Source organism: Haliotis cracherodii, unplaced genomic scaffold (genome assembly GCF_022045235.1).
Source record: "Haliotis cracherodii isolate W230 unplaced genomic scaffold, xgHalCrac1.p SCAF_21, whole genome shotgun sequence".
Lineage (NCBI taxonomy): Eukaryota > Metazoa > Mollusca > Gastropoda > Lepetellida > Haliotidae > Haliotis > Haliotis cracherodii.
Window position 1 is genome coordinate 6,750,358 of NW_027266277.1, and position 244,911 is coordinate 6,995,268.

Sequence of the window (244,911 nt, forward strand, 5' to 3'; positions counted from 1 at the left end):
TCTTTCCTTCCACTCTAATTTGTTATTCATGAATTCTACACTTTTCTCTATGTCACATATCACATTTTACATGCTTTTCAAACCTGCCCACCGTGTCGTCAAGTGTTTTCAGGTGAGCTGTAATTGCTGACAGCTCAGTGTTCACACTGTCAATCTTAGATACCTGCGACTTGACTGCAGCTAGTTCACGTAAAAGTTGGCTAACCAATGCCAGGCCTCCGGTTTGGTTCAAGTCAGCACATACAGGGGAGGTACGTATATTCGCTCCATGTTGGTGGATGAACGGCTGGTACATATCTAGATATGTTTGTGGGAGGATAGGGAAGTATAGCCACCGGGATCCTTGAAAGCTTGTATGGCGGGCGCTGGAGGAGTTGTGGTTTTCACGTCATGCTTCGACAGTGCAGCGCGTGTCTTGGTTGGGGTTCGCTCCTCGCTGTCTGGGGTTGCTGATGGCGCTTTTCGTTCACGACGCTTCTTGTTAAGCCCTTGTGGTCTGTTGACGCTCATAATGCATGCGGTGTCGTCAGAATGTCGTACAGCAACACTAGTGATACGACCAAACATATATGCTAGTTTGAAAATCGTTATAGAGAAATGCCACTATTCATGTAGCTGATCACGCGCTTGATAGAGTACTGGCAACGTTATTGAAACATCACAGTCAATGAACAGATGTTGGAAATTATAAGTGAAGGCCGTCATTGATATTACAGCATATGAATGTCGTTTGAATACTAGTTACTGAAACAGCGCTCCAAGACAAGTAACTCGATGTAACGGACAGGGAACTCGGCTCCTGTGACGACAGGGCTACACGTACCTCCTCAGCTTCTGAAGACAACTCTTGCGTTTAATTTCATTCTTTCCTCTGTAATTCAAATATGACCCTTAGAAGCATGAAACAACAATTACTCTGTATTTAGGTAAGATCATGCAGTTAAAATGTTTTTTTCTTGAAGCCATAATAAATTATTGTTGTTGCAGGAAGAGATTAATTAAGTTTTCAAATGTTAACGTGTAGATTGTATCTGGAATATAAGTTGAAGAACAACGAATACTACACTGCGAGGTTTACATAGGAAGGGTATAAGCTGATTCATATCAAAGGCACAAAAAGGTCCATATTGATATTACTGTTAGTAAGTGCGTTCAATTCAATTATGTAATTTCAAATAACTCAGGTGTTTCTAATAACTCACTTTTGCGATTTTCGTGATTATTCGCAAAGTGAATCTGATTCATGTTTGTGTACATGTATTTCATGATTGTTTTACTGATAAGAAAATACTTGATCAATGTACGACTTAGAGATTTTTTCTAATTCAACGTGCAAGTTAGATGAGCAAGCACAGATAAAGCTATGACGAAAACATACGTGATACCAGATTTGTTACAGATGATACTCAAACAAACAACAACAACAATTTAATGACGTAATCCTATTCTTAGTATTTTTCAGAAATTGAAGTTATGCATATAAATATATATATATCGGTAGAACATCGATATTTGAATGTGAAAAGAATGTCTCAGTCCATAATCCAAGGACTCTATATTCATTTTACTGCTAAACTAAATACATCTTGAATCAATATATCAAATATGCAGGCATGAGGAAAATAACCAGACGTTTGAACTGAGATGCATCCTTTAAAGACGCACACATAACTTTGCCTAAAATGTACTGGAACTCTAATAAGTATCCCTGCGCTTTGTTTCACGAATAGCCACTTTCTTATGAAGCTGTGAAGCAGAACTAATATCTGGTCCCGAATGTCACCCTAGCTTCAGTGCGTTGGGAAATAGTGTCCGATAGTTCACTCATGATCATGATGTAAATGATTTACTGATATTATAAAGGCGGAGTGCGCAAAACGGACTATAAACAAGAATCGAAGGAAATGCTATATTCTTAATGTGTACGTGAAACCATTCATCGCTATTCAATTAGTTCCGGCAATTGGGGCTTTCCTTAATATGCTTGGAGACTTTACAGGAGAGAAGGCAGGAAACGAGGTCTTCTACACATGTAGCGACGAGGCCCATAGGAATATAGATTTTCTCATATGGACAATAGCGCCGTTTACAGAAAAAAGTAATTTTCGTGGTAATTTCGATGACATTTTAAATTAAAATTGTCAAAAAATAACTGAAACGTTTTAGACTATTCTGTAAACTATAACGCTTTGCACTTGAAAACTCGTTTCAACAGCTTTTAAAATCAATAAAGAGCTGCCTTTATGAAGTTGTAATTGAATTCTCAGAAGACTATAACACACTTTCTTAGATAAGCCTGGTAAGAGGGACAATTGGTTCTAATGAACCAGACCTGTCAGTAACCAGGATCTCAAAAATAGGGTCGACAAAAACCCGAATTTCAAAAGATGTTTCCTTAAAGTGGGTTTCCTTCATCAGGTTAGACACATGATATACAATGATTAGTTTGACAACCACTCTGATTAAACTACGATTTGGTAATGTGCTAAAGAAGAAGGAAAACGACTAATGTCCTCAGTAATGATAAATACACTGCCGGGCAAAAGAAAGTGTGCACCCATGTTTGATGGTGGTCACAGATGAAACAAACAAGAAATGGTTATTCCATGGCGTTGTATTTGATTCGGGTATATATATCACAGGCGATATCACAGACATGATGTCAATAAGTGACTCAAAACAGGTGACGTGCACATGACGTATCAAGGAACATGAAGGGGGCGCAATTACATAGTAATATGCAGAGTGAAGTCTGACTTGTCGAGCGTATACTTTCTTTTGCCCGGCGCTTTTGTAATTGGTGATATTATCAGTCATAGTAAAAGTAATATTGTCATCAAATATCATAAATAGCCACTGATAACACGAAGCAATAATATCACCAATAGCGACTGATAACACGAAGCAATAATATCACCAATAGCGACTGATAACACGAAGCAATAAGATCACCGATACCGACTGATAGTTCGAAGTTAAATAATAATAATATGATCAGTAGTGACCGAAACGGCCTTCCCACATTGTGCCCATGTAAGGAATCGAAGCCATGTCATCAGCGTGACGAGCAAAAGTTTCAACCCCGAGGCTACCGCAACAGTGACTGATAATTTGAAGTGACAATATCCATAGAGATTGATAACAGAAATGTTGGTATCATCAATGGGGACCAACAACATTAATATTAATATCATCATAAGTGACTGATAACACAAGTAATATTATGATCAATAAGGATGGATTTTCACAAGCTTCGATAAATGCACAAACTCATTGAAAATTGTTTTAGTGTTACACAGTTAATCGTCGAGGCTCTTTTTGTTCAAGTATACATGCGTTCACAGGCGAACGGGAACACATGCTCTTACTATCCGTGTCACACAGAGATCAAACTTTCTCTGAGCATGTAATGTCATATACTTTTATATAATTAGGACAAAAAAACAACACCATAAAATGGAACGTATCGTGGACAGTTTATTCACCAGAAATAAAGAAAAAGGCAATGCAAATATATGTAGAGCATTATGCAGCCTCTTGTACATAAATGAATAAATGAAACAACTCTCAACTGAGTCTATTTCCACATGTCAAGTGCCAAATCAAGGATCCCAGATTTTCCCGTACGAGCAGATTACGGTTACTGTGCGATGAAACGACAGGCTGTCCAGAGCCTGTCTGAAGGAATAATGTATGGTGTTATCAGATTTCTCCTTTAGAAGGATTATTTAATTAATGGGTTGATTGTTTATGAGCGTAGTGCTACTGCAGCCCGATACATGGAGTCCCCAATACAATGACATTGATTTACATGTTGCAAGTAGGTGCATTGACGAGGGATCCAGAGGACCTCCTTTGAGAAAGTCGTTTCTGAGTTTATCCAAGTACGAACACTGAGACTCAATTTTGCTTCTAGGTCAGTCAATCAAACTCACAGCAAAACTGATAACACACGCAGACTTTGTAATTGTAATGCAGGGAGTCGTCTCATGTTTCTTGGAGATACGAAAATTGCAAAATCCATACTTTCGTTGTCTCATATCCTAGACAAAGATTATAATGATAATTCCTGATTACATCACTGAAGTACAATGTCTACTTAACCATAAAGTTGAAATTTTACAGACGAAAACGTGCGAAATATACAATTTGCATCAGTTGTTCAGTGACAGAAAGTCTTGTGTGGTTTTTTTTTTAAATCCATGCGTGGATAACGTTTCTAGTTTTGATTATATCATAACATTTGTTTCGAACTAAAGTCAACATTTCGATTTATTGTGAACAAACAAGACCGTGTGCAAAGAAAATGTCCTATAAGAGGATAATGAGAAGGCGTTACGCTACTGTCATATATTCCACACATATCGTGGTCGACTGTGGGCCTTGCTTAGCGGCAGTGCCTGTAAATCGATTGCAGTTAAGCAACGATGATGGCGGAATGTATTTGGTTGAGTGACCGCTCTCGGAATGCTTTACTCCTAAGAGTTTCTACGACTTCGTACATTCCCCAAAGGTTATACACACACATGATATGTCTTTTTAGGCAAGTGACAACGTTCAAAATGTATTTCGATCACCCAGCTGCGAATACGTGGATAACGATTTATGTACGTTTTGACAAATACACCTTCGATCTTTATCAAAATATCATCGGTCTCGTGTTCAAGATTTGGAAACTCGATCGCGTAATCCAGTTTTATATGTGTCTACGTTTAACGAAATTCAACTATTACCAGTATATGAATGGCGTATAAAACTAATCCTTGCTTAGAAATAATGTGTACTTCCATATTGATTATTCACAAATAGTAATTAACTCATGGCTCAAGTTGGCTAAATATATTTATCTGAAATAGACATGATATAAACAGACATATAACGTAGCTGAATGCATGCGGATTATATAAAAATAACTTTTGATACCTCATTTAAAGCCCCCATGGAATACACATTTGGAGAGCTATTTGTATGCATGGTTATATGATAGAATGGAGTCCATGTTGTGCTACAAAACGTGAGTGAATGTGAATGACGATATCTGATCTTCAAGGGCGATACCAAGTGGCCGTTATAGTTCTTATTTTATTTTCAATTTATTCTTTATAGATATATAAAAAAACGAAGTTTTCAGCGTTTCATTTTTCAAAACAGAGCTTCAAACGCTGCACTACAGAAAATGTGATGATAAAGATATGGTAAATATGGAAAGCTGGTTTCCAAAACGAGACACGGACAAGTGACGGGTCGGATGTAATGGTAAAGTGAATAAAAACCTTCCAGCACCTAACGAAAAGTTTATATGTTGTCCTACGCTGCAGTCTAATATTGTAAATAACCTGTAATTAGGTAATTAATGAGGCATCTAAGTAGTTCCCGTGGTCGCTCGTCCAGCTGTCTAACCAATCGCCGTAATCCAGTAAATAAGGCATAACGTTTGTTTGGAGTCTCCTTACGAAATATAGTCCAGTGTCCCACACACCTACACAATGATACAAGTCAAAGCATGAATACAGTTTACTAGACACATTTTGGACTCATTTTGATAAGGGGTGTGAACGAACTTCTTTCTGAGTAACAGTTTCTAAAACAAATTCAGCAGCCCACTAAATATAGTAAGCTGCCCTATATCCGGGGAAAAAAAACAAGTCGCAGAAGTCTACAATCACAGTTATGGGAACTGATACCCAGACCGACCTCGGATAATGTATTCGTAATTTTTATTTCCAATGTTGCCTGACACCTGACGTTCGGTATATAGACTAGTTTCACAATGGTGACACTTGTCAGAAGAAAGCTAATATATCGTATATACATTTATTGCGTATATGTATTTATGTGTGTATGCTTGCACATCAACAGCATTACTTGGGTAATCAAAGCCGGAACATTTTCTTCCGACAATAAGGGGAAACACATATCCAATTTAGTTTCATGGATTGGCTTAAAAAATTTAAGATGGCATGCCCTTTGGATAAGACAAGATAAAGTATTGAATGTAAATCTTAACATGTGCTCGAAAATAGTAGTTATATGTTATTTAGTTATAGTGACCTAAAATGGGAACACAAAATATTCTGTTATAAAAAGGAACATTTAATGATATGTGATCGTATCATTACAATTGTGCATTAGCAGATTATCAAGCTTTAAAACAAAAACATTTACAGGTAGCTGTCATTGAAAAACACACATGAACAAGTCGAATAAGAAATTGGGGGTCAAAAATGGAAATCACAATGTCAATAGCGAGTGTGTCCTCCACGTTGATTGATGCATTCGGGGCATCTTCGCCTCATGGATCTTGCAAGGGTGCGAAGGGTAGCCTGTGGAATCGCCTGCCATTTGGAGCCACTGAACCAGAACCTGAAGAGCTGGTGCAACTCCATGATTGTCCCTGACACGTCGTCCCAGAACATCCCAAAGATGCTCAATTGGAGCCAAATCAGGTGAATATGCTGGCCACTGCATCACAGTCACATTGTTCTGTTGCAGGAAGTCTCTAACGACTCTAGCCCGATGTGGTCTGGCATTGACATCTTGCAGGATTGCTCCTGGACCAATGTTGTTCAACTGTGGTAGGACAAGAGGGCGCAAAATCTCGTCACGATACCTCACTCCATTCAAATTGCCTTGAATAAGATAGAGAGGTGTTCGGTGATGCAAACGGAAGCCTCCCCATACCATTACAGAGCCACCGCCAAACCTGTTTCTTTCTCGTACACTGGCATCATCATAACGTTCTCCAGGACGTCTCATAACCCTTACCCTTCCATTATTATGCTCAAGACAGAAACGGGACTCGTCAGTGAAGAGATTTCTGGACCATTGTTGATTATCCCATCTCAAATGTGCCCGTACTTAAAACATTGCAAGTTTTCCGGGAATGTGCGCATTAATATATATTACGTCAGAAGGTCAGTGATGAGTTAGTCTGGCAGTGACAACAAGCGAGATAGTTCCAACTGGCGTTACTACATACATAAACGGGCAAAATAACACATGCCGACAACTATTTCAATTACTTGCCTTTCCCGGCAATCAGTCGGTCCGCCCGTTGTCGGATATCCACACAGCGACAACATCAAACGGGGTAACAATTCGAACATATATCGGCAAAATCCGACTAAATTGGTAAAACGCCCCCACAGGTCTACAAAACACACACATGGAAACTGATCCCACTGGCGTCTTCGTAATTTGTTTCGCAATCTCGAAAGTTGCCCAAACTTGTACAACGACTCAGCTGCGTCCATGTTAGATTCTAATGTCTGGTATCTTAGACCTTTATTATATTTATATGCGGGTGGCAGATCATGGCAATACGCTCTAAATAAATCAGGTTAAAATCTAAATATATACCTTTCAAAAGAAGAAGATAAGAAGACTAGAAGACTATGGTTAATAAGTCGTGGCTGATTGTTTTGCAAAAATACAATCTTATAATTGTGGGTGTTCTATAACTTGTTTTCGGTAGTATATGATGTTACAGTGTGTGATAAGGTTGTCCGTAAATGTTCTTTTTGACATTTGATGTATGTTTAACTTGAATTGTGTTTCTTGTCTTGTGCAAATCTACAAATATATATACTTGCATACTTGCATATAGTAATTTGATAAACACCGCTGTGAGGGAGTGAGTAAGTGAGTGAGTGAGAATGGTTTCACGTCGCTTTTAACAATAATCCAGTAATATCACGGGGAACACCAGAAATCGGCTTCACACATTGTACCCATGTGGGGAATCGAACTGGGTCTTCGGCTTGACGATCGAACGCTTTAACCAATAGGCTACCCGATTGCCCCCATCGCTGTGGCGTAACCACAACTACACATATGGAGAGACATAATAAGTGTGGTCACAAAGTTAAGGTTGATAACAATATGAAATGCATTGCTATGATATATCTATAACATACATTAAATCAGCTATCATTGTAATATTTTATGTATATCTTAAGTATAGTTTTGTCAAAATTGTGTGTGTGTGTGTGTGTGTGTGTGTGTGTGTGTGTGTGTGTGTGTGTGTGTGTGTGTGTGTGTGTGTGTGTGTGTGTGTGTGTGTGTGTGTGTGTGTGTGTGTGTGTGTGTGTTTGTCTGTCAGAACGCACAAGTGTTAACCATACAGTTTAAATTAATAGAGAATTGCTACATGAATATGTATATTCCTACCTGAGCCTATACTATAGCTGGATATCTTGTCTCTCCTGGCGGGAAAGTTAAACTTTATTTTACAAGCACTTTAGCATCAAATTTAATTCCCGAAGACAGTTTGATCGAAAGTCAGTATAAGAAACGCGTTGTTTTTAAATTTATTTACAACGCATTTCATTTCTATTGTCCAAGGAATAGGGTTACGGGTTCATGACGCTCTCGAAAGTCATATATGTGACTTAAGGTATAGACATATCTAATTCATCTGTATTTTTTAATGGAAACATAACTGTGTACATGAACAACTTTTGTTTGCATAATTTACATGCAACTTAATGAACATAATTGTGATCCCGAAATCGGACGAGCACATATTCGGCTTCAATTCCAAATCTAATGACCCAAAAAATCATTCGCTTTCTCGCTCTATCGCTTTCTCGCTTTATCGCTTTATCGCTCTATCGTTCTCTCGCTTTATCGCGTCCTCGCTCTATCGCTTCCTCTAATGACTAACCATAGTCATATGAAGGAATTGGGTGTTTTTTAACTTCTTTTGAATAGTATGTACTGTAAATCTTGAAATTAACGTTACAGTTAATTATTAATGCAAAAGAAATTAGCGTAGACTTAATTACCGTATTCGACGTAATAAGCGCCCAGGGCACTCTCAAAATTAGAATACTATTTTGGTGAAAAAAAAGTTGAGTTGGAAGATAAATTTCGTGGTTTATGCTGACAGCCTGAAATGTTTATGTACGACAGATATATTTTTCCCGAATTTAATTGCCCATAATTAAGTGTGCATATAACGAGTGCGTATTATACGCGAATAAATAAGTCTTGTGTACATTAATCAATCGGAAGGGGTGCTAATTGGGATTGTTCACTAGCCAATATATTAGCAAATATCGCCGTGGGCGTTTATTAGAGCGGGAAGCTTATTACGTCGAATACGGTAATTATACTTTGCATTTATATCTCAGAAATGACTGTTGATAAGACGGCCTCACTGAACACTTTGAATAGCGGAAATACCAACTTGAATATAAAACCAATCAACTATCTATTTTCACATTACGGTTACTGAGAACACTATGTCATCCAAAAACTAGAAATTAAATAGTGGACATCCGGTAGTATTACAATTGCTTGGGCGAGGACTTCCACTTTGATAACATCTACTCCGCAAACAGAATAAACATTGATATAGGCGTTGTTTTTAGGAAAAACACTATTGCTTTTTAGGAAACACGTACTACTCAGCGCTATTGAGCGTTGTTCCTGCTATTAATAACTTGGCCTGGGGGCGGGGGATCAAACAGCTAAATAGGGCCAGAAATCAATCAAATTCTTTTTTACGCAGAAATACGTGGATTATTAAAAAAGCACTTAAGTCTGTACTGTTAAATTATATTTAAGTAGATAGTGAGAAAATTTCAAATTCCGTCCATATGTATAATTTGAAATGCGACTGGAAAAATCGCAGCTCTCTTTTATGATTAAAACCCACATCACACACACACTTGATGTTAATTAATGTTGTTTAACGTTTTCCTTTTTATCGTAAAGAAACACATAACACATGCGACCCATATCGTGGCCAAGAGGGAATATTGCTATACCGCGAGAAAGCGAGAAAGCGATGTCCCCTCTCGGCCACCATATATGGAATACTGTAAGGGACATTCTAGCGATCTCGCATTCTCGCGATCTCGACCTTTGGAAACGAGGTAAATATGCCCAAAACACGAGAACGCGAGATTTGGCCAAAATCTCGCGTTCTCGCGATCTTGCATTCTCAGCACTTTTTGTCAAAAGTCGACAACGCGAGAATGCGACATTTGGACATGATGCAAAATCTCGCAATCTCGCAATCTCGACTTGTCAAATTAGGCCACAAAAACACGAAATCGCGAGAACGCGAGAACGCGACATTTCATTTTCTCGCAATCTCGCGTTCTCGTGTTCTCGCGTTTTAGACACTGTCCGTGCGCATGCGTAATATCATACGGTCAAGGCCCATGCGCACGTTAGTAATCCTTTGGTCATGCTCTTTCATGCTCTTCACTCTCCAAGTAGCATTTAGCAAACTTATGACTTGAGCTTGGAAATGCTATGTAATTTACATACACAAAGTCTGAGTCATCTCCCGTCGTTACAGTTTCCTATGTCCTTTATAATAAAACCCTCAACATGCTCAATATAATATCCAATGATGGTGAAAACATTAATGTGTCCGAAAGCTGGAAACAAAACTATCACCGTCAGTGAGTGAACGAGTAATATTGCTTAAAGCCGCATCAGCAGTATTGCAGCTATTCGCGGCTACACTGTGAGATACAGAAATAATCACAAGCCAGAGAGTTTCTCAATGAGGCAATTTTATACACGGCTAGAATATTTATTAATTTTTTTTTCTCAAAGACCAATTTGTAGCATTAGGATAAAATGATATTGTCCGATGGTTTTTTTTGTTGTTGTTTTTATACGATACCATATTCGCTACTTTAATTAATTGATTTTCATCCGCTCCCGCCTGACAACAAAACATCCTGCCTTACATTATTCTAATGCCCTCAAATTCCTAGAAATAGAAGTATCGTTAATATGAGTGTTCCTACTTTCTTTACCTGATAAAATACTCCGTACACGTAGCCCTACTGAACACACATGATGCATGTGAATCGCATCCGTCGACAGCAATTGTACACATATGCCTAAAGTAGGTCGAGAAGAACAAAATAAAATGTTAAATTTAAATGTCTCCTGTCTCCCATGTTTTTAAAAAATCAATCAAACTGTAACCATTTATTTATTGCGGCCTTAACATCCAAATGACAGGCATGCTTATACTGGAAAAGTACCCCAAATATCAAGCCTGGGGGACCGGCATTGCTCTGAATAAGTGAGTGAGTTTTGCTTAGCACTGCTTTGAACAGTATATTTCAGTTATATCCCGGCTTGTAGGTTTAAAGGGGCACTAATCTTCTTCTCGGATGTCTAACACTGCCAGCTGGGGCTCACTATCTGCCGATTAGCTCGCTGACACAACCGAGCGTGACAAGAGACTGGACTACCGTGTTCAAGAACACTGACTGGTTACCTATGATCTCTGAATCTCAGACACAGGGCACATGTTAATTAATTTCGTCAGCCTAAACAAACGGACAAAAAGAACGATGGAAGCTCATCGGAAGTCGTTATTTGGAAATACCCCAGATGGTTATAAACTGAGGGCCAAAAGAAACGTTACCAACATTAACTGATTTGCCACTTTGAAACAAAAATGCCAACCTGTTCAAAAACAGTAAAGAACACATTTCACGAATACAGCCTTCATGTTCTCTGTCGTTCTTTACACGTGCTTTGCGGATTTTGGGAAATATTGGTGTTTTTCAGCATTTTTATAAAACATTCTTTCCCAAATTATCGTGCAATCCCGGTTTAAATTACGCACAGATCTGTTCCCTATCATTGGTTGCGATGATTAACACCAACGAACATGCCAAGACTGACAGCTGTCCAGAGGGAGAGAGCCATAGGTAGGCTGCAGATAGGAGCGACATAGAGAGCGGTTGTCATTAACATGAACAGCTCCAAGATGACCATTACCAGACTGGTCGCACGTCTCCGACAGACTGGCAGAACCGCAGACAGACCACGGAGTGGCAGACCAAAGGTCACGACCCCGCAGGATGACCGCTTTTTACGGGTACTTCATCCGAGGAACAGATTTCTTACTGTGACGTCATCAGCTGCCAACAGCTTAGGACATCCGGTCAGCAGACAAACAGTGACAAGACGACTACGACATTATGGTCTCCGGGCTTATCGCCCTTTCAAGGGCATGACCTTGACCCGTCAACATCGACGTGCCAGATTGACGTGGTGCAGGCAAACCCAGCGATGGCAACAAAGGGATTGGCGGCGAGTGCTGTTTAGTGACGAGAGCATGTTCCAACTCTTCAAACCTGATGGGCGGACGCGAGTTTATCGACGACGTGGTGAAGGTACGGCTCCTTGTTGTGTCCAGGAGGTTGAACCTTACGGGGGCGGAAGTGTGATGGTTTGGGGCGGCATTTGCGGGGACGAGAAGACGGAACTTCTCATCATCGAAGGCAATCTGACAGCACAACGCTACATTGACAATATCTTACGGCCAGTGGTTCTTCCTTTCATACAGCGTCAACAACGGACGGTGTTCCAACAAGATAACGCCACACCCCATAAAGCCCGTGTTACTAGAGACTTCCTTAACGCCAACGCCAACGACTGTCCTGCCGTGGCCAGCTCGATCACCAGATCTGTCACCCACAGAACATCTCTGGGACCAGCTGGGGCGTCGTCTTCGGAAACGTCAACATCCTTCCTTCACGAGACAAGCGTTGATCGTTGCCTTCCGTGAGGAACGGAATCGGATACCTGCGGTCGATGTGAGGACGCTTGTCTACTCAGTTCGACGCCGCATTCGAAGATGCATTGCCGCTCATGGAGGTCATATCCCGTATTGAACGGTCTGGGCCGTCGTTACCTTAAAGTTGTAACCAATGTTGTTGATCGAATACTGGACGAATGACTCCTTGTCAAGAAATGTCCCTGTTGGAGCTCAAGGACTTTGTTGTTGACTTAGCAATTTTACGGTTCTGAATAATGAATTTCTACAATACAATTGTTATTGCTGCTTCAATTTGTGTTGGTCATATTTTATCCTAGAAATATCGTTGGTAACGTTTCTTTTGGCCGTCAGTTTATTTTTATAGTTTAAAAAATGGTATCCCAGCAGTGAAAGCATTTTCGGATTTTGGATTGTACTGATAATACGATTGCTATCTCTTGTTGTTATCCACGTTTTCTGGCACAACCCTACACCTGTGTCTTTGCTCAGTTAATGAACCTATTACAGGTATAGTTAGTGGTAGCACTACTCAGATTACCTGACAACGGTTCCCATCTGGCATGTCTTGTGTCTGGGGTAATTATTTCATCTGAATCCACGTTTGAAGTGAGGTGAAATGTATGTTATGTATAATTCACGTCGCAGCCCTTAAGAGGAGTGATCAGTTTACTTACTTTTTTGTAAACGGATCATTCCTCGCCATCAAAAGTTCCACAGAAAATACGTTCATTGATTAATCACTGTTATCTTGCACAGTGGATTTGTAAGTGTTTACATGTTTAGGGTTTACTAAAGCAGACGGAATACACTCATATCATGGCGTGAAGTGCCGATGTAAAAACAACATACTTGGTTCAAAGGATTAGCCGATAATACGTTTATTGATTGTTCATTGCTTTCTAACTCCATGGATATTTTTAAAGCACCATGGACATCATGAACATAATTGTCACACGTGCTATCTCAGCTGACCGATGAGACTAGACACCTTTGTGAAACATCTGAAACAAACTTAGTGATCAGTTGAGAAACGAACACGGGTTATAATATCCAGAAACGCTATATGTATATATTTTAAAACATTTGAATGTAACAGAGCCATGTGAAGTCGAAAAAGTTTATTTGTACAGCTGCAGACGTATGGGATATTGTTCCTATATGTGAATGTTCATGGATACATTCCTCGAACAAGGAAGGTGCCCAAATGTATACATAAAACTGTTATGAAATTTGCATTTTGTTTTCATTCATTTGCTGTTGCATTGGATAGAATCATTTTTGTTCCTCTTGTACCCGTAGGCGTGTATACATATATGTTACACTCAATGTGTAAAATGTGATTCACTCATGCAATTTATAAAATGTCTAAATATATCAGTAATATAGAAATTGACTGAATCCAAGTCCAGATTGACTAACAATTTTTAAGAGGTTCAAAAGGGCTTAGAAATAGACTATTTATCCTAGTATTAGAGTGAGTGAGTGTATTTGATTTTACCCCGCTTTTAGAACTATCTCAGCAATAACCACTAGGCTACCCGACCGCCCCGCTAGTATTAGAAGCCAAAACTATAGAAACGTACTTTGAATTTCGTTTTCTATAATTTAATCCTATCATTTTCAGTCACTGGGTGGTTAAATTAAAACATAAAGATGTTTGGAATTCGTAATAACAATAACATAAATTGACCGATTTTCAGTTAATTAGTAAAATAACTGAATATTGAGGCGTTGCAAAAATTGCCTTCGTGAAACTTTATACAGTTTGGCTAAACAATATACCAACAATGAAATACTATTAATAAAAGCGATACATGCGCTTACGAATTGCGCAGCACAGGTCGCGAACTAGTCTTGATATCTGCTATAATATCCGGATACTCACGGGGGGAAAACAATGACATAGACAACAACCAGTCTCGGGGCACTGTTGTAGATCAGTGCCCCTTTAAAATGGGACGCAACTCTACACAACGAATTGCGACAACTCAGACGACTGAGCCACCAGATGACTGTATAGGCAATCAGCACAAAAACACGAGAACGCGAGATCTCGACACTTGACCAATGTCGCAATCTCTCGCGTTCTCGCGTTCTCGTGTTTTTTGTGCTAATTGCCTATACAGTTATATGTAACTATTTTCAAAAACACGAGAACGCGAGATCGCGACACTTGACCAATGTCGCAATCTCGCGTTCTCGCGTTCTCGCGTTCTCGTGTTTTTGTGTTAATTGCCTATACAGTTATATGTAGCTATTTTCAAAAACACGAGAACGCGAGAACGCGAGATTGCGACATTTGTCAAGTGTCGCGATCTCGCGTTCTCGTGTTTTTTGCTAATTGTATGTTATATGTAACTATTTTGTAAGGTAATTCGTCACGGTAAACTCGGGGCGGTCGGGTAGCCTAGTGGTTAAAGCGTTCGCACGTCACGCCGAAGACCCGGGATCGATTTCCGACATGGGTACAATGTTTGAAGCCCATTTCTAGTGTCCTCCGCCGTGATATTGCTGGAATATTGTTAAAAGCGCCGTAAAACCAAACTCACTCACTCACGGTAACCTCGCGTGCAGCGGCGTGAACTGAGGTGCGCACGAACCATTGTATCCAACATCTTATTACTGTCTACAAACTGAAAAAGTTGGAAGAATGATGTTGGATGACACGCTCGTGTCTTTTAACATCAAAACGACGAGATGAACCACAACGTTCATAGAAATTTCTGCTTTGCAAATTAATGCAGTTTATTTCAAAATGGCTGCTCAAAATCACCTGACTTTTGACAATGTCAGAATGCAAATGTTCCAAGTCTTTTTATTATACAGAAATATATATGTAGACTGGTAACATAATAAAGTCAAGAACACTCTCCGTTTCTTGCCTGTGAACTGACTGAATTTGACAAATATTGTCTGACAACTAACAGTCAAATAACCAAATGATTATGCCTAAAGGTATTTTTCAGAAAGATTTTGTTTGTTTGTTTGTTGTTAACGCCGCACTCAGCAATATTCCAGCTATATGACGGCGGTCTGACATCAAATATATCAACACTCGTTAGGGTGGCCCAGTCGTCTGAGGCGCCGCGATTCTCTGTGCAGAGTTGTGCCAGTTGGGCACGCCTGAAACCTATGATTGTGGGTTCGAATCCCGGTTCGCCGTTCTCGTGGGCTTCATCGAAGAGGTAAACGTCTGAGACCTGCATCACTTCGGGCTTTCCTCTCATATTAAGCTGACACGCTGTGATATAACTGGAATACTGTTAAAAGCGGTGTTAAACCCAACTCTCTCTCTTACTCTATTGATGACTACACGTTTAATCGCTAAGATCATTGAAGAACGAAGCGGGCAGTATTATACGATTAATCACGACTTTATTTCTGATGATTCGATTGTGGTCTTGTTAATTTTTCTAGCAGCGAGTTTGATGACGTTAGTTGTGAGAGGGAGGTGACCGTCAGGTTGCTCTCCATAGAAGAAACATTTATGTTTCAAAGGCGGTTGCATGAAGACGATAAACATACCAGTGTCACCCACAGGGTACGGTTAATTTACATGTTTGTTGTGTCTCGAAATATGAATTGTAAATAGTGTATCGTGCCAGATATATGTGAGTTACTGAATAAATACAGCATTTTCAAGAAAGTTGTAATTGTATTTATAAGGTTAAGTGTATTTTACAACATGGACCAGGTTTATATTTTATCTTATGAGTGATGTCGGGATCGAGTTATCGCCCTTGATGAATTGTTTGTTTATTATAGGGTTAAGATAATGATTTTGTATATCATTGATTATTAAGTTCATGTTCATGTACAGAATATAGACGTATGTTTATATGAAACGAATGAATGTGTGAATATGTATGTGTATGAAACCTATGCAGTATTGTCTTTATAATGTTATTGTTTTGTACATTAAAGGATGTCATTATCTACTCTGGCAATAGACACTCACACCCGTAGCCTATGTTTGAAATTGTCTTTTCCATCACAATCCCCGGTTACAATATGACAATCGGTTTTGGGAGAAAAGGTACGTGTAATCGACCTGAGGATTGTGTGAGCATATGCGGGAATACCCACCTTAAATAGGGGTAAATATTTTTAAACCTTGTACATTTTATCAACATCCTTAAAGAGGCTGTACATAATGTTGATATCTCATAAAATCATTAAACGACTCGTGGTTGTTGTTTATTGTACAATAAAACACTCGCCCCTCATGGTTTATTCTCCCTGCAGTGTTGTATTGTACCTACACTCGTCGTTTATTTCTTCAACAGTGGCCCGCTCATTTATGATAACATGCGGGCGGTTTAATGATAATTTCATCCATTTAACTATAAAATAATGTAAAGCAGGATGTTTTGTAGTCAGGTTGGAGCGGATGAAAATATGATAGTTAATTTTGTGTTTCAAATTGGTCTATGGGAATTTTGCCTTTCATGAATATGCTTACCGTGTGTGAAATTGCCTCATGGAGAAACTCACTGGCCTGTGATTATTTCTGTAACTGTAGTACTGCTGATACGGCTTTAAGCAATATTAATCACTCACTCCCTGACGGTGATAGTTTTGTTTCCAGCTTTCAGACACATTAATGTTTTCACTATCATTGGACATTCATGCACACAATTTCTTTTGTAAATTATATTGAGCATGTTGAGGGTTTTATTATAAAGGACATAGGAAACTGTAACAGCGGGAGATGACTCAGACTTTGTGTATGTAAATTACATAGCATTTCCAAGCTCAAGTCATAAGTTTGCTAAATGCTACTTGGAGAGTGAAGAGCATGAAAGAAGCATGACCAAAGGACTACTAACGTGCGCATGCGCTTGACCGTATGATATTACGCATGCGCACGGACAGTGTCTAAAATGCGAGAACACGAGAACGCGAGAAAATGAAATGTCGTGTTCTCGCGTTCTCGCGATTTCGTGTTTTTGTGGCCTAATTTGACAAGTCGAGATTGCGAGATTGCGAGATTTTGCATCATGTCCAAATGTCGCATTCTCTCGTTGTCGACTTTTGACAAAAAGTGCTATGTACCAAAAACACGAGAATGCGAGATCGCGAGAACGCGAGATTTTGGCCAAATCTCGCGTTCTCGCGATTTCGCATTCTCGTGTTTTGGGCATATTTACCTCGTTTCCAAAGGTCGAGATCGCGAGAATGCGAGATCGCGAGAATGTCCCTTACAGTATTCCATATATATGACTCGAACGGATATCGTTTTTATTCGTTGACTTTATTGTGTAGAGAAACCTAAATGTCATGTGATGAATGCAGTTAATCCACTGCAAATCTGAACATAATGCTGTTGGATAGAAAAGTTAAGACCTACTTACGGAAGTATGTTGTTTATCCGAGTAGTATAGGTAATGGGGGTTCCGGACCAGTTCCACAAGAGCCAGATTTATTTACCTATAACACCACTACAGATGGAAATTTTTATGCAAAAAATGATGATGCGATTCAACGAGAGTCATAAGTCATATTAAAAGAAACATCAATATTAATTAATAATGGATAAAAATTACTATAGACCACGAGGATATTGGAAAGGTATCAAGGTATCAAAAGATGTGGCCAAGGATTGGTTAAAGAAACAAGCGATGTGGCAAATATACTTACCGGCACCGCGTTATATGCCGAGGAAGAAGTTTGATATTTTTACAACGAATGAAGTTCATCAGGCTGACCTCTTGTTTCTTCCCCATGATAAGGTAAGACGCAAAAGGTATAAACATGCTTTAACTGTAGTGGATGTGGCTAGTCGATACAAAGAGGCTGAGCCATTAACCTCGAAAGATTCAACAGAAGTATCTAACGCATTGAGCCGTATATATAAACGCGGACCACTAAAATGGCCTAAGTTATTTTAAGTAGATCCCAGTCGCGAGTTTATGGGATCGGTAACTAAACTGTGAACAAAGCACGATGTCGAAATCAGGCGTGGGGAAAAAGAGGCCCACCGTAGTCAAGCTATCATCAAAAGATTTGACCAGACATTAGCGAAACGTTTGTTTGGCTATCAGTAGGGGATCGAAATGAAATCCGAAAGATTGAGATCAACCAAATGGGTGACACGATTATCAGCTGTTGTATCAGCGCTGAATAATGGAGTAACGAGATTAATCGGGAAGAAACCATCAGACGCGATAAAAATTAAATCCGTGACTTCCGAATCTTCAGCACCGAGGAGAGGCAAAGAACAAAAACGTCCGGATAGAGTAAGCGTAAGATATTTATACCAGCCCGGTGAACTCGAAGGAGGCCTACGTCGCGCAACCGATCTGATTTGGTCTGTTAAGACATATAACATTAGTTGTTTGTTATGAAAGAAGGAGAGCCTAGTCTTTATTATCTTAAAGATGGACCAGGCAGGGGATTTGTACGAGAAGAGTTGTTCATAGTTACCAACGATACAGCATTACCACCCTAAATAACCATACGCATAGGTAGTTACACCATCCTTATCAATCCATCTCTTTGTATCTAACAGGGATAATGACGTCTTGTTCATTCTTAATCCATATATCCTATGATTGTAACTTCTTAAAGAGTTCATCTCGTGTTTGAACGTTCTACCATTGAATAATGCTTCTTTATACTGTTCGTGTTTGATATGCTTTTTTACAACATACTTCTTAAAACACTTAGCTTTTCTTATCTCTCCATTATCGGACTTCTTTATAGAATACATCTTAGGTCTTAATCCGACATACTCTTCTATAGGAGTCCCAGCACATTCATCCTTCATCTTACCTAATACGAGTACCTTTATTATGCTGTGCAGTGGATTATCTTTGGGGTAATCACTCGTGTCGTACATATCTATTTTTTCTGCCATATCTTTATACACATCCTCGGTTTGTATTTCAATCAACAAAGAATCTGTGTCGGTATATAACACCTCACATCTATCGCCGTATTGCTTCTTAAGTTCGTTGTAATAAAATTCATACATTAAGTGTTTTGGCAAGTCGAGAATACTCATACCGACGTACACCGGTCTGTTGAATTTTATATTACTCTTCTGCATATGTAACGCGTCTAAGTCGTTATCAAATATCTTGCTTCTGTTAAAAGCCGGACTGGCTATAAGTTTCCTGAGTCTTTCTTCCTCATTAGATCTGACCAATTTAACATCAACACACTTCCTTAGATTCTCCATAGTTTTACCAAATACTGAGTTATTCATGAGCTTATATAAATTCTTTTCAAAATCGCTGGTGGCTATCTTTCTTAAATCTGTGTTCAGCCTTATATACGGCTCCATCCAAGGGCTTTGATCAAACTTTAGGACTCTGTGTATTTTCTTTAGTTTCATACCTAACTATAGATATAGCTGGAGATTTCTGTAGTGAACTATATATTTTGTCTTATCCATCAAATTTGGTACGAATTGTTCTACGTTAGCTAACCTAGTATTACCCATCAAGGAGTGTTGATATTCTGACATCCAAACTTTATTAACCATTAATCTTTCGGGAGCTAGCGGATAACTGTTATGATCTTTATGTAATGAATTTGGATATTCCAAGTCAACTTCTAGTATGTACCCTTTATCAGAATCTGAGAGGATATCATCCACTTCGATATCATTCATATCGACCCACTCAAAACCACTCGTGGGTAAAGGTTGACTCATAGCCCATCCATACAAATTGTTGGCGTCGAGATATAATATGTTCGTGTCGTTTTTACTCGGATAATATCCTTCCACTAATTTCTTATTAGCCTTAGAATACCTTTTCGCTACCATCGATATACCACCTCTTAATCCTTTCTCAATAAACAAGTGCATATCGTAATTTGTGAGTAGTTTTAGTTCTACACTGGTCTTCTTCAACAATGCATCCCATGAAAGTCCGGGACTGGAATAGTACCATGCCGGGTCCAAGTGAGTGAGTGAGTGAGTGAGGTTTAACGCCGCTTTTAGCAATAATCCAGCAATATCACGGCGGGGGACACCAGAAATGGGCTTCACACATTGTACCCAGGGTGACGAGCGAACGCTTTAACCACTAGGCTACCCGACTGCCCCGCCGGGTCCAAGCCGTATTGTTTTAAACATGTCTTTCTAAATATCTCGAATATATTGGCGTGTAACAGTACATCGGTTTTTAAGTACAGATCGTGATAATCACCTAAATTCTTACAACCTAATTAATCCCAGACCATCAGAGCGTGTTCATAATCTGGCATCTTTTATTTTAGATTCTGTCAAGTTACTATAGAATGATTCAAGGGGTGGTAATTTAGTTTCATCAAATCTAGACCAATCATCCATATATTCGTAAGGATATACACTTTTTCTCAGCAACAAATGACGAGTTAACCTATCGGTATGTTGATTTGTTATCGCAAAGTCATCAGGATTGTTCACCTTAGCTAAATTGTCCAGGGAAGGTAACAGAAACTGTACAGAGTTTATGAATCTAAGCCCATTAATTTGCTTTATTCTGGCTTTCCCATCCTTGTCCGTATAATGTATAGTTTTAGTCAATAAAAATCATATGTATTTTTCCATATTATTAGGAATGCACGTTAAGCCACCGTCGGTCTTTGAGATAGCTTGCATGATGAGATGTGAATCGTATCCTCTAAGGTTATGAAACACAACGGGGATGGATATTGTTTGAGAATCATTTTTAGTTTCAAGTTACACTCGTTATGCGCGGCTCCCCGATAATTACCCATGACGTGGCAATGATCTCTTACGGAAGCCCCATTTAGGGGTTTGTTACAAACATGACAACTCGTTGACCTCTTATAAGCTCTCCAATCATCCCTAGTCAAAAACAATGGGTTTCTTACACGATAAATTTTCCCTGATTATTCTCTCTTCATTTTGTAGATATTCTAGGAACTTTCCCGCTGCATCGGGACCTCTGTAAATCACTGGCGGGTTTGTTTTCCCATCATACCTTACAACTATATATCCAAACCCACAAGGAATATGTTCTTGAGTTTTGTACGTAAAACTACTATCTTGATTATTATCTTTATTTTCCATAGGTTTGATAAGCGCTTCGAAGTCGGCGTAAATTACATACGATACTGGCATTTGATTACAATAATGTTCAAATTTTAATATATTTTTCCCTTTTTAGGCATATCGATCCTGACAGCAGTCTTTCTAACACCTCTACAGTCTTCTTTATGTGCTTCCAATAGATCTTGTCTGCTGTAACCATGTAGGCATCTTTCTCAGAAATATTTCTTTTCTTTATGGGTTGTTTGATCCTATAATAGTCTGCTTAAACTCTTTATCCATGTATAATGATATTTACTATCTTTTCCACTAGAAATGAATTGATTCTGGGAATATGTTCCAGAGCGGAGCTTATCCTGTGTACAACAATTCCTTCAGAAGAATGTCCGAAAACATTTATAGCTAAATTATTTTGCTTTTCCACCTTATCAATTTGTGATATTGGTGTAGGTTCGTCTATACCATCGAAGTTGAGTCCATCGTTTTGGGGATAGCTCGAAGGTCTATCCGGATGATTGTCTACAGGGAACAATGCAGATCTTATCATCATTCTGAAACAGTCATCGGATTTATTTTTACATTAATTATGGCTTTTTACTTTTTATGATACTGGGGTAAATCTATATAAGATCCACCTTTGAACTATCGATTTTATCCACACCCCAACCCGAAAGTCTATTAGTCCAGCGTTTTAAGTTTCCTGTATCCTCTGAATTGATGTATCTAAGGATGTGTTTATAGTATCGGATTCGATTATAACTTATTGATTGCTACGGCAATATGGTTTGGTATATTCGGAGCTATCGTCTGTGCTACTTTTACTCAATAACATTTTAATCGTCAGCTGGTATTTTATACTATGTAAATCATCTAACTCCTCATTAATTTTGCTCTATATGATGGGCTTAACATCATTAACATCCATGTTGGAATTAATATCCATCTTCCAATCTCTTAGATATTTACCAACGCCGGCGGATGTGGGTACAAATATTAATTCTTGTTGTTTTTTATCAACATCATCTTGTTGTTTATTATCATTATCTAGTAAAGTGATCAATTCAGCTTTTCTCATTTGAGAATAACCTCTCAGCCCACTGTTTTTTGCTTGAGCTTTGAGTTCTCTAACAGTCTGGGGTTTGTTGTATTCCAAACCGAGTAAATCGATCAATTCAGCTTTTCTCATTCGAGAATATCCATGTAGACCACTTTGTTTTGCTAAAGCCTTCAGCTCTCTCACAAAAACCATTGTTGTTTAATGGTGTATGCAAAATGATTCATTTGTCTAATTGATTGTTTTTCATATATCTAAATACGTATTCTCCCCAACCTATTCCTCTCATTGATGTAATCTCTCTTCCTAGCATAAATAATCTGGTTCCTGACCCAGTTTTTCTTACATAAACAATAACGACCTTTGACCCCTATCCCACATACAGAACATGTATAGTTTATATTTCCCTGCCTGATGTAATAAGAGTGTATACCACAGTAAATACCAACAGAACGTCGGTTACATTGAGTCTGCTTCCCCATGAGTGTAAATCTGCACAGATTCATGGTTATAAATCTATCATATCATTTGTCTAAATGCAAATCACATCTCCATTGTTGAAACATGGCTATTTATTGATTAGCAATCAGTGTGACTCGCTCGCCCGACCTAACTAGGTCATGGTTTATGCGTAGTTATTGTGTAGCTATAAATCGATACAGCAGTCAACCCAAATATTATGAATGCTACCTCGCGGTTTTTCTGAGCCTCTGACGGTGTATAAAACTGACTCATTGTTGGTTTTGGCATTGGGTCAAGTTTGTCCCATAAACGAGGAAGAATCCGTGCATTGCAGATTCGACATCCTTAAACATTTGAATTGAATGTCCCTGTCTACACAGTTCTTCATTAATAAAAACTAATCTCTCTATTCTCCGTCTGGTCCATTGTGACTGGGCTGCTTCGAGTTCTTCTAATGCTTTATTATGTCATTTACGCTCCTTTTCAACTTTTTTAGCATTTGATTCCCTCATACTAGAAAATAAAAAATTACTCCCCGAAAAAGTTAGAGCATTAACAGTAGCTCCACCGATCATCATCACAATTGTTGCCATGTTTATATGAACATAAAATATTCAAATGTTTAATTACTTCATTACGTCCTCCGGGATAAGCCCTTCTTTGATGAGCATATCCTTTGTTGCCATTTCTAATCCAATATCAAGAATCATCATACCGATATCATAACCATTAAAATCTAGCTTGGGTGGTGTGGCTTTAGTAATCATTTTAGCTATACGGGCATAGCCAATGGCCAAGCCGCTGACCACCACTGAATGATACGTTGTGTTTACCATATTTTACTGTCTGTAACTGGAGTAGTCATGCTTCTTATAGCATTATATGAGGGCTAACCTCAAATTGAACTTGTTGTTGTGACATCGTGGGTGACGTTTTCTCTTCTCCGGTCTTATAAAACAACCAAACAACCGCTAAAGCAATAACTCCTACTAGTGACCAAGTTTTAATTGATCAATATTTGAATGATTCATTAGTTTCGCTTTCCGAGCCAGTCCGCCCATCCTACCAGCTGCGATTTTTTAGGGGTTCTTCCTCGTCAATCTGGCTTGTTTTTGTGTTTGTGGTTGTGGTGCAATCAGGGTTATTATTTCCTCATTCACAATCTGTGGTGGTGTCACTTGTTGTGACTGTGTTTCCGCAATCTGTTGAGTCTCCATTATTATTAAGTGGGGATGTATGTTTAAATTGACAATACCTAGCCGTTATTAAAGTTGTGGTGAGTGGAGCTAAGAACATTCCTTATCTATGATAAAACTTACAGCTCACTGAGCTTATAGCGTGTTCGATGAATGGGTCTTTCTCGAGAGATTCGCATAAATACATGTGATGTTCTGCGGGGATAGGAAGAAACGTACTTGCTACGACTGTGTATAGTTGTAATACAGTCGTGCCTCGTTTATACGGACACTTGCGTCATTTCACAATTCGTCCGCATAAACGAATTTTCGTATAACTGAAACCAGCTTCTTACTGGAAGAGTTACTTCCCTTCAATTATGCAACTCATGACAGATGACAGAACAAACAGATACATCCACTCAATCTGTATTCATACACGTTTCAAAAAGTCTGTCATGGAAGTTTGAACTTTACCACATTTTGTGGTTTGAATTTTAAACAATAATGTGTCACTTGGTTAATTGACTTCTCACGAATCAAAGGATTACCACCAGCGGAAGGATTACCAGCAGCGGAAGTGTATTGTCCGGATAAGTGAGACAATTTTGTGTGCATTTCAGTGTTTTGTGTATGAAAATGACCGTCCAGTTCCGGAAACTGAATTTCCGTATATACGGGTAAATTTATATAGTAATTATTTCGTTTTGAATGAAAATCTTCCGGGGACTGAGGTTTCCGGATATCTGAAGTCGGTATAAGCGGGGCACGCCTGTATAGCCGACCCTATCGTTTTAGTCATGGTAGCTCCCAGTCTAGACTCGTAACGTGTGAACAGTTTTTTAATTTCTTCGTCGGTCATGTTATCAATTTTTTCGATGGTATGATTTTCCCCAAAATATTGGGAACATTTTCCACTGGCTACCAAAGTTGCGAGTCTTTCTCTATGTTTATCTAAAGATTTGTCTGCATGTTGATCATATTCTTTAAGCATTTGTTCGATGAGTTCGTCGCATTCTATAATGTAATACCTAAGGAGATATTTAAGTCTAACATAATATAATATGACATATCCAATACATCCCATAATAATAAACTGTTGCGAAAGAATGAGGATTTCAAACCACATTATGTCATATTAACCCCTAATGTTCAATTTATCGTATTTTACTATAATTTTGCTATATTTGCTATAATTTTGCGATATTTGCTATAATTTTGCCACATTTTGCTATAACTTTACCATATTTTTGCTACATTTTACTAAGCAATTGTATAAGCAGCTTGTTGATCGGTTTTTAATAGTGCTTCGTTGCTGCTAACAGTTTTCTGACTTTATCTCGTTCAAGCATGGTATAAATAACATCATTTTCGCGTAGACATTGCTCGAATGAATCTCAGTCTTTGCAATGAAACAAGGCAACCCATTTGGTCTGCTCTCTGAGATCTTTCAGAACAGAGTTGTATTTGTGAGTAATTACCCAAATGCTATGCTGAGTATGCCGACTGGTGAATGCTAAATATGAAAGCATATCTTTCTTTTTGGTTAGTTCTTTACTCGCACTGCAGTCCTCTATTACGAAAAGGATTGATTCTCCTTTGTATTTTTCGTGACATACTCGTAAACAGTCTTGTAAACGATCGCTCGGATCAACTCTGTGTACCCCATCATCATTCATTACCCAATCTTTCGATAGGTATGTTTTGTTAAAGCTTATAGTTTCAGCACAGAATAATAATATGAGCGAAAACGTCCCGATAATGACTTTGTAAAATATCTAGAATAAAAGCTGTTTTTCCACAACCCATTTGCCCACATATGATAGCCCAGTGTGGTTCTTAAGGTAAAAGATTATTAATAGATTGCTTGCACGAATCGTCCATTCTGTATATTAAGTTGCGCATCCATAATCACGTACAAACATATGTTTGATTTACCAGCTGAATCCCGGAGCTTCGTTATCTGTATAGTGACACCCTCGCTGGCATTTTCTATTCTCCTACCACAGCCATGTAGTTGGTCATCGTCTGTTGTTCGCATGTCGAGCCATAGCGCGTACCTCGTGGTGAGGTATTCACCTATCGATACATCCCCGAGAGACAGATCTTTCATGACCGCATTAACTTCTGGGCTTCGTTTTATAGAAGGGAGTTTTTTAATCTCATCGCATTGTTGATACGCTAGCATTCCTTGGCTATATAGTTGATTAGGAACGCCCTCGATAGTCAATTCTACTTTTGTAATCTTGGGATTGTAGAACTTCTCGGTATTTCTTTTAAATGAATCGGAGGGGTTCTCAAACAACATTAAAATATCCTTCAACGATCTCGTGGGGACGTTTAGATTGATATTCCACGTCGTATCTTTTTTGTTCCTGGAGATCTTTCGATGTCGATGCACGCGATTGTACAAAATAGCTAAACTTCCTGTATACTGGTTACGAATTTGTCTGGCTAATTCGGGATCTGTTATCATATCATACTCCAGTGAGATATTGTAAATGGAATAGCCAGCATTTTAACCACCGGTTTTGATTACTCTGGCGTAGTCATTAAAAGTGAGTTCATATTCTAACCTATTGCCTAGGGATGCTTGATAAAAGGGAATGTGTGAATCTAGTAATTCAAAGTCTAGAGGAATATAGAATCGGTAACCTAATGCGTCGGCAACACCGAGATCTTTTACGATGGTATTATCACCATTTTCAACACCCACACGCAGTCTCAATGTGTTCTGATTACAAATAACTTGGTACTGTAAGTTTTCCCGCTCTTTATCCATTCTCCATAGATCCATGTGACAATAGTATACGTCGCTATCGTCGATACTCAAAACCTCATTACCGCTTATTTTAATCGCGATTTTCTTAACGATAGCACGACCTATGTTCTGAACAGGCTCCCTTTTAACGTCGTTAGAAACCAAATTAATCATAAACGCTAGTCGGACAGTTCTCAGAACTAACACATCATGTGTGGGAACCAGTAGCATTTGATTCTGATTGATGGTACCAGGGTTATTAGTTATAGTTACAGACTGACGAATTGCTTTGACCCCAAATGGATCTCGAAGTCTACGTTGTGGGTTTAACTTGCATCCGTATTGTGAAGACATTGTTATATTGAAATTATATAACCTTATGTTTAATATAAAAATGAAAGATTTCAATCTAGATGATTTTGATAACCCTAGTACAATCGAACTGATGAAACCAGCTTTGGTGGCATGAATCTTAACGATGAACTTTTACAATCAACCGTTACTGATTATTACGATACCTTTAAAGATGTTAGTCCTATTGTTCGTGACTATTCAAAGTTTACGATAGATAGTAAAGGAATATTGCGACTGCATGGCGCTCCGGATATTGATTTTATGAATTCTCGTACTCATAAGCCCCTAGCCTTGCCTACGATAGCCGCTAAACACGGCATCAGCACTGTTCGTGATGAATTAGGTTTTGTAGACTACTCACGATGAGAAAAACTTTCCGCGAAAACTACTAAGGTTCTTCGGACTGTGCGTGATGAACTAGGTACCATAGATAATTTGGAAGAAAGCTCGAAGGTGGCCTCGGACGGACTTGGAGAAATCTTGGATACCTACTACGATAATTCCACGATACAGTGTATCACAATATTCAGAGTTCAGTATTAGGGAATTACGAGGTCTTGACAAGGCTATGCGAACAATGCGGGGAGAACTCATCAATAATATAGCCAAGCTATCCGAAATCGACAAGCATATAGCTTATGAGAAGACAAAACTTGAACATGCAGGTGATGAATTCAGCAGACGTCGCGTTACAGAAAGATTGCGTAACTTAGAAGACGAAAGATCGGCCCGGCTCGAGGCTGCTTCCAGTAATAGAAAGGCACTTCGTTCACAAATCAGTCGAATTCGAGAAACTATCGATCAACTCCTCAACGATGACACTACATTGGCCGATAAAATTAAAACATTGTTCAGAGAACAGGGAATCACCATTGCCAGTATTTTAACCGCATTGGGATTTATTATATCGACTTTGACTCTCGCCTTAACCAGTGGCACAGGCGGTACAGGAGGTGGTGCACCCCCTAGGTCGGATGGTATAAAAGAGTGGATAAAAAAAGCATTTAAAAGCATTACCACCAGTTGGCTTAGTCAAAACTTGTGGGCACTGATCGTAGCAATTGCAGAGCTGTTGTACGTATTCGCTAAAGACTATTTAACCAAATCAGTTCGCTAACCAAGTAATGAGTAAACCAGCCGCGACTCCACCCACTACAAGCGCTGTTTTGTCATCGATATGTTGTTGATTTTTAGCTACGATATGTGGTGGTACTTGTGGTTGTGTGTTAGTAGACATGTGAGTAGATAAGTGTGGCTTGACTATTCCCTTTTCGCCTGTGTTTGTTTGCGTTATTAATTCGGCATTAATATCTGAATTTATACATGGTTTTTTTTTATCGGTAGCAATAACAATTTTATCATTATAGCCTATCACTTGACCGATCTTAAGTTCCATATTACTAGGAGACATGTATAGTCCTGGCGCATAAACGTAGTCTACCTTGGATTGAGCGTACTGTAATACATCTTGATAACGTTTTATAGAAGATGGTATGTCAACTGGTGAATTAATAGCATCCTCAACATTTGTGACAAACTGTTTTTTGTGCATCGAGTGCCGTCCCAGAACCAATAATGGACATTTGTGTTTGTGATTGTGCCCAGAGAATTGCCCATACATAAGTTCTTATTGATTCATTAACTCTTACAAATCCTGGGTTAGTAAAATTATTTTCTGTTTTATCATGAAGAAATTCATTCCAAGCGTTTGCGGTATCGTTCAGTTGTATAAATTTTGTAACAATAAAAATTAAACCACTCTTAAAACTCATAATATCCCCACTCCAATCGTTACTCGAAAGTTCCAAGTCTTTATACCAATGATGGGTTTTTAGAAAATAATCATACATTCTTATGTAAAGTTTGCTGGTATGCAACAACTTAAACGCATTAAATGGACCTTTCTTAACTTCTTTAAATAAATCATCACTTTCTTCTTTGACGGTTATTTCCCCTGTGTAAGGAACGTCTAAACTATAGTTAATTCCTTTAATACGCCAATCTTTACTCGTAGAAATATTAAATTCCTGACAAATACGTTCATACGCGAACCTATTGTACGGATTATTTGTGGAATCCCATGCTCGATCCTGCGGTAATGGAGCACTAATTTCTTAAAGTATACTCTAATCTGATAGTACACGTGAAATGATATAACAGACTTATTCAGTTCAAATCCTGGAGCATAAAGAGATACACCACATCCCGTTGTGGCACATCATATGGCAAAGTTTAACTGATTCTGCCAAAATTGAATTGGATTGTGAAACCAATCGTGCACCATTTTATTGCTAGTTGCTGTGACCCTGTATTTTTCAAAGATATCAGGGAATTTAACAAAAAACTCAGCACCAAGGCAGTTACTAAAATCGATTCATTAGTAATGTAAATTGATTTCATATTTAAGTTATGATATAGTATCTTTGTATATTTAATATGTTTGTCACACTCCCACGAATAACAAATGGTCAGTCGATTGAACTGCTTCATACTATCGATAACTCGGATGGACAACTTCGCTCTATGCGATGTAACGTATTACCCACGGTGGATCAATATAGGTGATGTGAAAAAAAATAATGAGATATTTATATTAGATGAAAACGATGTTGTTGTTGAAAACATTATTATACCTGATGGGTATTACAGCGTATGCTCACTCAATGATGAATTTTTTTAAGCCTAGTGAAATTAGTCTCACACTAAATGAGTCGAATGGGATGCTGATTTTGAACCCTGGAGAAAAGGGTGTAAAGATTGTCTGGAAATTAGGAATTACACTTGGACTTGCACACGGAGAGGTAAGAATTATCAAGACATCAGATAAGGGGTATACATTACCCGATTTAGTTCGCTATCAAGAGTTGTGCATCCATCTTGATCAGATCAGTACGACGGATAATATTCAACTCAAAAGTCCTTAAACTCTACACAGATCTGTTCCAGTCAAAAATAAAAAATATAATAACGGTAGAACTAAATCTTTCTCAACATTACAATATAAAAAAATAAAGAGGGGTATTATTTCAGACCTCAAAATTTCTGTATTAGATGTAAAACACCAACCTTTACATATAGGATACTTGAGTGTAACACTCCATATTATAAATAATGGTTGATTCATCAGGCCCTGGAATGTGCAGACAATGTAATACAATTGCGCTTTCCGATGTAGGAGACACAGAAGGATTCGGTAAACCCGGTACCGATGGCAAGTTATATGCTTTACACTTACAAGATAATGTATACAAGCAGAAAGAAGTTACATTCACGGGTAATCTAGAAGATTTCAGCGATGTCGATGTTAGTAGACTCCATAAAAACACTTTGTACAATCTTATTCTCAACGGTGATAATAAATGGACTATGGTCGAAGCAAACATTGAGTGGCTACTGAATATCGTCATTACCCCAACGTATGTGATGATGGGTAAAGCACATAATTTAACTAAGATAATAAATAGTGGCATCGTACTCACGGCTTATATCCCGTCAAAACGAAAAAGTGTGTTAGTCACCGCCCTGCCAGAAAACCCAGGTCATATGTTATATAGTCGTCCGGCAGTAAAAAATGTTAGTTAAATTTGGTTACAGAATTCAATGATATTAAACTGAACTTGAGTGCAATACCGAATATTTCTACGCTTATTATTGAAGTTTTGTTCGAAGATGCACCGGAAGATGCCTTCGAAATATTACCAGGTCTATCGATTAAATGGCTAAAGAAACACCAACGTCAACGTTGCAGTATTATTCATATTGGAGCATCACCCGTTGCAACCCTTGAGGGGGTCCAAATTATTAAAAGTGGTAGTATTTCTCTTACTAAGATATTCATGCCGAATAATATTAATTTGATAAGGTTGATGTATACTCTCAAAACATTTAAGCAAGACCAATTAAAGACTATTGTATGACCGTAATATACACTATGAGTTTATATCCAGCGCTCGATGAGGCATTTGAAAAGATGGACACTGTTGATGGATTTCGATTACATCAAATAAGTGACATAAAACATCGAATAGAGAAGGAGAGGGAGTTTAGACTTGGATTGAATAAGTATCGCAGAGCCGTGAATGCTCTCGACGGAGTTGACACCGCACTTGTGACAGCTGGTATGGGACTCGGTGTAGCCGGTGTTGGTTTATTATCAACTATAATCGCCACGCATATCGTACTTGGCATGGAAATAGCTGCCGGACTGGCAGGAATAGTGATAAAATTCATTTCTTGTAGGTTGCAAAAGAAAGCATTAAAACACCATAATATTTGAATACTCGCCGAAGCAAAGTTGAACGGCATTGAGGATCTTATTTCGACAGCAATGGCTGATTGTAAGATATCCGAGGAGGAGTTTCGTTTAGTGCTGTTGGACCTCACCAAATACAATGCAATGAAGCAGGAGATTCGGTCAAATTCTTGTAAACCAGTGGAATTAGCGAAGATGAGAAAAAAAAGTTCATAGAACAGGGGAGGCAACAAGCGCGTCATATATTCCGTGCCAAAACCAAAGAACTGGTTGGAGATTAAAAATAGATTGCTTACTATCATTAGATCACATTTAGATGAATGCTTACATAAGTATATAATAATGAAATTTATGCTCAGGGACAAAATTATCAAATGAAGAGAATTACCACAAGGTATATATTATATCAGTGATGTCAAACCAACCAAATACGGTCATCAATTGTTTCTTACCAATTACCAAGGAGAGTATATAGTCTGGTCTCCTAGTAAAATGAATGAAGAACTTAGTAAAAATGTTGAATATCACTTGGTTAGAAATAATGGTATACGCATTAGTAAAAATAATAGAGAATATTTTCATTACAATTTAGTTTAGTCTCATCATCGGTGGTGAGCTAGAGTCAATTTTACTTAATCTTATGACTATCGTTGAATCGCATCATAATTTTTTGCATCAAAAAATTCCATCTGTAGTGGTGGTATGGATATATAAATCTGACTCTAGTGGGAGTGGTCCAGAACTCCCATTACCTATACTACTATCCGACATCGACGTTTTTGTACTGCTCTCGACTGACACAGCCAACTCAAGCTTGTTTGCAGTAGTACTGTGTACAAAGGTGATAACTATAGTGTTGTATCCAAAGTTTCGAATGTCGCGACAATGCGACATTTTATATCACCTGACCTTTTGGTCAGAGTTGTTGATGTTATTTTACGGTGCATTTACTGAACTGAGATCAATAACGATTCAACGCGTTTCAGTCCCAATCTGATATCGATGTGGAAAGATATCGATAACCACCCAACTCGAAAGCAAGTGCCAGATTCTAAAACGAAGCATGGGCAGTCGGCCTATAAAAAATACGCTGCTGACCACAAGCGCACAGAAGAAAAACATTGATGCCGTCCACAACATGGCATTGAACAATAGAGGTATTACCCTCAATAAGATCGAGGAGACCACAGGCTTCATATCAGTGAAAGAAACGATCCTTCATGAACATCTACATATGTCAAATATTCATGTCCGAGTTCATGCCTTGAATGATATCGGATGAAATGAAGGCTACACGGGTCACCTTCTTTAATGCCCTGTTAACCCGATTTGGTCGCAACTCCAAAGTGTTTTATTTTAGTGACTTGTGATGAGCCCTGGATCCATCCCTATGATCCTGAGAACGTCGATGTGGTGTTCTCCATCAGTGCATTGCCTTAGTTCACCCCAGTCATGTTGCACTTGCTGCTGCACAGGAATGTGGATACAAGCTTCTACGCCAACAATGACACGACAATATTTCCGCGTTATGTTTGCAAGGCGCAAACTATTGGATAACCCCCACCCCCTACCCCCACTATGGCTAGTAGGAGCGTTAACAGTCAAACAGCTCAACTTTTTTCACGGTTACAGCTTAGAGACCGACCATTTGATATTCTACCGTGGCAGTATACAAAACCGAGATACACTTTATTTAATTAAGATAAGTCTAAATAAAACATTAAACCTTGCAATAATGTGTATTTTTTGTGGCAGACAATTTCTGATGCAAAAGATTAATCGGGGTCAATACATTCTTTTCCATACAATTCCACACACTCTCCATCCCGGCCCCTGAGGATATCGAATGGTAGGTCCGTAAGCACCACGCAGGACCCGAAGCTATTTTGACTGTACAAAAATACCATTAAAAATCGATGGGATTGTTAATGTATGTGCATGAAGCTCTCAGCTCAAATCAGAAAAAAACGCGTTCTGCACTCATTGCAATGGGATAATCATAGCACTCTGCAACACTGTGTGATTATGTTATTTTCGACGTAACACGCAGGTGCTTAGCTGGTAATCAAACGACGATTTGTGCCAATGATGTGCACATGTGTATGTATGCATAGGACAATCACTTAGGCCTTAAGGATGGTGAGACTTCTAAATAGTCCCTGATTGAAACAGTGGTGGCAGAGATCACAATTCAGACATTTCAAATCCAGTACTAATCGCTGAACAAAGAAGCAAGGGAACGGCAGATAATTTATCAAGAATCAAGATTTGACGATTGTAACGCCAGTGCCACTAGCAGGGAAACCGGAAATGAAAGTAAAAGCCTGGTAATCTAACTGAAAGTAGCCTCTGGAATACGGCAAAGTAGTCACGCCATTGAGGTTACTGCTGACTGGTCATTATACCGATGCCCGGACATTGCAGCTAGTTTGATAATATCTAAACAAAAACAGTTCACCAGAACAACTCATATCTCTGTAAAACATGAGTGAGTGAGTTAGTTTGGGATGAGAGGGGTGATAAGGTTGTTTTTTGTGGAAGGTGGGGCGGATCGTATCGCAACTCATCAAAGACCGTTTTCTTTATACCACTTGCTTCATCTGTTAAGATGTTTACCTTAAATCCTCCCTATTTGGTACATAACAGGCTTCACTCCAGTGTACCCCATCCAGATCTACTCAACTGTATAGCCCCTGCCTCCTACCTGTGTCCCCATCCCGATCTACTCAACTGTATAGACACTGCCTCCTACCTGTGTACCCCTTCCCAATCTACTCAGCTGTATAGACACTGCCTCCTACCTGTGTACCCCATCCCGATCTACTGAACTGTAAAACATTGCTTCCTACCTGTGTCCCCCATCCCGATATACTCAGCTGTATAGACACTGCCTCCTACCTGTGTGCCCCATCCCGATCTACTCAACTATATAGACAATGCCTCCTACCTGTGTACCCCATCCCGATTTACTGAACTGTACAGACACTGCCTCCTACCTGTGTCCCCCATACCGATCTACTCAACTATATAGACAATGCCTCCTACCTGTGTACCCCATCCCGATTTACTGAACTGTACAGACACTGCCTCCTACCTGTGTCCCCCATACCGATCTACTCAACTATATAGACAATGCCTCCTACCTGTGTACCCCATCCCGATTTACTGAACTGTACAGACACTGCCTCCTACCTGTGTCCCCCATACCGATCTACTCAACTATATAGACAATGCCTCCTACCTGTGTACCCCATCCCGATTTACTGAACTGTACAGACACTGCCTCCTACCTGTGTCCCCCATACCGATCTACTCAACTATATAGACAATGCCTCCTACCTGTGTACCCCATCCCGATTTACTGAACTGTACAGACACTGCCTCCTACCTGTGTCCCCCATACCGATCTACTCAACTATATAGACAATGCCTCCTACCTGTGTACCCCATCCCGATTTACTGAACTGTACAGACACTGCCTCCTACCTGTGTCCCCCATACCGATCTACTCAACTATATAGACAATGCCTCCTACCTGTGTACCCCATCCCGATTTACTGAACTGTACAGACACTGCCTCCTACCTGTGTCCCCCATACCGATCTACTCAGCTGTATAGACATTACCTCCTAACTGTGTATATGCTTGTCAAACCTACTCTGTACATCACTTGCTTAATAACTGCGTTAGAACCTACATCGAAACGTCGCTCCTGATTGTGATAAAGAAGTTGTTCATCCATATAGCTTATCCGTACTTAGTACTTTAGCGTTTTGTTTTCAATTTATAAAGGTGTTTTATCTATATATTGTACTGATACACTTAGCGTGTCACACTACAATGACTTGTGCATGCGATAATCATCCCCTTCTACCATATGCATTATTCTTATTAACAATGAAGACCTTTAATATGTGGTGATTCCGGGACAGAATATATGTTCCAGCAGCCTGACTTCACTTATATGATTGCATGTCCTCGTAGCTAAAATGCGTGGACTGGAGCCCATGAGAATTATGCCGATGACTGGATTGTCAGGTCCAGATTCGAGATTACAGACCGTCGTCAATTTGCTAAATTTCCTGATAAAAGATGACAGTTGGTAAGAGTAACAGTAACATAAAACTAGCTTCGAGATCACGTATTTGGAGACATAACACTTTGCAGCGCATTATCAATTAACCGTAAAGGTAGATCTGCGTTAGGTGCAGGTTTAACGTTTCAACTATGGACACATATACATGATAATTCACTTTCGCAGAGTTAAACAAGCTTGATCAAACTTTAAAAAAAAGCTAATATGAAATTGCAAAACGCTGGATTAAAGAAACGAAAAGGCTTAACTTCGTTCAATGTAACAAAACTAACCACACTTATGTGTGAGTTGATGAGTAATTGTTCAACCCTTATTGACGTCATCTTTGAAAGGATTAATCACAGAATTAAGAATTTGATCCCTTTCAAAAATGTTTAACACATTAATGAGGAGACAAAAGATTAGCAACAGATTTTATTCTAAAGTGAAAGACAAACAAGAATTTATTTAATGCAGGTAAACTCTCACTGTAGAGCATCGTGAAAGTAATATATTATATACTATATAATGTGTAGACTTGCCATATGGAGGAGATGATGGACGTGGGACGGGTCAACGGACTGTAGACAATGCACCATCATATAAAGTAACACTAGATTCCTCATGCACAGCTTAGAATCATTGAGTGAGTAACGTTATTACTGTCCGGATTCTGATTCCACATATGTTGTTGATTACGGGCATAGTTTATACCCTCCAGTTCCCAAAGTACACCATCATATCTCGTGTAACAAGGGACGCGACATATAACGCGATATATAAGAAGGGAAACAATTAATCAATATGACCACGAAACAGTAATTGTACGGGGATGTCAAAGGGTCAAAGGGACGGACGACAGAGCTGCAACGATGTCTTCTACTGACGGAAGTGTTGACGACATTATTGTGCTCACATCCAAGTGAGCTGTGGACATACATAAAAGTTGCTGCACGTGCAGCAGCACAATGAACGGTATTAAAGTGCAGGATTTTTGATTGCCTGGCATCTGCGTCAATCGAACAGTGACAGTTCAACAACATGCCAAGATTAACCGAAGTGCAAAGAAACAACGTCTTTGGCAGCATGTAGGCAGAGGAATCCCGATCAACTGAAGCCAGGCTTTTCAATGTAGCGCCCAGCACCGTCACAAGGCTATGGGACCGGTTTCAACAGCATGGGTCAACACGTGATCTGCCAAGGTCCGGACGACCAAGATTAACCACCCCGGCCCAAGATCGCTACATCCGACTGCGCCACCGACTTGAAAGAACGACCACAGCCACCTCAACCGCATCCCAAATACCCGGACTGCGCAGAATCTTCGACCAGGCCGTACGAAACCGTTTAAGAGCAGCAGGACTACTAGGAAGACGTCCTCTCCGACGCATCATATTGAGTCGACAACATCGTCAACAACGACTGTATTGTTGTCGTCAACACAGGGCATAGCGTTATGATGTGGACGGATATGTCTCATCTTGACGGGACAGGTTTGGTCCATATCCAGGGCAATCTTACGGCTCAACGATACATCAACGAAATTCTCCTGCCACACGTCGTCCCAATTGCAGCCAACGGCAACGGTGTATTCCAACAGGACAATGCTCGACCGCATATAGCACGGATCACAAGAGTCTGTCTACACAACAACAACGTTATGTTCTCCCCTGGCCCTCCAGGTTTGAACCCGATGGAGCACCTGTGGGATGAATTGGACAGACGGCTACGCCGACGTCAACCACAACCCCAGACGTTGCAGTAGTTGGCTTTTGCGTTGCAGGCCGATTTGGCTACCATTCCCCAAGATGTGATTCGCATACTCGTCTCTTACATGGGAGGAGATGTGAGGCCGCTCTCGATTCCAACAAGGGGCATACGCGTTATTGATGGTAGCTGACCTGGATTTTTCTTATGTACTGATAACTGAGATGACTGCAATCACCAACTGTTCTCTCCACAACATTTTGGCTCAATACCTTGTACGGTTCCTCGTATAAATGTATTTTCCTACCTCACACAAATCTGGCTTTGCGTTTCTTTTTTTTAAGAGTATACATACCGGGGGATAATAAGGGACATGATTAAAGGGTAAAGACAAGAACATTCAAAATTTAGTCATATACATGTAAGTCAAAATCAGCAAGAATGTTTTCTGACGATGCATTCCGAAATGGCACAGATGAAAGTCAGAAATTAAATTTTAATATGCCTTCCATGGCGGTAATTATAAAAATTGAATAGAAAATAACTTTGATTTTAAAAGATACAATTGCAGGTATCATATGCACAAAATCTCATGTGAGTTGAGGTGAAATGATAATTAATGTCGTGTTCAAAATTTTAAAGTTTAAAATTGATACCCGAGTCAGATCAGATCAGACTCCGAGCCGATCAGCCCTTGTTATCCCCTCAATGAGCTAGCACAAGACATGGTAAGAACAAGTATCATCTTTCCACGTCTGAGGCTCGGCAGTAACAGTGGTTAGTATTGTGAAAGGGGGTCACTCCAATTACAATTTCGGTGAAGTGAGGTGAAACATGATTTATAGTGCTAGCTCACAGAGATACCATGAATACCCACTCAGACGCGGCCGGGGATTCAACCCCGGACCTTCCGCTCTCCGGGCGGACGCTCCACCACAAGACCACGGGGGCGGTCAGTTTGGAGCTATGTTGTATTTGCGAAAAATGTTGTGAGTGACGGTTCATTGGTCAAAACTATTAATTTACTATGTAAACCTTAAGGCAAACTGCATTCATAGTCAAATGTTTATAATAAGTATATTTTATGTTCATCTTTCCATCCGTTGCGATCATCAAATTAAACAAAAAGGTCTTAGCCATTTAAATTTGAATTTAATATTATTTTTATTATTTTCTGAATATAGATGACTGCACGTGTGCCAACATTTTAGAGGTGTTTTTTCTCCTCATGAAAGAGAGATGTGATTGTTTTAAGTCTTTTTAAAAAACATATGTAAAAATATTCTCAGTTTTCACTGAACATAATCACTGCAGAGATGAAGGCGATTTTATGACAATCCGCGGATTTCTGCGAAAACTAATGGATTGTTTTAAAACCTTAATTGGGAGTTTTATGGGACCATGACGCCGGTGCCCCGGTGCCCTGGTAATATCAAAACTCTCTGAATAAAACAATTAAAATCTAAACATGTACACCTAAAAAGAAGTTAAAGAACACCCACTTCCTTGATATGACTATAATGGCTGGAGAGTATTGCAACACAAAGACTTCTTAGAGTGTGTGTCCTGTAACTTGTTTTGAGAGGTATTTGATGTTACACCGCAAAGTTTACACTAATGTTGTATATAACTATTCCTGTTGACACGAATCTTTTATCTTAACAACGTAATTACATAATCGACCCTCTCCCCATATAACTTCCCATATAACTATAACTATCCATATTTGTAGAGGCTATGCTGGTAGAGTTTGCTTTGTCAAATTATCGGGTATATAATTACTTTCTACAGTGCTGTCATCTCATCTCTCTAGTGGTTATTTCTGAAACTGCTGTGCATAAGTGCTATCGTGAAATGCTTATAAATCGTAACCTCCGATAGTCTGTCGTCATGGATGACATCACCAGCACATAGTTTCAAGAGTTGAAGATAATCTAGCGCTAGCATATGATATTCACTGGTATTCAAGGGCTCTTATTGATACGGGATATGGCTACATGTTGTGTAATGTGTGTTTGTTTGTTGTTTAACGTTGCACTCAGCAATATTCCAGCTATATGACGACGTTCTGTACATAAACAAATCTGGGCAAGACAATCTAGTGATTGACATCATAAGCTTCGAACTTCGCAATTGGGATACGATGACATGCACTAATCAAGTCAGCATTAGTACAAGTCAAGCCTAACCAACCGATCTTGTTAGTCTCCCCTTGTGACAAAAGCATGGGTTGCTGAAGACCAACTCTAACCAGAATCTTCACGGGTATATTTGTTGTGTAATGTAGGATAGTGATGTACACACAATGACGGGGAGCAGAGACGCCGTGAATGTAAACAGTACATGTTTCTGCTCCCCGTTTCTGAGATCGATAGTTCAATATACATGTATGACTATTACATACAAACAGCGAAGGGAAGTGACAGCATACTGAGTGAGGAAACTCTGTGGTTCAGCAAGGGATGCAGAGATGGGGCATGATATAAAGTAATGTAACCTTGATGCTCCGGGGGCAAAAGCGACATGATGAAAATGAAGGCTAACTTTGGGGCCTTAGATCTACTGAACATACGCTGCTTACTTTGTAAATTATCCCGTTTACGTATGATTATTAAATGTCACGAATTCCAAGAAAAATATTCTCTCCCCTTAAACCGGTTATCACATGCTTTTATACATGCTTTAAATTAATCATTTTTCTTAACACCACGTTTGTATTATTATATATGCTTTCTTCAATTTGAATGATCACCAAGGCCAGCAAAATATTGCATCATATTTATTACTTCTTGGATATTACCTAGCTAACAATTTCATTTTGTTACAGCGTTGACAGGACGTGTTGTTGTTTACGGTGTGACATTGTCGTCATATTATGTCCACGCCACGTTATTCTGTGCACTCCTATGGACGATGTGACAACACTCTGAACTAACGTTGGTTTACGTCACTTTCACGCCGCCACATTATTGTAGAAATGTTAATTAATATTTACGTTGTGACAGTGTTAAGACATTCCGTCTAGGGAAACGTACGTATGTTGACTCACATGGTCTGACGCGTTTCGAATAGCTTCATAACATGACGGAATTACAGGTACAAAACATTCGGGTAGAGTAAAACCACATCACCTACTTTTCCTACACCATAGTGTCCAGATCACCTTATATCTGATCACAGTCCGTCACTAGAGCAGTCCGATTATATTGGTTTCTGTGGAGCAGACAAAATGTATGCAGATGGCATATTTTACTCTTTCCCTGGACTTTTATTTCAGATGTACACCACACATGCCGAAATATTGTCGGGTTTATTGTATCTCTACTTGTGAACATGTTTCTCTCAAACAAGTTTCAGACTAACAAAACAGCGTTTGCAAGACAAGTGCGGAAAACCTCAATCTGAACCTCCATCCTCAGATTTTCAAGACTTTCTTGAGACTTTAAGAGAGGTATTGCCAATGCCGCTCTTGTGTTAGTTAGAGATCAGTTCCGAGAATGATGCTACTTTCACTTTGACCAGGCGCTCTGGACGAATATTCAACATCTTGCACTGGCATCTAGATACAAGGAGGATGCCGACATCCGAAAACTGGTCAAAAGAGCCAAGTCACTTCCGCTGGCGCCCCTAAATCAAGTAGACGTCAACACCATTGCAGAATCTCCGCGAGAAGAACAATGTCACAAATTGCTGGATAGAGAGTACCTGGGACCACAGAACTAACAACGGCCTAGAGGGTGGGCATTTACGCCATTATCAAAGCCAGACTACCACTTGCCCAGCAGCGTTGACATCAACGTGAACCCCAAAGAAAGAGAAAATAAAACATCATCGCTGGAGACACCAGGTTGAGACATCTTGATCTGCGACAATCTCTGAATGACATGATTGGACATGATTGACCATGTGTTTCATCTGCTTGGTGATTTGGAATAGCCACTCATCTTGAACGAGTTTATCCATACGTAAATACGTGGAAATAAGTGAGCCATTGTATATCAAAAATGTAATATTCATGAGTGTATGAAGTTATTGCATGTGTTTTGGAAGTATGAACCAACTCATTGATCATACAAACAAGTAAAATATGTCAGAAAAGTGAGTAATTCTTGCTTTACGCCGCATCAGCTATCTCGCAGCTATTTGCGGCCAAATATGTCAATTATGTTTTTGCTGTGCCTTTTGACGCCCAGGTAACAGCTTAAGAATTCAGGAGAGTCTCTTCCATACCCTCCTCACCTTATGCGATAATCTCAGATCATCTAATTACCTGTCTTGTGAGTACAAATTAGATGAAGTGGGTTGGCACCGATTTGTTCACATTAATTATTTTGCGTGTTTTGTGACGCTACAACTGCGAGCAGTGATGACTATTTAATAGTTGTAATTTACAAATACTGAAATAGTTTGAGAGGAATTAGTTGTAATATATCGTAGTGAGTTGGTGAGCAGGATTTAACGCTGCTTTGAATATTATTCAAGTTATATCACGGCGTGTCAGCTTAATGTTAGGGGAAAGTCCGTCATGATTCAGGCCTCAGACGTTTACCATTTGTGTGAGACCCACGAGCACGGGTATGGTGCTGACAAACCTCGAAACATAATTGGGGCTGAATAGGATTCGAACCCACGATCATTGGTTTCTGGCGTGCCAAAGGGACGCAACTCTGCACAGCGAAATGCGGCGCCTTAGACGACTGTCACCACAACGATAGCAATATTATCAGGAAGCCAGTGTGATTAAAGGGACAGAAACAAATCAATTAGAGTGAGAAGGGAGTGATGGGTCTGGATGCAATAACAAAGAGTGAGTGGGTTGGATTTTACGCCAATTTTAGCAATATTCATGCAGTATCACGACAGTGTACACAAGAAATGGGCTTCACTCATATATAGTAACCATATGGAGAATCGAACCTGGGCCTTCTGCGCGAACAAAACTACCAACCTGCCCCAAAGAACAAAGAGCTAACTTGGTTAACAATATAGCAAGAATACAATCATGTGTTCTTTTGCGGGCAATCTCTGAATCTTTATGCGTAGATCTAAATATGAAAGAGATTAGGCGGTTTGACTAGTTTTGTACGTCTTTGTGCTATCCCTAATCTTGACATAGATGTCATTTATAGTCCAGGCAAAATAAGGTTTCATTTGGAACAAATTGCAACAGAATCTTTTCACCACAATGCATTTCTACAAGGTCCCCAGAGACACTGAAAGCCAAAACAATCCAAGTTGGGTGATATGCTTAATTGCATGATCCAATATGGTCACCAATTGTCAATATAGTTTAAAATTAAAATGAGGGTGATATGCTTAATTGCATGATCCAATATGGTCACCAATTGTCAATATAGTTTAAAATTAAAATGAGGTTCAATTTATTGATGAAAAAAGCATGTGTTGTGTTGCAAAATAGCCATACTATGTTTCATAATGTTTCTAAAAACATTCTGAACGTTTTCGACTACTGACAAATCTGCAAAAATTCAAGATGGCCACCAAGATGTCTGACAAGTTTCCTAAATATGTGTTCAGACTGGGGAATATTTTAACTCTAAAACAATGATCTAGGACTTATATGCATATAACTTGGCACACTTACTCACTGACGTAATGTAACCGCCTTCCGACTATATCATGAGTATGTGTTTATGAATCACTATCAAATAATAATGATACCAGGAGCTCGCGAAAATGTGAGCGTATCCTGCTCGACTTCTTGTGAAACAACTGGTTTGGAGGTTAATTCTGAGAGGACGTCATGTGGTCACACTTCTTCCGAACAAGTATTTACATGAATGAAAACAAAACTTGTAGTGTTTATGGTCATGGCAATAAGTAGATACAGACGATATCAATCCGCATTGATATTTTAACTCACCAAACTATGTCATTTATATTTTGATATTTGGTGGTTATATTGAATTCATGCAAATAATTATGTATTCTACACGAACCCTTGGGTCTATTGGGAGAAGTCACTCAAATATGCTATCAGAGACCAACTGTGTATTGATATTTTAAACCTATCGATCAATCCTTTTGTGGCCATCATGGAATTTATGCCAGCAGGTGGCTGTAGTGACGGAGTTTCGCATCTAAAGGTTTTAGCTATGCTGCAGTGACATGGTGTGCCAAGTTATATGCATATAAGTCCTAGCACACTGTTTTCTTGTTTAGATATTCCACAGTCTGAACACATATTAAGGAAACTTGTCAGATATCTTGAAATTGGTGGCCATCTTGAATTTTTGAAGATTTGTGCATAGTCGGAAACGTTCAGTATGTTTTTAGATACATAGTATGGGTCTATTTTGCAAAACAGCACATGCTTTTTTCATCAATAGATTGAACCTCATCTGAAATACGGAAAATATATTGATAATTGATGGCCATTTTGGATTGTGCTAAGATTAGATATATTGGATAGCTTGGGACTTTGAGTATGTTGTTTTGGGGGACCTTGTAGAAACGCATTGCGGTGAAGTATATTTTGCTGCAATTTGATCCAAGTGGAGTGAAAAAGTGGCCTAGATTACCTGGACCATTATGAGTAAGTCCACCATTTTACATATTGTTTTCTCGGTAAAACTCAGAAAAACCCATACTTTCACTTTTTATGACAAATTGCTCTGAACCCAATGAAGATGTAGATGTAATTATATCTATGCTCGACACGTTTAGTGACAAATACCTTATGCATCGAGGAAAGAAGATTTCATTAACGGGATATTGGTGTACAAAGTAAAAAAAACAATATGACAACATTGGATTTGGTTCTTTTCTGTGATTGCAAAAAATCAAGCGAACTCTTCAGTTATCAGTCATAGTTATTATGAAATTAATAGTGAACAAGAAACTATATAGTGAGAAACTATGTAGAAACTCGCGAACACTGTTGGTATCTGACGAGTGAAAGTTACCAGAAATATTCACGGGAGCGAGATGAGTATTTTATTTATTAGTTTAACTTTCTGAATTTTTCATTGTCGTGTGTAAATAAGCGGACATCAACACGATCCACAACATAATCCAATTGAGTCCAACAGAATAATATTTCAAACACATTAAAGCACGTATTAATTGAATACCATACAACAGCTGACCTTTAGAATTTAGTGTACACTTTGAGATACGAGGTCCCGTTAAATGTGATCCTCCCATACTTTAACCTTGACTTAAAACTGTCGTGGCTCTACGATCGTATGTGGAACGGGGCCCCGCACCGCAACGTTTACAAACACGTCACAATACCCTAAACCGTAATTTGTGACAGTTTCTCGCAAGATACACCTGCGAAACAATGCCATGTGACGTCAAACTAGCAACATGGTTGAGAATTTTCAATATTTAGTTCCAGCAGTACACAAGCATGCGCTTTGGTATTAAACACTGTGTAATACCAGCTCATTGTATTCAAACGGTTTTCCTAACGGGTGAGTAATAAAGACACGTTTTAGCATCACTTGATGTCTCGTCATGAGAAATTCAAAAATGTTCCACACGTTATTCGAATGAGAAATAATAAATAGAGGGATACATTTCAGAATCGTTCGCCAATTATACATGCAGCAGATTAACCCAGGAACTCTATACGTGTATAGTTTATGGACTCACTGTTTTAACTACGTCCCAGGTGACGATCCGGGGTAGAATAGGTCTTCAGAAACCCATGCTTGCTGTAAAAGGTGACTATGCTTGTCGTAAAAGGTGACTAACGGGATCGGGCGGCCAGGCTCGCTGACTTGTTTAATGCATGTCATCGAACCCAATTGCGTGGATCAATGGGCATGATGTCAATCACTGGACTGTCTGGTCCAGACTCGATTATTTACAGACCGCCGTCATATCGCTGGAATATTGCTGAGTGCGGCGTTAAACAACAACACACAGAAAAACAAAAGATAAAATTGATATAAGCCCAAAGCAATTAAACCGCTTCCGTGGTCTATTGGTAGAGAGTCCGCCCGGAGAGCGGAAGGTCCGGGGTTCGATCCCCGGCCGCGTCATACCAAAAGATGTTAAAAGATGGTACTTGTTGTTACCGTGTCTGGCACTCGGTATTAAGGGGCTAAACGAAGGACTGGTCGGCTCGGAGTCAGTATACTGTGTCTGAGTGAGGTATTCATGTTAAACTGCGGCATGGTATCTCAGTGGGCTAGCACTATAAATCGGCATCAGTCCGGACTAGTACAAGCAGCCACAGAAACACACACACGTACATGCACGTCGCTATATAAGTGCAATAATCTTGGACGCGACGTTAAACCTCACCTCACCAAAGCAATTAGTCAATTTGTGATCACGTGTACATCAAATGAGGGAAATGTTTTGTCACTGATCTCTACATTTGATAATTGAGTAACACCATGAAGTGAAAAGTCTACTATGAAACTATTAAACCGTTCCTTGCACGTACAAACATAATTCATATGGAGTGTCAATGTGACTTTTTATATATCCTTCTGCAAAACCAATACTATCACTATATCCTTTTTGCATGAAGACATCCATCTTGAAATTCAGATGCCAACTGTGCCCACGTTATTTTACTTTACAACCAAGTCAGTATACAGTGGATCACCAGGACGATCATCCTTAATAAACTTATTGCACCGGTAGGACCATTGTATAACAAGATCCTGCCTTGCTGGTCAGCCTCTAGGAAACATGTTTACCAATAATTACACCTCCAGCTTCCTGACTAGTATTAACTGAAACTCTGACACCGCATGACCACCACAATTGTTCATTGATCACAATTAGAAATAAACAACCAGTGCAAAACTTGAGGGGACGTAGAACTCGTATTTATTGACAGTGAGCACTCGCACAAATACCAATTTGTAATATCGGAAATGATGATATCGGTGCTTGGCGTTTTATCAGTCAAATTTAGATACTTTGAGTTGAATACTCATGAGGATGGCTTGTTTGTTTAACTTTATATTCAATATGAATAAAATCATTTGCACAAACCCATCTAACGTGAATGTGATTGGATTCCAAACAGGAAATGTGTTCAAAATAACATGTTGTAATTAAGCTCTCCAGTAGGGTGTTGCAGTTGACATAACGCTCGATGTTCATGACTTACGGATAACGGTCCTATTTGCATTGTATTCATGAATCTGTTATTACTGTCTTCAATGGATATTGAAAAGTATTGTTCGTTACGTTTCGTGTTGGGCCTGACCTATTCCAACAGCGGAGTCCAGTGCAGAGTTTACAGTGCTAAACGTCAATGCAGGACGACCACATGCTCTGCCATGCTTGACGACGTAACACAAACACAAATAAAATCATTTTGATGATTTGTGCGAACAAATGAACTGCATTCTGCTAAAATGATCGCATCCGAATACTGTGTTATTCGAAGCTAAATAATACAACTGCTGATATACAAAGGTGACGAAAGCTGCTAATAATATCAAACACTTGATCAAGACTTGATTATTTACAGACCGATCTCAATGAAGCCTCATGAATTTTCATATCTAAACCAGAACGAGGCTAACGTAGGCAAAGTCACTTTAACATAATGGCAGCGAAGGCGAAAAATCTAAACGTCCTTCCTAATTTCACATTTTCGTTCGTGGAACGCTATATTCATATACTGTCCGGTAGCTCGGTAAATCACTGATTGGAAAGAGGTACAAATACATTTCTGAAGCTTATATCCACGGCCTATAGGTTGAGTAATCGCTGTTCGTCACTTTTCTACACAACAAGGCTAATGTTTACGATGTTGCCAAGTAGTTATTAGGGCAAGCTTCTCTAAAGTCATAACTTTGACATATAATCAGGTGAAGTCATTCACGTTTACTTATCAGCATGAACAAAACTTAGTACGTGTCCAGGTTTCAAATCCTTCAATTCCGATTCGAATTTCTTCAAGCAAGCAGCATATTGATTGAGGTGGATAATCAAGATCATAAACAATCATAAGCATATGCTCCACTCCAGTAGATGTTTTTTGATTAATGTAATACAATTATTTGGGGTTTTTTGTGGGTTTTTCTGTTTAAATATTTCATCCATTTCGCACGTTTAATTTTTTCAGTGGTTGCAACAGGTGATGACGTCGTCCGTGTAACAGTATCCTGTTACAGATCACAGAGTAAAAAGATATCCCCACATCAAGTTGAGGTATTCATAATACATGGTGTTAAAGTAGAAGCTCATCAGATGTCGTTATTTGAAAATACCCCGGATGGTAATAGTTTATAAAAGTATGTACCCCGGCAGTGAAACCATTTTCGGGTTTCGGATTGCGTAGATAATACGATGACTGAGATTGATTTGGATACTATTTCTCTGCTTCATAGCTTGATATTTTATCATGTCATGTCAACAGACCTATAATATTACAAACAGACATTTGATTTACTAAGACTTTCAAAGGGACTTTACAAACATCACAGTTCTTTAATAATGCTGGGATTAGAAGCGACAAAATATAAATAATGTACTTTGACTTTCGTTTTCTTTTAATCGTATCATTTCAATCACTGGATGATAAAATTATACATCAAAATGTTTGGAATTCGTTATCATAATAAAATAAATAGACATATTTTTGAGTCAATTTGTAAAATAACGGAATATTAAGGCGTTTACAAAATTGCACAGTTTAAATTTTGGTCAGTTTACACATTGACTGTATAACATTTACACACGATAAAAAAAGCAATGCTCAGGTGAAATAGTTAGCTTGTGTTACAAGTCGAATTAGTGTAAACGTAAATCGCACAATACACGTTAGTGACGTATCAAAACTTTGTCACCATGACCGATGTTACGCCCAAAGATGCCTACATCGCCTTATTATTTATAATACATAACTATATTTGACTTTGTTGATAATGTGACAGTACGCCCTTGTACCATCAATAAAAGTTACAAATGTGCTTAAGGTTGGCACAGCACAGGTCGCAAACCCAGCAGAACAGGGCGGGGGAAAACAACGGTAACAACCAGTCCCGGGAATTGTTGCAGATCAGTGCCTCTTTAACGTTTGTTGTTATTTATGCAATTTGCAACCCCCTCACATCACAGAGTGACTCGGAATGAATAAATACTGATTTTACAGTAGCATGGTATTCAGTTATTTATTTTTCTTATGTGTGCAGTTTGCAAGAATCTCTCATTACAAAAGAAAACAGAAAATAAATAAAATAGAATTTGAAATGATCATGTTCGTCATCATAATCACCACCATAGTGTTCATGACATATGAATTCGTGTTATAATACATAATACATTTCCCCTCATGGAATGTATGAATATTTTATATTACAGTTTCATCGTCACTTGTCAAGTTCACTAAAATGTAAGCAGCTGGAACTTGTCATATATAAACATGTCTGGTCGTCTTTAATATAGAATACATAAACTGGTTGAGTGGCTTCCCACAGGGAACGAAAGGATTAAAATCCTAAAGACATCCTATCTTCATTTTATTCACCAATTCTCTCTGACAATAAACTGTTACCTTTGGTATCCCCAAGAACAAATACTCAATATGGTCTTTGGGCAACTTAAAATCACATGGCCACACCAGATGATTGTTCAGATCACAAGTTCTGTCACAGTCAGACTAAGGTGACACCCCCATAGGTCACTGTCCTGGTAAGCCAAATACTGATTCTGCTGTGGCTACCGCGAGCGCAAAGTCGATGGATTAACCGTGATTGCATACCGTTTTATGATTGAAACGAGCCCTACCGAAATACATTAGTAGAAATACGCTTAATGACATAAACGAGTTATTCCGAAAGAGTGCAGGTGCATTGCATGCATATAACATAAATACTATTATTAACTTGAACCGATGACGAAAATTATCAAGTTACAGGCAGTGTTTAAACATAAATCGCCTAAGAACATCGAAACTATTAAAGAGTTATTGACTGGGTTTACAATTGCAGTGAGTCGATGCGGATGGGTTTACAGATACAAAGCTTGTAGTAGAAGATCAAACATACCGAAAAGCTTTGATATGCTGTATATTCATCAGAAACACCATACGCTACGATAACATTGATATACCCATGGTTATCCAAACCTCCACAAACCAAACTAAAATCACAGTTATAAACATTTATCATACTAAAACAAAACCTTTTACAGTGACAGATTTAGAAACAACAAAAGTCATAACCCAAAACACATTTCCTAGGAGACCTGAATGCACATCACCCACTGTGGGGCACAGACAAATACTCTCATGAACCTGGCAAACTAATTATAGACTGGATGAATACCAACAACATTATCCGTTTAAATAATAACCAACAAACCATATTCCCCTACAGACTGTACAATACTCCCTTTGTCCAAACAAAATAAGAAATTTAACTAAAGAACTAATAAGAGCAGCCAAAAGGAAACACTGCGAAACTTTCACTAGCACTCTGATAATTGGCAAGCAAATCAACTAAATTCTGTGGAAAAGTTCACAAGAATAACAGGAAATTCAAACACAAACTCCTCCCCTAGCATCCCGTCCTTTCGGACACAAGCTCCGCCAACCAAACACAACACGTACAAAACACAATTCAATATCAATCCAAATACAAAAACCAGCACAAACACATCTGCCATAAAACAAATCTATTTAACTTACAGGAACTACAAACAACACTTAACAACAAAAATACAGCCTCATTCAGGTACAGACAAAATTAACTATATTATACTACATGTAAATCACCTCCTGTTAAAATTCTAAAACTACTGCTCCAACTGTAAAGCCAATTTGGATCTCTGGCACCATCCCCAAAACATGGAAATATGCCATAAACAAGTGCCACAATTTCACAAGCTCGGTACTTTTAGACAAATCATAAAGAGAATCCGTACATAGAATCGCCATCAACATGGAAACTGCACCCACACCAGAAGATCTAAATCATATATTCAACCACTGTCCCCTCAATCGCTCACAATATCTTGATCGAAATTCCAAGAGCGGATTGTCTTCTACGACGTCCGCGCACAAAATTCCCGAATAACCAGTCACGATAAATCACTAAACTAAACATCCAGCCACCTCGCCAAGGCCAAGGACAAGGCCACTCACCATACAACACAAGCCTGGCTAGGCTTGAGGGGCGTCCTTTTATTTTATGGTCTCTGGTTGAAGAGAGGCAGTTCAATCCTGACATATGGAACCACTTTGGCAACTCTAGGCAACTCAGACGAACAACTATCTTGAAAGGGTGGAATCAGCTAGACAATCAGCTAGACAGGAAGAACCACCCTAAATCTACGAGGTGGTGTAGTTATTCCACACAGAGAACAGGCCAAAATCGAAGTCAGCATCCTGATTTGGACGTCAATCCCTCGGCACCTCTCCGTAAGCGACGTTACCGCAAGATCGGCGAACATCTCTAATAATTGAAGGACGACCTCGTCAACGACCTCTGTCTGATATTTACTATACAAACCGTGAATTATTCACCTGAACTGAACATTGCTCAGATTATGTACAATTAAAACATCTGAATTTAGCATGCATTAATACGGTAATGAATTTGATGAGCGATATTCATTTGTTCTCGTTTAATTTGCCCTGTACCGCGGACGCCATATCTTGTGTCATTAAATCGTGCTTGAGCCCCTACTGGTTCCGGGAACGCAACGAGGAATTTTCCTCCTAAATATCAAATTCAGCGCTCCCGGACCGATACCTTAGTCATACGCCCAATTGTCGTGGTCCCAATTGTTGTACAGGAAAGTGGAGAAACAACAGTCTGAGTATAACCTCAGAAGTTGACTAGATAAATCCACTGTTTTCTAAGACAGCTAAGGACCGTTAAATCTGTAATCCCATTGACGAGAATACTCGTTGAAAGTAGTGGCGTTTAAGAAAGCCAATTTATAATCTGAGTAAAGATGGTTACATGTCTATTCCGACCCGTGAAGATCCGGGGTAGAATAGGTCTTCAGCAACCCATGCTTTCTGTAAAAGGCGACTGTGCTTGTCGTAAGAGGCGACTAACGGGATCAGGTGGTCAGGCTCGCTGACTTGGTTGATGCGTGTCATCGATCCCAATTGCGTGGATCGATGCTCATGATATTAATCACTGGATTATCTAGTCCAGACTCGATTATTTTCAGACCTCCGTCATATCGCTGGAATATTGCTGAGTGCGGCGTTAAACAACATACGAACCAACCAACAAGTCTAATATCACAGCAACTATTATCAGGGCTCAATGACCAGAAATAGCACACTGCACACTCGGGCCTATATGTAAATACTCGGACCTATATGTACATACATGGACCTATATGTAAATACTCGGACCCATATGTACATACTCGGACCTATATGTAAATACTCGGACCTATATGTACATACACGGACCTATATGTACACACTCGGGGCTATATGTACATACTCGGACCTATATGTTCACACTCGGACCTATATGTACATACTCGGACCTATATGTACACAGTCGTACCTATATGTACACACTCGGGCCTATATGTACATACTCGGACCTATATGTACACACTCGGACCTATATGTACATACTCGGACCTATATGTACACAGTCGTACCTATATGTACACACTCGGGCCTATATGTACATACTCGGACCTATATGTACATACTCGTACCTATATGTTCACACACGGACCTATATGTACACACATTCGGACCTATATGTACACACTCGGGCCTATATGTACATACACGGACCTATATATACACACTCGGGGCTATATGTACATACTCGGACCTAAATGTACACACTCGTACATATATGTACACACTCGGGCCTATATGTACATACTCGGACCTATATGTACATACTCGGACCTATATGTACACACTTGGGGCTATATGTACACACTCGGGCCTATATGTACACACTCGGGCCTATATGTACACACCCGGACCAATATGTACATACACGGACCTATATGTACTCATTCGGGGCTATATGTACACACTCAGGCTCATATTTACATACTCGGACCTATACGTACACACTCCGGCCTATATGTACACACGCAGCCCTATATGTACACATTCGGGCATATGTGTACAAACTCGGGCCTATGTGTACATACTCGGACCTATATGTACATACTGGGACCTATATGTACATACTGGGACCTATATGTACATACTGGGACCTATATGTACATACACGGACCTATATGTACACACTCGGGGCTATATGTACATACTCGGACCTATATGTATACACTCGGGCCTATATGTATACACTCAGGCCTATATGTACATACTCGGACCCATATGTACACACTCGGGCCTATATGTACACACTCCGGCCTGTATGTACACACTCGGGGCTTTGTGTACACACTCAGGCCTACATGTTGGTTGGTTTGTTGCTTTGTTTGTTGTTTTACGCCGCACTCAGCAATATTCCAGCTATATGACGGCAGTCTGTAAATAATCTGGACCAGACAATCCAGTGATTGATATCATGAGCATCTAGCCACGCAATTGGGATCGATGACATGTTATTTATGCTCTTTAGAAATGTAGACACACCTCGCACTGTCATTTCGTATTTATCCCAAACAATGACCATTGGGTTTGATGACACCTATACATAAGAAATGGTCAACAAACGACCCCTCAAATTATAGACCAATTACTTTGCTGGAGGTATCCAGAAAAATATTTTCTAAAATCATTTATTCACATTTATTCTCAAAGACCACCAACGGCAGAATACGAGCGAAAACAATATTTGCAACATATTGATATAAACAATTCATCGACATGGTTGGTACTTTATGCCACATACTAGACAGTACTTCTGTCTAACATAGTTACTAATTGCTTTAGACATATTTACAATAAATTGGTTTTCAGGTGTCCAACATAGAGTATTGTTGAATACTGTCTATCTATTATGTAATCATTTTGGATCATGTCCGGACCGCAGCTTTATTTCTTTTGCAGATCTCTTAATTTCTTGAAAGGTAGTATCTTCGTTCATTATTCGACAGTCATAGTTGTTGTTTTAATGATAGTTGTTAAAGCTTAATGATTTCTGTAGTTAATTTTATTCATACGAGTTTTGTAATCGTTCGATGATTGACGTAATACTTTCCTGTTTAGCAAGGTTCGGGATTTTCTAAAACAACGTATGGTTTTGCTGAATGTCTTCCCTGCGTTCCTACACTCCTTTCCAAACCACGGCTTGTCTTAAGATCTGTTGATTGTCCTTACGTAATGGAGTTTAGGCAGCCAAATGTTGTGCATCTGTCAGCATGTGCGCTATGTCCTCAGCCAATGTGTTCAGCAGCATGAGGTCACAGTTACCCTTGCGTGCGTTATTTACTGACTGAATAAAGTTATCAATTACAGTGTTGCTGTCTATCTCTATTTTGACAGAATGTGGTGGACATATTGATTGCATAAAGTTTAGGCTGGAGATTGACGTCACAATTCAACTGCTCTGTTTGGTTTACCTTGTCTTCGTCGTGGAGCTTAACTGAATTTAAGAGTAAAGGTAACCGGACAGTGCATATCGTCAAAGGTGAGAATTCAAATGTTTCAAATTCGACAAAAAGTGGTTATACATGTTTGTTTTGATTGTTTGTTGTTAAACGCCACACTCAACAATATTCCAGCTATATGACGGCGGTCTGTATATAATCGAATCTGGACTAGACAATCCAGTGATTTACATCATGAGCATCGATCCACGCAATTTGGATACAATGACATGCACCAACCACGTCAGCGAGCCTGACCACCCGATCCCATTACTTGCCTCTTTCGACAAAGTAAAGTTCCTTTCACGACAAGCATTGGTTGCTGAAAACCTACTCTACCCCGAATCTTCACGGGCCGGAAAACTGATGGGTGAAGCAAGAACGTAATTAATGACACTTTTATCTCTACAAGTAGTTTTCCCTAAACGTTTATCTTAATTCAATTCTAACGTAGCATGTGAATAGATTTTGATCTTTACAAATTTCAATTAGCTTATTCCGGTTCTAAATCGCTCCCTATGTGATCACAGTCAATATCAAGTTCCATAAGCAAAATATTCTCAAACATTCTGAGTCATACGGGTTACGAGTTTGGGCGTTAAAATCACCCATCAAAATGACAAAATCGCCCTTAGTCAGGGCATGTGGTAGCGACATGTTCTATTTCATGGTATTTATCATTTGTGCCGTATTTTGACCCCTCGGGAGGAATATTAACTACACCAAGGTAGAGATCTTTCTCTGTATTAAATCGAGTTTTACTAGGCCACAATATATAATCACATTTCTCTTCAATTTGAATCATATAATCATCATATTACAGTCATCTGATCTCCCAACTCCAAAGAGTAAAGCCATCTATATTTAATTCATCAATGGTATCAGTTTTTGGTTTCCCAATGTCATCTCTCTTTTTCGTCCACGTTATCATCATCACCAACATTATCATCATGTCCTTTACTGTCATATTGCTTCATGTTCTTGTTGACCACCTGAGCCTCCCTACCTTTGAAAGCCTTGCTGTGTGTTGCGTCCTTGGGGTACTCTGTTGGGGGAGGGTTTGGACAAGGTGTAGGGTATTATTCACACACTGTTTATCCACTACTATAGTAGCTTTTCCCCCTCCCTTGTGGCTGTTCCCTATCCTATCCGGGAACTGTTCATCAATATATTGTGGTTTACCTTTCAGTTTTCATTTGTTCGGCACACAGTGCACATGGCACATCAACAGTTTGGAGTTGGAGGCGCTGATACTGGCGATATCCCATTGGCACGAGCCCCTCTGAAACACCCAACTCGCCAATTCCTCCAACAGTATCACGGTGATCTGGTGCTTGTGACACATTAGGGGTCGACTCACTCCTCAAGCCGACGTTCACGTCCTTCAACCTTGATGGATCAGCTAGGTCTGCACTTCCGGGTCAAACGCATACCGGGTTGTCGGAATGTGCTGGCAGATGTCCTTTCAAGGCCAGAGTGGCACACACGGAGTGTAAACTCCACACACAGGCATTCCATCTCGTGTGTCGACTCCTCGGTCAATCCATCATCATCAACCTCTTCGCCACGGGCAAAAAAACGGCAAAAAAACTGCCAGATCCAGACGTATGTTTTTCCAATCCCGGATCTGCAGACTTGGGCGGTTGATGCGCTCAGCATCCCATGGGAGGGGTTAAGATCATAAACTTACTTCTTCCCAATGTGATACAAAAGCTTCAGGGCAACCATTAGCCTCGCTCTGATTTTGATCGGGGCTTGGTGGCCGGCGAGAGGGTTTTTCGTAGATCTCAGAAGCCTTGCAGGACGCAAATCCACTGCCAGGGTGGCCAAACCTACCCGTGCACCCACACCCAACATCAGGCAGGTTTTATCTGCACGCCCGGTTCATCTCAAAAGAGCCATAGGAGCGAAATAATATTCGGGGCTAAATGGCTAAGGCTATTGCCATGGCACATACAGCCCCGACCCGAGTATGGTGGCCGAGATGGGACATCGCTTTCTCGCTTTATCGCTTTATCGTGGTATAGCAATATTCGCTCTTGACGACTATATGGGTCGCATGTGTTATGTGTTCCTATACGATAAAAAGTATATACGTGAGATAACATTAATGAATTGTTCAATCTGACAGCATTAGGGGGAGACTGAGACTGGGTTTTAATCATCAAGAGAGCTGAGATTTTTCCAGTCACATTTCAAATTATACATATGGAGGGAATGCTGAATCTACTTAACCAGATTTTAACTCTACAGACGTTGGCTATTTTATAAGAATCCACGGATTTCCGCCTAAAAAGTAATTGATTGATTATTGCCCTATTTTGGGAGTTTTAAGGGATCCCCCGCCCCCATGCCCAGTTATCAAAACAATCAGCAAATAAGACCGCTTATTAGCGCTGCGGAGTGTACTTCCTCAAAAGCAGTAGTGTTTTCCTTAAAACAACACTTAGTAGATATCAATCTTTATTCTGTTTGTGGAGTTGATGTTATCAAACTCGAAGTCCTTACCCCAGCAATGGTAACACTACCGGATGTCCAGTCTGTAATTTCTAGTGTTTAAATGACATATGGTTCTCAATAAACCGTAATGTGGAAATAGATAGTTGTTTGGTTTTGATATTTGTTGATATTTCCGCTTTTCAAGGTAATCAAGTGAGGCCGTCTTATCAACAGTCATTTCTGAGACATAAATCCAAAGTTTAATTAATTAAGTCCACTCTCCACTCTCATTTTTTGCATTTATAATTAACTCTAACGTTAATTTCAAGATTTACAGTACATACTATTCAAAAGAAGTTAAAGATCACCCGATTCTTTCATATGACTACGGTTGGTCATGAGAGAGAGCGATAGAGCGAGAAAGCGATATTTCCCATAATGCCGTACATTAAAACGGGTTTTGCTGATATCCAGTTATCCATTCCTATAATTTTCACCGCTATTTTGTCTCTTATAATTGGATTTTTTCAACATCTTGTGGAAGATAAATATGTTACACATACATACATACATACATACATACATACATACATACATACATACATACATACATACATACATACATACATACATACATAATGGTATCTTGTTTACTTTGTATACAGCCGTGTTTAGTTTGCATGTAGTGTATCAAATACGCAAGATTCACAGACGACAACAGAATAGTCGTTATTCATATTCTACCACATATTTTACACAGACAATGAGTCAGACACACACAAACACACACACATATACACACACATACATAATTTTGACACAACTATACTTAATCTATACATAAAATATTACAATTATAACTGATTTATACATGTTATAGATACTCATGGCAATGCACTTTTTATTGTCATCAACGTTAACTGTGTGGTGACACTAATTAGGATGTCTCTCCATATGTGTTGTTTACACAAGTACACATATCAGCTGTGAAACACATTTTTAGTGTTCCCCGCCGTGATGTTGCTGGATTATTGTTAAATGAGACGTAAAATCATACTCACTCACTCACTCACTCACTCACTCAGCGGTATTTGTTAAATTACCATTTGAAAGTACATATACTTGTAGATTTGCACAAGGAAAGAGACACAATACAAGTTGATCATAAATCAAATGTCAAAACTTAACTTTCTTAACTTCTTTTGAAAAACATATAGTTAGATTTTAACCTGATTTATTTAGAGCGCATTGCCATGATCCGTCACGCGCTTTCGGCCTGAGGGTCACATAAACCTAAAAAGGGCCATAAAACAATCAATTACATCTTATGCAGAAATCTGTGGACGTTGTAAAATCACCTACGTCAGTACAGTTAAATTATGTTTAAAGTAAAAAGTGAGAAAAGTTCAACATTCCCTCCCAATTGAAATAGATAACACATGCGACCCCTATAGCGGTCAAGAAGGGATATTGCTTTATCGCGGGACAGCGAGAAAGCGATGTTCCCTCACGACCACCATACCCGAGGCTTTTATGAAGCTAAGTGGCGATCCTTTGAGACCATTGTGAAAAGGCTCAGTACCCCACGACAGCGTCACCTCAGTTCCTGGCAGGTACTTCCTATACCAGCGTACCAAGCAACACTTGGAGTAGCACCATGACCACGCATCGGGTGGCTTTGGCAGTTCTGGAAGATTGGAAGATAAACAAGGTCCCGGAACTGCAAGCTCTCCTTTGCTCATTTCGTCTTGAGGTTCACAAGACCAAACAATCCCCTGCTTGGGATTTGAATATGGTACTTCGATGTTTGTGTGGACCTCCGTTTCAGCCTCTTCGCACAACATACTTTATAAAAATCACCAAGGAGACAGTATTTCTATTGGCACTGGGAATGAGCTTCATGCGCTTGACATCACCCGTTGATGCTCTAAACATGGTATACGCGGTTATAGCCAAGAACCAACTCCCAGGACATCCCCTCTTTCATCATCCCACCTATATCGTCAGTTTGGTATGGAAGATAAAGAGGAGCTGTTACTGTGCCCGGAGCGTGCACAAACAGTTTTCCTCAGTCGCTCCAAGATTTTGCATGGTACGTCGTCTATAGTCAGCCGCAATACCATATCCCATATGATTCGTGCCATCATCCTTCAGGCATACGGGATCGCCAACCTCGATCCACCGAGAGCTAACAATCCTCAAGAGATCCGGGCAGTTGCCTCGACGATGGCTGTGCACAGTAACTGTTCTATTAGAGCCATCATGGGAGGATGCTTTTGGAGGTCCGATTCAGGCTTCGCCATGCACTACCTGGGAGACGAGGCCTTAGAAGATGCGAGGGCATTCACGGCTTTGGCCCTCTGGTCGTAGACACCATTAAAAAACTACTCCTGTCCACAACCAGCCTTACCCGACTCACGCAGTGTTCGCACGTTCGACAGGGAAGTTATTCTGCTACTCAGCAGTGACTTCGTAATCCAGTTAGAAACCATAGCGCACCCTATCATCTCTTGCTGTTCGTTTACCTGGACGTCCGTATACTCTCGTTCCTTTCCGTTGACAGGATCTTCTGAGTAGTTACCAATCTGCGCAGAAGAAATGCGCCTTGCGGCTTTCCCGACTTCGTGTCGTGAGAGTGTTTACTGAGGACCATATATGAAGGTATCCCCACCACCATGCCGTCGGAAACGCAAGTTGTGCATAAAATGCAGATAATGTTAAGACCATAAATGATATGTAGATAATAATAAGAATATAAACAGAGAAATGATAACATTTGATAATAAATGGGCATTCATTGTTTGATGACAATCATCTTTGTTTAGTGAAAAATCCCCCCGAAAACAGGGTACCCCCAAACAGAAAAGTGGCAAGTGTCAGTCGTGTCCATCACTAGCGTGTTTGGCCTCTGTTAGCTGCGATACAGGGTGCGCATCGCCGTCTCATTGAGTCGACTAGTCTTTGGAAGAAGGCGAGAGGAATCCCGTTCCATCCCCGCACCAAAAAGACTTCCAGTTACTGAAGTGTATGTGGTTGCCTTGCAGCCTGAAGACGTCTCCCAATCTCGTTCAACTGGCGACATGCCCGGTGACAAAGAGGGCCAGGGCATCACAGGAATGTGATTGTATGGGGACGAGCGTTGTCCTGCTGGAAGACGCTGTCGGAACACGTGTAGAGGGGTCCTGTGAGGGTAACTGAAGCCTCCCCTCACCATGATGCTTCCTCCTCCAAACCAGTCGGCCGATAAGACACAGCAGTTGGCGTAATGCTCATTACGTCGACTCCACACTCTGATGTGGCCATTGGCGAGAGATTTGTTGCCACTGTTGACGTCGCCAACGCCATATGCTGTTGGGACCAATGCAGACGTTGTTGCGGTGACGTTAAGTCAGAATGGGCCCCACGTAAGGACAACGACATATGGTTCCCGCCGATCTTAGGCGATGACGAACTGTGTCGGCTGACACGGGGTGACGTGGACCTTGAATGGTTGCAGCCGTCTGTGCAGCAGATGTGTCACCCGGATGTAACGGTCCTGCGTTGGAGTGTTGACCCTCGGCCGTCCAGAATGAGGCCGGCCGTGGACACTGCCGGTCTGTTGATGCTCTGCGACAAGACTGGTGATGGTTTACACATGACATCCAAAGTGCCTGGACACTGCAGTGGACGTTGATCCGGCCTGTAGCGTCCAATGGCGACGCCTCTCTGGAGTTCAAGTAATCGAGCCATGTTTCCTGTACTTTTTCAAAGTTGAATGTCAAATGCTTGGCCTTTCTTATATTCTGTCATATAAAGGAGTGAGTGAGTGAGTGAGTATGGTTTTACGCCGCTTTTAGCAATATTCCATATTATAACGGCGGAGGACACAAGAAATAGCCTTCACACATTGTACCCATGTCGGGAATCAAACCCGGGTCTTCGGCGTGACGAGCGAACGTCAACCACTAGGCTACCCGACCGCCCCTGCACATAAAGGATAGACGAGGGGTAAAACGCACACAGGTTTGCATGTGATTTGTCATGCATGTTATATTATCTCACATAACAATACATAACGAAAACTGTTGTCATTTGTTGAAAATTCAAAATGAAATCCAGAGGTAACTAAAATGGTCCAGAAAGAATGTCACACATAGGGCTGTTACATCTATAGAGGAGGACCAGTGCACACGCTTCAAGTAAATTATCTTTATTATTCCTCATTATGTGAGATCCAAATATCGAAGAAATGTAATTAAAATCATATCTTAGTTCTCACTTTCGCTTTAAAAAACATCTGAGGTCATTCCACTACGAGTCACGTTAGATCGACCTTTCGCGCACTTTAACCGACCCATGAAATGACTAACGAGCAGCCGACATTAACCAATCAGAAAGTAGCTTATATATATATATATATATATATATATATATATATATATATATATATATATATATATATATATATATATATATTTATACATATATATATATTTATATATATATACTGAGTCAAATTAAAAACTTCACATTTTTAAAAGTAATCCCATATATGATGTACAACGGACAAATGTATCAGAGAAGGTAATTTTTAATCATTAATGTCCAAAGAAGGATTTTAATTAACGGTGGTAACCATAATTTGTTCCATGCACCTACGGTATTCGGTAATAACATCAACAGTATATATCAAGCACGAGAATCTGATGGCACACAAGTTCAGTAGCGTGTATGGCCACCATGTGCGTTGACAGCTGCCACACAACGCCTCCGCATGGACCTTGTGATGCTTGCTAACACATGATTGGGAAGACGACGCCATTGTTGCAGCAAAATGGTGCCAAGATCTTGCAAATTCTGTGGTTGGTTTTGGAGAGTGCGCAGACTTCTGCCAAGAGCATCCCAGGCGTGTTCGACGGGATTGAGGTCGGGAGAGATTGACGGCCAGTCCATGACGTTGACTCCCGCATTCTGAAGGAAATTCCTTGTCAAAATTGCTGTATGGGGTCTGGCATTGTCGTGTTGGAAGATCAAACCGGGTCCATGTGCTGCCATAAAAGGCACCAGTACCTGGTCGCGGTAGGCAGCAGCGTTGAGGTTGCCACGGATGACAAGAAGCCTGGAACGTGTATTGCCACAGAAAGCACCCCACACCATGACACTTCCGCCTCGAAATCTGTCAACTTCCTGTACACAACACTGGGCGTAACGTTCATGACGGCGCCTCCACACCCTCGACCTACCATCAGCAAATCGAAGATTAAATCGGGATTCTTCACTGAAGACGACTTGATTCCAATTCATTGAGTCCATCGTAAGTGTCGCTGTGCCAACAAGTGACGTTGACGTCTGTGTAATTGAGTCAGAATCGGCCCGCACTATGGCCGTCGTGCTTGAAGGTGAGCAGTTCTCAGACGGTTTCGAACAGTTTGTGCACTCAGTCTACCCCTTAGCAGTTCATTTCTGGTTGATGTAGCCGTCAAAAATCGGTTACGGAGGTGACGTAAGACAATCTGACGATCCTCTGCATGTGACGTCACACGTGGTCGACCTGGCTGAGGGTGATCAGCGGTGGTACCCGTTTGCTGTAGACGCGTCTGTAAATCATAAACAGTCCGTCGACTACAACCCATTGTCCTTGCGACTTCAGCTACGGACGTTCCCGTCTGCAACATGCCGATGGCTCGTTCACGTTGCACATTTGAAAGGCGTTGCATGACAAATGTCCGTAAAGACTTTTGTTTTCTTGTGTTTTTCTTTTTTTGTTAATGACTGCTAACAAGTATGGCTGAAAACACATGCGGTATTATGGCCACGTGACCAGTTGCACGTGAAAAATCAATTGTGCCACTATAGTGCCGTGCACATGATTTTGATCGATTCACCTGCACAAAAAAGGGTGTTATCTGAAGACAATACGTGGCCATTACTGTTTAAATACACAATAAGGGCCCACAATGATAACTGGTCAAAATGTTAAAATGTTAGGATTGTGAAGTTTTTAATTTGGTTCAGTATATATATGTCACCATTCAGGAAAGCAAGTGATATGTTTCATTAATACTGTAAATGACGTGTGTAGCTTCAATATTGTTGATTAGATGTTACGTTTTAGCGACTATGTTTGTCGTAAGAGGAGTTTAACGGGATCGGTTAGTCAGGCTCGCTGACTTGGTTGATGCATGTAATCGAATCCCAATTGCGTGGCTCGATGCTCATGATGTAAATCACTAGATTGTCTGGTCCAGACTCGATTAATTATAGACCGTCGTCATATAGCTGGAATATTGTTGAGTGCGGTGTTAAACAACAAACAAACAAACAAACTTACGAACTTTGAATGAGGCCACACAGGGCCATAAACGGGTGAATACCATCCGCATAGAATTGTTTTTGTGTTTGTGTTAAATTTGTGTTTGTGTAATGGATACTCGGGATGTATCATGATCAGGGTTTATTTGTATCCCGCTAGAATCTGTGGAGTAGATTGATCAAGTTTCAAACGCCAGCTCATGTCACGCGTTAAACGATGATCATATTAAACGTGCACCCGGAAGTGGCAGCGAATACAAGCACAGAACAATGGGGTGTAGCCTGGGGACTTCTCTCGAAACAACAGTCTGCGCTGTAGCTTCATTATCGTAAGTAGTAATATCACTGAGCATTAGTAAAAGTGTTTACACAGAAAACAAAGACCTGGGCTGACAGAGAATGAATGCATGTCCATCACACCAAGCACATGCTTCGCTGATCACAGCTGTCTATTTCTATGTTGGAAGAACGAAGTCGTTAGGCCTGTCGTCAAACAAGAACTTGTTTTACATAAAGGTTTGGTTAAAACTGATAATCTTGTTCATGCTAGTTCTTGCGAAACTGTTATAAGGGGTAAATACCATCCATGTGAGAGTGCAATATGAACATGAAGACTAATCTGTATGTGTTCAATAAGTACATGTAGGTAGTGCATGGCTGATAATGAAATCGCCCTTACTTAAGATATTGATAGTTATGTCATCATATGTTTAGCATATATGATATCAGTAAAGGACTCCTGTTTGTAATATAAATAGTATCTCATCGTTCAACATTCACCTAGACTTTTTTTAATAAGTATTTGCACTACTTCTACACATTTGTAAAACTATGTTCCTTTCTTTATCAAACTTACATCACTGGAGTCTACCTGTCTCCAGACTGACAAGTGACAGTCTACAGCAAACTATAAATTTACCTTAGTATCTATTTGGCTCATCTTTAGAATCACCTTTCGATGATCCGACAACTGATAAATGATAACTTACACTTGTAATTGTCACAGGTTTGTCCTTCGGATGGTAGGTTAGGTTAAAAAGGCTGATGTCATGTTGTTGATGATCGGGTGGGCTGGGCTGCTGTCTTGTTGTCGCCTCTGTTCTTCCTTCTAGATGGCGGCCGGCCACCTACCATTTGCTTTGCTGCGAGTTACGGTAAGGTGAGTTAGTCACAGCAATTCAGACTACCCCAATATTTCTCCACCATCTGTCCAAGGGCAAACGACTTGCCCTCGGGTGGTAGCTCAGGGTGGACGACGAAAGACAAAACTTGAAGAAGACAGCAGCCAAGTTTATTGTTGATCGGAATGATGGTCGAATAAAAACATGTTGATAGTAATCACGGGACAGACCGCACACCGGTACCTCTTGACTAATGTTCCCGGTGCAGAGACCTGCTCTGTCATTTACACATAGACAGGAAGTCGGACAGTGATTATTCATGGGAGATGCGGCGGGCGTAGCCGACCCCAGGACCAGCCAATCCGTCCGCTTCTGTCGATGATCTTTGCCCGCCTCTCTGATTGAACATGTCACTTTTGTAGGTAGAGGAATAACACCATGTCGAGCTAGGACCCGTGACGTAAGGAGGTGTTAATTGACATTTAGAGAGAGCACTGGGAATTAAGGGTCCTCCATGATGGGGCCTATGATTAGAGTGAGTGAGTGAGTTTTACATCATTTGTAGCAATATTCCAGCAATATCACGGTGGGGGACACCAGAAATTTGCTCCACACATTATACCCATGTCGGGAATCGAACCCGGGCTTTCGGCGAGATGAGTGAACGCTTTATCCACTAGGCTACCCGACCGCCCATATTATTAGAGAGGATATGCCGATTGTTTGCTGAAGACATTAAATAGAAAAAGGAGAGTTTTAAATGAAGTTTTAAAGAATACTGTTGAAGTAGTTTGCCCAAGTACAGGTTCCAGAAGAACTTCGGAAATATGATAAATTTACTAAGGACTTACTGAGACAGAGACATTTTTCATCTTATGATAATATTTGAATCCTGTAGAGCAATGTTGGCATGCATACAAAAGCTCATGTAACCTCTCCTCCTGATCTATTCTATTCCCCGTTACAGCAGGTTGTCTCGAGCTCCTCACTCTATGGTTCATACTCCAATGAACTCACACAAAGTGAAAGTCAATTCTTTAATGCATTCTACATGTATCATGCATGAACATCATCCATTACTTGTACATTATCTCTTCACATAGCAAATTACATTCATTATGAGTCCTTTCATCCTCAAAACTATATTTACTAAAGCATGAAATGGAATGAGTTGTACTATTAACTGTGATACTGGCTTGTTGAGGGCATTGTACATAATATGCTATCAGATGCATAGCGTAAAATGTGTTCAGGTATAAAACAAGCGCTCGACAGATGTAGCTCTAAGGCTTTGCATGTTTTAACTAAACAAATTTATTAACTTAAACACATGGGATGGGCAAGGATTTCACATCACAAAAATTTAAGCATGTTCGGAACGAAAAGTGTGGACTATAGATAATGGAGGCTTTCTTTCGTGACCAACGCCCCATCCCCCGTTTCGCAAATCAGCACAAGGTAAGTAGGTTAACAAACATCGCTATACATGTGTAGTAATCTTGGACGCGACATTAAACCTTATATGATCTCACCACACCAGCACTGAATGTCCTTGGATATTGGACACTATGTATCGTTGCCTGTTTCGCAAGTCAGCACAAGGTAAGTAGGTTAACAAATATCTACTGTCGTAACCATTCATTATATCTAAATGTGCAACTTAACAAAACATAATCCCCATACACATAAAAATGTTGGGGAGTGTCCCACATACTTTTTGCACTCTTTAAGTCTTACGTTATATTCACAAACCTTTACAGTGTAACCCCTGTAAGCCATTCTTTTGTTAAACATGTAGTGGGTCGAAAAAGGTCCGGATAACCAAATATTGAGCATACACAGGAATCTTGAATGGTCTGTGGTATTGGTTACTAAACAACAAATTGGATCATCTACTGGTTATGTCTTCCCAATTAAGTGAGCACATTAACGAACTCTCTGTAAGATACAAATGCATAATATTTCAATCAAGACCGACGTACTACACCATTGCCGATTTATATCTGTAGAAAAATTGCCTTTAAAAAATGTATCTAAAACGCACTAATGACTCTAATACACCTCAAAGACTTACGCATAGTTCACCGATATGACATTACTTCATGAGAATTATGAAAATACATGACTCAGTACTGAATGTGGACCGCCTCCGGTGTCTGCTCGTAGAGCGGAAGGTCCGGGGTTCGATCCCCGCGCCGGCAGCGTCATAACCAAGAGACGTTAAAAGATGGTTGTTGTTATCCTACCTTGCGCTCGGCATTTAGGGGCTAAAACTCTCTAAAGACTCTCGGCTCGGAGCCAGGATACTGTGTCTGATTTAAGTGTGGTATTAAGTGTGGACGCGACATTAAGCACTGACACCACAGCAGCACTGAATGTCCTCGGATATTGGACAATATGTATCATTGCCTACCACTACTGATCATGATCGAGGATACAGTGTTCGGTGAACACATTTGTACGTCAAACTTCCCGACACTTATCAGAACACCGACCCGTGCAGATCCGGGGTAGAATAGGTCTTCAGCAACCCATGCTTGCCGTAAAAGGCGACGATGCTTGTGGTAAGAGGCGACTAACGGGATCGGGTGGTCGGACTGCTCATGATACCAATGACTTGATTGTCTGGTCCAGACTCGATTATTTACAGACCGCCGTTATATAGCTGGAATATTGCTGAGTTCGGCGTTAAACAACGGCGTTAAACATCGGAAAACCACTACATTAGCAACATGTAGTCATATAACAGAACCTCATTTTATAGTAAAACTGTTCCAAACTGAAACGCAAAAGGTTTACCCTAAAAAAGCGACACAATTGGTGAAATATAGAAGTAGAAGTAGAAGCTGTTTTAAATTTTCGAGTTCTGTACACATTGTTACACGTGTTTAAAAGAGTGTAATGTGTAAACACGGAGGGATGTCTATCTGACAGCAATGACTGCCAGCCAGCTCTCAACAATGTTTACGGGATTCAGGAAGAGAGCACGTGCGCATGCTGCATTCAAGATATTCGAAAGTCACCTTGGACATTCGTGAATACAGACATATGTAATAGGACCTTGTATTTACTGCTGACGCCCCATATTTGACCTGTGGCACTGCCTTTTGTGGTTGTAAACCTAATCGATCAATAATTATCTTTAGTTAATCATGGATCTTGTGTGGTTATTTGACAGTTTCACAACTTAGTTCTGTACGAACCGATTTCAGTGTAACAATTCGTGTTCAATTTTGCAATCACTCTCAAACGGTAATATGACCAGAAAACATTAATACTAAGCTTGTAATGTCCAAAAGAGTACCTTCAAAATTCATTCAGGATTATGACCCGGAACACACGAAAGCTTCGAATTACCTATCCCTGTAATCAACTGGTGGTCGAAGAAGAGAAATTCGATGGATAGTACAAAATAGTTCAGCTTGCCGATATCCACTGAGGCAATCTGTTGGAATGGCAGATATAAAAATGAACGATATGTACATGTAAAAGAAGAAAAAAACTTGAAGCTGTGTATTCAATCCACACAGACACTTTTACTGTGCTTTCACCTTCTGGGCAGATCCGTCAATGATCTCTGTTTATAGAAGCATCACACCAAAGATAAAAAAAACAAGTATTTAGTTATTCAGGAGAATAATTAAAACTTATTATACACATTAATTTCTGTCAAGGAGTTAACAAGGAGATGCCCTCTCGCATGGGAAAATACATCTATTACATCGACTGTTTCATAATGTGAATCCACGTGCAGACAAGCACAATATGCTAGAACCTTTTATCGCAAAGGGATACACTTAGGGGGTTCGTGAGTAAACTGACTGTGGCAAATCCGACTGTGCACGCCACATCAACGTCCACCACAGCACAATTTGCCGCCTTTGGGGCCGATACACACAGTTCAATTCCACTGCAGACCGGCCGAGAACCGGCCGACCAAGCGTTACCCTCCCTGCTCAGGATCGCTACATTCGACTGTTCCACCTACGTCATCGGAATGCCACAGCTACGGAGACTGCAGGACGCATCCCTGGTTTGAGGAGGACATCGGACCAAACTCTCAGGAACCATCTTCGCGAGCCTGGAATCCAGAAGACCGGTCATCGTCCCAACAGATCCATCGACAGCGACGCTTGCGTTGGCGCCATACCTTACAGCCTTGGAATTTAAGAAACTGTGGGCGAGTGTGGAATTTTCCTTTTCATATGACCCCAACCTTTCATAGTAGAATTAAGTTGTTCTACTACCCCTTGAAAGTTAATTTAAAGTAAGTTTCTTACCTTGTTACTATTTTACAATAGGGAGAGTGATCAGCTGGTGTCTCTAGGAGGTGACGTCACACTAATTAATGAACTAAAACATTTCCCATTAATGTTATTTGTTGTCATATATCCTTGAAAAATGATTACTTATGTGGGGTCACTAAAGTCAACTTAATGAAGCTTAGCAATTTTGTCCACTTGTTGCACTCGCTATCACTGAAAAAATATGCAATCACATCTCGGAATTGATTCTAAGCACAAAACAAAGCTAATGAAGCTTGGCGATATACAAATGTGGATCACCTTATATGACAGGGACAAAGTAAGCCCACATTTTAGAAATTGATTATCAGCACGCTAATGTACATATTACTTTGAACTATCGTGGCCGAGAGGAGACATCGCTTTATGGACTTCACATGTGAGAGTGCAATAAAGCTGTAACACGAGAAGAGAAAGCGATACCACGAGACCATGAACCGATAGCAGGTGACGAGAAAGCGATATTGGGAATCGCTTTCTCGTCTCGTGTTGCCGATTTATCTCTTTTTCGCGGTAAAGCGATATCCCCTCTCGACCACTATTTGGCCATGTGTTTCTATGTGAATGAAAATGAAGAAGAGCAATGAATTGTTAACATACTCCTTGTTAGCACCAAGGGGTGGACCATATGATATATTTGATGTGTTGGGAGGGGGGGGCGTTTTTTGTTCTTTTGTTATTTCTTTTGTAGTTAAATGCAACTGAGCTTATGATGACACATGCAGAATGAGGTTTCGGGTTAGTGACGGTCTCAAAACTCGTATAGGTGACTGTAAGGTGAAACCATTTACCTACCCTATCTGAATGTTTGAAGGGAAACATAACAGTGTACATGTAGAACTTTTGTCTTCAAAATATACAATCATCACAATCAATATAATTGTCGTTTTGAATCCGGATGAGCCTTTATACGACTCAAGTCAAAATCTGCCAGATGACCAACAATGCAAACAATACAAACATCATTTGTCTATGTGTAAGCTATATATTATAACCCTTTTTTAATGTACGTGATTATGGGAAATATCGCTTTCTCGCCTCGTTCTATTGCTTTGTCGCGGCCGTAATTGAAGCCGATTAGGCAATGTCCTCACGGCCACCACTTCTTTCGGCTACAAAGTTCATTTGTATTACGTTGGGAAAAAGAGTTTCCTATTGAACAGTGTGTTACTTATTTGCCATGGCTGACATATGCTTTGCCCTGAGCCATCACTGTCGTATGACCCTAAGGTTTTCATACCCTGCCGACGACACGGGAGTTTTTCGATACAGTGTTGTGATTTTTCGTTCGAAACTTACAAGACTGAAAGGTGAACAGTTTTGTAAAATGTGTCTACAAAGGCAGCTTAAATTGCAATTGTGTCTGTTCTGTTATGTAGCTCGTCATGTTAACACGGTTAGCGCAGACTGTTATGCAGTAAAATGTAAACCCAGGGTTAACATTATTAACGCTGACATTGTATAGTTTGAAAGTTCGGCTTCGGCTGAGAGCTGAGTCCGAAGGAATGCGAATCAAAGTTGGCCACCATAGCCTATGGCCTTACCAAAGATCATGAAAACGGCAGTGTATTCGCCTTTTTTGCACTTGTGGAAATTTTGTCAGGATTTCTAATGTTATTCTTCTCAACCTAAAAGTTTATTTTTACAATTTGCACGGATTTATGTAGGGTTGCTAAATCGTTAAAAATGATTTGGTTCGGTCGTCAGTCTTGTGAAGATGACAGAAACCCCGGAATACTCTCAATGATACACGTTTAACGGGCGTCGTGTATGTATGCCTACAATGCATGCAACTGAATCAGCGATTGATATACATTGTACCATTGATACATGATGAAATGGAAGGCCAACATATGTACCTCGTTTCTTGGACATACATGTACACAATAAATTTAGTATAGTTTTTCATAAAAACGTTTTTCTAAATTTGTTCAAAAAGAGGTAGCTTTGTTGATGTAGGATTCACTCCGCGATCGTTCTCAGATGTAATTCCTTTTCCGAGACTTTAAAGGAAATTGACATTTTGATAACCTTTATAGAAAATTCTGTTTATGCCTCGGTGGTACTTAACTCAATATAAGCGCATCAAATTCAGTTAGTTATGGAACAGTCTGATTCTGGTACACTTAAACTATGCAGACTTAGTTTCAACTAGGCTTAAGATACATCCAGCAAGTGAAATCCGCCGTAATTTCAGAGGCGTAAGCTGCAATCAATTTTCAGAACGGAGGATAAACTTTATCAAACGCACGTGCAGAAAGTTGAAATTCAAGCGACAAAGTCAGACAAAAACGTTCACTCATTGCTTCGTGAAATAATCTATTACCTTCTATCACGTTATGGCGATAAAAAATACCCTTTATATCCTGGTAAAGGCTCTCAAGTTCCTTGATCCAGAGTTCCAAGGGGCAGTCTCCCATGGAACATCGTCAGTCCACAAGACGACAGGAAAAGACAAGCTTGATAGAACGCGGTTTTTATTACCAGAAGAGATTTGTCGCCGTTCATAAGATATCGGATTGCGTCGCAAACGTGATTCTAACAAAATGAGAGCCCCACACTGGATGCTCGTAATATTCCTTTAATGATCCCCACTTGATCCCATGTCGTCAATATTTTTCTGATGAGTTTTAAAGGTCATATCTTTCAGTACCTCTTATCTCCATTATATTTTTATATCATTGCTTTAATGATGCGTTACAGAGCAGCATAGTGTCTATAATAACCTGCTAGTTGCATAGATTGATACACGTCTGAGTGTGTAACATTCAACTTTTGTTAGGATATCACATATATCAGAGTAAAACAAATTACATTGTGTGCAATTAAAGGATAAATCAAACAGAACTAAAAAATCAATAAACGAGTGTTGTCGCAAATTGAGAATCACCATGGACGGACTGGCTTTTCCGGGGGTTGGGAGTAGGGTGTTTGGAGGGTGTGTGTGTGTGGGGGGGGGGGGGGGAATGGCGGTGTCAGGCGGAAGAGCAAGCGATTTTACGGACTGTAGTTTCGTTTTGAGCGGTGTTTTATGCACCCCGAGTATCAGAAACACGATTATGCATTATCTTACATACGGACAAAACGTGTTTTTGCGTGCCGGTGTAAAAGTAGTCTAGGTCCGGTAGGACTGTTCCCGAGGACAGTGTTTCCCAGTGACTAAAGTCCATGGCCATACGCCAGCTTACAACTCTCGTTCGCCGAACATTCATTCCTGATATATTGCGACAAGTGCTATGATTCCCAAGAAGGCCTTGTGTCCTTTTACTGACCCAGAAAGATGTGCGATGTATGTTGTCAGATATTATGGCTATATATGAGGCGGGAAGCACTTGCAGATAACGTTTGTCACGGTCTCCATAACACCTACGCATGTCATAGGGTGAAAGAAGAAAGACTGGCTCCGACGTTCATACAGTTTGGCGCTCACTCTGTTAAGGAGGTTCACACCATACTCAAAAGAACAATTCGTACTTATATGTTTCAAAATGCGGTGTAAAAATGAACTTAAAAATATTCTCCGTAGACATACTAGTAATTACCTACGATATGTATATTATGTATCATGGTTTTACGGTTATGAAGATGTCAAATCTATGTACATGGACAGCATGGGACCGAGCAGCAGTAATCGTTTAATTGGTTCATTGATTCATGTATTCCTCTACGTCAATGAATTCGTTGTGAAACAAAATATATAAGCCAACGTTTCTTGTGCACAGTGCCACTGTGCCTGTGCTACACCTAGAATAATTGGTTTTGTTTGGCGCGGGCATTGGTTCCTAACGACAGACAATGTGTACCGGAACATAATGCAGAAAAACAAGACATAGGACTTTAGTTCCGAGCCCAGGACATCGATTCCGTAAGATTAGTAGTCATGGGACAGTGTTACATCGTACTGAATGTCCAAAGGTATTGATCACTAGGTATCGTTGTCCGGGACTACTGACCCTAGGATACAATGTCCGGCGGATATTGTATTTGTAGGACTGTGACATCTACGATACCGGCATTGCCTCGAAATCTATTTTCGCTCTCCTTCTAGGCGGTAGACCAGTCTCTCGTCACACTGGTGTAAGCCTGCGAGTTGACTCAGCGCAGCTGATTATTGTCAAAATATATTTGAGACAGCGTCAACTTTATCTGACGAAACGATCGTAGATTTCAAATTTCTGAAGGAAGATACAATTAACAACTTTTACTGTTATTAAAATGTAGATTGATGTAATTCAATAGTCTGCAAAGTTCTCACAGACGGTCAAATGTGATTTCAACATAAAAAGACGGTAACATTTATCTACACGATAGGCATGCTTAACATCGAAGATGATGACATGTACTCTTCTGCCAAGCTCGTATCTAAATGAGTATAAAAATCCTATTTTACATAGAGTATGACGAACGATTGAAGACGAACAACAAGTACCAAACAACATCCATCAGTTCATCAGATAAAATGACACACAGCTGATTTTAACCGTTGACGAGAAAGAGACTATATTTATGTTAGACAGTATCATAGGAGTTACGATAGTCTTAGCGCTGCAGTTGTCGCCAGTCAATGCTAAAGTATAGGAGTTACGATAGTCTCAGCGCTGCAACTGTCGTGAGTCAATGCAAATGTATAGGAGTTACGATAGTCTCAGCGCTGCAACTGTCGTGAGTCAATGCAAATGTATAGGAGTTACGATAGTCTCAGCGCTGCAACTGTCGTGAGTCAATGTTAAAGTATAGGAGTTACGATAGTCTCAGCGCTGCAACTGTCGTGAGTCAATGCAAATGTATAGGAGTTGCGATGGTCTTAGCGCTGCAACTGTCGTAATTCAATGCTAAAGTAAAGGAGTTACGATAGGCTTAGCGCTGCAACTGTCGTCAGTCAATGCTAAAGTAAAGGAGTTACGATAGGCTTAACGCTGCAACTGTCGTCAGTCAATGCTAAAGTAAAGGAGTTACGATAGTCTTTGCGCTAAGATTGCATTGTGGAACAGGGACCAGCACCACAAAGTTTACAAACATGTCACATAACCTTATGACGTAATTTGTTAACGTTTGTTGTGAGATATCATGTGACATCAGCCTAACAACAGGGTTGCTGGGTTCATTGAGCGTGCATACAGTGTGAAATTCTCTTTGTGATATGTCATTTCACACGCAATGTCAATGAAGAAGCCAAGCGCTGCTGAGAGTTTGCAATAATTCTTAGTGAAACTAGTTCCTGGTATAGGCACGTGTCATACCAGCTTATTGTTATGAAACAGTGGTACTTCAACGGGCGAGTAATAAATAACATTAGCACAACATTGCATCTAACGCCCGCGCATGCTGTCTTCCATCAGACAAATATGCATGCTAACTTATTTATGAAGACGACGCTACATGAATTACAGGCCTGGAAATATTCACTGCAGAGCGTGTACTAAAATATGTGATTATTTTGTTCGATGTGACATTTCCGATGATCTGTCGAAGGTTTCCACCTGTGAAACCTTTCAACGCGTTACCGTGTCACACCGTGTCACGCTATCGTTAGCCTGATTGTGCAGTTATTAAGGATGAAATGCATCAGCAAATATTACACTATTGCTGGGAATGTTTTCCAGGGTCCAAATGACAATTTGGTGAATGTTTAAATGATACTTGTGTATTTCCAATGTCCAAATACACAATTTAACACCAATCGTGAGTGTATTTTATAGCACCTACATGTTATTGTGGGTAAGCCTCTTTACGCTTGCCACGTGGCAAAGACAATGAAATAAAGGACACTCTGTGACATCAAAGGTACAAATATGCCTGCAAGAATCATAACAAATCAAACATATTAAGTGCGTATTGTACATTAGACCTTTAACAAGTTCACAAATCATTCACAACTCCAACTAAAATAGATATTTATTTTCGTCGTCGTATTTATGCGATAACCCATTTGGCAAACACTGACTAATCTTTTCCACCGGTGAGCTCACACGTGCTGGCTGGTCGATACGAGCCGAGGCCAATTTACTGTGGTCTTATCACATCTTATCTGGAAAATACTATTTGCTTTTTGTTGGACTGTACCGGTGATGCCAAAACGAGTCTTTACCCCCACCTGTGTCCTTAAGTAAATTGATGATTTGCGAGGTGGACGTAATAAACATGATCCTCTCCGAACTTTCTTGGATACTGAAACGTTCCAATACTTCTCAAGGCAAATAAGATCTGTGGAACTTGTAATTATATTTCAAGGACATGTGTAGTACATGTGATTATCAAAACGAGCTTATGCTCACGGAATATGAAGAAGGTTAAGTCTCTATGTTATAGTTATTCTTTTGGTAGAACGTTACACTTACTTTCCTCCAAATAGCTTTATAAATTGGATGTTTGTCACTGTTTATCTGTAAGGCATTGTCTTCAATGAATAACATCGCTTTTCATCATCGAGTAAGTATTAATGAATAGATATACTATTTCCGACAGACACTTTTTAGGTGTGTCTAGGATACATAAGGTCTCTATACATTTGTCAAGGCAAACGGCGCTATGATAGCTAATTGGCCAATTATCAGCCATACACCATTACTTGGAATGAAAACGTTTGTCTGAAATTAATTTTGCGATAGGGATACCACACTAAACTTTGTCAAGAGTCTGCGTGTGTATTTAAACCATAGGGCTCTTCGTGAAAGTTGTATTGAGGAGAACTGGGGTTGAACGTCGTGTTCTGGCTGTTCCACACATGACGGACCTCCGCCGTTTTATAGAGCTAGCCCAATGAGATACCATGCCGCAATTTAACGTGGGTACTCAAGTCAGACCAAGTATATTGACTCATAGTCCATCAGTCTTTGTTTAAAATCCTTAATGCTGAATGTCAAGCAAGTACTAGCTTTAACGTATTTTGGTATGACACGGTCAGGGAATCGAACCACCAACCTTCCGCTCCCGGGCATATATCCCATACACTACAACACTTATATTAGGCGGTCCAGTTTTGGGTTAATGAGAATACATAAGCCATGGTGAACAAAGTATTTACACAAGAAATTATAATATACGTTCATGGGACATGTACAGAAAAACTTTTTTGTAAGAAAGACATATCATTACTGAAATATATTTGCGAAGCAAGATCTCAGAAGCAAGAGCAAAAGATCCAATATGACGAGAAGACAACAAACTGTTCTTTCGCTACTTGACTTTATTGACTTTGTGTGAGGAATCTCAATCAAGTGATATTCAATGTTGAAATCGTGTCTTTAGAGGGCTTTCCTATTGAATTCTTGGGACTCTTTTGGCAGTTTCCCAAGTGATATTCCCAGCTTGTTAACGTTTCTTATTGTTTGTTCCTGTGCTTGAATGATTGTAGAATAGCCATGAATTCAACTGTAATTATTCCAAAATTATCACTGTTCTAATCGACACCCACGTGACAGATAAGTGTAGAGGGAATACTAACTCAAGGTAAGATCGCTGAAAGGGGTAAAAACATCAAGGCTGTTTAGAATTCATATATAGATTTTGTTATCAAGGGGTAAATAAACAATCATGCAACACATTGTATATACCACGAGATTTGCAAGTATGCGCGCATCACAGACAAACTCAGGATTGATATTTCATTACTGGAGATTGGCTATTCATCAGTCATCTTCTTCCCCAATTCGACCGCATACGAATTGATCCTTTCTTGTGACTGAGTAAACTTATTATCAAAGGCGTAGTGACATGTTATACCCAATTACAAAATATTTCAAACATTTGTCGTTCAAGTTTGAACTTTTGTGAGTTCGATATGCAAAAGATGGACCGGAAGCCAGGATCTAATATCAGATGAGAACACCGTAATCAAAAACACCAAAGTCGTTCATCTAAATCAACAAGATTGATATATATAAAACAAAATTATATAAAAATCGTTTTTCAAGTTAATTACTGTTCATATCGCATTGTAATCTTTTAATGTGAAGAGCGCATGAAGGACACATTTTGATATTCATTACAATGTACGTTGATTTTACAATGATTTTAACACTGACGGCTACTTCCACATTCCCCAGAACGAATAAATACAGTGATGTTTCTGCTCGTTTCACCCCTCTTTAACCTTTAAAAGATGACAAAATTACCTAACAACACAAGAAACAAATGAGACAATGTAATTAGTTTTAAAACAATGATTGTAACTGTTTTACATTGTTCCGATTCAGCAGAGTGAGTGAGTTGGGTTTAACGCCGCTTTTAACAGTATTCCAGTCATATCACGGCGTGTCAGCTTAATGTGGGAGGAAAGCCCGAAGTGATGCAGGTCTTAGACGTTTACCGCTTCGGTGAAACCCACGAGCACGGGTATGGTGCTGACAAACCTAGAAACATAATCGGACCGAACCGGGATTCGAACCCACAATCATAGGTTTCTGGCGTTCTAAGGGACGCAACTCTGCACAGCGAATCGCGGCGCCTTAGACGACTGGGCCACCCTTGTATTAAGACAATGATTAGTTGTCAGGAATGTTTAGTGTTTATTTGTTGTTTAACGCCGTACTCAGCAATATTTCAGCTATATGACGGCGGTCTGTAAATAATCGAGTCTATACCAGGCAATCCAGTGATTGACATCATCAGCATCGATCCTCACAATTTGGATACGAGCGAGCCTGACCACCGATCCCGTTAAGCGCCTCTTACCAAAAGCATAGTCCCCTTTTACGGCAAGCATGGGCCCGATCTTCACGGGTGTGTCAGGAATTAAGCACTATTCAATGTAAACAGTGGTATGTAACTAGCGAACTTCTCATCAAAATCTGACAACAGACTTTTTTTCAGGAAACACAACATCCAGTCCTTAAAATCTCATAAAATCTGGAAAGATTATTGCAACAAAGATGAAGAAAACGCATTTGAAAAGTGGCGACAAAAAGAAAACTGGTTGCTGAGATATCAAGAAAGATATGGGAACAGTTTCTTCAAAAATAAGAAGCAAACAGATCACACCCTTCATGCATCTGTTAACAAACACGCTGTGATGAGGAATCGAGCATCCCAGATAAAAATGCCTAAAACAAATAACAACAAGTCAAAGTTTGTTAAATGCGGGAAAACCTTTGCCGATGCAGTCGCAGTTGGGAATTCTGTACCAGTTCATTCACCACAGCAACCCCTTTCACAAGGAGAGATACGAAGGCGCATCAGTAATAGATACAAAGGTGGGAATAAACTAAAGAATATTATATCATATGGCCGACACCGGGGGTCCCAACGGACCAGGACGTGATCATAAAAACAAATCGTTTGGAAACAAGTGTGATGGTGACAACGTTACCTACATCGGCAATGCAATTAAGAAATATTTTTTAGGAAGAGGCAGTTTCCACGAAAAGCCAAGACTCCCAAGGTGGAAAAGGGAGGGAATCACATAAAAGATCCTAAAATCATAAACCTGTCTTGTCATCCCCTCAGTGTAAATGAAGTCAGTTTACTGAAAAAAGGTTTAAAGTTTACACCTACACCTACGCCCAATCAGGAGGCTATCAAAACAGACTTAAAGAACTTTACTCGAAAAGTGAGACTGGCTGAATATTTTGAACCTGAAGAGGACAACGACGTTAAATGGGATAATGACGCAGACAATAGGAAATATGGTGAAAGTCTGGTGAAAAATAAATCCAGTTTTATACCTCCACGCGGGAGAGAAAAATATTTGGAAGGCTTTTGTGATAGACTTGAAAGTGCTCCTATTCATATAAAAGAAACAAAACAAAACCTATCTGATTGTGAATTGAAAGGCCTTACTAATCTTAAAAATAATACAGACATCGTTATTAAAGAAGCCGATAAAGGGGGTGCTATTGTTATTATGAATAAATCATTTTGTCAAAGAAAGATAATGTCCATTTTAAATGATGATCAATATTATAGCAATTCTAGTAAAAGAGAAGAAAAATCTGTCCAGAATAAGGTTAAGAAATTGTTAGATAAGTATGATGACAAAATTATAGACAAAGAAAAGGACTATATTACCAATTTTGAACCTAAAACCGCTAATTTTTATGGCCTACCCAAAGTACATAAAAGTAAATGTATTCAAAAGGAAATTAATGATAAAAATTGTGAAGTTATTTCTGTTGAAAATCCCGAAGATTTACCATTTAGACCAATTGTGGATGGACCCGAGAGTCTGTACTCAGCGTCTTAGCAATTTCATAGATATTATTCTTAAGCCTTTATGTAAACATGTAAAAAGTTTTCTCAGAGATAACATTGATTTTTTATGTAAATTACCTACACTGGTACCGGAAGGATCTATGTTAGTTAATTTTGATGTTGTTAGTTTGTATAGTAATATTGAGACTGAGCTCGGACTGGAAGCTATCAGATCCTGGCTGGAAGAATACCGCCATGAAATATCAGATAGATTTTCGGATGAGTTTATCATTGATGCATTGAAGTTGGTTATTACCAATAACATGTTTTATTTTGATGGATCTTATTATTCACAAAAGAAAGGAGTAGCCATGGATACTAAGGTAGCCCCTACTTATGCAACCCGTGTGGGTTTTTTTTAGAGAGAATATGTTTTATGATAAGGTGAGAGATACTCTTGGTGAATCTATGAAAGAACAAATTGAATATTCATGGAAAAGGTTTTTAGACGACTGTTTTATCATATTAAAAACCAGTGAAAGTCAGCTTGCAGCTGTTCATGAAATTTTAAATTCACTTAATGCGTCACTCAATTTCACTATGGAAAAAAGCGAATCCAGTTTAACCTTTCTCGATGTAAGAATCAATTTGATATATGGGAGATTTGTACAAAATGATATCTTTTATAAAAATACTGATACGCACCAATATTTGGATTTCGGATCATGTCACCCGTATCATACAAAACGAAATATCCCTTACTGTCTCGCAAGACGTATTTGTACCATTGTTTCCGGGAATGATGTTAAAACTACTCGCCTTGCTGAACTTAAGAGTTTCCTACTGCATCAAAATTAAAAGCTAATTGAAGATAGCATACAGAAGGCGCTAAGTATTAAGAAACTAAAACTGAGAGAAAAGACTGAAGAAAACAATATGGGGAATAATTTAACTCCAGTATCTACCTTCAACCCTAATCATGAAAAAACTTTATCCATGGTTCAACGATACCTGCCTATTTTGAATCAAAGTATTAAAATGGAGAAGATATTGAGCAAATACAAAATTATCAACAGCCAAAGACAACCAAAAATCTTAGAAAGATTTTGACAAGTTCTAAATTTGATTCTGTTGTCATCACTCCACAGGTTTCTAAGTGCGGTGACAAACGTTGCCTAACTTGCAGCAATATAACTGAAGGCTGTTCAGTCCAAATTACAAAGGACACTAAATTTACTGTAAAACAAAATATGACTTGTGATACTAGAAATGTTATTTACTTGATTGTTTTCAGCGGATGCAATGAAAAGTATATCGGAAAGACAGAACTTAAATTAAAAAGAAGAATGAATCTTCACCGTTCACAAATAAAGCAGCCACACAACCGCACGATTCCACTCAGTGAACATTTAGATACATGTGGCAACTTTTTATTTTTCCCGCCATATAAGCTAAATCTTGATCATGAACCTACATTGTTTCAAAAAGAGCAGGGGCGGTCGGGTAGCCTAGTGGTTAAAGCGTTCGCTGGTCACGCCGAAGACCCGGGTTCGATTCCCGACATGGGTACAATGTGTGAAACCCATTTCTGGTGTCCCCCGCCGTGATATTGCTGGAATATTGCTAAAAGCGGCGCAAAACCATACTCACTCACTCAAAAAGAGCATCATTTCATTCATAAATACGCGCCTAAGTTAAATGTAAAGGCGTAAGTTATTTGTCCATTGTCACCTTGGTATTGTGACGTCATAGTTCTCCTAAATGTTATGACGTCACGTAACTGTATGTTACTACTTCATGTCCGTTATTCAGCTGTGGCCTGATGAGACTCGTACGTGGTACGAGTTGAAAGCGCTAATTAAAACTGTGTTCAATCTTACTCCACTTATTTAATTCTTACTATATTGTACAGACAAACACAGATATATACACACGCATGATTTATTATGTTTGTCAACACCTCCTTCATTTCAAATGTGTTCCGTAAATAGTTGTCCATAGACTGATATTTCTTTACATCGCGTTTGGTATAACATTGACTCAATATCTAGATCCGTTTTTATTACAACGAGTGTTGATACGGTATTTAACGGGAACGAGTGGAGTAATTTATATATTACTCACTTAAAATTTGAACATTGTCTGAATAATACGTTGAAGGAAAGATGTCGCTGTTATAAGGTTCGTGTATGAATACAAAGTTCGTACGTAACTGATAGTTCGATCACTGACTGTTGTCTCAAAGTGCAGCAAACCTGATAATAAAGTGCGCAGGATTCTCCAACGACGATAGTAAGACAATAAAAACACGTTATTAATAGCAAAAACACTGATATCACCAAGTCAGAAACATCTGTATTCAAAGGTATTCATATTCAAACTCCGTTCAGTGTAGACGAGGGATGCCCGAAAGACTATCCTGCATCAGCAATCCACACAGCTCGCCAAGGCTGGCTAATTACAATGGTGATTCCTAATACAGGATATTTACACTCCCACTCGCGTGATGACCTCGAAATACCAGACATACTATAAATTTGTGTATATGATTAATTTGAAACATACAACTGCAGGCCCGTCTTTAGTTAATAGTTATGTTCTTTTCAACAATTGTAAACAGGTGCCTGAGTCACATGACACATCACGTGCTATGTAATGTCCAAAGGGTTTACCTTAGATACGGTGGAATTCCGTCTAAGTGTTTCTCCCACGTTGCTTTTAGATAAACGTTACCCTCAGAGTAATAACTAGACTCCCATGTGTCACGTTTAGCAACGAATGTACTTAGCGACTTAAGAGTATTCATAAGAAGGTTCCGAGAAAATGTACACTTCCCCTGTCCTTATAGATAGTTGGTTTATTGTCAAATACAAGATATATGTTTTATGAAGTTCGTAAAATAGCGATAGAGAACATGAACTCCAAGATATACGCAAAATGATATTTTCGAAGCGGCCATTCATTTCAGAATCTCAATTGCACAGCTTTCGCACTGACCAATGATAGGACTCGTAGTGACGTCAGATGCGGCAGTGGACGATAAAACGCGTGACTTATTCGATCAAGACAAGCATGTCTTTATTGTTCTGTTACATTTACTCTTACTAATACAAAAGTTGAGGACTTGCGCAGGGTTTACTGATTCGTCGGCGAACACATATGTACATATATTACTATCCTCCACAGGAAACTGACATGTACAAATATGATAGTGCGATGTTGCCAAAACGCAAGGCGCACAGTAAACCGAAATCTGTAGGTTTAAATAGCTATGATATCCACTCTATTGTATGTGTTAAAATATGGCACCGAATTGTTCTCTCTACCAGCTTCTACGCGTGTGAGCTGCTAAGCGGCATACGTGGGAAAGATACAATTCAGATAGAGACTCATCCAAGGTCTAGACCATAAATCATCAACTGATTCAACCATAGCAAATCTTGGAATTTGGACGCTGACAGGATACATAGACAAATGCAGTCTACTACTCCTCGAAAGACTTTGTACAAACTCAGGCTTATCTCCTATAAAACATATTATATGTGCATACTTAGCCTTAGTCAATGCTCATAATATCAAAACTAGCACTAGAATATGTGACACAATGATATTAACTGCTTGTAAATATATCCTTAAAAAATTCAGTTTGAACTTTATCAGTACTGGAATATTTCCTTGTAAAACAGAATGGAGAAGAATTGTATGTGATGCAATATCCTCATATGAAGAAGGTAGTTGGAAACTCAGACTGTCATTGAGAGAGGATGTGGTCCGATACAGGTCAGTTCACTCTAAACTTAAACTACATGTACTATGGAAACTAGCACTAACTTATCCTCATCTTAGGTATTGCATCCAATATTCCCTTACGATAGCTTCCCGACCCATTACATCACGGGAATGTTCTAAATGTGGCTGAAGTGCCTATGATTATGACAGACATGTACTTCTACACTGTGAATATTTTATAAATGATCGAAATGAATTCTTCTCCACCCTCATTGACAAACTGGATATCGAAAATATGTTCACATTGAACTTCTGGAAGAAAATGATATGCTCGCAATATTCTGGGGCTCAGTAAACTTACAATCTGGAATTATGAACCAGTGTACATGGGAAAACATATCATTGATATTCTGTGACGTAATAGTGATCCACTTGTGAAATAAGAAATTCATTCATTCATTCATTCATTCATGAACGTTGCATTTGAGATGGCATTGTCTCGGGGATATGCCAGGCGAGGCACCGGTGTTCACCATGGAGTTGGAGAGTATTAATGTAGTGTATCGATCCCAACAATATTGGCAGTTTAGCATGAGACGAACGGTGACGAAAAAGATTTGGTTACCCATTTTCTAAAATTGAATCATTTTCAACCATTTTGTAAACAATATCTCCCTGTGAAATGACACATGGCTTAATGGTTGTGTTCATTCGCGCCGATTCATATTATATCGGATTAATATTTTTAACATATAAAGGAAAGCGACAACATCCTTTCAATAATTTAAAGTAAGATCTGCTGAAAACAGAGTCTATTGTGCGATTCCGATTCCGACTTTATCATAAACATGTGTTTCGCGAAAAGATGAGTGCCTCATGACCCACCTATGGCTACCGTCATAAACGCATGCAAAGGCAAATCAATTGTTCAACAGACGAAACACAGAAACATTAAAGCAAGTGTGTCAATATGGTATTGTCCTCAACATGTCCACCACAAAGCCTACTGAAAGTCTTACTGAGGCCTTGAATGCCGTAAGCCTGTGAAAACATCTTTGTAGAAGTAGGATGCTTTTTGATACCTTTTTTTTTGGGGGGGGGGGGGGGGGGGGGGGCTGGGAGGGGGGAGTCGTCTAAGGCGCCGCGATTCGCTGTGCAGAGTTGCGTCCCTAGAACACAGTAAAAACCTATGATTGTAGCTTTGAATCTCGGTTCGCCCCGAATATGTTTCTAAGTTTGTCAGCACCATACCCGTGCTCGTTTTAGAAGCGGCGTTATACCCATCTCACTCACTCACTTACTCACTCACTGATACCTTTATCGCAAGAGTATGCTCGATCGTATCTCAAAAAGGCTCAAACTGCTGGAATATCAACATAAAGGGAAAGGTGATTATTGGAAGTTGAAGTCATCCCTCTTGTTGTAGATCTTTAGGCATTGATCTAAAACTACAGCAGATGAAGCGGTTCCACTGGTCTGTTATAATTCTAATTCAAATGGGTAAATCAGTGGACAGGAATTGGCTGTTTGACCATTGAACGATATTAATCATCGATATGCATGAAGCATAGTTAATTTCCTTGTTTTTATTTGGCCAATCAGGGCAGAAATTCCGATTCATATGCATAAATAAGTAATGAGGGCAGCACAGTTCTTGTTAAGATCCTATCCCTACATTTCAGAGATGTTTTCTATGAGATATTGTTGGTGACGAAACTACGGATGGCATTTGTTTGATTGTTTTTTGACAACTTGTCCCGAAAAATGACATATTTTTGTATCTTTTACCTCTGAGTATATTTTACTCGAAATAATGTAATATGCACCATGTTCTTACATCAATAACCTTTTCTTCAAAGTGTTCTTATTAATGGTACGAACATGACCGCTGATGAGAAACACGTTGCTTTGTTGAGGTCAGACAATAACCATTCATCTGGGTTAGCATGGCCTGGCCTTCCGGAAGTACCCGCCAATCACACAATTTACAAAAAGTAAGTGTGTTTTGTTACCCGCCGCCGCACAGTAATACTTCTACGTGGCGACAGCGGCCTGTCATATTTCCATCATAAGTATATATACATGATGGCATAAACGCCTACATGAAATGAGGCATTGATAAAGCTGGGTGGACACCGAAGTAGTATGTCAGTCTAATGAAAGCAACACGTGATTTGATACAGGCTCAAGAAATCCTTAGGCATGATGTTCTAGAGGCCATAGACTTCAAGGAAAATTACTCGATACATACAGAAGACGTTATACTGAGATCCATAAAGTTAGGTATATGTCAATATCACCCAAAACGCAAAGCTTTTAAATCCCCTTGTCAACCGATTTTAATAAAGACATCACATGAGAGCTATTTATAACTAATTTCCACTTCAACGATGGTTTGGTTTGGTTCTAATAATCTGTTTGATCCCAATATAATCGGCTTCCTTATCGGGTAGAAAAGACCGCAAGGCAATACAATCGCTTTAACGCATCTTGGTAATTTAACAACTGTGTAATCGAGGAAGCAAGAATACCATTGAGCAACACAATGACACGGTAATAGATGGAAATCAAAGGGGAGCATCAAACTTCAAAACGGCATTTAGAGGAACCTGTGTTGGCCCTGATTCAAAATTTTGCTAAGAACAACCACTTGACTTTGGATCTGAGGATATGACAGTAAAGCGTCACAGTCAGATATACTCCAGCTACATCACCGCGTCATGTCAATACCCTTGTCAATATGGTCGTCATATCTCTTTTGCTGGTTATGTGCTCAACACAATGTTGCAGCGTAGATTAGATTATTGAAACCTTAATGTATACATCCATGACTTAACTTATGAGGGTGAAGGATACCCAAACACTGTCACTTTTTGTCTATCCAATGTAACTATTAAGTCCAGTGTTTAGTTCTGAATACATGTCACACGTAGAGATATACTTAGCACAGTGTTTCAGTTTCAATAATATATACAGTGTGAATTAAATTAATCTGGCGATTGGCAGTGGTTTGTGTGCATTCTTCAAATAATAAACAAAGGCATTTAAGAATGGGCTAAGGCACCGGTATGTGGCAAATCTCATTGACACATGAATGAAACTCCCATCTTGATTGCTTGATTAAATGTCCCCTGTGTAATAGAATCGCACCAATCACCGGAATTGCCTGTCTTCACGATGGCAAACTGTTGGTCCTATCCTTGATATAATACCCTGTGTGACACTGTAATGTGTGTTTGTGTGATTAATGTGAAAAGGGAGATGTGCATTTATCAGGGGATAGCTCAGTTTACCCTCACCCTTCTATCGTGATCAGACACAAGCACGATCTCTGAATGACGGCATGATATGCACGGTAAAAGTTTTAGTCCCTTTGGAGTACAAGAACTGTCAGTTATTTCCGAAAGAAAGGAACGGTGAGAAGACGAGTGCTTGTTGTCATTTAAAATATGAGTGTTCTTTGATTGTTAAGTTGAATGTTTACTCGCTGCAGCAAATTGTATAGTGGAATCTACACAGGTATTTATACACAGAGCTTGTGATATATCCAGGAACAAAACTACATCAATAGACACAATGCGTAAGTGCGCCATGCCAGATACACACACGTGCGACAGCAACAGCGTTTTCAAATAGATAATCTCCATAAATACAGATAGACAAAGACATGCTGATCTTAAATTCTAGAATCGTTTTCATCTTGTAATAGGCATACCATCAAATAGCAATAGATATTATATAAAGCACATGATATTGGATTACAAAACATACATAAAAAACACGACACGACCCGACACGACACGACACGACACGACACACCATATGCGGTTTACTAAGCGTGAAAAATATGAAATTGAATTTTACAATTCAGTTTCTTCTACCAAAATGTAACTATTACGATGCAGTCAACTGCCTTTACCGATATGGAACCAGTATGATACAGTCAACTGCCTTTACCTATATGTAACCACTACGATACTGTCAACTGACTTTACCGATATGTAACCAGTACGATACAGTCAACTGCCTTTACCGATATGTAACTATTACGATGCAGTCAACTGCCTTTACCGATATGTAACTATTACGATACTGTCAACTGCCTTTACCGATATGTAACCAGTACGATACAGTCAACTGCCTTTACCGATATGTAACTATTACGATACTGTCAACTGACTTTACCGATATGTAACCAGTACGATACAGTCAACTGCCTTTACCGATATGTAACTATTACGATACTGTCAACTGACTTTACCGATATGTAACTATTACGATACTGTCAACTGACTTTACCGATATGTAACTATTACGATACTGTCAACTGACTTTACCGATATCTAACTATTACGATACTGTCAACTGCCTTTACCGATATGTAACCAGTACGATACAGTCAACTGCCTTTACCGATATGTAACTATTACGATGCAGTCAACTGCCTTTACCGATATGTAACTATTACGATACTGTCAACTGCCTTTACCGATATGTAACCAGTACGATACAGTCAACTGCCTTTACCGATATGTAACTATTACGATACTGTCAACTGACTTTACCGATATGTAACTATTACGATACTGTCAACTGACTTTACCGATATGTAACTATTACGATACTGTCAACTGACTTTACCGATATCTAACTATTACGATACTGTCAACTGCCTTTACCGATATGTAACCAGTACGATACAGTCAACTGCCTTTACCGATATGTAACTATTACGATGCAGTCAACTGCCTTTACCGATATGTAACCCGTACGATACAGTCAACTGACTTTACCGATATGTAACTATTACGATGCAGTCAACTGCCTTTACCGATATGTAACCAGTACGATACAGTCAACTGCCTTTACCGATATGTAACTATTACGATTCAGTCAACTGACTTTACCGATATGTAACCAGTACGATAAAGTCAACTGCCTTTACCGATATGTAACCAGTACGATACAGTCAACTTCCTTTACCGATATGTAACTATTACGATGCAGTCAACTGCCTTTACCGATATGTAACCAGTACGATGCAGTCAACTGCATTTACCGATATGTAACTATTACGATACAGTCAACTGCCTTTACCGATATGTAACTATTACGATACTGTCAACTGACTTTACCGATATGTAACCAGTACGATACAGTCAACTGCCTTTACCGATATGTAACTATTACGATACTGTTAACTGACTTTACCGATATGTAACTATTACGATACTGTCAACTGACTTTACCGATATCTAACTATTACGATACTGTCAACTGACCTTACCGATATGTAACCAGTACGATACTGTCAACTGCCTTTACCTAAATGTAACTATTACCATACTGTCAACTACCTTTACCGATATGTAACCAGTACAATACTATCAACTGACTTTACCTATATGTAACCAGTACGATACAGTCAACTGACTTTACCTATATGTAACCAGTACAATACTGTCAACTGCCTTTGACCGATATGTAGCTATTACGATACTGTCAACTGCCTGTACCGATATGTAACTATTACGATACTGTCAACTGACTTTATCGATATGTAACTATAACGATACTGTCAACTGACTTTACCTATATGTAACCAGTACAATACTGTCAACTGACTTTATCGATACGTAACCAGTACAATACAGTCAACTGACTTTATCGATATGTAACTATTACGATACTGAGAACTGACTTTACCGATATTTCACCAGTACAATACTGTCAACTGCCTTTACCGAAAGTAACTATTACGATACTGTCAACTGCCTTTACCGAAAGTAACTATTACGATACTGTCAACTGCCTTTACCGATATGTAACCAGCACAATACTGTCAAATGCCTTTATCGATATGTAACCAGTACGATACTGTCAACTGCCTTTGACCGATATGTAGCTGTTACAATACTGTCAACTGCTTGTACCGATATTTCACCAGTACGATACTGTCAACTGACTTTATCGATATGTAACTATTACGATACTGTCGACTGACTTTATCGATATGTAACTATTACGATGCTGAAAACTGACTTTACCGATATGTAACCAGTACAATACCGTCAACTGCCTTTACCGATATGTAACTATAATGATACTGTCAACTGCCTTTACCGATATGTAACTATTACGATACTGTCAACTGCCTGTACCGATATTTCACCAGTACAATACTGTCAACTGACTTTATCGATATGTAACTATTACGATACTGTCAACTGACTTTACTGATATGTAACCAGTACGATACAGTCAACTGACTTTAGAGATATGTAACTATTACGATACTGTCAACTGACTTTCCCGATATGTTACCAGTACGATACTGTCAACTGACTTTTCATTCCGTGGATAAAATTTAACAACCGTCAGTATGTATATGTCGTAGTTTAGCATGCTTTTTTAATGTCGAAACATACGAACAGTTGTCGTCTACATCATAAGAGGAAGAATAATTTTGGTCAGTATGGTTCCTGGGCAGTGAAACTGAATAGAAAGCAAATAGGATGATGTGAAAATTGTTATCGTTCACTTACAGGGTGGGAAATTTGTTTTAGAGTCAATCATCGCCCATCACGCGTCAATTATCGCCTCTAGTTTATTGGTTCTCTTTGATTGATACTCTCAATTTGTCCGTTGAAAACTCGTAATAAACCAGGACTGATTCACAAACGAAGACTTTGAATCAATGGTGTACAAATACCAAAATCCCTGGCCCTACGGATAACGCTTTTATTAAGATGGGACGCCCTTTCGAGACTGAAAGCAATTATACAGCTTTTCAAAGAACTTTTTACTTTTCTTGATTTTCTTCCCTGTGTTCGATCAACGAGAGATAGCTCATGTTCTGTACTGTTTGTTTTTGTGCGGAGAAATGTAGCCGCAGGCAAAGCTCGTGTATAGTGTCATAAAAGATCCCTGGGCTGGCTCGACTGAAAGCCTAACGTTACAACAAAGATGTCGCTAGGCAACTGGTTGATTGACGTTTGTGACGAACATAAGGAAATTGCGGCGCCGTAATTGAACTAAAATTTGGCCCAGCATTCCAGCTCAGGCTTAACACAAGCACTCATGTCTGGAGGTTACGAAGGCAGGCAATGCCATCCCAGAGTGCATTTCACAATATGGCGAACCATCAACGCAAGATGTCCCTTATTGGTTTTCACTATGTACACATTATGGCTAAATGGTGTATATGTGTAGAACGACTACATCACCATTTTGTGAACATAATGAAATGGCGACAAAAAGCCTTTAATGCCTTAGTTGCATGCCGCCGCCACGTGAGGTCTGTTATGTGCTTCTCTTAGCGATCGTGTTCTAACGTATGTTCAACATTTATACTAATCGTACCCCATTAGCTACCCATCAACTCCTAAGTAATGTTAAATTTGTCCTTAGTTTTGAAAAGTTTTCTTTCAGTTTAAGCCGATCAAAACATCTCTTAAAATCATTGCGACATTTAGAGTGGATGTTTCATGCTCGTTTGTAAGATACACGTTTTCCAAACAAATTCGTCTTGCGGATGCCTGCTCTTATTTCTATTCGATGATGTTCGATTTACATATATCTGAGAGTACAAATCCTGAAATAGACTACTTATAGTGTTATTATTATCATTTAACACATAATGTATGTTTAGTTTATATTCAAATACATTACCGTTACACTGACTATCACCTGTTGGTCTAGATAATCATGTTTGACGCCCTTCCATGATATGAAGCGCTAAAACCCGACACACGGCTGTCATACCATGAAAACATCGAACCCACGTGCTTCGAGTCAGCCCCGATTATGATTCCAGGTTTGTAAGCACCAAACCCGTGCTCGTTGGTTTCACAAAATTTGCAAACGTCTGAGACTTCCATAAACTCTGGTTTTCCTCCTACATTAAACTGACACAACTGATATTACATTTTGAACAGATGGAACACAGTGTTGAGTAGCAGATTTTAAGGCCGCTTGGAAATACTTTCTCCACAACTAACGAAAGGATAAACAAAGCATTCAACCAAAGATTAGAAAGAAAAACAAAGACAAATGATGCAGCTAATGTCATATTAATCTTTATCATTTGATGAATGTCTTGACTGCTGGTACAACAGGAAAATAGTAGCTGTGCTAAATGTATTCTGAAATTATATTTTGCAACTTTCAAAACATATTCATGAAGAAATCTCTTCGACACGTAATTGACAATTTGAACGTGCACTGCGCACAATTTAGATGTTTGCTTGTTTGTTGGAAGGATGACACTAACAAGTGTGTTTTAATGTAAATGGCACACAAGGATTGTTTAGTCTTCAGGTGCTCATACAGAAACAATTTCGTTTAACTGTAAATAAAACTTAAGCAATGCCACGGCTTGCTGAAAAACAAGGCCTACGTGCTGTAGAGGGAACACAAGAGCAGGTCCCGACGTCCAGTAATACGTCCAATTTTCCTTCTTGCGTCACCTTCAGATACGCCTAGCTTAATCTTGGTGTAGACTGCATCTGAGATTCAGAAGAACAGCGTAGGATAGTAGACCGTTCACAGATCTAGATGAGTCCAGATTTCATCTGCACAGCTCTGATGGTCGTGCAAGGTCTACGTTATACAGGCATCCTTGCGTTACTCAACGTGTCCGTTTTAGAGTGGAAGTATAATGATATGGGGTGGCATCATGGAAGAACACAACTCATCATTGTTAATGTCAATTTGAATGACGTACGCTCACGGAACGACATTGTTTGAGGTCATGTCCTACCCTTCATGCAGGATAATACCGGGCCATACGTTGCACCAGACATTTTAAGGTGGCATAACTCTGTTTCTCCCTCTACCCTATAGAATATGTCTGGGAAGATATCGTGCAACGCCCACGACAGGACCAGAACCAGCCGGTGACGCTTGCTGACTGGGGCAAAATCATTGGTTGACATGGGAGTGAGTATGGTTTTACGCCGCTTTTAGCAATATTCTAGCAATATCACGGGGGGGGGGGGGGGGCACCAGAAAAGGGCTTCACACATTGTACCCATATGTCGGGATTCGAACCCGGGTCGTCAGCGTGACGAGCGAATGCTTTAACCACTAGGCTACCCGACCGCCCGGTTGACATTGGAAAAAAATCCCCCAGGCTGTTTTCAATCATCTGGTGTCTCCAATGTGCCGCCGCTGCCTTGCTGCGGTTTTGCATGGAGACTTGATATTGTTTCAGCTACATCTGAAAAAACAGATATTTTGTAAATATAACTATGAGTCTAAATCCTTTTTTTTAAATTACTCTCGCAGCAATACATTTTTTATAACAAAAACTTTCTCATTTTGTCAGCAGTTTGAAGCATAATTTTTTTTTTCAAGCATTTCTGATGAAAATTTATATGTTTTGATAAAATCCAAGCAGCCACCGCCCTATCTTACTCTTTGCGTTCAGTTCTTAAAAAAACACAATTTTCTCACACATTCAAAATGTTCTCATTTGGATCAAAGGTCTGAATCTGAATGAATTACATGTCTTGAACTATTCTTGTTAAATGCGATGGCATAGGTTTTGACATAACTGATGACTAAGTAAATAATTATAAGCACTTATTTAAAATTGTTTACTGGCACATAATCTACGGACTTTATGCTTGAGACAAAAAGGATTCACCGAGACCGAGTGAATAGGAAGTAAACATCTACGAAAGGGACGTAACTATGGGATACATCACGGGTGTTTACGTGAGTAGTATAGGAGATGGCCTAACCTCATTCGTCACCACTCGCCCTTTCCGTAACCTGCAAGAAGGCATTCGGCTTGTCCCGGAATCAGACGGGTTGATAAAATCGGCCAACCATTTCACACACTACCCGGATGAGAACTCAGTTCCCCTCGACTACATGATATTGGACTGAGATGAGCTGATTCTTTCGCCTGAAATACATAGAGATGAAGGTCGTACCCTCTTTTTGTGGATAATTCCTGATTTTAGTTTGCATTTTGGGTTTTTTAGAATTGACATTAATAATACTATCTATAACATTAAGATGTGCACAATACTGGGGTCATGTCATAAGCAGGTATTCCTTACAGAATCAAAGTGCATTCCGTTGACCGTATACAAAAGTAGTTAAATGTAATGTGAGCATACATGTATGTGTATACACATATTCCTGCAAAACAGGCCTATATTGTTAATACCGTTGCTTTGTTATATACAAACAAATACAAATATGAACAACAGAAGTTCCTGTGACACTGAATAAGATTTAATGCAAAGTTATGTTTTTTAGCAAATCTGAAACAATTTCGGTTTGCAACCGATAAAAGACTCCTGTAAGTGTTCAATTGTTTAATTTGCCATACTGACTTCAGAAAATGCGTGATTTCATACAAAAACATGAACAAGCCAAAATGTCAATTTACAAATCAATAGCGCGTGTGTCCACCTCTGATTGCGATGCAAGCAACACATCGTCGTCTCATTGAATGGACCAGGCGTCCAGGGATATCTGTCCATATCTGCTGGGGCATGTTTCGAAGTTCCTGGAGTGTCTGTGGAGCACGTGGTTGACGTCGATGGCGCCGATCCATCTCATCCCACATGTGCTTGATTGGTGAGAGATCAGGGGAACGGCCAGGGGATGACATTCCCGTTGTTTTGTTGAAGAGAATCCTGAACAAGTCGAGCAATATGAGGCCGGGCGTTGTCATGTTGAAAGGTAATGCCAGGGCCATGACGACGCAAAAACGGTAGAACAACAGGGCCGATGATCTCGTAGCGGTAGCACTCTCCATTGAGATTTCCCTCTACCACTATCAAACAGGTCCTCTGTCTTACTGTAATCCCACCCCATACCATAACATTGCCGCCCCCGAACCGATCTTTTTCCATGACAAAATGTTTGACCTCGACGTCGGTACACTTGCTGTAGCTGATGTGAAAACGAGACTCGTCAGTGAATAGAACTTGTCACCACTGCATGGCCGTCCAGCATAGACGCTGTCTGCACCAATGTAGACGAGCTTCACGGTGGTCTCCTGTCAAAATGGGACGTCTAGCGGGTCTTCTGGCGACAATCCCTGCACATCTGAGGCGACAACAGTCACTATTGCTGACTGGAATCGATTTCGTAGGTGTGTTGTTCGAATCCAGTTGTCTTGTCGATTATCGGTTACTCGTGGCCATCCACTCCGAGGATGGTCTCTGACTTCATTCGTCTGTTGCCAATATTGCCATAAGCACCAAATGGTGTTTCTGTGGAAGTTAAATTGTCTTGCAAAATCACGTTGACTCGATCCTACTTCAAGCATACCAATGGCTCGCAGTCGCTCATTTTCGGACAGGCGTGGCATTTCGGAATGTTGAATAATTGCGTAATTTTGTTGTTTTTCTGAGTAGTTGTTGTCAGCACGATGCTAAACAATGCATATGGAATCCCGTTAACGCACATGTTTTTATACCCATTCTTGAGTAGTGAAATGCATGGGGCTTGCATAAAAGTCAACTTTTACATGGAATGCATGCTTTTCTGTAGCAGTTGCGTTTTTGTGACTTGATTCCATACATGTACTACAATATTGAAACCAAATTTTACTTGTTTGAAAAATACACTAAAAATATTGGTGTCACAGGAACTTTTGTTGTTAAGTATAAATTCTATATTGTATTACTTTTTAATCATGGTCGCTTGATCTGACCTGTCTCCTTTTAATGTACATTTGATTGCACGCTGTTAGACACCGCAATCTGAATGCACACGGAGATGTAAGAAACAGAGGTTTGAATAAACATCATTGTTGGCAAATGTTTATTGTGCACAGTCCTTGTCAAATAGTCAAAGGAGCTGGGTGGGCCAGCACTAATTACATCCTTAGTAAAATCATAAATGAGCATCATGACCACGTAAATACGGCCACCCAGTGATACAGGGTTATACCGGGGATTCCATACGAGAGGGAGTGGATACTTAGCTAATTTTCTCAACAGCGTATGTAAGCTCTATGGGTGTTCTGCGCGTGCTCTTCTCGGCTCTCAACACTATATCCTGCGCTAATATAACTGAAGGTTTGATGGTCTTTTCGCGTAAAGAGGCCACCGACCCATTATACATAATTACATATGACAGTATTAGGTACATCTGGACTATCAACTGGTATAGCGTGCAACAAACATTGAATTGTTGCTTTTAAACAAAGTATACATAAATAATGCTACTAAGAATGTAACCACAGTATTAGCACATCCTTGAAATAAGGGCTAGACAAATATGTTTATCTCGTCAGAGTTTTCACAAATAATAAGTTGAAGCTTTGCAATAGTATTTGGGAAGAATAAACTTCCTAAAACTAGAATTATAATGATATTTGCTCGCTGATACTAAACACAATACGAATGCTTCAAGATAGCATTTTCTTCCTGTGACAAAAGACTTCGCCAAAACTGAAGTTTAAATACTATTTCTTTTCGATACACTGAATATAAATTAGCTCTTAAGTCAATTAACGCAGCATGCACTCTATCTCTCTTCTCGCACAGTTAAATTATATTTATAATAGTATCAACAATGAAAATATTATCTACAGTCTAAAAAAGACATCCCTTACGAAAACAAGCTTGTTCTCCAGCAATAACATTTTCTTGTTTTGAACATGTAATTAGTCTACTGCAAATAATCTTACAAAGATCTTACCCGCTACATCCAGGAGGGTAATGGGCCTCTAATGTAAGGAATTTCAGGATTACCTTTCTCAAACACAGACGGAATAGCACCATAGGACCAATGCTACGGGTAAATACTTGTCATCAATATTGTATTGTATATTTTTGGTAATATCTTAATACAAAGAGGAGCATTTTCGCAGAATTCTATCGGTACTACATCAGGCCCGGGTGCCTTTCCAGATTTCATACATTCAATTGCAAAATCGATTTCATGTAAAGTTATATCTTTATCAAAATCACTTTGAGCATCCACAATATTTGTTACTGACTCTTTACAAAGAGAGGCAATAATGTCATCAACGTAGGAAAGAAATTCGGCAAATTCAATACGTTCCCGACTGTTGCGTTGAATTATTTTTTCGAAATGATTCATTTCATTTTTTTGTTGTTTTTCGCCGCACTCAGCAATATTCTAGCTATATGACGGCGGTCTGGAAATAATCAGAGTCTGGCCCTGACAATCCAGTGATAGACATCACACGCATTGATCCACGCAATTGAGATACGATGACATGCATCAACCAAGTCAGCCAGCCCGACAGAACAGAATAGAACAGAACAGAACAGAACTTTATTGCGCCCAAGGCTACAAAAAGTAGCATGTTGAGGTTTTACAAGAGATGTGACGAATAATAGTAATGGCAGCTATAATAGTTATTTAAATGTAGCCATTACTATTTTACAACATTTTGATAAGAAGATATTATTTTTACAATGAAACATCTGTTGAAGTTTAAACATAGATGGGTGTACAATAAGAGTCTTTGGTATGTATGATTGTCTTACTTCTTTAAAATATTCACATTTAAAAATATAATGATATTCATCCACAATGTATTGGCTTTTACAAACAGTACACTCTCTATCTAATAAAGGGATGTGATTCCATCTTCCACATTCAATCGGTAAATAATGGCAAGTAGTTCTGAAAAGTAGTAGTGGTATGTACATGTACATTCGTTTTGGTAAATTACACAGATATGTTTCCAGTGAGATCTTATCTTTAATGACGTTATAAAATTTTCCTTTACTTGAATTTGTGACATCGGAATTCCACCGTTGTATAAACTGTTCTTCCAAACAAGTTCTAATCACACATGTAAGCCAATCAACTGATGAAAATGACTGATTTATCCAAACATTGTTATTACCTGTCGAAACAAGAATATGTTTAACAAACTTTAGTCAATTTTGGTGTTGATTATTTAAAGTGTAGTTTTAATACAAATTTTTATACACAATTAATGAAAGTTTGGTGGCTTTGCAAGACAGTAATATACAGAGGTTTTCGGCCTGTTTCGCCGTATATCATATATAAAGGTGTACTTTTCTTTACATGATTTAGTTTTCTTAAAAAAGATAAATGTACATTTTCAATCATTGATAATTTTTCAAAACCCCATACTTCACATCCATATATTAAAATTGGTAGAACAATAGCATCTAATAGTTTTAACTGACAACTTAAAGATAGGTTATAATATCTAGATTTTGTTAAGATAAAATGGACTGCCTTTGCTGCCTTCTCACAAATTTCTTTCTTGTTTACATTAAATGTACAGTTTTTATTAAATATAATACCTAAGTGTTGGTATGATTTAAATTTTTCTAAATGTTTATTGCACAGAGAGAATTTGGTTTCGTAGTGTTTCCTGATTCCTCCAAAAATTATTACTTGGGACTTTTTTACGTTAATTTTCAATTTCCAGTGTTTAGAGTATTGTGTGAATCCATCTAGTAGATTCTGTAGGTCTTCCTTACAGTTTGCTATTAGTACTGTGTCATCGGCGTATAATAATGCCAAAAGAACTATTGATGTAGTTATAATTGATTCTTGGCAGTCATTATTAACAGTTATACCTTCACAGTCTTGAGATATAAGAAAATGTTCTAGGTCATTTAGGAAGATTGAGAAAAGAAGAGGTGATAAGTTATCTCCCTGTCTGAAACCTTTAGTACATGAGAACATTGGACTTGTTTCATCTTTGTTAGTCACACATGATTTAATTCCTTTATACGTATTTAGGAAAACTTGTAGACATTTACCGTGTATACCTTCTTTAATAAGTTTACCCAAAGTCCAATTATCCAAATAGTGTCAAATGCTTTTTCAAAGTCAATAAAACAACAGAATAATTTTTGTTCTCGATTCTTCAAGATGTCTATTTGGCTATGAAGAGTAAATATCTGATCCATTGTCGAATATCCCATCCTAAATCCTGCTTGCACTTCTGATATAGCATCTATTGATTCCAAAAATGTGTTAAGTCTGTTATTAAGAACCGAGGTGAATAGTTTACTCAGACAACTGACTAATGTAATGGGCCGGTACTTTTCTGGATTATTAATGTCTTCTTTGTTTTTGTAAATTTGTTTTATGATTCCTTTTAGCCATGTTGTTGAAACATGTCAACTGTCAAGTATCTTGTTAAACAAAAGTTCATAAGTTTTAAGCATAATATGTTGTGTACTTGTGATTTATTCATTTATAATGTTGTCTATTCCACTTGCCTTGTTGTGTTCTAGCTGTGATATAGCATGCAATATTTCAGGTGTTGTTATTGGCTGATTCAGAACAGTATCATGTGAGTCTGTATTAAATTCAATGTTCGTATCTGTTTCAATCTCACTATTTTCATTCTGGGCCCTAAAATATTCAAAAAGCTCATCAATAGGTGGTGATTCATCATTTCTTGTTCCACGTTTAAACAATTTCCAGAAAGATTTAGTGTCATATTGTTGCAGATTATCTATCTTCTTTCGCAACACATCTCTATGGAGTCTACTATATTTGACAAGAGATTTTTTATATGTTCTGCTTGCGTTTACGAGCCTCATTTTATTTTGTGTTGTTTTATCTTTATTAACAAACGTCCTGGCCTTGTGGTACTTCCCTCGTGCTATTTGCACTCTTTGCCAAACCATGGTTTAATTAATTTAACATGTTTTACAGTGTTCGATTCCCTGATGGTGTAAGTTCCAAATGTATCTTTAGCTGCCTTGATGAAAATTTCACTTAATTTATCCACAATGTCAGTAAGGCTATTTTCTTTGTTTTCACCGAATCCTACCTCTATAAGTTGCTGGTTGATGTGATTGATTTCATCTGTGTTGACAGCAGCAGTATATTCCTGAGATAGTCTTTTGTTCCATTTCCTAGTTTTGTTTTGAATGGGTGTGGTGTTGTGAGGTTCAGTGTCTATGGTTATTGGTGGTATGTTCAGTGTGAGAGAGATTAAACTATGTACATCTAAAAATAAGGGATCAAATTCATGTACTGTGAAATCTGATATGTACTGAAAAGCATCGTATGTTGAAATTGAGTAGTCTACCACACTTGTACCTTTGCATGTTACTTTTCCTATAGACTTACCACGCGATCCCATTAGTCGCCTCTTACGACAAGCATGGGTTACTGAAGACCAATTCTGACCCACATCTTCTCGGGGTTAAGCTCTAGGTGTGTCGGTGATCTGATATCGTTCAATTACGGTGGAATAGCCACCAATTTTTCCACCAAAATTAGAAATAAAATAGAATTGTTAAACATAATTATCTGTTTCATATTTAGATTTATGCATCAGGTGACAAAAACTGTCCACATACAAAGTAGTATGGACAAGAAGGATGACTTCAGCTTTCTCTTTCTGACGAGCCATATTCGAGCAGCTCCTTCGTTTGGTGTCTACATTTCACTTTTGACGTTTCATAGAACATGTTCTTTCTACGAAGAGGACATACAACGTTTGCTTAATAGTTGTTTGATCAAGTTAACAACATTCCAAGCCTCAGCAAAGCTTTCACAAAGTAACTACTTGATAGTGATTCATAAACAAAGGCTTATAATATAGTCGGCCGCCGTCATATAGCTTGAATATGCTGAGTGTGGTATTAGACAACAAACAAACAAATATAATATAATCGGAAACGTACAATGGACATTGCTTTTAAAAAAAAGTGTTTTATGATTTTTTAAATGTGTCTTATCGTTTTTATTATACCCCCTTTACAAAGTAAATCGGGGGTATAATAGCGGTCCGTCCTTCCGTCCGAGCTTTTGTACGGCCCATAACTTTTTAACTATGCATCCTAGCTTCATCAAGCTTGCTACACACATTTACCACAATGAGTGCTTGTGCCTTTTGCTAGTTTGAAGAATCTGATTTTTTTTATTTTTGCCGTTTCCATGGAATCATGGTGAAACATAAATTTTGGGCAGAGTTTTCGTACGATCCATGTTTACAATATAATGTAAATCGCCAATTATGTGTTTTTATATCAACAATTTTTGGTCCTTTTGATATATCTTCTTATGTAAACTCCTCAATCAAATTTTTATTCAAAGGTGTTCTTGGTGATCTACTTCCTCGTAGTGAACACTGGTAACATGGGAGATTTTGGGGGTCAATTGTCACTGGAACTCGATCTTAGTTTTTAAAACATTGAAGTTAAAATCAGAGATTTTAACATTTCTGAGGATGCTTCTCCATCTAAACATGGACAGCTTGTTGAACTGTTTGACTCATACCAGTATAGATCACTTGATCTAGGACCCATACACATTGCTGGATCCTGCATCGACCATGCTTACCTGAGATCAAGCTCAACTGCAGATCAAAGAGTTGTCCCAGTCTACTACTCTGACCATAGTGCAGTACAAGTCAAGTTCAATATAAGAAACAAGCAGTCTTAACAAATCATGTAGTTAAGTTTTGGGAGTCATTTTACAAATACTGTATTTCCTCATATGCCCGGCTTTCATTAATTATGGCAGACCTTGCAGACCTTGCAGACTCAGCAGTAGAGATCAGAATGTAATGGGGGATTGAGATTTTCATTGAAACTGTAATCACCCAACATTTATTGGAGACAGATTTTTGATAGAGGAACTACGGTAATTCTCTTTTGCTCTTTTCATTTAATGTATAATAAGTATGCGTTATGCTTTGTTGTTAATTTTCAGTATCAAAGGATTTCAAGAATTATGTTGTGCTAAGCATTGATTATACCCCACTAGATTGAAATATATTTGCAAAAACATGTGTTACTATTTGTTGTTGACCAGCGGGGATAACGGGGGTATGTGAGTATTGCTCACTTCTTTCTTGTTCAACAAGAAAGCAAATATGCGTTATTGCCTAAAGCTACATGAGGACGTGTACAGCTATCTGCGGCCAAAACAAGGTAGTTGAAATGTCATAAGGGAGTTTTACAAAACACCCTAAAATGTTTTTATCAGAAAAGTTTTCACCAATATCATTGTTGTCTAAATCTGTTCAAATCAATGTAACTTTCTAATAATAACTATCCAGAAAGTATTATTCCAACACCCTTGACAGGAACTTTGTTCAAGCAGACAACTACCAACAACTTGTACAGTTTTTATTTTCTTACATTTATCTCCGAATTTATTCATCACACAATTGGATGACATTGATTTTATTGTGCTTTCATTGATTTCAAGAAAGCCTTTGACTTTGTGGAAAGGAAAAAACTATTATATATGCTCTTACAAAAAGGTTGCCATGGTAAGTTGTATAATGTCTTAGCTAGTATGTATTCTGTTGTTAAGGCTTGTGTAAAAACAGACAAAGGTAAAACAGATTTGTTTACAACTAGCTCCGGTGTAAGACAAGGCTGTATCTTAAGCCCACTTTTGTTTATCTTCTTTATTAATGAGCTTGTAACTGACATTTACAAAACGTGCTGTCGTGGTGTGTTTGTTTCAGAAAGTATTGAAGATATTATGCTACTACTTTTTGCCGACGATGTGACTATGTTCTCATAAACAGTTATTGGTCTACAAAGACAATTAGATATCTTAAGAAAATTTTGCATTACCTGGGGCCAAAGTGTGAATCTTGATAAAACAAAAATAATTGTATTCCGAAACGGTGGTATTATACGAAAAAATGAAAAATGGTCCTATGGTTCTATAAATGTAAAACTTGTCACTTACTACAAGTATCTTGGAGTATTTTTCTCCTCAAGGCTAATCTGATCAATGGCCTGTAAAAGCCTAGCATCACAGGCTTCTAAAGCCACTAGAGCAATTTATCATGCTTTCAAAAGAAATAGCTATATAACATTCGAAACAGCTTGTACAATGTTTGATTGTAAGATTGCCTCTATATTACTTTATGGGGCTGAAATCTGGGGGTCAAAATATTATGAATGTATAGAAAAAGTACATACGTCCTATTTCTAAAAACTATCTTTGTGTCGGAAAATATGCCTCTAATAAAGCTATTCTTGGTGAAACTGGGTGATTAAATATGTTCGTGTTTAGCAAAATAAGGGTACTTAAATAATGGTTGAGATTGCTACGTATGAATCCATGTCGATATCAAAAACAATGTTACAATCTACTTAAACAGTTAGATGACAATGATAAACACACCTGGGTGTCTGATGTAAGATATATTTTGTTTTCTTCAGGCTTTTCATTTGTATGGATCTCTCAACATATTGGCGATGAAAATCTATTTTTACTAAAAATAAAACAAAGGCTGAGTGATATGTATTCTCAAGAGTGGCATGACTATTTCTTCATCAAAATATCTGTCACATTATGCAAATTTGAAATCACTTTTACAGCCAGAATTTTACATCAATAATTTCACGAATAAATCACTCAGGAGATCATATTGTAAATTCAGAATATCGCTACACGGTTTTAAGATTAACATACTACGAAAGTCAAAACATACAAATGAAGACATATCTATGTACCCACTGTAAAGGGAGGCAATTAGAGGATGAATTTCATGTTTTGTTTTTATGTTCAAAATATTCTTCTGTCAGAAACCACTATTTGCCTTGGTTATCCAATGTCCATCATGATAATCACAGTTTGTGCATTATGTAATCTTCTCAACTCCAAAAATATCAACATTGTAAAGGCTTTGGCCTTATACTTAAATCATGTATTTAATGTGAAATAAGACTACTTGTATTTATTTGCCTGACATCACGTGCCGCAGCAATTAGTGTAATTGTAATTGTACTCTAGGCCACATGGCCCAAAATACTGAATAAAAATCTTGAATCTTGAACATTGATACAAATCCTAAAATAGCCCATTAAAGCTATATTTGACACTACATTGCGCTGGTATGAAGTAGTTTTCGATTGTGGCTCGGAGGCCCTTCGGTGCATGATATCAGTAAGATTTAGTTCAAATTATTATGCCAAAGAGCTAAAAATCTGCCTAAACATGCTCCACGTGCTCGGATCAAATCACTTTATTTACTGTCCAGCGAGAAAATGGTAGTTGCTACCAACAAACATCCGATTTGACATGGACAGCGCTTACCCCCTGTCAAAGTTGCCATTTCCACAGTGGTCTTGTTTGACGTCTGCTAGTACTTTACAAATATGACACGCTTTAATTCCTTTGAATTCAAGAAAATCTTCTACATATACCTTTGATATGGTAAATATCGATAGTCAAAACGGTATGAAAAATTCTCGAGAATTTCGGGTCAACAAAACATCACTCTAAAATTCGACACAGCAAGATTGTCAACAACTTTGTGAAACATGCAGCGAATTTCATATCGACTGGCGTGCTCAACATGAGAATGAGCAACAGGCTCCCATTCCCTTTTACGAACAATTGGTATCATCACTCTTTGATAGTGATTCATATACACATGCTCATGATTTAGTCGGAATCGCTCAATCGACGGCAGAGATTTTCACTACTGAATACATAAACCATAGCGCCTGATGTTTTCGGGATTGCGATGTGACGACAATATTTTGATTGCATTGATACAGAATCAAAATTGACATCAAAGTCCATTTTATTCCTCATAATGACACAGCAATGTACCACAATATTTTGATTCATGATATATTATACATAATAACTGTTTATGTATACTACCTGAAAAAATAAGCCCGTAAGGATCGGGGTAGAATAGGTCTTCAGCAACCCATGCTTGCCGTAAAAGTCGACTAACGGGATCGGGTGGTCAGGCCTGCTGACTTGGTTAATGCATGTAATCTTGTCTCAATTGCGTGGATCGATGCTCATGATGTCAGTCATTGGAATGTCTGGTCCAGACTCGATTATTTACAGACAGCCATCATTTTGCTGTAATGTTGTGTGGCCTTAAACAACACATAAACAAATATTATGAGTGAATCAGGTATTACACATAATATCTGAAAATGTCTGGTAGTTAACTTAACAACTGGTTAAACGTTTTAACTGTAACATATAATTAATATACATCTTTATCTGTGTGATTTATGCATACCAATTTCTATGGCCACAGTGTTTTTTTAACCTTGATCATGTAGGGATACACAGTTTTATTTCAAGTATTTTTAATTCAACTGAAAATTATTTTTCCAGAAAAGAATAAGCCAAACGGTAACAACATATCGAATTATATGTACACTTGCAGTGGTATTAGTCTTCTTTAAGTATTATATTATTTACAGCCTACCATTTGTACTGTCTAGAGTAAACATTTATTTATCTGGGATTCAAAAGTAGATGCCCTTGACTGGCAAATTAGAAAACAATTATTTGCATATTTTGTTTTATTTGAGATTTTCTAAAATATATTCCACACTTTCAGAGGGATTTCAACATTACAATAATGTAAACGTATGCATTTAAAGGCTCGTCTTTATGAAAGTACATCTACATCATGCTGCGTTGCTTGGTTTCTGTTCATTATATACATCATACAGAGATCTAATCGTCTTCTGCTTTCATGAACTATCAGGAGTTGGAAAAGTACGAAATAAACTTTTTAACTTTTTTATATAAGATAATTAAGATTGCAAATATATTGTTATGCGTAGCGCATGAGGCATCATGAAAAGAAAGTAACGACTTGCCAATTAACTGTTGATATCACGATTATGTAAGATAGAGTTATAGAGTCGTAGAATTATTTAACAGACGACAGAAAGGAGAAACATTCCCGTGTATATTTTATTTATAACCAATCAGATCGATGGCTGTTTTGCAGTGCGGGGCGAATGGGGAACGGCACAGGTCGGATGGAGAACAACTATGTCTTTAAGACTGACTGACTGACTGGCGGGCTGACAGGTGCTGTCGATAGAGGGTGTTTTTAGAGAGATGAAATCCGTGTACGTCTTGTAGTGGTATTTACAGAGAACATTGTTAGACTCGTCCAGGAAAGAACTTGGCGTGTTGATCTCGTTACAAATCCCCAGTCGGCTAAGACCGCATGATTATGAACGTTAACGCCAGGCTCTTGAAACAATGTGTCCATTTCTGGCAAAATTGTGTTAGACGTATTATGATGCTCCAAATGGTTCATATTAAACGTCAGGGGCAACACGCATACAAATTCGATAAAAGTGTTACTTGGAGACTGAGGTAGCGGCACCAAACTACTGGAGTGTTGCATATGCTCATTGAACTGGTTCCCTTGATGTTAACACTGAGGTGGGTCACTGAAGTACCGTCAGCTTTGGCTCTGTGTTTGCAGGGAGTAAGAGATATTATGAAGCCTATATCTGACAGAAGAACAAAACATGTGACACATGTGATATCTCATTCGAGAGTGGAACGCCATACCTCGGCTGTCAACAGTGGCATAGAAATAAAACGCCACACTTGACTATAGAAAGAAAGCCAAAGTTTAAGCTCTCTGTGGTCCCTACAACTTTAAGTACATTCTCTCAGTCTATTTCTAATGTGACGTCCACACAAACTTTGCACATCATAGTAATTGCAACTCTGCATTTTGTAACCCACAGCTGCCTACCGACAAAGACTCATCATAAGAAAGAAGTACTTTTCTATACATATTAGCTTCCGTACTGATACGGCCGTTACATCGGCTGTGTGAATGAGAGGTGGTTATTGTGATTTCATACCTCTGATTGACCAATCACAATCGAGTAATTTCAAATATTTTATTTACACGTATTGTGTGTAAGCAATTGGACAACGAGCATTTATTCGCATGATATCAATCACTTAGGGTATGTATCGTTTGAGCTCGGGAACGTAACATTAATGTACTACTCACTTGTGTCAAGTCTGCATGGTATATATAAACCAAAATGTAGACATATTCTAAAATAATTCTGAAATAAATTGTCGTTTCAGTTATCGTTTAAGTTACATCTGTTTATGTGCTGCCCCAAGTGTGAAGCATGTCGCAAAAGATTACAACAGCGATATACATGACATACATGTCTTAGCGAAGTGCAGTAACGTCATACGTTTTGCCTGGTGTTTATTGGGAAAACTATTGGTTTCAATAAATTGCGCATTTGAACACAAGCAACACAAAATCAATTGTAGAGTGGGATTTTATTTTGCCTATTTTACACAAATAAGCAGCTCATCAGGAGCTGGGGTCAGCAACAATATCGAAATCACTGTTTCTTCAAATATCACGTACATGTACATACATGAACGCGTGTACATAAAATCATGACACATTTGACAGAGTGTTACAAAATATGACGGCAGATTTGAATGTATGCATATACACAATGTGACAGTATATAGGCAGGCATATGTAGTAACATTACACCTAAGTACTTCAAATAGAATGAAAGTTTTGTCTAATGACACACTGAAACCTGAAGTTAGCTCAGGGAACCCGCAACACATACGATTTAAGAAAGGTTAACATTATGAGATGGTACAACTATATGACGACACACAGGGGACATAACTGAAGGGAAGGAGATAATTTGGCGAGACAGAATAATCTTTCAGGAAATGAGATACTAGATACAGCAATAGAGGGCTAGAAACAGGACAGTTTCTGTGAACTGTGACTTGTTACATCATTATACTGGAGTTCCAAAGTAATAGTCCCCTGTCTGGTGGTACTTGGATGACCCCCCTCCCAACGACTGACTTCTATGGCGTCGATTGTCAATATGTAACGATTTCAGAACCCGTGGATTGTATGATTTTGGATCAGAAACCATCTTAAGAAATAAACTCCTTCGAAGTCGTGCTCTCTGCATGTTGCATCTTTGATTGTCGAAAATAAGCTCACTGTCAAATTCTGGAAACACTTCGTCATCCTCTTCACTGATGCTTTCAGAGCTTTCCTTCTCCGTGTCTCTGTTGCTGTCGCGCTGATACATCAGTAGATCTGTAGCAAAGCTCCGTATGACGTCCCATGCGAAATATATGTCTTTGTCATCAGCCATCTCAGCGCAAATGGCAAATCGGATAACATAGTGCTCGTTAATGAGAGCAGGCACCATGTGCAGCTTCCCAGAATCATTCACAACTTTAAGTAGTTTCTGTGTTACAGCATTGGGGCCCTGCAATGAAATTATGACCTGTCAGAGCCAGAGCGTTATAACAAACATTCGTCTGTAAAACATATATAGTGAGTGAAGGTTGTGCGAGGCTGTAAACATCAACATCACAGTTACACAGTGGCGTCCTGGAGGCAATGCAGCCTGGGGCACAAAACTTATCTTCAGGCAATGACCCTTGCCGACACAAAATTGGCCACTGTGCAAACCGTATCCTCATTTCGGTTTATATAGGGTCTTACTGGTACCGGGTATGTATTCTGTCCAGAGATGGGTCATTTACTCATCCAGAACCAATTTTCGGTATTCTTTCAAAACTGTTACGGTTACGATTTCATGAAGAAATGTATTTGTAAAAAGATATCGCGATCACAAATTCAAATCTGGCTGCAGCAGAGATTTCTTATGACGATTGTGAAGGTCTTGTCGCTTTAATTTACACTCGGGCCTAGAATGTCCAGGGAATGAAAGTTGCTGTTTAAGTCTTGTATATGGTTAAATGATATTTCTTGAGGGTTAAGTTTTAAGTAGCCTATGATAAACTGTGTGTCTAAGAACTGGATCAAACAAATAGCGTCTTTCTGGAATGTGATTGAAGTGATTAATGTTTCCCCAAACACTTAAAACAAACATCGGTTTTCACATATACTCCCAATACTATAATAGTAAATACAAACAGAGAAATACATTACCATAATCATTAGACATCTCTACTAAACGCAGACACCATTGTACGATTACGACTGTATCATGATCACGTGTTTATGAATTGCAATCAAAAAGTGATGATACCCGGTTTTCGCGAAAAGATGGCACCCGTTACGGCAACATGCGTTGGCGAGTCACCATAATGAAGACGACAAGACATGGTGCGGGTCAAAATGGGGAAATGCATCGGACATAATGTTTGTCACTGATGCTTCGAATTTGCAAATGCCATTTAGGTTTTTACCATAAATCTTTTTAAAAGCTTTACAAGGGCTTGAATGTTGTGACAACTTTGGAGCAAACGTACGTGAAGCCAGTAACCCATGTTCAAGACATCAATAACATAGCTGCTTGGTACATCTATACTCTGGATATTAACAATAACTGTACACTTTAACAAAGATTTAACTGACGTGTAAGAAATATACCAAGAAAATGTTATTGTTTAATAACTTCAACGTTACCGTCACCATACGTCCATGTTCCCACCTCTTCTCAATACAACTATTAAAGATTTTGATAATAATAACGGACAATGACAGGACATGTAATAACGATGCAATTCATTACACTAGACGTAAATACCGAACACGTACTCTTAATTCTCTGTAACATCTTCCCATATATTCGAACATTTTGACGAAGATACAAAAGTTTGTTCCTACCCAACTTGTTGAAAAACATATATTTTACAATTATCTTTTCACACGTTGTAAATAAATTATCACTTGATCACTTGTTGCATATCCAACCCTTTCATTGACGGTAGCCCACTTCGGAATTCTCTTGATCAAAACACCAAAAGTTTATTTTTCTAAATATTGACAGTAAGGTAATACCCCTATAATTTCCTCACTCCCATGAAGCGTTACAATACCACCTGTTGACCAATGGCCTGGGAAAACACCTGTTTCCAAAATAGTGCTAAAACTTTAAACAATATAATTAATAAAATATTGTCTACTATAGTTAAATATATCCGCGGTCATCTTATCATAATCTGTCCTATCCATATATTTCTCAGAGTCATTGTCAATGATGATGTCCAATATCTTACACATTGTTTTCACAGTAAAACCGTTTATTTTGGACAAATTGTACTGATTTGTACCCAAACTATTTCTATGGTCAAACACGTTTACAAACAAATCCCCATGCCTCGAGGAATGAATTTTGTCCTTGAATTTGTTGTGTGGAATAGTGGTGTACAAAGTTGAAAAATCAAAGGTATTGACGGAATTGAATTTGCTTCTTTTCGGAGATTGCAAACATTCATGCAGATCCTTCGAGTCTTGGGAATCCACGTGGTATTAACTCCATGTGTCTCAAATACTTTGTGCATGAAGAAAGTCCTTCCGTGATTGTATTTAAGATAATGCACACATATGATTGATCCAATTTTCAGAACAACACACTACAGGCAATAATATATAATATACACATGTTAAATGGTGTTATTTTGTCTCCCTAAGGTAGTAAAACACTTAAAAGCTGTTAAAACGTTTTGTTGGCGTAAAATAACCATGGACAGATTCATCTACGGAAGCAATGCCAAAATACACAGCTCATGGGTTGAGACAAATTAGTAGAAGCACCATACACAACCGGTTGAGGGAGCACAACATCTGGGCCAAACAGCGATACACCCAACGTTGCTTCCATGTCACTGCCAGGCACGCCTAGCTTGGTGTATACAGCATTTGTGGTTCAGAAAACACGACTGGGGCAGTATACTATTCAGATGAGTCCAGATTTCATCTGGACAGCCATTTGTCCTACAAGGGTCTACTGGCATCCATACTTTATAGAGATGCCTGTGTTCCTCAACTTCGTCAGTTGTTAGGAATTGTAATAGTATGAGGTGGCACCTCATTGTTTATGCAACTTTGAATGGCGTAAGCAAACGGGATGACATCATTGAAATACCCTGAAATATCATGTTTTACCCTGTGTGCAAATGCCGGGTTGTAGAAAGAAATGCACGTCCATGTTTCACGTGTTGTATCAATTTTTTTGCAGCATAGGTTTCCTGCACCGCCATGGCCGGCTGTTTCTCCAGACCTCTCCCCAATAAAATGTCTGGAATAACGACGCCTTCGACAACATCCATCCGGTAACGTAAGTTCAGTTGGTACAATCTTTGACTGACATTTGGAACAACATCCCCAAACTTTCCTCAGTCATATGGTGTCTTCAATGCGCTGTCGCTGCCTCGCCTGTATTTACGCAAATGGTGGTCACATCCGATATTGACATTGTTATTAGAGTTGTTACACCACCAATCTTTTAGGGCGTGTTGCTCGCTGTCTACTGTATACCAGGTGTGAGATGTTTCATGACTGTTTATATGATAAATCTTTGATCAGACGAATGACCAACTTAAAATTTAACGTCGCATCGGCATTATTTCAGCCATATAGCGACATGTTCAATGACATAACATTTTACACCACTTCATATGAAGCACAATTACTTTTGTCCGCGAGTATATATTTCTTAATATGTTTTAACACACAATGAAAACGTATAGTTATCGTTAACTCGAAATAAATGAGGTCAGTAAATATTTACTAGTGTGACAAATGAATGCTCGGTAGACACTGGCGGATGAAAGTTTCAGCAGCAACATGGAAGTTTACAGCACCAACCCAAGAACAAGCGGTGAGTATCTGATGTGACCACCATTTGCGCAAAGGCTAGAGAATAACGGCGACGCATTAAGTCACGAAAGCGGGTAACGTGGGAAGTAGCTGGGGTGTTCCTTCGTTACTCTGAGGCTGAGGTGGTCGCCATCTTTGGACATGGAAAGGAACGTCATGGAGTGGCGCTTCGCGTCAGCACATACATCGTTCGAGCTAGTCCCACATGTGTTCCTTCAAGTTAAGGCATTGCATCAACAATTTTTGTTTGTTTGTTGTTTAAGGCCAAACTCAGCAATAATCAAGCTATATGACGGCTGCAAAAACAAAGGATGCGCGGAAGGATGATGATGACGCACGGTTTGCCCCGATAAGGACGACGGTACCGCAGTCCTCCATTCCTCAAAAGCTGAACCTTTGTTAGAGCAAACCTAAAGACGGTAAAATATGGAACTTGATTTTAACCTGCCTGGTACTCTCCATAAAGGGGATAAGATAAGTCCTGGTCGGCTAAGAGTCTATATAAGTGCAATAATCTTGAACGCGACGTAAAACCCAATTTCACCTCACCTCCATGGTTTCCAATGACATTCGTTGCTGTTCTTGCTGCAAGCGATAATAGTTTAGGTGGTGGCGAAGCATGAAGCAGAGCAGACGGCGTCAGTATGGCCAGCGGTTTTTTGCTGAACGTAAAAATAGTTTGCGACGGCTGTCCTCTGCTCTAATCCCAAGCGTTCTTTAACAGGCGTCATATTCCCTTTTATGCCTCCACTTTCTAGCATTCCTCAATACACAGTGCAACTTAATTTTATTTTGTGTGTCCACTTTGACAAATAGTTAAACCATCGAATATGACTTTTAAAAGTGAGTCAGTGTATAATCGTTTTTCAATAACAATAGATTATGTAGATCGTAAGGAGTCAACCAACATATTCCAGTCGTGGACAGCAAATGTAGAGTTGGGCATATAAAAGTTAAAGACAGATGTCTTGCGCGTGGATTGATGCTCATAATGTCAGTCACTGGATTGTCGGATCCAGGCTCGATTATTTACAGACCGCGTCATATTGCTGGAATATTGCTGAGTGCGGCGTTAAACAACAAACAAACAATCTGGTCAAGATGAGTTAGAAAGTAGAAACGGGAACTCACCATTGTTATAGGCGTAGGCATATTAATATCTCAATGGGATATACGTCTATTTAGTCTGAATTGGTCTATTCAAATCTGCGCGAATGACGTAATTTAATATTAGGAGTAAAACAGTATTTATCAACACTGAGAAGCACATAACAACACCAATGTACCTGCAATCGAAAGCAAACTAAACCCATCGTCACATCACCCATTATTTCAAAACGATCGTCAGTCTCCACCAACTTCTTAAACAGCTTTGCAAGACGTACATGCTGGAACACAATATACACACGTGATACATATATGTACATGAGACATTGGACAAACTAGAGTGCCACGGTACTGTAGCTCACCTGGCTAGCAGTTTGAAATCGCAACAATGAATGACACTTATCTAACCGTGCTTTCATTGATATTCAATTATTTTTTAAAGAAAAACACACATATGGCGTCATCACTGAGAAACATGCATGCCAAAGTTCAGCTTTCTCAGTCTGGCAATTTGGGAGAAGATGAGATAAAATACATGCTGTCCCAGGAGAATTTTTATTTTTGTTGCAAAAACAACATTTGTAACCGTAACAAACTCATCAAATACCAAATTTCATCACGTGGTTTATGAGAAGTTTTACAGTGCGAGGAATTGAAATATTGATATGGCCGTTTTCTCATGCAGCATGGATTCAGCATTATAAACTGTCACAAGAGATAGACACTTCACACAATTTACTGTGAGCATTGATATTCAAATATTTCTGCTAATATTGAGGAGGAATGTTTTGACAAAATGTTTCCAATTTCAACAATAGTTTGAAAGATCTGATAGAATGCCATATTAAAAGTAACAACAAAATTTACGTTGCACAAAATTTAAATTCTTATTTTGTAAATGTCTTCTCAGTATATCAATTTAACGAAAACAACGTACATGTTATGGTGACAAACATCAACATACAGTATCAGCATATTCAAGTCAATTCAAAAATTCATTTCCAGTTCTTAATATTCTTAAGTTCACCATTATTTTGTTGATTTGATTGTATTCCGGGGTAGAATTGGTCTTCAGCAACCCATGCTTCCCGTAAAAGGTGACTATGCTTGTCTTAAAAGGCGACTAACGCCAGGCTTGCTGACTTGGTTGATGCATGTCATCGATCCCAAATGCGTGGATCGATGCTCATGATATTAATCACTGGATTGTCTGGTCCAGACTCGATTATTTCCAGACCGCCGTCATATAGCTGTAATATTGCTGAGTGCGGCGTTTAACAACAAACCAACCAACCAACCAATATTAGAAAAAGAAAACTTTACGTTTGCAACATTGTCTACGACACTGAAGTGAAATGTTGCTTTGAACCTACGTGAAACTACTTATTGCCATTAATATTCATACAAAGTTTCAGCTTTCCAAGCAACTTTATCTCACAAGCACTATCAGAGGAGGATATTTAAGCACATGCTTAAAGTGCATAGCTCTTTCTTTTCAAAGGTTAGTGTGAGGTAAGAAGGATCATATGGTCATGTGTGTTTTGTAACTAGTCATTCACAAGAACGAGACCTCTCTTTAAAGGCTTAAAAGTCACTTAGTCTCACTCTGAAGGGCAAAACAAAAGGTATTTTGGCTTTGGCCGTGCTATGGGTACTTGAGGGCACTTTTTGGCCTGCTTGAACTTGTTTGCTATTTATTCCTAGGCATAGGACTCTGAAACGTTGCCTGGACCACCCTTCAAATACCTCTCCTAATGCTGCTTGAACTGGTTCAGCTTCACAGGAGAAGATTACAATATACACAGAGCGGAAATTTATGAGAATTTATTGGCGTTGCTAAAGAATAAACGTCGCTTCAAGGTCACAATTTATAATACATGTATCTCACTTCCCATAAAATTTATGTAAGTCCCCAGCTAATAATAAAACTGCAAGCATGTGAAGTGGTTTCTGAGGAGAAGATCTGCAGACATAAACTCACTTGGTTACAGAGTAATTGGAAGCATTACAGTGGATTTTGACGAGAAAAGCTGAGCAGTAACGGAAAACGGGTTTTCAGTATAGATGGTGACCAGATTGAAAATTAGATTCAAACCTCTTGAACAAATTCATTGGAGACAACAATCATGTGAAGTTTCTCCATCTTTGGTCTAGTGACTCCTGGGAAGATGAAGTTCACATTGCAAGGAAACAAAACATAAAGAGAATTATCAAAATGCAAATGAAGAACCAAATTTACAATATCTCAAAACACGGAACATAAAGATATTGTGTTGGGTTCCACTTTCAAATGCATATATAACAACAGGCATTACATCAAAAAGCTTTCAAAGTGGTCGCAGTGCAAAGGTCAAGTCGAGATCAAGATTAAAACATCGTATTAAACAGAACATATACTGTTGCCCACTACAAACTCGTCATACCAAAAGGCGTTACAATATGAACAAAAATGACTGAGAAATGTCCATAAATATTTTTTTGCAATATGGCCGCTGTGGCGGCCATACTGAAAATCGTATTCGAACATCTTGAAGAAATTGCCATGCTACCATGGCGAGAACAAAGTGAGGTTTCACAATCATTTGTCCAGTGTTTTCTTCAGAGGTGTTTACGACGGATGACTAATATTTCCCAATAGCAAGATGCCTCGAAGAGACTTGATACTACAGAAGTGACTATCCAACTAACGGATCTGGCTTTCTCAACAATGGAGACCAAGATATTGAAAACATAAATAGATCAGCCATATTGAAACCCCACTCTTGATGCCTTAAGCAAATGTTTATTAGTTGTGTAACCCCGCACTCAGCAGTATTCCAGCTATATGACGGCTCAACAAAACGCAAACCTTTCCCGAGTAACTGCATCCTCGCAACGTTTAAGCTGAACCTATCCCTTCATTAAAGGGAAGAAGCCGAAAATGCAAACAAAATGTGAAATCTGACGACGGACAACTTGCGACTACATAAACTCAGATGACATTTCTATCACTGAGTAATGGCAATATTTTTGTATTTTCCAATATGGCTACTGCAATAAATCTGATACTACATAAGGTGACCATATCATCCGCAGACCTCTGACCCTTTTAAGTGGGCTGAGGTTGTTAATTTTTTTTTATAAACCAACGATGGCTTCATGAATCCACAAAGCCATTTCGGAGAGGAAAATTTTCAGAGAGGCCGCCGACGGACAATTTGTAACGACAGAAGCTCAAATGGCATGTCAGGCCACGTGAGTTAAACTTAATTGTCAAGTCGCAGTGTCGGGGTCAGTGAAGAAGTATGAATGTTTATTGGTAATGGATCATCCATGCAAACTCTTTATAGAGACGATATCTTCTTATGATCAGTAAGAATATTCATTGGTTGTAGATTAGATTATGCTTATTCGGCTTATTTTCTTATAACATAGAGTTTGGAGTGAAGTGTGGGAGACTTGGTCAACATACCTCTCTAATACGATGCTGGAGCCCCTCTAATCCATATGTTCGAATAACGAACCACAGCTTTATCGCCCGGAACCGCCGACTCAAAGGAATGCCCCAGTGCTGCAGACATAAAGAGTAAACAGTAGCACGTGTGCAGATATGTATCATATTTTCTGATGTCCATCCAATGTGATTACTTTACACATATTGTTTGTTTCTTAGTTGTGTAACCCCGCACTCAGCAATATTCCAGCTATAAGGCGGTTGTTTGTAAATAATCGAGTCTAGACCAGGCAGTCCAGTGATTGATATCATGAGCATAGGTCCAACGCAATTGGAATACGTTGACATGGATCAACCATTTCAGCGAGCCTGACCTCCCGATTCCGTTAGTCGCCGCTTACGACAAGCGTAGTCCCCACTTACGGCGAACATGGATTGCTAAATACCTGTTCTTCCCCGGATATTCAGAGGTCTATAGTGTCACGTAAAACTGTAACGTTCGGCCATGAGGCTGTGCTGCTGAATAAACTGAATAGGTCGATACTAATTACTAATTAATGTGGCATACATGTATGTGTTTGGGTTTTGTTTTCCATTGTGATATTTATTTTTGTCTACATTATATAAAGTTATATTTACCTAAACTTCTTTAGACACCTGAGCTAGAAATACTGATCATACAGATTAAGAGTGTAAAAACAAAGACTGCTTGCATGACAAAAGGGATGATTCAAATTTCCAATGCAATAATTATCTTTTCGTTTATATATCGAGCAGCTCCAGACTTTGGTGGTTACAACTTCCTAGTACAATCGAGGATGCTCTTTCTACGAGGACTTTTGGTCCTCGACGGGTAGGTCCAGTGGCGGTAGTGTACAATAACAGTAACCGTACTAATTCTTCACCAAATTGTGAGGTAAACTGGTGCCTTTTGATTGTTGCCAACAATATATATTTGACGGATCAGTGTCACACCCGATGCCCTTCCTCTTTTTGAGTTGTACCCCCTTGTTTTCCATTGCGGGAATTGTGGAAATATCATAATAGTAGAATTCCCCCCGATATTGCTTCATATTCGGTGAATGATATTTAATCAATATGACCTTATTCACACTCAATGATTGCGACACGTTGTATACCTGTTGCTCATTTTAAGGATAGATTAGTATGAATCCCCGTAATGTGTTCTGGGTTTGTAAGGTTCAATGTGTAACACTTTTAATAATACAATTGTAATTGCCAGGCCTCATCGTTCGCATGCAATCCATGCCAATCCAATAACAACACAGCACTGAGCCCACATGTTTGGGATAATCTGGGGCGGCGCATACAGGCACGAGATCCTCCTGTACAAGATTTACGCCAATTGGAAGCATCATTGCATCAGGAGTGGTTGTTGTTGACTCATCAACAGATACAACGTCTGACTGGAGGCATGAGACGTAAGGTGGAATGCGTCACCTAGGCACGTGGCGATTATACCCGCTACTGATCATGTCATGTCAAGTAGAGACTTTTAGGAACATTTTCACATGAAACATCAAACGTAACTCTTTTTTTTAATCCTGCAACTCCATACTTTTATTAGATATGGTCTAAGGTAAAAACAACACCTGTGTTACCATGATGTTTTTGTCTGTAAATTTCAATCACAACTTTCCAAAATCTTCTTTATTTGTTGTCAGATGTTTGTTCTATCCAATGACATTGGTATCGCCCAGCTCCTGTGGTTAGTCATCCCATGCCATGATTTTTGCCATTTGTCATGGTTCAGAAATAGAGGTGTGCTTTTCTTTGTGTATATGTCATTTGAGGAGCATATCTGCTCACTCCGATGGTCACACTATGGGACTCAATTATCTATTGGCAGCCGTCATAAAGCTGCACTAAGTGTGACATCGAACAGCTAAACAACAAACTAATAAATAAAGCAGTTAGTTCTGCATGAAGCAAATATACAGACCCTGAAATCGATTGCCTTGTCGCCATGTTTATGTTGCAGATACAGAGGATCCACGGTTAGAGCAGTTGTAAGTGCCTCGTTGTCCTTGACCCTGTAGATGGTAGGAAATACATAGATTACAAGCACAAATCCATTCAATTATTTGCTAGTGCACGTCAGTTTATAAAAAAACAAACACATGTTAACAGATCAGCATAAATGATACACATTATTCGATGTGAACAGCATCCATGCAACAGCAGGTTCCAAATGTGAGAAATTTGCTGTCATGTGTAAGTAACAATCATCAGCATGATGACGCACACTATGCTATAAAAAGTGCAAACATTATTGAATTCCCCGATGGCAGATATGTCAACAATGGCAAGGCCACAGCTACCACTGGTGTCAATGACAAACCTGGTCACAGGCCCAGCTAGCGGCCAAACAATACAGTCGCCACTCCCGTCAGTGGCACTCCCAAAGCTATAGCTATACCAAACCGAGAGTGCTATGGAATGTAACAGTCAAAGGCGACGCTGAGGACAAGGAATACCACAGCACCTCACGAGAAGTCGACAACCATCTTACACAACATGTAAATAGCATTTGAGGTCCGCTTTTGCATTTTCTCAACATAATTCGTTTTCACACGAAATTAACAACACCTTACCTTCCTGTATGTGGTACGATATTTCAACAAAGATTAAATGTTCCCCCTTATATTGTCAACACTTGCTTCTTATCAACATATTTTGTTTACTTTGTTTGCCTCAAAATACAGTTCAGTATGTCACCCCTTGGCGATCAGCTAATCTTCATCGGAAATAACAAAAACACGACATGTCGTCAATACGAAATTGTCTATGAATGCGTTGCATCAAAAAGAACATCATTAGTGCAGAGTGCAGAGATTCTGGAATTAAGGAAACAAGCTTTAAGAAATAAGTTCGTTTTGCAACTCAGTGGTGATGGTTCGGACCTAAAACATCTTCAAACACTTTAAATGGAATTATTAATATGATGTAGTATTATCACACTATAGCCGCTAGAAATGAAATAATGTAAGCAAGATACTTTGCTCTTTTTGCTTCAAATGGGCCCGTCGCAATCACGCTATTGTGTAAGCACATTGGGTAAAGAAAGTCATGGACGAAAATAACGGACGTTATTCTCAATGTCATTGATGATACATTTGATTAAGATTGCAAACAATCAGTATTCGTGTTCAATGGTATATAATGGGTCGGTTTGATATTGCTGCATATTCTTTTTGTGTTTATGCAAGTGAAACAAAATCAGACCTCATATAAACCTGATGAGGCCGGAACCAAATACAATCAAGTATGCGTGACGGGCGGAGGTGCAAAACCTATTCCTATATTCCCTCGCACTTTGTGGCGGGGGATAAACAATGCCAATTCTGGCGAGATCAACGGCATCTTCATTGGACAACATATTGTGCCAGTTGTTGTAAATTCGGTCCGGAGGCAAGTGACATGATCTAAATATTACAGCTGAAAACTTTCGCATTTCGGCGGATATATTTAGTATATTATTTTACTCAATTTGCATCTTACTTGATAAGATGGTATTACCGACAGTGAGTAAAATAAAAGTAAGTGCCAGCGGCTGATACATCCGTTAAAACAACCGAACAGCTCTGTTTGTGAATATGTAATAGCATAACGTAAACAGTCAAATATAAACAACTATTACCCATAGATGGTTGATAACTGAGCGTTGTTACAAATGTGTATTTCAGTAATTCTCGACGACTGAGAGAATATCATGAATGTGATTATAATAATTGATCCAATGTCTAACCATGTGCTAGTTACCCACGTCCCCTCTGTCATGATAATATACTAATCCAACAACAGCTCACGGGTGATAACTTTGCTATGATTGTAGGCGGGTCCGGTAACAACTGTCACGGTATATAGATCTTAATCTTAATCTAACTTCATTAGGGGCCTCGTGTTTGTCCCTCGCTGGTGCTATCTCAGAGTTCCTTTACTGTCTACTCCCTGTATGTAAACCCATCACGAGGAGCTTGACGACCACCACTCTGTGGCTGAACATACTCAATTCGGCGAACATCTGCCATCCTGAGGAATGATCTACTGGTATTTTACATTCTTAACTCATAAATGTTTGACGAATGGTAAGATTAACTGCAGGGAGACATCTTAATATATTGATAAAATGCATATGTTAAATATATACTACAAAAAAAAGTAGGGCTATTTTGTTTTGATGTGAAACTAGAGGAAAATACACGAATGTCTGGACTTGAAAGTAAGAGACTAATGTGGCAAGAAAATTTAAAAACAAATCAAGCACCTAAACACAATATTGTGACATCGGACAGCACGCGCAGTGGGATACAGGTGTATGCCAGATTTACCATTGTCTTTAAGACTCAGTTGTCAGCAGAAGCACACTGTTTTCTTGGAACGAAACGCTCAGAGACACTGTATTAAACACATTTAAGCATTGAGGAAGCACCGTCATTGATCATTCGACGTTTGCAACGTGCTGAACGTTTGCGTGCCATAGGCATGTTGCAGGTGGACGCACGTCAGAATATTGTTGCCCAAACGCTGCATATTTCCCCATCTGTCATCAGCAGATTAATGTATTGTGGGAACATAACACAAACACATAACGTCGATGATCGACGCCGTTCTTGACGCCGAAGGGCAACAGCTTAGTCAGAACGATGGCATAAAGAAAACCATCGCAAAATGTCACCCAGACAAGGGACCGGTTGCAACAGGTAATTGGTGTAAGATACATGCTCAGACGGTTTGAAATCGTCTGCAGATATGGCATTTGCGTGCACGACGTCCACGTGTCATCCCACAACTTACTGCACGTCATTTCAATCAGAGACGTCAGTGGTGTATGAAACGTCAGCACTGGGATAATCAACGTCGGGCTAATGTCATGTCTTCTGACGAATCGAGATTCACTTTCGTCTTCGACGACCGAAGGAACCTAGATTGGACACGTCCTAATGAGCATTTAATGGAGGTTAACGTTGTACAGCATGATCGTTTTGGAGATGGGTCTATAATAGGGTGTGGTATCAGAATGACTGGCCGAACTGCGCTCAATATTGTCAATGGCTGAGTCACAAGTCAATACTATTGAGACAACCCGTGGTGCCATTTGCACAAGGTGTTGGGCAACGTTCGTCTTTCAAGATGATAATGCAGATGCTTATCGTGCCAGGGATGTGATCCGATTCCTCAAACAGCATGCCATAGCCAGCACTCAGGCCTGACCTGCCCCCTACTGAACATGTCTGGGACGTTTGTTTGTTTGTTGTTTAACGCCACACTCAGCAATATTCCAGCTATATTACGGCGGTCTGTAAATAATCGAGTCTGGACCAGACAATCCAGTGATTGACATCATGAGCATCGATCCACGCCATGCATCAACCAAGTCAGCGAGTCTGACCGCCCGATCCCGTACATCGCCTCTTACAAGCAGAGTTGCTTTTTACAGCAAGCGTGGGCTGCTGAAGACCTCTTCTACCCCGGAGACAGCATCTGCCCGGAGAGCGGAATGTCGTGGATTCGATGCCCAGGCGCGTCATATCAAAAGACGTGAAAAGATGATACTTGTTACCCTGCCTGGCGTTCGGTATAAAGTGCCTGAAACAAGGGCTGGAGTCAGTATGTGTCGGGTATTCGTGTTAAACTGCGGCGTGGTATCTTCGTATGGCTAGCACTATAAAATTGGCATTGGTCCGGACTGGTATAAGTAGCCACACAAATACAAACACATATGCATGCACGTCGCTATATTTGTGCAATAGTCTTGAACGCGACGTCAAACCCCATTTCACCTCACCCACCTCCTCGGCAGACGTGTACGTCAACGTCAAAATCCACCCATCATTCTCAATCAACTCGGTGTTGCTCGCATTGATTGGTTGACCAGTATGTCTTGCCAACGGAAGGGTTTTACTTATATTAGTGACTTTGCCTGGAAAATACAAATTTCGAATTGACCCCAGACCTCTTTGACAACTGAGTCCGCCACCATCTTACCACACAAGCCATTAGAACGAGTCAAATCTGATCGCCTACTCCCCAGCAGATATGATTGCAATATCATATGGATTTGAAAATATGCCTTGATGATTCCCACTATCCCATCCTTTTTGGCATAAAATAGAACAATTAGTGTTACTGGTTAGTTGAGAAAGGTTTAGAAAGCACGTCCATTGATTGGTTGGGTTGTTGAAGTTTTCGAGTTATAAATCGAAAGATAATTTGATGGCTTTACCTGAGATACATTTTCATCAGATTGTAACTACGTTCGTGTAAACATTGATATAAAAAAGTAGGAATACCTTTTAAGTAAATTTTTAGTCAACCGTAAATGTATATGTTATTTAAGTTTTCAGAACTACATACTTCGCAAACAAAAAGAAGATAGAAGTAACTAAATTATTAAAAAGTCAGATTCAGTTGTCGACCTTGGCTTAAAATGAAACGCATAACTTTGATTCTTAGTCTTTGTAAACTGTAATTTTTCTGAAAGGTATTGAAAAGAATCAACATTATGTATAATATAATTACTGATTTTTTAGGAATTCTTGTAATCACTCTTAGTCCCGTCAAATTTTTGTCTTCGTAAAATTGATTCTAAGCTTCCAACTAACACTATACCTGATGAATGAATCTAACATATTTTCTAGAGCCGTAACGTCGGCATATAACAATGCAAATATAGCTATGAAGTTTTCTAGGCGGTTATTGTTGTCACTGGGATCTAATTTCACAATCACATGTCTACTGAAGAAGAGTTGTTTCAAGATTATTCAAAATCATGGCAAACATATTTGGAGACACGCTTTCTGCTTGTGCATTCAAACGAGGAGATTCTTGTAAGGTAATCACCACAAGAAACACATTATTTTATATTCTGTTACATGTGAAAAATGACCCTGAAGCCAGTCCCAGTTATACCACTGTTGTGTATTGACAGTGAATATTATATTTTGTATATTATAGCTGTATTTTTTTATGCATGTGGCAAATATATTGAAGCGTCTTAAAATGTTTTAGTGACGTCGCCATAGAGTTCTCTCCCTTGGCTTTTTAAAACATCGATTGAAGGTTTGCTTGATCAATACAATTGCTGTAACGGATTTTCAAAACAACACAACATATAGGTTTAAAATGTTCAGGATGTTTGGGATCCCCTTTGTATTTATAAATTGCTTTGATAAACAACATAAAGCCATTTGTCTGAGGACACTAAAACAGTGACAAGTACAAAGACATCACATAGTGAGGACAATATACCCAACAAAGCAAAATTGTTTACTGTACTGTTGTCTTTTTTTCATGGTGAGTCAAGGGACATGAAGTATTGTGCTGATTTTCCAACAATTACAGCTGTGCATATGAATATGCGCATAATATACGCCTATATGATTTGGGTTTTTTTCCGGCAGCTCAAAGACATAACCGTGAGCACCTAACACCAGAAATGCCATTATCATTCACATTATCAAGCCCTAGTGCTTTGATATTTTTAAACAACACACGACTTAATTTCATCTCGTGTTAAACCAGAACTGTGCTTTTAGACCATTAGATTGATAGAGAGAAGGTTAGAATTGTCACCAAATGTTACTGATTCCGAAGGTTACTGTCACTGTGAATAGTATCACACGGTAACTGACATCCGCCGCACTGCTAGACGCTGTTCCGGTCCCAAACACCTGGTCTTCTCACCTTGGTGGTTGTCTCTCCTCCGAGCTTCTAACGCCTTTGGCATGTATGTCTGTGGAATGGTTTTACTTTCTCAGTTGGGATCAGATCTTTGAAATGAACATCCCCGTCATAACATTGAGAAGAAGTTGTGAACACGGTCATGTTTCCTTTCCATCCACGTCTTCTCGCTGCACTATTTCAAGTGGGAATTGTTCAATAATTCCGAACCGTGTGTCTCTTAGAGTCCTGGTACTAGTCAGAACTCACCAGCGTGTGTCCGAATTAGGTTACATGGCAACAACAATGGAACGAGGTCTAGTGGAGAGTCGTTTAACAGTACATGTCATTCGTCGCGTCCACCTTTACTGTGGACGTGGCTTAAGACTTTCTTGATCTTTTCGCACTTGACATTGGCATTTTGACAAAGGCATCAAGTTTGTCAGCGTTTGAACAATGCCGGTAGGATTCAAATATTAAAATCAAAATCTTTAAAATTACATGGGTTACCAAAGTTAGATCTGTATCACGGCTAACATAGGACAATTCCAACGGATATAGACTTTATCCGTTGGGGTCATATGCGGATAGAGATCAAAGGTCAAGTAGAGACTACTTTCAGTGTTTACAAACAAACATGGCTTCGGCCCTTGTCCTTCGGCGATCGAGTCAGAATTAACTATCAGGAAAATACTGGGGTAATTGCTAGCATTATCAAAAGAATAGTCCACAATACGGAAATCAGTGTCCACCTATTTTACAGGTTTTGGCAAGTTTGGATAATATTATATAAATTGCGAAACAGTTAGGCAAGAACACTAGCCTAGCGGGATCAGTTTCCACATCTGTGTTTGTAGACTGCTGCGGCTTGGAACTTTTTACCCAAATTAAAATAGTTGGATGTGGTCGAAATAAGTCCTAATGTTTAACTTTTTCGTTTTGCACCTCATAACGTTATGAGCGGACATCCTTCGCAGACGCTAAACAAAAGTCACGTCTTATAGACGCAAGTAGAAACAATTTGTGTAGGGAATTGTTGTTTGTCAATATGTATTATGCTACAGGTTTCAGTTGGGATATATATTGACTGTAGTCACTGTGAGACTGACACTTCACTTACATTCTGATGTAATATATATATCAATGCGCACATTCCAGAGGAAAACTTGCAATGTTTAGGTATTGTCTATGAGACACAGGAAGAGAGTTTTCGAGCACATAATTGAAGAATGACATTATATGATAAAGAGATTATCACGCATGTGTGTTTGGGGATGGTAAATGTCCTGAATTGAGTAACACGCTGCATAATAAAAATAACACCTCTTCACTATCCATAACAACTGGTTGTACAAGTAATAGTATATTTCTACCTAAGCAGGGCACGACAAACTGGTAGGGCGTGCTACATGTAAAAGTACTCGTTATATAGAATATGTGTTTGAGCCTCTGTTTTCAGATGAACATAGTGGTATGATTCTAATACTTCGTTTATTAGTCGTTAGTTTATTTTCATATGGTCGAACATTCAGTCAGTTTATATGAGGGGATTGCCCATTAATTGTTTCAGTGTAATTTATCTATATCAAAAACAAGTAAAAGCTAGAAAAGCGTGTAATTTGTAAACCTCTTGTGGCTGACTGCTCCACGACAATCGTGCTGCAGTATATTAACATACGCACACTTAAGTGTCGATTCCCAAATTGAAACAATATGTTAACCCAGAAATCTGTACGTAATAGAACTTTGTATGAAACCAACAAACAAGCAACCAAGTGGTACGCACTTAACAAATGTATTCCAAATCAATACAAATTACTGTACAGCAATTACAATGTCAGCACCAGTAGAGTGTCAGTACAGTATTCAATGGCAATACATTATATGATGGCAGTGGTCAGTATCAAACACACAAATACAGTGGTGATAGCAAAAGCCAGTTATAATAATAATATATATTCACCAAGTGGCGACAGTGGTCAAGCTTCCATTTTGGGCAAGGCAGGGAATCAGGAATGATGCGCGATAATCACGCTGGTGTTGACGTTATGAAAATACGTGAGAGACAATTGTGTGAGAGATGCGAGAGGCATGCTTTTGTCCCGTTATACCGCCCAACTAGCTTTTCAGAACTTTCTAGACAGTGCTTTCAGGCTCTGTACAATGCGTGACCAGTCTCGCCGTTTCCGGAAGTTGCCACACCACTCTGGCATAGTAACGTACTGACGACTGCAGTTTCCCGTGAAGATCTGTTTTAGAATCGGTACAACATACTTGTCGTACGGGATCGACTTCCGGGATCGGGTGGTCAGGCTCGCTCACTTGGTTGATGCATGTCATCGTATTCTAATTGCGTGGATCGATGCTCATGACATCAATCACTGGATTGCCTGGACTCGATTATTTACAGAGAGCGGACATATAGCTGGGATATTGTGCGGCGTTAAACAACAAACAAAACATTGTTCAACAATAAAATACACTACCATATAACGGCACGCATATGCATAATGTTCTTTCATCAGATACAATTTTCATGGGGCACGCAGCTCTATGTTGGAAAAATTAAATCAAACAGACACTGTTCAGTTATACCTACCACATCAATGAGCAATCAAAGTTGACTTGGAGCCATTTGTTGGTGTTGAAATTGAGAGAGTTGGCATTCTGAAAACAAACAACATAAATGTGTTATAAAGACGCAAATATAGAAGATATGGGAAATGGTACTGGTCATAACATACTTGAATTAACCTAGAGTCGACGCTGTTTACTAACTTATGTACTACTTTACAAAGATATTGGTTTTACACAATAGGCAGATTTTTGTTGGGACATAGATGTACATAATGTTTCACGGAGGTTTCCTTTAATCATTATGAGAGACACACAAATGTAACAATCTCTGTATTAATAATATGCTGGGCAGAAGAAGTACTGCTCAATAGCGAAGGAATCCTGTTGAAAAACGTCCAGTGTCCACATGATGCCAACGTGACTGTGATGTGACACATTGAATTTTCTTCTTTTGGTTTTTTTCTGCAATTGATGTTTTATATTCATCTACAATAATGTTTTGCAATATAACGGCACAATTAACACCATGTATAAGAAGTAATGAATACATTAGTTGTACGAGGATGGTAAAAACGTTCAAAGCCTAACAAACAAAACCAACAATTGCGAAAGTTTTAGTTTTCAACATAATGTCCCTGCTTCTCATGTCGACAGAGAAGCTTTTCAATTCCAGTCAGGAAGACGTTTTCTGAAGCCACCCTGAAAAACCAAATCACGGCATCTTTGAGGTCATCGTTGTCGTCATAGCGCGCTCCACGAAGGAAGTTTAGCAAGCAGGTGGAGATCACTTAGTGCCAGGTCTGGTGGGTATGGACGGTGGGCAAGCTCTTTGAACTCATATTGTCGCACAGCAACCTTTGCATGTCAAGAGGTGTGAGGGAAGGCACTGTCATGAAATAGTAGAACTCCAGCAGTCAGTATTCCTCGCTGCCCTTCTTTATAGAATCTCTCAGGCGATGAAGCAAATCCGCATAGTAGGCACCGGTAAACGTCTTTTGACTTTGTAAGTAAACAACAGGGATCACAGAATTTCAGAATACAGTGGCGATAGCTTTCTTCAATGATCTTGAAGACTTGATTTTCTTTGAAGTGGTATAGTGTTCCACGGATTGACGTTTTGACTCGGGATCATAGTGGTAAACTTATCTCTTTTTTAATTTGACGAATTCCTCAATTAGCTGTAAATTTTTCTTTTGCAATGTGTTCTTTTTTTAGTAAGATCAGAATTTAGAAACTTTGGCACTTTGTAAATGTTCATGAATAATAGTTTCACTGGATCCATGGCTACGACCTGTGTCTTCCTCACATTCAGAAATGGTAACGACCAGTTGAGGGACCTCCAGACCTAGGGTCATCATCAAAGCTTTTTTTCTCCTAGCCTAGCTGCCCAAAGTTTAACAGTTGAATAGCTAGAGTACTTGGCCCCATATACATGTGACATGCCGTCATGAATTTCTTAGGGAGTACTTTCCTCTAAAGTAAAAAAAATTGATGACTGCTCGGTACCCGTTCTTTTTTCCATTTCTCTGTCCATTTGGACCCTATCACGTTCAGCTGTCTGTCACTGATATACAAACGACCTCAACAGACCAAATACACTTGCAATATACTTCTCCAACAATTTACTACATTGACTAGTTCACATTGTTATGGCCCTTAGTTGAAAGTTAGTCAGACTTAGAACTTTTTGACCAGCCCTCGCAGTGCAGATTGTTGACACATCATTGCCTTGCTCAAGATGTTACAAAATCAGTATCACCTCTCGCTTACACGGTGTATACGTTTAGGGTGTGCAACTTTTGATTTCGTAATACTCATGACAAATAAGATTGCAAAACGAAGAAAGCCATGCTTCACTGTTACTTTCATAGTACAGTTGCAAGTGTTCCCAGATTACGTCACAATCTGCTCTTTGGAATGCTTCTGCAGCTGAGTGTGTAACTAATATAATGTTCTTCTCCTTGTCAGTGTTAAATACTAAAAGAAACATGTAAATATTTGGATTACTCAAAGTGTCACAACCTTAAGAGTGATTATTATTATTCTATTTTGGTGTCCTTTTAGTTAGAATGTTAGTTATTTAAGAATGCGACACATTTACAAATACTAAGCACATGTACTCTTCAAAAAAAGAAACGCAATCCAGATATATTTGGACATAAAAGCAAAATTAGCGGACCAACAATGTGTTGTAGTGTCAGTGACACATTTCCCGGATCAAAATGATCGCAACAAGGACATGCAAACCATTAGATGGGAAACACGTACGATTCGAAAAAAACGCACTCGGAGCATTAACAAAAGGACCATTGAGCTGCACGTACTGCACGTGCAGCAGCACTATGAACGGTATTAAAGTGCAGGGTTTTTGATTGCCTGGCATCTGTAATCCCAGGCAGGGGAATCCCGATCAGCTGTAGCCAGGGCTTTCAATGTAGCGCCTAGTACCATCACATATGTACCGATAACTGAGATGACTACAATCACCAAGTGTTCTCTCCACAACATTTTGGCTCAGCACCTTCAAAGGTTCCTCGTATCAATATATACTGAACAACAAAAGTTCCTGTGACATTGAATAAGATTTAATGCAAAGTTATGTTTTCAACCAAATCTGAAACAATTTCGGTTTGCAACAGATACAAGACTCAAGTAAGTGTTCAAATGGTTTAATTTGCCATACTGACTTCAGAAAATGCGTGATTTCATTAAAAAAAACATGATCATGCCAAAATGTCAATTTACAAATCAATAGCGTGTGTGTCCGCCTCTGGTTGCAGTGCAAGCAACACATCTTCGTCTCATGGAATGGACCAGGCGTCGCACAGAGTCCTATGGGATATCTGTCGATATCTGCTTGAGCATGTTTCGATGTTCCTGGGAACACGTAATTGACGTCGAAGGCGCCGATCCATGTCATCGCACATGTGCTTTATTGGTGAGAGATCAGGGGAACGGCCAGGGGATGACATTCACGTTGTTTTGTTGAAGAGATCCCTGAACAAGTCGAGCAATATGAGGCCGGGCGTTGTCATGTTGAAAGGTAATGCCTAGGCCATGACGACGCAAAAACGGTAGAACAACAGGGCCGATGATCTCGTCGCGGTAGCGCTGTCCATTGAGATTTCCCTCTACCACTATCAAACGGGTCCTCTGTCTTGCTGTAAACCCACCCAAAACCATAACGCTGCCGCCCCCGAACCGATCTTTTTCCATGACACAATGATTGACGTAACGTTCACCTGGACGTCGGTACACTCGAATCCGTCCATCGCTGTGGCTGATATGAAAACGAGACTCGTCAGTGAATAGAACTTGTTCCCACTGCATGGCCGTCCAGCGTAGACGCTGTCTGCACCAATGTAGACGTTCTTGACGGTGATTTCCAGTCAAAATGGGACGTCTTGCGGGTCTTCTGGCGACAATCCCTGCACATCTTAGGCGACAACAGTCACTATTGCTGACTGGAATCGATTTCGTAGGTGTGTTGTTCGAATCCAGTTTAAATCTTCGAATCCAGTTTAAATCAGTTCGAATCTTGTCAATTACCGGTTACGCGTGGCCTGCCACTCCGAGGATGGTCTCTGACTGCATTCGTCCATTGCCAACGTTGCCATAAACACCAAATGGTGTTTCAGTAGACGTTAAATTGTCTTGCAACATCACGTTGACTCGATCCTGCTTCAAGCATACCACTGGCTCGCAGTCGTTCATTTTCGGACAAGCGTGGCATTTCGGAATGTTGAATAATTGCGTAATTTTGTTGTTTTTCTGCAGGGTTTTTTGCTGATGGTAGGTCGAGGGTGTGGAGGCGCCGTCATGAACGTTACGCCCAGTGTTGTGTACAGGAAGTTGACAGATTTCGAGGCGGAAGTGTCATGGTGTCGGGTGCTTTCTATGGCAACGCACGTTCCAGGCTTCTTGTGATCCGTGGCAACCTGAACGCTGCTGCTTACCGCGACCAGGTACTGGCACCAGAACTGGTCCTTTTTATGGCAGCACATGGACCCGGTTTGATCTTCCAACACGACAATGCCAGACCCAACACAGCAATTTTGACAAGGAATTTCCTTCAGAATGCGGGAGTCAACGTCTTGGACTGGCCGTCAATCTCTCCCGACCTCAATCCCATCGAACACGTCTGGGATGCTCTTGGCAGAAGTCTGCGCACTCTCCAGAACCAACCACAGAATTTGCAAGATCTTGGCACCATTTTGCAGCAACAATGGCGTCGTCAATGGTGTTCACAAGCATCACAAGGTCCATGCAGAGGCGTTGTGTGGCAGCTGTCAACGCACATGGTGGCCATACACGCTACTGAACTTGTGTGCCATCAGATTCTCGTGCTTGGGACTTATGATTTAAAATGTTGATGTTATTACCGAATACCGTAGGTGCTTGGAATAAATTATGGTTACCACCGTTAATTAAAATCCTTCTTTGGACATTAATGATTAAAAATTACCTTCTCTGATACATTTGTCCGTTGTACATCATATATGGGATTACTTTTAAAAATGTGAAGTTTTTAATTTGACTCAGTATATATTGGTCGCATTGTTCGTTGTTTAAAGATTCTGGAGTTATTTTGACATTTTCCATGGCATGCTAATCTTCACATGTTATTATACCCCGCCACGAAGTGGGCGGCGGATATAGGAACGAGGTTCGCCCATCCGTCTTTCTCAAAACTTGTTTAAGTTAGAGAAATCAACATTTACACACAGATCTTACGGGCTATGCTCAAATAAGTTCGAAAATTAGTTATTGCCCTTTTCCGTGCTTTTCAAATTAGTGTATACTGCGTGAAATTGGGACAAGATGCTCAGAAACTACTTAATTTTGAATGAAAGCTCGCATGCTTATCTTAGAGATACTTGTCAAGATTGAGTTCTACAATTGGTGACGTGAATGATGTTTTCAATGAGTTTATATACCTCACTAATATTACGTTTTTAAGAGGGTGATTCCTAAACAGTGAAGAAATTGAGAATCAGCGACCGCGTGTCAATAAATACAATTCCGGGTTCGCGTAACATCACGTTTTAGTTAACAAGCACTCATTTTTTTATGCAGGATATGTTTGAAATCACGGTCTGTGTCTCCAGATGTCATGTTATTCACTTTAAACACATGTAGTACATAATGGCCGTTGAGAGAGGCAGTAGAAATCATAAACTTTTTATACAGTCACACAGAATTTCTTTTTTATGCATTTGCAAAATATGGTGACTCATTTTTCGCCTATTCCAACAATATCACGGCGGGGGAGAGCAGAAATGGGCTTCACACATTGCACCCATCTCGGGTTGGTTGGTTGGTTGGTTTGCTGTTTAACGACGAACTCAGCAATAGTCCAGCTATATGACGGCGGTCAGCCAAGTCACCGAGTCTGACTACCCGATCCCGTTAGTCGCCTTACGACAAGCATAGTCGCCCCTTACAACAAGCAGAGTCGCCTCTTACAACAAGCATAGTCGCCTCTTACAACAAGCATAGTCGCCTCTTACAACAAGCATAGTCGCCTATTACAACAAGCATAGTCGCCTCTTACAAGGGTATTTGTGTTGGGGATCCAGGAGTATTTGTTACGATCGATCCGACTTTGAAAACCTGATGCTGTGCAGAGTTATATAATCGTTGCTGACAAACACAGGGATTAATCTAGGATTCCATTGTTATGTGCCCTTGGCAGGAAAATTGTGATTACTGTTTTTTTTATTCGGTTCAAAATTGGGATTGTTTTATGTAAAGTTCGTATTTTCTAATTTTCAGAGGTAGTCATCATTGCATTCAATACAAAAAATGTGAAACATTATGCCTCTTCCTCGGCCATGTTCCAGTTCTTACAAGTCATCTCGATCAACCTTCACATTATTCATAACTATACATTTGGGAATTGTCACTTACAAGTGGTCGCATATCAGCCTCTCGGGATGTGAGGATAAATTCCTGGCAACATGTGTTGTAATAAAAAAACATTTACACAAGGATGCAAAAATATATTATCTAAATCAGACAATATTTAGCTGTGGAAAAACATTAGAAACATAGACCTTCAAGGTTGCCCTAGTGAATGTTTCTCAAGTTTCAACAACAGTTGCATTTATTCAAATCGTAACACTGATGTTTCTATCAAACACATTGAATTACTTCGAACAAATCTCAATGAAACTATGATGTGAGGCGTCCTCCCCGAGTTTCATTAAATCATTTCAATGTTAAGTAACAAAACAGGTATGCGCTTTGTAATTGCTGACAATAAATATGTTTATTCACAAAACATTTTATAATTTGTTTCCGTACATATCATACATGTGCATGACCTTTCAGCCAGTACGGACAATACTGTTATGCGTGAAACTTACTTCAATCCCTTTAAGTAAGTGTTGAAACTCTGGACAAATCATGGCATTGCCAGCATACGCCGCGTCCACATGAAGCCAGACATTCTCTTTGGCGCACACTTCGCCTATCTCTTGAATGTTATCGAAGGAGCAGCATGCTGTCGTCCCAAGAGTGCCACAAACCTGATGGACATAGGAGCGTAACCTCATAACATGCAGACGTCTCTAGAACCCATTATTCAGTATCAAACAAGCGAAGTCTCACGTTAATCACATATACTTCTTTAAACAGAACAGTATTTGACAACAGTCTAACCTTCCAAGAATGAAATGCTGACATGTATCTGTATTATCGCACGTGGTCGATGTCTCTTTATCGAAACCGGCGATTGCAGTAGTCGACCACGAAAAGAAACGTTAAATATGTTCAACAGCTATTATTGTTCAGTTGCAGAAGAATAGTTGATTTGAATTTAATCTTTCCCAGAAATTTCAGCATAACATTCCATGGTAATGCGCATCGTTAATATTTTATTTAGGATAATTAAATAAGTTTGACTTACAAAGAAAGGAATGAGACCCAGTCGTCGATCTTCCTGTTGGAGAAAATATAATATTAAAGGTATTAATTTCCATGGCGCCAGACCTGTAAACATCAGTTTAACCTCGCAAGATATTATGTGAACATGGATGACTAGGTACATTCAAACTAGCGCAAAATGCCTTTTAACACTTCCGTGGACTCGACATTACACGCTGTTAAAATATGGTATTTTAATTACACTGCCTGGGATAAGACAAGGAAACACACACACACACGCATACACGCACGCACGCACGCACACACAAACACACACACGTGCAATAATCTTGAAGGCAACGTTATCCCACATGTCTACATGTATTGCGATGTTGAATTGTATTCTTGAAGTTCACTCTTATTTAATTATGTACTTTATAACTGTTCGAAAATATGAACAAACAACAAGTAAACAAGTCACGCAATTGCGTTTCAAACCAGATCTAAAATACTAAAGTATCGACAGAGACGCAATTTGAAATTCGGGCTTAGATTCCTAGAAACCAAAGTTAGGCCACCATACTTGGGAGCGTTTGGGATTGTATTAGAAAACTATTAGAAACAGGTTATTGAGAATAGCTGGGCGATCATTGAAAGGTGATTATAAAGATGTGTCAAATAGATATTAAGGTTAATTCAAAGGATGTGTATGTTTTCGTTTTGTTCTCGAGGGTAGGTCGTAGCGTGGATATTCGTGAACGATCAAGCAATCAATCTTTCTGACGTGTTTTAATGTATGCTAATAAGCTCAGTTCAAGTTCAAAGGGTCTAAATTAAAACAAAACTTCTGTATATCTTCGTGCTAGGGAATTCCCATGGGTTTCCCCAGGAATATGGTAGAAGTCTGTCAGTGATTACGTCATTTCAAGAACACGGTCTCATGAAAAGCGTAAGAACGACAAATTGTGTTGTTCATACACTTATGAACGCCGTATGTCGTGTAGTAATTGCATTAAAAACGATACATGTTAAAGACATATTTCCCCAAAAGAAGTAACTTTAGAAACCGCGTTTGAGTGGACCGCCCGAAATATAGTGTCAAGTAAGTTGCAGTCATAGTTTCTACAGAAACGTTCACATATCGGAAAACCTCTATCCAAACGTATTGGCAACGTTGGTAATGTCGTTTCGCCCTGATAACACTATCCATTATGTGGTGAAGCACTGAATCGTGAACCAACCAGTATGAACTGATGCGCTTGATGTGTTAACTCACCTCTATAGCATTGTCCAGTACTTGACCACGGAGAGAGTACTTGTCATCAACATCTAACTGACGCATCTTCACAAAACCTATCATTCCTGCTTTCTCCACACATGAATGTGCCTGTTTTATATAAAAGAACAATAAAAATTAATTCCTCATCCGCTAAACGTACATTTTTGCTTAAACAAGATTGCCTCATGATGCAATGCAAAGTGATGAATGGAAAGTTGCCACAAGACGCAAATCAACGTTACAGGAGGAACCTTTACTCAAGAAAAGTAACCTGAAAGATGAAACGTTGCCTCAACACGCACGGCAACATGACAAATTTAACCTTTTTTGGTTGTTTTTGTCTGGTTAGTTGTTTAATACCGTACTCAGCTATATTCTTGCCATATGAACAGCGGTCTGTCAATAATCAAGTCTGAACCAGACAATCCAGTGACTGACATCATAAGCATCCATTCACGCAATTGGGAAACGATGACATGCATCAACCACAAGTCAGCGAGACTGACCACCCGATCCCGTTAGTCGCCTTAGGACAAGCATAAAACATGGGTTGCTGAAGATCTATTCTACCCCTGATCTTCACGGGTCTTATGAGTCTATGATTGGATGTCACATCATCTGACTAATGCAAACGAAGCAGGACACCTTAGTAGGTACTGCGCACATTGTTCTTCAATTCATTCCTAATTCTAAGAGCGGTCGGCACTTGTTTTTTGCCCAACGACCATAAACACGAAAGATGACAAGCATTCGCCGATCCCCAACAGTGTTTGAAATTACCCCCGCTTAAACAAACACGATGGGGGTTATCCCTTGGCCACGTCCTGCATTCACTTATTTATATAAGTGACAATTAACCTTATTTTGCACCCAAACAGGATGTAAGTAAACCAATGCTAGTTACAGATTGTTAACTGTTAGTCCACAATATTCAGATCAGAGGTGACGTTTCTCACATTCAACAATGTATGCAATGTTGTTATTTAGTATTAGAGATGTTAATAATCACATATGAATCAGCGAATCACATCTACTGTCACACACCGCTGTACCGATACATTTAGGCCTGAGCCCCCAAATATGTTTTTTTTGGAATGTGTCGAGTTTGGAATCTCAGCAATTAATGAGTCATGAGTCAAAATATTGATTTGTAACATAAAGTTTTATCTTCAATAAATAACTAAGATTGTAAGATGATGAGCTTGCTACTGGCCATTTACGACATCGTCTTTTGTTGGTTACCCAGCCATGTTGAAATCACTTGGAACTCTATGGCTGATCCTGCAGATAACGCAGCACTCCACAAATCTGTTTTACCACTTCTTATCCCCGACAGCGATACCAAACCTGTCATCATATTTAACATCAGAGATCTAATGCAGAAGTGGGACACCCAAGTAAGTTTAAATATATAACATGAAATTAAACCATCTAATGGTTACACACCTACTGATTTGATGAGGTCATTATGCGACGATGTCGTATTGGCCAGAGCAGATATACTCATGAATATTTATTGATAGGTGAGGATCCTCCATTTTGTATCCCTTGTTACGAAAGAATCACCTGCTTGACAGTGTTGATTTTGTCATCACAGGGAATAACTATTTCAAAACATCATCTATTAATTATGTTTTTCATGGTATCAATTACCGTTTATTTTATTTTGTTTAAGGAAATTGTATTTTTTAAAACACTTTGGTTAATTTTGTTTTTTGAAGAATATGTCGTTTTAACATTGGTAGATTAAATTAGCAACAGAAGTTGTCAGTGGCGTATCCATAGAGGTGGTTAAGGTACTGTAAAATAATTGTTCCCCTGCGTGGTTACGTAAGTTACACATCTTTCAAAGTAAATTTAAAACTACCACGTTATCAGTCGTAGAATATGTGTCGTTTTAATGTTAGGCTAACTTTGTCAATAATCGCCAACACTTGAAGGGATGGTGTAACTCCTGCCCCGTGATCCTTAGTACGGTGATCTACCTTAAGTTGCTGGCGATCTGTAGTAAGATCATATTTTATCATGTATTGTTATGTACAGTGCTATCCTTTTATGATTACTTATGATGAACGTCTCCGTGGTCTAGTGGTAGAGCGTCCGCCCGGAGAACGGAAGGTCCGGGGTTCGATCACCAGCCGCGTCATACCATAAGACGTTGAAAAGGTACTTGTTGTCACCCTGTTTGGCGCACGGCATTTAAGGGCTAAAACAAGGACTGGTCGGCTCGGAGTCAGTAAACTGTGTCTGGGTGAGGTATTCATGTTATTCTGCGGCATGGTTTCTCAGTGAGCTAGCACAAAAAAATCGGCATCAGTCCGGACTAGTACAAGCAGCCACACACACACACATGTGCATGCACGTCGCTATATAAGTGCAATAATCGTGGACGCGACGTTAAACCCCATTTCACCTCACTAATTATAATCATTTTTCTGTGATAAGTCTTTAATTTTACTGTCCTTCATTGGCAGGTTTTTATATATGAATTTATTAATGTATTTATTGTAAGGGTCCACAAAAACTATTGGTGCGAGGTAAAAGTCTGAACGTTTGCGAAGACTTGATCAATAATGGGTCATGCCCAGACCATTGGACAAACATTCGTTTATGGGGCTCAGCATGGTTCGAATCAAGGTCCCAGTTACAATTGAAGGGAGTCTTCTCCACTTTTCTTGCAGCGCCTGGCCCTGGCATTTGACGTAGACATACACTATCATCTTGAAGGCATGCTCTATGGGGGACACTTACGGACTCATGGCGAGCCAATGAATTGTGGTGATGTTTTGCTACTGGAGGTAGTCAGTTCAATACTAGCACGGTGGGCACGGGCGTTAATGTTCTGAACAATGAAGCATGGCTCAGAATGGCGTGCAAACGGCACAACTCTTGGCATCAGTGTGTTGTCCTTGTAGTAGTGTCCAGTGACCCTGCCATTGACAATAGGCAGTGACGTTGTGGCAGTCATAATGATCCCGCCCCATGTCAGTACAAACGCTCGCATGGTGTTCGACAAGACGCTTATGACACCTCCACGCTTACCCAGAAATCCAGAGTGAATCTTGAGTCATCTGAAAACATTACATGATGGAACCATCGGCGATTGCCCCAGTTTCTGCGCTCCAAACACCCATTGGTGTTTTGCTGGAATGGATCGACGGTAGTACAACACGTGGTCGCCGAGCATGCAAATTAGCTGCATGAAGACGATTTCAAATCGTGTGGTCAGCAACTTAACCTCGGTGGCCTGGTGCACGTGAACAGCGTTTTCATTAAGGCCTGGCTTCTGATTAGTTGATCCTGGACTGCACATGACAGACTGGGATACATTGAATGTAATATCTACCTCTTGTTCAGTTCTTCCAGTTTAATGCATGCCAATTGCCCTCAGGCGTTCATCACGTTGTAGACGACACCTTCCCAATCTGATTACAAATACTGCATTAAAACAAGAGTAGAGAGCTTGCGATTTACTATCGATAACAAAAATTAACAATACTAACGTACGGCCAGAGCGATTTGAAGACCTTTCACTGAAGTGTCTAAATCAAGATTGACCCCCTACTCACGTGCAGGGACGAATTGCATGGTTCACGTGCAATGTTTCGGGTGTGTTAGAGTTTGGTTTCGAAACCGTTCTACCTCTGGCAGTCATGTGTCAAGCTTAATTTCTTCAGAAGAGCGATCTTAACATTTCTATGTCATGATCCCCCTACTTATTATAATTGTGTTATAATCTATTTGTTTTACTGGCATTTGTCGGCGGGTATTATACATTCTAAATGTAATCATTATTATTGAAAGCATTAATTTTCTAGTTACTATGTGGCTGAAATGCTGCCGATATGTTTATTAATTTTAACTCACCAGCTCTTTGGAAGTCGTTTAGATGTTTTTGTTTGTGCAATAACTGTGTGACGGCCGTCTGTAAATAATCGCGTCTGGACCAGGCAATCCAGTCTATGATCATGAGCATTGATCTAAGCTATCGATCAAGACTTTATTGTACAAAGAATAATAGTAATGCACATACAATATTTAGAAAGGATAGAACAAGAGAAAATCAAATCATTCATTTAAAGTGTAGTGACTTTACGGTCAAACGTTTGACCGTTTCATTCAAGATGTTTCATTGTGTAATTAATGGTATTATCACGAAGGCAGTCTTCGTTATCGTCTTCGTGTCCTAATCATACCTAATCTAAGGTCAAACAGCTACTTTTACACTGACAGGTTAGGTCTAAATACTGTTCTGTATGGTAATCCTAATCTGTCAGAAGATATGAATTTGAAAATAATACTTAATTTGATTTAATAATGATTTTTTTCGATTGAGTAAATGATTTTATTTAGTATCGTAATGTATAGGACATTAAGTAGTATTATTGCATCTTATTTATAACTTGGGGACAACAAATATTCATACAAAATATATACAACAAAAGTCCAAAGATGAGCTGTTTATTTTTCTCAACAGGTATCACGAATGTGATTTCCAAGAGTAGTTATACTGTTACGAACGGTAATATGGATATTTGTTGAATATATATTGGGATGCTCTTGTGAGTAGATGCACTTAGCGAGAAAAATAATCCGTTATATTACATTTAAGATCTTAATTATCGAAAAGATCGTCTTGAGTGGGCGCCACCATTTTGTTTGAAGCAATACAGGGTGATATGAGAAATGAAATATGATTAGTCAGAAGGCTGGGGAATAGAATGTTCATTACTCGTAGTCGCCACTGGTCGCGCTTAGGTCGAGCCCAGAAATTCCAACTTCGTTCGGCAAGGGTGGAAACTGGACTTTTTAAGTCAGTTAACTCCCTTGCCTCAGGAAGATGCAAAGCAGTTGGGATACGATGACATGCATCTACAAAAGTCATCGAGTCTGACCACCAGATCCCGTTTGTGGCATTTTACGACAAGCATAGGTTGCTGAAGATTAATTCTAAAAAGGATATTCACGTGTTTATGACTGCGGGACATTCACAATGTTTAATATATGCCTGTATGTGTCTAATACAACGCATTGTATGAAATACAATTTCAACTTACAAGTTTCGATGAATATGCCACAAGTTTAGACAGTAATAATCCATCCTCGATGAACGGGAATCGGTTCTTGAGTTGTCTCATAGCTGTGTGTCGGGCGGCTAATAGTGCCACAAGTATGCATTCACTTGCAGAGCCCTGAAAAATACGTAATTATGATATTGATTTCGCAACAGAATCGTTATCAATGATTAATTAGCATAACTAAAAACATTCCGCATGTATTTTTAGTACTATGTCTAGTACAAGGCTGAATATAAAAAAAATTAACCGTCGTCATATAGCTTGAATATTCCTAAGTGCGGCCTGAAAGAACAAACAAACAAACTAAAAAACAATTATCAGGTACAAGAAAGTGAAAGTATGTCCAAAGATTATTAGCATCAGGAAAGACTGCAGAAATAAAGATTCACAAAGCTCATATTTTAATATGATGCTATGAATAGATGTCGAATAATATGCCCTGCTTTCAATAATGTAATGTGGCTAATTTGTGACTGTTTGTATTTTTAAAAACATCCGATGATTAGACATCTTAGATATCGTATACCCACCATAACTTCTTTACAGTCTGTAATAATAGTGAACATTTTACCCATTACTATTATCCTATCCAATAATCCACCGTCAACAAGATGGTCAGTCGTTTTCTGACAAACTGAATAATAAAGCTAATGAAAGTAGTCCTAACTCCTCTGCGAGCCCGCGCTCGGTGATGAAAAAACACACACCAAAACACTCACATAACAGCAACCAGCGCACGTGCACGTCCATGACAAATAACAGTAAATGCGGGTATAAAATTGCATCTGCGGGTTCATTCCAGATGCAACTGCACTGCACTCTCGAAAGTTGAAAATGAGACGTTTTTTTATACTTTTATATCTTATTATATGCGTGAACCCACAATAATGACGCGGAATATACGCTTATTCGCTTATCCAAACTGAACTATAAATCCACGGTTTATGTGGAGCCTGTAAGAGTAGCTTTTAGACGGATACCTTTATTCAGTAGTTTATACCACCGACACATAATAAACTGACGACCAAAAGAAACTTTACCATCAGTCTAATTTGAAACCAAGATATATAGATGCGTAAAGTAAAATGTATTGAAAAGATCAAAATCTCAACGCAATCACCATTTAAATGACAGTCATACAGCATCCGATATTGGCATGACAGTTGTCCGAATTGATTTGGGGTTGGCAAAACAAGCTTTCAACGCAAATGACAAAGGGCACACGCACCTAAATTCGCTCAATTTCAATCACCCGTTACATGGATAGCATGTGTGACGACCCCCTGCTAAACTCCAGCGCACAGAAAAAGTCAGTCCCCTGAAGACGCCTCGGTTGGCTAGAGGGTGTGGTCGCTGTCGAACACGACGGACCATGACATCCCAGAGGTGTTCTATGGGGGGACATGTCTGGGGAGCGTGCAGGCCAAGGCAACACGTTGACGTTGTTTGCTGCAAGGAAGTTCTGAGCGATTCGGGCTGTATTGGGTATGGCGTTGTCATGCTGATAAAGGACACCACAGGTGGCAGCTGTTGTGGAAATGGTAGGACAATGGGAATAAGAATGCCATCCATGTAACGCCGAACTGTCACATTTCCGTTAACGATGACAAGTGGTGTGCTCGCCTGCCCACAATTTCCTCCTCTCACCATAACACCCCTTCCACCATACGACACGACCTCCTGAACGCAACAGGTCAGTGTTCGTTCTTCCCTTTCGGCGGTAAACATGCTGTCTTCCATCAGTTCTGAACAGACAGGACCGGCTATCGTCAGTGAAGACGACTATCTGCCAGTCACGTCGCTGCCAACGATACACAGTCCGGGCCCACCTCAATCTATGTCAATAACAGTTACTGCCCTCTGAGTCAGGCATTCGTCGCTGATGACATTACTGCTTGGGAGTGATTCCGGAAATGCAAAGTACTCAAGTACCGTTCTTCTTTGGGCGCAGTTAACCAGGTCCTCATGTTTGCGCGGTCTGTCTATAACTTTGCATCAGGTTAGTTACAGCAACACATGATCAACAAAAGGTTCTAGCAATGTGGGCATGGGTGGCTACCAGCTGTATCATACCCAGGGCCCGCTCGCCGTTGTTCGGGGGTCAGTCATGGCATTTCTATGGGGATTTGTTTCATCATTGTGAGTGTCTGACATGCAATCCGTATCACTTATATACCCCCAATGCAGCGTAATTTCGGCTACTCAAGCGGCACATGTTTTTCCCTTTTTTCGCATTTCCTAAAACAACACGCGCCGTGGACGTGTGTCACTTTCTGCATAGAGCATTATTGTGTTTGGACGATGTGTTTTGTTTTGATTTAGTTTGAACTTTTGAACTGTTTTTATTTTTTTGTAATTTCATTTTCAAAGTGGTAAAGTTTCTTTTCGACGTCAGTTTACATAAAATGTAATAAAATATACAATAGCATACTATTGGGTTGAACATGTGTCCGACAAAGTGCAGAATTTTGTCTTATTAATTTTCTCGGGTTACTTACAGAGTTATTTAAAAGGCATTTAACTCTCGCCTGCGAGTAGCGAGTAGCGATTGCACACCAACAATACATGTAATTCATCTTCAACATTATTTAAACATCGTAAGTAACACCACAGACTCTATCTTGGTACAGTGTTTGTGAGTAAGTATAATTTTACAAAGCTTTTAGCAATATTCCAGCAATATCACAGCGGGTGACACCAGAAATGGGCTTCACATAATGCACCCATGTGGGGAATCAAACCCGGGTCTTGGCGTGACGAGCGAACGCTTCAACTACGAGGCTATTCCATCGGCCCTGGTACAGTGTTTGTATTCCTTCCACTATATCTACTGATGATCTAAAGTTGTCATCATCTTAACATAGCTATAGGTTTCCTTTGTAGTACAGAAAGATTACCAGTAAGATATTTTTCAACATTAAGTGATGACTTTCACTGAGAGTAATAATGACATTTTGATGAAATTTCAATTAAGAGGAGTGCAATTATTGATTGAAGCAGTCATACAATCTTTGTTTAAAGGCTGACATGAACAGTGGTAATTGCCAATGCCCTGACTCAGCCACACAAGACCAAATCCATACTGGAATAAAGTTGACCTGATTTGAGATATCCAAGAAGTTTTACATTCAACATCAAGAGACTTCAGCATGATGTAAGACTGATAGGGCAGTCTGTGTTTATCAAGATGAATAAGCCTTTTGCACCGGTAGTGAGTGAGTTTGGTTTTACGCCGCTTTTAGCAATATTCCAGCAATATCACGGCGGGGGACACCAGAAATGGGCTTCACACATTGTACCCATGTCGGGAATCGAACCCGGGTCTTCGGCGTGACGAGCAAACGCTTTTTAACCACTAGGCTACCCGACCGCCCCTTTTTGCACCGGTAATTCTTTGCTCTGAATGTACAGTTATACTGCATGGGTACCCTACCACATTCCCCAAGTACCATTTTTAGTGTACTTATATATATTTACCACATTTAACCTATGTTTATTTACCACATTTTACCTATCTTGGTATTGAGTATTTGTGTGCCTACCACTTTTTTCTGATAATCTAAAGTTGTCACACCTAAACACAGCTGTAAGTTTCCTTTGGTATACAGAAACGTTGAAGAATTGACTGTAACTCTGAGAAATGATTACACGAAATTTAAAGATAAGAGGTGCAATGAATGCAGCAGTAACTAAATCATTGGCCGATAGGAAGAGTTTAGTATTGCCAATGTCTTTACGAGGCTGACAAAATCAAATCGATACTGGATTGAGATTGACTTGATGTCAGATACCCAAGTACTTTTACCATCATGTACATGTACATGAACATCTCAAGAGACTTGACTCAAGAGTTTTCATGATGAATATGTCTACAACAGTACATAATTATATAGATAGTCTTAAACAATCGTAGGGAATAGTCAGAAATAACTAAACATTTAAAAAATTGTAAGATATATTTGTTCCACGTAACACTTGTATAATTATGATGAACTTATTGGGAACGCATTACAACGGCTAGTGAAGTATGACAGTAGGTGTTATGACCCCCAACGATCTTGAAGGACGATAGGGAAAAGACGATAAGGTGGGAAATTGACGTTTTTGGATCAGAATACCAACACGACCGAGCAAACATTCATTCACTCGACAAATCATAAAACTGCACATGAGTCTCCCAATGGCAATTTGAGGGAGTCCGTCTCACTTCTCTTGCAGTACCTGGTCACGTTCAGCAAACGTGGTCGGCGGCCTATGACGTTAACGCAAACGTCACCTTATCATGTCCCAGACGAGTTCAATGGGGCAACGGTCTGGGGTCATTGTTGCCATGGCATTCTATGCATGCGTTGGTGGAGGGAGCACGGGCCTTGCCGCCCCGAAACACAAAACGTCGTCCCACACGCCTTCCGAATGGATTAAAAAGGGGTGTATGTTGTCCCAATAGTACTGTCTAGTGAAACTTCCTTGCACAATATGGAGTGGGGTTCGGTCAGTCATAGTAATGCTCACTCACTCACTCACCAAGCACCATATTATTATTTGAGTAGTTTAAGACATATTAAAACATTTTTGCCTTTGCTTGCAGGGCACAAATGTAATCTCTAGTTGAATAACTATGTATGCCTGTGTTATAGCATTATTTTCTGACACTCTGATTTAGTAGTCTTGGCGGTGGATTTGCCACTGATGTTTAAACTTTACAGGGTCCGTCCATCAGAGATATTCTGCTGCAGTTGTTTTGTTCTTTGGTACTTCCAGATTCGGGGATGGGGCAAATTAGGAAATATGTCACAATCAATAACTTTGATGAAAAGTTCAGTCTAAAATGTGGTTGTATAAAACAATATTGTATTAAAGAATTCATTTCCACGTCCATCACAAGGCCACATTCAAGATATTTCAGACAAGAGTTAATGTCACCATCTGTATATGGATTCTTTAGCAGATCCCCGATATCTTCCAAGAGCAAATGAATATGGCCATCTTGTACGTAAGGGTTGGTGTTAAGTAGGTTCTTAAAAATGTTTACTGATAAATCTGGAGGGGCCTTGTCCTCACATGATTTAAGCTTTTCCAAAAGGCACTTGGGTCATTACTTGAGTTTGTCACACTATTTCCCAAAATACAGGTCGTATCCCAGTTGCGTGGATCGATGCTCGTGATGTCAATCACTGGATTGTCTGGTTCAGACTCGATTATTTACAGACCGCCGTCATAGAGCTGGAATATTGCGGAGTGCGAACAAACATAAATGTTTCACTTCATTATCCCACCAAGGAGTCTGGATCGGAACACTGTGTGACATGTTTGTATTGTATATTCTATTGAACCGATTTTTAAGAAAGTACTGCTTCCTGTTTGCACACCAAGTGACCGTGACCCTAACACGACTTGAGTAATGATGAGTCTAGTGGATAAAGCGTTTGCTCGTCACGCCAAAGACCCTACATGGGTACATTGTGTGAAACCTATGCCTGGTGTCCTGCGCCGTGATGTTTGCTGGAATATTGATAACTCATGTTGTTTCGCATTACTCATTGTCATCGGAAAGTTATTTTGAAAAAAAGCGGGAAATGGTTCTTGTGTACGCCACTGGCGGTAAAAAGTGGGAGGAGTTCAAAATATAGTCTACCCCACTGGCACCATTGGGTGGGACCCTAGTAAAATTATCAGCCTGGTCGTCAAATAGTCTACCATTCAAAGCATGGATCGCATTTGTTGCACATAGTTCTGCTAATTTAACTCCAAGCTTATTATGCCCAACATTATCTATACTATTTTTTGTAATGTTAACTGGATCTACTGAATAATGATCACTATCGGTTTGAATAAAATCAAGGTTATCATATGCAATGGAATCCAGGAATGTCCGCATCCTCGCAGTGAAATCACGGGCGACAAGTAGATGGTGATTAAGGTATGATTATATTTTGGGGCCTTTCGACAATCTCTTGACAGTCTCTATATGTAGGATAAAACCACACCTTATGAAATTAGGCTCTTTCATACATTACTAAATTGTCTTCCAACCCCAAACCTGCATATATCTTTGACAGTTTCAAAAGGTCTGACGCAATAAAAGTCAATAGGATGCTCATGGTTCAATTTTTACTTATGAAACTAAGTAGCAAGTGCCTGTGTTGTTGGATCACACAGCATGCACTAAATTACTAGAAAATACCTCTATTTTCAAGCCTGTTCCTAGAGCTTTGGTACATTTATCCATGTTAACAGTTTATTATCATTTCTGATTATCTTCCTTAAGTTCACATACTGAAAAATGTATTTTCGACTCATCCAATTTGTTTAGATATTCTGGAATTATACAATGATCCGTCAGCTGGGCATTGACATAATCTGTTGTTGGTTCAAATCATGCCCTATCACCAAAACCTAATTGGAGAGATTGATTAATGTTGCAAAAAGAGACCTGCCATTGTTAACGTACTTGTTGCAAACAAAATTATATCACATACCTGAATTACACCGCCACCAATACCACTTTCATGCAGAAACATACTTGGCAGGCCTATCATCTTTCCTGAAATGACAAAATGTAGAACTTTACAATTCGTTACCACCAATATTTGGAAATTTATTAGATGAATATATTAATATCTAAATTAAGATCTAGATCAGAACCAAACTTAACTTATGGCCACTATGGCTACTGTGATGACGACACACGTCAGTTTAGGTCGGAGGCCTAGGCGATCAATATGAACAAGCCAACACACGAATTTGGTGCCAACTATAGAATATATCTTACATTCATACACAGAAATGCAAACATTTAATTGTTAGTGTTTCATCTACTATTTTAGTCACTTCACAGTGTACTGTGGTATGTGAAGTACTTGCCTTGCAATGAATACATCAATGCCGTATATATAAATGCTTTTGGATGTATGTGCTTGTCACCAGCCTGGTGACAAGCACATACTTCCAAAAGGAATGCTGGTCATCGAAGGTAAAAGCGTCCTGGTTGAATACAGACCAGTCGTATGACCCAATGTCCAATTTGACACACGCTACCACTACATCTACGTACAGGCACAACTAAATGTAGAGAAGTACAGACCCACAGACACACACCGAGATGAAAGTGGTTGCCACACCTCAGCTGTCTCAGGAACTGTGTTTGGGACGAGTTATATTTATATACATTGTGCTAAAATATAAAAATACATACATACATACATACATACATACATACATACATACATACATACATATATACGCTAAGTTGCGTGCAGAGAGACATGCTGAACATTGATGTTAACGTTTGTATTACTGTCGTTGTCGTCAACAATTTTGTCTTGGTTTGTAGGTATATGATTGAATATTGACATACCGACCCAGTCAAGTGTTAAGATTTCAAGTTCAGTGCATGCCGGGCTTGCAGCCTGAAACGCAAACACGATTCATTGTGTATATAAACATGTTAACTACAAATAAGCATTTTAAGCATTAGAACATACATTGTATATGCACAGGGGCAAAGATAAATGGGGTCGTTTGATTGCTGATAATTGCGCATCAGTGATACTACCGGCTGAATGTCTTCACCAATATTAATATACTAAATATATGCACACAAACACATGCCGTTTGTATGTGTGGTAGGGTGACAAAGACAATCTCGCCTCAAATGCTCTGCCCCGTCCAAGCTGTTTAACATAATAACCAGACATTTCAACATTACTTTGTAAAGATTGTTGTTCAGATTCTTAATTCTTAAATTTACCACCCGTTTAGCGAGTACCTGTACTGTGCAACATTTCTTTGATGAACTCTTTACTTGATGTTACATAGTTAAACTGAGTAACCTAAGCCATGACAATGCAATGAATGTTGAACATCAATACCCATGAGAATCCAATGCAGCCAATAGCTGCAGACAACATGTCCCCAAGTATAGACGGATAGGAGTTTCCAGCGGGGAAGTAAGCATGGAAGTTTGGATGCTGCCAGTGTGTAATCTGAAATGTGATAATAAATTGGTATTAATGCAACATCATATTATGCCAACAAACTTAATGACGCTCCTCGTGTGGTTCTATCGGCATTGATAGTTAAACATTTTTTCTACAAATATTAAGGTCTAATTCACGAATAGAAAACTAGAAACTACATGGCATCAGTATATGAAAGCTATAGACATAAGCTTGATATTTCAACGATTCAACCTTTAGATCAACGAAAACAGATTTACAAATTTGAGAGACTTTCGGGTGGTATCGCCATATTAATTACAAAAGCTTGCACAATATGTGAATGGTCTAAACCTGTAATGGCAGCGTCGAATCTAGAATTACCTTTATTAAATTGCATAATGGATCAACTATTGACCAATGCCAGAGTTCGTGATAGAAATTATTATATTATTGATGATTACTCAGGTATGTGTGATATTGATTCGTTTAGCGACCCACGTCACAAGAAAATGTTGGATTATCCCTTTTGAAATTTTGTACATGGCTTGCATGTTGTAAACGGGCATAAAGCAGGAGAAAAACATTGCCTTGTATGTGTTTGTATCTTCCTGTATGTTTGATTAGGTGTTTGACTTAGTTGTGCCTTTATGGACAGAATCTAATCATCTCCCTGTTATATTGTGAGATAGCTATGCCCAGAGTGTATGGTTCACGTACTGTGTTTACCCAATAATAATCGCTTGAACTGAAGTAGTTACGTAGCACTTTCTAGATCCATTTGTAGGTAATACCACAGGTCAGCAGAGATATAGGCATACGTTAGAGATCTGAATGTTTTGAGACAGGAACGTGCAGTTTGAATTTAGAGCTGATCTGACAGAACGTCCAGAGCGATACTCGTTGACTAGGTCACACGTGTAGGTAGGGGCTGTTCCATGAATGTATTGGTGATCAGTGATAGTCAAGAGAGATTGTCCAACATCTCGTGAGCTGATGGCAGTTATCGTTACACATTCAGAGACGTCTGTATTGGTTGTGTACAGACATCCAGGCCCACTTAGTAACTTTCTGCGTCTTTTGAATGAAGTAAAATCCTCACTCCCAACAGGAATGGGGGAAAACAGTTCTGACAGGAGACTTTAACATGACTAATCATGCACAACTCTGTCAGTTGGTGAAGATATTTGACCTTCATCTTGTGCGAGGCAGACAAAGATCTATACGCATCAACGGTGGAGAACTTGATCTGACATTCACCACTGTCAACAATGTTGAACCGACACAACCAGTCTCTGTCTTTTTCACTGACCACTTCCTGGTGTGGGTGAAGATGTAGCAGGTTTGTAAACTCATGAAGCATAGCTTTACTTACTTCACTTGCAGAGAAAATGTTCCACCAAGACACTAAAATACTTTTAAATTTCAGAGAGGGATATTGTTTCATGCCCGGACTATTTGTTAATTTTGTAGGTTTTGAAATTAAATCCTTTCTTATGAAGAAAATATTCTATATTGTCCATCACATGAAATCACAATTTCCCGTTGTAAATAAAAGCAATTATAAGTGGTGTAGCTCAAATTTTTGTGGATATCGTGGAGATTGTGCGACTACTTTACTTAAATTTAAGGAAATTATGTAAGATATCGTTTTGTAGCGGCGGGGGAAAATGTCACACTGTGACAAATATTTGTATAGTTTGTATTGATTTCACAGTATGCACTGTGTGATATATTGACACATGTTCTATCAGTAATACATTGAGTTTTGGGCAAGTTTAGAAGTTATTCAGTTAAGTGATTGTGATTTGTGAGAGTGACTGTCAAGTTTAGTATAGATAAGTGTACGTAAGGTTAGTTTTGGAATCTATTTAATTAAGTTGTATATCAAGGATAGTTCAATTATTTATGTTATTTACGCTAAATAATATCATGTTCGGGGGTAGGATATTGATAAATTAAAATAATTAAGGTTACCAGTAATATTTTGCATTTGAGAATTTGCCAGAGTAAAACATGCAGGTCATTTTATATTTTGATAGACATCTGGATTGAAAAACTCACCTGAATTGACTGAATTCACCTAGTTGTTGTATTGTGTAAAGGTTATTCAAAAACTTTGTCTTCAGACGCTGACGAAATGAAATGTGCTGAGACCTTACCGGACATAGTTATAATACCATAGGCTGATAACCCAGAGGTTTGGAATCAGCAGTTGGCAGAAAACTTAGCTTCTCAAAATTTCAAAAGAAGAAAAGGGAAATCGGAAATATCCATATTTCAAAAGCCTATCTTTTTAACCTTACAAGCTGTTATTAACATGTTAACGTATTCGTACATAAACCGCTCAATGTATTTCCTTATGTGCCAAACAAAGTTCACACATACCCCTGGCATTATCGCACGTTCTACGTCTTTCATGATGACTGTAAAATCCTCCCCTTTTCTGGGGGCTCTAGATGGAAGTAGCTCACGTAGGTAGCCCGGCTCCACTTCTGGTGTCACTCTCCTCAATGACAATGTGTCCATGTAATCAGCAATATAGTCCACCATCTCCTTCCCTCGATCTCTAAACTCCGACGAATCCATGTATCTGAAAGATGCATACACCAAGTAAAAGCATCTTTTTACACCACTGTATTTACATTAACATTATTTGGTGACAACCCCATTTATAAACAAACAGATAAATAGGGATAAGTAAATATCTCACAATCAATAGTTGTTACTATTGGTGGGGGTCCCACTTAAAAATAATAAATATATATTTTCATATGGAACCGAGAAACTATATAAGTCTGGTCCAGACTCGATTATTTACAGACCGCCGTCATACAGTTGGAATACTGCTGAATGCGGAGTTAAACAACAAACAAACAATCAGACAAAACTTATATAAGGTACAGCTAGCCTTCCAGAAAATGCTGCCTCAAAACGTCTCGATAAACGTACATGTAGTTTTCTGGAAGTTGATAACTGTCAAACCCAAAAAGAGGCCACTGAAACACAATAAAGAAGAACGAATCCTTTCTTTCATTGGCTGTGATGCTGTTACCCTTGCCTCCATGTTCGAAAGGATTGGTGTTTTTGCCTTGGCTAGACCTAGGTGTATCTCACCCGCACGCATTTCACCAGATAATTTGAGGGTAGAAGATTTTGGAAGCCCTCAATCCAATATTGCATGCACTGGGCTTCTTTCCAACTTTTACCCCTTTGCTAGTATAAATACCCTAATCATGCTTTTTAACGCCTGGTGTGATCGCTGAGTTTCAGTATTCAATTCAAACAGTTTTCACTGCTCTTTTCCATATTACGCCTAGTGTTTTTAGCTGATAATCGAGGTTATCCTCTGGCGTTGACGTTAGTTGCAAAAAGGTTTGTTTGCTTGCTTGTTTGTTTGTTGTTTAACGCCTCACTCGCCAATATTCCTGCTAAATGACGGCGGTCTTTAAATAATCGAGTCTGGACCCCACAATCCTGTGATTGATTTCATGAGCATCGATCCAGGCAATTTGGATACGATGACAAACATTAACCAAGTCAGCGAGTCTGACCATCCGATCCCGTTAGTCGTCTCTTTCGACAAGCAAAGTCGCCTCTGGAATATTGCTGAGTGAAGCGTTAAACAAACAAACAAACAAAACAAACATCAACGTTGTCAACCTTTCCACAAAACCATAATAGGGCCACAACATCGGAGATGGTATTAGTAATAATCAATCGATGATCCACTCCGGTGCTACACGTGCCAAGTATTTGGACAAGGATCCAAGTCACGCCATGCATCTGCTTCATGACGAACGTGAAGTGTGCAAACTGGAGTAGGAACCATATGACCCCTTCAAAGTCCTGTCCTGCGAAGCAACGTTAATTTTAAATCTTGAAGATCAAACATGAACAGAATATCTCCTTCCAAGAAGCTAAGGAAAGGGTTGCAGGTCTGCCTCATCTGACAAGGGCCAAGCCAATCTCTTCCTACCGCTTCACTAGCAATACCAGCTGTGACACCAGAGCAGCTGCCAACACCATCACCAAAGGCCAACCTACTTTAGAGATCCCCATAGGGTCCATAACTCCTTTGGTCCTCTGGACATGGAGGTAACTCCATCACCACAGGATACAAATAGGAGTACTACAAAGTCTTCCTCACTTTCGCGTGATAGGTTTCTCCCGTGAAAGCACCGCCATTAATCTACAAAACATTATACGAAGGAATTGCAGATGTCTTGAGAATAAATCAAATGACATACAGCTATTAATTCCTGATTTCAAACCGCCAGCGTTTACATCTCCAGGAAACTCTCATAAAAATACAAATCAAATGGACATCCGTCAGTTCAGACAGCTCTTACCATTCATTTTCCGCTCCCGGTCATAAAGCTATAGGAGGTTCTATTCTGGTGATGCAGGGCAAAATTCAAGGGTCCAAGGATGGTGGCAAAGTTCCGAGTGCCACTGTCACTGGTTCCAAAACTGTTTCCTCAAGAATCCCAGATACTAAAGTACTGTCGGAAATGCTAGAAAACTGCTTTTCTGGCTTCATTTAATAAATACGAGTCATAGGACTATAAAAAGAGCATGTATCAAAATAACGCAAATTGCCTTAATCTAGCCTATCCTAACTGATTACCCCTAAAATGTATGATGATCAACTTTTCGTGTGTTGTCATGCATGTATGAAAGGGCCTATAACCTATGGTAATGACCTAACACCTGTCCCGAGGTGATTACCTCACACCGTCCCATGCATTCTCACAGGTGCAAATGTCACCGAGTTGGGGGTGGTCTCAAAACATTGCTGTCATTGTACTTTACTGAAATGTGCGTTGATGGGGTAGTAATTGAGGATATGTACTGCATTATATTTGCTTGGAAACATGATGGGATAGTTATGAGCTATGAAACGGGATGAGTATTGGAAGGTTGCGGTTTTGGAATCCAGAAGTATTTGTTGTTCTATAGATGATTTCTTGAGGTAGCATTTATCTCCGCTGATGACGTATATGAATATGTTCTTTTGAGTGTTGTGTTATGTGTTGCCAGGAACCCTTTACTTTTAGCCAAGATAGACACAACAGGGTTGCGCTCACAATGTCTGACTGGCGGACGTAAGTCAACGTGACCGTGTTGTGCCGCCAGCACATACATGTATGTCCTGTACTTTACAGCGCTCTTATTCAGCCGATTTTTTCTCCACGAGTTGAACTTTCGTTTCATATGGTCTGAAGTCGACAATGTCAAATATTCCTGTATGGTCGCCTTCAGACTACTCATGGTTTGGGCGACAGTATCTGATTCCCGGACGTTATATTAACTAGCGTTATCTATGACAATGACACTGGCGTTGTTTAAAATGGGCAATAGCTGAAATTCCAACCAGTCTATGAACACATCACCTCCTATAATTTCCTTATGAAAATCACCAGTTTTCTTTTTCGCCTCGAAAACTATCACATATCCATCAATAAGCCCCATATCATGGGTTCCAGCGTGCAAAACAATGACACGATTACCTTTACCTGATGGTCTGTGGATGTTTTTTGTCCATCTGCCGATAGCCACGTGTCGGCACTGGAATGATTCACCAAGGTAAATTATCTGGACGCCCTGACTGTGATAGTTATGAATGGTTCGGAGATAATGTGATCTCATCGACAGGATGGAATATTTTCCCCTGAAAAGTGCTCAGTCATCACCACGCGCAGTGTATCGAAATCACATCTCTTGGAGGACAATAGTTAGTGCAGTTAACATTAATTGTATCTTTAATTCCTCCCAAATTCTACTACAAGTCAGGGTTACCTTCTGCTCATAAAGCTTGTACACTATACACACCTAATCTCCCTCTATCAAAGCTGTCTAATAACCTTTTACATCCAAGTTTTGTTTTTGAGACCATCCCTATACATGTTTTGTTTACTAATCGTGGTATGAAATGAAAGCCATATAGCTTGGGCAGTTCTGTAATTCATCCTTTCTAAATAAATAAATAAATAATTTCCCTCTAACTCTCTGAAGTGTAAAGAACTTTTATACAGTTCCCAATACAGACGTCATATCGTGTACCATGGTTATGGCAATGCAAGTGTAATGTAACATACATCACGGGAGCAATGTTAACAAAATAAACGCAGCGTCATTTCGTCGTTTTAGAAGATGCACATCTGGAATTTTCTCAAAATGACTTTTGTTTGTGGATTAGATGTTTTATGAAGACTACATTGTTATCACTATAACGGCGTCAAGTGCGCATATTGCTACAGGCCGTTTCAGACTGCCATCATTGGACAAAAAAATAGATGTAAACTTCCTGTTTTCGGTCGAATTTGTCTCCTGTAAACTGGTCGATAGGACTCTTTGTGACTGAAATAATTCAAACCACAGGGAGGTCGATCGGTAGTTACTCGATATTTCAATTACAACAGTCTGTGAAAATTATATCCTTTATTAACAGGCAAAAAGCATTTTTCTAGCATTCCCGGCAGTACTTTGACCTATATTAATCAACAAAATCAATGTAACAGTTTCAGCATATTTTCAGATCCATTGTTTGGCCAACAATCGGTCATACCCTCTTGGGTTTTCAGTAAAGACATGATGAAGTCGTTTTGCCACGATGTATTGGCCAGTCAGTTTACGAATATCTGCTCAAACCCGATGCGGTCGAAACTTCTAAGTGTATCGCTTGTGATGAAAGATTCACTGTCAAGCATATATTGCTTGATTGTGTAAGACTTTGCATTTGCAAGGGATACAGGAATCAGTAAATCTGAAAGTTTTTTTCCCCCGTGTTAGCAGGCATCTGATTCTTTGAAAGAAATTGGTTGTCTCGTAAATTTGTAATATGTATGTGATTAACTAATTGTTTGCTTGTAGATTTCGTGACATGCTTTTACCAACAAAGATTATTGAAAGCTCTCCCCAGCAGATTAAAGTAACTTAAATTGATTGCCCCCCACCCCTGTGTGTGACATGTAATTAAACTGGGTGGCAAAAGAAAGTATAGGTCGAGCTCCATGATCGATAAAAAAAATAACACGAAGAAATTTTGTTGTGAATTATAATATAATCTAGGGAGGGGTAACACATGATTGATCCACCACAGTTTGAATGGAATTGTGCAATCACAGGTAATGCAAGCTCAAGGTAAACAATGGTAGGGTAAGAAATTTCATTTTCAACAGTTGTCTGAAATGTCACCAAAACATTGTCAGACACACTACAAGTTCAATGTCGACACAGTTGCCTTCAATAGCGTGTATGACCTCCAGCTGCCTCGTCTTGCAGTATTGGGCCTGACATTGTCGTGTTGAAACAATGTCCCCTTCAGTTGGTTTTGAAAGAACGGACGCACAACTGGCTGCAACACTTGGTCTCTGTACTGCACAGCGTTCAGGTGTCCCTGTATAATCACCAAATCAGTCTTCTGATCTCCACAAATACCGCCCTACACCATGACACCTTCCCCAGCTGAATGGATGGACCTCTCGAATACACGCCGGAGCCAAACGTTCCCCTCTGCGTAGATAAAATCGTTCTCTGCCATCATTTCGAAACAAGTTAGACCGACTTTCATCAGTAAGCAGCACTCGACGCCAATTTCTCACTTGCCAACGTCGAATCTGCCTCGCCCATCGCAGTCTCAGGCGTCGATGTTGAGCAGTCAGTACCATTCCTCGGAAAGGACGATACGCTCGGATTCCAGGAGCACGAAGTCGTCGTAGTACGGTACGTTGGCTAATGGGATGTCCCAACGCTGTTGCTGCCGTCGCCGTCGCCGTTATCAATCTGTTTCGCAGGGGAATGAGCCGTATCTGACCGTCTTTCAGTGGTGTTGTCACTCGGGGTCGTCCGGTTCTATGCCTGTCTTGTGTCCTACCTGTCTGACTGCACCGTTGAATCAGCCTGGCTACTGTCAATGGTGTACAACCAAACCTTTAGGCAATTTGGGCCTGTGTTGCACCCATTTCGGCCATATTTCGGCCATACCTCTGCCATCTCTCTCTCTCTCTCTCTCTCTCGATCTCTCGATCTCTCTCGATCTCTCTCTCGATCTCTCGACATTTCTTTTGTGTGCTTTCATCACGTGTGGTTATACCCTGAAGACAAACGCATTTATGCAGCTAACATGCACGTGCACTTTATGCCATTGGCGGGAAACCTGTTTCACCATTTTTTTTGTCATCGTGCAAGCGCCGTCAAAGGTGGCGCGTTCGGTGAAGTGTTTTTTGGTACCTGTTCCTGGGCAGTCATATTCCCAATACCCACTTTCCACTAGTTATCGCTGTTTTTAGGAAAATTACAAATTGCCAACCTATACTTTCTTTTGCCGCTTAGTTTACTATCAAAACAGTCATCAACCAGCCAACTCATTGCTAAGCATATTATAATTTTGGCTAGCATTGTGCACAACCACAAGTAGCTAAAGTGAGGATGTAAATCATGTTGGGGTATCGTGCAGAAGGCTGAGTAAGTCCCTATGATCCCCGACGAGATGGCCTAGGTTTGGTTGCTGGTGGCTGATCAACACATATTTGCTTCATAAAATTCGAATCATTGTTTTATCGGTGTACTAAATTATAATGATTATTGTTCAATTTAATGATGCCAATTTAACCATCACTCATTCCTGCAACAGTTTGTAAAAAATAAAAGAAATGGTGTTTAGAATGTTAAGTAACAGGGTAAGAAATGAACTTGCAACAATATGGCCGTACCATGTTTGAAACGTTGTAATCTGTGTCGAAAAAAACCAAATCTATTATCTTGCAACGATAAGATGTCAAAGATACACATCAGCAGCAGTTGAAAATTATGCGAAAAAATGTTGTTTAATTTATGCTTCTTATAATGATATTAATGTTTTTATTTTTATTTATCAAATAATATATATATTTCCTAAAACTATAACCATGTAGAAGTTTCCTGTGAGTGCTGACTTGGATATAACCCGCTAACTGAAGAAATTTACAGTTTAAAACCAAAACTATGATAAAATCAACTAAGCGGTATAGTTTCTTTTGCCCCTCAGTGTGACACGGTATGTATTTCTACTTTTCGAAATCATTATCATTATCTACAGTAGACATAGCATCAGATACTGATGTGGGCCCGTGAAGATTCCGGGGTAGAATAGGTCTTCAGAAACCCATGCTTGCCGTAAAAGGTGACTATGTTTGTCGTAAAAGGTGTTTGTCGCGCGGTCAGGCTCGCTGACTTGGTTGATGCATGTCATCGATCCCAATTGCGTGGATCGATGCTCATGATGTCAATCACTGGATTGTCTGGTCCAGACTATTATTTGCAGACCGCCGCCACATAGCTGGAATATTGCTGAGTGCGGCGTTAAACAACAAACCAACCAGCCAACTAATCAGATAGTGATGTAACAGATTTCTGCCAACCCATGATAAGTGAATTATTAATTTCTTATGTTGAATTAAATCAACTGAAATAGGAAAAGCTGTCATTAACAAATCATTCTATTTCCGGCCTTTTGTATTAACGTAACTATACTCGCGAGATTGTAATCAGTGTTCGAGACAACTAATAAACGTAACCGTTTGTGAAAAGTGATAAAGTGTACAAAGTTCTAGGGTTTGAAATATGAGAATCCGATTGCACATGGATCAATGCTGGACTCTTTTAATCATCCATATTTCGAAACATGTATTTGATATTCGTCAAAAAACCACAGAAGATGCATAATGGCGACACAAACTGTACCACCATCAAATATAATAGTGGTATTTTTGTACACGAAACACACTGATTACTTGGAAGTTAAAACATGTCTATATTTTTCTTAGGGAGGGAGAGTAGTAATGACCGTAAAGACGTATCCGATTGGTGCAAACAAGCGTCAAGTCACTGTGTGTAGGTGACTGGATGTGCTAAGCATTTAAGATCACGATGCAAACCTATAATTGTTTTGCAAGTCTATATTTCTTCAGCCAAATTCTCTATGTTCTTTTCGATCATACATGAATAGACAATTTATCACTTTTTCCTTCTCGTTTCTGATTTTGACTGGGTGATCTGGGTAAAGAAAAGCCCACTTCTGAATTCTTAAGTCTCTTTGTTATGTATTTGTACAATACAATACGTAGCAGTATGAATGAGGAAAGGCCCGAAATGATGCAGGTCTCAGACGTTTACGAGCATGGGAATGGTGCTGGCAAACCTAGAAACACAATTTGGGCGATCCAGAATTCGAATCAGGATCACAGATTTCTGGCGTGCCCAAGGGACGTAACTCAGCACAACGAATTGCTGCGCCTTAGACGATTGTGCGACCTAGGCCCTTTTAGAATTAGATGATGTGGGGCTCGTCATCACCTAACAGTAAAACTTAGCACATACTCAGTAATAAGTGTTCTGGCCAATTTATCCCATGAACATGAACTGTCTCTGTTCAGTATTCGAATCCAAAAAGTCTGTATTGAACGTGACATTGTGATCAATGTGTCTTTTACCAATGTATTAAACAAAACATTATTGTATATCAATGAGATCGGAAGTTCCAAATGTAAGAATTGTTTTAAAATTTTGAACAAAGTGTGGACGTGATGTGATGAATGTAATGAATGTTACGTCATATCCACACAACAGTACAGCAGGGGTTAAGATGGATAAGAACCATAACCTAAATTATTATCAATCGAAAGTTATATTGACTCTTAATTTACAATATTTAATAGTATTTTGAAATCTAAAGACATTATCAATAATATCGTTATGTTGCTGTTCATATGCCTATTGATTGCTGTTGAGCCCATTCAGGAACGGTCGCAAAACAACCGGCTAGCAAGCCCTGTGGACCAACCGAGAGAACCTGGATACAAAAGGATATGAACATGAGACTGGGTACAGTTCGATATATCTACCCCGATGTACATACCCATCAGCTTAATTGTTTGAAATAAAGTCAATGTGATTGATAAATGTAGCACGCATAGTTTGTTCAATATATCATCTAAATGGGGAGGTGTAAGCAAATACACCACCAAGCGTCAGTAAAACAGCAATTGCGCACATTTCTGCCTTACCTCCGACTTTAGCTCAAAACAAAACATGGATGTGAGGAGAATTAACTTATAGGCAGTAGTTTACCAAATACCTAATACCACTGTAATACGCCCACTAGTACATTCAGTGCTTAGAATAGCAGACTGAGTTAAGTTTTTATCTATGGAAATTCCAGGAAATGTCTTCGAAGTCGCCGTGGGAAAATAATTAATACTTATTTTCGGCACGGCTTCCAATGCTCAAGTCAGTCGACGATACTCATGTTCAATGAACGTTGCGGTTATTGTCTGCCAATTATCATCTCCAATTTTTCATTTGACCCGATGTTTCATATTGGCTTCCTCGCTGACAAAGTTACACATATGCTTAACTAACACCTACCTCACGCTGCAGAATAGTTGTAACTAGCAAGAGTATCCCAGCAATCTCCTCAGCTGCATCAATTGTAAGACACGTCTAGGATGAGGACAGCCATACGACTATGCTCGACATCATGTGAACATTCATATTACTCCCACTCAACACGCCTCAAAGTCACATGCAGAGGGTGGTATTATGACGATGCTGTACTAACTTCTTAAATTGGCGCTGTGCGTGACATTGAGTGTTCCCTAACAACGGCTGATGAAGTGAACATGATCGATAAAAGGTGATCGAAATCCGGATATTTCATGGCCAGATTTAGTGACATGTGATTAAAGAACGCCTGTGTTTTGGTCTTCATCACAAAGCCACGTTCAAGAGGATAACTACCATGATAGAAGTACTGCTGATGCATACAGAACACCAAATGAACGTTGTCAATCAGATAACAGGAATATCCATAATGTTTGAAGTTTCGTTGATTAAAGTATGTATATTTCGAAGAAAATGAACTGCATGAAATGCGAGGCATATTCATCCGAAAAGTCCTACGTAATAGTAACTGAGAATATTCAACTCGGTATTTGAACTCTTGGAGCGTCAACAAAACGACCTAATGTGATGCCAACCTCCAACGCCATCGGACTGCATGTGGGGCGGGTATGAAGGGCATTGGTACCAGTTTCATTTTATGATAACAGGTAAATACAATTGGGCGGTAATTGCTTCCGCTTTAACTCTAACAATGCACATTGTGGTTTTATTCCAGATTCCAGATTCCAGAGACAAATACATTTGCACAACATGTTTCATTTTTCTCTCTTCTATTAAAATATTAGGCGCTAACTCTTTGAAGATAACAAAGTTAATTGCTGACGCTGCACTGGCCTAACATTTGGTGTGTTTCTTTGTTTGATGTCAGCAATGCGCCAGTGAAAATAGTTAAATATATCAGGGCTGATAACAGATAATAGATAACAATAGTAATGAATAACGTTTAAAGGAGTACACTATGCTAATTCTCTTAAACACTTTGATAGATAATGCATCATAATCTATGGTCAGAATGTTTGCAAGGGAAACCACGGATAGGAATGTCTGCTTCATCAAACATTGGCAATCACGTGTTACGCAAATGACAAATAATGTAAGTAATTTCAGGCATTTTGTTGCGAAAAAGAAAGACAACAATTAAGTAACGTAGACCGTTAGGTAATATATTTTCTTTCAGTGAAGAACTACTTAAATAGACATGGTGCATTTTATAAACAAAGCGGCGTTATACAAAAGTCACTCACTCCATTATCAAACTCCTTGCAAAAGTTTTCTTGGAAAATGGTTTTCTGGTTTATTAACACTGTTCTTGTCCATAAAATATTGTCATGTATTTATGTCCTTAAAATTGGTTTATATGATATTTCTGATCTGTTTTCGTTATAGTCCCAAGAATCTTATTGCAAACGTTTCTCGAAACCCAGTCTTGTTTATTACATCGACAGGAGCATGTCAGTAGAACTGATTGTTCTATAAAGCAAGTAGGTGTAAATCCCTACATCGAATTCTCCACTACAGATGAAGTAGGATATGTAGCGTTTTGGATGAGCCGGGCATGTAAACGAGGTAGTGTTTTGAGTAGCTTGCCGACGTGATTTCACGACATTACGGATAATGGAATTTAAATACAATCTTTTGCTGATTATAATCAAATATTGAGTATTTCCATTCCATACTCGTATGTAACATAGGACCTGGGTGCGTGTCGCCGCATAGATGCATCGTAAGCAGGATATTATGAAAGCAATTGAGTGAAACTTGCCAGGTTTAGTTCTCAGCCGTGCAACTATTATGACGTCATGACGTTCATAATGACACAGTAGATGTGACGCAATGATCGGATTACATTGCTCTGAACAAGATATGAATAATCCACCCCCTTGTGTTTGTCGGACGAGTCATTCAAACTTCAGATCCTCCCAGCGATGCGCTTAATGGCGGTAGGATCATGTGTCGTGCGACAGACGTCGAAAATGAACTACATTAAACTAATGCTATAACGAACTCGAGGGGACCACTAATTTTAGTTCGTAATAACCGTAGTTCGTTATAAGCATAATTGCAGCATATATACACCAAATGGTCGGCACTATTTAATAAGTTCGTTGTATCGGTCAGTTCGTTATAAGCGTGTTCGTTACAAACGTAGTTTACTGTATTATCATTATTCTTGCAATACATTACCTAGCTATATGTGTCTCTGAGATTATATGATAATCCATATCCCAAATCCTAAATTATAACAAGAATAAAATATATACATGTATGTAGATAACAGAATGCTTCTAATGATTTTAACGTTTTGAACAACAATAACAGTATTAACTAAGACAAAATTGTTATGGATGAGCAACGTCTATTACAATTGGGCGACGTTTCGGTGTACATTCTAACACCGTTACCAAGCAAATGATGTACAAACTACTTACTTACGAGATTTAACGTGCGCTTTTCGACTGATGCGTATTTCGCACACGGGCCCGGCCAGGCCATTTAATGTGTTTCCGAAAGGGGCGAAAGTGGTGTGTGCAACCCAAGAGGGGGCTTTAGGGGTTGCTTATATATAATTTGGGAATTTTGAGATTTGGAATAGATGCCGATGGGGTTGGGGAGGAGAACTAAGGGAGCTGGGTATGGTGGATGTTTGTTTATTTATGTGATTTTGATTTGGTAGGTTATTTTGTTTTTAGATGCGTTTTATTAGTTCCGTTTTGATTAAGAATACGCCTAAGGCCTTGAAGTTTTCTAGTTTATTTTGTGGGTTTAGTATTGCTTCTAGAGTGAGAGCCTGGTTTAGATTGAGGGTGGTTTATAATGCGGTTCGATGTGTGAGGTAGTGTGTGCAGTGGATGAGTGCGTGTTCTGGGGTTTCTGGTTGTTTGCAATGTGGGCAGTTACCTGTAGTGTGTTTTTTAATTTTTTTAGGTGGTTATTTAGCTTGGTGTGTCCTGTTTGGAGTTTAGTGATTACTGTCGATTTTTTTTGATGGATGGAGAATTTTTGGTTTGGTTAGTGGTTTGCTGAGCACTTTTTTGATTTGGCTATTTGAGTTTAGATAAAAGTTATGCCATTTTTGGTGATTTTTTGCTTGTTTACGCTTTTAATTTCTGATTTTGAGATGGGTAAGTTTAAGCTTATTTCTGGGATTTTGAGGGATAGTTTAGCTGCTTTATCTGCGTTTTCATTACCGTATATTCCTACGTGGGCGGGGATCCACAAGAAGGTTATTTGTTTGCCTGCTTTTGTTAGGTCGTTGGAGCTTTTTAGTATTTGATTTATTAATTTAGGTCGGTTTTTGGTATTTTTGTTTTGGAGGGCTTGCAGTCCACTTAGGGAGTCGGTAAGTATTAGGATTTTTTTGTGTTTTTTTGGATTCTTGATTATGGAGGGCTGAGGCCATGCCCATTAGTTCTGCCGTGAATATTGATTGGTTATTTGGGAGTCGGAAGGATTGTGTGGTTTTAGTTGGTTGTGTGGTATGGACTCCGAAACCTGTGTGTTTGGAGGTCGGATCTGAGGATCCGTCCGTGTAAATGTGACACCAATTTGGCCAATTTTCGTGTATGTATGCTAGTGTGGTAGTTTTAGTACAAACTAGGTATGAGCATGATATATATACATAATAGATAGATGTTTATATAACAGATAAGGTTGATGTACACTGATTGATAGGTAGTTATGATAAAACAAGTTTATACAAGAGATAGGGTTGATGTACAGTGATTGATGGGTATGTGATTAACACAAAGATTACTAAGAAGGAATGTATGGGAAGCCAGTGGGGAGATAATAGTTCAGTGTTGTTTTGGCGAGCTGATGAGATCATGGTAAGCTGGAGGTATGTAGTATCCTTGATCTCTGTTTACGGCTGGCTGAATTCTTTTGATGTAAATGGCTTCTCTAAATTTTCTGAGCGTGAAGTCTTTCTGGTTTGTTGTTAAGATGTTGACGTTGTCCCACTTAATATTGTGGCTGGGGTGGATTTGGGTGTGGTCAGAGATAGCAGATTTAGAGTCTTTTTTTTAGGACAGAGGTACGATGTTCTTTTAAGAGTTGGTTGAGAGGTCTTGATGTTTCACCTACATATGAGGATGTTCTGAATTGCCTGGCCTCTCTGGAACACAACGTCTATATTGGCTTCATGTTTAAGTAGTCTGCGGAATGTGGCGACTCATATGTAGGTGAAACATCAAGACCTCAAGCATGTCACAGAATCCCAATTGAGTGGATCGATATCAATCACTGGATTGTCTGGTCCAGGCCCGAATATTTACTGGAATATTGCTGAGAGCAGCGTTAAACAGCAAACAAAACAAACCATTTAAAGAACAGGACCCGGTTGTATCAAAGCCTCATTAACTAATGGCTACATTAAACCCTAATGATACATTTAATGCTTAATGTTAATGGCATCATTAAAATCGGTTGTATCAAACGTTTATTAGCATAACATTATCAAATGATGCCTTAATGTCAGTGATTTAATTAACCTGTCATTAAATTAGGATTTTCCCCTAAACATTTCCCACAATTCCTTGACGTAAACACGTACGCGTTACTTCCGGTCGTCTGTCAAATTGGCATCGTATCCACCTAAACCTAGGAATAGAAACAAGAATTTCGACAGCTCCGAAATTCAGCTAGTAGCCGAGTTGGTGGAGAAACATCTCCAAACTTAACAGTAAGTTGTGTAGCACCGTTACCAACGAAAGAAAGAAGGATATTTGGGCAGAAATAACTTCCAAAGTTAACGCTCTCGGTGGTTGTCAAAATGGACGAACATTCACCAGGGAATTCAGCAACAGACAGCTGGACAAAACGGTCAATGTTAATATAATACAATATTGCCTTCGAACCTGGTTCATATAGCAGTCACTGCCATATAGCTGAAATATTGCTGATCGCGGCGTTAAAGAACAAACTGGTCGCGATCTCGCATTCTCGCAATTGACACAAAAGCACAATAACGCGCGATCGCGACATTGGTCAAGTGTTGCAATCTCGCGTTTTTGAAAATAGTTACATATGACTGTAAAGGCAATTGACACAAAAGCCAGAGAACGCGAGATCGCTACATTGGTCAAGTGTCCCGATCTTGCGTTCTCGCGTTTTTGAAAATAGTTACATATAGGGAATCTAACCCGAATGTCTTAAGTGTGATATCAATTTATCAAAAGGAATTGATAAAAGTGGGAAAAACTCCGAGACTTCCTGAGGAGTTTTAAACTTTTATCGACAAGTGTTGATATATTTGATGTCAAAAGACACGAGGGTGAGATTTTTATTATCATCCATCATCATTCTTCCAACTGGTTTAGTTTGTATTCTAGCAGTGTCTTAAAGGGGAAGTGTACACGCAAATATCACTTTCTTTCATATTCTAAACAAAACGCAATTTTAGAATTAGTTAGTATCAGTGTTTGGAAATATACAATCGTTTTTTTCACAGTAGTGTGGAAATGATATGCCGTTATGAGGCCTTCGTTTACCGAGCTTAACAGGCCTGAGTTATCCCCCTTAGATTATGACGTGATCGTTGCCAATTCAACTGCAGAGGTTCACCCATTGTACCAATGTGGACAATCAAAAATAGATTTTCGGCATGAAGTGTGAACGTTTAACCACTATGATGCCCTACCACCCCATTTCATCTTGAGTCAACCATCTTGTACTACTTGCTAATTGATTATATATTCAGATAGATGGAACACCACTGGAACATGTTGTCAGCACACAGCAGTCCTGCGAGGCCTGTCTTTCAACCATGGAGGCCCGCGGAGATAATTTAGTTGAAATGCATCTGAAACTCACCAAATCACAATCAGTAAAGAAACAACCAAAAAGCTGTTCTTAGGGCATATATCTGATATATCTGTGTTTCATCATGTCAACCTGAACAAATTAGGTAAGGTAATATCAAAAGATTAACCAAACTTTCAACGCTTATCTTAAAAAGATATGAATCATAACTTTTGGTAAATTTTATGAAACAAATGAAATTCAACCTTATTTCGTAGCTGACTGAGTGAATATTATCTTGCATAACAGTAGGCAGTGTTTCAGCCTTATGACAACAAACAAGTGGTTGATATGATCGATAACACACACTTACCATCTCATCATGAAGTCACTCAACTCAACTTAAATAGAGATTTTTATACGAACGTGTGTCATACTGATTTTTATGAAACAAGTGCCAGAATTCTTGTATTTCCCAAGCGAGACACACATCCGAGTGTAAGAATTTCTTTATTACCAATTATTTCTTAACCCTTATGAGCTTCTTCAGAAAAGAAATGTATTGATGAAGACGGCCAACTTAGAAAAACACAATTGTCGAATGACGTCACCAATTTTCAGGTATATAGTCATTTCTAGTGTGACATCATTCATACCTTACGTAACCACTATATATTTCGCAGGATAGATACCATTTACATACCATTAATGGTAAGACTTTATTGATAGTAGTTTCTGTTAAGATTCCTTTTCATCCTATTTTAGAACATGTATACTGTTGCAGTTATGGTATGTAGTGATACAAGTAGATGGCATAGTGACTGGTGCACCAATACTTAAATCCCTATATACAGACTGATCCAAGGACGATCTCTATCAGTGCATATACCAAACACATACCTACTATTCTATACTATTATTATTGTAAATAGCATGCATTTCTTCCACAATCAGATATGCTTAAAGTTAATTCATGGTAACCAAGACATTTAGTTCATACATACTGTGGGGTTTCTTTGTTTATTCTTGTGCCATATCACAGAGGTCAGGAAATATACATTATGCTTGTACCCACAGGTATCATTACAGCAACTGCTGACATATTCATACTCATATTCATCTTTACTTTTATTCACTCAGGAATCGACACAGGGTCATCATTCCCGCATGGTTACAACAGTGAAGAGGGGGACTTGGATGAGAATACTTTAGATGTGCATGACATTATGAAAGAAACCTATGTCAAGTATAGGCCAAACCTTAGAAAGTTCTGAAGAGCCAGAAAGCATGTTCATAGATTTACCTTTCGCATTAGATAGGCCACAACAACTACATGCAATCATCATTCCTGTTTGTTCCAAAAATGGCCATGTTTGATAAGAAATGAAGTAGTGAGACGGGAGCCGCACGGTATCCATCATTGACCAGCCGTTCACGGCAACCCACTGTCCACGGCAACCAAGCCACCCATAGTTTTCGCGCTTGCTTTTGAAACTAAAAACTTTGTCAGTCACAAATTTCAACAATTAAAAAAATGTATGAAAATTAGCTGGTTTTAATTCTTCCAACGTCATGTTCAGTGCAATGACATCTCTGGAGTGACTTAGTTAGATCTACACATCGTTCATACAAAGATCAGTCTAAATTGTCTCTTTTTTTCAAATGTTTTGAGACTAAGTTGCTACAAATATGTATTTAACCTTGAAGCAACAGACATGTTATGTCATTGCACTGAAAATAGACAAAGGGAAATCCTGATAGCAAATTAACAGACAAGCTGGCTTCGTTCGAAAAATATATTTATATGGAAATTGCTGATTTCTTGTTCAACAACAAAGATTTATAAGGTACTTTGCCGGTCCACTGGTAGTCACATGAATTACAAGTCCAAGCCTTATTTTACTGGTAAAAAAATGTTAATTACCGGTAAACGGGAACACTGCATCCAGCCGGCACGGACTCCAATGACTCAAGGGGACAAGCCGTCCAGCCAGCCAACCGTTAAGACACCGCACGGTCGTCGCACGGACTAGGCCAGCCGCTCACGACAACCCAGCCGACCGACCAACCTTCCAGCCAGCCAACCGTTAGGACGCCGTATGTCAACAGCACGGACTCCATGTCGACCGTCCTGCCACCGTATGATCTCCATCAGCCGGCGGCTCCCAAGCCATCCGCGCGGACTACACAGGATCGTCCAGACAACCGTTCAACCGACCTGTCCGCCGACCGAGAAGATGGCTGCCATACGGCTACCGTTACTCACGGACCATCACAAGCCTGACGGAGGTTAATTATACCTAAATCATGGACATCGGAGGATGACGAACCCTACGAGGAAGAAACGGATGATTACTATGAATATCCGACCCCACGGGAGCAACTCACGGTCACTCGGAGGCGAAAACGGAGTGCTTTGAAGATAAGGCTGAAGACTCACCCCAGTGGAATTACACGGAGGGTTATACATTCCTTGAATTAATAGAAGAACTTTACCATCTTATGCCTGTACTCCAACCTCCTGTGACAGAACTTGCCACTCCAGATGCCGGAATATGCGGGATGTCATGCTCCTACATTGTCTCAACACATTCATCAGACATAACCTTGGCCTAGCTACGCTAGACGAGATGTTTGATAGTCTACACAAGCTCACGCATGATGGACGACTTCCCTTACCTCCATTGAAGCGGAAGTTATATAGGACGCACCAGGCTCCACTTCCGGAATTCCCAAGTATGGACGAGGATTTCAACAAGTTGGTACGCAACCCCAACTCTATCATCACATTACCTCCTTTGCGGATTAAGGATCAGACACATCATTCAACCCTTAGTCATCCTATAAAAGCATAACAGGAGACACAACTATTAGGACAGATCAAGTCGGACTCATCCGTAGCCTTTTAGATACTATAATCAAGATGCAAGAAGACGCACTCTCCTCCCAAGTCTGGATGTCTTCACAACTTTTATGGCTACAGGGTCAACAACTTTTAGCCCAGATCCGCCCCAGATCTGTCTCCAACAAAATCAAGAGGTTGATAATGTCACTACCAATATCATCTCCTACGACATTCAACAGAAATTTGGACACGTGATAGATAAAATCAGACAAGATACCGCAGAACGATTCCAAACATGAGCTATCAACCTAGTTGTCAAAGCCCATGTATCTTCCCATCCACCAAGGGTATATATTTTTCGGTCTTACTAGTCCCGAAGAAAAATACAACCGAAATGAGGATGATAAGGAAGATCATAAGGAAGATCCTCAACAAAAGATACCTGGTCCCTCCGCCCAAATTCAGGATGGAATACGTACGGAAGTTACGGGCGACGCTGAAGACAGGAGACTGGCTTATAAGCCTAGATTTACAAGATGTCCATCCTCACATCCCGATGCACCCATTGTCACGGAAATGGTCCAAGTCTTACCATTTGGGATATCAACAGCCCCTTGGCTATTCACCAGGATTACAGCGCCAGTCATTACGTTTGCTCAAGGAATTATAACTACAAGGGATTTTAACTAATGCTGTACCAAGCCCTATGATAGCAGACTTCTTTCTTCATCTACATCAAGACAATAAATTCAGACACGGGACGATACTCTGTACTTAATCATTATGGATTTTCAATCGAAGTCAAGAATCAATCGACCACAATGGAACCGTTGGGCCATAGACACTATACCATTCCTGACTTGGGATTAACAGTAGATCACCCAGACAGACTGTCAGAGCTGTCAAATTCTATCTCGTAGCTACAGACCTACATAGACGCCACATAATTCCAACAAGAACATCATCAAAGCAGGCTGGCTAAAAGCTACTGTTGCATCAGTTATACACAAGCTCAGAATTACACGCCACGTCTCGGATCCCGCTCAGCTCATGAGATCAGGGCCTAGATTTTCGAAACGATCTTAGCTAAGATAAATCTTAACAACTTACGACAGGTATGGGGCTATCTTAGATTTACGACAATCTTAAGATATCTTAGGGCTACGATAGTTTCGAAAATAGGCTACGATAGCTTACGATTTCCTTACGATAACTTTACGATAATTTCAGGACTACGATCGTTTCGAAAATCTAGGCCCAGAGCCCTAGCCACGCGTCCCGCTTCATGGGCATCAGTCTCAGTAGAACAAGTAGTTTCTAGCTGTTAATGGACCTCACAAAACACCTTCACCAGCATTTACTTACGTGACGTGCAAAAATTCCCTTGGGCCTATTGTCGTGGTGCAAACTATCATCCGACAGTAGTATTTCCCCCTCCTATCAAAAAAAGGGGGGGGGCGAGGAGTAAACCCTTGATTATTCTGTCTGATAGGCGTAGGATGGATTAGAAGCACCTTTTGTATCAACTGCCTCCAGTAGACCGGGAGTGAGAACATTACCGGAAGTGACGTCAGCACCTGAAATAACGGAACAAGGTCCATCTAATCAGGAAATGACGTCTTTGGGTAGAAATAAACCTTCAGAGTCGTCGTTACCTAGAAAAAGGGAAGTGACAAACAGGAACTGACGTTACAACCGATAGTGACTTCAGCACCAAGAAATGACGTCATTAAGCAGAAATAGATTAGAAACGATATCATTATTACGATCAAGATCAACAAATATAACGGTAATTCGGTAACCGATTCTTGACAAGTCCTCAGTGGGAATTTCAGTGGAAAATTATCTCGCGTTAGGATGAGAATCAGTAAATAATGGTTTCAGAAAAAGAAATTACACAAGGAGTTACTAGAGGCAGATCCCACCGGAATCATAAGACGTAAGAATTATCGAACAATAGTTATCATTGTTAATAATTCTAAGAATATTACCTCCATTACATCCGACGTACTCCCTCCCCAATTCATCTACCTCTAGGTGTTAAAAAGTGAGGTAGCCGCCATTGCCTACCTTATTGATTGGGTGGTCACGATACTATTTAGCAACAACTAGGTGAGTGTAATTGACAATAAAGAGGAAATCTGTTGAAAATCTGAAAATTTTAGTTAGTGTACCTGAAGCCAAAAAACAGGATTTATGGCAGAGATGTAATAAAGGTAGAAGTTTCGGAAGAATTATTTTATTTACTATTAGCAGCCAAGAAGAAATCTTATGATTCCATTAATTGCAGATTTTATAGGCGTTATCCCGTTTTTGGTCAAGGTGTTATAGATACATATCACGACTCTAAACTTTAATTATGTGTAAGGACTAAAAATGGTCTTTCGGAGTATTTCAAATGTTGTGTCGGTTTAGAGTAAATATCATGAGACCCGTGAAGATCCGGGGTAGAATAGGTCTTCAGCAACCTATGATTGCCATAAAAGGCGTCTATGCTTGTCGTAATAGGCGAATAACGGGATCGGGTGGTCAGGCTCGCTGACTTGGTTGATGCATGTCATCAATCCCAATTACGTGGATCGATGCTCATGATATTAATCACTGGATTGTCTAGTCCAGATTCGATTATTTACAGACCGCCGACATATATGTGAGATATTGCTGAGTGCGGCGTGAAAAAACAAACAAACCAACATATCACGATCGAAGCACTGTCAGATAATTCCCATGAATTCCATACTTTGGTAGACAGGAAGGAGTGATTTACGCAATCAAAAGCTTTGCTTAAGTCGATGAAAAAACAGTTATACTTTAATACTTTTTGATTTTGATAAATATTTCCTCACTGTTCCATATAAGGTAAATAAACTATCTGCAGTTGAACGATTTTTCCGAAATCCGAACTGATTTTCAGAGATGATGTTATTTTCGAATGACCATATTAAAAGTCTTTCATTTAAGATTTTGGTGAATACTTTCCCTATTGACATTGACGTAATGATAAAAATGTTTATTTGGGGACCTGTTATAAGGTAAAATGCATCCCCAAAACCTTCGAAAATTATACCAAAGTCAACCTTTAAATTGATGATTATAGCTTTGAAAACGATGGAGATGCAGTGACATTTGACATTTATGAATCACTATTAATTAAATATTTATATTGTACTTGAATAATATACCGTGATATTTATGCTTTGTGGTTATACGAAGTAACATAGAATCATTTCCCTTATTCTTTAGCATGTAGATACATTTTGACTGTTAGCGTATTCGCTGTTTTCCGGCTCTTCATAACATTTTGAAATTAGTTCCAATTTAAACGGTAAAATATTTTTATTTAGGTAAAATGCTTCTAAAACAATTAGAAAATTATTCTATAGTCAACCTTTAAAATGATTATTATAGCGTTTAAAACGATGGAGACAGAAAGCCGTGGTGTTGGTGCAAACAAGCTGGAAATCAATAGAGCGATGAGTGGCAGGATATTTCGGGTGTTGTCAATTAATCAATAGACATCTTTAATCGGTCAGTAGGTTCCGGTAATTAGCTGATAACGAAATAAACACGAGCTCATGGTCTGATATTGTTCCCAACCAATTAAAATGATCTATGAGTACATGTGACAAAGACAGGCCAGGCCCAAACCCTATACAATGATACTGTCAACATTAGGAGAAGAGAACGCGGTTTGCAGTCAGTTGAGTCAAACCCCGACCGTTCTAAGTTCACCCCACTAATTAGTGACGAGCCTTGCCGGTCTGATCCTGTCGTGTATTGATAGATGGATAGCGAGTAAGTAAAACTAATGCGAGTAGAAAGCTGGTGTTGCGTTTCTTTATTATGCGAGTATAAATGTAGATGGAGATAATTGGGAGTAAGACCAATCACTCCTTGACTGGGATGAGCCGTTGCTGACAGGGCGAGCTGCACAGTCATGGCTTAACTGGCAATGATAACAAGGAACGACAATAATTTTAGTAAGTGTAGTAGGGTCCCACTTGACACCCGAAAGCAGTTACGACATGGTAGAGAATGCGGGCTTTCTCTTTAACAAAATGTTTATGATGATCCCATTCTTTGTTTTATGAGAACATCGGACGTCCCTTCTACGGAGGACACCGTTCCCTGCCTCTCATCCCCTCCCCCGCCCGCATCCCCTCCGCTCTTATATAGAGTACGGTGGCAATCGATACTCTAAGCAAACAGTTGGCTACCCTCTTGACGACACATGCCTTTTGGCCGTCAGAGATCAATAATTTTCACTAGAGTCAGAATCAGTATCCCCAATCCCTCGGACAATATCCTCTCTACCCAACTCGGTCGTGAGAGCAGACACAAGAGTTTCAGCACCAGCCGGACCAACAGCATCACTGACGACGGCATCCCACTCTTGAGGAGTGGGGCTAACCTCATCAGTGGTGGTAAGTATGTTTTATTTTACTCAGATAGGTGTCCCGTGTGCCAAGAACAGTCTCAATTTTGTCTGAAAATTTGACATTTTAAAGGAATATGTAGAGCTTGGCATTACTCAGGAACCCACCCAACAATTAACAATTATAGTCACAATCCTTCAGGCAACTTTCCCACTGTGCTGAGCAAACTTTTGACCCACCTGTTTCCAATGCTCGATGCTGTAAGCAGACTAAATCTTCTGACTGGCAAGTCGCTTCAAAAAACGACAACAAGCATAGGATTCATGTTATTTTGGGAGAACTGTTAGTTTCTACAGTTGTGGATTCAGGCGATACTATTAGATTGCTCAGTCTTCAAATTTTCAATGACTCAGGTCCGTGGAAAGCATTATTTTGCGAAAGTCAGATGTTTCACCACCCATTGTTGGTAACATTTAAATTGAACAACGTTTTCGACATGTTGACGACTTAGCGACTCTGATTTTAGGCTAAGATTTCCTTATACTTCAAAACGCTGTCATGAATTATTATTCTTATATTTTGACTGTTCAAAATGGTCCAACAGTTGTTCCTGTCTGGTGCAAGGTCTTCTGTAAGGTGGATAGTGGAATAATTTCGTTCAGTTTTTGAAAGTTTCTTTGAAGCATAACTGATGGGATGGCCATCTTGCAAAAGTACTCCCGCTAAACCTGTCTTACTAGCATCACTTTGTATAACGAATTGCGACGCCTCTGCACTGAAATCAGGATGTTGCAAAACAGGGTTAGACGTCAAGATCAACTTGAGCCTTTCAAAAGATTCCTGATGTGGCGACTGCCAACAGTAGACACGTTTTTCAACAATACGACTGAGAGGCATAATAAGATCTGAAAAATTTGGAATAAACCTCTGAAAGTACGTTGCAAGACGTACCAACGAACGAACCTCCTCCACGAAGTCGGAACCGGAAACTGCATGATTGCTTCTAAACCTTTCTTACCCGGACTAACACCTGAAGCAGAAATCTCATAACCAAGACATTGGACACTTTCCATGAAGAAGAAACACTTGTCTGCCCTCAAAGTAACACCAGTGCATGCAAAGTTTTCAAATACCTGTCGCAAAGTATTCAAATGCTCATCAGCTGTAGGGGAATGGACCAACACATCGTCCAAATACACCAATACATGATCACGAGTCAAGCCACCTAGTACTACATGCATCATACGCTGAAAGGCTAATGGCGCAGTCTTTAACCCGAAACACATTCGTTTGAATTGGTAGACACCTGAGCTTGTCTGAAATGCAGTGAGAGGACGAGATTGTTCAGCAAGATTTATCTGATTGTAAGCTACATTCATATCAAGAGAGCTGAAATATTTGGAATTCTTAAGTCTCATAAGTGCTTCAGTTGGAGACATCAATGGGAAATTTTCATCTTTTATCTGCTTATTAATAGCACATAGATCTAGACAAAATCTCAGAGATAAATCAGATTTGCGGACCAAAACTATTGGTGATAACACAGTAGATTTGCTTGGTTCAACTATGTCCTGCTCAATCATAGATTGTGTCTGTTTGTCGATGATGTCATCAATATGAGGACCGAATTGTCGTCGACCATGTCGAACTTGACTGAGATCAGCACCATCCTTAAGATTCAGTTTATAAGTGAAGTCTTTCACAAAACCTAACCCACCAAATATGTTTTTCTCATATTGCTTTAACAAACTGCATAATTTTAACTCATGTTCATTGTCAATAGGACCTATTTTCCAATTTGTGGAACAAGAATCCGAGGACACAGAATCATTCACAGGCTGATTACCGACGATGTTAGATGCCTGACCTACTGTCTGACACCTATAGACTCGCTTGCTGACAACATCGATAACATGAGCATCATCCGTTTTAGAAAACACCTACCAACCAACAAACCTGTTCTAGATTCAAACTCAGAATGTTTTTCTATCATAACATGTTCGGCCACATTTGACTGACAAATAGCTACTCTCAAGACTGCTTGACTTCTAGGTGGAATAGTAGTACTTTCAGCAATATGAACTTTGTGTACACTGCAATCAGTAACCAGATTTCTAAAGTCAGCTGACTTTTCCTTTGGCTTCAACACTATCTCCTCAAACCTACACAAAGTCCCATCCTAGCAACAAATGGTCATCACGAACATCCAACACATGGAATCTACAATCATAGATATCACCACTTATCTGTATAGTTGTATCGAACACACCGATAACGCACAAAGAACCAGACAGATCAGTCAATTTAGATTTTGTCTCTTCTAGACAAACACCATTTGGAAAAGCTCTCTTAAGCAAAGACACACTTATGCACGAGACGCTCGATCCACTATCTATGACTGCAGTGAAAGACTCGCTACCAAGACGGATTTTGGTGTTTGGTGAATTTTGAGGATTAGGGGAAAAGTTACAATTGGTATCTGAAGAAACACAGTGTACCGGGGATTTATCTGGACAATTAGTCGCGATATGTCCATATTTTCGACAGTTATAACACCGAACATTTCTGTACCTTGACTTATCACTTGACCATCAGCTGCCGCTGATTTTGAAAAAGTATATGTGCTGTGACTATTTGATGAACCTAAATCTCGTTTCTTTTGGTAACACTGTCGCTCTTTATGACCTGGCTTCTTGCAATGATTACACTTGATAAGAAACACAGACTTATCATTGTCCTCACACAGAGAACCCGCAAGACGTCTAGCTATGTCTACTAGAGCATCACATTTTGGAGATTTAGATTGCTGACAAATAGCAATGTTCAGTTGTTCTCTCAATTTCTTACTAGATAAGCCATCAAAAAATCTTTGAGCACAAAGTTCACTTTTGTTTGATTTTGCGAATGAGGGGTACGCTTCATCAACCTTGATCTGAAGACGGTGGGCAAAATCATCAATATATTCATGAGGTTTTTGACACATGTCTCTGAAATCCCTAGCAGCAGTTTGAGTACGCTCTTGGGCCTTATCAAGTTCTTTAATCAAAGCATTTTTCAGAGTTGCATAATCAGCTTTGTTATCGTCAGGAATATCGTTAAATACCCGTGAGCAAAACCCTGCAGGAAGTACTAAAGCTAAACCACGTAACTTCTTCTCAGAGTTCCAATTAAGACCCCAAGCTTTTTTCTCATACACATTTTCAATAAAGTTCGCAAAAGTTGACTGTTTTGGATCTAACAAAGGAATTCGGAAGTGCTTGATATCACCAGAGTGTTCTTGACTTGTACAACCTTCAGCCATGATGAATGGAATAGTATTCTTGCTCAAATGTTCAAAGTCAATCACAAAGTAGACGAAAAATTTCAACCACAAGGTCAAAATGGCAAAATGGAACAAACTCACGTTACAGTTCGATGAAGAGCACATTCCTTGAATTTCTCCTTAAAGTAGCACTTTCTTCAAAGTTCTTTCATGAGTTCACGCTTCAACACCGCTGCCACCATTGTAAGGTCTTCTGGCCCACATAACATTCAACACAGAGGTACGAACACAAGACGTTTACTTCACAAGGACAATAACGAGACTGGTTACAATAGAAATCGGATCACGCGTCATAGTCTATGATTCCACGTGCAGCCACACACTACTGTTGGGGACCGTTGCGTTCGGGCGAAGCTGCCAAGACCGGGAACAACCTCACACTGGGTAAATGGTGTTTTGTTTCCACCTGTTGCTGGTCAACAAACAGTGACGAGAGAGCAAGAACAAATTTCTCTCGCTGTCAGATATTACGCGTATATACAACTCCTCCCGAAAAACAATAAGTTACTTCACTTTCGCAGTTCAGTATCGATCGGGGCAAAAACTTAATCAGATGACTCATTTTGAACAGGTTTCCTGTTTGTTCGCTATTGATAGGAACCGTACGTGAAGGCAATGATCTCGCCAAGCCAGCTGACTACGACGACAAGATAGCGATATTGACTGCACCAGATAAACCATCAGAGATGTATGATGCCATTCCAATTCGTTACCCTCTTAGTGTAATATCAGATACCTTAGAGATTATTCGAAAGCATATAGGCAATATGACGATTCAAGTGAATTGCAACATTTCACCTACATACTATGTTATTGTCATGATCACAGAGTATTTAAGTTATCCACGCTAACCGGCTGAAACGGTTTCTTAACACGAAAGGCAGACCAACTAACGCACTCCCAGTTGTTGCTACAGACAACCAAACGATTCCGTCTCAATCTGACAACAATCATACGGAGATGACCACCCCGACGCCTCAGACATTTACCCCCAAGCAGGCACAGAATCCTGACTTTGAATTACAGGATCGCGACGTTTTCATAGTAAAACGAATCTAAGCGCATAAAATAGTAAATGGAGAAAAGCACTACAAGATTCACTAGGAAATATTCACTTTACAGGAGGCTAAAAGGGAACCCGAACATACTATCCCTCGAGGATTGATGCATGATTATATGATGTGATTAAAAAAGAAGCACAAGCATTAGAAATCTCAATATGTATATTTCGAATAGTGTTTCAGATTAATTGTTTTATGTTTCCTTTTCTTTTTCAGTTACAGCACTGCATATTTCGTATTGGAGACGTCTAATATTGATTTTTGCATCTGTTTTATTTCAGGTTTAGAATTACATGATGCTATATGCATGGACCACGGCTCATATCGATACATGCTTAAGATCATTCAACTGTCACAAGGTTATAGGAAAATACAGTCGTGCATATATACTGAACAACAAAAGTCCCTGTGACATTGAATAAGATTTAATGCAAAGTTATGTTTTTTACCAAATTTGAAACAATTTTCGGTTTCCAACAGATAAAGACTCCTGTAAGTGTTCAAATGAAACATTTGCCATACTGACTTCAGAAAATGCGTGATTTCATAAAAAAACATGAACATGCCAAAATGACAATTTACAAATCAATAGCGTGTGTGTCCACCTCTGGTAGCGATGCAAAGAACACATCTTCGTCTCATGGAATGGACCAGGCCTCGCACAAAGTCCTGTTGAATATCTGTCCATATATGGTGGAGCATGTTTCTGGATTGTCTGTGGAACACGTGGTTGACGTCGAAGGCACCGATCCATCTCATCCCACATGTGCTTGGTTGGTGAGAGATCAAGGGAGCGAGCCGGCCAGGGGATGACATTCATATTGTCGAGCAATATGAGGCCGGGCGTTGTCATGTTGAAAGGTAATGCCAGGGCCTTGACGACGCAAAAACGGTAGAACAACAGGGCCGATGATCTCATCACGGTAGCGCGGTCCATTGAGATTTCCCTCTACCACTATTAAACGGGTCCTCTGTCTTGCTGTAATCCCACCCCATACCATAACACTACCGCCCCGAAACCAATCTTCTTCCATGACACAATGATTGACGCAACGTTTACCTCGATGTCGGTACACTCGAATCCGTCAGTGAATAGAACTTGTCCCCACTGCATGGCTGTCCAGGTTTCCTGTCAAAATGGGACGTCTGGCAGGTCTTCTGCCGACGATCCCTGCACATCTGAGGCGACGACGTACGGTTTGTGAAGATATTCGTCGAAGGCCAGGGATGCTTCTTGCAGTCACTGTTGCTGGCGGGAATCGATTTCGTAGGTCTCTGACTACATTCGTCTGTTGCCAACGTTGCCATAAACACCAAATGTTGACTCGATCCTGCTTCGCTCATTTTCGTGGCGTGGAATTTCGTAATTTTGAATAATTGCGTAATTTTGTTGTTTTTCTGAGTGGTTGTTGTCAGCACGATGCTAAACAATGCATATGGAATCCCGTTAACGCACATGTTTTTATACCCATTCTTGGGTAGCGAAATGTACGGGGCTTGCATAAAAGTCAACTTTTGCATGGAATGCATGCTTTTCTGTAGCAGTTACGTTTTTGTTACTTGATTCCATACATGTACTACAATATTGAAAACCAAACTTTACTTGTTTGAAAAATACACTAATATATTGGTGTCACAGGAACTTTTGTTGTTGAGTATAGATAAGTGTGTCACGTAAGTAATCACAAACATTCTGACAATCTGTTTTCCAATGTAACAAAGAGAATTAGTCAGAAATGCAGATAACTACCGTCGTCGTTGTGCGTGACTTAGCGTCAGTCATGGCATCACACAGGACGGAAACTTTAACAGCTTCTGTTGAATTTGTCATTTGTTTCTAAAATGTATGAGAAACTCAGTGAAACATGTACATCAGCTGAGTTTGAAATATACCTGATCGAATAGGAGGTGTCTCATAACCGGCATTTTGTAAACACAATCCAATATGGCGGAACGTACACTTCGGCGTTCGTGTATGCGTATTTTCCAAAATATTCCAAACGATTCTAGGCTGATCAGTGGCGTTTCAGAATTATCATTAGTGATTTGATGCCCGTGATCACTAATATGCTTTTAGTCTTGAAATGTAGGAAATGTAGGTATCTTTGCATAGGTCATGGTGACGAGGTTTTGATAAGTCACTTGCTTGGTATCATGCGATTTTCGTTTACACTATTTTGACTTGCAACACAAAGAAAATATTTCACCTGAGCTTGCTTATTTTATCGTATATTTTATAGACATTTCAAAGATAGCCTGAGTGAATTACATTTTCACATTGACTGTAAAGCATACGCGCCTACAGTCGAAAAGGCTTTTGAAAACAACATCTGTCGAAAAACTTCCCAACGAAAACGTAGAGGAACAAGAATGATTCTATTCACTGCAACATCAAATGAATGAAAACAAAATGCAAATACCATTTTAACATTCTACCAAAGTTATATGTAGAGATATAGGCAGCTACTTTGTTCAAGGAATGTTTCCGTGAATACCCACATAGAGGAACAATATCCTATACGTCTACAGCTTTACAAATGAACTTATTCGATGTCTCGTGTCTCTGTAAGAATCAAATATTTTGATATATATATATATATATATATACATATAGCTTTTCGTTTGTAGATATTATAACCCGTGTTCGTTTCTCAACTGATCGCTTAGTTTGTTTGTCTGTTTAGGTGTCATGTCTCAAAGGTCAGCTGAGAAAGCCCACTTGACAACTATTTTCATAATGTCCAAGGTTTTTTACAAAACCATAGTTAGATAATAATATGAACAATCAATCAACGTTTTATTGGCTGATCCTTTGAATAAAGTATGTTGTTTTTACATCGGCACTTCACGCCCAGATGTTAACACATGTAAACGCTCACATTTGACAGACAGACAGACAGAAGTACAGTTTATTAGACTCTCACCTCATGTACAGCAATATATACATAAAATAATATACATCTATTATCAAAGTACACAGGCCATTCTAAAAGAATTGCGAGAGCCCATATATAAAACAGGTTATACGTTAATATACTCACACGCAAAAGAAACGCAAGTGATTTAAGCAAATATGTAACAAACACGGAACCATAAATTGATACGAGTTTTTTCATGTAGTGAAGCCTGATGGTGTTATCAATATTTTTACAGGAAACTTTAGAACGCTGGACTAATAGAGGTAAGGGTTGGGGTGTGGATAAAATTGTCGGAATATCAACACTCCTTGATGGGTAATACTAGGTTAGCTAACGTAGAAAAACTCGTACCAAATTTGAGGGATAAGACAAAATATATAGTTCACTACAGAAATCTCCAGTTATATCTATCGTTAGGTATGAAACTAAAGAAAATACACAGAGTTCTAAAGTTTGATCAAAGCCCTTGGACGGAGCCCTATATAAGGTTGAACACAGATTTAAGAAAGATAAGTACCAGCGATTTCGAAGAGAATCTATATAAGCTCATGAATAACTCAGTATTTGGTAAAACTATGGAGAATCTAAGGAAGCGTGTTGATGTTAAATTAGTCAGACCTAATGAGGAAGAAAGACTCAGGAAACTTATAGCCAGTCCGGCTTTAAACAGAAGCAAGATATTCGATAACGACTTAGCCGCGTTGCATATGCAGAAGAGTAATATAAAATTCAACAGACCGGTGTACGTTGGCATGAGTATTCTCGACTTGTCAAAACACTTAATGTATGACTTTTATCACAACAAACTTAAGAAGCAATACGGCAATAGATGCGAGGTGTTATATACAGATTCTTTGTTGATGGAAATACAAACCGAGGATGTGTATAAAGATATGACAGAAAAAATAGATATGTACGACACGAGCGATTACCCAAAAGATAATCCACTGCATTTGTAGCACAACAGACAAACACGATCTTCGGTTTCAGCGGTTTTTTTAATAGCAAGGGCCAATTTTATACGCTGGTACAACGAACACTTAACAAGGGCGTGGCAGAGACTGTGAGAGAGGCTATGGGCTGTTTCAGGCGTGACCCAGTGTGACCAGAGCTCGTCCCAGTGTGCTGGCCTTCTGAGCCGTGACTTGACTGTTAGCTTGGCTCGTGTTCTTCTGCCGTTTTCTTCTGGACTGCTCTGTCGGTCTGGTCCTGGTCAGTGTTCAGCACCCTTCTCTGCCTCTCTCACCGACGACACTGACAGTGCGGTTTATATAGGAAGGCTGTGACCCTCAAATCTTCAGGGGGGTCAAAACAAGATCGTGGTACGATAAACCGGTCAACAACTGTCCGATTTATGACCATCGCCTGGACATGAAATGACACTCGAACCTTTAAGGGGGCTCAGTAACCTTTCTTCTGGTGAACGCAATAAGCTCACCTCTACACAGCCTCTGGCCATACTGGATAGTGTTACACACAACTTTGTAAATAAAAAGGTGTTAGGTAAGATGAAGAATGAATGTGCTTGGACTCCTATAGCGGAGTATGTCGGATTAAGACCTAAGATGTATTCTATAAAGAAGTCTGATAATGGAGAGATAAGAAAAGCTAAGGGTGTTAAGAAGTATGTGGTAAAAAAACATATCAAACACGAACAGTATAAAGAAGCATTATTCAATGGTAGAACGTTCAAACACGAGATGAACTGTTTAAGAAGTTACAATCATAGGATACATGGATTAAGAATGAACAAGACGTAATTATCCCCCTAAGATACAAAGAGATGGATTGATAAGGATGGTGTAACAACCTATGCTTATGGTTACTTAGGGCGGTAATACTGTATTGTTGGGAACTATGAACAACTCTTCTCGCACAAATGCCCTGGCCGGTCCATCTTTAAGATAATAAAGAATAGGCTCTCCTTCTTTCATAACCAATCGACTAATGTTATATGTCTTAGGAGACCAAATTGCATCAGTTGCACGACGTAGGCGTCCTTCGATTTCACCGGGCTGGTATAAATATCTTACGCTTACTCTATCCGGAATTTTTTTGTTCTTTACCTCTCGTCGGTGTTGAAGATTCGGAAGTCACGGATTTCATTTTAATCGCATCGGATGGTTCTCGTTACTTCATTATTCAGCGCTGATACAACAGCTGATAATCGTGTCACCCATTCAGTTGATCTCAATCGTTCCGATTTCATTTCGATCCCATACTGATAGCCAAACAAACGTTCCGCTAATGTCCGGTTAAATCTTTCAACGATAGCTTGACTACGGTGGGCTTCTTTTTCACCTCGCCTGATTTCGACATCATGCTTTGTTAACAGTTTAGTTACCGATCCCATAAACTCGCAACCGGGATCTACTTGAAATAGCTTCGGCCATTTCAGTGGTCCGCGTTTATATATACGACTTAGTGCATTAGCAACTTCTGTTGAATCCTTCGAGGTTAATTGCTCAGCCTCCTTGTATCGACTAGCCACATCCACTATGGTTAAAGCGTATTTATACGTTTTGGGTCTTACCTTATCGTGGGGAAGAAACAAGAGGCCTGATGAACTTCATTCGTTGTAAAAATATCAAACTTCTTTCTCGGTATATAACGCGGTGCCGGTAAATATATTTGCCACATCGCTTGTTTCTTTAACCAATCCTTGGCCACATCTTTAGATACCTTAGCCACGGTGGCTAATTTTTTTATTGCTCCTACACCTTTCCAATATCCTCGTGGGCTAAAGTAAATTTTATCCATTATTAATAATTATTGATGTTTCTTTTAATACGTCTCATGACTCTCGTTGAATCGCATCATAATTTTTGCATAAAAAATTCCATCTGTAGTGGTGGTAAAGGTATATAAATCTGGCTCCAGTGGAAGTGGTCCAGAACCTCCATTACCTATACTACTCCCCGCCTAACTCAAATTCAGGGAAACCAGGATATCGGACATGTGGAAGCTGGAGAGTCTGTCAAGATGTTGCCCGTTATTTCAACGTTAACGTAACCACAATTTACCGTCTCCTGCATCGATACAATGCTACACAGACCACAGATGACCTTCCTCGGAGCGGTCGTCCCAGGGTCACCGCACCTCGACAAGATCGGCAGATTACCCGTCAACACCAGCGACATCCTTTCCTAACTTCAAGAAAACAGTTTATTCACAACATTTATCAGAGTAATGCCTCTATATGACATAGCATGTCTGCTGTGGATACTTTGGAGATTGGGTTGATGATACCTTGTCGCCATGAATCAGGAATTACGCCACTGCTTAAACATTTGTTGAAAAGGCTCAGACGAAATGCATGCGAAAGACGATTACGTAATACAATTGGTATTTCATCACTTCCGGTTGCTTTCCCATTTTTCATACTAGAAATGGAGCGTAACTCAGAAACCGTTCAATATTTTTTCATGAAACTTTGCAGGTCTGTCAAGTACATGCTGAACTGGTGCCTTTTGCTATTTATAAATTTAAGAAAATTTTATTTTTTACGTTTCTATGGCAACGAAATAGACTGAGGTTCCAAACTCTTCTTTTTTAACAATTTCCATGACAAGTCCCACCGTGGATAAAAAAGGTTAGGGTTTGTTTAGATTTAATTGTCATACATTCTGCAACAAGGGCAGGGGATATAGCCACGTTAGTGGCAAACTTTTGTTCCTTTTAAAAGTATCATCAGTCACAAAACTGTTTAAATGAGATATATAAGACAAAAGTACAAATCTCTCAATTCATACATGTACATATTTATTGACAGTTTTTACATGTGAATAATAAATATACTATGTACAATAAAGTTAAAATAATATCTAATAATAATTTAAATAATGCAGTGGGAAGTCATTCTCACAAAAAGATCATTACATACACACAATAATAACATGGACAATAAATAGACAACCTAATATGAACCTATGTATATTAAACTGCCACATGATTGCAGGAATATTGCTAAAAGAGGCATAAAACAAACTCACTTCATTAACAGTAAGTACATAATTATATACAATAGACAAGGATCAATATACAATGAATATCCATGATGATGCTGTTATATTGCAAAACGGCGTGACGTCATACTCTCTCACAAAAAAAGACATCCTTTAATATTTATACACACATATACATATACATATTTACAATAAGTACATATATCTACAACAACTCCCTGTGATGTCACTTGAATATTGCAAGTGCGGGGTAAGTCATACTCACGCACTAGTTATATAGAAATGGGTTCCGTCTGTACGTCTACCAGGCACACACTGAACTGTGCCATTTTCTCTCAAGGAATTGTATTTGTTTTAAATATTTTTTACGTTTCCGTGGCAACAAGTTGGATTTAAGTTTTAATTTTGGGTGGGTTCACTTATGGAGTATAACAAATAAACTGTTGAATATTTCCTTGCCAAACATTGCATGTCTATATATATATAGCACATACTGAACAGGTGCCATTTGATATTCAGGAGTTTTAGAATATTAATTTAGAATTTCCATTGCAGCTATTTTGACATGGGCTAAGAGAAATGTTGGGTCAGTTACCTGGTTTGGCATAACGTGTTAAAATGGGCGGGGGATATAGATGACTTCGTCGACTATGCGCTTGCTTACAATGAAGCACACAGATGGGGAAACTGCTTGACCAACACAGTGGAGGAACCGCATGATGACTTGGAAGCGATTCATCGGCATTGTCCCACCAAAGGAAGGTTTGGGCGGAACCCAGTTCTTGTCTCCCTCATTCCAGTAGGAAGCGATGGTTGGCTTCTTGAAGACATCCATGGCCAACAAGAGTCCAAGAAATGCCCGCATTTCTTCCCGGTCTACGAGTCTCCACGCCCGAGCCATGCTCTGTGGTGATAGAGTGCGGCCCTGCATCCCCTCCTCCGGGTTGCAGATCGAAATAGCATATAGGAGGGTCATCGTGATCTGAAACATAAATCATAATTTATGACCACATGAATTATTATAAATCATGCTGACATATATCAATGTATTTGATACATGTAACGATAATCTCAACATCATACAATGTACATCGACATTTAAACCTAAACATGTAATTAACTTTGTTGGAGACACCATATATGAAACAATTACTTCCTTAGTTTTGGATGACAGACATTGTCTATGTTGATTAATAAATTCATGCATTTAATAATAATAGTTAATCTTATCTCAGTATGTTGTTTGTATTTATCAAGTCTTGTTACCTGGAGGGTTGACAGGGCCGCACACCTCGGCAAAGGCAATGCTGTTGCCGAGATCAAAGCTGTCCGTGTCCAGCACACGGGTAAAATCCCATTGTTATTCTAAAACAATCGGAAGATTTGGAAATTTGTTTTATCCCCGGATAAGTTGGCTGGCTTTAACTTCGATGTCATTGTCCTGATTATATATTTGTGTGCAGAAGAGCGATAGACCTTTGCACATGTCGTGACATCCGGTTAAGATTAAGGTATATCATAAGGACTAGAAATTTGCCATTTTTATAGGGTTTTGCTGTATGTTATCATTATAGCATAAGGACCAGTGAACTAAAATGTTTGTTTCTATCGCTGCATTTGCAAATTTTAATGGATGTTTCTTATGAGAATTGGAACTCTGCAACTGCTGACTCATGATTTATAATTAAGGGGAGATAATGTGATTTGTTTATGCCCTATATTACCTCCCTTGGATACACAGGTTTTGCAAATTGCTTCATGGAAGTTTGTCATTTCTCCAAAGTATTTTATTTTTGTTATCATTCTTTGATTTATACCCCAATCATTAATATATATTTAGTTTATTGAAGGGACTATTTCAGACCCTGTTGATCTAGTGCATATTTCACAACACAGTTTCAATCCTCATGTGACAAGTTTATTTTCATCAAGACTAATATTTTGCTAGTAATTTGTATATATACATATAACCTGCGGCCTTTTTAGTTGTATACAGATTGAATTATTCTTCATCACAACTATATAAAGATTAGGATAATTGTGACTTTATTAATGGAAAATGAAGGTCTTCCTTGAGTCGTCGCTGGTTAACAATTGTGTAATCATGACACAAATATTTCCAGGGTTAGAACTAAAGTCAAAAGCTTTACAATGATGGTCAATTTTCATTAAAATTTGATCTCCATTCATAATGATATATCAATAACATATACCATTTAAAATGTATAAAACATATAATTTATTTATTTTCACATTTGAAAATAAGTTAGACTTTTTAGATTCAGGCTATAAGAACCGACACATGATGCCCCTTTAAAAATATGGCTTCGGGTCCAAAAGTGTGAACTGGTGTGTCCTTCAAGATAATATTTAAAAAAAATCATTTTTAACAAAGATATTTTTCCATTAATTTTCCTGCACTTTAGCAAAGGAACGTGTAGGCCTGGCCACATGTAGACATTTTAAAAAATGCTTTATTTGAATCAAGTTGGGGACAAGTGATACTTGTACAAATATTTGACCCCCAACCCCCCACCCCCTGTCAAAAAAGTTAACTACGGCCTTGGTTCCTATGACGGCTGTCTAAGACTTAGACTAAGATTTTGCTGAGACCGTTTCAAGATCCTGTCTTAGACCGAATCTCAGCTAAGCAAAACCTTAAAAACTTAAGACAAAATTCGTGCTTAACAAAATTTGAGCTAAGACCAATTTCATGATCTCGGGGCCTGATGCGATGTTTACAGTGTTATAAATCTCTACGATACCATTAAGTCATAGTAGAAACAGCCTACAATTTCAAAAATTGCAAAAAAAAACCCATACCAAATTCATATTCCCGCCATTGCTTTGACACTGACAGTATCCATACTCAATTTACTGAAAATGAATTAATGTTACTTACCGCTTTTCTCTTCCTTAGAGTCTGACTCGGAGCCGGAATCGAGAGAATCGACTGATATGTCCGACTCCCCCCAAATCATCCTCGTCTCCTGGTCCTACTGCAGACATGGTGCTTGTTTGACAGCTTCGATTGCAATGTTGTAGTCTGTGGTGGTGGTTTATCGGTGATTAAACGTGTGCTTTCCGCGTGTAATAATTACACGAAAGCGTATCTCGCACACGGGATTGCACTTATACCATTTTGGGGGGAAAAAGCGTAATGAATAAATAAAAAAGTGCAACCCAAAAGTAATATAAATATTACTGTCCTAATCTAAAAAGAGGCAAGAGTCTCCTCAATCTCTATAGTGGAGACGTGGAGACTGGTGGAGACTTCTTCTTCTTCGGTGGCCGGGCCTTCTGTACCTGGCGGGGTGCGGGGAGGGTTGAGGCCGGAGTAGGTGTCTTCTGAGGCTTAGGTTTAGCCGAGGCTTTACCCAGAGGCCTCTTCCTTTGAGCTAGGTCAAAGGAGATGGAGAGGGTGGAGGTGCTGCTGGTCAGCAACTTAATTAACAGTCATCTGGCGCTCATCTGATTGCAATCTGTGGTCTGCCCGACGCGCCTGATAGCCGCCCATCACCAATTCGATTCTCATCGGAGGTTAACATGATATTTAGCACCGTCCGATTGCTATCCGTTTTGACATCGGAGGGTAATCGCTCATTAACCCAACTGCCATCCGACACATATCGCATAGCAAGCGGTGACATCTGATGAGCAACGGACCACGAAAGAAGAGTCAGCCTACACTCACTTCGCAGATTTTCATCGGACCCTACAGCACAGAAATGTTGGAGGACAGAAGGAAAAGAAGAGACCACCCAGCACTCCTCAACAATCTCAAGTGCCAGAAGACTCTTCTGTGCCTCCTCCTGAAGATGCAGAGACGGAGGATAGGCCTATTCATGCCCCAATCACTGCTCAGCCACATCTCCCTGCATCTTGATGCATAGTTTGTTGCTGGAGCATAGAAACATAGGGCAGCAGCGTTGCGAAGAAGTTGATCAAAGTTGGATCTCTATCGGATTTTACGGAAAACGGGGACCCCAAAAAGAGGTTGTCGGGTGAATTTTCATCAGAACTCATCGGAACGCTGAATTTTTTGCAAAATTGGGACCTAAGCGGTACATCAATATTTAATTTCTCCTTCTGACTACAAAAGTGTCACTCACAGACTTATAATACCACGTGTGTTAGCATGCTTAAATCAATTTTCGATTTGTTTTTCCTTTCACTGAAACTTAAAATGGCTATGATTGGGTTGATGAAATAGTACTTTCATTTTCATGTAACTAATAGTTACGTATGTAATTATTTCATTTACTAATATGAATGGCAAATTCCATTGGCAAAGTGTGTGTGCCACATTATGAATGGAAGAAAGAATGTATATGGTCAAGATGTGAAAATATTTGTAATTATGTGTACACTTAGGCAACTAGTGGGGTGGGTGGGTTGGAATTTGAAGGGGAGCAAGTCTCCAGTCTTGTTTCATCTGAACTGATGAACCGCGCAATGTATACTGTGTTACCGTTTGTATCTTGCCTGAAGCCTATAAATATACTTCAATTGACTGCGTCGATTGTCAGTGTTGATTAAGCCATCTTTTATAATAGCGGTTATACAGTTGCTTAGCTGATCAGCTTGTATATGTGTACTGGTTTAATAATTAGTTATCATTTTCAGTGCCAATTGGGGTCTTGAACTTTTAAATTGCCGCTCTTTAGTCACATTTAACTTATCATAATACAACTGTGAACTTTTACCACATTTTCTATTGTTTCTTTATTCTTAATTAATGATACACTGTTCTCAGGAGGGGGTACGGGTGGCTCGGGCGTCCCAGTCGTCTAAGGCGCCGCGATTCCCTAGGCAGAATTGCGGCCCTTGGGCACGCCAGAAACCTATGATTGTGTGTTTCTAGGTTTTTCAGCACCATACCCGTGCTCGTGGGTTTCACCGAAGTGGTAAATGTCTGAGACCTGCATCACTTCGGGATTTCCTCCCACATTAAGCTGACACGCCGCGATATAATTGGAATACTGTTAAAAACTCACTCACTTACTGTTCTCAGGAACACAGCTTCGTTATACTATCAACCTCTGTCCCCAAAAAATAAATCTATCAACGTACTGAAATGTTGGGTGATCCTCGTAGGTACTCTAATTATGAATGAAAGGCCATTCACCACAAGCATTGGAAATTTTGAAAATTCATTTCCCAATACGTTTCACTCTTAAACAGTACCGATTAAATAATCACTAGTTATGTGCCCAATATCGCCTGTTTAATTAAATTAAATAATGCTTTTCAGTAATGCTTCTTTCAGCACATGTGGCGGTCGGGTAGCCTAGTGGTTAAAGCGTTCGCTCGTCACGCCAAAGATCCGGGTTCGATTCCCGACATGGGTACAATGTGTAAAGCCTATTGCTGGTGTCCCCCGATGTGAATACTGCTAAAAGCGGCGTAAAACCATACTCACTCACTCTCTTTCGGTTTTATTGTTGTGTTTCCCCCTCACTATAGGCTTTTTTTGTTTAAGCGTTGTTATCCATCTTCATCTTGATCTCGACCACGTCCTTGAGTTTGGAAATGTCCTCGCCTGTTATCACGGGCTTGTCCTTATCCCCGACGATCGGTGTGTGTGTGTGTGTGTGTGTGTGTGTGTGTGTGTGTGTGTGTGTGTGTGTGATCATCTCTAAGTATATAGCTACGACACCCCCTCGAGTCTCCTTTTTTAATGGAACGTGGAAACCAGTATTATTATCTCGCTGTCATGTATACCTGCGTGAAACCATGTTATTATATATCCAACTAACAGAAGAAGAAGAAGAAGATGAAGAAGAAGTTTTTTATTAGAAGGTCACTCGCTGTACAGAATAAAAATACATTAAATGCGAGTGTAAACTGTACATGGGCCGACCATCGAGACATGATACTCAATGTCTTATAAAACAATTACATAAATTTTAATACGAACAAATAAACAGGCTATCACGCGAGTGTGTTTGGAAATGGTGAATGTTCTGAATTAGGAATAAACATTGGATATAGCGAGCCTTTTGTGCTACTTATTACTTGGAAAACAAAATACCATTATGGAAAATATTCAACATAATGAAAAGACATTACAAATCTAATATTTCAACGCAATGGCTGCACACCTCTCGGTCATAGTCCGCTCCACCAAGCATAGAGTTAAATTCATATGAAATAATATAATCTCGAAATATACCCCCAAAACCAACATGTTATACATAACCTTATGAATTGCAAACAGCTCTAAACCGAAAAACACAGTCTCAGCCATAGGAATAGATATCATTAGCTACACAATACTCAAACACATCCCCAACCAAATTAAAAAGTTATGACTGCAACTATACAACCACATCTGGTTTTCTGGACTTCGCCACACAAGTTTGAAATCAGCCATGGTGCAGCCAGTTCTTAAACCAGTGAATCCATCAACTGAGCCGGACTCATACCGCCCCATCTCGTTAACATTACACGAGCAGACTGAAAGTTCTAAATTCATTAGTATAAAAGATAACTTTATTAGTATATAGCAATACATGCTGACTGAATTGGTTTACAGAAAATGAATGTAATTAATTGAATAGTTTAAATAACAAAACTGGATACTTATATATTTGAACGAGCATTTTGGCTTATTACAGTTATAAAACATATTTGCTTTAATTGCCCATTTAAGCAGAAAAAAATCTTCTTAAATGTTCATGAAATTTGAGGAAGTTGATTTAACTTTATAAACATAGTTTTCACTGTAAATTGTTCACTTCAAAATCGTATTTAGAAATATACATTTGGGAATAGAAGATGAACAGCTGAGATAAATCACGTTACATTATGTTTTCAACAAATAATTGTAATATTGTTTTGATATATCAAAGAAGCCTTATGCTTTCATGAACAGCAATATGCGAGTGCTACTGTAACTTTTATTACTATTGGACTCGAAAAAAATAGAGTTATCGTTTTTGTTTGAAGTCGTTCTGATGTCACTGCGCCAACATGAAATCCTTCCCATTCGACCTATCCCGGAATGCTCCTTGGTTTCAGGTGTCCTATGGAGTTTTATTTATAAATAAATGATTATTAGTGATGTTGGAAATAGTGTATTCAGGGACATAAAGTATTCCTATAAATTATATAGCACATAAATATTTGTTAACTATCATTAGAATTAAAAATTAGTCAGCTGTAAGTTAGCACTTGTTGGCACGATATCGGCTCGACATCGGCTCGATGTCGGCTCGAATCCGTTAACTGATGATGACATTCCTCCGACGTTGGCCCTTCCTCTTTCCCGGCCGACACTTATCCACAGGACCACAGAGGCGGTATCAGCAAACGCATTCAGGGGAATTATAAGTGCAATTACTATTGTAATGACACATTAATTTGTTATGTCCATGGCAACGAGGTGAACATTTTGATTGACCTTAAAATTCAAAGGCGGGATAGTGACTATAATTAAATTATGAAATTCCAAGAATAACCAACATAGGCAATACAAGATGTCCCTGAAAGAAATGTGTATAGTAGAAAAACGACTACATGATTTACAATACACTGTTCATAAGTTCAAAACTTTGTCAACAGGTACAAGTATATGTCACCGAGAGCGTCATATGTCTTTACATCTCATGCAGCTGATCAAATCTTTAAGTTCACGCCGGAATGCTGGATTCATAAAGGCGTAAATGATAGGATTCGAAACATTATATGCAAAGTAAAGGTAAAACACAATGGGATTGAAAGGCACCACTCTGTGCGCCATCAGCCAAGACGGCAGGAATGCTATAATGAACGCAAGTGTTACCACAAACAACATTAACGCCGTTCTAATATTAGCTAGCCAGTATTTTTCTTTAATGCACCCGTCCATGTCCAGCATGGTCTTTTTGCTCTCTCTTCTCGTGACCGAGTTTCGTGAGCTTCCGTTTGCCATCGTTAAGTGAGTCTCGGTCATTGACGTTTCTCTATACAGAGACAGTTGGGTTTTACGTCTTTGTCTCATCTTTTTAGATCTCCTCTCAAGAACCGATTTGTAGATGAGAATGTAAAGTACAAACACAACAATAAAAGCAACTAGAAACATTCCAGCATAAAGCTTCTGGTACGTTTTTCGAAACGTTCTGGTAAAAATAAGTTGGTTTGGATTGCAAACACCGATGTAATCAACGAATTGCCATAAGGGAACATCATCGGTGCAATTTATGCTATTTTCGGCTATTTCGGTACAATTGGCGTGCTCTGGTTTGTTGATACACAGATGTGTGTCTTTGGCATTGGTCCCATTTAAACTTGTCATTGATGTAGAATTGCGATCGAATAATTGTGCTTCGTCAATCTTTGTACTGTATTGATACACGCCATAAGCTAATGCGGTGATGATTCCAAGAATCATTGAAAAAACAATCAACGAAAAAAGTATAAGTTTGGCTCTTCTCGTATCCAACACATGCCAGTGGGGATGGCAAATGCATATATATCTATCCACCGCAATCGCGACCATGATGAAAGCCGAGAATGGCACATTGGACGTTATCAAAAACAAATACAATTTGCACAAAATATCGTACTTGATTTCATAGTCCAGATATTCAACAGTCATTGTATATGGCATAACAATAATGCAAACACTCAAATCGGTTCCTGCTAAAGAGATTATAAAGATTGTTGAAGGCAGCTTGTTCCGCTTTCTTGTATAAACATACAAAACCAAAGCATTGCCGGTTGTACCCAGCAAACTGAAGAATGCCAGCAGTCCGATTATAGTCTCCACTGGCCTCACTGGGTAACCTGTAAGCACCGGCAATGTTTCGTTGCATGCAATAGTTTCCATTTCAGACTCCTGTCTTCACGCTCCTCTTTGTAACATATCTCACAACGGGACCTCTGCAAAAGAGACCTGACAATTAGAAAGCACATATTTTTGCGTTTGAAATATCAACAGAAAAAAGTCTGCAATAGTGCTTCTTTACCACAGCCTCATAAGTTAATTAGTTCGTCAGATGTCTTCTATTGAATTCAGGTAAGGATTATACACGCGAAACTGTAAAAAAAATATTAATGAAACTATTTAATCACATTTGGGTTAAACGTATGTCTTTGGTTTGAGCAAGCTAAGATAACTTGTATCAGACAGACGGACAGACTGATTAATTTAGAATTCTAGGTCTTGAGGCCGCAGTAGATTCGGTGGATTTCAACAGTGTCATGTTACAGATCGCCATGTAAACACAGTTACACATGATATTTATGCAACATGTCTTGACTTAACCATGCTAAACTCAGCGGGGCGGTCGGGTAGCCTAGTGGTTAGACCCGGGTTCGATTCCCGACATGGGTACAATGTGTGAAGCCCATTTCTGGTGTCCCCTGCCGTGATATTGCTGGAATATTGTTCAAAAGCGGCGTTAAACCATACTCACTCGCTCACTTAAACTCAGTTAAAACAATATATTTTTGTTTTACACTTTTCAAAGAAACGCACAGGTAGTATGTAGTTCATTGAACCTGACTAAACAAAAAATTCGGTCAAAACGCAGCCATTGTCGATTTGCAATGTCTTAAACGGCATAGTTTTCACACTAGTTCAAAAAAGTCCAGGAGGAAAACAGTAAAGCAAAATGCACGCGCAAGTTATGGCACTCGCAAGTTATGGCACTCGTTATTCGTGGCTATAAAAAGGCAAGCATAAGCCTATAATTTGTCAATCAATTGTCAACATTTTTCAAGTTCGAAAATGCCGAGACACGATAGGAGGTATCCAAAGAGGGGAATCGCAGTCTTCTGTTGCACGCCACGTCTACGTCCACCACAGCACCATTTGGCGCCTTTGTGACCGATACACACTGTTCAATTTTACTGCAGGCCGTCCGAGAACCGACCGACCAAGAGTTACCTCCCCTGCACAGGATCGCTCCATGCGACTGTTCCACCAACGTCATCGCAAAGTCACAGCTACGGAGACATGCAGGACGCATTCCTGGTTTGAGGAGGATATCGGACCAGACTGTCAGGAACCATCTCAGCGATGGAACCTCCAGATCTCAACCCAATCGAACACCTCTGGGATGAACTAGATCGACGTGTACGTCAACGTCAGAACACGCCGCAGACATTCCCACAACTGGCCAACGCGTTTCAAGCAACATGTGACTATCGAGCTCCAAATTTTCATATTTGTATCTATGATATCAAAATAAATATATCGACTTCCGGTTTGGCGATGGCAGCGTGAGGACGCAATCGGCGGGGGCTCTAATCAAAACCCAACATTATCCAAAACATCATGGCCTCTAAGTGCAAATCAATGAAGGGATCACCAAAAACTAAGAGTGAAGAATCTGTTGGGGGCACTATTGGCCAGTATTTACAGTCAGCAATACCGGAGGGCCAAGAAACTGTTTCGATGCCAGATTCCGCTCCATCATCGCACACACGACGTGTTGATAACAAATGGAAGGATTTCATTCGAAGTGAACTGAAACTCATTACGGATAAAATATGATGTAGAATTGATACCGTCACGGCGGAATTATGTGAATTATCGAAAAGAGTTGATGGTGTGGAGTTGGCGACAGATTTTCGACTCGACTCGACGGAAGTCAGTATGAAAGACCAAATCAACATGCTGAAAAAGAAACTTTTAGAAGCAGAAATTTACTCGAGAAAATCTAATTTTCTAGTCTATGGAGTGCCAAATACAATCACTACACTAGAATCGCCGGAATTGTCGGGGGATATTCAAAGACAAACTAGACTTGGATGAACAGACTGTAGAAAACATGATGTTTGTGAACATACATCGTCTACCGAAATTCCACGAAAGTGACAAACCAAATCCAATCATTATTAAGTTTGTTCTTGTGCAGGATCGGGAAGCTATTATCAAGGCTACTTTCGCCAGAGGAAAACGCCTATCAGAGGCTGGTCTTTCGATCAGAGCGGATCTACCAGTTAGACTTGAAGAAACTGCGAGGAAGATTACTACAAAAATCAGCGATCATTCGTAAAAACTACAATCTACAGACTCGTGATCGCGTGAAGGGGACGGATGTTATTCTTTACTACAGAAAAGATATCGGGTCAGATTGGAAAACTCTAGGGGAATATCAGGATCCTGTTCTCACATGAACGTTAACAACGTTAATGAATATTAATCTATTGGACTTTTTGGATTCTAAGAATATTCAGTGATTGCGAAAATGGTGAAATGTGTTATTTTATTTGACCTACATTCCACTCGTTCAAAAGTTTCTTCTACGTCTTTTTTCACGTAGTATGGACGGTTCGAATGGATTATGTCTTGTGTTTCATTCAAGGACAATTCGGGAAATTCATATATTATTTGGTAAGTGCGCCAATAATGACTTTATTGTAACTACTTCTTATGATCTACCAACAAATGGGGTTGTGGCTGTATTTTTAATAGAGGAGAGGCAATTTTATTTAATAGAAATGTGGATTATAAAATACATAATTCTCATACAGATGACAATGGGAATTTGCTTATTTTAGATATTACAATTTGTGATAGACGTTTAACATTAGTGAATATGTATGGCCCAAATACAGATTCTCCTGATTTCTTTGAGCATGTTAAAGTCATGGCTAAGAATATTGGTAATGAGGATTATATTTTCTCTGCTGATTGGAACCTAATCTTAAATAGCACCTTTGATGTAGATAATTATGTTAACATCAATAATCCTAAAGCTAGAGAAAAGGTTTTAGAACTTATTGGAGATTAAATTTAGTAGATGTCTGGAGTGATTTCAACCCTGACAAATTTACTTGGCGCAAAATGTCTCCACTAAAGCAAGCAAGATTGGATTATTTTTTTTATCTCTGAATCTTTATACCCTTTTACAACTAATGCTAGGATTAAAACAGGATATAGAACTGATCACTCTATTATTGATATTGATATTTCATTCAAAGATACTTAAAAACGTTCTACTTATTGGAAATTTAATACATCATTACTGATGGACAAAAACTATGTAAAGGAAGTCAAAGAAACTATTTTGAAAATAAAAACTTAATATGCTTTGGACTATCAAGGTGATATTGTTGATATAGAAAACCACTTACTTCAATTTAACATTAATGATCAATTATTTTTTGAAACATTATTAATGGAATTGAGGAGTAAAACAATTTCCTATTCAACTTTCAAGAAAAAGGAAAGAATTGAAAAAGAAAAGAATTTATTAGATGAAATTGAATCTATTGAGAACTCGCCCACTATTACTTAAATTGTTAGAGGAAAAAAGAAATGAGTTAGAAGATATAAGGAAACATAAAATGGCAGGTAAAGCTATTAGATCTAGAACTAAATGGATAATGGAAGGTGAAAAATTAGTAGTTATTTTTGCAATTTGGAAAAACGAAATTTTGTAAGCAAGTCAATGACTAACCTGGAACTAAAACGGATAGTACTGAAATAATTATTGAAGCTGCAAACTTTTATGAAAATTTATATAGTAGCAGAGAAGATTGCATACATGATATTGATCTAGGCTCTATTCTTGACAAAAATACTTTACCAATTTTAGACAAATCGGCTAATAAAGATTTGGAGAATATGATTACTTTAGAAGAATTAGCTATAGCATTAAAAAACATGCCAAATCAAATACGCCCAGGTTCAGATGGATTTCCTTCAGAATTCTACAAGTTCTTTTGGAAAGATATAGGACAATTTTAATTGAGATCTCTAAATAATTATAGCTTAAAGACAGGAGAATTGTCAGTTACTCTAAAACAGGCGGTTGTTGTTTGTATCCCAAAGGGTGACAAACCAAAACGTTTTTGACAAATTTGAGACCTATTTCATTACTTAATGTTTCTTATAAATTAGCCTCATCATGTATTGCAAATAGAATTAAAGCAAAACTTCCATTTATTATTAATGAAGACCAAACTGGCTTTATGTCTGGCCGTTATATTGGGGATAACATACGTTTGATATATGATATGTAATCGTATACTGAAAAGAAAAAAATACCTGGGTTACTTCTTTTGATTGACTTTGAAAAAGCCTTTGATTCTATTGCTTGGCCTTTCATTGACAAATGTTTGAAATTTTGGGGTTTTGGAGATAATTTAAGGAAATATATTTCTACTTTTTATGTTAATATTAAGAGTGCTATGTCTAAAAATGGTAACATGTCCTCTTGGTTTAAAATTCAGATAGGTTGCAGACAGGGTGACCCATTGTCTCCTTATATATTTATTTTATGTGCAGAAATATTGTCGAATTTGATTCGCTCTAATGCTAATATCAAAGGTATTTTTATTGAAGACAAAGAATTTTTGATGTGATGATACTGAATTGCTTTTAGATGGTAGTCAGTCCTCTTTTGAAGCTAGTATTGAAACACTTAATTTATTTTTGAAATATTTCTGGTCTGAAAAATAATTATGATAAATCTCAGGCAATTTGGATTGGTTCCAAAAGAGGTTGTAAAGATAAGTACATGGAGAATTGTCCAATAAGCTGGAACCCAGAGGTATTTAGAATTTTAGGTATTAAATTCTCAGTTGATTTGAAAAAAATGTCAGACTTAAATTTTAAAGATAAGTTGTATGAATTGAAAGTAATAATTCAGAAATGGATGAAAAGAATTATTACACCAATTGGTAGAATTGTAGTTATAAAATCTTTACTTGTATCCAAGCTTACCTATTTGTTGTTATCATTGCCAGATCCCTCCGAAAAATTTCTTAAAACATTAAATGACATGCTCTTTAAGTTTTTTGTGGAACGGAAAGACTGATAAAGTTAAAACACTAAAAGTATGTCAACCTGTTGAACAGGGAGGGTTAGGTATGATTAATATATTTTTGTATTCAAAATCTATTAAGATTACTTGGATAAGGCGGTTATTATGTGGAGATATCAAAAGGTGGAAAGACATCCACAAGTCTGCATTTCCTTTTGTTAATGAACTCGAAGAGTTTGGATCTTGTTTTATAGAAAAGAAGCTGTGTTTGTTTTATAAAATATTTTGGAAAAACTGTTATGAAGCTTTTGTAGATTTTGATAAGAAGATTGTACCAGATACTTTCAGCAGTTTTTAGCTGAACCTATTTTTTTCAATCGCAACATCAAAGTTAATAAATTACCAATATTCTTGAAAGATTTGGTTGATAAAGGTATCACCCAAATAGCAGACATTGTAAATCATAATCATGAATTCATATCTTTTGAAGAATTTAAAGACATGTACAAGATAAAATCAACTTTCTTGGCTTTTTTTTTCTTGGATATTTGACCAGTTTGAATTTGACTAAACTCCCTACTGACTCTGTAGAAGAACATCGCTGTGCTATTAAAAAGATCTTCTCTAAAAGTACAGGCTCTAAATATATTTATAATATTCTTGTATTTGTTGATATAAAAACACGAGGCCAGGAAAAGTGGGAGTTACAGTTTGGAAAATTGAATTGGAATATTATTTGTATTAAGCCTTTTAAAGCAACACAAGAGGTGAAATTGCGTTGGTTTCAGTATCGAATCATACATAGAATACTTGCAACTAATTCTTTGTTGTTTAAGATGAATATTTCTGATACCACACTTTGTTCTTTTTGCAAATGTTATGATGAAACTATAGTACACATTTTTTTGGGAATGTGAACTTGTACAAGTATTTTGGAAAACCTTCTTAGATTGGATAAATAAATGTAACCATATACATCATATGAAATTAAGTGCTGAACGTGTATTGTGTTAATGAAAATATTGTTACTGAAAAAGTTTTTGATCTTCTTATTTTAATGGCTAAATCTTTTATATATTTCTGTAGATTAAAAAAAACAAATCTTTGCTTCGCAATATTTCAAAAAGATGTTTGTCTGAGATACAAAATTGAGAAGAATATAGCCTTTTTAAATGGTAATGTCGCAACATTTTACAAATCATGGATCTTTTATCACATATTGTTTGAAGAAGCAGAACAGCAATAACATATGTATCTCTTTCTCATATTTGTTTCTTGCCAGGATCAGTGTTTGAATAATATTTTGAATGCTTGACTGTGTGAATGTTTGGTTATATTTCTTAAAAATCACCTTGGCACCATTGCCAATACTTGTATCTAATTTTTCCCAAATGTAGACATACAGTGTCTTCAGAATGTGAGGGTGACCATTGCCCTGGATGTCCATCCTCCTCATGTAACAGGGAAAAGGTGAAATAACAATGTATAAAAAAAAATTAAAAATAAATTTAAAAATATATCGACTTTATTAGGTACAATAAATTTACTAAAAATCTACCTGTGCGTTTCTTTTTTGAAGAGTGAATGTCCACATTAATTCCACAGATTTCCTCATGTTTGCAAAGTCATAATAATACTTTGGAATACATATTTCTGTTATTTGTTGGTAATGTGGACACAATAAGAGTATATGATGCTCATCTTTTGAGTTTGCATTACAATTTGAAAATATAGCTAAAGACTATGCTTCTGTAAATCATTTGTTCGTAACTTGCAGGCACTGATATTTATTAAATATGATTTACATAGTGGCAAAGTTTTATATTCTTTATGGTGCCATGTAAAAACCACACATGTGAAAATCCGCAACATTCTAAGTTGTGAGACCCAATTTAGATCATTTAATTTATCATATTGTTTTAAGCATTAGATAACATCGTCTGGCGTACATACTATTGTCAAATCATAATAACTTTATCCAATATCTTAACAACAGAAATAGGCTACCGTCCACAATCAGACAAAGCTCTCTCTTGTAAGGAGGCTCTATATTCCACAACAAATATGAATTTTCAAAATTGATTTGGAACCTTTTCTACCTATTTCCTTGAATAAAAGACACTGATTCCCAAACAGTAAAGTAAAATTGGTTTAACTGTCAAATAATACAAAAGGTGTTTGTGGACTGTTTATGGATATTTTTAAAGATATACATAAATCTTTTTAATGTACATAATGTTTTTTCCGCTTGTTTAGCTAATGTGGTACAAGCCTGAGTGACAATAATTCTACATTAAATCATTATTCCCAAATACTTATAATAGGACACTAATTCAACATTACAACCATAATTAAAACATGAGAGTGTACAACCATTTTCTAACACAATTATTATTGTTTTATTTATATTAACTGATAGTTTCCATTTAGCACAATATCTGCTCAATATATATATTTTACTTTGTAAGGTAACAATACTACTATCTCCAAACATGATGAAATCGTCCGCATCTAATAATATAAAAATAGCCTCAAAATCATAATCTATCAATGTGCCATGTTCATAATGTTCTTGTAATACACAATAACTCGTTATCATACGTCACAAATAGAAGGGACGACAACGTGCACCCTTGACGGACAGCTGAAGTGTAAATAAATTCAGTACTTTTGTCAACATTAAATTTTAATGATCAAGATCAAATGCGTTTTTGAAACTTTTGCTACCTGCATGGACCCAGCAGGATTAACACCATCCCTTTAGTCGCTGGCGATTGTACGTACGTTTAGCCACACTTAAAATGACAAACATTTTACGTTTAAAAGCGTAGTAGATGTAAATATTTTTTTAATGACATGGACTTACGATATCCTCTCAGGGGGGACAATAATTTCATTCTACTAATTTTAACAAAATTTATGATACAATTCTGATTCTTAAAAAACTTAAATGAGAACAAATATTATTAAAAAGATCTTTTATAGATGAAACCTTGAAATATTTATCCCTTGTGAACAAAAATCAACATAGTTGATCAGGACATGCTAGCCGGTGATTCTCTCATCACAAGGGATGCAGAACTGAGGATCCTCACCTTTCAATAGATATTCATTGGTGTAACGGCATGAGATCTCTTATGCAAAATCTAACGACTGGTTCGTAATCACTGTACGGAATGAGAAGTGGCGTCACAGATCTGTTGAGTGCTGCTTTAGTTAGCATCAGCATCAGCCATTGTGTTACCAATGATTCCAACATGGCTGGGTAACCAACAAAAAACGAGGTCATATTGGCCAGTAGCAGGTTTATTATAAAATCGAACAATTTGGATTAAAAGTAGATGCTTACATGTTATAGTCCGAAACTAATATAAATTGTTTATCCTTAGATTGTTATGTTGTAGTCGTGAAGACATAGTCCTAGATTCAATGACGGTTACGGTTACGCTGGCAACCATCCTTGGATCCATCTGTAAAAATCCATAGATGATGGAGCTATAATCCAGTTTAGAGTGGATAAGTGCTCTGTACAGTTGGAGGAGGGTTTTCTGAATCCCATCCCACTTTTAATTTGAAACAACTTTCAGAATATCAAGGGCCTTCAGGCATATATTTTTCAAATATATATTGTGTGGTAAAAAGGTCAGATGGTGGAAAAAGTCAAGCAAATAATTTGGGGATTTAAAAAATTCACATGGTATTAATTCTACTTGTCTCAAATACCTTTTGTGAATATGTTGTTATATGGTTGTGGATTTTATCGTTTGACAGTGATTGTAGCTGTTGGCAATCGACAGACGCCCATTGTAATGTGTTTGACCAGTGATCGGATGTCAGGAAGTTACGATATTTAGATGCTTGTGTCTGGTATAATTGAAAATATTGAGAATTGAGCCTGAACATGACAAATTGAGATTAGAAGCTGAGAAGTTAGGAAAGGAAAAGAAGAGAGGGAATTTCGGATTAAGCAATTAGAAATTAAAGCTGATAAAGAAATTTAGCTGAAGCAATATGATTTACAGAATGTCCTCTCTCATCGTACCCCAACAGGTGATGAATTGTTTGATCTTTTCTAGCAGATAAGATTTCTTCCGCCCTTCTCTGAATGTGATGTTGAGAAGCTTTTCCTACATTTTGAAAAAGTGGCTAACAGTTACAAAAGCTGCAAGAAAGGGACCATGCTGCTGCAAAAAGTGTTTGAGGGAAAAGCTCAGAAAGTTTACTTACCGCCTTACCGCTATTGATAGGAGTGCTGATTATCAGGTTGTTACAGCTGAAGTTTTGAATAATTATGAAATGGTTCCTGAAGCTTACAGGCAAACGTTTAGGTCAGAAAAGGAATGGTTCTACTTTTCTTGATACAAGGGAGACGGAAACAGTGATAGGTGGTGAAGTTCAAAGAGGGTCAATGGTGATAATTTGAGGCAGTTTGTTTTGATGTAGGATTTTAAGCAGTGTGTTTCAACGGGCATATCTCGATGAGCAGAAAATTACACAAGGATGCTACTTTGGCTGATGATTATTCGGTAATTCACAGGGTTAGGTTTAAGCAGTCAGGATTTACAGGCAGACGTTCGCAGGCTTACAAATCAGGTAAAGATAGTTCATCTAATCTAGTTCTCACAAATCTGGTTCTGAGTTTGTTGACAAAAAGTCAAGTTCTACCCTGTGAGGGATACTGGTGAACTTCAAACTCTGATTATGGACTGCATTTTGCCACTTTCGGAGGTGTCATCTGAGACCCCTGAGACTTTGTTAGAGGGATTTTGTGGTTTTACCATAGCACCTCTGCAATTGGTGAATTTGAATACAGATTTGGTTTCTGGATTGGTCAGGTTGGAGTGGTAGAAACTCTAACTGTTAAAGGTGTAGACTTGCTTATTTGGCAATATTTTGGCAGGGGGAAGATGTTTGTCTTGAGCCTAGCACTTTGGAAAGTATTGAAAATCTTGAGAAAGAATTTCAAGGTATTTCTCTTCGTGTGTTTGCACTCTTATGGGTCATTCTCTTGACCTGAGTACTCAAAAATCTGACAGTTTGGCTTTTGAGGAACCAGTTCTAGGTAGGGAGCAGTTAGTTAAGTTACAGGAGGAAGACCCATAACTTAAAGTTCTTGCCAAAAGGGCACTCTCATCAGAAGGAGCTGACAATATTCCAGTTTGCTATCATTTCAAGGATGGAGGCTACCAGATGTGCCTGCTGATAATAAATGGAACGTTTTCTATCAAAATGTTCTTCCAAATTGGTATCAAAAGCATGTTTTAAGTTTGGCTCATGAACCTTCTTTGGTAGATCATTTGGGTGTGAACAATACATGTGACAAAACAAATTCCCATTTCATTTGACGTAATTTGCGGCATGATGTGGCTAAATTTTGCAAAATATACCATGTGTGTCAACTGAGTCCCTAGGTTTTAGTCCTTTTGACCTTGTCTTTGGCCATACTGTTTAAGGACATTTAAAACATTAGCTTAAAGATAGGTCTAAAATGAGTCCAGGCTTTCAAAAGTTAAGTTGTTGGGGATAACTTCAAGGAATCCCAGGACAAAATGAATGTACAATATGACAAAAAGTCTAAACAGAGAATTTTCAGTCCTGGCGATAAAGTCTTAGTGTTTTCGCCAATCCCTGGTCAAGCATTACATGCTAGGTACCACGTTCCGTATGCTATTGGCGAAATGTCAATGATACTGACTATGTTTTACGACCAGACCATCATAAAAAAAGATACAGCTTTGTCATATCAATATGATTAGAAAGTATCATGAAGGAAATGACAATGTACCTATTCAGTGTGTTGCCACTATTTCACATTGTGATACTAATGAGAATTGTGACTTTGTTGAGTTTGATGGCATTGCTGACTATGCAAGCCCTAAGCTTAATAATTCTGAAGTATTAGTTAACTTGGATGCTAAGTTAAGTCATTTGTCATCTGAGCTGAAGTCCCAAGTATCTTAAAGTACTCATGGAAATTGAAAAAAACTGTTTTGCTGGATTTAATAATCGACACAAAGCATTACGTAGATGTAAATACGAAATAGCAAAACAACTGGAAAAGTACTAGTCTGGATTTGCTACTTTTATCTCAGTGCTCAATACAAAATGTACTTTATAGGAGGTAATTTGTAGGCACTTTCAACATTCCAAAATAAAACTAAGTCCAAATTGAAATGGCACAAACAGGCTGTAGGCATTATGCAAATTAGTCTGGAAAAAAGTTATCAAAACAACAATAAAAATAACAGCTATGTTTATGTACATAATAATAATGACATGTAAGTTGTTGTTTGATAAGGGAATATGTTACTTTTATGTTCTGATATTTTGACGATGATTCACTATCCCACAAGGCCACTCACAAATCACTAACCACTGACAAATCACATGCACGTGGGTTTCATGCACCTGTTTTCACCTGTCGTCAAGGTGTCATAGGTCATGGACATTCACCTTGATCTACTGACACCTTGATATGCTGAGTTTCACAATAGTCTATTACGTTCATATTTTTACACACTTTTACGTGTAAAAAGACATAAAAACCTTTGATACGCTGTATTTGTGACAAGGCCCAATTAGTACTTATTGAGTTGTTTGAATATTTATATATTTTGTATATTAACTGCATTTATTTAAAATCTGAGATGAAAAAACAGGTTTTTTTCATTTCCATGAGTACTTTAGTTAGTTAATTAAAGAATTTGCTCACTAAGTCTTGTTTAGTGATATGCCCTGTCGTACAGATTTTGTATGACACGATCTAGATGTAGGTGACGCTGTGAAATAACATACGTACCGGATGAATCTAGTCAAGCTTGAAGCTCTGAAGAAGGAGATTTAATACATGCTGGACAATGACATTATTGAACCAAGTCATTGTGACTGAAGTTCACCTGATGGTAGTTAAAGATGTTCTACGGACATGAAACGTGTGAACGCTGTTTCTAAAATTGACTCTTTTCCAATACATAGAATCGATGACTGCATCGACAGAATCGGTAAAGCTAAGTACCTAAGGGTAGCTAAGGGGTATTGGCGGGTTCCACTGACTGAGCGTGTCATGCAAGTATCTGCTTTTGTGGACTTCACCATTACGAAGTGATGCCATTTGGGTTCAAGTACGCTTTAGTCACCTTCCAGCATCACATCAATGACATTACAGCCAATCTTGAGGCTGTCAAAGCCTACGTTGACAATGTCATCAGTCATTCCATGAAGTGGGATAACCGCTGGAAGAGGACTTCAAGAGACTCACTGAAGCCAAGTTGACTGTAAATTTACAAGAAAAGTGAATTTTCACAGGCACATGTACATTTTTCAGGTCGTGTCATTGGCCAAGGTCAGGGACAGCCCGTACAAGCAAAGGTGGAGGCTATTTCAAAATTCCACAAAACATAAAAGAAACTTCTCTCTTTGTATTGCCGGTTACTACTGTAAATGTTGTCAAAATTTCTCACATTTGGTAGCCCCTCTCACTGCTGGCAAAAGAAGGTGAAATTTGTTTGGGACAGCAATGGTCTGGCTGCTTTTAAGAAAATTAAAGCTATTCTCATGAATCCTCCTGTTCTCTATGCACCAGCCTTTGAAAACTCTTTCAAATTGGCAGTGGATGCTAGTGACATTGGTGCTGCAGCAGTCCTGTTGCAGGAAGATGCATCATGTTTTGATCATCTTGTTATTATTCACAAAAATTGAACAGACATCAGAGACATTTTTCCACCATTGATAAGGAAACTCTTTCTCTATTGTCAGCTTTGCAATAATTTGACGTGTACTTGGGAACTACTTTGTTTCCTAAGTGTACTCTGGTCACAATCCATTAACGTTTCCTTTCGACTAACTTAGACAGAGTTACTGCCCCTGTTTTACGGAGCTTCATTTGCCTTATTGTGAGAGAGGGTACTAAACTTGTGAAATCAACTCCTCCTACAGTTTCCAAAGAATATTCTGACACTCTACACACAAGATGTTGACATGATGATGATACGCATATCGCAGTCCCGTTTCATTTCAACTAATTTTGACAGAGTTACTGCCCCTGTTTAAAGGAACTTCATTTGACTCGTTAAAAAATTTCATGCGGGGGATGCTGTGCTCTCAGAGCACTCTTGTTGTACTTTTATTAGCAAAGAAAGTTCTCACTTTGTTCAAACTTTCTTTCTCTGAACGGCCGGGGTGAGTGTTATTTGGTAGTGTATTTTATTGTTTAACAGACATTGTACCTGTGTTGCATTGTTTCTGTTGGGATTCGGTAGACCCTCATTGCATTGTGATTGGACAGTGATCAGTCATCAGGAAGTTACTACATTTAGGTGCTAGTTTGGTGTATAAACTTTCGATCCGGTATACTGTGGATAGTGACAGCATATGATGGAAACTTTTTAATATTCTAGTGTCTATGGACTGGTGAGGGCTCTGTGTGGAACTTTCCTGTGGCAGGGAACAATAACAATATATGTCCGTGGGGACCTGGGGAAGATAAATGTGAGAAGAATGTGTCCTAAGGACCCCATTGCTGGTCGTAAAAGGCGGCCAAAATAGGTAGTCTGTTTGGCTTGCGACCCTGTGTCGGCAGAGGAAGTGAGTGGTTTTTGAGTGCAACGGAGCCGGCAACTTCGACTCTAACTTTTCCTGGACGGGCGGAAGAATGAGCCCGATTCTATCAATCGGCTGGTCATGTCATGCCCTGTGCATACAATATTTCACAGAAAAGTTTTGGTTTATTTTACATATAAACCTATTTGAAAGGTCTAATATTTATGTATTGATCTATAAAACTTGCTTAGAGCCCTGACCTCCGACATCGCCAATTAATTGTCATGGGCCAAACCAGCCTGTCCCTTAATTTGGTAGATAGTTAAAGCTTTTTACATCGTATTTGATGGAGTATAAACATCCCTTTATCCTCGGTCTTTGCAGCTTGGAAATCCGCTGCAGTATAAGACTGTCCTTGTATATACTCCAGGGGGGGGGTTGCTGAATATTTTTCCTTTCGACGTGGCTTCCCAACACCCTGCTTCAAAAAGAAGATGCATATATACTGACAATACCTCATCTAACGAGGGCACGACCAATCGATCCGACTATTGGCCACGTTTCTTGGTAATCGAAGCTTCAGACAAAGAACCAATAAAATTGAATCCATTTGCTATCTCCAAAGGTGTCACTGGTGTCTGCGGAGAGGTTACAAATGTCACAAAGCTTCTTTAGGGCTCTCTTGTTTGTAGAATGTCCACGGAGACAACAATCTGTTAATCTGCTCAAATTAAGATAGTTTGTTATAAACAAGGTAGTTGTCTCAGGGCACAAGACACTGAACTCATGTAAGGGCATTGTTTGTGACAGAGCACCTTGTCTGTCCGACATAGCCGAAGATGACATTGCCAAGGAACGTAACCAATATAAAAAAAATTAATAGCATTTTTATGAAAGCTCTTGCAATGTATATGTCTCGAGAATAACGTCCATTGTTACTTTAAATGAAGGAAAACCTTTTTTAAGCTATTTCGAGACTCGAACGTCGTCGTCGGTGAAATGTAAACAATGACACACATCCTATTTTCAACAGTGATATGTGCGTTAATATTTCGTGTCACCTCACCGTTGTCACGAAATCGTATACATAATACATGGAAGTAACCGTTAGCATCTTCATTTTAGCAAATTTGATGAAGCAATCAAATGTCGCCGATTATGCCCCGTTTTCTCCCATTGTGAAATGGTAGTTTAGCGGAATTATTGAACGCTCAGTATCCGTAATAATGGTGTCTGTCATTAGTTGTGATTTTTGGCCTCTGGATTTTTTTCATATGAAAAACGATTAATTTGACATTTGTTTTCTTATTAATTAATTGAAATTAATCATAAATATATCTAATAATTTTGGAAATCTATCGGATTAATTTAATCCTCGTGTTTCTGAACTAGATCTATGTGTGTGCTTGTTAAAATGTCGGGTCTGAGTGGGATAATAATATAGATTAGGATCATAATTAATTGGGTACAGTGGCATACACATGAGTATTCTATATGATGCTATACAGCCACTAGGGAATCAGGTACAGAACAACATAAAGAAGTGTGCATACAATTGTTATTGAAAAATAGTTATGATTATAATAATCATGTTAGATGAAATATCTGTGTACGAAATTTTCTGACAGAAGTAATAGTTCACATACATTTAATATGATGTCATCATTTATTCAGCCAGTGGATAAAATGATGCATTGCTTCACACTCTTATGCTTTAACAGTACTGCTTCCATACCTGGATCAACAGACAAGTGGTGATTTTGCTTTGAATTCTGGAGAACTTGTTGATCAGTTTTGCATTGTAAATTGCATTCTAACAAGTTCCGAAACAGATTATGTTAATTTTTGTTTTTGCTTTTATTCAGGACATCATGTTCATCAGCTTTGCATTTTTTCGATTGTTCAATTTGTAGTAAATAAAAACAAGATGGAATTTTCTAAGATGTCTGATTGTTGAAAACCCTTTGGAGTTAAATTACCATTATTTTTAATTTGCATGAAAGTTATTTGGTTATTTGTTACTTGCATGTGTGTTCCTGAGAATGCGTTATTTGAATTTTGATAATAAATCATATGTATCATCATAACTTGGTGACAACCCCCCACCCCAAATATCATGTTTATGACAATAGGCAGATGGGAACATTATTAAATTGTAACAACTGCTTAGCTTTTTACCAAATATGTCTTTGATAACTACAGCCCTTGAAAGTGTGTGTGCTTCACACATAGTTTCCTGTGGTTTTCTTAACAAAATCAGTGGCCACTTTCAGGACAAACTGGGTGTCTGGATCTCATCAAACATGGTATTGGTATCTAGTAGAATTTCATGGCATAGTGATTTTCCATATCAACAAGAAAACCTGTCAATGGTGTAATTTATGATAAAGTTTTCTATAACCTCATGCTTAAGGGTCTTCAGTTGATTAATTGCCACACCATGATTACTGTTACATTTTTATTTTCTGCATCCTGTGACAAAGAGAATACACATGGATCTGTATGCCACTGTACCAAATTATTTCAGAATAATGAACATATTCTTAATTATAATGCCATTCACACCCAACATTTTTACAGGCACTAACATAGTTAAAAAAACACTAGATTGGAATTATTCAATTATTTTTCCAAAAGTATTAGATCTATTTATGATTAATTTCATTGTGTAATAAGAAAACAAATGCCAGATAAATGGCTTTTCATGTGAATAAAATCCAGAGGCCAAATGTCAGAACCAATGACAGACCCTATCATTAAGTACCATTATTACGGATCAAAAGTGTTTTGTTCTAGTTATTATACGGGGCGCTAACTCCGCCGAACCCACCAGTTTACAATGGGAGATAACGGGGCATAATCGGCGACATTTGCGTAAAAAGAAGATGCTAACGGTATTTCATTGACATGGTCGTTTACTTCCACGTATAATGTATACGATTTCGTGATAACAGTGAGCTGACACGAAATATTAACGCACATAACACTGCTGAAAATGTGTGTGTATGTCATTGGGTACATTTCACCGATGTGACGACCACTTTCAAGTCTCGAAACAGCTTAAATATTGGTTTCCTTCACTAAAAGTAACAATGGACGTTATTCTCGTGACAAATACATTGCAAAAACATTCATGAAAATGCTAAGAAAAAGATTTAACTACCCGTTCTAGAGTTTTTTCTATAGTACATTGTACATGGTGTGTCCGCCATGTTTGTTCGTCTAGTGGAGGCGGCCATTGCTGAGTCAGTGTAGCGCCAGCGCAGCATACCCACCGAACCAGGCTGACCAACACCCACCTCTTCACCTTCTCTCGGACGTCTATCCCTCAATCGATTAAGGCAGGTTACTGTAGCATTTGAGTGGAAGTGTATCTCCCCAATCCAATCCGATGCTACACCTGTCAAGCCTATGGACATGGATCCAAGTCCTGCCATGCCTCTGCTGTTTGTTACCACTGCGGTAACAAGCACGAGGCCACTGACTGCAGGGAGGATGTGCAAACTGCAGCTGGCCTCTCCCTCATCCTGCCCGGTGTGGAAACATGAATCCCAAGTTATAAAAATAAAAACTGAACAGAATCTCTCTCACCATGAAGCAAAAAGAAGGTTGTAGGTCTTACCACAACCACTTATTCTCTCTCTTACTCTGCTGCTGTCTCTCGTCCTCCTGTCACCACTGCCTCTATCGACTGCCAGATTGAACCTAAAATGGGTCAAGTCTGTCCAGCCACTTCCAACTGCTTCAGTCCAAAAACCAGCTGTAACACCTTCGTCTGTGACTCCTCCAAAACAAATAACTGTCACAAATGTCTCAGACTTCCAAACTAGTTACTGAGCCAGAAACAAGGAAAAAGAAAAGGATTATTGTAAAAGAAGCAGCAAAAAAAACAGCTGCAAACACTGAAGGCCGAATAAGCGAATAATTAAGAATATTGTACGATACGCAAAATCTGAACTGCTATACATTCTAGTTAAAAGGCATATTAATGCAGATTACGAAACAGATTACAATTTTATCTATCATAATTATTGCGTAACATCAAAATTGTAAGTCCACGTCCGATTTAGTTTCTAAACTGTCTTCCTTGCAATGATAGACCAATATTATGTTGTTATTATTGTCATATCAATATGTTATATCGCTCCCCTCTGCCGTCGACAGAAAATTATTCGAAAATCACCGGGTGTTCAATCCATTACGAAAATATTCGGATGTAGACTTTCAATTTTGATGTTATGCACCGGCTGCAATCACGGAAAAATACAAAACACAGAGTGAAGACTGCTACCCAGGTCAATAAAAAGTAAAAAGGTGAAAATAGAAATTAAAATATGTAAAAAAATGAATCTCTAATTTGAATCTATTTCGGAATTGCCTTGATGATAGCTGACCAACTTTTGCATATTTTCTTTGATGTTTGACATACTGTATGTGCTTCAAGTTTCAGCCATGATAGATAAAATTGTAATCTGTTTCGAAATTATCTGCAAACTCGATAAAATGAGATAGTTTTTACACAGATTTTTTAGAGTCGTGTAAATAATTCTAGAAAATTAATTTAGATCTTTAAACAGGATTGTAATAGTATTGAGGGATAACGATGCATGTGGAGTTGTTTGTTTATCGCCGTTACCATGATCTATTTGATGATGTCATAATTCAGATTGTATTAATTTGTAATCAATTTTTCGAAAGTTGATAATGTTTAGAAATTAATGTACTTTCTTTTCATCAAGTAACAAAATGCTATGATCGAATATGAAAAAATGATAAAATGATAAAGAATATATCGGACTGCATGCCGCTCGTCGTCGTGAAGTGCCAAACGTCAAAAATGAGTTTCAGGTAATTGTTCTGGCGATGTTCTCTGTGTGAGGTTAATAAACTACTACTAAAGATTTTGATATTTTGCAAGCTGAGCATTTATGCATATCACACGTAACTTAAAGCCTACTCGTTAAACAGTGCTTCAGAGTTTCGTTTGGGGGTGTCTTTTGACTATGCGCCTGTCGAGTTGGTTCGACTGCTTTAAGTATCACCAGCTTAAGAGCTGTAGGAGGGCAAAATGAAAATAGTAGATTTACATGCATAAGAAAAGCAATGTCTTTTAATGCATCCGCAAAGGTTTTCTGACAAAATACCATACATATGCTTACGTCGTATTAAAGGAATGTCACAATTCTACTGACCTTGTACCTCCTCAGGAGAAGTACAAATCTGCCATATTTGTTCTACACCACACTACACTTCTCCTTGCATTTTAGGTTTCAAATTGTAAGTATACTGTGAAGGTAATCGAGAAGACATGTGTTGTTATTCTGTGAGATGACTCATAGCATGATAAATGATAATGGACGTGTTGGAAGCGAAATGACTCGACTATCTGTATTTAATCTCTGTACATGACACAAATTCCAAGGACGCGGATAATTTTGAAATCATGCCAAGTTTTCAACTACAAATAAACACTGATCGATTGCAAGTCGCTACAAGTCTCGCATTGACATGATCATTATCTGGCTATATTTCACAAACTACCATCATGCTTGAGGGTGTTTCTTATCGCTGACTCTTATTGCATTATCTTTACGTCAACCACGAAGCTTTGACCTTGAGCTCTCAATCTTGTTCACCAAAATGCTAGACAGCTGAATTCCTTGCTTGCAATGTCACAATTGAGAGGAACAATACCGCAAGCTTCTTGGTTTGTCAAGGAAATATGTGCATAGATATCAATTTTGATCTCATACCTGCCGCTATTCTGTGTTGTGACGTGACTTCTTCCGTCTGTATGGGAGAAACAAAAAAGGCAGGGCAGATAATGCTCAGTTTTCCGAAACTCTATAGTTTCCAAATACAACGCGATGTGGAATAAATGAGTGATATGATGTATGGTGTGTAATAGAGATCAGCATTTCCGAATAACCAGGAACATCCTTCAGGCTCCCTCACTGTGGACATATACGTTTCTGTTGATGTTTATAAATTCTCATTTGGGGAAAATATTTATAGATATAACTTCCAACCTACTTACCGTTCGGAATAGCCTAATCTTTTTCTCAATATTGGCAAAATTTATAAATACAACTTCATTTGAGACTTATATCTATGTACATGTATCAAAGGTTGTAATATATTTATCAAACCTGAACCTGAGCTTGCTTAATTTAATTACATACATACCTTGAAAAAACCCAAACTTGATGTAACAAGGTCAAGCTCAGTACTTACACCTTATCGTGCTTATGCCACATAATCATTGGCATTATTTGACGTAAATAATTTTGCCTGACGGGGTATCCAAAAAGTGTTATAACAAAAAGGTGGCACGTTCATTCGCCTCTCGCGCTTAATCATGAACTCCAACGCTTTGGGTGTCAAGTGTTCAGCAACAATATTATTCTAAAACCTAAGCTCTAACGCTTCCATGTGACTGTAGAGCCAAGGATAAGGGAAATATAGCCTATTAAAGCGGGAACTCTTTCTTCTCCCGGGCCACTCACTTACCATTTACATGACCCCGCGACCTCGGCTCGGTTTTAGCGATTAGCTCTAGTGTCAGGGACGTGTTTTTTGTTGTTTTTCTGCGACCCTTTCAGCGTGAAACACTGATTCGTGATCTCAATTACACCGTTTTTTAACCACCTGTAACTCTGAAACTAGTGATCCGATTACGACTAAACTATGTGTGTAGACAAAGATTGTCGACATGAATCCTGAGAAGCAGCCTCTTTTTAACATATCATGCCCCACCAGAGCATTCATTGACAGTGAGACTTGGCACTTTTTAGTATCTAAAGAAGCCAGTCAATATTGAAATGCATCCACAAATACTATGTGTGATTTCCATGTGCTCTAAGTAGACCAAACTGTGATCTAACATGGCTTGAAAATGTTATTTTGTGGCACGACAATGCTATTTCACGACACTTCGGTTAACTCAGAAATTTACCTGTAAACTCCTATTTTCACCGGTTATGCATAGATGAAATTGAAACTTGGTATTACATATTAACGTCAAATGTTGCACATGATCCGTTCTTGGGTCCATGTGAAAACTCAAGCGGCTGTTCTTCATTTGCATCTACACATGCAGTGAAGAGACTGAAGGAAGCGGCACATGAAGGAGCAAATATGCCCCGTTCGCTGCCCGTTTATCGACACTAGAGTTTTGGAAATTTTTGTTGGGTAGGCCTTTTTCAATTGGTGTAAGTATTTCTAAAAGTAGTACCAGACTCCGTGAGCTCTGTCATGTGATTCTACATGTGTGTGTTCCTCCGCTTTGGATTACCGACTTCAATGGCAGAAAAGATAGTACTGCACCACAACCCTAGTAGAAAACGACTGTAGAAACGGACCATAGAAATCTAGAGCATGTGCGCATCATGTCAAGATATGGTGTCGACTACTGTTGAAATATATACTGAACGAGTACAAATGCTGTTTCTACCTTCAGTTGTGGTCATACATCATGGCAGGTGTGTTTTTGGATTGTCAATATATACCCACACGCAAAAGAAACGCAAGTCGAGTATGCAGTATACATATTTTCAACAGTAAAGACAAGAAATACTAAAAGGGCAAGATTTGACTGAAGACAGTTTAATGGATTAAAAGGCAGATGACACAATTGTTTTTTTTCAAATGTTAAGGGCTTACACAGTTTCGGGTCAATACCCCAAATGTCAGTCAATTGATCACTGCGACACATCTCCTGTACATTGAGTGGATCAGACGATTTGTGAAGGCCCTAGGGATCCTCCTGCACACATCCAGAGCAGCTGTGCGTAGTTCATCGGCAGTTGTAGGGACTGGGCGCACATTGTGCAGACGCCTTTGAACCTCATACCACAAGTGTTAGATGGGGTTCAGATCAGGGCTGAGGGCTTACCACGGTAGAGCGTTGTCCTTCTGGAAAATGTGTTATTGATGTTGTGCAAAATATGGAACCACGTGGGGTCTGATCACTTGGTCGATATACCGCTGAACAGTGACGTTGTGTCCCCGACCTTGACCAACATTCAGAAAGTACATGGGTCCAAGTCTCGCATTAAGTCCAATCATGACGCTAGATAAACCCCATGGATAAGGGAAATATACCCTCAATAACGTTTCTGTCAGCGACACGATCCCCTCGACGCCGCCAAATTCTGACTCTTCCGTCTGCATGGGAGACACAAAAAAAGACTTTCATCAGAGAAGATGACACGCCTCCACTCACGATGACGCCAATTGTGATGACCCTGTGCCCACTGAAGTCTTGCTTGTCGATGCCGTGGTTGGAGAACAGGACGATGTGCTGGTCGGCGACATCTGAGGTTGTTGGAATGGAGACGTCGGATCACAGTGTCCCGGCTAATGTGTCGATTATGTGTTCCTATGGTCTGTCGGGCACTTTCACTTGCAGTTAGGAACGGATGTCGCTGGTGTTGACGGGTAATCTGCCGATCTTGTCGTGGTGACCCTAGGACGACCGCTCCGAGGAAGGTCATCTGTGGTCTGTATAGCATTGTATCGATGCAGGGGACGGTAAATTGTGGTTATGTTAACGTTAAAATGACGGGCAACATCTTGGACAGACTCTCCAGCTTCCAAACGTCCGATATCCTGGTTTCTCTGAATTTGAGTTAGGCGTGGCATTGTTGACCAAGGAGTGGTAGGTTCAAGAATCGGCCACAGTTTTATACCCACTACAGTTCGTGCATTTTTTATTTCTCGAGAAATGGGTGCATAATACCCACATATTCATTGAAATGGTGCGTTTTGACGATTCGTTTTTTATGTTGCGTTTTTACTCGGGGTTTTCCAAAATGCAACCACAAATATTGATAATCAGGCTTCACTCCATGCTGAAACTCGTATCAATTTGCGTGTGAGTATATTAGGCAGAATAACAATATCACATCTGTACTCACAAATCAAATGGAAATCTGCAAAACAGTATTCCCTGTTACCCTGACACCATTGATCAGATTTTGACCAAATATTGTTCCTGTGTGTACACTGTGAATGTTGATTGCAATCTCTAGCTCATAGCTCTGAAGACTATGGATAGAATAAAAGATAATTCATACTGAACAGCATATTTTGTTCCCACTGTTCCTATCTTGAACAGCTATGTTGAACACATTATATGTTGGCAAGATATATCAACATTGTTTGCTGCAAATAGTTTTTGCTCTTTGACGCATGTTAAAAGTGGCGCCACTTGGCGGGTGTTTGAATTTCAGTTGTTTGCTAAACTCTTATGTAGTATAAAGATACTGAAAGAAGCTCCTCACAAATATACGATTAACTCCCATTCACTGCCTTTACATGTTCATCGGTGCTGTGGGGTCATGAAGATTGTTGATCGTTCTGTCCGGTTTTTCGGTGAACTGCGTTTTTCCGTTAAATACTACCGATTTTAGTCAATATTACGAGTCGGCTGCTGCGAACTGGTGCAGTGTTTGATCCAACAGTTTAAATGTGGGTCGTACTGGCCTTACATGTGGGTCATGACAGGCCAGGTACGTGTAGGCAATGTATTGGAAGTATTTGGATATTAGCTTTTCAGCTATAACCCACGTTAAATATTTATATTTATTAGATTGCAAGAAACTTGGAGTGGTAATCAGCATAGGATTTCTGAAGGTGGTAGTGATGTAGGGTAATCGCGACTCTCGGCGAATGCTGACTGTGAACATATAGTGTGGAACACTCCAAGCACTCATTGCTTCAACAGACAAGGTCATCGGTACAGGTCGTAAACGAGAGGACAGTTAAACATGGTTCTGTTCTATAGTTGTTGATACTGGTGTTCGAAGTGGAGGGTAATGCGTGCCCCAATTGCAAAGGGAGCAGAGTTACCTCCCTTAACAGTGCCAAAACCGACCAGTGAAATATCATATGGTCAATAAAAACCATACTATAGTCATATACAGTAGCGCAGATGTCCTCCCTGATACTGGAACTCGCTTAAGACCAGATGGGAACACACCTTAATGCTAATCACATAGAACATTAAGACCTTTGTTTTAATGTTTTAGTTTTCTGTATAATCAAAGCAGGACATTGTGAACGGACCATGCAACCAGGAACCGCTAATCTATTTCGGTATCGCTCTGCGCTTCATCGTTTCTTGCAACTATATTTACCTCTAAAACAAACTGTCGTTTGTCTCTATCACAACCCTCTGAAATCAACTGTCGTTTCTCTCCGTCACAACACTCTCAAATCATCTGTCGTTTGTCTTTATCACAACCCTCTCAAATCAACTGTCATTTGTCTCTATCAGAACCCTCTCAAATCAACTGTCTTTTGTCTCTGTCACAATCATCTCAAACCGACCGTCGTTTTTCTCAATCACAACCCTCTGAAATCAACTGTCGTTTGTCTCTATCCCAACCCGTTCACACCAACTGTCGTTTGTCTCTATCACAACCCTCTCAAATCAACTGTCGTTTGTCTCAATCACTACCCTTTCAAACCAACTGTTGCTTGTCTCTATCACAATCCTCTCAAATCAACTCTCGTTTGTCTCTGTCACGACCCTCTGCAATCAACTGCCGTCGTTTTTCTCAATCACAACCCTCTGAAATCAACTGTCGTTTGTCTCTATCCCAACCCGTTCAAACCAACTGTCGTTTTTCTCAATCACAACCCTCTGAAATCAACTGTCGTTTGTCTCTATCACAACCCTCTCAAATCAACTGTCGTTTGTCTCTATCACTACCCTTTCAAACCAACTGTTGCTTGTCTCTATCACAATCCTCTCAAATCAACTCTCGTTTGTCTCTGTCACGACCCACTGCAATCAACTGCCGTTTGTCTCTATCCTAAGCCGTTCAAACCAACTGTCGTTTATCTCAATCACAACCCTCTGAAATCAACTGCCGTTTGTCTCTATCACAACCCGTTCAAACAAACTGTTGTTTGTCTCTATCACAACCCTCACAAACCAACTGTCGTTTGTCTCTATCACAATCCTCTCAAACCAACTGTCGTTTGTCTGAATCACAACCCTCTAAAACCAACTGTCGTTTGTCTCTATCACAACCCTTTCAAACCAACTGTTGCTTGTCTCTATTAAAATCCTCTCAAACCAGCTGTCGTTTGTCTCTATCACTACCCTTTCAAACCACCTGTCGCTTGTCTCTATCACAATCCTCTCAAATCAACTGTCGTTTGTCGCCATCACTACCCTTTCAAACCAACTGTTGCTTGTCTCTATCATAATCCTCTGAAATAAACTGTCGTTTGTCTCTATCCCAACCCGTTCAAACCAACTGTCGTTTGTCTCTGTCACTACCCTTTAAAACCAAATGTCGTTTGTCTCAATCACAACCCTCTAAAACCAACTGTCGTTTGTCTCTATCCCACCCCGTTCAAACAAACTGTCGTTTCTCTCTTATCACAACCCTCTGAAATCAACTGTCGTTTGTCTCTATCCCAACCCGTTCAAACCAACTGTCGTTTGTCTCTATCACTACCCTTTCAAACCAACTGTTGCTTGTCTCAATCACAACCCTCTCAAATCAACTGTCGTTTGTCTCTTTCACAATCCTCTCAAACCAACTGTCGTTTGTGCGGCACCTGTTGGTATGTTGTACGCGTTGAACAATACACATAACTTTCATAGTTTGTGAGGTAATTGTCTGTTTTGCATCCTGTGGCATTGCTGCATTCCAGAATTTTGGGATATGCTTTGAGACCAATTCACCAATTCAAGATGAGCTATAGCTTTGTGAGTAATCTTACTCCACGGTGCCTTTGAGGGAAAAGATCCATTCAAACCAACTGCCGTTTGTCTCTATCACTACCCTCTCTAAAAAACTAGTATTTATGTCCACAATAATGCGCTTAAACCAACAGTCGTTTGTCTCTATCACTACCCTTTCAAACCAACTGTCGTTTGTCTCTGTCACAACACTCTGAAATCAATTGTCGTTTGTCTCTATCACTATACTTTCAAACCAACTGTTGCTTGTCTCTATCACAAACATCTCAAACCAACTGTCGTTTGTCTCTTTCCCAACCCGTTCCATCCAACTGTCGTTTAACTCGATCACAACCCTCTCAAATCAATTGTCGTTTTGTCTCAATCACAACCCTCTGAAATCAACTGTCGTTTGTCTCTATCCCAACCCGTTCCAACCAACTGTCGTTTGTCTCAATCACAATCCTCTAAAACCAACTGTCCTTAGTCTCAATCGCAACCCTCACAAATCAACTGTCGTTTGTCTCTTTCACAATCCTCTCAAACCAACTGTCGTTTTTCTCAATCACAACCTTCTGAAATCAACTGTCGTTTTTCTCTATCCCAACCCTCTGAAACCAACTGTCGTTTGTCTCTATCACAACCCTTTGAAATCAACTGTCGTTTGTCGCCATCACTACCCTTTCAAACCAACTGTTGCTTGTCTCTTATCATAATCCTCTGAAATAACCCGTCGTTTGTCTCTATCCCAACCCGTTCAAACCAACTGTCTTTTGTCTCTGTCACTACCCTCTCAAACCAAATGTCGTTTGTCTCTATCACAACCCTCTAAAACCAACTGTCGTTTGTCTCTATCCCAACCCGTTCAAACCAACTGTCGTTTCTCTCTTATCACAACCCTCTCAAATCAACTGTCGTTTGTCTCTTTCACAATCCTCTCAAACCAACTGTCGTTTGTGCGGCACCTGTTGGTATGTTGTGTGCGTTGAACAATACACATGACTTTCATAGTCTGTGAGGTAATTGTCTGTTTTGCATCCTGTGGCATTGCTGCATTCCAGAATTTTGGGATATGCTTTGAGACCAATTCACCAATTCAAGATGAGCTATAGCTTTGTGAGTAATCTTACTCCACGGTGCCTTTGAGGGAAAAGATCCATTCAAACCAACTGCCGTTTGTCTCTATCACTACCCTCTCTAAAAAACTAGTATTTGTGTCCACAATAATGCGCTTAAACCAACAGTCGTTTGTCTCTATCACTACCCTTTCAAACCAACTGTCGTTTGTCTCTGTCACAACACTCTGAAATCAACTGTCGTTTGTCTCTATCACTATACTTTCAAACCAACTGTTGCTTGTCTCTATCACAAACATCTCAAACCAACTGTCGTTTGTCTCTTTCCCAACCCGTTCCATCCTACTGTCGTTTAACTCGATCACAACCCTCTCAAATCAATTGTCGTTTTGTCTCAATCACAACCCTCTGAAATCAACTGTCGTTTGTCTCTATCCCAACCCGTTCAAACCAACTGTCGTTTGTCTCAATCACAATCCTCTAAAACCAACTGTCCTTAGTCTCAATCGCAACCCTCACAAATCAACTGTCGTTTGTCTCTTTCACAATCCTCTCAAACCAACTGTCGTTTTTCTCAATCACAACCTTCTGAAATCAACTGTCGTTTTTCTCTATCCCAACCCTCTGAAACAAACTGTCGTTTGTCTCTATCACAACCCTTTGAAATCAACTGTCGTTTGTCTCTATCACAATCCTCTCATATCAACTGTCGTTTCTCTCTATCACTACCCTTTCAAACCAACTGTTGCTTGTGTCTATCAGAATCCTTTCAAATCAACTGTCGTTTGTCTCTTTCACAATCCTCTCAAACCAACTGTCGTTTGTGAGGCACCTGTTGGTATGTTGTGTGCGTTGAACAATACACATAACTTTCATAGTCTGTGAGGTAATTGTCTGTATGCATCCTGTGGCATTGCTGCATTCCAGGATTGTGCGATATGCTTTGAGACCAATTCACCAATTCAAGATAGCTTTGTGAGTAATCTTACTCCTCGCTACCTTTGGGGGAAAAGATCCATTTTCAGCATACTTTTCTACATAAAAGCATAATCTTTATTTTGAGGTTGTATTCAGTAGGTCATGTATACTGGAAGTGCTATTAACACTGGCTGTTGTTTCAGATGGAACTAGTTTCCGTGGTCTAGTGGCAGAGCGTCATACACACAAGCATGTGCGTCGCTATATAAGTGCAATATTCTTGGACCCGACGTTAAACCCAATTTCACCTTACCTCACTTCACCACAGATGGAATATATCTTTTACGATGCATGTATATTTGGTCCTGCATAATCTGCGCAAGTATGTAAATTAACCTTCACCTTCGGTTGCCTCCATACACCATTGACCAAGTGTTTGTACTCTTGTGTTTATAGATGATCTGGAATGTAGGCCTTGAACGAGCAAAGTATGTTGCAAACGTTCTAGAGCCTTTAGTTCAGTGAATAGCATGTTTGACCATAATTCACACGCGTACTTTACATTTGGTAGATGACATGACGCCATCTAAACTGTGATATGATGAAATAATTATGAGCATAATGGCAGTTTTGATTTCTATATCACTCCGAGAGCGCTGCATCTCAAATAAAGCTTTAGCCTTTATCTCACTGCTTTGATTCTTTGAAAATATATTTATTATTTGGTCAGCAATAACAGTATTGATGAACATTGATTACCCCATACAAGTGAGTGAGTGTGTTTTACGCAACAGTCAGTCAAAGATCCACGCTGGCCGGTTTGGTGATGCAGAATCTACCAGGTCGCTCATTGAGGCGTTCAGAGAGTCGTACATAAGTGTAAATAAGGTAGACCGAAGATCAACAACGACCCCGAGGACCCGACCCTAAGGTGGACTAACCGGGTTTGAGACCAAGAGCCATCGTTCGTTTTGTTTTACCGAAATTTACTTTAAAGTTCATGTAAGCTTTTAAATCATTGTCTCTTTCATTACTGTAGCCTTGCTGCGAACCGTGAAAAGTACCAAGCATCGTCTGTTGTTTGTTTTGGGGTTTTTTTTGCAGACAAGTCAATAAACATCATGCGGCGAGTCAATATTCGGATCAGTGTCAGTCGCATGATTTGCTGGTCTACATTGGTAATAAGGGTTGGGTATAAGCTGCTGTAAATGACTTAACAGTAACCAATGTATTTGTTTCATGAAAAGATATTTTGTTCGTTTATTTGAATGTTTGATTGATGTCCAAACTTTTGACCGGATAGACGATGCTTAATGCCCACAGTTGTCCAAACTATTGATAACAGAGTCACATAAACCACCATTCCACTATCTGGGGGGAGGTATTTGCTTTAACATATTGTCAAGATGGAGGTATTTTTAAATCTATTGACAGAGGTTACCCCTCAGGTATCAAGTCTGTATCAATTTCATTCTTGCTCATGGAGACATTAGTGACGGAGGTCAGTAGATAATAAGTAAGAAGTATCCATCCACACATCCACATTTGATGACGTCACAAGTGCACCGAGTAACCCCACGTGACTGATGACGTCACATAACCTTGACCTTGAGGGTGGGGTGTGTGTGTTGTCAACGTCATTGCCTCATTAATATGCAGAATAACCCATTAATATGCAAATGTATGCATGACATCACAGGTCAATTAGGTTAATAAAGGGTCAACTGACCAGATGCAATCATGCAATTAATGACTTGACCATTCGTTAACCGTATAACACGGGATAGTAATGAATGTCCCTATATGGACATGATACTACGACCGGAGGTTGGGTTGGGTCTTGACTCACGCGGAATGGAATGTCATTGTGAGACCATTTTGACGCGAGAACATGTGGTGAACATTTGAACCTTTTGCACATTCGGTGGCAGGCTATGTGTGGTAATATTTAAAAGCCCAGGAACAGGTTCATGTTGAAAGATCTCCCGATATTCAATTACGTTAATTAAGGGTCAACTGATTGGATGCAATCATGCAATTAATTACTTGACCATTCGTTAAACGTAGAACAACAAGTGTCTAAAAACAAGATGGCGGACGTTGCCATGAACGCTCACGGGCATCACGTGTCCTCGGTTTGAATCTCGGGCCTGACCTACAAGTCAGTTCTATGGGACCCCATTCCACATCTTAGGCTAAGTTGATCTGTAAGTGCAATAAGAGGTCTGTTGTTGCAATGCACGAATGCAATGTGTTAATGAGTCCTTCATTAAGTGAGAACAAAGCGTAGTAATGAGTGTCCCTATATGGAAGTGGCTACTACGAGGTTCAAATGTGATTCACGGGGAAAGGAATGTCATTGTTAGACATATTCCATTGATGCATGGATTTCTCTTGGTAATGAGTGTCACATGTGGCAAAGAGGGGTGTGAGTTGAATTTCCATAGAAACCACAGGTCCAGTTCTTAACTCTTCTAGTGTTACCTATTATAAGTTCCTTTTAACAAACAGTTGCCATGACAACTATAAAAAAAATAAGGGTTAACAGTCTTGACTCCTAGCTAGAGGTCAGCTCGGAGAACTATAGAGTCGGTATCGAAACCGGTGTGTTGAAGACTGTAATGTATGCCAGTCTGGTATATGACGTTTTAATACTGTGAAATTCTATTCTTTTTTCTAAAAGATGTTTGAGTTCAAAATGTCGGTTCAGTTTCCTATTTCAATGGAAAAAATACTCCTTTAACCCATACCCAGAATGATTTTGCATGAGAAAAAATAGAGTGAAATAACGTAGATGAGTAGATAACTTCTAAGAGATAAGATTACTTGAGCATTCATTAACAAAGAACAATGGATAGTAATGAAAATACTTATATGGAAACTTAGGTCACCAATCCCTCATTAATATGCAAGATAACTCATTAATATGTAAATGTATAAGTGATGTATCAGGTGAATTAGATGAATACAGGGTCAACTGACCAGATGCAGTTTACTTACATTAACAAAGAACACTCGATAGTAATGAACATGCTCATATGGAAACTTGACATCGCACGCGAATTGGAATGTTATTGCGACTGAATTTTGCCGCCTTTTTGCACCTTTTCTCCATGCTCATTCAGGGGGCTGCGTCTCCTGAGATTATCAGCCCAGGAATAAGAGTGTCATCTATGTCAATATGTGTTATAAAACTCAACGGTAGTGTTGAGTGACTGACATTTTCACTCTAACCTTGCTGACAGATAAGACGTCCGTTTTGAACATGAAGAGAGTTTCAGAGGATATATTTGGACCTACAGTCATTTTCACAAAGCATAGCAAGACCAAGTCGAGAAAAACATGTCGGAGAAAATCAATGGCATCAAAGGGGTCGCCGAAGAGACTGGTTGCATCTAAGAAGAAAAAGATGACAAGCAAGAGAGCGAAAATGACTATACTGAAAATGCATCCCGTGTCGAAAGTAAAGGCTGTTGTGAAACGAATCCGACCTGCCTTGAAGCGTTGCATGGCTGAAGGAAATACAAGAATGCTTCAGACCCTCTCATTGCGCACTTATTGTATTTGATCACTATGGAGGTTACCACCTGTCCAGACTGAGACAAGAGTTTTAAGCGAAAAGATAATCTACAGAGACATCAGAAGCAGGTGCACAGGTCAACTCAAGACTCGCCTTCTCTTCCTCCTCCTCTGGATAAACACCTTACTCCTCCTCCTCCTCTCGATAAACACCCTCCTCCTCCTCCTCCTCTGGATAAACACCCTCCTCCTCCTCTGGATAAACACCCTCCTCCCCCTCCTCCTCCTCTGGATAAACACCCTCCTCCTCCTCCTCCTCTGGATAAACACCCTCCTCCTCCTCCTCATCTGGATAAACACCCTCCTCCTCCTCCTCCTCCTCTGGATAAACACCCTCCTCCTCCTCCTCTGGATAAACACCCTCCTCCTCCTCCTCCTCTGGATAAACACCCTCCTCCTCCTCCTCCTCCTCTGGATAAACACCCTCCTCCTCCTCCTCCTCCTCTGGATAAACACCCTCCTCCTCTGGATAAACACCCTCCTCCTCCTCCTCCTCCTCCTCTGGATAAACACCCTCCTCCTCCTCCTCCTCCTCTGGATAAACACCCTCCTCCTCCTCCTCCTCTGGATAAACACCCTCCTCCTCCTCCTCCTCTGGATAAACACCCTCCTCCTCCTCCGGATAAACACCCTCCTCCTCCTCCTCTTCCTCTGGATAAACACCCTCCTCCTCCTCCTCTGGATAAACACCCTCCTCCTCCTCCTCATCTGGATAAACACCCTCCTCCTCCTCCTCCTCCTCTGGATAAACACCCTCCTCCTCCTCCTCTGGATAAACACCCTCCTCCTCCTCCTCCTCCTCTGGATAAACACCCTCCTCCTCCTCCTCCTCTGGATAAACACCCTCCTCCTCCTCCTCCTCTGGATAAACACCCTCCTCCTCCTCCTCCTCTGGATAAACACCCTCCTCCTCCTCCGGATAAACACCCTCCTCCTCCTCCTCCTCCTCTGGATAAACACCCTCCTCCTCCTCCTCCTCCTCCTCTGGATAAACACCCTCCACCTCCTCCTCTGGATAAACACCCTCCTCCTCCTCCTCCTCCTCTGGATAAACACCCTCCTCCTCCTCCTCCTCCTCTGGATAAACACCCTCCTCCTCTGGATAAACACCTTCCTCCTCCTCCTCAGGATAAACACCCTCCTCCTCCTCCTCCTCCTCTTCTGGATAAACACCCTCCTCCTCCTCCTCCTCCTCCTCTGGATAAACACCCTCCTCCTCCTCCTCCTCTGGATAAACACCCTCCTCCTCCTCCGGATAAACACCCTCCTCCTCCTCCTCCTCCTCCTCCTCTGGATAAACACCCTCCTCCTCCTCCTCTGGATAAACACCCTCTTCCTCCTCCTCCTCTGGATAAACACCCTCCTCCTCCTCCTCCTCCTCTGGATAAACGCCCTCCTCCTCCTCCTCCTCCTCTGGATAAACACCCTCCTCTGGATAAACACCCTCCTCCTCCTCCTCTGGATAAACACCCTCCTCCTCCTCCTCTGCATAAACACCCTCCTCCTCCTCCTCCTCCTCTGGATAAACACCCTCCTCCTCCTCCTCCTCCTCCTCTGGATAAACACCCTCCTCCCCCTCCTCCTCCTCTGGATAAACACCCTCCTCCTCCTCCTCCTCCTCCTCTGGATAAACACCCTCCTCCTCCTCTGGATAAACACCCTCCTCCTCCTCCTCCTCCTCTGGATAAACACCCTCCTCCTCCTCCTCCTCTTCCTCTGGATAAACACCCTCCTCCTCCTCCTCCTCTGGATAAACACCCTCCACCACAACCAACACCTCCTCTTCCTCCTCCTCCTCCTCCTCCTACTCCTCAGGAAACCTGTGTCGAAAATAAAAAAGCCGCTGTGAAATGAACCCAAGCTGTCTTTAAGCATTGCATGGGTGAAGGGTATTAAAGAATGGTTCAGACCCTCTTATCGCGCACTTGTATTTGTTCACTATGGAGGTTACCACCTGTCCAGACTGTGGCAAGAGTTTTGCGCGAAAAGATAATCTACAGAGACATCAGAAGCACGTGCATAGATCAACTCAAGACTCGTCTTCTCTTCTTCCTCCTCTGGATAAACAACTTACTCCTCCTACTCCTCCTCTTCCCGATAAACACCCTCCTCCTCATCATCAGGAAATATCTCCACGTTTGCTTTCATCTCGGGAACACCAGCGACACGGACGATTCAAGTTCCTTATACCCTCCAATACCATCGTTGTTGGACCCAGTGGATGCGGAAAGTCGGTGTTTGTCTTCAACCTATTACGTCGTGGATTCGTTCAACCCCTGCCCGACTGTATTGTCTGGTGTTATACTGTGTGGCAACCGCTTTACGATAGCATTCTTCAAACTTTACCTCAAGTACGGTTTGTGAAAGGAATACCTTACAATCTCGACGATGAAAACTTCTTCGATGCCCGTAATGAGAACATGATGGTGTTGGATGACTTTTTGTCTGAAGCAAAGAATGACAATCGGATTTCCCGTCTGTTTACCCAAACCTCCCACCACAAAAATGTCATTATATTTTTGCTATTGCAAAACCTCTTCCCGAGAGGTAAGGAATCTAGGGACATTGCTCTAAATTCTCATTATGTCACACTTTTCAATTCGCCAGTGGACAGACAGCAGGTGAAGTTATTCGCCAGAAGAATATTTCCTGAAGACATTGGTAAATTTATGACTCTTTATGAAAGGGCTGTTGAAACCCCTTATGGACACCTTACAGTGGATCTCAAACCCGGTACAAGTGAGAAGAATAGATTACATGTCAACGTCTTGACAACCAGCGACAATCAACCTGATCACAGTGCTTCACAACAACAACAACAACAACAACAACAACGGGCAAAAGATGTCTCTCTAGCATTAGACGTGCAGACAGCTCCTGACATTCGTGCTGATCACACTTCGAAAGAAAGGTCTCTAAGCTCTGACGACGACGACGTTGAAACAGCATCCATCTCGAGTGACGACACAGGACCTTTTACCATGGCCACTGCGTGTACTGACTGCGGCGTATTGATAGACAATATGCACGATCTACAGCGACATATTAGATCATGGTGTCCAGCAAACAACAACTTGAAATGCAAAAGAAAATGTCTCAGATACGAGAGTGACGACAACGGTGACGACGATGAGGAACGGCTTCCTGAACAGAAAGGTGGAGGTCTCGCTGTCAAACGTCGTCGCTGGAAGCCGCCAAACACCGACGTGGATGCGGAGGAGTGGCAAAATGTTGGTTTACAACGCATCTGGAATCGTGTGTACAACATCAAGCACGACGCGATGAAACTCAAGACAAAAAAGTACAGACAACAGGGTCGAACAGAAGAATGGATTGACAGAAAAATGAAACAGATGTGGGAAAGCGAATTGACCGACAGTCTCAAAAGTGTCATAGAGTTCTCCCAATATTTTAGACAGGCGCCTCTATTTCAACCCATCCTAGACAGCCTGAGCGATATGGATCCTGGCACTGATCAATCTATTATCAAAAACAAGATCGCTCGTTTCACGAAAACTCTGATGAAAGACATTCTGACTCGTGTAGACATACCTGAAGCAGATAGTGACACTGAATCTATCTCAGCCGCCGATGATGGCGATGACGAGCAGAGCGAGCAAGAATAAAAACCTTGCTCTCGTGTTACAACCCTTCAGTTGAGATTTTGTGTTACCCAAAGCAATGACACGGAAGAATCGGTCACCGAGTCGAGGTAAAGGAAGAAGATTTGGACTTATCCATGTATTGAAAACAGGACCTGTCATTAAGTCAAAACAGATTTCTCTAAATGACAGCTCCCTGGCGTCAAAGAAACGCCTGGTCGTATACATGAGGAGACCGGTCAAGTTGGGACCTCCGGGACGCAAACATCTATAAATGTCACAAAGATGGTCGTCTCCATCAGGTGCATCTGAGTGGTGTATTTCATGTCGAGATTAAACACTTAAAACTTTTCTAAAATCATTGAACCGTCAAGGTTTTTAATCATTTTGTAAATCGTTGAAATCACTCGAACTCTACACTTGTAAAGTCAACACCCTGTGCTGTTAATAAAAGCTTCATTACAGTTTACATTTTGTTGTTGTTTTAATTCATATTTCTATGATGTCATACATATGGTCAATATGCCTCTGGAAAGCAATTATCTCTACAAGCCGATCACACGACAGTTCTCTTGTGGTTGTTTTGGTTATTTATTTTTTTTAGTATCATACAGTTACTAACAAGAACTTGTCTATAGTAAAACCACACTGTTAACACTTCAATTCAACGAGAACTGTGAACCTACAGTGAGTGAGTGAGTATGGTTTTAAGCCGCTTTTTAGCAATATTCCATCAATATCATGGCGGGGGACACCAGAAATGGGCTTCACACATTGTACCCATGTTGGGAATCGATCCCGGGTCTTCGGCGTGACGAGCGAACGCTTTAACCAATCAGCTATCCGACCGCCCCTCCGTACAGATTCACATCATAGATCTATCCAACTTCAATTCGAGGTGCTCTGACGTCAGCACTTACAAAAAGGGAGCTCTTTTCAACGAATTGTCAAAGGATAGGTTTTCAATAGACTATTTAGCTGAAATTTGATTGTTAAAACGAACAAATGTCCAGCTTGGCACTCAAGGGGTTAAACTTTTGGAACTATATGTAAATGAGAATCTTGCGTGCCCGGAGACTTTAGAAAATTGGAATCTTTGTAAAACGGTTTTGTGTTAAATATTATTGTTTAATCACGTTTGTATACACGCAACGAATAAATATTATTGATGTGAGTGTATTGTCATTTTGTTTCTTTTTTAACATATACCCAACCTGATACAAAACAGTCAATTAACCTTGTGATATTCGCTGCAAGAGGTTTTGAGTTAAAGGTAATGAACGCTGTGATGTGACATGGTGAAATAATAGAAAAAAATATACAATAATTGGTATCAATAAACTTAAGAAATTTTGATTTGGTAAAATACAATGTATAACACTTAGCATGGATTTTTAAAATTTGCCGACTCGCAGACGAACTCGCATTAGTCTTTTCGTTCAAAATCGAAATGGATATATTTATTAAATCCAAAAAGTATGTACGGATGTACAAGTGCTATTCGATAACTAAACTAGGGAAAGATGCATATGAAAATCATGCACATGTTGCTGAGATGATCTTCTGACTTCTACATACTCTTTGAACGATATTAGACATAAACACAATTAACGAAAATTATTCTTATCACTGCAAATTAACACGAATATACACTCATACTGTAAGTAGGTCAAGGGTCAGATGCATTCGGGCAGTGTTTGAAGTAAAATGCTCGAATTTCAACTCGTGAAATAGTCGTTCGTTGGTTTCTCCTGTAATTACAAATACTCTGAATAAGGCATAATAGACACATACTTTGGAAGACATCCTCTCTCCGACTTTAATTTCTCGTGCAAAACACTGTATTCTCCCACCGAATATCATGTTTCCCACTTGATTTTGTTATGACACACAGAGGTGAAGTTTCCAGCTAACACCCCATGTTCTCAATTAATTTCCAATAATTATCAAATTGACTTCCAAGTTATCAGGTAAAGACCATTCCGTTAGCTAGCTATCGCGGTATTATAATATGTATCTAGCAAACAATGGTTACATGGTCAGTTTGAAGTTAAAACTAGCATTAAATATTATACAATGATTTTGCAAATTCGTATTTTGCAGAGTTAAAGGATATGGTTGTAAATTTCACACAGGCGAATTGGTGTTTTTCATATAATTAGTATTGTTCTTTTACAAAATTAGATCCTGATATTCTTAGTATTCATCATGCCTTTATTGAATAGCATGTGTATAGTAACACATACCATATGTGAACTTTCTACAACGGAGTGGAGCTGTGGTTAACCAACCCCCTCCATTCATAAGCAGGCTCACGATAAATGGCATGTGGTGACCTCAATTTCAGGAGGCTCTCTAGTCAGTATTTCACAAAACAGCGACACTGACAAAACAAGGTGTTATGTGTATAACATATACCAACTCATTCGGAGTGTTGTAAAATAAACCTCGCTTGTTACCATATAAGCAATATGATCTACTGTTAGATGCGTGGACAACTGTGTACATAGTACACTAACTAAATATGGAAATATTACTATGCCCATTGAGCGTTGTAAAGATGGTGATCACGTGACTCCCCAGCGAATTTGTACTTGGTGAAGCTTGCGTTGAATTGATCATCGGGTTATCTTCCTGACCACTGACAGAGGACACAATACACCAAACGATTAATCTTAAGGTTTTAAAAAACTAATCATGCTAAATTCAGAATATTCTAACTTTATCTCGAGTCATAGAAATTTATCATGAAAATGAACTAACACGATGCTAAGATCACCTTTTTAAAACCTTTAGATTAATCGTAACTGTTGTGTAAAAAGAGATAAAAAAGACAATATAAGAATACATTGATCGATGTCTGACTTTATTAAACAGCACATAGGTGGCACATGTCTCTTCATTATGATGGTTCTTCAATGGGACGCCATTTGTGGTGCACACATCCTGGAACAAAGGGAACATTGAATTTGTACATGTACTTTTTTTTCCTAAATGAGAATTCGTTGAAATTAATAAGATAATAAACTCAATCAAGATTTTTTTTCATACAAATGCATACATCATGCAGAAACAGACTATAACATTTACAACCAGAAATCGCAATGCCATAGCATGTACCCAAAAGTTGTGCGCTGCTCGCAAAACAAAGTATAGTCTGTGAAATCACTTTGAATATTCTGTTTCTTGCTTTGTAAAATGTTTAACGAGTGATGTTTTATCAACAACAACAAAAAAAGAAGTAGGATTATATCTGATTTCTGTTGGGTTTTTAACTCTACAAATGGATTAGTAAAATAGGAATCTGTTTTAAGTTTAACTGTTAAATATTATGAATTATTTTGTCAAAAGCATTGTGTACAAATGCATACATAACATTACAAAAATGCTTTACACATATATGCATTAGAGGTAGACAGATGAGAAAGAAAGAAAAAAGATTTCAATGTAACTAATTACATATCAGTAAATAATTTGTAAAAATATTAAGATTAAAATTATTACTCACCTAAGACTGACTCTGACACAGCAGCACGTCACCTCCATTCTCCTCATTCATTCCGTCTTCAATATTGTCAGCAAGGTTAGCGTGAAAATGTCAGTCACTCAACACTACCGTTGAGTTTTATAACACATATTGACATAGATTACACTCTTATTCCTGGGCTGATAAGCATGAGCATGTAGAGAGGGGGCAAAAAGGCGGCAAAATTCAGTCGCAATAACATTCCAATTCGCGTGCGATGTCAAGTTTCCATATGAGGATATTCATTACTATCCATTGTTCTTTGTTAATGTAAGTAAATTGCATCTGGTCAGTTGACCCTGTATTCATCTAATTCACCTGATACATCACTTATACATTTACATATTAATGAGTTATCTTGCATATTAATGAGGGATTGGTGACCTAAGTTTCCATATAAGGATATTCATTACTATCCATTGTTCTTTGTTAATGAATGCTCAAGTAATCTTATCTCTTAGAAGTTATCTACTAAACTACGTTATTTCACTATATTTTTTCTCATGAAAATCATTCTGGATATGGGTTAAAGGAGTATTTTTTCCATTGAAATAGGAAACTGAACCGACATTTTGAACTCAAACATCTTTTAGAAAAAAGAATAGAATTTTACAGTATTAAAACGTCATATACCAGACTGGCATACATTACAGTCTTCAACACAACGGTTTCGATACCGACTCTATAGTTCTCCGAGCTGACCTCTAGCTAGGAGTCAAGACTGTTAACCCTTATTTATTTTTTTATAGCTGTCATGGCAACTGTTTGTTAAAAGGAACTTATAATAGGTAACACTAGAAGAGTTAAGAACTGGACCTGTGGTTTCTATGGAAATTCAACTCACACCCCTCTTTGCCACATGTGACAGTCATTACTATGCGAAATCCATGCATCAATGGAATATGTCTAACAATGACATTCCTTTCCCCGTGAATCACATTTGAACCTCGTAGTAGCCACTTCATTACTATGCTTTGTTCTCACTTAATGAAAGGACTCATTAACACACTGCATTCGTGCATTGGAACAACAGACCTCTCATTAGCCTTTCTGACCTGTGACGTCATGATAATATTTGACTATAAATGAGTTAATGCACTTGCGGGTCAACTTAGTCTCATATCGCTTTGTGGAACGGGGGCCCCATAGAACTGACTTGTAGGTCAGGCCCGAGATTCAAACCGAGGACACGTGACACCCGTGAGCGTTCATGGCAACGTCCGCCATCTTGTTTTTAGAGACTTGTTGTTCTACGTTTAACGAATGGTCAAGTAATTAATTGCATGATTGCATCCAATCAGTTGACCCTTAATTAACGTAATTGAATATCGGGAGATCTTTCTACATGAACTTGTTCCTGGGCTTTTTAATATTACCACACATAGCCCGCCACCGAATGTGCACAGAGAAATGTCTTCAACGCAAAAGGTTCAAATGTTCACCACATGTTCTCGCGCCAAAATGGTCTCACAATGACATTCCATTCGGCGTGAGTCAAGACCCAACCCAACCCCCGGTCGTAGTATCATGTCCATATAGGGACATTCAATACTATCCCGTGTTATACGGTTAACGAATGGTCGTCATTAATTGCATGATTGCATCTGGTCAGTTGACCCTTTATTAACCTAATTGACCTGTGATGTCATGCATACATTTGCATATTAATGAGTTATTCTGCATATTAATGAGGCAATGACGTTGACAACACACACACCCACACACACACCCTCAAGGTCAAGGTTATGTGACGTCATCAGTCACGTGGGGTTACTCGGTGCACTTGTTACGTCATCAAATGTGGATGTGTGGATGGATACTTCTTACTTATTATCTACTGAGGTCCTCAAAGACTTACACCCTGACATTACACTATCAGACATCGACAGAAGCCACGGAGTCGGTAAGAAAACCATAGATAGGAACGGATAGGTAAAATTCGTCAGTTACAAAACCAGCAGCAAAGTAATTTCTAACAGAAGGATGTGGAGACAAGATATAACATCAATCTACGTAAACCAGGATTTGACCAAACTGTTCAAACTTTAAAGCAAAACAACTAGTCTCATCCATGTGGACTTATGACATCTTCCCAAGGCAAGAGATTTAACTGACTTAAAAAGTCCATTTTCCACCCTTGCCGAACTAGGCTGGAATTACTGGGCTCGATCGTAGCACCTCCAGTGGCTATTACCAGTTATGTCCCTTTTCAGTTTCTCCTATGGACCGATCAGATTCCATCACTTGCGTTTGCTTCACAAAAAATAGTGGCGCCCAGTCAGGACGATCTAATCTACATTGTGATAAAACGCATCTTACATCACGAAATGAGCACCTTGATTAAAAACATGAAAAGATTTTGAAAATATCTGCTGACAACGAGTTGGCGGTGCAATCCTGAGATCGATCGAAATCTGCACGACAGTTGACAAACCGGATTTCTATTTCGGTGCGCGATTTTGATTGGACTATGCATATATTCGTTAGTCCAGCCGAAATGTAACTCCATAATACCAGCCTAGTTCGGCAAGAGGGTGGAAACTGGACTTTTACAGTCAGTTAACTCTCTTGCCTCGGGAAGGTGAGGACTTAAAATGGCCCAGCATACGTTGAGGAACAACCTGGGGGCTGTTAACGAGAGTGGTTCAGTGCGAGTTCGACCTGGACGGATACCGTTGATGTTATTGAACCCTAAATAACATTAGACCTGTACCCTGACATATAATCAAGTTACAAGTAATTCCTAGTGCGATACTTGCGGATCAACGGATCCGCCAAAGCACATTTACAGTCATGTCTTTAAAACGCACTATTGTCCCCTTCCACACAACGGAAAACCCTCCATGTATCTGTTCTTACTGGTAGTTATGTCATGTATTAGAAGTGTATATATACTTACCCTTGTCTCTACTTCCTGCCAGCTTTCATGTGTATTCCTACTGATAACTTCCTGCATCCTTTTCCGACTGCTTTCTGGCGTACACAATTGTATGATGACTTTCTATCCTTGCCATAATTCCATATCAAGATCTGCATTGCCGGTTTGGTTAAATATGATGATATTTTGTCCTCACAATTGTTTTATTATTGTCAATGTTCCCGATTTCACAACCACATCTATGAGAAGTATGTTTTCATGCTACCCAATATGTTATGATATAATTCAACACCGTGTGGTGATCGGGGTTTTCAATTGTATTTTGTGTCAAAAGAATCTGTGTTACACACATAAATCAAATATGTAGTACTTTATTCATAGCAGCTTTTCTAGGCGAAATTTTCAAATTTTGTGATATAGTTCATGTCGAATGTAGAACATGCCTTGTTATAGTTTTTTGTTTCATACAAGGTTAAATCAGAAGCATATGTAACGATAGTGTTGCAGCGATTCAGATTCATTTATTTCCTCAAAACCACCCACGGTGGTACATGAGTACAATATATAATTAACTTTAGATAAATATACATGGAACAATTTAAGACATTCTTTGCTTCTTTACTTGAACATCGTGATGAAGGGTTTTTTAACTCACAAGTATAGATTTACATAAATTTCGCAAGTGTTTAGTGCTGTTATTGGAAAATAGTCTTGTCAATTTATGTATATTGGGGAACGTATATTCAGAGATGTATAGAGATCTGTACAGAACAAAGAATTCACATTTGTTAATAAATAAGGATATTCATCGGCTATTACAGGGGATGGACATAGCTGGCATGTTCGTTCTTCTCTTATGAGTTACAAGTTCTTTAGATTTAATAGAGGGGTGGGTATGTTATTTGTTTAAGTAACAGGTATTTTTCAAAGGAGAGCTCAGGTTTGATATACTTATACATATTATCTTTAGAACTGGATATGGTATTACATCGCCATTCTTGAAGAAACTGGTCCTTTAAAGTATTTTCAACGAGGTTTGTGAGCCACAAACTCGTTAAATGTTATCCATCACGTTACAAAAACCACAAGAGTTCAATATACGAGTTATACATTCTAACCACTAATTAGTATTTCCATTACTTCTTGAATCGTGATAAAAATAATTATTAAAAAAGTCTGAAAGTTTCTGATTAACTGTTGCTAAGTTTATATGCCAGACGTTTATCATTCTCTTATATATATACCTTTAAACGAAGTGGCCTTTTTCCAAATTTGCCATAAATCATGAAATTTGGGGTACTGTTAACCACTAATTAGTATTTCCATTACTTCTTGAATCGTGATAAAAATAATTATTAAAAAAGTCTGAAAGTTTCTGATTAACTGTTGCTAAGTTTATATGCCAGACGTTTATCATTCTCTTATATATATACCTTTAAACGAAGTGGCCTTTTTCCAAATTTGCCATAAATCATGAAATTTGGGGTACTGTTTCTAAGTCTTGTTGCCATTTTTAAAATATATATGATTTCGACATTTTCGTATCCCCATATTTCGCAGTCATAGGGGAGAATCGGTTTTACAATTACATCGAAGGCTGAAAACAAAAAGTCGAGTGGAAGATTTATATTTCTTGCTTTTTTAAGTTTAGGATAATATCGCTTTCGAGCCATTTTCTGATAAAGCTTTGATTGAATTTAATAGACGCCGGATCATATGAAGTTTGATTCACAGGTAATTGTTATTGTGAGGAAGTCACGTGACCAGCAGTGTTGACAGTCGTGTGTTGGGTGTGTGTTGATAATCTTTGCAAAAATGACTCAAAACAGGTAAACTTTTGCTGTAATGGCCTGTGTGAATGTATTTGACATCTCCCAGCGTGAAATGGGTGTGTCAGTTGGTGTTTGGAGGGCTCGAATCAGTAGGTTTTGTCAACGAGTGAAGAAACGTGGATGGAGGACCTCCACTATAACGCTAACGCTGGGCATAAAATCGGGTGTGAGGTTGTTTGTGTTGACATTGGAAAATGAAGATTTAAAACAAATGGTGTTTAATCTAGAATTTGAAAACTCTTGCTCAGCTAATAGCACACGGATGACGACCCTATATTTTTTACAGATATTGAAATGACGGAGAAACTGAATAAATATATAGTATAGAATATATATCTAGTATTAAGAATACAATAACAACGGTTCCCCATTTCGTACAGAGACAGAGATGAACAAGATTGTTTATCAAGAAAATAAATTGAAGACATAATGAACTGTTTGCTTTTGTGTAGGCCTGTGATGAACCAGTTGAGTTGTTTTGGAAAATGATGTTAATGATATAAACCCCTGCTCCCCACTGGTCATCGGGTGACAACGAGGACAGTACTTGTCACAGCGGAAGCCTGCCTGCAATATATAGCTACAGAGGTCTTATTCTTCAGAAATAAAGTGTGTTTGTTTGTTAACGCCGCACTCAGCAATACTCCAGCTATATGACGGCAGTCTGTAAACAAAATGAAGTCTGGACCAACAATCCAGTGATTGATATCAATTTCATCAATTAAAGCAATTGAGATACGACTACGTGCATCAACCAAGTCACCGAGTATGACCACCCGATCCAGTTATTCGCCTCTTACAACAAGCTTGGTCGCTTCTTACGGCAAGCATGGGTTGCTGAAGACTAATTCTAATCCAGAAATAAAGATATGAAGAGTTGCTGTTACTTAAAGAAGATATGACAAGCTGGTTCTGCCCATGGCTTTTTAGCAAATGAAAAATAGAATGCAGCGGTCCGTATCACCAGACTTACACCAGCCACCACATTCTGACATATAGACAAATTTATATGAACTTAAAAACGAGTGTACTACTTCATGGTAAAAAATCCTCTGGTATGGCATTTTTCATTCAGGTTTTCCATTGGACATGACGAAACCGTCCGATTGATAGAACCGGGTCCATTCTACCACCCGTCTAGGGAAAGTAAGGGTCAACATGGTGTGCTGGGCTAAGGAATCATTAGTTGTAACAGTATCACTTGGTGCATATATTTGTTTGTTTAACGCCGCACCCGGCAATACTACAGCTATATGACGGCAGTCTCTATGTAATCGAGTCTGGACCAGACAATCCAGTGACTGGTATCACGAGCATCGATCCAAGCAATTTGGATACGATGACGTGCATCAACGTGTCAACGAGCCTGACCACCCGATCCCGTTAGTCGTCTCTTACAAAGAATGGGTTGCTGAAGACCAATTCTAATCCGGATCTTCAAGGGTCGGGGGAAATGCGGTTTTATGCGTCCTGCATTATGTTTCCGACAACGAGCCGGAGCCGGAGCCGAAGCTGGAGCCGGAGCCAAAGCCGAAGCCGGAGCCGGAGCCGAAGCCGGAGGCGACTGGCATAAAACCTGACAAGGGATGCATAACAACCACATATATAGCCTGACTGAGCCTGCTACAACGAATTTATCTTACCTTCATGTTTCAATCTTCGTGGTAAGCGAGGTAAAACAAATTGAAAATTACTAGAACACAGTGGTTCGATTGGGCTGAGGTGCTGTGTCACGAGACCTTCCTTAACTCGTAAACAACGTGCGATTTTTTTCTTCGCAGCGGGGAAAAGGGATTTATTCTCACGCTCAGATCTACCGCTAAGATAACGTTCCTTGCTCCAGAGCCCACTGCCAACAGACCACTGTCCTCCCCCGACACGGGCGCAACCCACGTGGGCTAGCAGCTTGCCCAATCTACTCGTATATTACGATGATGGGGATACATTATACCCCGGTTCTAACCTGTACTAGTCACCCCACGCGCATCAATTGTCCTCCCTTATTGTTGATCTGTTTCATTATGCGTAAGAATCGGAATTTCTGCTCCGATTGGCGAAATCCAAACATGGGAATTTGACCAGTTTAACTTTAACATCAGGTATATCGACCTAATGTTCAATATTGGTCAAATAGCCCATTCCCTTTCAGATCTAGAATTACCCACCTTATACCCTAGTGAGTTACACATATGAGACCAGTGAAACCGCCTCTTCTTTTCCAAATTTACATATAGGCATTACGATTCATAGCGAGCAATATTCAAGCAGCTCACGTCCTTGGTGTCACTGTTGAGGAATAATAGAGCGTCAAAGGGAGTCATACGACTATTGCTAAAAAAGCTGTTAGTTCAAAGATTTAGTTAGGGCATTCCAAGTAAGATACATCAGTGACAACTCCCTATTTTGACTTGTACAAAATGTAACCGTGTTTCATCAGGTGGACAACTGACTTTCCTTTGCCGATCCACCCCCCCCCCCCCCCCCCCCCCCCCCATGGAAGCATACTCTCACCTGTTCGCGAACATGTTGTATCATCACTATTTGATATTATCCCGGTGATCGGTCTGTGGTTCGATCCCCGGCTGCCTCATACCACGTAACAAGATAATACACTGCCTGGTGCTCGGCATTAAGGGGATAAAATAAGAACAGTCCGAGTTTGAGTGGTACCTAAGTCAGCTAGCACTATAAAACCAACATTGGTCCCCGACCAGATGTAAATATGGAGCTGTTGTCTGGTTTGTTGTTTAATACCGCACTCAGCAATATTCCAGCTATATGACGGCGGTCTGTAAATACTCGAGTCTGGACCAGACAATCCAGTGATTGATACCAAGAGCATCTATCCACGCAGTTGAGATACGATGACATGCATCAACCAAGTCAGCGAGTCTGACCACCCGATCCCGTTAGTCGCTTCTTACGACGAGCATATTATACTGTTTTATAAACATATTTGTTTATATGTTACCACTGGGAACAAAAGGTTAATTTGTTCCGAGTTTATTGAATGAGGCCTCGATCGTATGAAATTCCCCACCATGCGTGCAGTGCCTTGTTCCGAAATTAATCAAGCAAGCTGGATCAATGGAGTATGCGGGGAATTTCGCAGGGTAAATGATATTACGTACTATACGTGTCGCATTTATTGGTCGAATAAATATGACTAAAGGGTAAAAACTATCTCTTCTGGAAGCAAAACTGGCCAACGCGTCTACTGAGCAAGATTCAACGGAGTCATGCACATTTCAGCTCCATATCAACAGCCTGTTGCTGTACAAAGATGTGCAAGTCCAACAGACAGCCCAATAAATCAATACTGCGTGTCTACATCTGTAAACCATATTGAAAACGTATCGTGATTATCGTTCAACAGCTCGTGGGAAATGAACTGTTCCGAGATGTGAGATGGTGAATTGGGCACGCTTCCCGATCACACTGAAACCTGCCGGAGCGACAGTCTCCCAATATATCTCTCCCTGTCTGTTATCGGAGTGTAACACCATGCCTGTTTATGTGATGTAATTAATAGTTCAGCACGTTCTCTTTACGGAAGTTAATCATCGACATTAACTTGCTACAACTCTCAAACGTCCAGCAGTAATCAATGTGGAACTATTACCTACTACAACATCTGTTGCTGTTTGCATGCAATTAATATCCATAACCTACTTCTACCTTGGAAACGAGGTCATTACCATGGAAACCACTTGAGATCTGTGAAGTTCCATGGGTTTATCCATATTACCATGACAGAGCGGTATATTAACATTATAGGATACATGTTACTTATAGTCCTTGTTATAAATACTTATCACCGTAGTTCATATGATCAATCGTTTTAATTATGTCTTGTTAATTTTATACATAATCAGTCATTTTTCAATGTTCTTCGTTGACCATTGTTTAATCATTTACATAATGGTGTCCCTCTATACAGCTAGACACATGTCGATTCGATGTACACAGCTCATTCACTAAGGTGAATGAGGGCAGAATGTATAAAACCTTTATGTAATATATCAAATATTTCAGGAAACGTGTAATTTCTGAAAGTTTCCGGGAGTATGTATGTATATTCGCCGCCATATATAGGCTACTAATCCCTAACCCTTTCCGTGGTTATAATCCCTGACAATTTCCTATAATCCCTGATAATTTCCTGACAATCCTTCCCGTTATATGCGATTCTATGTCGTGTGGGAATATGTAATCATATACAGAAATCGAACATGCCATCAGTTCCATTGTAGGGGTGACGGGTAATAGAAAAAGGTTTTAAAATGCTAAGCGAATATAATTCTACAGGAAACTTTATGGATTAATATTACATTATACATTTATCATGTGTAAATGTTATTAGTTAGTTAGCAATTACCCCTAGTAAACAATAATAAAATCAAAATAAATGTCTCTCCACCCCGAACTTGGATGTGGCAGAACTTGACCTACATCACGGTTACTCACATCTCACAGCTGTCAATGGCTGACAATATGTGTACACATTCTCCGTTACGAGTTATAGAAAGAAGCAAGATCACAACCCCGATCTATGATGTGGTTCAACATAAACAAGTAGATTATATGGGATTGATCGAACTTGCTGGTACATCCATATGATTACCAATGTGACTGAGTATGAGGTGTTAGTTAGTGTTAGTCATGGCTATTTGGGCTTTACCTGTCTTCATGCTGAAATAGTTGGCTGGTAATTAAACTGAAGCTATTTTTACAAACGCAATATGTACAAAAACGTTTAGACAATATCCATCAATATTTGCATTCCAATATCAAATGGTCCTGCGATCGTTGACCTCCCCAGACCAGAGGTTGTTGGAACTACACTCTTCAATAAATCACTCGTGTTTTCTCGCAGCAGTGATGGATATTCTTGTCGTTAGAACAAACCTTGGTGGGAGAAAGGCATTGACTTTAGGAGTCATAAAACTACATCGTATTCAACCAGCAAAGGTTGATTGTTTAACTAATTAATTCACCGTTTTATTCAGAGAATTCATGCTGCAAGTGCAGAATTAAAAGGTTCGATAAAAATCTCTTATTGTCTCGTGAAGTTGGGGTGAATGGCGTTGGTGTACGATTGGTCACGTGAACAAAAACGTGACGGGAACATTTATGAGGGTATTTCACTCAATTTCACAAGACAGATTCGTTGAAGTCAATGCAGTATACATGCTAACGAAAAAGGAACCTTGCTTATATAAAATTCAATAAAAATATATTGATACTGGAAATAAATAATGCAACTTTCATATTCATGAAGACATATCAACGTCATGGTCGTGATTCACAACTTGCACTGGATGTTAATGCATGGTGCACAATTAGGATGCTGGTAGGTTTATTGGGAGCATGATACTCATAAACCTGTTTTTCACGTGAACAGCACACAATGATTGCTAAGCTATCGGGTGCCCATAAAACACTTTTGTTTGAACGTATAGACAATCGACGCCTACACCAGACATTTTAATGTTCATCGAAGCACAATTTTACCTCTTTGGAGACGTTATGTAGTACAGGACAAAACTCCCGGGCCAGTCGTCCACGTGTCACGTCACGTCAAGAAGCGGTTGTTGCTTCGACGGAATCGACACCAAACTGCCACATTAACAGCTCGGACAAGTTCTGGTTTGAGGCCAATTAGAGTGGCAGACCCGTACACAACCGGTGGCGGGAGCACCCGACCCCAGAGTTCAACGATACGCCCAATTTTGCTTCCACGACACCTCCTAGCTTGGTGTAAATGTAGACAGCATCTAAGGTTCAGAAGACAAATCTTGGACAGTATGCTGTTCACCAGTAAGGGAGTTAACTCAAGTTAAAAGTCCATCCTTGCCGAACTAGGCTAGTATTATGGAGATATATTTTGGGTGGACTAACGAGTCTATGCATAGTCCAATCAAATTCACGTAACGAAATCGACATCCGGTTCGTAAACTGTAGTGCAACTGTTAAATGCAGGATTTGCAAACCATGTGCACCGACAACTCGGCGTCAACAGATATTTTAAAAAAAAATAATGATTTTTTTCAAGGTGCACACGTGATGTGATGCACTGCGTGATGTAAGACCCGTTTTATTACAATAAGAATCTTGACTATCGATCAGATTGTCTTGACTGTAGGCATCCATTTTGTTTAAAGCAAATGCAAGTGATATGAGAAATGGAATCTGATTGGTCAATAGGAGGGACATAGAAGTGACATAACTCGTAAGCCACTGATGGCGCTACGATCCAGCCCAGAAATTCCTGTCACCCATAGAACATGTTTTGGGTTAGATGGAGATACGAGACTACGACAGGACCAGAACCAGACGGTAACCAGCCGGACACAGCTGAGTCGATCTTTGGTTGACATTTGGAACAACATCCACCAGGCTGTTTTCAATAATCTAATGTCTTCAATGCGCCGCAAAAGGTGGTCACATCCTATTTTGACATTTATGATGGAGTTATTACACCAACCCTACGACGTGTAACTGTCTCCTGTTATCAGGTTTTGGTTTTGTCAATGAATTTATTTCAATAACATAACATTTACAACACTTATGACCCGTGAAGATCAGGGTTAGAATAGGTCTACAGCAACCCATGCGTGTCATAAAAGGCGATTATGCTTGTACGAGGCGAGTAACGGGATCGGGTGGCAGGCTTGGTTAATGCAAGTAATCGTATTCCAACTGCGTGGACCCGTGAAGATCCGGATTAGAATAGGTCTTCAACAACCCATGCTTGCCGTCGTTTGTCGTGAGAGGCGACAAACGGGATCGGGTGGTCAGGCTCGTTGACTTGATTGATGCATGTCGTCGATCCCAATTCCGTGGATCGATGCTCATGATATCAATCTATGGATTGTCTGGTCCAGACTCGCCTTAATATAGCTGCAATATTGCTGAGTGCAGCGTTAAACAACAAAACAACCAACCAACAGCCAATTGCGTGGATCGATGCTCATATCGCTCACGAGACTGTCTATTTACAAACCGCCGTCATTAAGCTGGAATATTTCTGAGTGCGGCGTAAAACAACAATCAAAATCAAACTATAACACTTTTACGAAGCACAGTTTCTTTACGTTGATGCCTGTAACATTGGAACTGTTGTGTTCAGCTGGCATCACATGAGTATGTTTAGTTCATTTGCATACAATGGGGGATTCTGAAGATGAACTATATTTTATCAAGCAATGTTGTCACAACACACTTTCATGATTTTGATCTTCAAACCTAGAAGTATAAATCTAATTGGAGTTGATGCACTCGTGTTATGTAACTTTTCCATACATGTGTGCACATGCCTGTGAATGTTACTGACGGAACCACTCACCTGACAAGTTCCTGTCTTTCGTATGCTTCAAATATTCCGGAAGATATGCGTCAGTTCAAGTGGTCAAGCATGACGATTCTGATCCATGATAAGCACAAGGAATACTGCATAAAAATAGAAACAATGGCCGTCCTTACTTCATGCCATGGCTTAGCCAACGTCTTTCCCAGCGCAAACGGTTGGACTTGCATGATGCTTCATACTATCGAGGGCCTCATTGATCGAACACAGCTGAACGTATATGTAGCTGTCTACATGCGCCGACAGTCATATACACTGGAAGCTCGCTTCTGTTGTTGACGACGCGTCGTACTTGAAACGGTCTTGGTCGAATACGGGAGATGTATTTCACTTAACAGTGCAAAATGGCAAGTGTAGTGGTCATTAAGCAGAAATGAACATGTCTACTTGTTGAAGACAGCAACTAGTGTCTCAGTGCGCGAAAGATATTTGCTGTGCACACGTTTCCGAGGAGAGAGAGCCAATTGGAGGAAACATCTGCTGCAAGGCCAGTCTGGCGGTAATGAGTAGAATTCCGTCATACAGCTACCAGTAGCTTGCTGATATCAGGTACAACAATATGGAGACCTTATATCAATTGTTGCAGCCCGCATACAGTAGACTTCTTTACGATCTATTGGAAACTATAAAAATAAACATAATATGATATGGATATAAATAGTAACATAGCACATGTAGCATTGCAAACAATTAAATCAAAATGTATGTAAAAACTGCTTCGCTCGCTTGTTCGACAAATGTAAACAATGTGCGTGATGTCATTTGTACTTCTGGTGGACTCTTGTTTCCGGAGGAAATGTAGTCTAAATACATTATCAAAAAATATCATTACATGTTTGTATCATTCTTAGTATCATTCGGAAAACAAAAGAAACATACACGGTGGATATTGATCATCATCAAACAATCAAAGTCAGCATCCTAGAAGGTAAATTGTTACAGAAGCCTCGTTTCCTAGTGAAAAATAGCTACTTGTCCTCGGCGGGGTTGTCGTCCGTAAGTTTTGTCAGTCATCAGTGCATCGACGTTTGTATTTATTTAGGAGAATAACCTGGTTTTTCAAATTTGATATATGTAGTCCCACTGCGGAACCGAGTGCTTTAGCGAGAGATGTCAAATGTATAAATAAGAGGTATCATATCTACAATGGATAAACATCAATTTTCCGAACACAACAGATGTATCGCCATGATGGCAAGAACGGTTTCAATACGGTAGTCTTTTGGAACGCATAATTATATGCAGGTAAGCGATTTCCGAAAAAGGGTCGCAGGTAGTGATAAATGTAACGCATATTCCAAGAGTTTTTACTTTCTATTATTCTTGAGTATTTCAAACTTATGGTTACAAAACAAATAGTTTTTTTCAAAACGAATTGATGGAATAACCCTTCATAGAAATATATTTCTCTCACCCCTTTTGTCAGACACCTGACAAAATGACAAATGCCACGGCTGAGTTCTCCCAGTAATCAATGCTTGGTACCCAAGTGGTACAATGGATTAGTCCCGACCATACTCCAATTGTCAGACATGTCAGGAGAATCTAAGACTTATAATAACTATCACTGACTAAAGCATGCAATGATATTGTTTTTTTAAAAAAAAGTATCTGTCTTCCTGTCTTATGATCACGGGCAGGTTCACTTGCGTGCTCGATATGCATTTGAGAGTGTTTACAGCGATCATTCCCTCTCCTACACGAATAGATGAAATGGGGTTTAACGTCGTGTCCAAGATTATAGCACTTATATAAGCGACGTGCATGCACGTATGTTTGTGTGGCTGCTTGTACTAGCCCGGACTGATGTCGATTTATAGTGCTAGCACACTGAGATACCATGCCGCAGTTTAACATGAATACCCCACTCAGACACAGTATACTGACTCCGAGCCGACCAGTCCTTGTTTTAGCCCCTTAACCCCCTGGACCCGGTTGTATCAAACTTTAATGATGCATTAACGTGTCATTAAACCTTCATTAACTAATGTATCATTAAATCCAGTTGTACTAACGTTTTAATGACGTCGTGGTGTCATTAGCGCGTCATTAACTTAATGAAGGTTCTGGGGCATCATTAGCGTTTCATTAACAACAAACATGGCCGCGAACATATTGTTTGAACGCTTAGGACGCACAAGGAAAGACTGTGTTTTCAGAAAACGAACTCAACACCTCGAATCCATGAGCGATGAAGAAGTAAGGGCACGCTACCGTTTTTGGAAGGCAAGCATCAGATATATCTGCGATCTTGTGAGAGATGAATTACAGCCCAAATCTGCAAGATCGCACGCACTAAGTGTTGAACTACAGGTAAATGTCGTCAATAGAAACTCAGCTAGTTTGAAATAAACATATTATTATAGCGCCAAATTTATAGCGGCAATCTTTACAATGAATGAAACGCACTTCTACGTGGGTCAGCTCACTGGTCTGTGTTGGTAAAGTCTTATGTGCAGCCTAATGATACCAACCTTGTAAATATATTTCACAATAGAAAGTAATGTAAATTCATGGATCCCTTTCACTTCACTCCAGAAAGATACGTTTTCAACTTGGCGTTGTCAGCCATGATCAATTTCATAAGGGGGAGTTACTCTAATGACGTAAACTAAATGTGTCGTGCACACTGAAGAGAACAGTTTTGCGTGTTCGATTCCGGCCAAAAGAACCTTTTGATTAATTAAAGCATGCACATCTTATATCAATAATTAACACTTTACTTAGTGAGACATAATAAAAACGCAGCCAAATAAATAACAAAGTGGATATAAGTATTATGGAAATATTTGAAAATTTGTCAAACCTATCATTAGCCTCTGTATAATCATTTTATCAGGTTCTGGTAGCCCTACGTTTCTTTGCAAGTGGAAGTTTCCTACAAATCACTGGCGACACAATAGGGATAGACAAATCAACAGCCTCACGAGTTGTGAGGAAAGTTTCCCTTGCCATTGCGTCTCTTGTGCCCAAGTTTATTACCTGGCCGTCCGAGAGGGATATAGGCGACATTAGAAAGGAATTCTACAATATATCTCGATTTCCTGGAGTGATCGGATGTATCGATGGGACACATGTACGGATACAAGCACCATCAGACAACGAACCTGCCTTTGTCAATAGGAAAGGCTACCATTCGATCAACGTTCAAGCAGTGTGTGACAGCCAAGGTGTGTTAAATAATTTTTTTATAATAACAAATCAAATGTCACTGTTAAACCTGTGCATGGAGCATAAACGTCCTCCCTTCAAAGTCACAAGGACAATATGTTTACGACCCTGACACCATTCACGTTGTTAAACGAAATAGCTATCAGACAAATCTTTATAGTATGATATGATTTCAGCATTTGTTGTTTAACGCCGCGATCAGCAATGTTTCAGCTATATTGCAGTGGCTGCATTATGAACCAAGTTCGATGGTAATATTGACTTATATTAACATTGACCACATTTGTCTCGTTCTGTAGGTAAATTTACTAACTTAGTGGCGAGATGGCCAGGCAGTACGCATGACAGCCACGTGTTCAAGATGAGTAACGTGCGGCAACACCTGGAAACACACCATACGACTCTACAAGACGGCGTTATTCTCGGTGACAGTGGATACGCATGTCGTCCGTATTTGATGCCAGAGGGACATATATGTCCTTCCTCTACAACCCTCACTTTGAAGTCGAATAAAATTCAAAATACATCACCCACACAAATACACTTCACAGTTTTGAATAAGTTTGGAAATTCCCTGTTCTGTGATATCATTCACTGGCATTTTAGGCCAAGCAAAATTACTGAAAATGACCTCTGAAAATTAGGTACATCGTAAATGTCGCCATTTTTTACACATTACTAAATCACCACTCACGGCGTTATTTACAGCATGTTTTGAAATCTAAATTTAGGATATTTACTCGGAGAAATGAATTTCAAAAATAGCATATTGGTGATCACGGGTATCTGTCTTTTATGAAATCACCAATGATCATTCCAAAACGTCTCCGATAACCCGAGAATCGTTTCGAATGTTTTGGAAAATACGCAAACACGAACGCCGAAGTGAACTTTCCGCCATATTGGATAGTGTTTACAAAATCACTTTTCAGGTACACCGGTTATGAGGCGCCTGTAACATCGCGTATATTTCAAACTTAGCTGCCATACACACATCCTTGAATTCCTCGTACATCTTAGAATCAAATGACCAATGGCTGGGTGAAATCAGGCAAAATATGTTAGTTGTGAAAACGAACGCTGTGCTCGAAAAACTGCACTTGTTTGAAATGTAAACAAAGCAAAATACAGATTTTAAACAGTGTAGCATTTTCTCCTAATTTGAGCTATCCATTCGTCTATTCTTTCAAGACAATGGCTCAACATTTTCAGAATATGCACGGGAAGAGAATAGTAGGAAAAATTAGGGAATTTAAAATAGATACATTGCAAAGATTTGATGTTTTCAACAGAAATTGTCAAAGTTACCGTCCTGTGTGACGCCATGACTGACGCAAATTCACGCACAACGACAACGGTATTTATCGGAATTTCTGCCTATTTCGGTTCTTTTCAATGAAAATTATAACAACAAATAACAGTACATAGATTGTCAGAATGTTTCTGATTACTTACATGTCACATTTATGTATATGCGATCGCTGAATCAACGAAAGTCCCCTCGTAAAATCCCGCGTACTGTTGACAGTGAACACGCCATTTTGTAAAAGTCGGTCACAAGTAGTGATGTCATACGTCAACATTGTTGTACATATTTGGTAATTTCTTTGAGGTGAAGGTCCTTGAATGAGAGTGCACACGATCATTGTATCATGCTGTTTACAGTTTCAGTTATGATGTAGATTTTGCATATGTTTTATACATTTTTTCACACAATTAATTTCCCTTTGGATATTTGGATATGTTCAAAATGATATCATACGCAGATATAAGCCACAACATGTATGAACGAACCTTTGATAATCTGTTTGTATGAACATTGTTTACATAACAATTGATAGGGTTTTAGTGTCGAATACGATATTTCTTTCCTTTGGACAAGTGATGAAGCGTAAAGGTAACTGCAGCATGTACGTATTTCTTGGGATGTGTAAAAGTCAATATCATAAGTACATATATAACAATGTCTTTGAATAGCTGTTTCATTTTATTTTATAACTAAAACTAAGTAGGTCTCTATTACTTTAAAAAAATGGATAATATTTTTCGTAAAAAGATATGCACACACTTCTGAAAGAATTGTCTTGGTCTTGGAATTGTTTTTGTTTTTTGTCGTTTG

At 39.3% G+C, this 244,911-nt stretch overlaps 2 protein-coding genes across 2 annotated transcripts; both read right to left on the bottom strand.

Annotated features, from left to right (window-relative positions):
- Positions 1-105,413: 105,413 nt before the first annotated feature.
- Positions 105,414-240,023, bottom strand: LOC139470768 (aromatic-L-amino-acid decarboxylase-like). The gene is made up of 14 exons (XM_071253055.1): positions 239,601-240,023; positions 147,617-147,821; positions 145,163-145,276; positions 144,649-144,700; positions 143,771-143,835; positions 137,271-137,405; positions 132,211-132,321; positions 130,978-131,010; positions 130,436-130,597; positions 124,090-124,157; positions 115,771-115,861; positions 113,826-113,924; positions 110,554-110,655; positions 105,414-105,902 (listed from the first exon to the last, which is right to left on the bottom strand). Exons 2-14 carry the CDS (start codon positions 147,815-147,817, stop codon positions 105,414-105,416), a joined length of 1,722 nt encoding a protein of 573 aa, XP_071109156.1. The 5' UTR covers positions 147,818-147,821; positions 239,601-240,023.
- LOC139470769 (cholecystokinin receptor type A-like) lies at positions 187,795-208,933 on the bottom strand. The gene is made up of 2 exons (XM_071253056.1): positions 208,894-208,933; positions 187,795-189,764 (listed from the first exon to the last, which is right to left on the bottom strand). The coding sequence occupies exon 2, from the start codon at positions 189,709-189,711 to the stop codon at positions 188,491-188,493; it is 1,221 nt and encodes a 406-aa protein (XP_071109157.1). The 5' UTR covers positions 189,712-189,764; positions 208,894-208,933; the 3' UTR covers positions 187,795-188,490.
- Positions 240,024-244,911: the final 4,888 nt, after the last annotated feature.

Excerpts from the sequence above, each read along its gene's own strand:
- LOC139470768 (XM_071253055.1), bottom strand. The coding sequence starts at position 147,817 with ATGGATTCGTCGGAGTTTAGAGATCGAGGGAAGGAGATGGTGGACTAT. Across the intron at positions 145,277-147,616 it reads AACGTGCGATAATGCCAGGG|ATTACACACTGGCAGCATCC; the intron begins GTATGTGTGAAC and ends ATCACATTTCAG. Across the intron at positions 130,598-130,977 it reads TGGGTCTCATTCCTTTCTTT|GTTTGTGGCACTCTTGGGAC; the intron begins GTAAGTCAAACT and ends TATGTCCATCAG.
- LOC139470769 (XM_071253056.1), bottom strand. The coding sequence starts at position 189,711 with ATGGAAACTATTGCATGCAACGAAACATTGCCGGTGCTTACAGGTTAC.